Below are 288,358 nucleotides of genomic sequence, written 5' to 3'. Positions count from 1 at the left end.
GCACCATAGGCGTGCGCAGCCTATTGCATTAGGGTGTGCACCCTAAAGCACAAGCACACGCTGCATGTATATGTATGTATGTATGTATACACATATATATATATATACACACACACACATACATACACTGCTGTGTGTGTGTGTGCTGTGTGAGGGTGGTGTGAGGGTGCTGTTAGTGTGATGTGTGTGTGAGGGTGCTGGTAGTGTGCTATGTGGGTGAGGGTGTTTGTGTGTGTTTGTTAGGGTGCTGTTAGTGTACTGTGTGTGAGGGTGTTGTTTGTGTGTGAGGGTGCTGGTAGTGTGCTGTGTGTGTGTTTGTTAGGGTCCTGTTAGTGTGCTATGTGAAGGTGATGTGTGTGTGCTGTGTGTGGGTGTCGTGTGCTGTGTGAGTGTGCTGTTTGTGTGCTGTGTGTGGGTATTGTGTGTTTGTGAGGGTACAGTTAGTGTGCTGTCTGTGAGGATGCTGTGTGTTTGTGAGGGTGCTGTTAGTGTACTGTGTGTGTGAGAGTGCTGTGTGTGTGGGTGCTGTGTATGGGTGCTGTGTGTGTGTGTGCTGTATGTGTGTGGGTGCTGTGTGTGTGTGCTGTATGTTTGGGTGATATGTGGGAGTGCAGGTGGGGGCAGATTAGTTAATAAATATCCCCCCTCCCTTCTTACCTTTTGTAGGGAGGGGGATCCTTGCTCCCATGTGCCATCCCTGGTGGTCCAGTGAAGAGTGAACTCTAGCCTGCAGGGCTAGAGTTCCCTCTCGCGAGATTGCCGCGGCAATGCTCAGATCTTGCGAGAGGAACCCAGCGGAGCTGCTGGCTAGAGCTCCCATGGTCCTCTCCTGCCTCCCTCCATGCCTGTGGAGATCTTTGATCTCCCCGCCGGCCCATGGAGGCTTAGAGCAGAGCCGGCGATCAGATAGCACCTGAGATCCTGAGATCTCCCCTGCCGGTCTCACTCCATAGGCGTGCCGCGGGGATTAGGGTGTGCCCAGGCACACCCAGCACACCCCGTGCGCACGCATATGACTTGCACTGTTAAATGACACTTTATCACATATTGTTTGTTTTGGCTGCTAAAATTTAGTACCAAGGTTCAAAACCAGGTGGTAATCTGTAGCCATTACTTCTTGAGAAAGCCCAAAGAGGTGGGGTAAAACACATTGCATCATCAGCATAGTGTATGTGCATGGGGAAAATTTTCGGTTTGGCATTTCGAAATTCGGGACTTTTGCAATTCGGGACTTCGGCAATTCGGCACTTCAACACTTTGGAACTTCGTCAACTTCGGAACTTCGGCATTTCGACACTTCGGAACTTCAGAATTTCGGAACTTTGGCATTTCGGAATTTCGGGACTTCGGCTCTTCGGGACTTCTCTTGCAGCCGCCTAGTAGATAACTCCCTAATTCCCATGGTATTAGGGAGTTATCTACCAAAAGGCTGAAAGACCTAAATTGGTCTTTCAGCCAAATTTACTAATTCTAAGTAAAAATTACTTAGTATTAGTAAATTTTGCCCCTACTCGCTATACTGCGAGTAGGGGCATGTCTAGTAAACAGTGAGCAGCCTTTGGCTGCTCACTGTTAAAAAAACAAACAAAAACAAATAGGATCCGCCCTCCCGAGTCCCCATCCGTGAAGCGCGAGTGGGGGCTTTTAAGCTAAAGGGGGGACCTATTGCCCCCCACCCCAGCCCCCACCCTTGAGTGGTGGGTTGGGACCCTAAATACTAATAAGGGGGGGACCTAATTTCCTCCCCCTGGCACCCTCCACTAAGCGGCGGGTGAGGGCCCTACAGTAAAATAAGGTGGGGACCTAATGTCCTCCCCCCTGCCCCCCACCCCTGAGCGGTGCGTGGAGGCCCCCTAAATACTAATAAGGGGGGGACCTAATGTCCTCCCCCTGGCCCCCACCCCTGAGCGGCGGCTGGAGGCCCTAAATACTAATAGGGGGTACCTAATGTCTTCCCCCCTTTCCCCCACCCCTGAGCGGCGGGTGGGGGCCCTAAATACTAATAAGGGGGACACACCTAATTTCCTCCCTGCTGGCCCCCACCCCTGAGCGGCGGGTGGGGGCCCTAAATTGGAATGAGGGGGGGACTAATAATCTCTCCCCTGGCCCCCACCCCTGAGCGGCGGTTGGGGGCCCTAAAAAAAAAGTTACCCCCCAAGTGACTAGAGGTCTCCAAACCCATAGTCACCCCCTCCCACCCCCCAAAAAATTAACCCCCTACCTACCCCCCTCACCCTAAAAATAATGAGGGGTGGACCTTTAACTGTACCTGTAAAAAAAAAAACCAAAAAAACTTACCATTCGATGTTTTCTTTCTTCTAAAATTTTATTTTTTCAGCCCCCGAAAAGGCCAAATAAAAAATCCATAATAACCGACGCAATAAAAATAAAAAAAAATAAAAACGAGCGCAATAAAAAAAATCCATCTCCACCCGGCGAGGGCTCCGTGCAGACTGAGCTCTGCAGGGAGGGGGAAGGCTTATAAAGCCTTGTCCTGCCCTGCAATTAGGCTCAGAGTACTCTGATTGATGGGTTTAAGCCATCAAATCAGCGTGCTCTGACAGGTAAATGAGGAGAATGACAGTTAAGTCTCTACATTTACCTGTCACAGCACTCTGATTGGTTGGTTTGAAATCCACCAATCAGAGTGCTCTGTGTCATTTTACACAGCGTAGGAAAGTTCTTTGGAATTTCCCCACGCTGTGTAATTTGACTCATAACTCTCTGATTGGTTACTGTTACTGTTTAATAGACATGCCCCTACTCGCGGTATAGACAGTAGGGGCATAATTTACTAATACTAAGTAATCTTTACTTAGTATTAGTAAATTTGGCTGAAAGACCAATTTAGGTCTTTCAGCCTTTTAGTAGATAGCTCCCTAATATCGTGGGAATACTTATTCATTCCTGTCATTACATTGACTGGCTAAGTAACTTACATTTTATATGAATGTATGTTACTTGATTGTTGTAAGTGTTGAAAATGCTTACAGCTGAATCCTGGCTATGTTTGTATACTTTTTTAAAACAATTGTATACAATGTAACATTCTTCTTCTTTCACTGGGTAAGTATATTAGACACACACCATGACACAGACACACACCATGACACAGAAAACCCATGACATAGACACACACACCATGACAGACAGACACACACACCATGACACAGACATACACCATGACACATAAAGTCCATGACTGATAGACAGACACACCCACACCATGACTGATAGACAGACACACACACACTATGACAGATAGACAGGCACACACACACACACACACCATGACAGACAGACACACACACACACACACACACGCACACCATGACAGACAGACACACACACACACACACACACACACACACACACACACATACACTGACAGCATTACACATATTACCTGTGGGTGACCGGCCAGGGGGTCATGCAGGGCAGAGAGCTGGGTGTGCTGGCGGCCGCAGAAGAAGCTGGGATGGCGGCCGCAGAAGGAGCTGGGATGGCGGCCGCAGAAAAAGCTGGGAAGGCAGCCACTGAAGAAGCTGGGAAGGCGGCCGCAGAAGGAGCTGTTCTGGCGGCCGCATGGGAAGCTGTGCTGTGCGGTCTCTGCTCCCCCGCCCTCGCGCTACTGAATGAGACCGGGGCCGGAATATGATGACATATTCCGGCCCCGGTCTCATTCAGTAGCATGCTGGGGAGCAGAGACAGCACAGCACAGCTTCCCATGCGGCCGCCAGAACAACTCCTTCTGCGGTCGCCAGAGCAGTTCCTTCAGTGGCCGCCAGCCAGATGTCTGCCCGGCCCCAGGTGCCGACGGCCCACCGGGAAATTTCCCGGTATCGCGGTGGGCCAGTCTGGCCCTGCAAGCAATATGAGTAACATTGTACAGTCATAAAAAGTCAAATCAGTAGGAAAACATCGCAACAAGAACAAAAATAAAAAAGAGAAAAAATTATGACAAAAAATGATAAAATTTAAGTGTACAATATGCAATATAGCCAAGAAAAATAATTGCAACAGTGTCTGCCCCTCAGGAAACCTTATTGAGAACTCGGCAATATGGGAGGAACATATGGGCATGAAGTGGGTGGGTGCGTGCTTGGAAAATGTATGCCTCTGTTTGGTGGTTTTTTTTTTTGGTTTTTTTTTGCTATTACCCCCTAATTTAACTTTGAAAAATCTACAGCCTATCCATGGCTGCCATATTTAGTACATTTTGCCTCTGTGCAACAGTGGATGCACTCTAAAGTATTTTGTTTTTAGTTTAGAGCTGTAAAGGTTGCCGTGCTGCCATATACATGTTTTCACAGCATTGAGTTGAAATGAGTAGTTTACCTCTGACATGAGCAGAAGATAACTGATTGGCTCATGAGGAACTGTGGGGACTAACATTTTGGACAGGAGTTTTTCCACCTCTTGCCATAGTTTTTTTTTTTTTTTGCAAGACCACCAAATGTGGAGCATGCTACCCTCCTCCTCATCTCTTCTCCAGCATACAGAAATCAGGAAGGTGTTAGGTAACTTTGGTGTACTAATTTGCAGTGGATTACTGCATGTAGTTACATGCTTAATATCATTTAGTGACCATGCCCAATCCTCCTCAGAAAAACGAATACCACAGTCATTCTCTCACCTCGCTTGCTGTGAAAATCCTCTAGGGAGTAGAGCATTTACAAAGGATTTATAACTTAAAGAAAGTGTGTGGCAGAACCACTCCTTGTTTGTGGATTATTTTCTGTATTACCTGTATTGTACCTGTATTATGTTTTTCCACCCTGATATATCATTTAGAACGCTAGTTAGAACATAAATTTTAACGTTCACACACTGACCTAGTGCCAAGGCCGCAAGGGAGGCCATTGGCGCGTGCTCCCCTGGGTGGCCACCATTTCGTATAGATGAACGCCATCCAGGGGGAGCATTTGTGCATTGCTTCCCAACTAGTTCGTCTCCCGAATGAGGACCTCCCAGGTGCCCCATTAGAATGTTCATATCAATCAACTAGAACACTCTCACTCACAACATGAGTGAAACCGCAAGGGAAGGAATTAATGAGTGCTCCCCTGGGTGGCCGCAATTTCGCACAGATGAACGCCAACCCGGGGTTCGTGTCACAAAAGGAGATGCTTCCCTTGTCTGGTTTCCACACAAGGACCCCGCGAATGGAGACTGTTCAAGGCAGGTACCATTGTGAGGGTCCCTGAGGTTGGTGTGGGCACTTTTGGGGCCCTGGCTAGTTTGGAGGGATTTTCTGTGCCTGGGAGACAAAGGGACCATCCCTTTTCCCGCGCTTTGGCTACCAGTCACAGATGCTCCTGGGAAGAAGAATCCCTGTTGTCTGGTGTGGGAACCCCTGTGTTTGGGTGGAGGCCTTGAGGACAAAAGGAACAAAGTCCCTTTCCCATGCTAGGACCCCAGGGAGTGGGAGGATCCTGAGATGTGACCCTGTATGGTTGTGTTGGAGACCCCTTGCATGGGGATATGCATAAAAGCCGAGTGTGGCATAATAATTGTGTTGTACCTCCAGAAATGTGGCTCGTCCAGTTACTGAGGGAAATGGTGGTCTACTTGCTCTGAGGGTTCCTGAGAGGCTGAGGGAAGTAATTAGCAGAGGTAACCGGTCAGGTTACCAGTGATCCGCTGCTACAGAGTGTTTTTGGTTTCATCGGATGTCTCCATTAATTATCAAATTAATGTGTCAATCTGAGCGGGGAAGCGTTGGAAGGGTTTGCTAAAGTGACTAAGTGTGAGTGTAGCAGGTTTTTTAGTTGTAGATATATATATATATATATATATATATATATATATATAGCTAGAAGAGAAGTCAAATGAGGATTGAAGATTTGAAAAAAGTGTTTTGAATACCATTCAGAATCAGTTGAGAGATCTGAGTCATGCCTACATGTCTCCACCTGTGTAGTGTCAACCATGGTGACAAAGCCATCAGGCTGCTGGTATTTCCCAAGTTTATATGCTGCAAGCAGAATATCCCAGCCGGAACATACATTTTGTGGTGAAGAATAAGTTGGGCAATGCTGATCTAAAGAAGACTGGTGCCCAGAGTTTCTTAATCAGGGATAGTCCTTGGGTGTGATGGGCCTCCATGTCTACTCAACCTAGCATACCTTTGGGTGCATGGCTTGTCACTACTGACTGTGGTTTTGCCGCTCTATAGTATAGAAGTATGTTAAGCACCCCCTGTCCCCCCTGAAGTGGTATGCTGGAGTAGGGCCTTCCAATATGCCCATATGAATTGTGTGAGTAGGTGTTGTAAAGCAATTGCAATATGACGGAGGTAGAAAGATGGAAAGCAATCGGTGAAGCCAGGGTTGAGAAGACATTCGGTATCACGTCATCTGCGAATAGCGAGATTCTATAGTCAATGCCATCTATAGATATGCCTGTAATTTCTGGGTGAATGTGTATAGTTTATGTTAAAGGTTCCAGGGAAAAAAATAAAGAGTAGTAGGAAAAACAGGTATAACCCGGGTAAGTTCCTCCGCCAAGGATTGTTCCCTAGCTGGAACCGGGTAAAACCTCAGCGCTTCGGCCCCAGTCGCCGTGGCTTGACTGGGGTCCTCCTGGAGCCTCTCCGTCCTGGAACAAGGTAGGGGACTAGCTCTATCTCCTTCTAGGGACTGGATGACACACAGTCCTGGGAGTTGCAGTCCTTAAAAAGGCTTTCCCGGATGAATCCTACACGAGCTAGAATAAGGTGCAGAGCAGTGAATAGACAGAGCAATTTAGACAATGTCTTTGTCAGTCTATTGGCTATCAACTTGGCATATAGTTTAGTATCACAATTTAAAAAGGAAATGGACATTAACACACTGGGTAGCGGTTTTGCCAGATTCACAAGGTTTCTAATATGAGCCTGTAGCAGCATTTCTGTGGGTAATTTCCACTTTGCAAAACTGTGGTTGAATAAAGTAGTGATATGAGGTGAAAGTATATCTGAGAAAGTTTGGTAGTATAAGTTAGTTAGCCTGTCAGAGCCAGGAGATTTGTGGACGATTTTGTCAATTGTGAATGAGCGTAGAAGAAGGTAACGTGCCTCTTTATCAATTTTTTTATGTACTAGAGAGAACTCCACCTGTTTGCTTACTAGAATTGATAGGCCTCTTTTTTAAAATTTAAAACAATTATGATTATCTATTAGGTATATGTGTGTATTGAACTTATTTCTAGTGCCGCATTCAAAGTGGGTTTTCTGATAAAAGGCAAAGTGAGCGCATTGTTTGTGTGCCTACGTCAGCGCCAATCTGTGCTTATGGGGAGAGTTTAATCCTTTAGCATTTAGCGAGAGGATTTTTAAGCTTGTCATTGTTCATAGGTAGTGTTGAGTTGGCATTTTCCTCCCGAATGCCCTCCAGATCATTCTGACCATCCCTCCCTGTTGGGAATTTGTATGCATAGTCTCCAGTTTATTAAGAATAAGGAGAGTTCCATAGGCATGCGCACGGGGTGTGCCGGGTGTGCCTAGGCACACCCTAATCCCCGTGGCCCGCGCTATGTGCCTCCCTCCATGGGCCTGTGAGGGAGATCAAAGATCTCCCTCACCGACCCACAGGCAGGGAGGGAAGCAGGAGAGGACCCGTGGAGCTCTTGCCAGCAGCTCCGCTGGGTTCCTCTTGCAGGATGCGGGGTTAGAGTTCACTCACCACTGGACCACCAGGGATGGATGGCAGCATGGTCCTCCCTCCCTACAAAAGGTAAGAAGGGAGGTGGGATATTAACTAAACAGCCCCCACACATTACACACAAACATAGAGCACACACACATACATCACCCTTACACACACAGCCAGCACTCACACCAACAGCACCCTCACACACACACATACATCACCATTACACACATAGCACTCACACTAACAGCACCCTTACACACACACTAACAGCACCCTAACACACACAGCACCCTCACACACACTAACAGCACCCTTACACACACAGCACCCTCACACACACACAATAACAGCACCCTTACACACACAGCACTCTCACACACACACACACTAACAGCACCCTTACACACACACAGCACCCCTACACACACACACAGCACCCTTACACACACACAGCACCCTTACACACACACAGCGCCCTCACACACACAGCGCCCTCACACACACAGCACCCTTACGCACATACAGCGCCCGCACACACATACAGCACCTTCACACACACACAGCACCCACACACAGCGCCCACACACACACACACACAGACACACAGCGGTATATGTGTGTGTGTGTCTGTGTGTGTGTATCTATATATATATATATATAGATATATATATATATATATATATATATAGATATATATATATACACGCGGCGTGTGTGTTTGTGCTTTAGGGTGCACACCCTTATACAATAGACTGCGCACGCCTATGGAGAGTTCCCATCACAGAAGGGGATGCAAGATCGGGAGGTTTCCGCCAGCCGACCCAAAAATTTTTGTTTCCCATGCTCTCTGGCCCCATATGGGGAATACAGTATCTGTAGTGGGATGGATGGCAGCATGGTCCTCCCTCCCTACAAAAAGTAAGAAGGGAGGGGGGATATTAACTAAACGTCCCCACACGTTACACACAAACATACAGCACACACACACACATACATCACCCTTACACACACAGCACTCACACCAACAGCACCCTCACACACACACATACATCACCCTTACACACATAGCACTCACACTAACAGCACCCTTACACACACAGCACCCTCACACACACACTAACAGCACCCTTACACACACAGCACCCTCACACACACACTAACAGCACCCTTACACACACAGCACCCTCACACACACACTAACAGCACCCTTACACATACACACACACTAACATCACACACACACACACAGTACCCTTACACACACACAGCGCCCTCACACACACAGCACCCTTACACACATACAGCGCCTGCACACACATACAGCACCTTCACACACATACAGCACCTTCACACACACACAGCGCCCACACACACACACATACACAGCGGTATATGTGTGTGTGTGTGTGTGTGTTTGTGTATATATATATATATATATATATATATATATATACATACACGTGGTGTGTGTGTTTGTGCTTTAGGGTGCACACCCTTATACAATAGACTGCGCACGCCTATGGAGAGTTCCCATCACAGAAGGGGATGCAAGATCGGGAGGTTTCCGCCAGCTGACCCAAAAAATGTTGTTTCCCATGCTCTCTCGCCCCATATGGGGAAAACAGTATCTGTAGTGGAGAGTCTAATCATGTGGAGTGTATGTAATATACATCTGTACCAGCTTAATAAAGACCATAAAAAATATAAGATGACACAAAGATAAACCAAATAACTATATCCAAACAAATGTTTAATCTGGCCAAGTTCCCTTGGACAGTATAACAATGGAGCATACATGATGGCATAAAGCTGTACCTGGGGGTGAGAGGAAGAAATTTAAGGGAAACTCCCACAACATGAACCAATAATATGCCGAGGCTCTGTTCGATGCCAAATTATTCTGAATAAAACAACCTGAAACAACACATTTAGAGAATGTTTTATTTGTCTTATTTTGTAACTGTGTTATTAAGTATTAGGCTAAACCAAATTACGCTGCATAGTGCCTAATATTGCACAGTAGATACCTGTACCCATGTAAGAATGACAGCGAGTCAAATGGCTAACATCATGAGTTCATATGTAGTCACTTTGAGGTCACACCCAGATTAAGTGGGTATAGAAATCAGCGCTTTTTTTTTTTTTTTTTTTTAAATAAAGACAAGGAAAATACAATGCAGGTTAGACATGACATTAAGGTATGAAATATATAGGATATATGCACTGTGAGTAGCTGTATGTGAGACACCCCTAGGCGGCTCCCCAGGTAAACTTGCCATGAGAAAAAGCAAAAATAAGCCTCTCATATAGTATGCAGTTTAAGAGAACATGCCAATGGTGAGAGAAAAAAAAAGAAACAGAAAAGAAGCAAACAAAAATCCCAGACCTGTACTCCAAATTCAGCCAATTCCCATCTGGGTCAAGACATAGTCCAGCCAGAGTCCCGGTGCCAGGCCAGCAGTCCACCTGGCACCTGGTTTCTCCTCTGTGGTTTCTGGACCACACATGGTTTGGGGTTCAGGCTCAGTGGGAACCTTGAGTGTGGCTTTAGTAGGTTGCAGAATTGCGACTGAGTTGCCAATCTTTTGCAATGGTACCTTGCTTCAGACAAATTTCGATGAGTGTAGTATTTAGGCAGGAAATGTCAACTAATCATCTGCCATGTTCTAGCTCCTTTCACTATGAAGATCACGTGGCTGCGACTGGAGCATGGAGGTGGTGCTGTAGGTGAGTGGTCACCCTCTGCTAGCATAGTAGCCTGCCACTCGGTTAGTGCCAACTTCCTCCCGAAGTCATCAAATATACTGTCCAGCTTGGTCACAAATTTAGGCCTTCCGCCACTGTAGTTAGGGGAGCATGAGGCATCCGCCATGATATGTGACTCCATGTCTGCAGTCTGCATGCTTGTCCTCACCGCTTGTGCTTGACAAAGCCGGGTTGCCTCCCAGGAGTGGACTGGGATCACCCCACTGGTTCGGGGGTGGGGGAGAAGGGGGATAGGAGGTCAGTAAATCCCCACTGCCTGTGCTAGGATGGGGAGAGCGGCTGCCTCTCCCTGGCTCCATCACCCGCAGGCTTCAGCAAACCACCTCGGGCTCCCGGTATCGTAAAGAGTCGAGTAGGGTATTGGAGTGTTCACCGTGCACCCTTTACTTGGTTGTCCTACTTGGAGCGTATACAAGCTGATCAATGTGTGAATATACCAGAGAAATCCACAGTCTTGTCGGGAGCCCCCATAACATGCGTCCTTTTAGCTTGCAGGTCAGGCTCAGCCCCACCCCCCCCCCAGTATCCAAATCTCATAATCACTATTCTATCCAAATTCCTCTTGACCTTTCTGCTGCTTTTGACACTGTTGATCAACAACAGCTCGTTCTCATCCTCCATAATCTTGGTCTATGAGATATTGCTCTCTCCTGGTGCTCCTCCTACTCTTTCAGAACTTCTGGTCTTTCCTCCCTCAAGTCTTGCTACTCTGGTTTCTGTCTCCCTCCATGTTAACAGCACTACCATCAGCTCCACCACACAGGCTTGCTGCATATATGTTCTCTTTGACTCCAATCTCTCCTTCACCCCTCACATTCAGTCAAATGCCAAATTCTGCCGCTCATATCTCAAAAACATAGTGCGCTTGCGTCCCTACTTAACGCCAGATGCCGCTAAGGTGCTGGTTCATGCCACTATCCTCTCTCGCCTTGACTACTGCAATCCGCGTATCAGTGGTCTTACATGCTCCCAACTTGCCCCGTTACAGTTTATAATGATTGGGGTGGCGAGGCTCAACTTTCTGTCTGCCCACACCTCCCACACCTTCCCTTCTGTCAGTTCCTGCATTTGCTTCCCGTAACACATGAGGCTCAATTTAAAATTCTGGTTTTGGCTTATAAATCTCTACATAATGCTATTCAACCAATCTGTCCTCCCTAATACACAAGCACGTCCCGTCTAGGCCCCTTCTTACTGCCTAAGAACCAAGTCTACCCTCTGTTTGTACTCCCACATCTGATGCTTACATACAATACTTCTCTAGGGCTGCACTGTTCCTGTGGAACTCAATCCTCCATTAAACATTCCCCAGTCTCCACTCTTTCAAAAAATCATTAAAAATTAACTTCTTCAGTAATGCGTGCCAACTAAACAGTTAAAAGCTCCACCCCCCACCCCCACCGTAATTTCACTCCTACAACAGTCTTAAAAAAGTCTTCAGTGAAGACTATTCAACCAACCTACTTTTCATGGACATGCGCCCATCAAGTTCTGCCTTTCTCATATGTGTTTTTGCCATTGATCCAAAAGAAGGGGAAAAAAATGCTTTCCAAACCAGGAAAAAAATGATCCTGATCCAAAAAGCTACCCCACACATTCATGCAGTTGCTGTTTAACCATCTCTACAGACTCTGATAAATCCACCCCTTCAGGCAGAGCATTTCACATCCACTTATTTCTCTCACTATAAAAAAAACAAAACTTTCCTTTGCCTTGGACTAAATCTAATTTATTTTAGTCTAAATGAGTGGCCTTGTATACTGTATATAGTCCTGTTTATGAATAAATTTCCAAACAATTGTTTATATTGTTCCTGAATATATATGTACAATGCTATCATATCCTCTCTAAGGTGCTGTTTTTCTAAGTTAAGCTCACTGGTCTATAATTTCCAGGCAAAGATTTTGAACCATACCTGCCTAACTCTTGTCTGGTATAATTCCTGGAAGAAAAGAATCCTCAAAGATTAAAAACAGAGGTTAATTTATTTCCACATTAAGCTACTCATGGGTGAATGCCGTCAGGTCTCAGATATTTGTTTACATTAACTTTCGTTCCTGGCTAACAATGGCAGCATCACCTATGGGTTAGATCCACCTCTCAGGTGCCATCACAGAAAATAATTTAAACAATTAATTACATTAATTAATTAATTACTCTTTTTGAGGTGGACAAAGAGACACATAGAAGGGCTGGTGGGGGGGGGGGGGGGGGGGGCAAAGGGATACACAGAGGGCCTGGAGGGACAAAGAAACCCACAGGGGCTGTGGTCAGACAAAGAGACATACAAGGGCTGGGGGGACAAAGATGCACACATAGGGTCTGGAGGACAAAGACACACAGAGGGACTGAGGATGACAAAGAGGCACACAGAGGGACTGGAGAATGACAAAGAGACACACAGAAAGGCTGGGAAGAGACAAAGAGGCAAACAGAGAAGCTGGAAAAGGGACACAGACACACAGAGGACCTGGGAAGGGACACTCTGAGGGGCTGGGGAAGAGGACAGTTAGGGGTTCGGGAAGGGAAAAAAGATACACACAAAGTGGTTGGGGAGAAAGAGCATTAAAGGGCATTGGGTAAAAAGGGACATACAAAGGAACTGGGGGAGAATGAGACACACAAAGTTGGTAATTTTTGTTTTTGGGGGTGCATGTAGTTGGTCTTGTCTAGGGACAAAAGTAGCTTAGCACCGACCTTGGTCATGGTGGTTTTGTGCTACATACTTCCAGTTTACACACAAAGATTACCCCAGATGCATATCGTTGTTATCAAAATATTCAACCCCTATTGAAAATGACTTCTCCATTCTCAAATTTATTCAGTTCCTTCATGGCAAGCATCTTTAGATCACCCTTTTGCTGTTATGACCTGCTGCAAACAAGGTGCATAGCCAGACAGCAGCTTCTGGCAGCGTCCATGGGGAATCTTAGCCCTTTGCTCATGAGAAATGGCTTCCAGTTCAGTAATATTCTTAGATTTGTGTGTCGCAACTGCCTTCTTCAAATCCCACCAGAGATTTTCTATGGGGTTCATGTCAGGTGACTATGATGGCCACTGTAGAATTTTCCAGGACTTCTGCAACCAAGCCTTGGTGGAATCAGAGGTATGATTGGGATCATTGTCTTGTTGGAAGGTCCAATGAGGACAACGCTTTAGCTTCCTCACAGATGGCATGACATTTTCTTCTAGGATTTCCTGATACTTCAATGACTCTAATTTGCCCTCCACACAATGCCAGAGGATGCAAAGCAGCTCCAGATCATCACCAAGCCACAATATATGCTGGTGGGATGACTAGAATCCCATGGGCAGAAATTATATGTGTAGTGATGTCACGAACATGAAATTTTCCGTTCGCGAACGGCAAACGTGAACTTCCGCAAATGTTTGCGAACTGGCAAACCGGGCGAACCGCCATAGACTTCAATAGGCAGGCGAATTTTAAAACCCACAGGGACTCTTTCTGGCCACAATAGTCATGGAAAAGTTGTTTCAACGGGACTGTGGCATGCCGGAGGGGGATCCATGGCAAAACTCCCATGGAAAATTACATAGTTGATGCAGAGTCTGGTTTTAATCCATAAAGGGCATAAATCACCTAACATTCCTAAATTGTTTGGAATAACGTGCTTTAAAACATCAGGTATGATGTTGTATCGATCAGGTAGTGTAAGGGTTACGCCCACTTCACAGTGACAGACCAAACTCCCCGTTTAACGCACAGCAAATAACCGCAAACAATCCATTTGCACAACCGCAAACTCCCCATTTGCACAAGGTTGGATACCAAGCTAGCCATGTCCCATTACTTGTCCTCACTGATGTCATTGAAGGTATCTTCCTCCACCCAGCCACGTACAACACCAAGGGTCCCCGAAAGGTGACAACAAGCCCCCTGTATTTTTTTTTTAAATGTACACTACTGTTACACCAGATATGAGTTGCACTGGTGTGACACTGTGATCTGGCAGGCCCTGAAACGCACACGTGTGAAGGAAACTGACTGCTGTTATTTCACAGTCAAATTTCTAGTTTTTTTTTTTTATGTACACTACTGTTACACCAGATATGAGTTGCACTGGTGTGACACTGTGCCCTGGCAGGCCCTGAAACGCACACGTGTGAAGGAAACTGACTGCTATTATATTACAGTCAAAAAGTTTTTGTTTTTTTAAATGCAAGCTATTGTGACACCAGATATGAGTAGTGGCACTGGGACCACCTTAAAAATATTGGATATCGCTAAAAATCATGAACACTATATACTAGACATGTGCAATTCGTTTCGGTCCGAATTAAAATTCGTCCGAATTTCAGATAATTCGGACATTCGGGTGCTTCCGAATATCCAAATAGTTCAATTGACGAAGTGCCATGGTGCTGAATTGCTGAAGTCGCGAAGTGCTGAAATTACCGAATTTCCGAAGTGTAGTAGTGCCGAAGTGCCAAATTGCTGAAGAGCCGTAGTTCCGAAGTTGCCGAAGTTCCGAGGTGTCAAAGTGCCGAAGTTCCGAAGCACAGTATTTCCTAAGTACGAATATACTTACCCAGTGAAAGAAGAAGAATGTTACACTGTATACAATTTCAAATAAAAAGTATACAAACATAGACAGGATTCAGCTGTCAGCATTTGCAACATTTACAACAATCAAGTAACACACATTCATATAAAATGTAAGTTACTAAGCCAGTCAGTGTAATGACAGGAATTAATAAGTAGATAACTCCCTAATTCCCACGGTATTAGGGAGCTATCTACTAAAAGGCTGAAAGACCTAAATTGGTCTTTCAGACAAATTTACTAATACTAAGTAAAAATTACCGTGAGTAGGGGCATGTCTATTAAACAGTGAGCAGTCTGTTTAATTTTTTATTTTTTTTTAAAAAGGGTCCCCCCTCCCTGAGCGGGTGGGGGCCCTAAAGTAAAAAAAAGGGGGGAGGACCTATTTGTCCTCCCCACCGGCCCCCACCCCTGAGCGGCGGGTGGGGGCCCTAAACAAAGGTAAGGTGGGGAGGACCTAATGTCCTCCCCACTGGCCCCCTCCCCTGAGCGGTGGGTGGGGGCCCTAAACACAAATTGGGGGGGGGGACCTAATGTCCTCCCCCCTGGCCTCCACCCCTGAGCGGTGGGTGGGGGCCCTAAACAAAAGTAAGGGGGAGGACCTAATGTCCTCACTAATACCGTGGGAATTAGGGAGTTATCTACCAAGCGGCTGCAACAAAAGTCCCGAAAAGTCCGGAAATGCGGGAGGGATAATGTATAATAAACACAGGTTACTGGCTATGGGAGGATAATGTATAATAAACACAGGTTACTGGCTATGGGGGGGGGATAATGTATAATAAACACAGGTTACTGGCTATGGGGGGGGATAATGTATAATAAACACAGGTTACTGGCTATGGAGGGATAATGTATAATAAACATAGGTTACTGGCTATGGGAGGATAATGTATAATAAACACAGGTTACTGGCTATGGGGGGATAATGTATAATAAACACAGGTTACTGGTTGTGGGGGATAATTCATAATAAACACAGGTTACTGGTTGTGGGGGGGGTAATGTATAATAAACACAGGTTACTGGCTATGGGGGGATAATGTATAATAAACACAGGTTACTGGCTATGGGGGGATAATATATAATAAACACAGGTTACTGGCTATGGGGGGATAATGTATAATAAACACAGGTTACTGGCTATGGGGGGATAATGTATAATAAACACAGGTTACTGGTTGTGGAGGGATAATGTATAATAAACACAGGTTACTGGCTATGGGGGAGATAATGTATAATAAGCACAGGTTAATGGCTATGGGGGGTAATGTATAATAAACACAGGTTACTGGCTATGGGAGGATAATGTATAATAAACACAGGTTACTGGCTATGGGGGGATAATGTATAATAAACACAGGTTACTGGCTATGGGGCATAATGTATAATAAACACAGGTTACTGGCTATGGAGGATAATGTATAATAAACACAAAAAAATAATAATAAAAAATAAAATAAAAATGAATGCAGCTTCAGAATTAATCTAAATTGTATGCTGTCTAGGAGGTGGGAGGGTCTGGGAGGGAGGGTCTGCTGCTGATTGGCTGGAATGTGTCTGCTGACTGTGAGGTACAGGGTCAAAGTTTACTCAATGATGACGAATAGGGGGTGGACCGAACATCGCATATGTTCGCCATCCGTGGCGAACGCGAACACGCTATGTTCGCCAGGAACTATTCGCCAGCAAACCGTTTGGGACATCACTAGTTATATGTACGTTATTTACTATTGTTCCTTTCTTCTGTTCTTATTTTTGAGCATCTTTGGGGCATCCTCAAATGTAAAGTGGGGGAGCGCAAGGTCTCTAACATCCACCAGCTCCGTAACGTCGTCATGGAGGAGTGGAAGAGGACTCCAGAGGCAACCCGTGAAGCTCTAGTGAACTCCATGCCCATGAGGGTTAAGGCAGTACTGGAAAATAATGGTCGCCACACAAAATATTGACAATTTGGACATTTCACTTAGTGGTGTACTCACTTTTGTTGCCAACGGTTTAGACATTAATGGCTGTGTGTTGAGTTATTTTGAGGTGACAGCAAATTTACACTGTTATACTGGCTGTACACTTACTACTTTACATTGTAGCAAAGTTTCATTTATTCAGTGTTGTCACATAAAAAGATATAATAAAATATTTACAAAAATGTGAGGGGTGTACTCACTTTTGTGAGATACTGTATATACAAAAACCATAATCCTGACACTATAGCTGAAGTGGGTGTTTAGGTGACCACCTCTCTCTGTGCAGTGAAAAGGTGATTTTACTCACTTTTCCTTCCACACTGTACTGATATCGCTATGGCTTTCCCAACATGGCTGCGCCAATCAGCATCTCTTCATAGATAGTGTGGAGATGCTGAATGCTAAGCAGAGAGGCAACTCTTGTATATGTTGTTGTTGCTGGTTCTTCAGGGAATAGAGACTGCATCCTGACTGAGCATTAAATAAAAATCTAGGCCTGCTAAAGCAGGCTCATAGTTACATAAAAGTCTAGGTTGAAAAAAATGTCCATCAAGTTCGACCTTGAAACCAATTCTTAAGCTGTTGGAAAAAAACAACTGTACCCATTTCTAATTATGCCACAAATAGGGACTTGTTCTAAACTGCTGTGAAAGACCAAAACTAACTATCTGGTGGGGAGGCGGTGGTTCAATTTAAACCAATTTCATAGTTCTCAAATAATAGTGTTATGTGTTGAAAGTGATATTCCAACACATAATTTTAAAAATCTCTATCCTAAATTCTGTGAATTTCCGGCTACTATTACATTGTATGTGAAATTCTCCCCCCCAAAAAAACACAAATATGTGAAATTCCAAAAAACAGTGGATCGCCATATCACCCTTAAAGTGTAATATTTGTGCAATAGACAAACAATATAATGCATAAAAACACTTACCTTTTTTAAATGTGTTTTTTTTGTCTTTAACAATCAGGTGTATGAAATGAAAATGATATACAATAGTGTAAGACCTTAAAGCATATTGTAAAAAATAAAGTGCTAATGGAACACTCACATGACCCAGAGCTAATGAACCTAGCTATGGTATGTAGAACTATTTGGTCTGTTTTTGTCGTCCACTCTCCTCTTCTATACAGCAATTTCAAGGGATGACCATTTACTCTCAGAAAGTCTCAGGATAAAGGAATTGTGAGGACGTCCAGCGATGCTCTAGCAAAGAAAATCTTTGCTATAAATCAGTAGGTGCCCTCTAGTGACTGTCTAGTAGACAGCCACTAGAGGTGGAGTTAACCCTGCAAGGTAATTATTGCAGTTTATAAAAAAAACTCCAATGGGCAGAAGTGGTCTGGTTGCCTGGAGTGTCCCTTTAAGGGCTATACCACCCATTTGCTGATGCAGGATGATTGCCAGAAAAATATAGTATACATTTTTCAAAATTAATAACAATATAAAAACAACAACATGTATAAAATACCAGTCTATATTGTGAAATCCATTTGGTGGTTCTGATACCGGAGAAACTGACGGAAGCCAAGCACAGAGAGATGGACACAGGTTTCTTCAGGAAGGAAGAGATTCTTTATTCGGTTCACCGATCGGGACTCAGAGGGACTAATGTCACCAAAATACAGCAAGTTCTGAGCCCCGGACAATAGTGCAGGCTCCTTATATAGGCACATAACTCCTCCCATATTAAGCTCCACCCGCACATTCTCTTGACCAATCAATACAAATAAGAATTAACTTCCTGCTTGACCGCATGGCCTGTCCAGCACAATGGAGGAGGGGAATACTACATCCTGTATTCTCACACATGCTCCGTACACTACTGATCGTATCTTGCCTCGTGCAACCAACTGATCGATACGTCAGCATATGCACGTACACATGCCACGTGGTAATCTCGGCCTACTAAATTTATTTTTACCGAGATTCCACCACATTCCCCCCTTTGATGCCTCTTGATATTTCACAATTACTTGAGGCATCACTTAACCTTGGTTTGCATACACCGCAAGTTACCATGAACCAGACCAGACTTGTCTATGATGTGAATCTTTCAACACTCATCTTCCTGCATTCTCCCTGATCTAGAGCCTCATATTTATAAATTGCCATTATCTGTGCAGCAGCCTTCCTCTCTGCTATATTTTCTATCAGGCTTTGCACAGACCTAACTACTAAGGGTATAAGACATGGCAGGAGTAGACACAACATTAAAATCAGTAGGACTCCACCTACCAATGTCTTAAGCCCTCCAAACTGCTCATACCAGCTACCAAACCAACTACTTGGATTGTACCCTTTCCATACCTGAGTAGGCACATGCGCTAGTTTAACCATATGGCTAGTAAGCTCAGCTATTGCTTGCCCTTCATCATCTATTGCTCAGGTTAAACTTCCCACATACACCTCCCTCTACTGCCAATAGGTAATCCAAGGCTAATCTATTTTGGTATACTGCTGTCCTCATCCTGGTATTATGCTTCGCTAGAAGATTGAGCGCTTGTGAGATCTCATTAGTAATAATCTCAACCACCGCCTGTAACCTTATAATGCGGTTGAGCATATAAATTGGGGTTCTATAACCAAAGGTACCATCCTCTGCCCACGTGGCTGGCCCATAGTAATCTATAATACGCTGGGGAGGCCATTCATCATCTTCCCAGGTGCCTATCTCTATGGGTCCCCTTTTCTTCCTATGATTCACATCATACACTTTAACACCTAAAGTCTCACCTGTTTCAATAGGTAACAAGAAGAAGGATGGTTTGAGCATACCCAACACACATGCCCCTTCCCAGTCCTGTGGCAACTCTGAATAGGCTTTCTTACCACATATCCAGTACAAATTTGCTGGGGCTCTCCAACTAGATGTGATGGATAAATCAAACCACACGTCCTTTAAATTGGCATATCTAGCAAACGGGTTAGATGGTTCTGAGACATTTGAAGCCGACCACCAAGTTGTATTCTTTGTATCATCATCATAAGCTTTTTGCCCTAGACAAGTTAATTCTCCTACAGAAGTATTATATATCATTCCTTTCCTCGCTATGCAAACATAACCTATGATGGAGGTCTTTAATCTCCACTCAGATTTACCTCTAACACTCATATGATAATCAGCTTGTGAAGATATTAATTGTTCAACTGTCTCAGAACCAGACATTACCTCCTTTGCTTCCCAAGGCCATTGGTCTCCCATGTTAGTACCTCCACACACATAGCAGTTGGTAACATTAAGACTACCGGCAATACTTTCAGCTAAATCAATGAACAGGTTTTTAGCGTTATGGGGGATCTTATTATCTATACTCATTTCTTCATAGAAGGAATGGTATACCTGATGAGTCTGGGAGGTTACCGTATCAGTCTCTATCCCTATAAACAATACTGTCCCAGGGTCTAAACCCGTCCCGTATATTTGAAACCCAAATAAATTACCATATTTATCTAAGAACTTGTCGGGGTTATTTATAAGTATATGGACTGGATTGCATGCCATAGACTTACAGTATGGATTGGTAGGCAACTTAGTCACAATCATGTCCTTGTCTGCTGTCTGTCCCCAAGTTGCCCACCCCACACAAGACCAATATGGGCAAAAGTTATAATCTCTATTTGGGCATCTAGGACTCACATATTTATTTTTACTGCTGGGACAAATATATTTATCGTTAGACCCATACGTTCTCTCCCATCTAAGATCCCTGCATACATTCCACGGCTTTCTACCACTTGATATCGCCTTACACGCATCAAATAGCAGAACACCCGAAGAATGTACGGATTCTAATTCCGTTTTGTTAATTAGGGTCCCCTGAGGATCTCCATTCCTGAGAGTCAACCAAATTGTACGGGGTTGATACTCTGGACTGAAGCACTTAGGTTCTCCTACTCCTAAATGGCACACACTATATTCTATATTTAAGTATCTACATCTTGATACATCTCCTTTACACTCGTATTGCGAATGCCAAATTAGGGTCTGGGAAATATGGTTACCTGTTCTTGTAGTCTTAATGCATACCTCACAGCTAGGAGTGTCGGTACCTCTACCTTCCTGAATATAAAAATACACATATAAAAACATTATCAGAAACACATCTTTCGTCGTCATCCTCAGTCTTCGTCCGTGCGATGGCACCTCAGCTTCCAGGATGTAAGGGCTGCAGGGAATGGAGTTCTGCTCGTCTTCACAGGGGTCCCTTCGAGACTTTTCCTGACTTTTACACTACACGTCGGTGAGCGGACAGGCTTTATTATGGCCTTCTCACTCACTTACCAATCTCTGAAACAATAAAATTTGTAATCCACAAGGTTCCTCGTCACTCCGACTGAGTCGTGCGCTTTAACCGGATCTTGCAGGGATTCTCTGGATCTGCTGTAGCTTGCCAAGAATCGACTGCTGCTGGTTTAACCCTGGAGTGATGTATCCACGGAGTCACTTCGGCTACTTTTATCGTTGTAGGGGTAGACAAAAGAACAACATAAGGACCTCTCCACTTGGGCCCTAACGGTACATTATTCCACTCTTTAATCCACACTTGGTCTCCTGGGTGGTAACTATGAACTGGGGGATAAATATTCACAGGTAATCTATCTTGTACCCATTTCTGTACCTCCTCCATAGTCTTACCCAACTCTACAACCTACTGCCGGGTAATTCCTTCTCCCAACTGACTCAAATCCCCCCTTAAGTTACCAAGTACGGGAGGTGGTCGCCCATACATGATTTCAAAAGGAGAGAGGCCCATCCTTCTGGTAGGTGTACTGCGGATTCGCAATAGAGCTATGGGCAAAAGAACGTTCCACTTAAGTTGGGTTTCCTGACACATTTTTGCCAACTGGTTCTTAATAGTTCTATTCATTCTCTCTACCAGAACTCTGGGGTCTATAGGCCGTATGAAGCCTCCACTTTAGCATATGAGTCAGTTGTTGTAGGCACTGATGAACAAAAGCTGGACCATTGTCCGATCCTATAGAGCAGGGTAGTCCATATCGGGGTATTATTTCTCGTAACAGGAATCTCACAACTTCTCCTGCTTTCTCTGTACGAGTAGGACATGCTTCTACCCAGCCTGAATAGGTGCACACAACTACCAGTAGGTAGCGATGTCCACCAGATTTAGGCATTACTGTGTAGTCAATTTGTAGATCGGACATAGGGAGTCCCCCAATAAACTGGACTCCTGGTGGCTTTACTGGTCCTTGCCTTGCATTATTTTTAGCACACGTTACACATCTTTGTACAATGGCCTGAGTCAAGTTGGACAATCTTGGTATGTAGAAATGTTTTCTGAGAGATTCTTCTGTACTATCTCTCCCAGAATGTGTCCCGTTGTGATAGTTTTGGACAATTTCTACCGCTAGTGATGCTGGAATAACTATTCTCCCATCTTCTAACTGATACCATTTGTTCTCCAAATACTTTCCCGTTTCAGTCTTTAACCACTCCTCTTCTTGAGCTGTATAAACTGGAGTCCATTGAGACAGTGGAGTTGGTATAAGAGCAGCTATATGCTCCACATATTCCTGTCTTTCTGATTCAGCGGCACGCTTAGCTGCATTATCTGCCATCCGATTTCCTTTGGTTACATCACCATCTCCTCTCAGATGCGCTCGACAATGTATGATACCGACTTCTTTCGGTTCCCATACTGCTTCCAATAGTTGTAGGATTTCAGCTGCGTACTTGATTTCTTTGCCCTCTGAATTCAATAGTCCTCTTTCTTTATACAAAGCTCCGTGGGCATGAGTGGTTAAACGCATACTTGGAGTCTGTGTAGATGTTCACTCTTAAACCTTCAGCCAATTGTAACGCTCGTGTCAGTGCTATCAATTCTGCCTTTTGTGCTGATGCTCCTTTTGCCAGTGGCCGAGCTTCTATCACCTTGTCTATTGTTGTTACTGCATATCCTGCATAGCGGATCCCTTCTTTCACATAACTACTGCCGTCGGTGTAATATTGAACATCGGGGTTCTGGATGGGAAAATCACGAAGATCTGGTCTACTTGAAAATACTTCATCCATCACCTCCAAACAATCATGTTGACTTTCAGTAGGTTGTGGCAAAAGGGTAGCTGGATTTAAGGTATTTACAGTCTCTAAATGCACTCTTGGGTTTTCACACAACATTGCTTGATACTTGGTCATACGGCTATTACTAAACCAATGATTTCCTTTGTAATCCAACAACGTCTGTACTGCATGTGGGACTCGTACATAAAGTTCTTGACCCAGAGTGAGTTTATCGGCTTCAGCTACTAGCAGGGCGGCTGCAGCTACGGCTCTTAGACAAGGTGGAAGTCCGCTGGCCACTGCATCCAATTGCTTAGACATATAGGCAACAGGTCTTTGCCATGATCCCAAGTACTGTGTCAATACTCCCACAGCCATTCTTCTTTGCTCGTGTACATTCAGGTAGAATGGTCGTGTGTGATCAGGTAGACCTAATGCTGGGGCACTCATCAAAGCCTTCTTCACATCTTCAAATGCCGTTTGTTGTTCTTGAGTCCATAAGAAGGGGTCGTGCTCTGTACCTTTGATAGCTGCATATAGAGGTTTTGCCAGTATCGCGTAACTGGGAATCCATATCCTACAGAAGCCTGCTGCCCCCAAGAATTCTCGCACTTGTCTTCTATTCTTGGGTATCGGTATTTGGCACACAGCTTCTTTTCTCTCTGGCCCCATAATCCTTTGACCTTCAGAGATATGGAATCCCAGATATTTGACAGTTGGCAAACACAACTGAGCCTTCTTTCTAGACACCTTGTATCCTGCCTTCCAGAGAATGTGTAGTAGATCGTGCGTTGCTTGCTGACATATTTCCTTTGTAACTGCTGCTATCAACAAGTCGTCTACATATTGTAACAATACACACTCTCCTGGGATGGACTCGAAATCCAGTAGATCTTGACTCAGAGCTGAACCAAATAGGGTCGGTGAACTTTTAAACCCTTGGGGCAGTCTTGTCCAGGTCATTTGGCGTTTTGAGCCCGTTACAGCGTTTTCCCATTGGAAAGCGAAGATACATTGGCTTTCTGCGGCAATTCGGAGGCAAAAGAAGGCATCTTTGAGGTCTAAGACTGTAAAATATGTAGCCCCGCCCGGAATTAAGGCAAGCAGGTTATACGGATTGGGTACAACTGGATGTATACTAACAACCGCATCATTGACTGCTCTCAAGTCCTGCACAGGTCGATACTCATCTGTACCGGGCTTTTGAACAGGCAGCAATGGGGTGTTCCAGGGGGAAGTACAGAATTTTAGGATACCGTATGAACTTATCCAGATAAGATTGAATGTTCTTCTTAGCCTTCTGCGGGATGTGATATTGTCTTAGGCTCACTGGATAAACCCCAAGTTTTAGTTCGATCTTAATAGGTGGAATATTGCAGGCCAGTCCTGGTGGGTTGTTCTCTGCCCAAACTCCTGGTATGTTGAATAAGGATTCATCACTCCTAGGGTTTTGGCTAGTCAACGCTGTATAAAGTCGCCACTCTTCTTCCTTTGGTACGGATAATGTCATAATACCTGAAGGTCCATTAAACTTTAAGGATGTTGTTCCGTTTGGTAGGAACGTAATCTGTGCTTGTAATTTGGAAACAATTGCAACAATTGGACTGGACATTCAGGCATGTAAAGGAATTGATGTTTTACTACGTGGCCTCCCAATGAACAGAGTCGACTTTTAAGAACCGGTTTTGCAGCACTTCTTCCAGTTGCTCCTATTACGGTAATAGTTCTTCCAGATGGAGGAGCAACTAGGTTAGTCACCACCGAATGTTCAGCACCAGTGTCGATCATGAATGCACTCCTTTTTCCCCCTATTGATACATCGACCATAGGCTCCGCTCGACCAAGGGGGATGGAGCCCGGTCGGTATCAATAGTCCTCCATGACCGTGTCAGCCAATCCTACGAAGTCCCTACCTTCTCTATCGCGTGACCTTTGCGCTGCGGGATAATACCTATCTTCTCTTACACTTCCTCTGTTTCCATTACTTCCTCTATTACCATTACTCCCTCCGGGGCCTCCTCTACCTCTCGCTCTGCCTCTAAAGTTTCCATAACCTGCCCTGGGTGGGTCTCTCTCGTACTGCTCTCTTTGCGGACACTCGCTTCTCCAATGCCCTTCTTCTCTGCAATACGCGCACTGATTCCTACTCAGGGGCTCCCTATTCCACCTACTATCGCCTCTATCTGGGACCCGTCTATCTACACCTGCGATCGCTACCGCTAGCATATCAGCCTTTTTACGCATCTTGCGCTCTTCCTCTTTCTTACTTTCTGACTCCCTATTCATGTACACCTTATTTGCTACCTCCATTAGTTGGGTGATGGACATTCCTGCAAACCCTTCTAGCTTCTGTAGCTTGCGCTTAATTTCTCCGTAAGCTTGGCTGACAAAGGCAGAGTTTACCATTCGGGAATTATCAGCGTCTTCCGGATTAAAGGGGGTATACAAGCGGTATGCCTCCAATAATCGGTCATAAAAGACACTGGGCGCTTCATCACTTTTCTGAATCACCTCAACTGTCTTCGACATATTAATGGCTTTCTTCCCTCCGGCTTTCATGCCAGAAATTATAGCGTCTCTATAGGCTTTTAGTTGACGCATGTCTGCGCCATTAACGTTCCATTCGGGATCGGTATTAGGATAATGCGTTGCGGCCCATGCCGCTGGATTGGCTTGATTTAAAGTACGGGCTTCATCCTCTAGCGCTTTAATGGCCGCTTGGTTAATCCTAGTCCTTTCCTCATTATTGAACAATGTCATTAATAACTGCTGGCAATCAGCCCATGTCGGATTATGTGTCTGAACTATCGAGGTGAACAGATCGGTCATAGCTTGTGGTTTCTCAGTGTACGAGGAATTGTGGGTCTTCCAATTCAAGAGATCGGTAGTCGTGAACGGGACATATACGAAGACTGGGTCAGCATATACCATTTGACCTGCGGCATCGAGATAGGCTGACCCAGGATTCAAACGAAGAGGCATCTGATAATGTTTGGGTTGTTGGGTACCGGTCAGTTGTCTGGTTAATATAGGGCTACGTGGAGGGGCGTCGGTTATGGGTTCCGGTCGGGGGGTAATAAGGCGTGGGGATGTAGAGGCTCTATTGTGGGGAAGGCCGGTGAATAAAATATTCCGAGCAGAGCTAGAAGAAGCTTGACCGGAAGTTTGAAGAGGCGCCAAATCAGGATAATTGGGTTTAACGGGGGTTGGTTCCGGAAGGGGAGGTTTAGTAACAGGTGGGATGGATTCTGAGCTGGAGGAGGAAGTCGATGCGGATGGGGACAATGGGCGAGTGGGGGCGGAACTTCCTGTACTTGTATCACTCCCTTCTACAGGGAAGTAAGGGGGCGGCATAGGGATCTCGGACTCAGGGGGCGTGTCCAAAATGGGCCTAACCGTAGTCCTAGTGGACAAACAAGTCCTGGCCACCATGAGGCGACACTGTTCCTCGTGGCATATCCGAATCCATCTTGGCGAGTCGTTTACGGCCTGTCTCCAACAATCAATATTTGGAAACTATCCGTAAAGTTCAGGCCTACCTGATACAGCCACGTGTACACGCTGTACCAGAGTTGGATCCAAACTGCCACGTGGCGGCCATGCCGCAACCAAAGTAGGCCACTCCCTAGTGCACAAAGTGACCAAACGTACAGGGGACATTTTAACCCCAAAATCACATGTTGTTAATCCCTTTTTAAAATTCTTTACCATACAACCTAAGGGATCCAAAATCGTCGACTCCGACGCGCCCATACTTATCAATGGAGCGTCGTTGACAACGAATACTATGCACACGTTCTATTCAACAGTCACACCCGTTTCTTCCGGCAACAGCACCACGTGGTACAGTTACCAAGTGAAACGTACACAATAACACAATAAACACTCAGGGAATTCCCGTACACACAGCTGTTACACCAGTCACTAAATAATCAATATTATGCCCTTTGGCGAAACTATACAGTCACCCACGCTATAATTCTCTATATATGAATTACCCGTCTATAACACACCCCAGTAACATCGTCTTTTACAAACAGCGGTTACAGTACGGTTAGCATAGGTCAAAGCACAATTTAAGGTCACAATACAATTATTAGTGGTTATGGTGTTAAACATGCAATAGACGACAATGATTAGTACTTATATACAATGTCAGTAAATATACAGGGTTATGGTACCGTGCACTATAATACAGCAACACACTATTAACACTCTCGCTAGACGGCTGAGCTCGCGCTATCTAACAAGATATACACTTTACTAACAATCTTTAACACATATGCAATCCCAACTAAACTATTGGCCAGTACCTTGATGGACTACCTAAAACTATCTACATCCGTTTTGGTTAGCCACACTGCCCAAGCACCACATATAGCGAACTAGAGGGCGGAATTTACAACAGAACCCTTTTAGTCTTTCTACTCTATCAATAGTCTAGTGGGTTCCAAATTTACACGCCTTCCCACTTAGCCAAGATAGCTTGAGATCTAGCAAACGATAATGTACATCAGAGTCTGCTTAGTCTCCCGGTCCCTCCGACCTAGCGAACAAATTGTACACCCTAGAACGCTAGTCTAGACAAGACACCGGGGTCCGGCTAGGGCTATTTACACAGAACCCCGCCTGACTCCAAACCAAATCAAACGGTATTACTAAAGAGCGTTCGATTGAGCGGTGCGCCTTCGCTCCTTCCCTCCGACAGAGGGGGCAGATTCCATACACAGATTTAAACCCCTTATGGGCCTACCGCACAATCGGTATACCCCTAGTGGGTCCGCCGTCTAAAACAGCGTTCGTCTTACCTCCTCGTTCCTGAACCTGAGTTCACACTCATCGACGGGGACACCCCAGCACTTCTTACGTAGAGGCCGATGATCTCCTGGACAACAGACCAGTGGCGCCGAGACGAAGGGAGGTCCACGCAGAAGTTCAGGGGTGCAGCCGTAGAGAACGTGGGCAAAGATAGACCTGCTTCTCAGCTACCGTTGAACGATGAGCTTCCCGGCCAATGCACCAAATGATACCGGAGAAACTGACGGAAGCCAAGCACAGAGAGATGGACACAGGTTTCTTCAGGAAGGAAGAGATTCTTTATTCGGTTCACCTATCGGGACTCAGAGGGACTAATGTCACCAAAATACAGCAAGTTCTGAGCCCCAGACAATAGTGCAGGCTCCTTATATAGGCACATAACTCCTCCCATATTAAGCTCCACCCGCAAATTCTCTTGACCAATCAATACAAATAAGAATTAACTTCCTGCTTGAACGCATGGCCTGTCCAGCACAATGGAGGAGGGGAATACTACATCCTGTATTCTCACACATGCTCCGTACACTACTGATCGTATCTTGCCTCGTGCAACCAACTGATCGATACGTCAGCATATGCACGTACACATGCCACGTGGTAATCTCGGCCTACTAAATTTATTTTTACAGAGATTCCACCACAGTTCCAGAAACATATTTTGACATTTTGTGGCTTTCTCAATCCAGTATGTGAGCAATTTCAGAGTTCTATTTCCTGTCCTTTTCTGCTATGAAGGGAGGAGCTAACCCTAAAGTAAATGAGGCCATGTTTGATCAGGATATATATTTGTTGATTTGGTGCAGAGTGCCTGTTCCTGTGCTGCTAGCATTAGTGTCTCAGTGCTGTCTTTCATTCCTGCTTTTTCCACCTACTGGTAGTATTTTCTACTGTGAGCTGCATCTTGTTCTTACCATTGAGCTGTGACTTCAGGCCTTTCCTGACTCTCTGGAGGTCCTTGAATGTTGCTATCTTCCTTGCCTCTTCCTCATGTTTGCCATATATTTGTGGTATCCGAGTTACTTGTACCTGTTCTCTACGATGCAGACTGTACAAAAAGGCCTGCTAGACATTCCAGCTCTTAGTAGTCAAGTGTAAGATGTTAATGGAAACAGCATACACTGAGAGGAACAACCAAGTTGCTGAGATTGTGTACCGAAACAACTGCACTGAATATTGACTCCAAATGGGAGAACCCACAAAGTGTAGTTGACAATGAGAGGTACAAGCAAGTAATGGCCATCCAGCCTGCCATCTTGGTGGTTGGTGGTAGACAAAAATGCAAGACTGCAGTGGTGGTGAAGGTGGCAATACACAGTGATAAAAAAGCTGTTAATAGCAGCTGCTAGTTACTCCCTGTCAGATTTTTGCAGTCAGCCACCAGCCGCTACTTGCTAACTGCATTGACAGGTATTTTACCAAGTAGACACTGGGCAGTAAAAAATAGCATCAAGTTTAAAAAAAGAGTACTTTGGCTCCAGATTGATTTTTTTTGTTGTATGTGACAAAAATTGCAATCCCCTTAAATTGTTTTTTTTGTTTGATCAGCGGCATTAAAGAAGCTAAGAAGGTTGAACTTGATGCTTGGTGGGTTAAATACTTTTTGAGTATTTGTTAATCCTAGATTACTATTACCATGTAACTATGTAATTTTATATAGTTCCATGTCTGCATTTGTCCATTTTCCCTATAGCTTTACTTATACCTATAAATACATTTCTAAAATTGTCTGATGTATTCACCAAGTGCCATACATCCAACAGAAAAAACATCCATTTGTTTGCTGCAAACAAACTTTGCAAATAATGACAGAGATTTTCCTATGAACAGACATGTTTAAATGGAGCAAGTCTAGTTATAATACAGACAAAATATATAGAGCTATACCATAGGCTGTGATGAAAACCACTAGGTTGAAGTATAACTCCGGACCTGCAATTTATTTTTCCTGCTGATTCCTGGTACCAGTCGGGTTATTTGCATTGGGAGAGGAGTGGAGGTGCATTTTCAGAGACATCAGAGCATGCTATTATAGTCAGAGCCTACTAAACGTGGCTCTGGAAATTGTGAGTTGGCAATCTTCAAATCGCTATTAATGTACCCACCATACAGTATTATGCTATGTATTGTTGTTTTTTATATCTAGGTGGTGTACATATAAGTTGAAGATACAGTGTGAATAAGTATTTACTTTGTTATTTTCTTGTTCTCACCCACAATTTGGAGCGCCCCCTATCTGTTTTTATTTTCTAGGTTGAAGTATATACCTGGTCTGCTGCCACAACCTGGCTAATACTCCAAACTTAACCAGATAAAAATAAACCAAATACTACAAAAAGGTAGGCTAATGCAAGGTGTATTTTATGTTAAAGAAACAGTGCAATGTGTGATCAAATATAAGCAATTTTATTAAAGTAGGTTGGTCTGGTATGCCTAAAGCAACACTCAGGGATGAGGGAGTCTGACTTGGAATGGAGTGCTCAAAACTGGGTATAGGCAGAAATTTCACCAAAAAACTGCCCCAAAATGTAGGAATACAATTATATCATTGTGGGTGCAATGATATAGGTGAGCCCAGGAGCTAGTTCCACTTAAAAAGACTTGAGTCAACAGTATGGATATGTATGCTCCAGGTAGTTTAGCCAGGAGTGGTTTCCACACGTAGAGATTTCAGTCTATTTAGTTGTATTGTACTAGTATTCAGGTTCTGGAGATTTATAAAGAGTAAACTTTATAGTCAGGAGGGTAGGTTGGTGTTATCCACGGCTCTACTCAGACTTTAAAAGCAACTTCAATCCTGGTCTACGTGGGGGGTCTCCTGTATTCATATTGCATGGGAGGTTCTCCAGTTAGATTGATTTGTTTGTTTTTCTTTTTCTAGCGCAACTTTGTTGCTATTTAGCACTAGTCTAATTGTTACCTCTAGCCTTCTCACATAGGAGCACTATAGGTACCAGGAGTTAATCTCTTGTTCTCTCCTTTTTCCTTTCCTATCTAGGGACTAGTTTTGATATTTATCTCTACCCGCAGGTGGTCTTCCAGGACGACAATTTTATCACTTTATTATTTTTGTCATTGTCCACATCCACATTTATAGTGGTGCCACTCCTTAGCTTTATTTAAGATTTCTTTATTATTATTTTTTTTCACAGTAATTGCATTGTTTTATTCTATTTCTAATAAAGGTTAAGTTTTAGCATTACATTAGGACGGGGTTTCCTATTTGGGTTGGTCTGGGGTAGGGATGAGGAGGTTCCCCATCTCCCTGTAGATCTTCCTTTTAGTTTTTTTCTCTCAATACGTATGTAAGGGTTACCCCCTTTTTGGATTCCCCGGACACACTTTAAAGCTGGTTGCCTTTGGCAACTAGCTTTTTGTCTTTTATCTTTTCAATGAGACAGCCACTAGAGGCTTTGAGGGCTGGATTAACCCATTTATAAACATAGCAGTTTCTCTGAAACTGCTATGTTTATAAAAAAAAATGGGTTAACCCTAGCTGGACCTGGCACCCAGACCACTTAATTAAGCTGAAGTGGTCTGGGTGCCTAGAGTGGTCCTTTAATCAAGGGCATTTGATTAGCAGCACCTGTCTGCTACATGACCTTTCAAATGGACATTCCACTGCCCAAATACAAAACAAATAAAAATCACTGTGTAGTAGATATACCACAAATTAAAATATGCATACACATAATTATGTATTTTTCCATTGTGGTGTATCTAAAAACTCTTCTCTTTTCTTGTCTGCAGCTTTTGCAAACCCTCCCCTACTAAACCCGCCCAGACTTTCTGTGACTGTCCAATCACAGACTTCCCAATGCAGCTCAATAAGAAGTCTTTGCAAGGCAGGTGCTCTGAGTAATTGCGAGTTGAGCTAACCAAACTAGGAACTAACAGGACCTGTTGTCAAGCCAGGTGTCACGGCTCCCGGCTTGCCGCCATGTGCGTCCAGGCCCGACCGGCACGACTGCACCAATTTGCTGAGCTTACCTGCTCAGCGGTGAGCTGGGAACCACTCCTCCACCCTGCTCTGAGAAATCCAAGATGGCATCCACCATGCAGTCGCGTCCTTCAATGGCTTTGCCCCCCAAAGATGTACGAACGTGTGCGTGACGTCATGACGTCAACGCATGCGCACTTTCTGGGGTCAGAGGTCACCCTCTGACCAATCAGAGCCTAAAGAGGGATATTTAAATCCCTAATTCACCCCAGTACCTTGCCCTGTCGTGGTTTCCTGTTCCTGGTTCCCGAGAGTGCGTTTTTCCCTGTGATATTGATATTCTGGTATTCTGATCTTGGTTTTTCCTGGTTATTCCGATTTCTGGTTCCCCTGACTTGGCTTGTTTAAATGGTACTGTGTATTTCTGGCTTCCTTGACCTCGGCTTTCCCTTTGACCATTCTCTGTCTCTAACATATTAGTCCGGCCATTCTAAGGTCCGGTTTACGTTCTGTCCTTTTATTTTCTTTCTTATTTCTATGTATAGGTTTACATAGTTTCTGCGTGTTGGACCACACTAGCAGTCGTGACATTACGACAGGGCCATGGATCCTGTGGAACTATGTAAACATATGATAGCCTGTGAGAACAGGGTGGAGGATATGGACCACAGGTTAGATCAGTTTGCCCAAGCATTCCAGACCTTGCTCCAGAGAACTGCTTATCTGGAAACACCCCTGGTACCACCGGTAGCTCCGCCACCCGTACCTGCACCTGTGGCATATAAACCTCCATCCATAACCCTTTCACCTCCTCCTCATTTCGGAGGTTATTCTAAGGATTTCAGAGGTTTTCTAAACCAGATTGAATATAATTTTGAAGCTTCCCCCGGTTCCTTCCCTACAGATAGATCAAAGATTGGCTATCTTATGAACCAATTAACGGGGAAGGCTTTAACCTGGGCTAATCCCTTATGGGAGAGTGGGAATCCAGTTGCTCGGGATTATAATGTATTCTTAACGGCTTTTAAAGCTACCTTTGAGCCTAAGGGGATAGATGAAAATGCTGCTAAAGCCTTAATGAGAATAAAGCAAGGCACCCGCTCCGTAGCCGATTACGCCATAGAGTTCAGGACACTAGCATCTGAAGTGGACTGGACTAACAGTGGTCTGGTGGCTGCGTTTGCTGAAAGGTTGGCTGAAAATATACAGGATGAGACCGCAGCCAGAGACCTTCGGGTAAATCTTAACTATTATATTGCCTATATGATTGATATTGACAACAGACTCCAAGAGAGGGAGAAAAATAAACAGCGTACTAGACGTACCAACTTGTCTATAGCTCCTCGTTTCTCTAACCCAGTAATTCTTAATCCTGCTCCACCTTCAGAGGTTGAGCCCATGCAATTGGGCATTGCTATACTCACTGAGGCAGAAAGACAATACAGACGTAATGAGGGGTTGTGTCTATATTGTGGTAAGAGGGGACATCTAAGGCTCGCATGTCGGGCTCGGCTGGAAAACTCGCGCACCTAAGGCACGTTTGGGGTCCGAACTTAGGTGTGATGTATATATCCCCTAAATTGACTAAGAACCGCTTCCTTATAAAGATCACTCTGTCTTGTAAGAGTACTACTGTTCAGTGTGAGGCCATGACTGACTCTGAGGCAGCTGAGAATTTTCTTGATAAGGAATTCTCTGCCAAACATCTCCTGCCTTTAAGGCAGAAAGATAGACCCATAGCAGTAGAGGCTATCGATGGGAGACCTCTTACCCAGCCTGTCATCACGCACGAAACGCGGCCGATCACTGTCTCAGTAGGCATCTGAAGAGATGATTTTTTCAGGTTATATCTTCCCCTACATGTCCTATAATACTCAGTTTTCCTTGGCTCCAGAAACACAATCCACGTTTAGATTGGGTTGAAGGAGATATTGTGAGCTGGGGAGAGAGTTGCAGAGGTCATTGTTTATAACAAATGCCACAACTAGTTGGTACCATCAATGTGCCCATAGCGCCTCCCTTAACCACAAAAATCCCACCGCAGTATTTGAATTTAAAGGAAGTATTTAACAAGGTTCAGTCTGAGACATTACCACCGCATAGACCCTATGACTGTGCCATAAATTTGTTACCAGGCACTATGTCTCCTAATGGAGGAGTTTATGCACTGTCTCCTCAAGAAACTCTCTTGCTGTTTTCTGTGTACCAGACCCCGGCTAGTCCTAGTTTACGCTGTCTCTTTGTGCCCTTGACCTCGGATCGCTCCTGACTCTGTACCTCTTCTATATACGTCGAGTCCGGCCACTCTAAGGTCCGGTAGACGTATCTCCCCTCTGTGTTGTCTTCTGTTTAGCTGAATCCTGCGTGTTGGGGTATATTTTCATTACAAATTCATGGTCCAAGGAAGCAAAGGAGGCGTTTGAAAAATTAAAATCTTTATTTGCCTCAGCACCTGTCCTGACGCACCCCGATCTGACCAAACCTTTTATTTTAGAGGTAGATGCGTCAGAAACAGGAGTAGGAGCAATTCTGTCCCAAAGAGAAAGTCCTGATGCACCTTTACAACCCTGTGGGTTTTTCTCTTGAAAACTAACTCCTGCAGAGAAAAACTATGAGATTGGGAATAGAGATTTACTGGCCATTGTACTTGCCCTGAAGGAATGGAGGCATCTCTTAGATGGTTCCAAAGAGCCACGTTTTTTACCGATCATAAGAATTTGGCTTATATTGGGGATGCTAAGAGATTGTCCTCCCGACAGGCTAGATGGTCATTATTCCTCTCCCGGTTCAGTTTTATAATTACATACAGGCCCGGGACAAAGAATACCAAGGCAGATGCACTCTCTAGACAGTTTGAGACAGATGAGGCCCCTGAACAAGAGGTATTCCCGATCGTACCTCCAGAATGTCTTATTGCTACTACAGTTACTGAAGTATCTTCTCCACTCTTTGGTGTCATAATAGCAGATCAAACTTAGGCACCCATGGGGAATCCTCAGGACAAACTGTACGTTTCACCCTCATTAATCCCTTAAGGACCAAACTTCTGGAATAAAAGGGAATCATGATATGTCACACATGTCATGTGTCCTTAAAGGGTTAAGGAAGAAAGTATTCGGATTATTTAATGATAATCTGACAGCAGAACATCCTGGAATACATAAAACTCTCTCTGCTATTTCCAGGAAATTTTGGTGGCCTACACTCAGAGGTGACGTTAAAGACTATGTAGGGGCATGTCAAATATGTTCTGTTTCAAAAACATCTCATCAATCTCCCCCTGGGTTGCTACAGCCACTTCCAATACCTTATGCTCCATGGACCCATTTAGCCATGGATTTCATTGTGGAACTCCCCAGTTCTAATGGGCATAACACCATCCTCATTGTTGTAGATAGATTTTCCAAAATGGCACATTTTATACCTCTTAAAAAATTGCGATCTGCTCAAGATCTAGTCCAAATTTTCATAAAGGAAATCTTTCGCTTTCTGGAGTACCAAAACACATTGTTTCTGTCAGAGGTACCCAATGTATCACTAGGTTTTGGCCTGCCTTCTGTAAACAATTGGGCATAGAACTTTCATTTTCCTCTTCGTACCACCCTCAGAGCCAATCAATCTTTAGAATCCTATTTGCGTTACATAGTTACATAGCTGAAAAGAGACTTACGTCCATCAAGTTCAGCCTTCCTCACATATGTTGTTGCTGTTGATCTAAAATAAGGCAAAAAACCTAGTCTGAAGCGCTTCCAATTTTGCCACAAACTAGGAAAAAATTCCTTCTTGACTCCAAAATAGAAATCAGATGTCTACTTGGATCAAGCAGCTATTACCCCACTAATTAGAAATTATATCCCAGTATGTTATGTTTTTGTAAGTATTTATCCAATTGCAGTTTAAACATCTGTAGTGACTGACAAAACCACCTCTTCAGGCAGAGAATTCCATATCCTTATTGCTCTTACTGTAAAAAAAAAAAATTATTTGCCTTAGATGAAATCTCCTTTCTTCCAGCCTAAATGTGTGACCTTGTGTCCTATGTATAGCCCTGTTTATGAATAGATTTCCAGATAAAGGTTTGTATGGGCTCCGAATATATTTGTATAAAGTTATCATTATTATTATTATTATTATTATTATTGCAATTTATATAGCGCCAACAGATTCCGTAGCGCTTTACAATATTATGAGAAGGGATTTAACTATAAATAGGACAATTACAAATAAACTTACAGGAACAATAGGTTGAAGAGGACCCTGCTCGATCGAGCTTACATTCTATAGGAGGTGGGTGTAAAACACATTAGGACAGGAATTTGCAATCAAATAAGGTGGATTGCCCTTTAGGAGAGGGCAAGAGACAGGTATGTGAGGTAAGGGTTAGTCTTGGAGGCCATATGCTTTCCTAAAGAGATGGGTTTTAAGGCACTTCTTAAAAGATGCAAGACTAGGGGAGAGTCTGATGGCGGTAGGCAGGCTATTCCATAGGAAGGGAGCCGCCCGCGAGAAGTCCTGCAAGCGCGAGTTGGCCGTACGAGTGTGGACAACGGACAGGAGGTGGTCACGGGCAGAGCGGAGAGACCGAGAAGGGACATACCTATGGATCTGTGAGGAGATATAAGAGGGGCTAGAGTTGTTCAGTGCTTTATAGGTGTGAGTTAGTACCTTGAATTGACTCCTATAGCATACAGGAAGCCAATGTAAGGACTGGCAGAGGGTTGAGGTGTGAGAGAAACGACTAGAGAGGAAAATCAGTCTAGCAGCAGCGTTCATTACGGACTGTAGGGGTGCAGTACGGCTTTTGGGAAGACCAATCAGGAGAGGGTTACAGTAATCCATGCGGGAAATTACCAGAGCATGGACAAGCTCCTTGGTAGTATCTGGTGCAAGAAAGGGGCGGATGTGGGCTATGTTTTTAAGATGGAATCTACAGGATTTGGCAACATGCTGGATGTGAGGCTCAAAGGTGAGACCAGAGTCAAGTATGACGCCAAGACAGCGTGCTTGTAAAGATGGACTGATGTTGGTACCACAAACTTGAAGGGAGAGTGAAAGAGGAGGATCAGTATTAGGAGGAGGAAAGACAAGGAGCTCAGTTTTTGAGAGATTGAGTTTCAGAAAGCGGGAGGACATCCAGTCAGAGATGGAAGAAAGGCAAGCAGTGACACGTTGCAGGACGGCAGGGGAGAGGTCCGGGGAGGAGAGATATAGCTGGGTGTCATCAGCGTACAGGTGGTAGTGGAATCCAAAAGAGGTAATAAGTTTGCCAAGAGAGGCAGTATAAAGAGAAAATAGAAGGGGACCAAGGACGGAGCCTTGGGGGACTCCAACCGAGACAGGGCGAGGGGAGGAGGTATCATTAGAAAAGGAGACACTGAATGAGCGTTGGGAGAGATAAGAGGAAAACCACGAGAGGACAGAGTCACAGAGACCAAGCGATTGAAGAGTTTGAAGAAGGAGAGCATGATCAACGGTGTCAAAGGCCGCTGAGAGGTCAAGAAGAATTAGTATGGAGTAGTGGCCTTTGGATTTAGCTGCGATTAGGTCGTTAGTGACTTTAATAAGGGCAGTCTCTGTAGAGTGGAGAGGGCGGAAGCCAGATTGAAGGGGGTCAAGGAGAGAGTTGGAATTGAGGAAATGAGACACACGGGTAAAGACAAGCCTTTCCAGAAGCTTTGAGGAAAAAGGGAGCAGGGATATGGGACGGTAGTTAGAGAGGGTGGATGAGTCGAGGGATGGTTTTTTTAGTATAGGTACTACAGTGGCATGTTTAAGGTCAGCAGGGACGATGCCAGAAGAGAGCGAGCAGTTGAAGATGTGTGTTAGAGAAGGCACGAGACAAGTGGAGAGAGATCTGATAAGGTGAGATGGGACAGGATCGAGCGGGCAAGTGGTGGGGCGAGAGGAGCAAAGAAGAGCAGCCACCTCTTGGTCAGTAGCTGGGGAGAATGTCTGAAGGGTAGGAAAGGCATGATCTATGTGTGATTGAGAAGCAGAAAGGCAAGGAGGGGAGAATTCTTTCCTTAGCTGTTCAATCTTGTCAGTGAAGTAACATGCAAAGTTATCAGAAGTAAGGTTAGTTTTGGGGGTGGCCACAGCAGGGCGAAGAAGAGAATTAAAGGTGTCAAAGAGACGCCTGGGGTTGCGGGAACATGAACTAATGAGAGAGGAAAAATAGGACTGTTTGGCATGGGCAAGGGCTGCACTGTATGAACACAATATGAATCTATAATGGAGAAAGTCTGATTGGGTACGAGACTTCCTCCAGGAGCATTCAGCACAACGGGAGCATCTTTGCAGGTAGCGCGTTGATTTAGTATGCCATGGTTGGGGGCGGGTCCTCCTTGAGGTGCTTGTTTGGAGTGGCGCTGCAGTGTTCAAGGCAGATGTAAGAGTAGAGTTATATATGGAGATGGCCAGTGATGGACAGGAGAGGGAAGGGATGGACAGCAGTTGTGAATCAATGTCAGCTGACAACTGTTGGAGATCCAGAGAATTAAGGTCCCTCCTGAGTTGAGGGGGGTTAGGCTGAGGTTGTTGGATGAGGGGGTATGCGAGAGCAAATGATAAGAGGTGGTGATCAGAGAGTGGATATGGAGTGTTGCAGATATTAGTTACTGTACATGCATAAGTGAAGATTAGGTCAAGGGTATTGCCAGCTACATGGGTGGGAGAACTTGCCCACTGTGATAGCCCGAGGGAGGAAGTCATTGAAAGTAGTTTAGTAGTAGTTTATCATATCCCCTCTCAGGCGCCGTTTTTCCAAACTAAACAGATTTAATTTTTTTAACCTTTCTTCATAACTAAAATACTCCATTCCTTTTATCAATTTTGTAGCTCATCTCTGGACTTTTGCTAGTGCCATGATATCTTTCTTTAGAACAGGTGCCCAAAATTGCACAGCATAGTCAAGGTGTGGTCTTACCAGCGATTTATAAAGAGGCAAAATTATATTTTCATCCCGAGAATTTATGCCCCTATTTATACATGACAAAAGTTTACTGGCCTTAGCAACTGCAGATTGACATTGCATATTGCTGCCTAATTTGTTGTCTATAACAATTCCCAAATCCTTCTCGTGTGTGGTTATCCCTAATTCACTACCATTTAGAGTGTAAGTTGCTTGTGCATTCTTAACCCCGAAGTGCATAACTTTGCATTTCTCTATGTTAAATTTCATCTGACATTTTAGTGCCCAGTCCCCCAATCTATCCAAATCCCTCTGCAGCAAAGCAATATCCTGCTTATATTTTATTACTTTACAAAGTTTTGTGTCATCTGCAAACACTGATACATGGCTTTCAATGCCTATTTCAAGATCATTTATAAATATGTTAAATAGAAGTGGTCCCAAAACAGAACCCTGAGGGACACCACTTACCACTCTAGTCCAGCCTGAAAATTGACCATTAATTACAACTCGTTGTACTCTATCCTTAAGCCAATGTTCTACCCAAGAACAAGAATATTAATCTAGACCAATTTCTTTTTGTTTGAATACTAACCTATTGTGAGGAACCGTATCAAATGCCTTGGCAAAATCCAAGTAGATCACATCCACTGCAACACCCTGATCTATACTTCTACTTACTTCTTCGTTCTGGGTCATAGGTCACCCTCTGACCAATCAGAGCATAGAGAGGGATATTTAAATCCCTAATTCACCCCAGTACCTTGCCCTGTTGTGGTTTCCTGTTCCTGGTTCCCAAGAGTGCGTTTTTCCCTGTGATATTGATATTCTGGTATTCTGATCTTGGCTTTTCCTGGTTATTCCGATTTCTGGTTCCCCTGACTTGGCTTGTTTAAACGGTATTGTGTATTTCTGGCTTCCTTGACCTCCGCTTTTCCTTTGACCATTCACTGTCTCTAACGTATTAGTCCGGCCATTCTAAGGTCCGGTTTTGTCCTTTTATTTCCTTTATTATTTCTATGTATAGGTTTACATAGTTTCTGCTTGTTGGACCACATTAGCATTCGTGACACCAGGTGGGTGGGTGTTACCATGATTAATTTATTGAAGTGTCAATTTCTATTGAAATCTGTACTTTTTGCTAAATGAAAAAAAAAACACACGCGTCACACATAAAGCTTTTCAACATGCTAAAGTGCTCACTTTAGTTCCTATGGCAGCAGTAAGGGTGTATTTCGTTTTTCGTACAACTTCTCCATTTTGGTTTATTTTTGTTAAATAAATCATGACACAGTGTAATATGTCATGTGTTGTTCAGTAGAGGTTGTATTTACCTAATTTTAAAACCTGCTAAGCCAGGGTTCCCCAAACTCCAGCCCTAGAGATGTAGCTGAACTACAACTCCCATGGTTCTCAGCCTATCTATTTCATTTGTAGAACCATGAGAGTTGTAGTTCAGCAACCTCTGGAGGGCTGGAGTTTGGGGAAGCCTGTGCTAAGCAATAGATTATTGTTATTATGTCCTGATATGTGAAACCATAGAATTCAAAAAGGATGTACTTTCTTTTTCCCATAATTGTATATTTGTAATTAGAGTTCTGTCTTATGTTTCTGGATCAAGTCCAACTACAACTGGTTTTAAGCACATGAAAAGTTACAATTAAAAAAAACATTATTTAAAATCAAATTACAAATTATCTACTAGTGAAATATACCATTCCTAGTTAAATATTTAGATATTAGTATTAATAATAATTATGTATTTAAGATACTGGAAATGAGGTGCATTGCTTGATGTTACCACAAGATGGCAGGGAAATCAAAAAAGATAGACTATTGGTTACAAAAGCAAGAAATCACAGGTGTTCCATGTCTATTACATATCACCCCTCCTCCATCTATGTAGCTCGCCCCCACTTCTCCACATTTTTGTGCCTTTTCTGAACCTTTTCTTCTCTTTTTCCTGTTCTTTCGTATCACGTTCACATCATGCCGACCTATCTCATTCTGCCCACTTCCATTATGCTCTATTTTCAGTTCTGTCCTTTCTCTTCATCTTCAGCTTATTTGTCTACTTTACCAATCTATTTTTTCTCTCTACATTAAAGGTCACGTTTACCCTTATGTACCCTGATCAGTAAAGTGTTTAACCTTTGCCTTTCTTTCCTTCAAATGTTTTGATGACTTCATTTTGCTCTTTGCTTTCATTTAAGAGATTTTATTTATTAGGAAAATATGTGCAGTTTGAGGGCAAAGTGCTAAATATATAGCAATCATTGTACAGGCCAAATTAGTTTCCCAACATTTAGTTACTCCAGCTTTGCCTTGATTAATATGGTTCATAGAGACTTGAAGGGAGTCACTATAGACTATAGACTTTCTAGTTAGTAGCATCAAAGAACCAGTCTTTTGAGCTAGGATTGTATTGGCTTTCATTTAAAATGAAATTCTGATTATTGTACTAAGCAGATATTCCTACTTGCACTTATTAATTATTGTAATCACTAAAAAATTTATATGCAAAACCCATCTGATCACTTAAATCTCATAAGGAGCAGGCCCAACGTCCAGTTTTTTACAACTGGATTCTAACTGAAAAACCCTGTATCCTCTAATACGTGATAATATTCTTACTCCCAGAAAAATAAAAATGTTCTCATTGTCCTCATTTTCTCTATAAAAATCTTATGATCCCCCATTTTCCCTTCCTAAACTTCTCACACTTGCTTTCTCACTTCCCCTTCCCCCACTACCTCTCTCTCCCTCCCACTCTCTCTCTTTCATTCTCTCTCCGGGTGTCTCCTGTAATTATGTTAATTTCAGGTCATTTTCGCCCCCTCACAGCAAAGTGTGAATAATAATAGAGAGAAAAGTAAAAGAGTGAAAAAATAAATGAGCGAGAGGGTGTTAGAACGAGTGGAATAGAGAAAAGAGAAGGAAGACAGAACGAGGAGTGTGAAAGAAAAAGAAAGGACAGTCAGTAAATTAGAGGAAAGTAAGAAGAATTGTCCCTCTGGGGTAGAGATCAGTGTTACAGCTTATGTATCTGTCATCTGTCACCTCCCCCCAAGCAAGAACAGGTCACCAGCTGCTCTGTCACATACACTTCCATACAAGCCAAGGCTAAAACATTGCCAGTCTCCACCTCATAAACATTGCTATACAACGACATGCACACACAGAGCAGTCAGCAGCATCTGTGCCAACCTCTTCACAAACGCAGCTACTGTACAGCATGACATCACTTGTACAAATAAGGCTGCAGGAGGTGGCAATCAAATATTTTTATTTAGTTATTTATCATGTTGTATGAACTGAAGTTAAATATAATATACACCTACCTATGGATGAGACCTCCTGCAATAACTAATTTTAGGTCTATATATACATATTATATTCATATATACCTAATGTATAACTAGTGAGGTGCTCATTTTTTCTTGTTTTAAAACATGTACAGCATGAACCCTCCTTGAAAAGTAGAATTTTATCTTCATGGGGAGTCCAGAGAACAATGTGCCATGTTTCACCTTTTAGTGATAATATTTTATGCTGAAGTATTAAATAAAAATGTTGACATGGGACATTATATATATATATATATAGATATATAGATAGATAGATAGATAGATAGATACAAATATATATATATATATATATATATATATATATATATATATATATATATATATACAAGGTGGGCCAAATTCTAAGTAGGATTTGACAGGTAAATAATGTTTTTGTTAGTAGTTCAATTATTTTCAAATAATTTTTATTAAAGTTTTACATATTTGTATAACAATTGTTGCAGGCACATATTATAACTGAGTCTTGGATGATTCATCATGAGCAATTTCACAAGGAACACATTTTTTTTATTTTCAAAATGGTATGTCCATTATTTTTATGTAAAGAGCAAAATTGTCATGAAATGTAGTTTCAATAGGATGGGACTACTGCCCATACAGCCAGGGCCACAATGGATCTCCTAAGACAACTTTTTGGCTTATGGATCATATTACGAAATTCCCAGATTAACTGGCTGTCATGTTCAGCTTCTGGTTACTTCCTGCGGTAATATTGAAAAGAGCGGGTGTACGGAAACAAACCATGTACACTTGAGCAGCACAAAGAGAATATCCGTGCAGAAATTTAAGCACTAGAGCCTAAACATTAACTAGTGTAAAACAATGCAATCATAATATGCCCGACATTGTGATGTGGCAAATGGAGCTCATTTAAAATATGTCATCTACCATACCTTGTCAAACAAATCTCCATATGTTAAGCATTCATAGATGTGAAATTTGTTTCATTCCGAATGTACATTCGGGCGAATTTCGTGCAATTCGGACATTCGTATGCTTACGAATGTCCGAAGTTCGAATTGCAGAATTTCCAAACTGCCGAATTTCCGAAGGACCAAACCAAATTGCTGAATTGCATAAAGTCTGAAGTGCCAAAGTGCTTCAGATTTCTGAAAAGTGGCAAGACAAGAGAGGGAGGGAAAATTACATGAATGATGACAGGAATCTTGAACAATAAGCTAGTTCCTGGCACTGGGAGCCCCGTAGATGTGTAAGTGGTTGTGGTGGTTAGGGTTAGGGGTTAGGTAGCCCTTCAGATGTGTAAGTGGTTGTGGTGGCAAAGTGCTTTGAATTTCTGAAAAGTGGCAAAACAAGAGAGGTATGCTTACGAATGTTCGAATTACCAAATTTCCGAATTGCCGAAGTCCCGAATTGCTGTAGTTCCGAATTTCAGAAGTGCCGAACCGAATGCCATTGGTGTGAATTGCCGAAGCAGACACATTTTTTTACTTACCCGAATTTCTGAACCAAACCAAAATGTTTGCCCATGCACATCGCTAGCATTCATTGTATGTAATATGTAATATCATTGAAATTGGTTATTGACTCTTTGAACCCTATTCTAAATTATGGCCCACCCTGTAGGAAGAAAGGTACATGCCTTTCAGGGACGTTTTTGAATAATGCTTTCCATTTTTTTGGGGCCATTGCGCATTAGGTCTCCTAAGATGACGGTGCCTTGCACGCTTACTGGTCAATGGCTGTGTAACCTACACATCCTTCACCCACGTTTGAGAGACTGGTCCCTTCCCAATCGCCTGGCTACTTTATGCACCTGTGGCTTTGAAGCCTCTTGATAAGATGTCCGTAAATGCTTGGGGCCGGACGACCCGTACCCTCCCCTCCTGGACGGAGTGACACAGAGGGCTGCGTTTGACCAGTGGATGATGTCCTTCATGGCTCTGGGCAAGAGAGCCAGGAGAGGTATCAGAGACACCCAAGACTAACTGCTGGACCCCATCATAGGTAAAATACCGGAAAACACCTACACAGTCCGGTAATGGGCTCCCGATGTTCATGAATGGACTCAGAGATGTGTCCATCCTCAGAAACCCCAGTGTTCGCCTCTCCTATGGGAAGCGCATAGCAGCACTCCTCCGTATTGATGGATGGTTGGCGGATCTGGGCGCCAAATCATTGGGACCCCAGGCACAAGGCACAGAAAATAATAGTAAACAAGGGCGTGTGAATGGTGGTGAGACCCAAGTGCAGGCGAGCCACTGTATACAGGTCACTCCAACCTTAAACAAAACATGCAAACAAACCGTAGAAGGTACAGGGCGCCACAGTCACTATTTGGGTGATCTAATAAATAGGGTTAAGAAAGAGTAAAAAGTATAGTGGATAAAATAAAGTAGAGTGGATAAAATAAAAATTTATTGAAATTATTGAACAATATCAGCACACAATATGTGCAGTGGATAAAAGATAAAAAAGCCACAATAGGCTACAGGTCCCTTAGGTATAGCAGCTCAATACAATAAAGTACAATGGTGCATATAAATTACTTTGGTTATTATTGGTTGTGCTGCATTTGTATTTTACCTAGTGCTGTTTTAATCTTCACTAGTGATTTGTTTTTTTTGCCTCTTCACTTTTGTGGATCTTGCACTTTAGCATTTGCACCTTTTCATAATTTATATGCACCATTGTACTTTATTGTATTGAGCTGCTATACCTAAGGGACCTGTAGCCTATTGTGGCTTTTTTATCTTTTATCCACTGCACATATTGTGTGCTGATATTGTTCAATAATTTCAATAAATTTTTATTTTATCCACTCTACTTTATTTTATCCACTCTACTTTTTACTCTTTCTTAACCCTATTTATTAGATCACCCAAATAGTGACTGTGGCGCCCTGTACCTTCTACGGTTTGTTTACAAGGCACAGTATTCCTGAGGGAACTTATAACACACGTTTATGGTCCCGCGGCCCTCATCAAGACCCACACCTCCAGGAGGAAGGTGTTATGTGGTAATCCCTAAGGGGTGTTCTTCGGAACCGGCTGACAGCGGGGCTTTGTCACCAACCACTTCGTGACATCTGTCCATGTAACCCGCTGTCGCCAACTCTATTACCCAGTAGAAACAAGAGTCAACCTCGTGTGCTCCGGACGATCGGACAGATAACACAGAATGCGCAGATGCGCTAGATACCATTTCTCCTCAGGTTAACACCTCTAAGTTACCATCGACTGTACTTTCTACTCCGCCCACAGGAGTTTCCATCGTATCTAGGTGGAAGGCATTCAAACCTAATAAGGAACCTTTCGCATCGACGACATTTGCATAGGTTGCATAGGTCTCCTCTATCCTCAAGGAATTTTCACACTGTCCTTAACTGCAACACCGTGACCCTACATACACTCACCCGGATCGTGGGATACTGCCTTCGCCATCCGGGCCATATTACCAGACTTACTATGTTACCAGGACATGCAGTGAGGCCAGGTCAGGTTCACTCAGACAGACCCCTACGATCAACCGGACTTCACTCGGTAATCGGATGCCAGCTTGTGGGGCAAGGGGCTGCAAGGACAACCTGTGAGGGGAGACACATATCAGAGGGAATGTAGCACATTGCACGAGGGTGCACAATAGTGATCGCACTCTGGCCACCTGGGCCTCCCCATCATCTCATTGTTCAGCGACTAACACCACCTTGGCTGTTCCGCTGTGATGGAGTCAACCTTGTTTCCCGGACCTTACAGGACTGACTAGTGAGGATCTCCTCCTCCTACATTCATATTCTACTATTCTCACGGATCCGAAGGAAACCCGCATCTTCTCTTCCTGGAGGGTCGGCTGACCCTGGTGGCCGGGACTATCGCAGGCTGCTAGGGACCTCTTGGGCCCCAGGGACGTAACAATGCTACCTCTGGGCATTCCCAGTCTGATTGATGTTTGGAACTGTACCTTGATCCATTATGGGGTGGTTTGGACAGCTCTATGGCCCCTGTCCCGGTCTGGGGACTCCCGATGGACAAAGATCCTAAAACATATGTACCAGTTACCCAGTGGCATCCACCTCCGTCTCATGGGGTGTGGAGGTCATTCTCTGTTTTCTCTACAGGGCTGGGGCACCTACTGATGGACTTTTATGCTTGGGCCGGTGGCTTTCCACCAGGTACAGGATGATCAGGCGTTCGACGAGGAGGTTTCTCCGATAGACCCGACGTGCTAGGTATCCCGTCGCACTTTCGGCTTCTTCATTAATTTTCTATTAGTTTCTCAGCGTTAAAAATGCAAAATATGAAGCCTCCTGTCATGTTGTAAATTTGAAAATTATGCTAGCTTTAGTGTACTAATAATCTCAATTTTAGTAATGACAGGAGGCGAGAATTTTCTCTCCCTGCTTTGCTACCCACCCTTTCTGTTTGTTTTCTTTGTATGTATCATGGGTGTAGCTCTGGTTTGGCTCTCAATGTTTTGTGCTTACATTGATGATTGTAATTCCATTCATCTGGAATTATCATTACATTATAGTTATTCAGTTATCAGATTGTAGTTTACAATATTTTTCTATGGGATGATGTATACGGTACGCTACTTGGATTTACATGTTCATGTTACATGTTCATGACTTTGTGTCTAAACCTGTCACACATTCTCTTTTCAGTCTGATTCGTCTCTGAAGACATTTGGTTGTTTGTGTGAAACTCTCTGGAATTTTGACCCTTCGGATTTGATTCATCCCGGAACACATTTTCGTTGTTTGTGTAGAATCACGGGGAAGTTTGCTCCTTCAGATGTTGAACTTAAGAGTTATTGTTTTACTTGTTATATGTTTACTTCTGCTTGATCTCGCTTTCTGAAAGAGAAAGTGATGAGGTCACTATGCCTTATGTACATCCTGCTCTCTTGTGATTGGTTCTTTTTTCTATTTGTTTCTTTGCTGCTGTGTGAAGCTAGTAAAGAGAGATTATGCAAAATACTCGCCTCCTGTCATTACTAAAATTAAGATTATTAGTACACTAAAGCTAGCAGAATCTTAAATTTTATTTCAACCATAACAACATCAAGTATCATTCATACAGTTACAATATGGAGTGCACAGTTTTATCTTACTCCAAACATTTTATAAAGAGATGTATTACTTCTGATGTATATTTTTTTTTATGTGAGGCTTATTAGGTCTATTTTTGTATACAGACCATGGTCAGTAACCTTTACCGCCCCCTCCCCCCCTTCCCATATATTCTGCTCGCCCACTCATTACCAGCATTGTTGCCAAAATATATTGGACTTCCTTGCAGTGGAACGCATGGTGGAACGCATGTGCCACTATGGAACCCCAACGGACATCCTTATGAGGTTGGAACACATGACGTCATCACGCTTGGAATGCAATTGTCACAGGGTGGCGGTACGAAAACGGGGATCCCTGAGTGCCTGAAGTTGTTGGGAGTCTCCAGCGTGAGAGTGGATTTATCAGGACCTGGTGCAGGGTAACCACACGTCCTCTGACGTTGAGCACCAGCATTTGCGCGGCCACATACCAGAACCCTGATGCAGCTACAGCGGATCCCAGGAACTTGAAGCTTGAAAGTAAGCAGACCTCCCAGGAGCTGAATAGGGGGGCTCTGCAGCAGACATGTATCCAGTACAGAAACAAGGCAAGGCTAGGATAGTCACCAAACATGAAAACAAGACAGAACTAGTAGAACCCAGAACCAGAGAAGGATAGGAAGCTAAACCCAGAACATGTACACAATAAATAAGGGAACATTAACTAAACAGGGGCAAGACAGGACAGGACTGTACGTGGACTGGGAATACAAACTAAAACAAGACAAGATATAATAGGCAAAACAAGAGGAGACATAACTAAGCCACTATATATGAAAAGTATGGGGATTTAGTTACAATATATGATCATACATTGCATAAGCCTGCCACAACGCCAATGTACCCCATATTCGGCAGGTCCTACTCTGCCTAATGTAAGCTTGAGCAGCTGCCTGCAGGGACACTGAAACAAAAGGAATGATGGAAAACAAACGGGTGTGGCAACAAAACAAACATTTGAGGAAACCTAGACACTGGGAATTCCAGGGACGGATTACAGGAATGAACCCAGAAAAATCCAGCATAAAGAAAACCAGACATGGAACAGAAAACCAGAAAAACTAAACAAGAATTGTAAAAAGAGTACTGGATACCAGAAGCCAAGGCTAGACATCTCCGCAGAACAGGACAGGATGTGACAGCAATGACGTCAGACGAATACAAGCAGGAAGTAATCACGGGAAGATCACAATCAGCCGTAGAGGAACAGAAGGAACCTATAGGAGGGATATTTGAACTGATTGTGGGATGTATATATGTTGGAGGGAAGGGAGGGAAGGGAGGGAAGTCCCTGAGAGGGATGAAACGCATAGGATTTTCCTTGATTGTTTGATGCCAGTTGTTCTTTACTTATGTGTAAGTAAATAAATTCTGTATTGCACTTTTGATCTAAACCTTATTTGGTTGCACTTTATCTTCCATATGACTGAGAACCACAACATCATATGCAAGAATTGAGAAGACATATATCTAAAGATTTCTGAAGGCTCGTTATTTGGTTTCAAAGTGTGAGAGACCCATTGGCACTATAATACTTACCCTATTGGGTTCCACAGTGTTGCACTGTTCTACTATTTTTGCCTCCCCTAGCTGGATTCACCCTATATATTGTATTTGTACTGACATTTTATCTAGGCAGAAAAACATATAAAATAACCTCTGGCATATGTTTATTACATCGTCTTGAGTTTTGTCTGGGGTTTTCTTAAAAGAGTAATGCTGTAAGACAGGAGAAGGTCATCGGCAGAGCGAAGAGAGCGAGAAGGGACATACCTACGAATCAGTGAAGAAATGTAAAAAGGGCTACAGTTGGTTAGAGCTTTATAGTAAGGGTTAGTATTTTGAATTGACAGCCAGTGTAAGGATCATCAGAGGTGTGAGGTGTGAGAGGAGCAACAGGAGAGACAGATCAGCCTGGCAGTAGCATTCATCACAGATTGTGAAGGGGGCAGTAGAGCTTCTGGGGAGACCAATTAAGAGACAGTAATCCATGCAAGAGATTACTAGAGCATTAACAAACTGCATGGGCAATGTTTTTAGGTGGAATCGACAAGTTTTAGCAACAGACTGAACATGAGGTGCAAAGGTGAGGCCATGATCAAAAAATGACACCTAGACAGTGAGTAAAGACGGGGTGAGGCAGGTACCATCTGTAGACCGGTTACCTCCACTAATTCCCTTCATTCAGCTGAACAGGAACCAATTAGCATGCAAAGAGACCCATCCCCCCTGGACAGTTCTGGAGGTACAACACTTTATTTGCCACACACGGCTTTTAAGCAAAACCCCATGCAAGGGGTGTAACACACAGCATACAATGCCCCCTCACAGGATCCTCCCACGTCCCCGGGAGCCTACATGGGAAAGGGCCTTGTCCCTTTGTCTGCAAAAGCCCACCACCCAAACACAGGGTTTCTCTGAACTGGAAAAAATGGACCATCCCTTTGAATCCCAGGCACAGAGAGCCCGTCTGAGGGAAAAGAGCTGATCTCTTTGTGCCAGCAGGCATCGCAATGCCTGCCAAACTCGCCAGTGCCTCATAAGTGCCCACCCCAATCTCAGAGACCCTCACAGTGTTACCTTCCTCAACCAGACTCCCCTTGAGAGGTCTCTGAAACCCTGCAAGGGAAGCATCTCATTTTGGGACGGGAATGCGGCCCCCCATGGGAGCATTCATTACTTTCCTTGTGTTGTCATACTTATGTTGCAAGTGCGAACGTTCTGATTAATTGGTGTGAACGTTCTAATGGGGCACTGGGAGGTCCTCGTTTGGGAAACGAACAAGTCGGGAAACAATCCACGTACACGCCCCCTGACTGGCGTTCGTATGCACGAATGCCAGCCAGCCGGAGTGCTCATAAATAGTTTCTCTTGCGGATACGCTTTGACACTATGTTGCGAGGTGTGAAGGTTCTAAGCCAACATTCTAAATGGGATATCGGGGTGGTCCCCATTCGGGAGGCAAAATAATTCCCTTTGTGGAAGCACTCCCGAACAGGGAGCGGGCAGAAGGTATGAAAATATGGGGACACACACATTATATCAGACAGGCAATTCACTGACCGGCAGCGGTCACGCCACACCATCAACCTGCAGGGACAGTATGAAATAATTTGTCCAAGTCCATAAAGTGAGACGTCATTCTTCCTGATCGAAATATTGAACCAATATTTATTGAGATTGATGTTTAGTTAGGTGTCTCTTTCATTAGAATGTTTTATTTATTTATTTATTCATTTATGTTTTATTGCTATATGCATTTGTGCAATTCTTATATTAGTGTACTAAACATTATTCTTGTACCTAGACAATTCTCCATTTGTTTAAAAATACATAGGGATGTGGAAAGAGCGCAGGTAACTTTTTTTTTCTTTGGTTTTTACTATATGTATTTTGGCTGATGTGTACTATGGTCATTGCTGCGGCCCAGGAATAATGGGAGTTTGAGCGCAGGACTAGTTTCTGTGTATTTGTATTCACTTTTGTATCACACAGCTAGGTTGCAATGCTACTGCCCATCCCATGTGTTCCCTATTAAGGGTTAATAAGCATATAGGGATGTATATAACAATACCCCTTTCTGTCTCATTAGAGATATTTTTGCCAGAAGCTCAAGGAAGCAAGGTGAATGGTTTGAGTGACATGGCAGGTGGGCATACCCTCTCATGGCCATTGGAGGTAACTAAACACCTCCATTTGTTTAAAAATACATAGGGATGTGGAAAGAGCGTAGGTAACTTTTTTTTCCCTTTGGTTTTTATCTAATGGGTTAAGTATGACTTTTTTAATTTAGGGATTTAGACTTTTTGGACACCTCCCTCATTATTATGAGGGAGGTGGGGTAGGTAGTTTTTTTTTTTTAAATAAGGTTGGAGCGTATCTGTCTACTATCCTTTCTTTAAATTGAATTACGGGAGTGTATTACTAGCGACTGGGCAGCAAAGGCTGTTTAGCAGACATGCCCCCACACTTGTGGTGTTGAAGGTCATGGAGGAGGTATAAATCCTACCTTTTACTCATAGTGTCATCCATAGTCATTTTTAACTATTTGTCTGCTGGCTGTTTGTGCCACAGTTAACCCCCTATTCCCAAATCAACCGGTCTTTGTCTCAATCGGCCCAAATTCTGCTGAAAAGCATTTCTTCCAGTACCGATTCTCAAAGTCTAGTAGAAACTATGGGAACATAAAAATAAAGAATTGCCCCCAGTAATAATCAATCTCTACATCATATATTCATTCTTAAAATGCCAGTATACAAGACAGAAATTACGTTCCTAAAGTTAAACCCCTTCATAGTCCCCCTTCACTGATTAAAAAATAAGAGTGATTAAGAGATATTAAGGTTTATGCATGTAAATCTAATTAAACTTGGAAACTCTTAATTAAATTGTGAATGGTGATATTCAAGTTGATTTGGAAAAAAACACCAACTAACTACAGACGTAGTTATCTATTTTTGCCTAAAGTTCATTCATATTTTAATTCTGTTCATTTTGGAGTTTAATTAAGAATCCTAGGTATATTGTTGTGCTTTTAAATCAATGAAACCTCTACTGTTCTGCACTGTGGTATCTAATACCAGCTGAGTACTCATTTAACTAGGATTGAACTTCTTTGCATTCGTACCATCAACCTTCTATTCTTAGTGAGCCCTTGTACCAATGTGTACTCTCTGGAGTCTCCATTTTGTCTTAAAACCTCCTTCAATACTGTTTATGCATACTAATGGGCATGCAATTAGACAATCAGTTTAAATTAGAAAGTGTTTCTGAACATAAGAGGTATTATGATATTGTAGAATATTTCAGAATGTCATACATCCAAACATCCCTGATTTTATGGTCCTGTACTGTCACAACTTTGTTCCCTGGTGTCCCGCTTTTGGGGACTATGGACTATGCTCTCTGGATGATTGACAGGCTGCATGGTGTGCATTTCCACCAGGTTGACATGCCTTGGGGCAGACCCACCCATTTTCTAGGCAGTTCCATCCCCTTTGGACAGTGCCAGTGATGCAGTTTGTCCACCACACTCCCACCCCCTCCTACTGGCATGCCGATTCATGAAACACCAATGTTGGGAGGTATGAAATGTTCAGAAATGAGTAATAAGAATTTTAAAAAGTTTTTTCAGATGTTAAAATGTGGAAGTGTGTGCCAGGAGTATGCTGTTCTAATATTTTTTTTTTTTTAACATTTGGTGTGGCTTTTATTAGTGGTTAATATTGCAGATACATACATTAATATGATAAAGTGCATGTTTTTCTATGGAGAAACGCTGTGGCACTTGGTGAGTTACACTCCCAGGCAACAGTTACTGCCATAAATTGGGAGAGGAGCAGAGGAGGAAGAATTGTGATGTTTCTGTTTCCTCGATTCTCTTCTCAAATGCATTTATCACACACATAAACACACAAACACAGTGATGCACAGAGACACACACATTGACAGATAGAGATATACGGTCATAATCAAAGGCAGCTCGACTGTATGAGGCCTTAGGCGGAACTCAAACAAAAGGTCCCACTAACACCCAACGTGAAAAAATAATAGGGTTGAATTTCATGTGACAGGGTTAGTGGCATTAATGTAACAGGATAAGTGTAGCAGGGCTGGGAGGAGAATGTGTGAGAATGAGAGAAGGTGAATGTGACAGAATTAGGGGGGTTAATTTGACAGGGTGAGTGTGGTAGAGCGAGGGCAGGTGAGTTTGAAGGGGTTGAGATTAACAGGATTAAGAGTGGTTAATGTGAGTGTGGATGTGTAAGGGGCTGAAAGTGTGGGGGGTTGACAGTGTAAAAGGGAGGCTGACAGTGTTTGTGGTGATGCTGACTGTGTGAGAGTATTGCGACATTACATAGTTGGGGGTGACATTGTGTGGGGGGCATGACAGTATGTGTGAGATAATCACAGTGTGGTAATACTGTGAGGGGGATACTGGGAGGGAGGGGGGTAATACTGGGAGAGACAGGGGTGAAAATGTGAGGGGGTAATATTGTGAGGGGGTTACTAGGAGGGATTGGGTTAATGCTGTAGAGGGGATACTGGTAGGGAGGGGGGATACTGTGGGAGGGAGAGGGTTAATGCTGTGGGAGGGAGGGGTAATACTGTGGAAGGGATAGGGTTATTGCTGTGGGAGGGATACTTGGAGGGAGAGGGTTAATGCTGTCGTAGGGGGAGTGGGTAAATGCTGTGGGAGGGATACTGGGTGGGAGGGATGGGGGTGATTAAATACCTTTTTACGTTCACTGGTCCGGTGGGCTCCCTGGTGGTCCAGGGGGCTCCCTGGTGGCCATGTCCGCCAGTCTGCAGCTCCGCCAGGTGCAAAGCTGCAGACCATGTATCTCGCGAAATTCAGTCAGCGTGTTGCCGTGGTAACCCGCAACAACGCTCTGATTGGTCAGAATTTACAAGAAACATGGTCTGCAGCTCTGCTCACTGCAGACCTGCATTCCTGTGTCTGTGATGGGCGCTCTCCACCCAGGCAGACGGCACAGAGGGGCCTTGCACCCGGCGGCATACAGAGCAAGCCACCGGGCCCCCTCCTGGTGTCGGGTCCTCGGTCACTGACCGAGGACCTGACACAGTCTGCCTAAGGCAATTTAGGTGGCCAAAAGGCCCCAGGCAGTGCGAGGCCTTAGGCGGTTGCCTAAATCGCCCAGTTAGAGAGCCGCCTCTGATCATAATGTGTGTCTGACAGGGTGTATCCGACTGTTTGTATTCCTGACTGGGTGTGTCTGTGTGTGCATGTCTTGCATATTGCACCTGTTTATGTGCCTGAGAGAGTGTGTCTGACAGTCAGTATATGTGATAAGATACTGATTGACATCACAGAATGGGGGCAGGGCCAGATGCAGCTGCGGGAACTGTCATTTTTAAAAGGTAATGCTGCTGCTAAAGATGATGTCTGACCTCAAGTTAAGCTCTGCAATAAAGGCATGTTGAAACCAGCTTCTTGTGTTATATGCATTTCATTGCCTACCTGGTGCCAGCGGTTTGCATCCAAGATGTGTAAGTAGAGTGGTGAAGTACAAGTTAATTATCTTTTATATTCTACAGGGAAAGAATATCCCTACAATGCATTTACATTCCGTGAGGGGGAAGAATTTGACTTTAAGATTGTTATTAATAAGTTCAGTGCCTTTTTTTTTTTGAAAGACACAATGTGTGCTGGCACTCAGTCACGTCATTCGATGCAGGTATTCAAGATTAACCCCAAAACAACCTCATAATGTCAAACACAAATAGATATGAATACTACACTCAAATATATGGAAAATCTCAATAACAAACGTTAGTAGTAATGCAATTAATTTATTGTTCTCTTAACTTACTATTGAAAATATATATAAATATCTTTCATAGAATGATTTCATCGTATGTAAGGTTGCATTCATTTCATCATATATACAAAAGCTATTTACAAATAATTACAAAATCCTCCATAAATACTATTTGCTTTTGCATAGTGTTGAGTTCATAGTATGTGTTTATGTACAGCTGGTAATGATCCCACTGGTGCTGTAGAGGCAAAAAAACTGTTTAGCACGGTACCAAATGCTGCTGCCTATATAAAGTCATAATGAAAAAGAAAAAATTGAAAAAATTTAAAAAATTTAAAAAATTAAAAAAGGAGAAAAAAGACGAAAAAATAAATAAAGTCCTGATATGCTACAGTCCAAAAAGATAGTGCACTATAGAAATCTCTATATATAGGCGGATCTCACCAATCTGGATGTTCTCTTAGTATGTAGAGCTGAGGAGGCTGGAGGATTTTGTAGTAAAGTGTGATGTAGATGAAGATGAAGAGGGTGAATCTTCCTGCTGCGACACCATCTGATGTAAAGATCACCTCACCGACACCCGGTATGTATACATGTGGTCAGCATTGCAGACAGTCCTAGAGAGTCCTTGGGCTGCGCGCTCGGGACGTCCATGTCCCTTCACCGGCCCCTTTTTTGGGGGGGGCCCAGGAGGAATCTAAATCATCAGAGGGCTTGTTTTCATAAGCATGCCCAACATGAGGGCGAATCAGTGGAATCATTTGTGTGCAGTTGTAACGGATCACCTGGCACCCCGACTTGGTACCTCCGTTAATGGATGTTCCTAGTGCTTCCTGAGGACTCCAAGCACTCTGGCAGACACCATAATCACCGAATCCGAGAAACCTTTAAATTCTCCCAAGCGTATGAATGCTGTAGACCATTGAATAGGAACCATACGAATAGGCTTGTACTCCTAGCAGTCAACTGGAACAGCATACAATAAATCCTTCCCCCAATAATGAGACGACACATCACTTTGAGGGTAAAACAGGAACTCTGGACTGTCTCATCCAGCCTGGCTTTTATTACAATAATACACATACAGGCCACACCCAGGGGGAGGCATAAAATAACCAATCACATACATGGTTCAGCCCACACATCCCCTCCCCTCAGATAACATTAAACCCAATTATCCGGTATACTGTTTCAGCCAAGTTCTGGATGTACCCCAAAACCCGGGGGTACACCTTTAAATCCAGCATCGCTGGATAGCCCTTATTCAGGGGGACAACATATCCAAAATTCAAGTAATTCGGATGAATGGTTCGGGAGATATGGGGTTCCAAAGATTTGACCGACCGCATGGGTAAAGTATCCGAAAACAGTTCCATGCATTTTGGCCCTGCGGTCGGTCACAAACAAGGGAATGAAAACAGACGAATTGCCTGTGTTATAGAGCCTGGAGAGGGTTTGAATGAATTCCCTTGTTTGTGGGGTTCTTTCTACCGAACGGCGGGTCATTCGGTAGTTTCCATACGAATTTCTGGAAGTATGGAGGTCTCAGCGGTGTTTGCCTAGTCAAGTGTCCGATTTTAGTTCCAGACACTCGACGGCAAAACACCGCTGTTCGGTAGTTTAAGATGGCCGCCGCCACGTGTTTGTTTCCCGAATGGCGGCCACCCAGAGGACAAAGAATACATTACACTGATTGCCAATTACCCGTTCGCAACATTGTTGCAAACTGTAATTGGAGGCACACTTATTCCTGGGTGGTCTGGTTGTTCGGTAGTTTCACTCAATATAATAAATGGAGTGATTCTACCGAACAATCAGATGAATGCTGCATACATATCCCAGGTTAAACTTAATACACATATACACATATAATATTACAGGCAATATACTAGAATATGTATCACAGTCTTAAAGGGACAGTAGTCCCAAAAGTCCCAATATGTCCATAGATGCTGTTAAAAGGGCCAGTAGCAGCGATATACAGTACAATATGCCCCAAATAACCCAGGGGCCATAGTCAGCAGGTAGGAGGCTAGCAAACAGGCTTCTCCAGGGCCCAGTGGCGAGGTTGGTTTCGCCACAGCAGTCTTTATGAATTGGCCGAGGTGCAGATCAGAGACACAATTGTCACAGGAATTTCAGACTCTGAAGTCTCACCAAAGCAGTAGCTGGAGTCGAGTTGACACTTGATGAGGCTATATGAATGACCTGCCAGAATGAACTGGTAAAGTGCAAAGATCTGATAGCATCGTACAAGAAGTGCAGCAGTCTAAGAGAGCTGCAAACAACAGAGTATGAGTAGCAGTCGGTTGGATGCAGCAGGCTTGTTGCCCACAATATAATCACACTCACAGAACAAAGCTCTTATGCCCTGCCAAAGACACGAGGTGCAGGAAGTGCAACTGAATTGGCCATTAAGGAAATGCATCTGAACAATGAGCAAGGGGCACAAGAGGGGTCCTTTGTAGGGAAGCTAAACGAAGAAAAATGTCACTTTGGAAAAATGGAACTGGGCTACTGTGGTCATATTATTAGCGGAGATGGCATTTAGCCAGGTGACAGTAAAGTTCTTGCTATTGAGAAAATAAAAAGCCCATCTGACCTAACTGGACTGAGACGAATACTGGGCCTTGTGAATGATTTGCACAAATTTCTACCAGAATTATCCTCAGTGTTACATCCTATTACAGAATTGTTAAACAAGGATGTTGCTTGGACATGGAGTCCTCCACAGAAGGAGGCTTTTGCACTGGTGAAGTCAATATTTAAGTCTATCCCAGTGCTGGGACTTTATGACCTTTCTAAAAAGACAGTGGTTAGAGCAGATGTCAGCAGTTATGACCTAAGAGAAGCCCTGTTGCAACTAAATTAAGGCAAACTACAGCCCATTCCCTACTGCTCTCGAACACTGACAGCAGCCGAAACAAGATACGCTGAGATTAAAAAGGAGTGTCAGGGGGCGGAGCCTAACGACCGAGCTAAGCAGACGCACTTAATGAGAGCTCCGTACTTTTATATGAAAATCGCTAACCTGGGAGACCCAAAGCCCGACCCAAACGACCAAAGGAACACGCCAGCAGCAAGCAGAACATAATGGGACGGAAAACCAAAAAAATTAAACCAGACAAGCCGAGAATGAGCCTAAACATCAGGGAACTTTTCAGACAAGCAAATGGCGGCCCAAAATGGCCGTTTACCCTGAGGCCTACTCAGACATGTCAGATGACTTCTACCCTGACGAGGTGGATGAAATGCTGATGAAAAGCACACCGGCACGAGTGTCATCCTGCCCAGACTCCGATCCGGTCACCACTGCGGTCCTGAAGGCACTCCTGGCTGACCTCCAAACCACAATTCTGGCGGACACAGCAAACATCCGTGCAGATATACAAGGCCTGACAGGCGAGGTGGGGGCCCTGGAGACCACAGAGAGCGACCAAGGCCATACTAGGGCATGCAATGTCTGGACCTGTGGGCATTTGTTGGGAGCGGAGACAGGTGCCTCACTAGAGGCTGATGCCGCTATCCATGCTACGGGTGCTGTGGAGTAAGTCAGTGGTCTTGGTCCGAGTGCTAGTATGGGATAGATCGTGGCGCTGCAAACTTCTTATGTATATTCTCTGCGCAGCAAAAATAAAGAATTTTAAAATTATTATTATTTTATTTTTTTAAATGAGTGTCTGACTGGAGTTTGGGTCTGTGAGCGCTTCCTGTGAGGCCTGTGAGCACTATCTGGTAGGTTTGGAAAGGTTAATTCTGCAGACTGAGCACAAACCACTGGTTCCATTGATAAACACGTATAACATTGACAAGGCACCTCTGAGATGCCAGAGACCTTTGATTAAACTACTAAGATTTAATCAAGTTGAGGGGCAAATGACCACAAATAATTTAAGTTTCCAAATAAGTGCTACTATCAACCACCTGTGCTGGACACTTCACAACATAAGACAGTGAAAATATAAACGGGAAAAATATACGCCTCTTTGACTGACATCATCAGAATTGATTATCTCAGCTAATCAAATGAGCAAAAAACAAAAATAAAACAAAACATTTCTACCAATAAGTGTGTCATTTCTTTGTGAGAGGGGTATAAAATTTTAGAAAAAAAAGTTTTATTAGACCATTTAAAAATAAAGGGAATTATTGAATAAAAAAAATAAAGGTAAAGTTAAAAACAATACAAGGGGACAGTCCTCGCTGGATTGACAATTATAGCAACGTAAAAAGGCTGTAATGATAGCAAATATATGTATTTTGCAGTGGTATTCTTTCTCTGTATCTCAGTGTAGAGATACTGGTAGCAGTTTATAAAGTTAGCAAATGATTTCAGATACTTTGTATCACTATGTACATAAAGATACAGATGCAGCAGTAAGAGGGCAAAAAAGCAGGAGTATTCTACAGCTGGTATTCCAAAGTATAAAGTAAAGCGGCTTTATAAAGCTGTCAAGTGTAGATAACAGGAATTTAAACTAGATCCTAAGAGATGAATGCTCCTAAGTTAGCAGCATGGATAACTAGTGCCTTCGAGGGCACCCCTTAACAAAAACCTGCTCTGTTTCTAAACCACCCTCCCTGCTAACACTACTGATCGAGAAGAAAATAATGTTTTACTGAGTGGTAGGGAGAGAAAGGTATTCCCCCTATGAAGGACTGTCAACTTATTGACTTGTAGACGCTATATGATTGTAGCGTTGGTTAGCCGTTACAGATCGCGGTGAGTAAAAAACAGGCACTAATAATGTTTCAAGTTGGCGTCCTGAGTCCCTGACTCGCGCGTTTCGCCAGCTTAGCTCATCAGAGGGGAACCAGACATAGGTAAGTATTGGTTTATTTAAATGTTAGAGTCATTGATGATTGGTTAAGGATTTCTGTATTGACTAATGATAGCTACATTTAAGATTACATTTATTTTGGTTAACCCATTCATTACTTACTTGTCTGGAGTGGACAGACGACAATAGATTTATAATTTACAATTTGAAATATGCATAATAACATCAATAAGGAATTTACTACTCTCACAAATCGTAAATATGTTTATTTTAACACCAGCTCCCCAGCCTCTACACCAAGGAGGGAGGAGGAGCATGTGGAAGGACCTACACTAACCATAACGACACTCCTGAAACTGGAGGTTTTAACAATCAGGAGCTTAGAAAAGACCTCCATGCTGATTTCCTGAAAATCACCAGCGAATTACAGAAATCTGTTAATGACCTGTAGGGCCACACGGACAAGCTAGAATCCAAAATAAACAACATAATTGAATTGCACAATACTCTGACTGACAATCACATTAATGTGGCAAAGAAGTTGGTTGCTCTGCAAATTAAACTCGCAGACATAGAAGATCACTCGCACTGCAATAATGTTAGAATCAGGGGAATACCGGACTTGGTACCTGCGGCAGACCTGGAAGAGCACTTCAAGGCCTACCTCTCCCACATATTGCAAGATCTGCTTGCCACAAAAGTCATTATAGACCAGAGCATAGTCTTGTTACCAGTGGGGTACCTCAGGGATCTGTACTTGGACCCATTCTCTTTAATATTTTTATAAGTGATATTGCAGAAGGTCTTGGTAAGGTATGTCTTTTTGCTGATGATTGCTGCTGAAGATATGTAACAGGGTTGATGTTCTAGGAGGGATAAGCCAAATGGCAAATTATTTAGGTAAACTAGAAAAATGGTCAGAGCTGTGGCAGCTGACATTTAATGTGGATAAGTGCAAGATAATGCATTTTGGACGTAAAAAACCATGGGCAGAGTATAGAATATTTGATAGAGTCCTAACCTCAAAACCTGAGAAAAGGGATTTAGGGGTAATTATTTCAGATGACTTAAAGGTAGGCAGACAATGTAATAGAGCATCAGGAAATGCTAACAGAATGCTTGGTTGTATAGGGAGAGGTATTAGCAGTAGAAAGAGGGAAGTGCTCATGCCATTGTACAGAACACTGGTGAGACCTCACTTGGAGTATTGTACGCAGTACTGCAGAACGTATCTCCAGAAGGATATTGATACTTTGGAGAGAGTACAGAGAAGGGCTACTGTAAGAATAAAATGAAGACATCTTAAAATAATCGATAATGTCTTTCTCGTGGACTTCTATGTAATTTAGCAATCTATTTGCAGCACTGGGTCAAAAAGCATAAATATAACAATATTTCATCAGCTACTAAACTGGTCCATGTTTCTCTGGGGAGGAACAATATTTCTAAAGGTAATGGATCCACCAAGATCCATAGACTTCCTAAGAGCCGGAATGCGCCCCCAGGTGCACCTAAAGATCGCTCGGTTCCACTTCTACCACCAAGGTGCTTTTCATCAGCGTGTAGATCCCAATGAAGACTACCAGACAAATATAAGACTATGCAGCTGTTTCCTGACCTGTTTATTTTCACCATGACCAAGCACAAGGAATTTAAGACTGTCACACAAGCTCTGAGGAGGAACAATATTTCTTACAATTGGGATTCCTAGTCAAGCTGATTGTTAAAAGTAATGGATCCACCAAGATTGCAAAAACTCTGGCCGAGGGCTGCAAACTCCTTCAACTATGGGACATCCAGTGTCAGAGGCGGCTCTAGACTTTATGAGGCCTTAGGCGAAACGCAAACATGAGGCGCCACTAACAAAAAAAAGTGTCACATATACACATTGATGCACTGTCTACCTGTGTATGTGCCTGAGAGTGTGTCTGACAGAGAGTATCCTTGTGTGTGTGAATGTATGTCTCTGAACATGTTTGTGTTTTTGTCTGAGACCCTATGTGTATGGGGTAGCTGCTTGAAGTGTGTTGTGTGTATGGGGGAGGGGAGAGAGGCGGGTGATTGTGAGAGGGGGTGGTGGTGTGGGGGTGATGGTGAGGGGGGGTGATGGTGAGAGGGAGAGGCGGGGTGATGGTGAGAGGGAGAGGGGGGGTGATGGTGAGAGGGAGAGGGGGGTGATGGTGAGAGGGAGAGGGGGGGTGATGGTGAGAGGGAGAGGGGGGGGTGATGGTGAGAGGGAGAGGGGGGTGATGGTGAGAGGGAGAGGGGGGTGATGGTGAGAGGGAGAGGGGGGTAATGGTGAGAGGGAGAGGGGGGTGATGGTGAGAGGGAGAGGGGGGTGATGGTGAGAGGGAGAGGGGGGGTGATGGTGAGAGGGAGTGATGGTGAGAGGGAGAGGGGGGTAATGTGAGAGTGAGAGGGGGTGAGGCTGAGGGTGGTGGGAGGGTTATGCTGAGGGTGGTGGGGGGGTGATGCTGAGGGGGGGGCGATGCTGAGGGTGGTGGTGGGGGGGTGATGCTGAGGTGATGCTGAGGGTGGTGGGGGTGGTGAGGCTCAGGGTGGTGGGGGGTGGTGAGGCTGAGGGTGGTGGGGGGAGGTGAGGCTGAGGGTGGTTAGGGCGGTGATGCTGAGGGGGGTGATGCTGAGGGGGGTGATGCTGAGGGTGGTGAGGGGGGTGATGTTGAAGGTGGTGGGGGTGATGCTGAGGGTGGTGGGGGTGATGCTGAGGGTGGTGGGGGGTGAGGGGTGGTGCTGAGGGTGGTGGGGGTGATGGTGAGGGTGGTGGGGGGTGGTGAGGCTGAGGGGGTGAGGGGTGAGGCTGAGGGGGGTGATGCTGAGGGTGGTGGGGGTGGTGGTGGGGGCTAGGGGTGGTGAGTCTGAGGGTGGTGGGGGTGATGGTGAGGGTGGTGGGGGGTGATGGTGAGGGTGGTGGGGGTGATGGTGAGGGTGGTGGGGGGTGATGGTGAGGGTGGTGGGGGTGATGGTGAGGGTGGTGGGGGTGGTGAGGGAGAGGGTGGTGGGGGGTGATGTTGAGGGTGGTGGGGGGTGATGGTGAGGGTGGGGAGGGCTAGGGGTAGTGAGGCTGAGGGTGGGGGGTGAAGGTGGTGGGGGTGAGGTTGAGGGTGGTGGGGGGTGATGGTGAGGGTGGTGGGGGGTGAGGGTGGTGGGGTGAGGCTGAGGGTGGTGGGGGGTGAGGGTGGTGGGGTGAGGCTGAGGGTGGTGGGGTGAGGCTGAGGGTGGTGGGTGGTGAGGGGTGATGTGAGGGGGGTGATGCTGAAGGTGGTGGGGGGTGATGGTGAGGGGGGTGAGGGGGTGGGGGGTAAGGCTGAGGGTGGTGGGGGGTAAGGCTGATGGGGGGTGGGGGGTGAGGCTGAGGGGCGTGGATGGTGAGGCTGAGGGGGGCTGGGGGTGAGACTGAGGGGGGTGATGCTGAGGGTGGTGGGGGGGTGGTGAGGGTGGTGGGGGCTAGGGGTGGTGAGGCTGAGGGTGGTGGGGGGTGATGGTGAGGGTGGTGAGGCTGAGGGTGGTGGGGGTGGTGAGGCTGAGGGTGGTGGGGGGTGATGGTGAGGGTGGTGGGGGGTGAGGCTGAGGGTGGTGGGGGTTAGGGGTAGTGAGGCTGAGGGTGGTGGGAGGTGAGGCTGATGGGGGTGGGGCTGAGGGGAGTGGGGGGTGAGGCTGAGGGGGGCTGGGGGTGAGACTGACTGGGGTGATGCTGAGGGTGGTGGGGGTGAGTGTGGTGGGGGCTAGGGGTGGTGAGGTTGAGGGTGGTGGGGGGATGGTGAAGGTGATGGTGAGGCTGAGGGTGGTGGGGGCTAGGGGTAGTGAGGGTGGTGGGGGTGAGGCTGAGGGGGGTGAGGGGTGAGGCTGAGGGGGGCTGGGGGTGAGACTGAGGGGGGTGATGCTGAGGGTGGTGGGGGCTAGGGGTGGTGGGGGGTGAAGGTGAGGGTGGTGGGGGCTAGGGGTGGTGAGGCTGAGGGTGGTGGGGGTGATGGTGGTGGGGGTGGTGAGAGGTGGTGGGGGGATGGTGAGGCTGGGGGTGAGGCTGAGTGTGGTAATGGTGACTGGGGGGGTGAGGCTGAGTGTTGTGGGGGGTGATGGTGAGCCTACCTTGATTTCCCTGGTGGTCCAGTGGGCTCCCTGGTGGTCCGGTGGCCACTGCTCCCGGTCTGCAGCTCCGCAGAGCTGCAGACCGTGTAGTCTCGCGAGATTTCAGAGCGTTGCCGTGGTAACCTGTGGCAACGCTCTGATTGGCCAATTCTCGCGAGTCACATGGTCTGCAGCTCTGCACACTGCGGAGCTGCAGACCAGTGTCTGCGATGGTGGAAGGGCAGCCAGGAGGGGCCTCACATCCGGCGGCATACCGGGCAAGCCGCCGGGCCCCCTCCTGGTGTCAGGTCCTCGGTCACTGACCGAGGACCTGACAGACTCTGCCCACAGGCGGTTTAGGCGGCCGCGAGGCCCCAGCCAGCGCGAGGCCTTAGGCGGCCGCCTAAACCGCCTAATTAGAGAGCCGCCTCTGTCCAGTGTCACCACCCTTCCACGGCATGGAGGAACAAGGACCTAGCCCACGTCAGGTATCTAGAAAACGGGCATCTGCCTCCTCAACTCAGTCCAAAACACTGCCAAGAGGATGAGAACCACTGAATGCCTACATTGCAGGCTCTATGAACATACTAACTCTTGTTGAACTCACGTTCCTCTGTTGGCATGACTGACGGATGAGTACATGTTCATTGTTGTTTGCTCCAGCATTGCCTGGACTGGGTTGTCTTCTCCTGGACGTTTACCGGAAATGTGTATGGATAACCTGTGTGATTTTCTCTAAGCTTATTGCCCACATTTCAAATACCCAATTGATGATGCCGAAAGACTACCCAGCCAAGTGTGCTTGGCCTGCGGGCTTTCATGTTTGTTTTACCCCTCACAAAACTCCCCTTTGTTTCCAACAGGACACCCAACAACTGAAACTCGAGGGAACAGTTCAATACCCACAAGTGTAATTGTCCATAGTTCTTATTTTATCTTTATATCTCAGTTTATTTTTACTATCTCATATCAGGCTTGTAGATTTTGAGGTCACCGACCTGTTCACTTCAACAAAACTGTCCACAAAGGCGCATACCCACAGCAAGACACTTAGAACTAAATTTTAAATATATGTGGGGGTGGGAGTGCATATTAGGGTTCTTCAGTAAGGGAAATATGTGGTATGTTTTCGGAGTATATTGTGTGTTGATATTGTGTTCTATTAAAGCTGCTCTGTTCAGTCTCGGAGGGAGCTGGACAGGGGGACTCTGGGCTAACAGGATGCAGCCAATGAAGGATAAGCTAGATCTCCTGATTCGGCTCCCAAATATATCCTAAGACACAATTCCCTTATGGTTTTGAAAATTCTCACCATTAATTATGAGGCTTAAATTCGCCTCACAAACGTAGACTCCTAGGGGAATCTGCGGAAGAGTCAGGGGCCTCGATTATATGCATCCAGGAGACGCACTTTGCCAAAGAGAAAATTCCCTATTTTAAAAATCGTTAAAAAAAATTCCACCAAATTTCACTCAAAATAGGCAAGCTCATAATGTGTGGGGATTTTAATCTCTTGTTGGATCCGTCCATAGATGCCTCCAGCTTCCACACCTCCTCTGCCAAGAAATTAGTGCAAAAACAAAGTAGGAAGTTTGGAGGCATGACGCACGAACATGAGTTGTACGATGCATGGCGGTTCCTTGATCCTGGTGCTCAAGACATGACAAGTACACATGCATTGATTACTTTTTTGTAGATCACTCTCTTCTCGACAACCTAACATCTATTTCAGGGGGCCCAGTCTCATCTAACCACAGCCCACTGGTACTGACACTGACTCTAACCTAATTTTTAAAGTTGTTTTCGTGATGGTGGCTGAATGACAGTTTATAACAGCGCCCAGATACTATCAAAATAGTGAAGGAAGCCATCCAGGAGTACTTATCCATTCACAACATGGAGGGGACCTGAAACTCTATGGCTGACCTGCAAAGCAGTGATATGAGGCAAATGTATAACTCATAATCACATATTATATGTGGCTAAATGCAGAACTAAAAAATTTACTGATTTAAGACTGACGCTACTGGGCTTAGAGAACACACATAAAACTACACCAACCTCAAGCCTAGCTGAACAAATCAAAGCACTCAGGTTGAAGATAAATGGGATCCAACTAGACTATCCAACTAGATTTAAAAAAAATAGGAGTAGCTCAATTTCTAGATTCCCAAGAAACACTCTCAATCTACTTCCAGCAGACACATAATAAGTAGTGCTTTTCAAAATAGGAGTAAAACATTTTTTCAGAAAAAGATACACAGGGTGCATTAGTGACCAATCCCAGAACTCTTAATTCCCATGAAGTTAAACTAGAATCGTCTCGAGAGGTTTTTTTAGGCAGGCAGCCAAACCTAAATGCAAACAACATCTAGTACAATTTATCCACACAAAACAGGTTCCACAGCCTAAGATCCCCAAACAAAAAAAGACCTTACATGGAATTAGACACACAGAATGTAACTCATTCTATAAATGCATACAGACATCTCTAATAAATCAAGACGGGAATTTTAAATATAGATTTATCCCCACAATAACTATCTCTTGTAAAAAAAAAAGGGACTTAAGTTTGCTCTGGCAACAAATCCCAAACCTTTCTCATTGTTTTTGGACAATCAAATATTCTTAAAAAAAAAATGAGAATTTGTTTTTTAAACATCCTAGGGGCAGGGAGAGGGAAGCAGATTAGAAGATTGTAACATTGAAAATCAAGACACAGACCACATTCCTGTTATACACTCGAAATTAAAAAACAAATCACATTTTTGCCCTTGGTCAGAAAAAGTAAGTATCTAGATTTGTTTAATGAATTAGCCCAAGATGATCTAGAAAAAAATTTAAACAACAAATTCATCCCCAATTTCACCAAATAAGAAAACAGGCCATTAAGCAAATCATAAATCTTGGTATAAAAGAGGCAGATAAAGGACAGTCAATATGAACCATCAGTATTATATAGAGGAAGCTCATAGAATTTTAGGAGATAAGTTTACATATAAAACTCTAGATAAAGACCCCACACAGTCATGAGTAAAAGAGTTAAATTGCCTTTTATTTTCAGGCAAAGAAAAATCATCATTACCAAGATTAATTTAATTTTTTGTTTAACGAAAATTGTAAAACTGCTATATTCTACTTCCTCCCAAAAATCCACAAGGATTTACAAAAAAAACCCTGGCTGCCCCATCATCAGTGGCACAGGCTCTCTGTCTTCCAAGCTCTCTGAATATGTAGATTTTTTTTTATAACCCTATGTACAAATCATACCACCTTACATTAAAGATACAAGACATATTTTAGACGATTTAGAAAAAACACCATGGAAACACACTTATATTATGGCCACTGTCAACGTATCCTCTTCGTACTCCAGTATACCTCATAAAAAAGGACTAGAGGTGATTAACCCCTTTACCCCTTTCAGGACGAGTGACGGAGGTGGTCCGTCATCCAGGGGAGACCCTTAACGACGGGTGACGGACCCTGTCCTTCACGCGTTAAAATTAACCCCAGATCGCCGCGATCGCGGGCTTAACAGTGCTCTGGTCTGCCTCTGTATTAGAGGCAGACTGGGAGCACCCGATCTCGCTGCCCCTGCAGTGGTGCTCGCTCTGACAGGCTGTCAGAGCGAGCATATGTGCTCCATATACTCACCTTCCGCCTCCCTGCACTTCCGGGTTCTGTGTGAAGTGCAGGGAGACAGATCAGACCTGATCTTCTCCCTGTAAAAAAATAAATAAATAAAGTTTAATTAAAATCCCACCCCCCTTTACCCAGTCCAAATAAAAATTAACCCCTTCCCTGCCAGTCGATCACTGCCTACAGTGATCAAAATACAGATCACAGTATTATACTGTGATTTTTTTTTAACACCTTAGGATAAACTTTTATTTATTTTTGTAACCCTCAGGGGCTCAATTTATTTAATTAATTAGTTTAAATATTTTAAAATGATATATTTTGCTAGCTGGAGTGGGTGGGAGTTATGGGAAATTGGGGAATTTACCGTTAGTGCTGCTTACTGCTAGTTAGGGGTAAAGTTTAACCCCTTAAGGACACAACTTTTGGAATAAAACTGAATCATGACGGAATATTTCCGTCATGTGTCCTTAAGGGGTTAAAAAAAAAAAGCTTATAAAAATGTTAAATCTGTAAAAAAAAAGTTTTAAGAAAGTTAAGGAAAGTTTAAAAAAATGAATAAGCAAAAAAAAGTTTAAAAACTAGTTTTAAAAAGTTAAAAAGTTTTAAAAAGTAAAGAAAATACATTTAAAAATGCTCATTACCACTACACCTGGAACAAACTAGAGAAAAAATTATCCCACGCTAAGGTTCAAAATACGCCTTTTGAATTACCGCAGGGTGTATTCTTTAATAAATAGTATGTGTTTGTGGGGAAGTTTCAATAACCAACCATCTAAACTAATCCGAAATGGAACATGGGCACAGCGTAAAACTTCAAAGTTAGAAAAAAAAAATGGCGGCCTCTCAAATGTGCCCCTTCAACATCCACATACACCTGGCAAAGGTACATACGGGGGTATTGCTGTACTCAGTCGACATAGCTGACCAACATATGTAGTATTATACAGTCATAGCATACATAAGGTTTGCAAAATGTACTGTGCAAACTCACTTTGTGTGTCAAAAAGGCAGAAAAAAGCTTATTACCACTACACTTGGTACAAGCTAGCGGAAAAATGATCCCACGCTAAGGTTCAAAATATGCCTTTTGAAATACCCTGGGATGTCTTCTTTAAGAAATGGTACGGCTTTATGGGGTATTTGGATTATATAGCCTGGTAAAATACTCTAAAATGGGACATGGGCACAGCGCAAAAATGTAAAGTTTGAAAAAAAATTTAATGCCTGTGTCCCAAATGTGCCCCTCCGCTGTCCACATATAACTGGCAAAGGTACATACTTTCACATTGAAATTTGCCAGACTGGTTACGTTGCATTTGAGACCGTATGGTAGCCCAGGAATGAGAATTACCCCCATGATGGCATACCATTTGAAATAGTAGACAAACCAGTCTTTTTTAGTCTTTTTTAGTAGAAACTTGGTCACAAACACTAGCCAAAGTTAGCGTTAATATTTGTTTGTGTGTGAAAAATGCAAAAAACTAATTTGAACACCAATTTTGGCCAGTGATTGTGACTAAGGGGCTACTACAAAGGCTGGTTGTCTACTATTGCAAATAGTATGCCATCATGGGGGTAATTTCCATTCCTGGGCTACCATACTGTCTCAAAGGTAACGTAACCAATCTGGCGAATTTCAATGTGAAAAAACTGAAACGCAGGCTTATATTTGACTAACTTTTGAAAACACCCTAAAACCTGTACACGAGGGGTACGGTTATACTCGGGAGACTTTGCTGAACATAAATATTTGTGTTCCAAAACAGTAAAAAGTATCACAGCAATAATAATGTCAGTGTAAAGTCTGTTTGTGTGTGAAAAATGCAAAAAACTTCACTTTTACTGACGATATCATCGTTGTCATATATTTTACTGTTTTGAAACACTAATATTTGTGTTCAGCGAAGTCTCCCGCGTAAAACAGTACCTCCCATGTACAGGTTTTATGGTGACTTGGAAAGTTACAGGGTTAAATATAGTGCTAGCAAGTTAAATTCCCTATACTTTCAGCCTGGGTTGTCAGGCAGGTCCTGCAAATTGTAATTAATAAAATGACCTAATTATGTAAAAATATTACATAAATATATACGTAGAATTAATATATATAGAGATAGATAGATCTGGTCTGCTTTTTATAATCAAGAGATTACATAAATTGTGGGATTCGTAGTTAGTTTTTTTCCTTTTTATGTTTTTTTCTTTTTCTCTTTTAGGGTTTTATTTAGTGGTGTTCCTTCTAAGAGAGTTATATACAATTAGCTACCTCAAAATATATATATCTTTTATAAATACAAATATGAAAAAGAGAATTTTTTTTGGTGATTATTTTATAATACACTGTTTAGAAATATATGGATTCATGTGTGTATGACATTATGAATAATGGATATGTGTGTTCTTTTCTGTTCTCATCTATTGCCATGGAGAACTAATTAATAATTAAGAGGGACAATTATTTTATTTTATTTTTTTATTAAATCTTTATGGGAAAAAAAATATTTTAGTTTTAGTTTTTATGGTTACTATACACTTGTCACTTGTCACTTTAAGATGATGTAAATTGCGGTTCCATTTAAATTTCCATCTGTGGGTATTAACATTTGGTGATATGACATATTTACTGCATCAAAGAATATTCCGCCGTATTGCTGTGGATACTAATGGTATTTTTCTCAATAGATATGTACCATCCTCCATTTCTTTCATTACCATTGCTATTTGTTTATTATTATGCTGGCGACCACCAGGGGGCTATAATTACATATTCCAATTGTGGCGAAACCGACTTCGCCTCGTGTCCTTGGAGGGGGCTGATTGCCCGCCTCTTGCCTTTGGACTATGGACCAGACTTTATGGGAATGTGATACCCCAGATAGCCATACCATGGAGCCTATTCATATAATGAAAGACTATGGGAAAGACTTTAGCTCCATGGCAATTGTACTGTGTGAGTAGGATCTGCGCGCTATTCGGTAGTTTTGTGCGCGCAGATCCCAGCTATCTGGGGATAGGTGAAATGTCTGTGTGTTATGTATAAATGTGACTTTATGTATTTTAAAGTGTTTTATGTCGTTTTGCAACCATGTGGTTAATGGAGTCTGCCTCTAGTCCTGGATAATTGGATTACTTCTCCAATTAACTCCAGGGCAGAAGGGAGGAAACCAGGGTGCATTGTGGGGATGTTTTTCTGCCAGACAGGAGGGACAAAAGATACTTTTAGTAACTTTTGAACCCCTGGTCGGATCCATTTTTTAATATGTTGTTCCCCTGAATGGATTGATTGTGGATATGTATTTTTATGTGAACGTGATGTATGGTTTTAAAGTTATGAAAGTTGTGTAAAAGTATATTTTACACTGCATGCATAATGGGATTATGTGTCACACTAAGGGGAGGGGATGTGTGGGAGGTAACATCTATGTCATTGGTTCTTTTATGCCTCCCCCTGGGTGTGGCCTGTATGTGTGAGTTGGAAATAAAAGCCAGGCTGGATGAGCCAGTCCAGAGTTCCTGTTTTACCCTCAAAGTGATGTGTCGTCTCATTATTGGGGGGAAGGATTTATTGCATGCTGTTCCAGTTGACTGCTAGGAGTACAAGCCTATTCGTATGGTTCCTATTCAATGGTCTACAGCATTCATATGCTTGGGAGAATTTAAAAGGTTTCTCGGATCCAGTGTTCGTGTGTCTCCAGTCGGGAGAATGGTGTTTGCAGTAGCTGCCTGTGCATCTGGAAAGGGGATTATCGCCTAAACTGGGTTTTATCCTCTTGTAAGTGAAACGGTCCATTACACCAATATCATCTCATCTGGAACACATGAGACCGTGGAACGCAGAAGTGTTATGCCATACACACGTCCGGTTTGGGTGACCACAAATGTAACCTAATTTGGAATGCATGAGACTGTGGAACGCAGAAGTACTGTACTGCGCACACATCCGGTTCCGGCTGACCACAGATGTAAGTAATGGTGAACATGATGAAATGAAAATAGAAGATCTAATTCCAACAGCTGAATGGGACCGGCTATCACACCAATAACAGAGAGGAATAATGGAAACACCCACTGATCAACCAATGGACACGGGAATTAGCCCTATATAAGGATACTAGTAGGTGGGGGAATAGACTGTTTTTATACTGTCATTGCTATTTGCATTTGATTTTAACTTGTATGGTCCTTAGGGAAGTTCCAGTACTGGGAACGAAACGCGTAGGACCTATGCTGTTTATATTTTAATTTTTCATGGGTGATTGTTCACCTTTCAATAAAGATGCTGAACTTTTTACTACCTACTGAAGTCCTGTTTTACATCCACCCTACCGGATCATCAGGAGGCAAAAAAGAGCCCCCCAAAAACATTGGGGAAGGCACCCTTGAGCGCAATTACCATTCTTATCCTGTGAGTGCATTTCAGTAAGCGCACAATTGCTTACCAAACTGTATTACACTATATATTGTTTTTGTTCCTTATTTCTAGATTTTATAGCCATATCCCAAATGTTTTTGGTTTTTCTATATTGCTGTGTAAAGGTAATCTTGTCTTGGCAATGACCTGGGGAGGCTGTTCCATTTATTGTTAAGATAAGTATAATTTTTTACTTTGTATTCACTAAACACATTCCCATTGTGGTGATACTTTTCTTTTGTGTATATATATATATATGTGTGTGTGTGTGTGTATGTATATGTATGTATGTATATATATATATATATATATATATATATATATAAAAAGAAAAAATGCTAGATAAAAAATCCAAATTTTATTAAAGCATATTTAAAATGATCGACATTTCAGTCCACTACACGGGACTTTCCTCAAGATCAACAGTTCTAATAATGTGAATTAAAAAACAGACATATATAGCATTATACATGGAGTGAATTAATTAAATTGGCTTACCCACAGGTGTTATGTGTTACTGACCGGCGTCCTGTGCTCCTCCGTGCACCTGTGCAAGTAGTGACATCATTATAGATATATTATTTCATTCTACGTGCATTTTGATATCAATATATATATATATATTTATATATATATATATATCAAAATTCAGTTAGAATGAAATTACACACATACATATATTTTTTTAAATTATTTATTTTTTATTTTTAGCGTATTTACATTTTTTATATTATATATAAATATATATATAATTATAATTATATATAGATTTAATCAATGTCATTGTACGTGTATTTTGATAGCAATATATATATATATATATATATATATAATTATATATATATATTAATATTAAAATACACTTATACAGTGTATGTGTATGTATGTATATGTGTATATATACTAAGATCATATATATAATAAATATATATGATCTAAGTATATATTTTATTTTAAACTGTGTTTTAACTTTTTTTTTTTACCAATTACAGGCAACAGGGGGAGTACCTGTCATTACAGGCACTGCCCCTGCTGGTATTGCTATGGATGGCTATGCCGTCCATGTGATCGTGAGGTCCTCGCAAGGACCTTGCGATCACATGGTCCAGGAGGGCCGTCCTTAAGGGGTTAAAGAAATTTTGGTTGGCAAGACTCAAATATATCAACCAAATTGACTTTCTGGTTGAATGTATTTTGTGTTGACCAGAAATTATTTTTACAATTGTGTGGCGTCGCCATGGGAACAAGATTTGCCCCCAGCTTTGCCAATCTGTATGTATCTCATTGGGAAAATGTACATATACATTTGGGCGAGGTTTGTGGGTGCAGTCTTGTCCTATGGCGGCGTTACATTGATGATGTTTTGAATATATGGGCGGGGTCAACAGAAAGTCTTAGTTCTTTTATTGAAACTATAAATTACAATGAGTAAAAGCTAAACTTTACATCTGTTATAGATAAGACACAAATCATTTTTTTAGACCTAACCCTTTATATAAAAGAAGATCAACTAAAAAGTAAAACGTTCTTTAAAAGTACAGACTGCAACCCCGCATATAGACCGAAACAGTCTACACTATCCACCTTGGCTCACAAATATACCCAGGGGCCAAATAATATGTTTGAGGAGAAATTGTTCGGATGAAAAACTTTTAGCGAACAAGTTTCTATTATAAAGGAGAGGTACCTAGAGAATGGGTTATGATCCAAAAAAAATTAAAAGGGATGAAGAATATGTAAATTCATTGGATAGAAAATGTTTGCTTACCAACAGCAAAACTAACTTAACCCCTTAAGGACAGAGCTTCAGAAGCTTGTCTTTCACTTAATGACAGCGGCATTTTTTGCATTTTTTGCATTTTACTAATTTATTGCACCAACGCATATTATATACCGTTAAAAGCCAGAAAGGGCTTTAATTTGATGTAACATATATATATATATATATATATATATATATATATATATATATATATATATACATAAATGCTTATTTACTATTAAAAAAATACAGAAAAATGCAAAAAAAAATGAAAAATATAGATTTTTTTTACAGTTTTTGCAATAATAATGTGTGCACAATTAGTGCAGGTTAAGGAAAGTAATTAAAAATAAATTAATTTAGTTGTTCTGATTTACAGAATATATCATGTGTCTGGGATTTTAAGTTTTTTTGGTAGTTACAGGTCACAAAGCACAAGGAGTAAAATAAACTTTTAATGTGGAGCGATTTTAGAATTTGGTATGTTTGTCTTGTAAGCTTAATAGCCATAAAAGAAAACAAAATTGCCACACAAAAGTATATATTTATATAAAGTAGACACCACATGCTATTTACCTAAGGTTGTTTTGACACTTTATACGTAGCCATTTCACCGCCAACCTCTGCTAAATATTGGAGTAAAATTTTATTTTTGGGGGGATTTGGCACACAAACTTATAACAAAGAACTTCTCATGTGTATTTTGTAAAGTTGGTGTGTGCTATTCCTGTACAAAGTTTTATTTTGTATTCAGTTACATCTGCTGAGTAAAATGACACCCCCATTGTATGTCTTTTGCACTATTTTGTGAAGCTACAGTGCCATATAGGAGACCTGTCCTTTTCAGTATTCACAGTCAAATTTTGAGAGACGACAGGACTAGGCCCTGGTATAATGGGGTGGATACGAGCTCTGTACACACTACCGTCGGCCCGAGTGGTGGTCAATGGAGCACTGACAGCATCATTGGACATACACAATGGCACCCGCCAAGGTTGCCCCCTATCACCAATGCTCTTTGTCCTCGCCCTCGAGCCATTCATGGTGGCCATCAGAAACAACCCAGACATCAGCGGCATAACCTTAGGAACAACACATCACAAAATAGCTGCATATGCAGACGACCTACTGTTTTATGTTACTAACCCCGAAATAACACTCCCTAACATTCTTAAGGCCTTCCAAGAATTTGGCAGAATCTCCAATCTAAAGATTAATCTCACAAAATCCTCCATACTAAACATCTCGGTACCCTCACAGAGGGAACGACCACTACGCCAACATTATACAATCCAATGGGCGAACCAAAAGATTAAATACCTGGGAATCTGGCTAACACGAACAGAAGGGGAAATGTTTAGGGAAAACTTTGTCCCTATCCACAATAAATTCCGTGAGGAATTGCGAGAATGGGCGTACCCACACATCTTCTGGCTAGGGAGGATACAGGTAATCAAGATGAACTTCCTCCCTCGCCTACTATACTTATTTCAGACCATCCCTATGACAGTCCCACGCGCATTTTTCACCTCACTACGGACTGCAATGGGACACTACGTGTGGAACGGTAAACGACCCAGACTAAACCATACACTTCTGACACAACCTAAGAATAAAGGGGGACTAGCCCTCCCGGACTTCACCCTTTACTATAAGGCATGCCACCTCCTACGGATCATAGAGTGGACTAAAACTGGGACACGAAAGTTGTGGAAACAAGCAGAGTCACACATGACGGGAACCCCCGTTGCGGCCCTACCATGGCTACCCCCAAGAATACAGACAAAGGGGAAGGAAGACCCCACATACACGAGAGCCACCCTACAGGAATGGCATCGCGCCAAGGGAAGGCATAGCCTGACAACATACCCGTCGCCCCTACTCCCACTGACGCATAACACAGATTTCCCCCCAGGGTCAGACCCAAAAGCATTCCAGTCACTAATCCAGGAACCCATACCCAGACTTCGACATGTTTACATGGCCAAGGGCCTCTGATCACTCGATGAACTGAGAGTGGCTACGGAACACACACTCCTGATGCGCCTGAAACACAAACAAATACAGAGTTATATAGCTACCCTCCCACAGGGGGAGATATTAACGCGTTCCCCCACTGCCTTTGAAGAAATATGCTTAAACCCAGACCCAAACACCAGTAGCACAGCCAAACTTCAAAGGGAAATGGGAACAGATTCTAAACCGTACTTTCACCGAGACGGAATGGGAAAAAAATCTGCTATCTGTCACATCATTACTCCAGCTACAGCAAAACACAAGAGACGGCGTATAAGTTACTGACTCGGTGGTACCGTACCCCAGCGACACTAAACGCGATAGCACCAGACCACTCTCCACAATGTTGGAGATGCGGAAGGGCGCGGGGAACACTGCTACATATTTGGTGGGAATGCGACAAAATAGTCCCGTACTGGCAAGGAATACACGCAATGTTAAAGCAATTCTCAAATGACCCCCTCCCCATGAGTCCAGCTGAAATGTTACTTCACCACACTAGGGTCCCCCGATCCTTATACAAAAAAGCAATGACTGTACGCATCCTTAACACAGCTAAAGCAATCATCCCGCAATACTGGAAAATGCCAGTGACACCATCATTAGAGATATGGTTCACACAAATGGAGGAACTGAGGTCCCAGGAAGACCTCTACCACGCAGCCAAGGACACACATCAAACCTATCTCAACACCTGGACTCATTGGTTGCTGACAACGGCAAAACCTGACTTCAGAGACCGACTACGACACTGATGACAAGAACGAGACGTGACTGACACCCACTGAAGCCCTGACCACGGACGGACCACTGACAACCCGACGAGTTATCCCCCCTCCCCCCTTCCCCAACCCCCGCAGGGACCACAACCAGAGAAGCAAGGACGTACCAAACACAGAGGTCCAGCAGATAGACCAACCTGAACCAACCATAGACATGAGTACCGCACTAACCAACACTCAAGGCAAAATAGGCCCATAACTAAGTAAAGGGACAGCACTAGACACACAAGAACCCTCTCGTAAGGGGGTTAGGGAACCCAAATAAAGACCATAAGGGAACACCTGAACCGCGACTTGTCCCCTCTCCATACAGAAGCTATTGAACATAAAGAGTTGAACGGACCTGCGAGTCCAATTATATGGGGGGCCTGCGAGCCCACATGTCGAATACTCATGATAAAGCTGTTAACCCTGCTACCGGCCAACGCAAGGCACGGCACTTACTTGCTACTGTACTAATTCTGAAATTGAAGACCTGCGAGTCTCACCTTGTTACCCTTTATTATTAAAAATGCAAATAAAAATATATTTACAAAAAAATAAAAACAATTTGAGAGACGGATTTAATGAGCCTATGCTTCCATTTGGGGTATTATGACAGTTTGACTGTTCATAAAAACCCCACAAAGGCCTACCATTTGTAAAAGTAGACACTTCAGGGTATCTCATAAGGTGCATATTGTGCCTTAGCATGCCCCCATTTTTCCACCAATATATGCCAAAGTATGTGGTAAAAAAATATTTGGGGCATTTTTTTACATACGGATTGCATTTTGTGCTGGGCATTTTGTATATTTCATATGTGCCACTAAGTTCAAAGCCCCCAAATTATGCTCAGCTAAGTCTTCTGAGTAAAAAGACCCCCCCCCCAATGAATGTCTTTGGCACTATTTTGTGAAGCTACAGTGCCATATAGGAGACCAAGCCATATCAGTTTTTACCGAACTTTGAATTTTGACGCTGGGCCTATGTGCAATTTCCAAGCATCTTCGCAGGTTTTAAATTCAAACTACCCCACAAAGGCCTACCATTTCTTAAAGTAGACACCCCAGGGTATTTCAAAAGGCATATTTTGAACCTTAGCGTGGGATCATTTTTCCACTAGCGTGTACCAAGTGTAGTGGTAATAAGCGTTTTTTTCTGCCTTTTTGACACACAAAGTGAGTTTGCACAGTATATTTTGCAAACCTTATGTGTACTACCACTGTATAATACTTCATATGTTGCTCAGCTATGTCTGCTGAGTACAAAATACCCCGTATGTACCTTTGCCAGGTATATGTGGACATCGGAGGGGCACATTTGGGACACAGTCATTCAATTTTTTTTCAAACTTTAAATTTTTACGCTGTGCCCATGTCCCATTTTAGAGTATTTTACCAGGCTATATAATCCAAATACCCCATAAAGCCATACCATTTCTTAAAGAAGACATCCCAGGGTATTTCAAAAGGCATATTTTGAACCTTAGCGTGGGATCATTTTTCCGCTAGCTTGTACCAGGTGTAGTGGTAATGAGAGTTATTAAATGTATTTTTTAACTTTTTAAAACTTTTTTTACTTTATTAAAACTATTTTTTAAACTTTTGTTTTGCTTATTAATTTTTTTAAAGATTCCTAAACTTTCGTAAAACTTTTTTTTACAGATTTAACATTTTTCTAAGCTTTTTTTTTTTTTACCGTTAACCCCTAATTAGCAGTAAGCAACACTAATAGTAAATTCCCCATTTTCCCATAACTCCCACCCACCCCAGCTAGCAAAATATTTAATTATACAATATTTAAATTATTTAATTAAATAAATTTAACCCCTGAGGGTTAAAAAATAAATAAAAGTTAATCGTCAAGGGTAAAAAAAAATTAGATCACAGTATAATACTGTGATTTGTATTTTGATCACTGTAGGCAGTGATCGACTGGCAGGGAAGGGGTTAATTTTTATTTGGACTATTTAAAGGGTTTATTTTTTTTATTTTTTACTTAAACGTTATTAAAACTTTATTTTAACTTAATTTTTTAACTTTTTAAAGCTTATTTTAAAACTTTTTTTAACGTTAACCCCTAGTTAGCCTAACACTAAATTCCCCACTAACTTCCACCGTCCCCAGCTAGCTAAATTTATCATTTTAAAATATTAAAATTAATTAATAAAATAAATTTAACCCTCATGGGGTTAAAAAAAAAATCAGATCATAGTAAAATGTAATCCCTGCCAATTGATCACTGTAGTCAGTGATCAATTGGCAGGGAAGGGGTTCATTTTTTATTAAAATAGGTAAAGGGGGGTGGGATTTTTTTTTTTTTTTTTTAATTCTTTGTTTTTCTTGTGCACGGAAATAAGGATAACATTGTCTTGCGATGCCACAACAGCATTAGCAAGTGAATTAGAAACATACGGATTGACATGGCATGTGATAGACAGCACATTTTTAAATAATAAAAACATGCTAATTCTGAAAAAGTTATGTCAAAATATATGGTACATTTTAGCATTGCTTGACTAATACAGAAGAGCTTGTATTGTCACGACAGCATAAGTAAGTCAACATAGTTTAACAATTAGTGGCATTGGTAATGTGGCACTGTTTTAATAAAATACTTAACTATTAAAAGTTACGAGTAAACCGGTAGTTTATGAAAATACAGCTCCTGCTGTGGGTATGTAAAATATCTACGTGTGTACAAGGCAGGGTGCTTTAGATGCCTCAGATACCAGAGGGCTATATCAAGATTAGCGTACTGGGTATGTGTTAGAGAGGAAGGATCCCCCTTACTTAACCCGTAGGGTAAGAGCGTTAGTGGTTCTACAGTAGGGAAAAAGGGGGTGGGGGGGGCTAGCTGGGTTGGTTCCTAGGGGGATATAATGAGAGGATTAATACCTTTATCGCATGTGATGAGCATTACAAAGAAAGTTATAACGGTAAACTTGTAAAGTTAATAAACTTGAGAGACAACTTGGCAGCAGGCAGCATCCTATGGAGGGGGTGGGATTTTAATTTAACTTTATTTTTTTTTCAACAGGGGGCAGGATCACTGATGATCCGTCTCCCTGCACTTCACAGTGAACCAGGAAGTGCAGGGAGGCGGAAGGTGAGTATACACAGCACATGTGCTCACTCTGACATGCTGTCAGAGCGGGCACATGTGCTGGGACAGCCCGATCCGGTGCTCCCGGTCTCCCGGAGCACCATTAACCCCATGATCGCCATGCGGCGATCTGGGGTTAATTTTAACGGGTGACGGACGAGGTCCGTCACTCGTCGTTAAGGCAATCCCCTGAGTGACGGACCTCGTCCGTCACTCGTCGTTAAGGGGTTAAAGAACACGGAAAATAAGAAATTTGAATATGCATTTGTAACCGAATACAATTCTCAAGTCAGAAAAATACAAAATATCTTGAAGAGACATTGGCATATGTTAAAAAAGGATGAAGTACTAGGCCTCGTCATTTCAGATCGACCAACAGTTATCTATAAAAAGGCGGACAAGTTAAAGAATCAACTTGCTCCCAGTTTTTTTAAAAAAAAGATACCAAAAAAATGGGTACACACTATTTAGGAAGGACAGAGAAAACACGATTCACAAAAAAAAAGTACAAATGACGCATGATAATATTAAATGTATGCTTACTAATGCAAGGAGCCTAAATAACAAAATGGGGGAACTAGAGGCAATAGCATACACTAAACAATATGACATTACTGAAACATGGTGGGATGAGACACATGACTGGGTAGCTAACTTAAATGGGTACATACTATTTAGGAAGCACAGAGAAAACAGGAAAGGTGGTGGGGTATGTTTGTATGTCAGCCATGAGTTAAAGCCAAATCTTAAGCAAGTGGAATTTGATGAGGAAGATGTGGAAGCTTTATGGGTTAATATCTGCTTGGGGCAAAAGAAGGGATATCAATTATTGGTTGGGATATGTTATAAACCACCTAATGTTAATATTGATGAGGAACAGCAGCTGTTTGAGCAAATTGAGAAAGTTGCAAATCTCGGAAACACGTTAATTATTGGAGATTTTAATTACATGGACATAAATTGGGACAGAGGTACTAGTAGTTCAGCAAAGGAAATTTGGTTTTTGAACTTGTTAAATTATACCCTCATGTCACAACTAGTACAAGCACCAACTACAAAGGACGATTTTCTGGAACTGGTTCTAACAAACAACATTGTTCTTTTGACCAACATTCAAGTAGGTGAGCACTTGGGAAATAGTGATCACAATGGGGAATACTAAAACATATAATTTTATAAAGGCCAATTTCTATAAATTAAGGGCAGCTTTACAATATATTGACTGGCATAAACTCTTTAGTGAAAAGAACACTGTGGATAAATGGAATATCTTCCAACAAATATTAGAAAGGTACATTTCTCAGTATGTACCATTGGGTAATAAATATAAAAGAAACAAATTGAAATTGTGGCTTAGTAGAGAAGTAAAACAAGAAATTTAAAAAAAAGAAAAGGGTATTTAAAGCATTTAAATAGGACAAATCAGAGGCATCATATAAAAGATATAAGGAAGCCATTAATGCGTGCAAAAAGGCGATTAGATTAGCTAAACTTAAAAATGAAAAAATGATAGCCAAAGAGAGCAAAACCAACCCCAAAGCATTAAAGTACATAAATTCTAAAAAACAAACAAATTAAAGTGTAGGTACACTAAAAACCGGAATGGGGGTGTTAGTTAATGAAAACCAGGAAAAGGCAAAAAATTTAAATAACAATTTCTCCTCCGTATATATATTAAAGGGACACTATAGTCACCAGTGTTTTCATGCAAACACTGCCTTTTCGGGTGAAAAGGCAGTGTTTACATTGCCCCTAGGGACACCTCCAAGTGGCCCCTCCTCAGATGGCCACTGGAGGGGCTTCCTGGCTCAGGGCTGCACAGTAAGCAGCCCTGCCATTCAGCCTTCCCACGCTCTGCATGGGGACGCTGACATTTCCGCTCTATGAGGAGGTCTTGTTTGGCCAAAACGGTGTTTCACCCAGCCCCCTTGCCAATTTTAGCCAATCCAATGCTTTCCCCATGGGAACATTGGATTGGAAAAAATCAGCAATTTTGATGATGTCACCAAGGGGGCGGGGTCAGCGCTGGAAATAAGGTGAGTTTTAACCCATTCTCTGTAAAGTAATACAATGTGAGCAAGATATTACTTTGCTGCAGAGGGATTTAAATAGACTGGGGGACTGGGCACTCAAATGGCAAATTAAATTTAATGTATAAAGAATGCACAAGCAATGTATACCCTTAACCCCTTAAGACCGCAGCCAAATGTACAAGTTATGATCAAAACAAAACGTAAGCAAAACCTGGCATTTGCGATATATGTCTGTCCAACCGAAATTCACCTCTTTCATATTAAATGCACCCACACTTAATATATATCATTTTATTCAGGGGAAACAGCGCATTCATTTAACATCAAATATTTAGGTATGGAACATAATTTAATATGAATAAAATATAAAAACATGGGAGAAAATAAGATTTTTTAAACATTTTCTTAGTTCTACGTGACATTTTAACTGTGAATGTCAAAATACTGTTTGCTTTTACTGCAATAAAATCCACATATTTGTATTCAGTGATGTCTCACGTGTAAAACAGTACCCCCTATGTACAGGTTTTATGGTGTTTTGGGAAGTTACAGGGTCAAATATAGCGTGTTACATTTTTCATTTTTTTCACATTAAAATTTGACAGATTGGTTACGTTGCCTTTGAGACCATATGGTAGCCCAGGAATGAGAATTACCCCCATGATGGCATACCATTTGCAATAGTAGACAACCCAAGGTATTACAAATGGAGTATGTCCAGTCTTTTTTAGAAGCCACTTGGACACAAACACTGGCCAAAGTTAGTTTTAATATTTGAAAATGCAAAAAACTAATTTGAACTCCAATTTTGACCAGTGTTTGTGACTAAGTGGCTACTAAAAAAGACTGGACATACCCCATTTGCAATACCCTGGGTTGTCTACTATTGCAAATGGTATGCCATCATGGGGGTAATTTTCATTCCTGGGCTACCGTACGGTCTCAAAGGCAACATAACCAACCTGGCGAATTTTAATGTAAAAAAACTGAAACGCAAGCCTTATATTTGACTCTGTAACTTTTGAAAACACCATAAAACCTGTACATGAAGGGTACTGTTATACTCGGGAGACTTCACTGAACACAAATATGAGTGTTTCAAAACAGTAAACCGTATCACAACAACTATATCGTCAGTGTAAGTGCCATTTTTGTGTGAAAAATGCAAAAAAGTCACTGTTACTGACGATATCGTCATTGTAATATATTTTACTGTTTTGAAACACTGATATTTGTGTTCAGCGAAGTCTTCAGAGTAAAACAGTACCTCCCATGTACAGGTTTTATGGTGTCTTGGAAAGTTACAGGGTAAAATATAGTGCTAACAAATTAAATTCCCTGAACGTTCGGCCTGGGTTGTCAGGCAGGTCCTGCAAATTGTTATTAATAAAATGACCTAATTATGTAAAATTAATACATAAATATATACTTTTAATTATTATATATATATGTGTATATCTTTTTTAATTATTTTTATTTATATATAGGTATATATATAGTGATATATAGGTATATACTTATGTATATAGATATATATATATATATTATTTCGTTCTACATGTATTTTGATATCAATATATATATTTATATATTTTAAAATACAGTTAGAATGAAACTACACATGTATATATATATATTTTTTTTTATTATTATTTTTTATTTAATTTTTTTACGTATTTACATATTTATTTATTTTCTATTATATACAAAATATATATATATAATGAAAATTATATATATATTTAATCAATATCATTGTACGTGTATTTTGATATTAATATATATATATATATAATTATGTATATATTAATATTAAAATACACTTAGACAGTGTATGTGTATGTATGTATATGTGTGTATATGTGTATATATATATATATATATACTTAGATCATATATATAACAAATATATATATGATCTAAGTATATATTATTTATTTTAACACTATTTTAATGGTTTTTATTTCATTTTCAGACAGCAGGGGGAGTACCTGTCATTACAGTCACTCCCCCTGCTGGCAATGCCTTGGACAGCTATGCCGTCCATGTGATCGCGAGGTCCTTGCAAGGACCTCGCGATCACATGGCCAAGGGGGGCTGAAGAGGATGGAGGGGGACTCCCTGGTCTCCCAGGTAAGTCCCAATACCGCGATTGCCAGCGTGGGATCGCCGGCGACCGGGCAAGTAAATAAGATCGCAGGGCGTTCTATGCCGCCCTGCGGCGTTTAGAGCCATCAAAATAGGGACGGCATAGAACGCCCTGCGGTCTTAAGGGGCTAATGGAAGCAAACTAGGGATAACAACACACAAAAAAGGCTTGGGAATTGTTATAGACAACAAACTATGCAACAATGTGCAATGTCAATCAGCAGTGGCTAAGGCCAGTAAGGTATTGTCATGCATGAAAAAGGGCATTCATTCTCGGGATGAGAATATTATTTTGTCTCTTTAAAAATCACTGGTAAGACCACATATGCTGTGCAATTGTAGGCACCTGTTCTAAAAAAGGATATTATGGCACTAGAAAAAGTGCAGAGGCGGGCTACAAAATTAATAAAAGGAATGGAACATATCAGCTATGAAGAAAGGTTAACAAATTTAAACCTATTTAGTTTACAAAAATGTTGCCTCAGAGGGGATGTGATAACATTATACAAATATGTCCAGGGCCAATACACGAGGTATTGGTACAAAATGTGTGGAAATCTTTTCACAAAACTGAATTGACATAGGACACGAGGTCATGTGTTTAGACTGAAAGAAGATTTCATCTAATGCAAAGAAAATGTTTTTTTTTTACGGTGAGAACAATAAGGATGTTGAATTCTCGGCCCGAACAAGTGGTTTTATCAGAGTCCATACAGATGTTCAAACAGCAACTAGATGCATACTTGCAAAAACAGAATATTCAAGGATATCATTTTTCAATGTAGGGTAATAACTGCTTGATCCAAGGATTAATCTGGCTGCCATTCTGGGGTTAAGAAGGATTTTTTTCCCTAGTTTGTTGCAAAATTGGAAGTAATTCAAACTGTTTTTTTTTTTTTGCCTTCTTTTGGATCAACAGCAAAAAACAAATGTGAGGAAGGCTGAACTTGATGGACGCAAGTCTCTTTTCAACTATGTAACTATATATGCCGATGGAGGGAGGAAACTTGATGGACGCAAGTCCCTTTTCAGCTATGTAACTATGTAACTATATATGCCGATCCAGCAGGGAGAAAGGGACACAGTAGAGGAGGAAACAGGCAGGGCACCACTTTGATTGACATCTGCATGCTTAGTGTTGGCTACAACACCTCAGGGTGGAAATTTAACAGCCACAACAGATGGAGTCGGATACCTGTATGCGAACCACATTGGAACATAACTCAGCGATTTTGCTTCCTATCGGGGACTAACTTGTATTGTTACAGTGGATGGATAAATGTGAAGGCTTGGCCTGCAGTTGTGAGAGGGGCATGTTAACCTACTTAAAACCCCTCCTCACCTTCCTCAGTCCCGTTCGTTTTTTGGCGATTTGCATGTCGGATCATCGTTCCTCTCCTTTCCTGTTCCTCGTGGCTCCGTTGTCCTGGCTCCCCTGCCATTTCCCTGCTGCTCGTGGGTACACGGTCCTCCTGGGCTCTGCTCTGGCGCTCCACACCTTGGGTCTCCATATTTGCAGGTTTTTCTTGGGTTGCTGGGGGGGGCGCTACTTGCCTCTGCAGGGGGGGGGGGGCGCTACTTGCCTCTGGGGGGGTGGGCACTACTTGCCTCTGCTGGCGGCTCGGCTTGCAGCGCCTCTCTTTCAGGCGTTCTTGGCTGTCAGCCCCCTCGCTGCCGGCGGCACTGTCCAAGTTTTTGAATCTGCACTCACAGGCGGCCGCGCAAGAGTGTGTCGGGTGCAGTTCTGGGTGAGGTAGGTAGGTATGCTTTGCATAGCTCGTCTATATATGAAGAGCCCTTAAATCAGATTTTAGACTGGCCCTGCCAGGCAAAATATCTCTGGCAACTATTTTGTACAGTACAGTACAGACTCACAGACAAGGTAATAGAGTTTACTATATCCCCCATCATCCAATACGGTTTTAAAACAGGTAGCAATATATCGGTAGCACTCTGAAGGATTAACTCATTTGCATATTTATTTTATTAGAATCCATACTGGCAGCCAATTCAGATTATAATGTTTATTTGATATCCAGCTACCCAAGAGGGATTACCCAGATTACAGGCATTTCCAAAACATCTGGAGCCTATAGTATTTATTTCAGTGAGAAAATCCTTTTCTCTCCCCCGCCTTAAGTGGTTTCTGTGAGATCATTTGCCGTGCTTTTTTAATTCACTGAGGCAGCGACAAGGAGAAAGATTGTGGGGGTTTGTTTCCTAAACCAGGCATTGCAGATAATGGAGGAAACTGCAAATGTACGTTTCACTCTTTTTCATGTCCCTGAGGATAAGCTCGGTTAGATGGCGCGTGTCATTGTATTCTTTATAAAAAAAAAAATGGACAGGGGTGTCTTGTTCCTGCTGCGTCAATACACAGTCTTGAGCTACGTAGTTCCGGTTTTCATGAGGTTGCGGTCCCGCCGCAGGGTTTGCGTTTGCCCCAGGTTTTTCTTCAGTTTTCCCCGGCTTGGCTGGCCCACGTCTGCCCGCTATACGCGTGCTATGTTTTCGTTTTGTTTTGTTTTTTTCCAGTAGGAGCGTTTTGTCACCGGGCATGATCTGGCCTTTATGAGCCCTGTGGGCTGTACATGCACATGTGCTTTCTTTTCTTTTCTTTTCTTTTTTTTTTTCCTATTCTTCCCATGCGTGCTTCCATATCAGCCTTTACACCTGGACTCCGACTGGCTCACTCTGCCCTCCAGTCGCGGTTGTCAGTACGTTTCTTCCTCGTTCCCTGCCCCCTTTTCTTTTTTTTCACACAGTACGTCCTCTCTCTCACTCTTTGCCCTCCCCTCTTAGTTAGCTGTTGCTGGCTGTCAGGGTCCTAGGTGTCCACTAGCTGTAATTCCCCTGGCTTCTTTGCCTAGGTTAGTGGTCCCGTGAGGCCAACACCCATCCTCGCACTGTGAGGTACTACGCCCCTTGGGCCAACTCATAGTTAGTCACCTCGCACTGTGGCATAGAGAGGGCCTCACCTATACCTCCCACTCTATCTTATGTTTAACTGTCACCGAGAGGCCGACACCCCACCACAACGTTCAGTGGCCACGCTATCCCCTCGCACCAATGCATAGATAGAGCCTCTCACGCCGCTTGGCATCTAGCAGAGCCTCACCTGTCACCAAACCTAGTTTAATTGTTTCGCCTTTTTGGCTTAGCTAGTATGCCAGTGCTCACACACACACACACTCGCACTGGGTCTCGTGACCCCCATGGGGTTTACACCACCACAGTTTCTGTTACCTACTGCTGAGCTTGCTCCTTTCAGCCTGTCCACCTGGACTCTGTCGTGCTTACTCTGATGTCGGTTACGGTCGGCACTGCGGTTTTTCCTCGTTCACGCTCACGGTTTCAATACACGTTTCAGAACATCCGTCCTCTCTCACACTGCCTTCCCTCCCCTCTTAGTTAGCTGTGGCTGGCTGTCAGGGTCCTAGGTGTCCACTAGTTTGTAATTCCCCCCTGGCTTCTTCGCCTTAGGTTAGTGGTCCCGCGAGGCCAACACCCATCCTTATACTCGGAGGTAATACGCCCCCTCGGGCCAAATCATAGTTAGTCGCCTCGCATCGTGGCATAGGGAGGGCCTCACCTGTCACTCCCATTCTATCTTATGCTACAAGTCACCGAGAGGCCAACACCCGCCACAACGTTCAGTGGCCACGTTCTCCCCTCGCGCCAACTCATAGATAGAGCCTCTCACGCCGCTTGGCATCTAGCAGGGCCTCACCTGTCACCAAACCTAGTTTTTCATTGTTTCGACTTTTGGCATTAGCTAGTATGCCAGCACGCACACACGCTCTTTCACACTCACGCGCATTTTGGGTCGCTTATGCACGGTTTCTTCGTCTCTTTTTCTAGCAGGTCTCCGCTGCAAGGCGTGGTATTTTTTTTTTCCCACCCGGGCTCTCTGGCTGGGTCTGGTTCTCATCACCCTGTGGAGTTTCGGCTACACCTACCTTCTTTTCAGGTCCTGGGCGCTTCCTCGCTTACTGCAGTTCTCGCGAGTCGGCTTACCCCCCTCCCATGGCAGCCTTCCGGTAAGCTGTTCTCTCAGTGTCTGTCCACCTACACGGGTAACGCTACTGTCGGCTATGGAGCAGTGTCAGATGGCAGTTTGGGGTAACCGGCATCTGCCGCTTTGGCTGGATCCGAACCGGTCTTCCCGCACATCTTTCGTACGATCAGTCCTGTGATATGGCCCTGTCTATGGCCTCTCCTGCAGCCGTTACTATTCCCGGTGTTTCTGGGCTTGTTCGAGGGCTGCCAGCCTTGTAAGCTCGTGGTTGCCATCTTTCACGTCTGGCTCTCGTCTTTCTAGCACTCGCCGTGCATGTGTTCGGACCTTCTTCCCCTGCGAGGCTCCTGTCTCACATATAACGTTTACTGTTTCTGTTGATATGTTGTCTGTGATTGACGTTCGCTTCTTTTGCCACCTCTTACTTGCATCAACTCTACCTATCCAGTCTACAACTTCACATGTTGTACAGGTTTCTAGTCACACGCAGTTTCATGTCATCATACCAGTTTATTACCATACTCAAGGGTTCAGGTTATGGGAATGTTAAATCTCCTGATTTCCCATCAACATCCAAGTTATACAATCACTATCAGACCTATTTAATACTTGTCATCACGACCGGGCATCAACTTTTAATGTGGGGCAATATCTGCTTGATCCAGGGATAAATCAGACTGCCATTCTGGGGTCAAGAAGGAATTTTTCCCTAGCTTGTTGCAAATTGGAAAGCGCATCAAACTGGGTTTTTGCCTTCTCTTGGATCAACCATTTATTCACAGTTGTGAAGTAGGCCGGAATTGGGGTATGCTAGTCTTTTTCAGCTAGGTAACTATGTAGTCAGTTGTCAAGCCACTATACAGTTTCTCGTGGTCCCACATATTTCCCACAGTCACCACGTCATCTTGCAGCATTGTCTCAGGAAATCTCACCTATTCATGCAGTCTATTGATTACCTTCTCTACCCCACACTTAGTCTATGCTAGATGGCCAACATGTTTTATATTCCTTACTTCCCCTTGCACAAGTTTGAGGACCGTTCAAAGCACCGGGCACCTAATTACTCGCTCAGCTGTTACCATACAGTTAGGCTATTTAAGGTTGTTGATTGCTTTTAAACAGGTATCCTTTTGCCCTCTTTTATTACAGGCCTACCACGACGTCGGTTCCGGCACACCACAACCGACTTATTCCCCCCTTTATTTTTTATTTCCTTTACGGCCTTATTTGCCCCTCACACAACTATACAGTACAATACCCTTTAAAAGGACACTATAGTCACCAGAACAACTACAGCTTATTACACTTGTTCTGGTGAGTAGAATCCTTTCCTTCAGGCTTTTTGCAGTAAACACAGTCTTTTTTAGGGAAAATGCAGTGTTTACATTACAGCCTAGTGATAACTCCACTTGCCACTCCTCAGATGGCTGCTAAAAGTGCTTCCTGGGGAACTGCTGCACACCATGCAGCACTGCCATTTAGTTTATCCACCCTCTGCATGCAGACACTGAACTTTCCTCATAGAGATGCATTGATTCAATTCATCTCTATGAGGAGATGCTAATTGGCCAGGGCTGTGTTTGACTTGTGCTGGCTCTGCCCTGATCTGATCTGCCTCCTTGACACTCTCAATCTCAGGGCCGCCATCAGGGGGTGACAACCGTGACAGTTGTCACGGGCCCGGCGGCCCTGGGGGGCCCGGACTGCTCTGGCAGTCCCGGGCCCCACTTTCCCTCCCTGCACACATAGATAGCGAATATCGCTATCTATGTGTGCAGCCGCGGGCCCCCCAGCTCCCTGTTACCGCAGAGGGGGCCCAGCACACTGCCTCTTCTCTTCTTCTCCCTGCTAATAACTCTCGCGAGACCCGGTTGCCATGGCAACGCTCCGCGGGTCTCGCGAGAGTTATTGGAGGAGAGACGAGGAGAAGCTGTGTGCTGCCTGGGCCCCCTTTGCGGTAACAGGAAGCCGGAGGGGCCCCACCATGCCACCGGACCACCAGGGATGGAATCTCCCCCCTCCCTAGACACAGGTAAGCAGGGAGGGGGGAGAAACAATTTAATTAATTACATTTTTTTTTTATATAATGTTAAAATGCCCCCCCCTCCTCATTGGACATTTACACACACACACTACATACACTGACACAACACACACACACACTACATACACTGACAAAACACAAACACTGCATACACTGACACAAAACACACACACACACACACACACTACATACACTGACACAACACACACACACTACATACACTGACACAACACACACACACACACTACATACACTGACAAAACACACACACTGCATACACTGACACAAAACACACACACACACACACTACATACACTGACACAACACACACACACTGCATACACTGACACAACACACACACACTACATACACTGACACAACACACACTACATACACTGACACAACACACACTACATACACTGACACAACACACACACACACTGCATACACTGACACAACACACACACACTGCATACACTGACACAACACACACACACTACATACACTGACACAACACACATACACACTACATACACTGACACAACACACACACACTACATACACTAACACAACACACACTGCATATACCAACACAACACACACTGCATACACTAACACAACACACACTTTGCATACACTGACACAACACACTCTGCATACACTGACACAACACACACACACACTGCATACACTGACACAACACACACACACTGCATACACTGACACAACACACACACTACATACACTGACACAACACACACACACTACATACACTGACACAACACACACACACTACATACACTGACACAACACACACACACTACATACACTAACACAACACACACTGCATATACCAACACAACACACACTGCATACACTAACACAACACACACTTTGCATACCCTGACACAACACACTCTGCATACACTGACACAACACACACTGCATACACTAACACAACACACAATCTGCATACACTGACACAACACACACACTGCATACACTAACACAACACACACACTGCATACACTGACACAACACACACACCGCATACACTAACACAACACACTCTGCATACACTGACACAACACACACTGCATACACTAATACAACACACACTGCATACACAAACACACACACTGCATACACTAATACAACACACACTGCATACACTAACACACACAGTGCATACACTAATACAATACACACACTGCATTCACTAATACAACATGCACTCTGCATACACTACACACTAACACACTCACTGCATCCACTATACTGACACACACTCTGCATTCGCTACACATTACCACACTCTGCATTCACTACACTAACACACACTCTGCATCCGCTACACACTAACACACTCTGCATTCACTACACTAACACACACTCTGCATTCACTACACTAACACACACTCTGCATCCGCTACACACTAACACACTCTCTGCATTCACTACACTAACACAGACTCTGCATCCGCTACACACTAACACACTCTCTGCATTCACTACACATTAACACACTCTCTGCATTCACTACACTAAGACACTCTCTGCATTCACTACACATTGACACACTCTCTGCATTCACTACACATTAACACACACTCTGCATTCACTACACATTTACAAACACTCTGCATTCACTGCACTAACACACACACTACATTCATTACACTGACACACTCTGCATTCACTACACACTAACACACACTCTGCATTCATTACACACTAACACACACTCTGCATTCACTAAACTATGCACACACTCTGGATTCACTATACTGACACACACTCTGCATTAACTGTACACACAGCATCCACTACACAAACATCCTGTATTCACAGTACACACACTACATCCACCACAAATTGAAACACTCTGCATTCACTAGACACAGACACTGCGTCTAATACACACACTACATCAACTACAGACACTGCATCCACTAAACACATTTCATCTAGTACATACAAACACTACATCCACTACACAAACACACACTACATCACTGTACACACACTACATCCACTACTCAAATACACTCTGCGTTCACTATACACACTGCATCCGCTACACAAACACACACTCTGCATTGACTGCTCAAACAGTATCTAATACACACAAACACTACATCCATTACACACATTCTAATTCACTTCCACTATACACACCACATTCAGTCCCGCATCATTGTCAGCGGACTAGGTAGGGCGTGGGCGGGCCTGGGAGGGAGGGGGAGGGGGGAGGGGGGGCCAGACCTTGTGCTTTGTCAGGGGCCCCAAAATTTCTGATGGCAGCCCTGCTCAATCCTATGGGGAAGCGTTGCGATTAGCTCACATAATCACTTCTGATGATGTCAGCAGAAGCAGGCAGGTCAGGGTCAGAGACAGCATCTGCAGACTTGAATCCAAGTAACAATTTTACTATATTTATAGGGGCAAGTGGGAGCAGGGGGGAGGGGTAGATTGTGTTTTTAACACTATAGGGTCAGGAATACATGTTTGTGTTCCTGACCCTATAGTGTTCCTTTAATATACAGCTTGGTATCTTACTTTTATATTTTACCTCTAATTTTATCTCATTTTCTTATACTTTCTCTTAACATTTTTATAAACATATGCATAGTTTTTTCAAGTTCACACTCACAAACTCGATGTCAAACACTTCCAATACGACAGCTGATATTTACCCCCAAGGGGCAGCAACAAAGGATTTTATGTAATCTTTTTTCCTTTTCATTATGAAGAGATTGACAAACCAATATAGCCTTATTACAGTTAATGCTCTAGCAATTGTACTACAGCAAACCTTTGTTACCTACTATACAAATATTCGTTTACCATATATTGGAGACTCTTTGTAATGCAATGACATTGTTTGATCAATGCCTTTGTGAACTTTCTTTCTTCTGTATGTGAACTTGAACTTGCATAAACAAAATAAAAACGATAATTTGCAAGAAAAAGAAGATAAGAAACGCTGGTCAAACATAAAAGTAGTAAATATCACTTTGGTTTGCTATTGCATCCAAAAATAATTTCGTTCAGGACCAGTGATAACAGCCCACCAAGCATTCCTTTAATTTCAGTTTGATTGCTGTGATAACTGTTATGCAATACTGGCCAAGTCAGAAAATATGACTGATTATTTAATGATTGATTACAGATTGTAATGTGGGTCACTGTTTCTTAAAAAAAAATAAGCTATGGTTTCTTTAAAAAAAAATCAGCTGTGTGCGCAATAATATAATGCATATAATTTGTGATATGACCATTTAACTTAAATTGCTTCCAATGACATTGCATAACTATATTTTTTATTATTATATTTAGAACCACAATTCTGACATATTGTGTCTGGGCAATTAGTGTCTCGACTAAAACAGAAAATTAAAGCATTTTCTAGAATAATGTATAACTTTAACATGAAAGGTACAACATGGTAATCTCATCTTAAAATTAAATAAACATTGAAGTGTTTTTCTGTGCTAATGCTATTAGAAGAAATTGGATTTTAAAAAAGCAATATATTATGTTTTAAAGTGTAACAGAAAGGATAAACCATACATTATGTCTATAAATACATGAACACATTTATTTCCCACTTAAAAAGAATTGAGTGATTTCTGTGAGCCGTTCACCTCATCAGAACTGCCTGGTAGTCAGTGGTTCTGCTAGAAGTTGAATGCACAAAACATGTTTACTTGTTGAAAAGCTTAGTTTATTTAATTAATAGATTTTGAATCAAATAATAAAAAAATAAAATAAAAATATACCACACTCAAGTTAATGCAAAAAAAATATGTATATAGATTTTGTTCAGAGGAACATCAAAATATCTTTATCCATTACTATGGTAGGGGAAAAAGTTCTAATATATATATATATATATATATATATATATATATATATATATATATATATATATATATATATACATATATATATATATATATATATATATATATATACATATATATATATATATATATATATATAAAGCCCATAAATCACCTAATCTTATATCTATATAACATAATATCTCCATAGGTCCTTGCACACTGACTATTCTTTATAATGCCTAACTGTACCTGTAACAGTGTGTGCGCCTGTAATTGCATGTGCCTGTATGTGTGTGTGACAGTGTGTCTTTTTAACAGTGACTATGACTACGACTAAGTTTGTGACTGTGTGCCTGTGATTATGTGCGTGGTGTCTGACTGTGTGTTCCTGTAACTGTGTGTTACTGTGTGTTTGCCTGAAACTGTGACTGTATGCCATTCACTGTGTGTGGTGAGTGACTGAGTGCATGTGTCTGTGTGTAACTATATGTTACATACTGTATGTGTCTGACTGTGTGTACCTGACGACTGTGTGACAGTGTCTGTCTTACTGTGCACCTGGATGTGCGGCGGTGTGTGTGTGTCTGAGTCTATTTGATTGTGTGTCTGTGACTGTGTACCTTTGAGGGGGTGTGCTTGTTTGATCATGTGATGGTGTGCATCTGTGTGTATAATCATGTAATTATTTATGTTGCAACTTTCTGTTATTGTGTGTCTATGTATGTGAATGTGGTTGTCCATGTTTGTATGTGATTCCATATCTATGTATGCATGCATGTCACTATGTATGTATGTGAGAGACAAAAAAGAGGATTGTGAAAAAGACAAGAGGAAAGGGGGGGACTAAGAGATACAACAGAAGTAACCTTTGTTAAGAGACACACAAGAAAATGAAATGGTTTAAGAGACACACAAGGTTTCAGAAGAGGAATAGGAGCAACACACAAAGGTTTGAGTGGGTGTGAAAGCAGCACACAAATGATTTTTAATATAATTCAGAGGGATGCCAACGTAGATTTCCACCCCATGACAAGTAACCCGGCACCACCTCTGATAAGAGCTCTTATCTGCTGACTATGGGTGGGATACACTGAAGCCCCTCCTTTATCATTCAACTGCCCACTATATGATTAAATCCAGTCAATATTGATAAATATATCAGTCAACACATATTGACAATTTTAAACTGTGTTTTGCCGAGAGTGTAATTAAGGCCAGTATCAGAAATGTTAGAAAAGACCCACAAATACTATTATTACACATACTGTAGGTGTGTAAGAAATATGATGTCACGCAGCTAGGTGAAATAAAAACAATATATACATAGCTAAGTGACTGAAAAAAATGGTTAATAAAATATAAAAAAGAAGGTTATCTCTCAAGCTAAGAACATTTTTAAACCATCAACCAATATACTTGTCACGTTCACAGTAAATGATGTGGAACACAACTGCAGATTTCTTAGGACTTTGATATTTTATTAATATACTTAGATGGAACAGAGACTTCAGTTCCAGAATTACAGGTACTGTTTCTTTAAATAATAAACGGTTTGCTTCAGTTAGCAATGACAAGGTTCAGAATTCATTAGAGTCCGTTATTCTTGTTAACAGTTCAAATTATAGAGATCGTATACTTTGGTATTATCAGTAGCAAGACAGATACAGCTGATCTTGAATAATACTTGATTTGAGGAAAGCTGTAGCAGGCTTGCTTGACAACCTGATAGCAAACTTTAGTAATAAGAAATATGACTATCTGTAGCAAGACAGGTACAGCTGAACTTGAATAAATCTTGATTTGAGGAAAGCTGTAGCAGGCTTGCTGGACAATTTGATAGCAGACTTTAGTAAGTTGAAATAAAGCTTTAGCATTGTTAGCTCTTATCTCAGAGACTGTAAGATACTTAGCTTCCAGAAGTAGAGGGATTGTGTCCCCAGCTCTCCTCTGAGGCGGTTGCTTCAGTGAATGGTTGCAGAGAGTGCAGGCACTTGTCGGTGATGAGGAGAGATGTTGGGGACTTGAATAATCCTCCAGTCCGGTCCAGTAGCATGTGGTCGTCTCCGCGAGGTATGTGAGCCGGTGAGTTAGGTGCGGTAGGCGTTTCAATAATCCAGCGTCTATCAGCTGGTGCGGTCGCATTAAATAGCAGACCGCGTCAATGGGGGTGTGGCTAAGTTCCGTCAAACCCGGAAGCATGAGGAGACATCGGGAGGCTTAAGGCCTGACAGTACCCCCACCTTAATGAGCAACCTCAGGGTGCTATCTCAACATGGTTTAGAAGGGTAGCGTCTGTGAAAAGCGGAAATCAATTTGTCAGCATGGATCCCAGAGGAGTTTTCCCAAGTATCTTCATCAATTCCATATCCCTTCCATCTAATGAGGTATTGTAAAGAGCCCCGATGAATCCTTGAATTCAGAATTTTGTGAATCTCGTATTCTTCTATACCTTGGACTAGAACAGGATCAGGAGAAGTAGTTACAGCTCCATGGAAAGGATGAGGATGATGAGTTTTAAGTAAGGATACATGGAAAACGGGATGAATTTTCAAAGTAGATGGAAGCTTCAATTCAACAACATTACAGTTGATTATTGACTTAATTGGAAATGGACCATGAAAAAGGGAACTTAACTTCTTAGATGGCCAATTTATGAAAATGTCCTTTGAGGAAAGCAAGACAAGATCCCCAATCCCATAATCGGGGGAAGATCTTTCTTTAATATCAAAATTTTTTCTTTGAGTGGATAATGCAAATTCCAAAAGTTCATGTAAAAATTTGAATAAAGATGACATGTGAGAGATTTGATTCGAAACTGAGGAGTTAGACGAAAGACTTGTCTGAGCAGGAAACAAGGAGGGATGAAATCCATAGTTGGAGAAAAATTGAGTCATTTTGCTATTAGTATGATAGGAGTTGTTGTATACGAATTCTGCCATGGGCAACCAGGTTATCCAATCATCTTGTAAGTGAGAACAATAACATCGTAGATATTGCTCTAAGCATTGGTTGACTCTTTCAGTTTGTCAATCAGTTTGGGGAAGATATGCGGATGACAATTTACGTTGGATATGGAGAGAAGCACATAATGCGTTCCAGAATTTGGAGGTAAACTGAGTCTCTCGGTCTGAAATGATTTCGTCAGGCAGTCCATGAAGTTTTACAATGTTGTCAAGAAATAATTTTGAAAGTTCAGAGGATGAGGGTAACATCTTTAAAGGGATAAAATGGGACATTTTCGTGAAGCGGTCCACTACCACTAGAATAGTGGTATGCTGTTGAGAAGGGGGAAGATCCACCAAGAAGTGCATAGAAATGGATTGCCAAGGTTTTCCGAGAATCGGCAGGTTCAATAATTGACTACTTAGGTGCTGATGTTCATGTTTGGATCTTTGGCAGATTGAACAAGTTTTAACATATGATTCAACGGTTTTGTCTTGATGAGGCCACCAATAATTTCTCTTGGACAATTCAAGGATCTTTTTTATACCTGGATGATCTGCCAGGGTAGAATCATGAATAAAATTGAGCACTTGATTTCTGAAAGCAGGAGGTACGTAAATTCGGTCCTTGAAATAGTAGAGACCGTCTTTCTTTGATAGTTTAACTGATGTAGGAAGATTAAGAGTATCTTTACTGAGTCCTTTTATGTCGTCGAGAAGGGAAGATAGAGTCCCAACTACTGTATGAGGAGGAGGTTTCAGTTCGGTGTCCGAATAACAAGAGGGTATAGCTGGTTCTTTAGTAGTCTGAAAGCTTGGAATATGTTTTAAGCATGTTTTCTTACAATAGTCAGAGTTAAAGGTGAGAGAAAAAGGGGACCAAGAAATTTGAGGGTTGTGGTTTCTTAACCAATTGATCCCTATTATAACTGGATAAAGTGGTGATGGAAGAACATTAAATGTAAGAAATTCAGTATGAGTATGATTGGTGGTTACTTTTAGAGGGATGGTTTCATGAAGTATTGGTCCCGATGAGATGAGGGACCCGTCAATCACTCTAACAGGAACAGAAGTTCTTTTACGAATACAAGGAATTTTATTCTTTGTTACAAAGGCTGAGTCGATGAACACTCCATTTGCACCGGAATCGATGACAGCCTTGGTCATAATTCTTTCATTGTCCCACTGTAATATGAGAATGATAGGGGACATTTGAGTATTTGCTGTAGAGGGGAGTGCACTTAGGATGGAAGAGGCATGAGTCTGCCTACTGCCCTTTATCCGTTTCAATAAGGGGCAATCAGAGACCAAATGAACTTGAGAGGCACAATACATGCAGAGGTTTAATATACGTCGTCGATTTTTCTCTTCAGGAGTGAGGGGGCTTCTTATTACCCCTATTTCCATAGGTTCGGTTGGTAAGGATGAGTTGTCAGAAGGCTTTGGAGGATGAAATTATTTTTTCCCAATTGAAGTTGAGAGAGCCTTTTCGGCCTTTCTTTCTCTAAGCCTTCTGTCAATGCTGATCGATAGATGAATCAGAGCGTTCAAAGTAGTGGGGAGTTCTATTCTGGATAGTTCATCCTTTACAGCTTCATATAAGCCGATTCGAAACTGGTTGCGCAATGCGATGTCATTCCATTGCGTTTCTACTGCCCATCTTTTAAATTCAGCGATATAATCTTCAACGAGTCTATGTTTTTGCAGCAAGGTTCTAATTGTTAATTCAGCAGTATTTTGTTTGTATGGATCTTCATAGAGAAGAGACATGGCTTTAAAGAATTCCTCCAGTGAATCTAAGATGGGGTCATCATTGTCCAAAAAGGAATGGGCCCAGGACATAGGTTCACCTCTCAGAAATGAGATAACTGAAAAAACCTTAGATCTTTCTGTAGGATAAGATCTAGGTTTTAAAGCAATCAATAATTTGCAGGAATTAAAAAACTCCCTATATTTAGAACGATCACCATAGAATTTTTCAGGGTTACATACAGCAGGATCGCTAGTTGAGTGCAGAACAGTATGAGGAGTATATGTTTGTAAGTCTCTGACATAAGTGAGAATTCTTTCATTTGTAACCTGCAGGTCTTGCACACCTTGGTTAAGTGAATCGACTCGTTGATTCAGCAACAATACTTTAGAATCGAAATCTGCTGGTTCCATTACAATGGCTGGATTATTCTGTCACGTTCACAGTAAATGATGTGGAACACAACTGCAGATTTCTTAGGACTTTGATATTTTATTAATATACTTAGATGGAACTGAGACTTCAGTTCCAGAATTACAGGTACTGTTTCTTTAAATAATAAACGGTTTGCTTCAGTTAGCAATGACAAGGTTCAGAATTCATTAGAGTCCGTTATTCTTGTTAACAGTTCAAATTATAGAGATTGTATACTTTGGTATTATCAGTAGCAAGACAGATACAGCTGATCTTGAATAATACTTGATTTGAGGAAAGCTGTAGCAGGCTTGCTTGACAACCTGATAGCAAACTTTAGTAATAAGAAATATGACTATCTGTAGCAAGACAGGTACAGCTGAACTTGAATAATACTTGATTTGAGGAAATCTGTAGCAGGCTTGCTGGACAACTTGATAGAAGACTTTAGTATGAAGAAATAAAGCTTTAGCATTGTTAGCTCTTATCTCAGAGACTGTAAGATACTTAGCTTCCAGAAGTAGAGGGATTGTGTCCCCAGCTCTCCTCTGAGGCGATTGCTTCAGTGAATGGTTGGAGAGAGTGCAGGCACTTGTCGGTGATGAGGAGAGATGTTGGGGACTTGAATAATCCTCCAGTCCGGTCCAGTAGCATGTGGTCGTCTCCGCGAGGTATGTGAGCCGGTGAGTTAGGTGCGGTACGCGTTTCAATAATCCAGCGTCTATCAGCTGGTGCGGTCGCATTAAATAGCAGACCGCGTCAATGGGGGTGTGGCTAAGTTCCGTCAAACCCGGAAGCATGAGGAGACATCGGGAGGCTTAAGGCCTGACAATACTATGCTAAAAACCTCAAAATCTTTAAAGGGACACATTTTTACGCATCATTCTAAAAGTTTTAGCTTTTTCCTGGAAGTCCTGCAGACTCATGCAATTCCTCCTGAGTCTAAGGTACTGTCATGTAGGCATGCATTTTTTAAGGGCAGCAGGATGATGAAGCAGTGTTTTTTTTATATAAAGAGGACATCACTGTTCCATCATTCTGAATGGCCAGGGTAACATCCAGAAATATTATGGTTTTATTCCCAATTTCTGCTTCAAAGTAGAGATTTAAGTGTTTAGGCACTTCACAAAATCCTGAAAACCACATTTTGTCCCCAACCAGACAATCAAAATGTAATTGATGTACCTCTTCCATAGGTACACAGATTATATAAACAGTGCCAAGTCATCTGACTTCACAACCACTTTTTCCCACCATGCCAGCTGTAGCTTGGCACATGAGGGCACAGAGGATGTCCCCATAGCTGTCTTGGTGGTTGTGTGTGTTGTTAAACCAGAAGTAGTTGTGGGTCAGCACAAACTCCAGGAGTTTCAGCACAAAACTAAATTGTAGATGACACTGTTCCCCTTTCTTTTCCAGGGAATACCTTGTATGCCAGTGCCCCAATTTGTAAGGAATAGAACTGTACAGGGCCTCGATATCCATTGCCCTGGTGGTGTAGCATTACCTAGCACTACTTAACTGGTCCTTATGCTGGTTGGGGTCCTCTGTTATGGCTTGGGAGATATGTTCTGGCTTTGTACCCATAATAACTATCTCCAAGCTCCTTCTGTGAAACCGGCTTTTTCATTTATTCGGCCTTTCCATGTAATGTGTAAATTAATCCCATTAAATATGCCTTGAATCTTCCTAGAAACATGTGTATACCTAACATTTTCCACACCACCTTGTTGAAAACCCCTCCTTAACCTATATATTTTGAGGGCAAAGTCATTCACGTGAAGTTGAGTAAAGAAAGCTGCTCTCGTCCAGAGCACATTTTTAAAATGGCAATGTGAGTGTCCCCTCACTTTCAGCTCAAATTGGTCCACATCAGTCCGATACTTCCGTTCACATTTGGGTTTTGGGGGTCGCAGGCATGACATGGACCAATCAAAACACAATTAATGGTATTGAAGCTTCTCTGGCCATATTTGCTGTATTCTATTGTGGTTTCTGTCGTCAGTACCCTTTAGTGCATTACCTGATAAACAATGTTATTTCTGCTCTTGACCTTGGCTTTGTTCTTGACCCTGAGTTTCTCAGTAACCCTTTACTGTCCTGTTTACCTGCATGATTAATAAACTGTGTATCTGACTTAAGCTAGTTCTCGTTTTTCCTGTCTCTCTGTTAACCTGACCTAGGTTTTAATTTGACCATGTTTCCTACCTATATTACATTAGGTCCGGCCACTCTAAGGCCCAGTAAGATGTTTATTTCAGTCCAGTTTATTACTGCTAACCTAGACTCTGCACATTGGGGTTAGAACTTATGACAGGTGGCACCTTCAATGATTGCAACTCATTTAGCATAGTTTATATAAACACTTTGTGAATATAACTTCTGACTGACTGTGTGAGTTTCTCACACCCGGACTTCCTTTTGGATCTTGTTTATTCTTGTGAATTTTAGAGAGACAGTAAAAGGTAACAATTGTATATCATTGTCTTCCAAAAGATCTGCCAAAAGGTGCACCCGATTATAATCCTGCTCATTAGGCCCAGTTCTTTAGCTCCTTATCTTTCTTGACTTCAAAATATTTATGCAGGGCCAATTATTTTCAGACCTCTTCTAGCAAAGAATATGTGGATTTCTCTAGTGGTTGATATCAGCATACAAGGGAGCTGTTATACTGCTAAAATAAGATACTGAATGGTTACATTTTAGAATGTCACTAGTGTCAAATAGTGACTAACTGGAGTCCAACATAATGCAAGATTAACTATTAGATGCCACTAGTGCATTTAAACATTTTAATTGAATAAGATTTATTGAGTAAGAGTTTTCAAATGTACCTAAAATAACAGCACCTATGTGAACTTGTTCTGGACTAGACACTTCATTTGGTGGTGCCTTAAAAGGTAACAATATAATGCTATACTGTGATTTTTAAGATTTAGAACTTAATAGGGAGTGCAGTCTGAAGTTTATAAATTTCACAAAACCCAATAAAAACATTTCTGTAGATTTTTACTTTGTTTTATTTTATTTTTTTTACTAAAAGTTTGTCCATTTGATAATAAAAAGCAGACAATGTTTGCTACACTGTTACGTCTGTGTAAATTCTTCTGGCTATTTTCAATTTGGCAACAAGTAATGTTTCAAGTACACTACCTAGCACACTTCCCAACTCCGTATGCAGAGAATTGGGTTGCCAGTGGGAGGGTAGTAATGGGGGGCAGGCCAGTGATCTGATTGTGAAAATTAATGGCAGGCTAATTACTGACAGGTCAACCTGGCGTGAATGCATGCCAGGCTGGCTGCCAATAATCTAAGGCGCAGTCCATTTTCAGTGCTCTTTGCATTGACCTAATGCCCTGAACATAGTGCAAGCGCATCTAACGATGCACTTGCACTATGCTTTTTAGGGACAGTTCCCTGGTTTCTGCAAAAGTGGCTCAAAAGCGAAGTCAGGATGGTAGGACAGTACCGAAAATTGGGATTGTCCTGACAAAATTGGGAGGCCAGCTCTAGGATCACATAGCAGGTTAATATAGGTAATGTAAGAAAAATCCTAAATACACCAGTTATCCCTTTCTGGTGGTAAACTGCCATTCACAAATTATGTGTTTTGTATAAATATTATGCTACTTTATTCCAAACTTCTACTTTTTAATTGCAGCCATGAAAACTAATATATTATTTAACCAATTCTAGGTTAGAAAAATAATATAATGTCAATTTATATAAAGAATTAGATACAAAGGTTTAAGAAAAGGTATAAAAGAATACTACTTGTAAGGGAAATTCCTATATGTTAATTCCAAATCCTATCATATTAAACATTAAATATTAAATTAACATCAACTAAGACATAATCTGTAATGCCAATGACATAACTGAATTCCAATATTCATACCTTTTTGGCTGTAATCTGTCAAGATTAAAAATGCATTTAATTTCATCTTTTTCCCTCCCCACCAATTACTTTTAGCTTGTTTTATCTCAATGCATTTAAGCCTGTATATAGCCACATATAAAAAGTCCAGTTACGTCTGCACTATTCATACACTGGGTATCCTTCTAAACAGCTTAATCTTCATGGGCAGCAGTGTGGTGTTCATGATTGGAGATCTGTGGAACCTGCTTGCTCCACAACAGAGATCAGACTCTTCCCCAGTTACAAAGTCTGTACTATGGGATCAACTGGCAGATCTCCAAAAAAATCATCCAGGCCTGGGTCTTAAATAAGTTCTGTTTATTTTGTTAATGTTCCTTCTGAGTTACTATTTATTTTGCTGTGTGTTAGGGTAGCAGACCAGTTGCCCAATTTGTTCACAAACCGGTTTCAGAACCATGCATTCCCCCCGCCTGCCTCAGGCTAATATAGTTATACAATAAGCCACAGGCTAATCATAGGGGTGTAAAAAGTACACATGCTGTAACTCCACGGCATTCTAATTTAGCGGTCGTGTCTTTAGTACCTAGTAACATCATTAATTTAATTAACTTTTTTATTTTATAGCGGATAAGTGCCTACCCTGCTTAGCTAGAACCTATGCCTCTAACGTAGTACAGTAACTAAGGTAGGAAAAGTACCTCTATGAGTTTACAACCTATGTTGTGAGTCTGTCACATCATCCAAAACATAAACAGGAACAAAGCCATGGTACATTCTGATTCCTTGATCGCCATAACCTTTATACTATCTATTATGCAAATGTTATCTTCATTATAGCACCTTAAATACATATAAGTCAGCTTAGCGTGATACACCCAAGTTTCATTTTTTTGCCATATCTTAGATAAACTTATTTGTTATAAAAAAATGTGCAGTTCCTACTTGCCAAGGTATTGCCTTTGATGTCACACCATTATACACCATTAAAAAAGAGTTACAATATGCATCCATACATATACAGGGCATTGCAGGATTCTATTGAACACTGTAAAATGAATATGCCCATGACCCTCCCCTTATGATCTGCTAGAATGCAGTATTAAAGTCTGGCCTACAAAGATTTCTGTACTATATAGGAAACTACTATATAAGAAACAGTTACTCTGCAGAAATGGAAAATAACTTGATGGTAAGTGGGGATTTATGGACTAAATGTAATGTCCATGTCCAAATAGAGTTGGAGAGAGAAAAGATTAATATGTCCATAACGAATGCTTTGTCTACTCATATCAAATGTCCTATCAAATGTCAGTTATAGATATTATAAATACTATAGCATTCTTAGTAAATACTATAAATATACTGGTGTCCACCTTGCAATCACTCTTTTCTCATACATCATGCTTTTATACCCACTTCCTTCAAACTGTAAGCTTTTCCAGTATGCAATTACAAATATAACAAGTGGTATATAATTTGCAAGCTGTACAAAGGAATAAAATATGTTAAAAAATACAGGATATTAATACAAAATAGCAATATTGCCCAAACCTAGTAACTAATTGATTAATAACTTTCCAAAATGCTGTACAATACCCAGATCATCCATTAAAATAGCTCATAATATATGCATTTCTGCTTGCAAATAAATGGCCGTGAATTGTAAAATAATAACTCATTTTGTGAACCCTATTCACAATAAAGCCCCAGAGAAGCTCTCTGCATGATTACATACCACCCTTGCACATTTTAATACAACGTGGAACCCTTGATCACATTAGGAAGCATTTTCCCTAAATCCTTCTCTCCAATCCTTTCTCCTTCTTTAATCTTTCATTCTCTCTTTACTCTTCATTGTGCACTTTCTTCTCTTTCCATCCTCTGTCCTACCAAAGCAGCTTCAAAGCATTTCTTATTAGCCTGAAAGGTGTACAACAATTATGAAATAGCAATTCAATGCTGCCGCTGTCAAGCTGTCCACGCTTTCTGGTTAATATTTATCTTTGGTGCTGTTACAGTACATTACTCCTGTATCAGCTGTATTGATTGTAATTTACTATTCTTGTAACACTTAATAAAACATGTTGTTTTAAAAAAATATATATAAAAAATAGTAATAATAATAATGGACCTGATTTATTATATTTTTTTAATATGGTGGTTATTCATGAAGCTTTAAAAATAATCTAGTGACACCACTGCAGAAAAAAAAATATAAAGGTGACCTAATCAACCTAAGCAGTGGTACTGTATCTATAATAATATAAAATATGAAGTAACGTGTGTCTGGATGTGCAAAGTAATTTATTAATACACAGATTGTTGCAAAAGTATCACACAATTTTGTCATTGATGCCTGTACTTTGATTTGCCATACATGTCATCAAAACGTTAACTGTAACCACTAATAGAGCATAAACTGTCACATCTGTACATCTTAAACCACATAATAAAATAAAGAAAATAACCTGTCATTTGTGTTAATCTATTTTTCAGGAGGTGCTCCATTTTCTTTTTCGTTTATATATAAGATTTAGCAAGTGGTATCATAATATGGTTCATTCAAGGCAAAGTCATGGCAAACAATGCAAGCCAGCATCCCCAATAATGCCCACTAACGTTTTTATTGCTTTATTTATGTATGTATATTTGTTTAAAAGTGTTTTCTTGCTTGTTTAAAAAATAATTGTCACGTGATACATGTCCATTTAAGTGTAAGAAACCCTTTGTGAACACTAGAAGGGTTTGTAGGAGAATGATTTATTGTTTAAGATTCTTTATAGATATTGGTGTCAGTAATAGGGTGCTGGAAGGAACAATTCATCAGCAGGCTATATATTTATTGTCAAAAATAATGAGAATGTCAAATGTCCACTACCACACAATGTAAGAGCAATGTGCAAAAGAAACACATGTAGCCTTAATACATATAGAAACACAGATATCAATAACCATACTAGCAAACTAGTACTCAAGCACTCTTGTAAATGTAACAGAGGACAGTAATCAGCACGGTAAGATTGATGATGGTGAAATGCTCAAATGCACACAGGACATTTAGCTAGTGTTTGTAAATGAAAACTAATTTGTTTCTGGAGAAAGCGGCAATCAATGAAGAACATTGAATTGATAATAATCCTATGTTTAATGGCTGTGATTGTGACCTGAGCTGAGGGAATCCGTTTGGATAACGTGACAGTAAATAATATTCATAGCTGGCACAGAGTAACCTGTCCTTTGTATTGTCCACATGAGTACTAGTTTTCAGGTAAGCTGCTCTCTCCTGCTTTACATTACTACGTATATTCAAAGCCTATTTGATGCTACAGCAGTATGCCCTCTTTTTATAAATCGTAAAACCATGTGATGTTAATCTAGGACCTTGTTGAGGCTGATAGTAATATATTTTCCTAATGTATACCATATCGTTCCCAGTCATGTGATATATTCTTAACTTTAACAATATGAGTGCAATAGCATTTATCAAGAAGCATCCGTGTAAATGTGGCAATTTTTTTTTCTGATTTCATGCCGCAAAAACAAACGTTTGTGCCAGTTTGGTTTTGAGATATATTGCACATTATATTTTTTATCAAGCCACACCTATTTTGCACCCCACATACAATTATGCCATTTCTTGTGCGGATTTGTGCCACAAAAAGGAACCTTTGTGGTAATTTGGTTTCGGAGATATTGTGCACAGTGATGTATTTTGAATTGGTGCTGCCCTAGGCATGACCAAATGTGGGCACCTATTACCAGCCCCTGCCTGCCAAGGCCACACCTCTTCCTGTTAACTAACACACATTTTGACTGACAGACACATACTGACACACACAAATTATTTACCTGGGGTCAAGTGGGGCTGCTGGGCTGGCAGGCTTGCAGTTAGGAAGGAAGGCGGTCAAAGTAGGTCGGCGAGGGAGCTGTGATCTTCCTGCTCTCTCCCTGGCGCACCACTAAGTAATGCCGGGAGCCGGACTGACGTCATATTCCGGCTCCCAGCATCACTGTGGGTCACGCGGAAGATGTCAGGAAGAGCTCCGGGGAAAGTGCTTGCTTGCTGCCTGCCTGGAACACAAATGGCTGCCTGCCCGGTTAGGGGCCCAAAGGTTGCTAGCCGGCCTGCTCTTGGGCCCCCTTAAAACAAGGCTAACAAGGCATTGGCCTGGGAATTTGGGGGCAGCTATTTTTGCAAATGGCTTGTTAGCCTCACAGTACATACAACCCTGATTGTGCATTTTATTTTGTCTAACCACATCCACTTTGGATTCTTTGTTTTTAAATCTTAAGGGGACACTGCAGATCCCTAAAGAACATTAGCGTCCTGAAATGCTTTATCTGTGAAGAGTGTGTCCCTTTTCAATAGAAATGGGCACAAGTAAACCTTCTTACACCCCCTTGGCTATCAATCAGACAACTGATCCTGTTACCTTCTGGTTTGTTTAGCTCAGTGGAGCTAAATTCAAGAGGCAGGCAATTTCCCAGAGCATCTGCCTTGCAAATAATTCTTATTGAGAACAGCCGCATGAGGTATGGGGGGGGGGGGGGGGTGAAGGGGTTTGCAAAGTCTGCAGACAAGAGATCTATAGCTTTTTCAAGTTGTTTTTAGAGAGACCATATACATAATTAAATGCATTAATGTTTTCATTTGGAGTATATCTACTAGCTTTTTTTTTTTATTTGGGCAGTGAAGAACCTTTAAAGATAAATACATCATTCATTTGTGCAGAGTTGTGCCACAGTATTTTTTTTTTTTCCAGTTTGGTTTTGAAGATATTGCACATTATATTAAACCACTCTTATGCTGCATCCCATGTTATTGAATCTTAAAACTAATTTACCATTTCTTTGTGCTGATTTGTGGCTCCAAAAAAGTTCTATTTTAGCTTTTGAGATATTACACATATTTTAGGCCATGTGACCTCAATCTCCACCGAGTTTGCAGTTTGCACTCCATGTAAATAATCATAAATAAAAATATACTATTGTGCTGGTCTGGGCCAATTTGTAGGTGTTTATAATAAATATAAAAACACCCACAATAATGGGTGTAATGTAAATATAGAAAACCAGGGATTAATATTGAACCAGAAAGTCTAATATGCCCGTAAGGGGGTTAGCATCGCACAAGAGAGGTTAATGTGGCATTATACCATTTAATACAACATATACAGGCTTACTCAAAGAAACCTGGAATAGCTAATGTAAAATCTCTGCAAACTTAATTGCAGAAAATTTCAGTCATTGGCTGAGATCGGTCTTTTGGTACTCTTAGCCAATTAATGAAGACAGCGACGGCTTACAGATTCTGCAGCTCTGCAAAAGCTAGAAGTGTATCACCCAACCCAACCCAACATGGAGGCACAGCACCTGGTCAGTAGCCAGGTATGGAGAACAATCATTGCTCTTGGCATCATAACCACTACAGCGGACAGAAGTGGTTATGATGATTTGAGTAACCCTTTAATAGGTATGAAGTAGCCCAATCCAGGGGCGGACTGACCGGTCGGGCACTTCGGACATGGTCCGAGGGCCCGGCCGGGAGGGGGGGCCCGCCATCAGGGGGCCCGGCCGCCCCTTTAAATGCTGCAGCCGCCTGAGCGCTCTCCTAAGGGCGCTCAGGCGGCTGCAGCTTCTCACCTCACCTCACCTCCCCTCCCCTGTAGCGTGGCCGAGCGGCTTTCCGGTCCGCGGTGCCCGGCCGGAGTGAAAGGAAGGTGCACACTGAGTGTGCACCTTCCTGTCAGTCCGGCCGGGTACAGGAAACAGAAAACAGAGAGAGAGGGGGGGTTAAAAGAGAGAGGGGGGTTAAAAGAGAGAGGGGGGGTTAAAAGAGAGAGGGAGGGGGGGTTAAAAGAGAGAGGGAGGGGGGGTTAAAAGAGAGAGGGGGGGTTAAAAGAGAGAGGGAGGGGGGTTAAAAGAGAGAGGGGGGTTAAAAGAGAGAGGGAGGGGGGGGTTAAAAGAGAGAGGGAGGGGGGTTAAAAGAGAGAGGGAGGGGGGTTAAAAGAGAAGGAGGGGGGTAAAAGAGAGAGAGGGGGCGTTAAAAGAGAGAGAGGGGGGGTTAAAAGAGAGAGGGGGGTTAAAAGAGAGAGGGAGGGGGGGTTAAAAGAGAGAGGGAGGGGAGGTTAAAAGAGAGAGGGGGGTTAAAAGAGAGAGGGAGGGGGGGTTAAAAGAGAGAGGGGGGTTAAAAGAGAGAGGGAGGGGGGGGTTAAAAGAGAGAGGGAGGGGGGGTTAAAAGAGAGAGGGAGGGGGGGTTAAAAGAGAGAGGGAGGGTGGATTAAAAGAGAGAGGGAGGGGGGTTAAAAGAGAGAGGGAGGGGGGTTAAAAGAGAGAGGGAGGGGGGTTAAAAGAGAGGGAGGGGGTAAAAGAGAGAGAGGGGGCGTTAAAAGAGAGAGGGGGGGTTAAAAGAGAGAGGGGGGTTAAAAGAGAGAGGGGGGTTAAAAGAGAGAGGGAGGGGGGGTTAAAAGAGAGAGGGAGGGGGGGTTAAAAGAGAGAGGGAGGGGGGTTAAAAGAGAGAGGGAGGGGGGGTTAAAAGAGAGAGGGGGGTTAAAAGAGAGAGGGGGGTTAAAAGAGAGAGGGAGGGTTAAAAGAGAGGGGGGGTTAAAAGAGAGAGGGGGTTAAAAGAGAGAGGGGGTTAAAAGAGAGGGGGGTAAAAAGAGAGAGGGAGGGGGGGTAAAAAGAGAGAGGGGGGGTAAAAAGAGAGAGGGAGGGGGGTAAAAAGAGAGAGGGAGGGGGGGTAAGAAGAGAGAGGGATAGGGGGTAAGAAGAGAGAGGGAGGAGGTAAGAGGAGGGAGGGGGGTAAGAAGAGAGGGAGGGGGGTATGAAGAGAGGGAGGGAGGGTAAAAAGAGGGGGAGGGGGGTAAGAAGAGAGGGAGGGGGTAAGAGGAGGGAGGGGGGTAAGAAGAGAGAGGGAGGGGGTAAGAGGAGGGAGGGGGGGTAAGAAGAGAGGGAGGGGGTAAGAAGAGAGGGAGGGATGGTAAAAAGAGGGGGAGGGGGTTAAGAAGAGAGAGAGGGGGTTAAGAAGAGAGGGGGGAGTAAGAAGGGAGGGGGGAGTAAGAAGGGGTAAGAAGAGGGGGGGGGAGTAAGAGGAGGGCAATTGCCCCCTTCCCTGTCATACACTGCCCACCCATACACACACAGCCCCCCATACTAACATTGCCACACACATACACAGCCCCCTCGTACACACATTGCCCCACACACCCTACACATTCACACACTACACCCCCTCACACACACTGAACCTTTCACACACACTGAACCTTTCACACACACACTGCACCCCTTACACATTGCACCACTGCTCCTATACCCTACTACAGCCTCATATCCCAGCAGACCCCAGGTAAGTTGTCAAACTGTTCTTAAACGGTTTGACTACTTACTCTAGGAGGGGGGCCCGGCCCTCCTGGCACCATAACGACTACACAGAGCAGTAGTGGTTATTGTGCATGGATTATTTCTTTAAATAATCTACGAGTGCCCCAGTAGCCAGCCCACAGGCCGGCCAGCCAGCCAGCCAGCCAGCCCACAGGCTGGCCAGTAGCCAGCCAGCCAGCCCACAGGCCACCAGTTAGGCTTAAAGCCAGCAAGCCACAGCCTGCCAGCCAGCAACCCACAGCCAGCAAGCCACAGCCTGCCAGCCGCAGCGAGCAAGCCCACAGCCTGCCGGCAGTAGCCAGCAAGCCCACAGCCTGCCAGCAAGCCCACAGCCTGCCAGCAAGCCCACAGCCTGCCAGCCGCAGCCAGTAAGCCCACAGCCTTCCAGCAAGCCCACAGACTGCCAGCCAGCAACAGTAATTAAGGTAACAGGAGCCAACTTGGCCTAGGTATCAGCGAGCTATGTTGTGTTGCTATATTGTGAATAGGAACCAGAGTGTTGGAGAGACCCCCCTCCAGGCCCCATTAGACTCCATTGTAGTCTCTAATGGGACCTGGAGGAAATTCTTTCTAACACACTCTCTAAAGGACACTGAGATAGCCTCTGCTAGAATTCTCCCCCCCCCCCCCCCCTCCATGGCCCATTAGCCCTCAATTGAAGTCTCTACTGGGGCCGGGAGGCGACTGTTTCCAGCAGGGACACTGAGATGGCCTCTGTTAGAAAGACCCCCTTCCAAGCCTATTAGACTCCATTGTAGTCTCTAATAGGGCCTGGAGGGTATTCTTTCTAACACACTCTCTAAAGGACACTGAGATAGCCTCTGCTAGAAAGACCCCCCTCCATGGCCCATTAGCCCTCAATTGTAGTCTCTACTGGGGCCTTGAAGGGATTATTGCACTTTTGTTCCTTGTGTCTAAAGATTGTGTAGGGTGTGGCTGGAGGCGGTGCATGGAGGCGGGACATGGGTGGCGCTTGCTGCGGAGTATGGGTGGGGCCTGTAAGGGGGCCCTTGATTTATTTTGCCCGGGGGCCCTGAGGGTTCTCAGTCCGCCCCTGGCCCAATCCAAAGCATAATTAGTGTAACTGCAAAGTGAGTAAGCAAAAAGTCACAACTAGAAAAATGTAAATTGGAAGTCACAACTAGAAAAATGTAAATTGGAAGTTTTCAGTTAAGTTCCTGTTTAGCCCTCTTCAACCCCATCATGCCTAACAAACCTTCTTTAGCCATATTAACCTCGTTGTTGCTATGTTAAGCTCCAGTAATGCCAAGTTAACCCCAGCATGCCAGGTTAACCCAACTTAGAGGCTTGCTCAGAGTTTTCAGAGTACCAGGCAGTTATCAAGGTAAACCAGGTGTTAACAAAAAAAAGCACGTTTTTTTATAGCAAAAATCAGCACAAATGTAGCACAAAAGGAATATTGGTTTTAAAATTTAATAACAAGAGGTGCAACGTGAACAGGGTTTGATCAAATATCTCCAAAGCCAAAGCTGCACAGACATTCATTTCTGCAGAATAAATCAGTAAAAACACAGCACAAATGTATGACGTACTTTTTTAAATACAATATCTCAGAAACCAAACTGACACAAATATGTGTTTTTGCGTTACTAATCAGCACGAATGCAGCACAAATGAATGGTAGATTTTTATTCACCTTTTAAAATTACAGGGTGCTAACTTCACAGAGGTCAGAAATTCTGAAAAATAATGTTCCAATAATTCTTCCAGGATGAATTGTTGAATATGCAAATGAACACCAACAGGCATCGTGTTTCAAACTTTATCCTGCATTTCTTGAGCAATGGAGCATAGTTTTAAACATAGAGTTATATCTGTGTATTACACTGTGACAAAGTGTCCTCATGTTATAGATTAGTTTATGTTTTGACACTCAAATTAAGAATTTAAGAATTTACTTCCTTGGCCTCCCCAAGAGTCCTATCCATGGTTTCCCTGGTTCAATACCTCCCCTCTCTGAAATTCATCTGAATGCTCAATCCCTGGCAATCGTTCATGCGTAAGCCCTTTCGAACAGGCTTCAGCTGGACTTAGTCGCGATTGCTATGGAACTCAGATCAGCTATGGGTTGTTGTGGCTTCCGGTCATTTTTACCCAGTGTAATGACCCCTGCAACAACGAGCCAGGAGACCGCTTTTTGGGGGAATGGTATCTGAATGGGAGGGGAACAATTGCTCCCGGAGAGCTGACAGGAATACTTTTTGCTTTGTGCATAGTTGACCAGCCAAAGCACATATCACTCAGGAACTCTTTTGGGCATGGACCATGTGTGCAGCCGGTCAAACCATTTCCCCCTGTGGCATTTGGTCAATGCTCCATGATAATTAATTTACTGGTTATCAACTCTATCTCCAAGACACAGAGACGCCTGGGTGGGTTTATTGGTGAGGGTCTGTGCAAAATGTCTGTGTGCGTTGCCTGAATAAACCACATCGACTCCCAGCATTAAGTCTCCGCTAATGTATGGGAGGAAAGTTATACCAGCTACAAACACTACTTCATCTTGAAAGAGCTATTACACTGCTGGAAAGGGAATCCTTAGTGGCGATACTGCGGTGGTTACTCCAACCCTTATTCATATATTTTTGTAAACAATGAATAATGCCCTATTGGGCATTACTCTGTAGGTCCCCCTCCTAATCGCTGTAAAAAAGATTAAATAAGTTTAACTTACTTTTATTCAGCGCTGGGCAAAGCTCCTAGTGCTCCTTTAACATCCCCATCTGACGACATCGGCAGGTGCAGCTGCAAGCGGTCCAGTCAAAGGCTCATACTGAAGCCTTTGATTGGACTAATTAGCTGGTACAGAGCGCATGCACATGCTTTGTTTTGGCAAGGGGTGGGAGATGGAGCAGAAGTGGTCATGGTGGTTGGAGTAACCCTTTAGTTAAAGGGAGCCTATTGTCCCTGCTAGTGATGCCTGCTGAAAATTGTTTGTATTATTTAAAATCCGAGTCTGGATTTAAAAACATCCAAGTGTGGATTTCAGCCGTCCAACTAAAATTTGGACCAATTTCAGCCGAATTTGAGCCTGAATTGCAAAATCCCGACTTTGTTGAATAGTGTGAACAATGTCTGGATTTTGCAGTCTGTATGGCAGTGTATGCAGTCAGCTGGTTTTGGGACATTCAGTATAATCAGCCTTTAGTGAATAACCCTGTAAGAGAAATTGAAAAAACCTATCAGCTAGTTCCAACTGTGCCACAAAATGAGAAAGCCTGTCTTCTTGACACTAGAAGGTTATTGCATGATAGTACAGAATCAGGTATGTTAATGTACCCTCTGCTTTCCAAGTGACCATGTCACCATCAGGGTTTTTTTTTGTGTGCAAAATGCAGTTTTTCCCTGAAAAAAAGACATCCCCTGAAAATAAGCCCTAGCTTACTTTTTATGGATTCCTCGAACATATATTCCATGCGCTAGTAAGCTAATTTATGTGCGGAGAAGTTTCCCCAAACCTAGATTTGCGGGATTCCATGCGCTAGTAAACTGGTCTAAGTTCGGGGGAATTCCCCCAAACACAGACATGCTTTCTTGCACATGCTTGCTAGTGCATCCTCACTTACCCAGGGCCGGCGCGTCCTTAGGGCACACCGGCTCTGGGGGCGCAAAATTCCAGTGACCGGCAGGAGGGAAGTGCTCCCTCCTGCCTGGTCACCTCCTGGATCCCCGGCGCGGCGTGCGGCTGAAATGAATTAGGAGGTGGCGAGGGAGCTCTCTGATCGCTCTGACCAGCTCCCTCGCGCGCCTTTTGCTGATGCCGCGGGAGCCGGAATATGACGTCATATTCCGGCTCCCGCGGCATCAGAAAACAGCCTGCGAGGGAGCCGGTCAGAGAGATCAGAGCTCCCTCGCCGCCTCCTAATTCAGTTCAGCCGCACGCCTCCCAGCAGCCCCACTGGACCACCAATGAGAGACCCACGCCAGCTCTCCAGGTAGGGAGGCTGGGTGGGACATTTAAATATAATTTAGATTATTAATTACTGTGTGTGTATGTGTGTGTGCATGTGAGTGTGAGTGTGTATGTCAGTGTGTATGTGTGTCTGTGAGTTTGTGTGTGTATGTCAGTGTGTGTGTGTAAGTGAGTGTGAGTGTGTGTGCGCATGTGAGTATGTGTGTCTGTCAGTGTGTGTGTGTGTGTTCGAGTTTGTGTCTGTGAGTTTGTGTGTGTTTGTGTGTGTGTGTGTGTGTGTGTGAGTATGTATTTTTCTGTATGCCTGTCTGTATGTATGTATCTGTATGACGGTATGCCTCTGTATGTATGTATGTGTCCGTATGCCTGTATGTCTTGTACGTATGTTTCTGTATGTCTCTGCATGCATGTATGTAACTGGATGTATGTTTGTCTCTGAATGTCTGCATATATGTCTCTGTATGAATGTATGTAACTGTATGCCTTTATGTCTCTGTATGTACGTATGTGTTTGTCTGTGTGTCTCTGTATGCCTGTATGTCTTTGTATGCATGTTTCTGTATGTATGTATGTGTCTGCATTACGGTATGCCTCTGTATGTATGTATGTGTCTGTATGCCTGTCTATATGTATGTGTCTGTATGACGTTATGTCTCTGTATGCATGCATGTATCTGTATGTGTGTATGTCTTTGTATGCCTGTATGTATGTATGTATGTGTCTGCATGCCTGTATGTCTCTGTATGTATGTTTCTTTATGCCTGTATGTCTGTATGTATGTGCCTGAATGTCTTTGTATGTATGTTTCTGTATACCTGTCTGTATGTATGTGTCTGTATGACGGTATGCCTCTGTATGCATGTATGTCTTTATATGCCTGCATGTCTCTGTATGCATGTATATCTCTGCTTGTATGTCTCTGACTGTATGTGTCTGTATGTCTCTGTATGATTATTGCTGTCTTTGTATGACAGTGTACCTGTATGACTTTGACTGTGTGACTGAAAAATTATGCCTGTGTGCCTGTGGCTTGGAAGGAAAGACACACAGGTGAAGATGCATTTTTTTTTTTTTTTAATGAGGGTTGGGGGTGCCAAAATGCATCTTCGCCTGTGTAACTAAAAATCCTAGCACCGGCCCTGCACTTACCGGTAATTTCGCTTTACAATCGTGTCGTAAGAACGGAACCCGGTCGGTAAGTGAGGACCACCTGTAATATATAAAAATAAGGCATCCCCTGAAAATAGGCCCTAGTGTGTTTTTTGGAGAAAAAAATGTATATAAGACCTGGTCTTATTTTTGGGGAAAATTGGTATGCAGTGACAAAGAAGACACTTTATATATGTATAAGATTCATTTAGTAGCATACCTCTGCTAGTTTTAATTTTCGAAACATACTTTAAAAATTAGTTTCCAAAAATGCACAGCATATTGAAGATGGGGTATTTCAGTTTAGTTTTTAAGAGGTAAAAGTATATTTATATCTTATTGTTTTCATTATTTATTATTATTTAATTAATAAGTGACAGTACCATACTAGTCTATGCAAATTGCGGACTAACATTGCATTGTTGCTAGTCCATTGTCTGAAATTACTTCCAAGTCCTTCTCATTTAAAGTTATCTTACTTATTCTGATTTTGAAACATACAAAATGAAGCCCTGTGCTCAAACTCCCACTAATCTTGGGTGGCAGCAATGACTATAATGCACATCAACCCTAATACATACAATAAAAGCCAAAGAAAAAGTTACTTGCACACTATTCTAAATCCCTATGCACATTTAAATAACTGGAAGTTTTTTAGTATTACTCCAATAGCCATTAAAAGGTAAACTCACCTGCCGCTTCAAGGCAAAACCTCGTAGGTGAGTCCTACACTAACATTTCTCCTTGTGTCTTTAAGCTGAAAGGTAAAGTTTCTAATGAAACAGAGAGGCATTTTTCTATACCCCTATACACTTAATTTCCAGTCTGTGTATCAATTATTACAATCTCTAGAAGTTATAAAAGAGATATTGTCTGTGTTCTTTACATTTATGTGCATTGAATCTCTTTTTTAAAATCGCACTAATGTTGGCCTGGTGCACTGGGACCTTTACACCTGTGGCACTGGATGTCAGGATGCACTGGCTAGGGTTTGTAGGAATAAACCCATTGAGTCACCCTTGAAGTAGCTGCTGATATTCTGATATTCTTGCCCAAGACTGCTTGGTCTGCTGCATTAAGAGGTCAGCTGGCACTAACCTGTTGCGCTGGTCCGGGAGCATCTGGCCTCAGAGGCCAAGTGCACTTGGATTACACATGCCAAAAAACACTTACATCCATGTTAGGGTGTACTGGCAGAAGTACATAGGAATTGCCCCTATGTATGCTAGTGTACTTACCCAAGGCTGAAACAACTTGGGCGTTAAGAAGAACTGAAGGAGAGAGTGGAGTGCAAGAAACAGGTATGTGAAGCAGAAGTTACTCTGGGAGGCCATAAGTGTTCCTGAAGAGATGGGTTTTGAAAGACTTCTTAAACCATTGAAGACTTGGGGAGAGTCTGACGGTGGTAGGAACTCTGTTCTGAAAGCCACTGATTGAAGGACCTCCTGGTAGATCGCTCACTCTTGATGTCAGTTGTCTTTAGTCATTCCCTTCTGGAGTGTCTGATTTAAATGTCTGTATTCAGAGCATACCTGTCCTGTAAACTTGCACTGTGGTACAATCAAGGCCTCCTATCCATCTCAGCCTTAGAGGGCTGAGGTAGCATTCTTGTCAAAGTATCTTGCTAAAGACGGATCCAGTCAACATCGTGTATCCAATACACCTTGTTCTTTTTCTCAAAATCCTGCAAGGCATTAATTTCTTCATCAAAATCATGGAAGGCTTGAAAAGTCACATTCAGATAAAGTTTGATATCATTACTTGGCCTCCACTTGTCTGCGGGAGGCCTGTTATGTTTTTATTCAAGTTGCATCCTGGTGCAGCTCCATTTGTGATATTTGAGCAATGTGGTCTGCTGTGGAAAATTTCTTGCCATTTGCACTCAAACTCAGATTGTGGGGTAGCAGGGTTTGGCTGCCTATGTACTTTGGAGCTCCATATCTCTGTACTATTTAAGCACCATTTGCCTTCCCATAGCCTGCTGGTCTCTTGCAGACATCTCTCTTTACTAGCAGCAGATCCTGACGCTTGCCACAAGATGGTGTGTCCTGTCCCGCTATTTGGTAGATCCCTGCTCCTCTATTACCAGGGACCATGAACATCTTCCAGGCAGGTATCAATCACTCTGACTGCCTTCTTTTTTACAGAATGAATCAACCTCTGTCAGCGCTGCCTTCATCTAATGCCTTTACAAAGGCAGTTGCAAATAACAGGTATAAGTTTTGCCACTGTCTTTTCAAAGGTGCATTTAAAGATGCTCTTAAAGATCCCCAGTGCAATCAGAATGCAGGTCCCAAAACTGCTAGTGGAACCCTTAAAAACAGGGCAGGGCACATATTTCCTAATGAAACTACCATGCAATTCTTTATTTTTTAAACAAGGACTAGCCTTTGGTAATTTGTGGTAAAAAAAAAAAAAAAAAAAGCCAAAACATTTATATGGCAATATAGATAACACTGGAGAACAAGCAATCATAATGAATGCATCAAATATATAACACAAGTGCCACTTTCTAGCATATGAAAAGCAAAATTAAATATGTATAACTACTTATTTGGTTGCACTAATTTGAATACCAACATTATGTACCTTCAATTGACACATTTTCAGTTAGCCAACAGTTTTTGACATTTTAAAAAATAAGTCTTTTGGTGAACTATTTATTTATTTATTGTTTTGAGTTAATCTTAAATAACACCATATAATGATTGCTGTTCCCAAAGTGCTCCCTTACTTTGGTTTGAAAGAAGGTTAACAATACTCATTATTACCAGATTCAGACCAGTCTATGCTCTAGTTGGTACTTCAACTAACAGATATATTTCCTTTAAAAAAATAAAACACTTTTTGCTCTTTATTTTACCTTTTACTTTGTGTGTCCATCCACCTTAGTTGATATAGTTTCCTCCAACTATACAGCCATCCTTTTAGCAAGCATATAAGATCCTCTCTGATTCAAGTGCAATCCACCACTCCTATAAAGAGTAGGCAGCCACAAGAGTCAATCTTAACCCTACAATGTAAACATTGTATTTTCTCTAAAACTGCAATGTTTTACACTGCACTCAGACTACTTTGTTTAGATTAAATGGTCTAGGTGCCTATATTGCCTTTTCAATAAAATTATTGTTTTTGTGTGCTCACACTAGGGGGGCATATACCACTTGACTGTTGACTGAAACAAAATCTTCCTCAAACACTGTCACCCCTAACTCGGCCAACATCAGATAGAAAAGACTGTTTAGATGTACAAAATAAGAATTGGCTAAATTCTTTAGCTCCCCACCCACCTCTCCAGAAAACATGTCTGACTCTAATGCACTACATACCCCTACTGGTTATGTCTGAACCACTAGATGTCCCTACTAAACTATAAACAGCAAACCCCTTTCAAGATTTTTAGTCCTTCTAATTGTCAATCTGAGCTTTCAGAGAAGTCACTAACTTAAATTTGCTACAGAGGTATGGACCCTAGAACACCTTATCCAAGCATGAAGCATACTTCAATCTACTAACTAAGTTCTCATCATTGATCCAGAATCAATAACATATTGCACAGATAATTAAAAAAACAAACAAACATAATTTACTGCAATTCTTTCATTTTCCATGTTGTCTCTTAAGTCTTGTGAGATCAAACACTTAACAATGTCTGATTATTTTACAGCAATGTATATAAGTCAGACTTCTGATGATGTTCTGATTCCCAAAAATAGCCATAGAGTCTACATTTAAATAACACAAAAATAAAAACGGAACACACTAGAAAAAAATACTAAAGAGAATTTCATAAAGAAGTAGAATTATTATTTATTATGCAATAAATTATTTTGCAAAAAAATGTCAAACCTACTATTTCTACTAACAACATATTTGATTCCTAGTGTAGTCCTGTCACTCATTTTATTTCAATGTGTGATCATACCACTGCACACGTCTTCATATTTATACCCATTATTTATATACACAATTATAGCCAGTGAATATATAGATATATATATATTCTTTATTGACAGTAAACTTCACACATGTCTAAAGAAATAAAGTCACAGACTTCAAACGGACAAAGAGAAGCTGTAAGCCAGCAGCAGTCTAAAAAGAGGGGGGCAGAGAAGAGAGGGGTGAAAAGCAGGAAGAATATAGGAAGGGGGTTTATAGGGATCAAGAAGGGAAAGAACAGTGCGAGAAAAAGGGGAGAGAGAATCCACTAGTTGGCAGGGTGGTGGGGTCGATGCCCTGCAGTGTAGTCCTCTATCACCAAGTGTCTCCTTCTTTCTCTTTTCTTTCCTCTGTCTCCTGGATTCAAAGGTTTGGAGATGGGAGATTCAAAAAGTGACGAGTGTATAAATCATACTGAGAAATGGTCAGATATCATAACAGATAAGAGTGAGATTGTTAAACAAAGAGTGAAATATCATGCACAAAAGAAAAAAAAAAGAAAGGATATGGGGAAACGAGGTGAGAGTGGGAGAGAGACAAAGGGCATTTGTAAGTCAGCCAGTTAGGAGATGTGAGCGGATATTATAGGGTACTATGGGAGTAGTTAGAGGAATTCCTGGGCAAGTTCTTAAGTGGAACAATCACCATGGAAACAAATTATTTTTTTTCTGCTTATTTCTTCACTCTTGGAACTTTGCCAGGTTTTCTCTTTATACGTAACCACAGAACTGTGACTGGAACTGATTAATATAAGATGTGGTTTTGGAGACAGTATTTAGTGCTGTATAGAATTATAACCTGCAGTTAGAAGAGCAGATTTTCATGTACAAGTGTCATGTAAATATTAGTAGAAGATACTGTTTGCAGAGTAGATGTGCCAGCATGCAGAGTGTGGCTGTATAAACAAGGTGGGGGCATTTTTTGAAAGGGCCAGAGACAAGTCACTCACCAGCAGAGGCACAGCATCCTACGCGCTGACATAACGTACAGTGGCCCCCACCCTGCGTGCAAGGAAGAAGTGTAATTAGTACAGGATGCTGTATAAAGGTATAGATATATAGAGCTGGGACTCATGCTGAACGTTCCATAGGCAGAAACTTATAGTTAGTACATTTTATATGGTGTGTGATGTACTGAATTTGTTACTGATATGTGGTAGGTATATATGGATATGTAAATACAGAAGTAGCACCTTCTAACCTGCAGTTGCAGATCTTTGCCGAGTTTAGTGGTATATAAAGGGCTGCAAGGATGCTAGGATTAAAGATGTCATGTCTTTTGCTAATATGTTGTAACTGTGTAGAAATTTATCCATCAGAGCTTTAATTCCCTCTACTCTTATCCACTACATTGTAAGTGATATGTATCTCAAACCCTGCCACTTTTCCAAGAAGCTCTTGTGGTGCTTAATCCCTCCTTGAATCCCTCCTTAATAACAACTAACATAATGCAAGTTTATGTCCCATCATTTTCTCAGACTACTTTTGATACTCACCTGTACAAATAGTAAAAGAAGGACAGCAAGTAGAATGCCAGTTTACACCAGGCTTCCTTTTGACAGTAATTTAGGATGTCCACATTCATTATGGACACTGGGTCAAACATCACTTCTGAACCATCTGCAGGCCGGTGGAAGTATCTGTGATAGATTCACCAAAGTTTTGTGTTAATGATATGCAACACTAACCAGTCATGTATAACAATCTCTAAAATAGTAACTTTAGAATATGCCTATAACCTTTCGCTTGATTTCAACTTCTATCCTTGACCACAGGGCTATAGGTGGCTTCTCAACTTTGCTGTATGCAACAGGTTGAACTCTGATGTGAGGTTTTCAGTAAATCTTATTGTAACATAACACTGGCAACTACATTTTTAAATTAATCAACTTACGTTGAATAAGTCCTGTCAAGGAGATCTCAATGAGATGAAAGGGCACTTTCTTTGTCAAACTGTCATGGTAGTCCAAGCAAAAAACAAACACGAGTCCTGCGCATCCAGTATAGGTGTGCACACCCAGGTGCTACCACAATTTATTTGAGGACAAAGTTAATGCAGCAAACGTTTTGAGCAGCATTGAGAAAGGGCTGCTGCTCGAAATGTTTGCTGCATTAACTTTGTCCTCAAATAAATTGTGGTAGCACCTGGGTGTGCACACCTATACTGGATGCGCAGGACTCGTGTTTGTTTTTTGGTTGTATATACACTGTTGGGACTTCAGTGTGGAGTATCTGCAGCCCAGGTCTAATTTTTTCTTTGTTTATATTTTGAATTTTGTAGGCATTCTTTGCCTCTACCTCACCCTATATATAGTGTCATGGTAGTCCAATGCAGAGAATAAAATTAATAGAAAACTGATGGAAAATACATAACTCACATTTCATTCTAAACTTTGTTAGAACCCCTTAGAACCCTACCTATCGTGGTTCCCGCTCCTGAATAAAAAAAATAAAATTAAAAAAAACTGAAATCCATTCCAGAGGCCAATATTTCTCTGCAGCATGATCCTTCTCCAGTGACATCACTCCCCCTCACTGCATTGAGAGGGATATCAGATGAACTAAGGGGCACGAATGCGGTGTCCATCAATTGAAAGCAGCAAAGTCTATTATCAATAGAAATTAAATGAGCCATCCCAAAACTTTTGTTCCAGGCTGGATAATTATGTTCTAATAATGCTGCTGGAGGTGGAGTTATATGTACAGCAGCAAAGGGGTTAAGCTCTGTATGTACAGCGTCATAGTGAAACACTGCACATACACTCTTCAAATCACTGAGGTTGTCAAGGTGTTTGTAGGAAACCTTTAATGGTTTAAGCTGCCGTAGGCCCATCTAAATTGATGCATCTCCCACAATTACCACACATACATTTTTGTCATACTGTTTTTTAAATACATGCTCAAACAAACAGTCAAGCAAACATTCATATATACACAAATAAAAATAAATAAATATACAAGCATTCAAAGAAACAGAGTCAAGGGGGGCGGAGCCTGACCGCAGTTCGGATCAGACGCGTCTCGTCTGAGCTCCTGCACCAGAACCAGAATATCGGTGCTAACAGCGAAACGTAGCAGCTACCGGCTACAGCCCTAACCTACAAATACTCACCAGCTGACGGTGAACACGGGGGTACCCCCCAAGTTTCCATACGGCTTCAAAGTAACCCGATTGAGGTCTGTGGCCTAGGAAGGCTTGAGCTGGGGTGAGACGGCCGCTCCCCCAGTTCTCTGAACGGCGCTCTGCTCCGCTCCCCCCCCCAGGACCGGCGGGGGTCATCCCGGTCCCCATGGCAGACCGCTGAGATGCACAGCTGTGCTCTGACCCCCACCCTGCGGAGAATCGCGGCCCGGACGATGCACCCCAAGATGGCTGCCGACCGACTGCCTCGTGCACAGAGTGGTGCGGACGCTGGGCAACACTGCAGAGCTGAGGCAAACAACAGCTCCTGGAACAAGCTCCCTGCACACCGGGCGGCAATTAAAGCATCAACCACTGAAAATTGGTGGTCGGAAAGGAGGCGGGAGATGAGTGGGACCCCCCAGGGCGCTCTTCCCGCTAGAACTCGGCAACCCCACACGACGGGCCCATCTGGACCAAAGACCACCGGGGATGTACTCCCAGAGCACCGGCCACCACCGCTGAAGATCCGACGCCACAGGCGGCGATTGAACACCAGAATCCACAGCCGGCCCCTGCGGGGTAAGACCTCGGCCTCCCACGTGAGTGTCCGAGGACAAGGCCAAAAGGTGCAGGTCTTCAAGACAGCCCGGGGCTATGGAGAGGAAATGCCTGAAAACTGCCTCCGGTCCTCACACCACCCCCTGAGCCTGATACCGAGCCGGGGCATAGGTTGAACCAGGACTTTAAGGCACACGAGCACAGACAGCCAAAGAAACAGGCCGCAAACTGGACTACCTACCTACAGGTGTCAGGCTTGCCTGTGCTCCAACCCTGAGCATGGCTATGCTCAAAGAGAACTTTGACACCAGTATCGTATGTTCACCGAAGATGAGCATTGAACTAGCGGCTTACCAACAAGTAACCTGTCTGTTGCCAGAGTACCCATGACACAATGCAGACGCACACATAAGACACACACCGAGCATAAATACATACCAGCCCAGCGGATCACACGCACCCACCTCACTCACTGCCAAGCCTGTACAGGGGACATCAGGCCAGACCCAAGCCACACACCAGCGCAGGGAGGGGAGGCGGAGGCCGTGGCTCCTAGGGCCTGCCGCTTTGCTGTGCGATTTATGTGCACACCTGATACGCATACACATGAAGCTAGCCTGAGATAGAGCACAGCATGTACCAGCCTAATCACACACCCGAGTACACCCAGCATGATATATTACATACCGACACACCAGGTACCTAGCTTGATTATTGATTGTCGTGCGCAACCACAGCTCAGTGGCTGACCCGCTTGGGAGATTCCCACGCTTAAAGATTCTGTTGCCTGCTTAGCAAATACTAGCCATATAATTCAAGCCTAATTACCATGCATTAAAAGTTTGTTCACTTTATTGTTTCTCAACATGGAATCTACGTATCATACCGCAAGCTAAAGATTACCTAACTATGTCATTTGCATGTTTAGCCTAGCATGTTTACTGCAAACTACCGATGTTGCATAACCTGTGACTTTCATGTTATATATATATATATATACAAAATGTGCTGCTTAAACTGACACACTTTGCAATGCTATATAAATGCCTGCAGCTGCTGTTGTGGCACTGCACGCTTGTTGTAACTTGACGCACAAATAAAATAAAGAATTAAAAAAAAAAAAAAGAAACAGAGTCAAAGATACAGGCAATTTAATTTCCCCTTCCTCTCATCTCTTATTGCTCCTTCCTCTCATCTCTTCCATTTAATCAGGGCCAGTGCAAGGATTTTTGCAGACCCATACGCTCCATCCTAGTGTGTCATCACATGAACAACCATAAATTATATTATTCTTAGAGTATATACAGTACTTATACAAAATACCGCACTGCACCAGTCAGCATCTCCTCATAGAAATGCACTGAATCAATCATTCAGCTTCTCCATGCAGAGCTTGGAGGGTCCTGCAATCTTTGTAGAACAGAACCCATGAGGTCCATCTACCAGCTCTCTGAGTAACAGCCTCTAGAGGTGACCCTATTCAGCATTGTAAGTGTTACAATGCTAAACACGCAAGGACGACTGCAGTTGCCAGAACCACTACATCATGTAATGGTTCCAGTGGCTATAGTGCCACTTTAAAAGTATTGAGTTTTTTTTTTTTTTTTTTTTAAATTAGAGCTTTGTCCTTTATGCAGACCCATGCACATGCATACACATACTTATCCATGCAAACACTAGCTCATTCACTCATACTCAGTGACCCACCCATACACACACAAAATCAGCTGTCCTATCCCAGCTGTCCCACTTCCTAGAATGCTTCCACCCACATGTACACATGCACAAGACAGGGGGCAGGGGACAGGAGCGACTAATAATGTACTACCTTGTCCTTTAGATATCCAGGGATACTAGCTGTAATTAGGGCAGTATATGTAACTGGCTGTGGGGTGGATGCCGGACGGTAATCAACAGTAATACAGCTGACGGGCACCCTGTGACCCAAACAAGCAGTACAGTTGATGCAGGTGCCAGCTCTTAAAGAGCATCATAGACAATGGCATAATTTGCCTAAAGAAAGTGCCAGCCCTGCTTTTATTTCCCCTTCCTCCCATCTCATATCCTCCCTTCCTTATACTTTCAAGCAGTAGTCTAAGCCCTGCTTTTGCTTGGCTCAAGAGAGTAACAGAGGTTCCTGCTTTAGAACATCCTACATTACAGCTTTATTAGAAGAGGTGTGGAGAAACACCCAGTGGACCACAGATAAGAAGTCAAACCATTCAAAAACAGTGACTCCCTACAGTGGTGGGCATAAGTACACTCCTGTCACCATAACTATTACAGCAAGCAGAAGAGGTAGCTTGGAGTGTTCTTATATCTGTGAAGATCCAGGGTCTAAACATGTGGACAGGAATACTGAAGCTTTTCCCGAGAATGCCACAGACCTTTCATTGCTTGCTGGTTCATCAGTTCATGCTTCGTGTTAATGAAAGTGGTGAGATATGACATCATACAAAATCACTCTTTAACAAGGATGAATCAAGATCTCCATCAACAGGAGGTGCATTGCTGCATGTCTCTTAAAGTAGCCAGTATGTAATTAAACTGTCACAGCTGAAATGTTGAGTTTTAAATGATGAGAGCCTGACCAACTGAGTAATGGCGCTGAGAGCAGAATCATTACAGTTTTAGGCCTAGAATTACGGAGGATGTAAGGATAAGGGGATACTTATGGATAATGTGTACTTAAATCCTGTGGACTGTAACTCTCATGAATTTTAGCCAGGAAAAGCACCATAAAGGTTGGTAACTTTGTTATTATCCAAAGTCATCCACAATCATAAGCCTCCACAGCAGTATGCCCTGCTAACTCTGTAATAACTCTACGTAGAACATAAACAATACACAAGTTCCAGCGCACTCTCCTATCTACTAAACAGCAACTTCAATGTTGATAGATTTTATTAGTTTTTAAAAGTTTTTTTTAAAAAACACCTAATCTAGGCAAAAAATAATAATGGGGATTTAGTTACATTATATGATCATACATTGCATAAGCCTGCCACAATGTCAATGTACCCCATCTTTGGCAGGTCCTACTCTCACAGTCTAATGTCTGCTCTTATGAGATTAACCCACTTACTTGGGAAAAAATCCCATCTGAGGCTCTCTGCAGTACAAGGCTAAATAGGGACCTGAGATGAGGCACCTGTAACAGGGAGGGGTGCAAAACCAAGGAGTTGGCTAGACTCCCAAATATATATATATATATATATATATATATATATATGAAACATGGGGGATGGTTGCACTCACCTGAACATGCTTAAATGGGGTGCTGCTGGGGGCCATATTATACAATAAATACACAAGATCCAGCGCACTCTCCTATCTACTAAACAGCAACTTTAATGTTGATAGATTTTATTAGTTTTTGCCTAGATTAGGTGTTTTTAAAAAAACTTTTAAAAACTAATAAAATCTATCAACATTGAAGTTGCTGTTTAGTAGATAGGAGAGTGCGCTGGATCTTGTGTATTGTTTATTGTATAATATGGCCCCCAGCAGCACCCCATTTAACCCCTTAAGGACACATGACATGTGTGACATGTCATGATTCCCTTTTATTCCAGAAGTTTGGTCCTTAAGGGGTTAAGCATGTTCAGGTGAGTGCAACCATCCCCCATGTTTCTACGTAGAACATGGTGTACCCTGCAGTATCTTTCAAAAGTGTAGATTATAGCAATGTGACCTCTTCTTTAATGCTGGTGGTCATTATAAATAGCTCTACAATTGTGCTTCAGTCTGTTAATGTGATGACATTACATAATTTTTGCAATAATGCTTTGACTTTGAAAGTTGACTTTTTAAGTTTGATATTTTTTTAAATGAATCCATATTTTTGCATTAAAGCGCTAACCTTTGGCAGCAGTATGTCATTTTCAAGGACGGTATCTGCAGGGCAATCATACTGGGGGAAGGGCACATTATCCTTTCATGTTCTATACCTTATAATAGATTTCAAGGGAGCTGAGAAGAGATTTGTGGAATTGAAGGTATAGATCTAATTGTTCCATGTATAAGCCAACTAGACAATCCTTTGGGACATAATATACAGACAACTACCAGACAACACTTCATACCCTGATTAACATGTTCCAGGTTTTAGCAATTTAGATATGACTTGTGATAAAAAAGAGGATTAATTTAAATTCCCAACAATTCTGACGTTAGTCACTAGCCCCTGTAAATGTATGCCAATAATTAGCACACATTAAAAGTGCCAATATGCATTAACTTTTTTCAGACATCCCAACTGCATTTCAGGGAGGTGGCTTAATCAGCTACAGCTCCACCCCTTCACCAGACACACACAGCCTACACATGTGTGAACACCTTGAGACACAGATACATGCACTGGCATATACATACTGACACACAGATACACACATTCTGATACACATACTGACATACAGATACACACACACACTGACACAAACACTCAGATACACACACTGACACAGATACACACACTGACAAGAACAGACAAACACTCAAATACACACACACACACACAATGACACAAACACATACACACACTGGCACATACACACAAATACACAAACTGACACACAGATACACACTGGCACATACACACAATCTGACACACACACTCAGATAAACACTGACACACACTCTTTTAATAAATGCAGCCACCCTCCTGTCCAGGAGGGTGGCTTGCTTAGTGCTCTGGTCCTGGCTGAGGCTGATGGGAGTGAGCATGCAGTATTAGCTAACTCCAGCCTCTCCTCTCCCTCCATGTTGCCTCCCCCCTCCATTCCACCCATGGGTGCTCTGTAAAGCAGGGAGGAAGTGAGAGGCTGTCATCACTTCCTCCCTGCGGCTGATACTGCGGTGGGCCCCTGCTTTGTGAGAATGGGGGTGGGGGGAGGAAGGGCACAAATAATTTATAATATTCTTGTAATCAACACACACAATCTGATATACATTGAAAGTCAGATTGTGTGTGTGATTTCCGGGATGTTATTTATGATATGAGGGTATTAGAGTGGGATGTCTGCTTTTTGTTTAGCACAAACCTACAAATGCAAAATATAAAAATAAACTTTTTTGTCTGTATATACTCTGTCTCACATACATTCTAAGTACACATTTTTTCTATAGGAGAAGTTCCAAATCGCATATGCCATAATCAAGCACTATAGAGATAGTGGCCCCGCTGCATGGTTCATGAAATATTATTTTAAAACCTCCAAGATGTTCATATAATCCTGTAAACTACATAGCTGAGGAAATCGCAGCCTGCATTGCAGTAAGGCAGTGCTTGGAGCAAAGAATCCCGAACACAGCCGTTGACATGTGATTTTGAAAATTACAAATATTTACCTAGATTCTGTCGTAATATCCCATACCCCTACATCTTAATATATACAGTCTGTTAAACTCAAGTAAGAGCCTACCTCCAGAGGTGATAGAATAGTAGTGGTATATTCAGCCCCAGAGTAACCCACTCAGCTGCACACATAAACATCAAGCAGAATAGGCCGTGGATACAATACTCAGGTACTACAAGCTGAAGGAGAGAGTGAGTGCAAGAGAAATGCATTTAATTGGGGGTGAAATTTAAGGGAAAAAGGGAAATGCATTGGCTTATGCAATACGAAGAAGGAATGTGAGCGTTATATAGAAAATACACACTCGGTTATTTATTTACTAACCACCAAATTTTTGTGAATTGAAAAAAAATAAATTTTCACATTTCCACTAAAATAGCCAAACTGTTATTATAGTTATGTCGAAGAATTCTTTCAAAATCTGCTGTTTTTGCCTGTTGCATAATCCAGGTGTTCAATTCACGACAGATTGGTGTTTAGCAAATAAACTCAACAGATTATTTACTAAACTGCATTATACAAAACTTCACCACAAAATGTCAAATGTAATGCTAGATTAAAGAAACTGGAAATATAACTGACTAGAAGATTTGTTTCTGGCTCTGCACTTTTGGTCTAAAATTTGTCATTTGAACTGCTATCAATTTACAGCTGAGTAAATAATCCATACTGTCTTCAAGAAAATACAATTAAAAAAAGAAAGGTTTTTTTTTTTTTTTCTTGTCCAAATAATACCATATTTGGGTTTAACATTTATGGTGTTCTTAACACAGAAACAGGGAAAGTGAACACAGCTGCACAGCACAAAATATAACATGCACACCATATAATTTGGAAAACAATACAGATTGTACAGGGTATCTCAAATAATGCAATGCTATTATTATACAACATGGAATGTCAAATATAATACATATGACAAAAACTTTTCTGGTTTATTAGAATTTGTAAGTAGTTTTTTGTTTTTCTCTGTTTACTGAAATTGCAGTCTTTTAATTTAGGTCTTAACTCTTCGAGAATCACCAAGGGCGAGCAACCCATCTCCTGGCATTGCATAACTGTCATCTATGGCTCTCAAAGCATTATTAAGGAACCTGTATATTTATATTTAATCTATTTTTTAAGTTTACATTTATGTCTGTCATTACATTATGTTTAATAAATGTGTGTCACACTTAATTTAAACCAAGTAAAATGTATGAAATACTAGACCTCACATAAATTCCATTAACTGGTTCAGTTAATTTGAAATAACTACAATAATTTCCCTAGAGAAAATAGAGACAGATTATATAAATAGGAATGATTACTATGTTGGGATTATTAGCATTTGACAGATAATATGTTGAATAAGTCATGGTTGCAAAATAATGACCACAATGAATTAACTCACCTATGTTAAAGTAAGATTATCTAAAATTCACTGTATGATTTCAGCCCTTAAGCAGAGGCATACCTAGAGTGTCTAGCACCCTTGGCGAGAAGCTGTATCGGCGCCCCTGCCCTCCCAATATCCAAATCCATGTCTCCATCCCCATTCCATCCATATCTCTCCCTCTCTTCCATATCTCTCCCCCACTTCCATATCTCTCACATCCATGTGTCTCTCTCCCCCATGTCTTCTTCCCTACATATCTCTCCCTCATGTCTCCCTCCCTATCATATCTCTCCCCCCTTCCATATCTCTTCCCCCATGTCTCCCACCCATCTGTAATTCCCCCACCATGTCTCCCACCCTTCCATATCTCTCTGTCAGGATCCTATCCTGACAAACAAGACTTTTGTTCCTTTTATTTCTGTTCCTTTAAAACAAGTTCATGCTCTGATTAATTTCAACCACTAGTTGCCTCACTTGCCTCTAGTTCTGAATACTCACCTGCTTATTTCATATCCTGGCTCCTGTGAACCTGCTTCAGACTAACCTTCAAACCTGCTTCATACCAACCTGCTCCAGACTTACCTTCAAACCTACTCCTAATAATAACCTGCTCCACCCTTACGTATACTTCAAACCAGCCTGCCTCTGTAACCAGCCTGCCTTTGATACCAACATGCCTTTGTTACAACTCCACCTGGAAATTACAGACATTCTTTATTATTTGCAAGTAACCTGTTCTGTGTCAAGTATTCTGTTTTGTGGCATATTGCCTAAATTCTATTTTCACTCAAGTTTCATAATATGTCTAAAATCACCAATACAGTACCTGAAGTCAACCCTGGCATAAGTCTCCTATCTGACCTGCTCAAGATCATGACATTTTCCCCCAATGTCTCCCATCCTTCCATATCTCCCCCCACCCCATGTCTTCTTCCCTTCCATATTTCTCTCCCCATTCCATTCATTTTTTTCCCTCTCACATCCATGTCTCTCCCCCCCTTCCATACCTCCCTACCCTTTCCATACATGTCTCATTTCCTTCTATATCTCTCCCCCATCCAGGTCTTCCTCCCCCTTTTCCACCCATGTCTCCTGCCCTTCTATATCTCTCCCCCATCCATCCATGTCTCTCTCACTTCTATATCTCTCCCTCATCCATTCATGTCTCCCTCCCTTCTATATCTCTACCCTATCCATCCATGTCTCCCTCCCCCTCTCTTCTATATCTTTCCCCATCCATCCATGTCTCTCCCCTCCATGTTTATCTCCCCCATCCATACCTCTCTACCCCTTACATCTGTCTCCCCCATATCCATACCTCACTATCCCTTACATCTATGTCCCCCATCCATACCTCCCTATCCCTTACATCCATGACCTCCCCATATCCATACCTCCCTAAACCTTACATCTATGTCCCTCTATCTATACCTCCCTACCCCTTACATATAGGTCCCCAATCCATACCTATCTATCCCTTACATCTATGTCCCTCGCCTTTCATAGCTTCCTACCCTGTACATTATGCCCCCCATATTCACACCTCCCCATGTCCCCCATCCATACCTCCCTATCCCTTACATCCATGACCTCTCCATATCCATACCTCCCTAAACCTTACTTCTATGTCCATCTATCTACACCTCCCTATCCCTTACATATATGTCCCCAATCCATACCTTCCTACCCCATACATCTATGCCCCCATCAATGCCTCCCTACCCCTTATATATTTGTTCTTCTCATCCATACCTTCCTATCCCTTCCATCTATGCCCCCCTAAGCCTTACATACGTGTTCCCCCCATCCATACCTTCTACCCCTTACATATCCCCCCCCCCCCATCTATACCTTCCCCACCCCCTCCATACTTTCTACCCCTTAAAGGGAGGTTTGGAGTGAGCATTATGGCTAACAATGATAGTAGGCAACACAATAGCTAATTATAAATGCAGGACAAACAAAAGTCTTGTTGTAAAAGATCTATGCAAGATCTGTTTACTGGACTTCTCAGGTACAAGGGCATGGTCAGAGAAGGATTAAGGGCCCTATACAGGTTTGGATTGCTCCCTTCATTCTTCAGATACAGATGTTGAATTGGACAAGCAAATGCATGGTTATTGGACCCTGTCTAACAATGGGACTTGACTCACCCTATGGTTAATCCTGAAACAGCGAATATGAGAACTCTGAGAACGGACAGAATCTTAGAGAAACTCAATGGTTTGCAATTCGGTAAATCCCCGCTCAGGGCTTTAAAATAATGTTTGCTCACTTGTGCCATTACAGAATGAACCTATTCAATATAGTTAATGGTTATCCTTCTCTGTACAAGATTATAATTTCTCAGGGGTAGAAAAGCCCTTCCATGCCTCTAAAATATTTAAAAAGCTTAGAAATGTCTATGCTGAAATTGTAGCTCACAAATTGATGAGATCTGACATTCCTGTTGACGGAGGGCAAACATATTTCAAAAATGACTGAAATAATCTGTCAGGGGAAATTTTTTTAAGTCGCACTGTAATATTATTCTGTGCAGCATAATAACAATGTACAATATAATGTATGTCTAAATGTTGCTTCTTTTGGGCATTTACTTCCATTTACTTTTATCAGGGAATTCACAGCTATTCAGCAAATCACAGATACTAATTGGCTGCTGACATCTCAACTACAGAATTCTGTAAACTCTCAAAATGTCCATTACTCCATAAGCATATTATAGTTTGCTTATAGATGAAATTAAAAGAATACTTTAAATACCATAACCACTAAAGCACACTCTGGTAGTTATGGTGCCAGTCTCCTGCTGCATCCTGATGTTAAGCAGTCAAACTGGTAACTTTGTTAGCTGATGGCTTTTAGACACTGAATAATGTCCTACTTTGGTTTTAGTTTTTAGTGGATATTTAGTAGATTCCAGTTAACTAACAATGATCCCAGAGAATCTGCGAGACAAAACATAATTAATTAACAGTGTATAAGTTAGAAATGGTGGTTCACTAAGAAACCCATTGCTTTTAACGTAGTTCATAATTAACAATTAATTTGTTCATTAGGAACTGTGCTCCCTAATAAAAGTTGGATAACATGATCTCTAAGCAGAATTACCCAAGAAGCTATTAAAATTTAGAAAGATGATTTTTTTTTTTTTTTTTTCTTCGGTGCTAGGTGAACTATGCAGGGGCAGCTGTGTCCTAGATAATGAGGAACATGCTGGGATCCCAGATTAGACCTGAGATGGATATTAGCTGCATAAATATAAAACAGGTGCTGCCTAAAAACAACCCTGTTCTACTTTAAAAAAAAATTTCAAGACTCAAATCCTCTATTTTAAAAGGATTCTACCTAATTCTATCTAATTACATCTAAACCCAGGAGATTTGTGGAAAGGAAAGGAAGCTAATCCTTGTACTCCCTGCAGGGTCCTAGTGCCCTAAACATAGTGCAAGCGTGTCTAATGATGCATGAATAGGCGTCCGCAGGGTGGGGCAAAGAGGAGCACTTGCCCCCCGGCATTTTCAGCTTGTGCCGGTATTTTTCTTTTCAGATTGAGAATACACTGCAATAACTGTGCCGGTCTGTAGGTGGTGCTGTGTGTGTGGAGAAAGGCAGGGATTGGAAGCTACATCTTATCCCTGCTTCTCTCTTTCTGACTGAATCCGCAGGGCAGCAGCACAGAGTGCTGCCAGCAACTCCGAGTCTGCAGAGACAGCCTACAGATCAGGTAAGTGAGGGATGAGGGCAGCCTACAGGAAGGGTCAGCAAGGTGCAGGAAGGTAAAGAAGGAGAAGAAGCAGAAATGAGCAGGAAGGGTCAGCAAGGAACACAAAGGTAGAGTCAGCAAGAAGCAGGAAGGGGCATCAAGAAGCAGGAAGGGGCAGCAAGGAGCAGGAAAGGGCAGCAAGGAGCAGAAAGGGGCAGCAAGGAGCAGAAAGGGGCAACAAGAAGTAGGAAAGGGCAGAAAGAAGCAGGAAGGGGCAGCAAGGAGCAGGATATGTCAGCAAGGAGCAGGATGTGGCAGCAAGGTGCAGGAAGGGTCAGCAAGGAGCAGAAAGAGACAGAAGGAGCACAAAGGTAAAGTAGGAGAAGGAGCACAAAGGGCCAGCAAGGAGCTGGAAATGGTCAGCAAGGAGCTAGAAGGGGCAGAAGGAATGCAAAAGTAAAGTAGAAGAAGGAGCACAAAGGAATAGAAATTAGCAGGAAGGGTCAGCAAGGAGCAGAAGGCATCTGCAAGGATCAGCAGGAGCAGAAAGGGACAGAAGGAGCACAAAGTTAAAGAAGCAGAAAGAATCAGAAGGAGCACAAAGGTAAAGGAGCAGATAGAATCAGAAGGAGCACAAAGGTAATGGAGCAGAAAGAATAAGAAGGAGCACAAAGGTAAAGTAGGAGAAGGAGCAGAAAGGGTCTACAAGGAGCAGAAAGGGTCGGCAATGAGCTGGAAGGGGCAGCAAGGAACAGCAAGGGTAAGCAATGAGCAGCAAGGAGCAGAAAGGGGCAACAAGAAGCAGGAAAGGGCAGGAAGATGCACAAAGGTAAAGTAGGAGAAGGAGCAGAAAGGAGAAGGAACAGAAATGAACAGGAAGGGACATCAAGCATCAGAAAGGGTCAGCAATGATCTGGAAGGGGCAGAAGGAGCACAAAGGTAAAGTAGGAGAAGGAGCAGAAAGGAACAGAAATGAGCAGTAAGAGTCAGCAAGGAGCAGGAAGGGGCAGTAAGAAGCAGGAAGCGTCAGCAAGAAGCAGGAAGGGGCAGCAAGGAGCAGGAAGGGGCAGCAAGGAGCAGAAAGTCAGCAAGAAGTAGGAAGAGTCAGCAAGGAGCAGGAAGAGTCAGCAAGAAGCAGAAAGGGGCATTAAGAAGCAGGAAAGGGTATCAAGGAGCAGGAAGGGACAGCAAGGAGCAAAAAGGGGCAGCAAGAAGCAGGAAAGGGCAGCAAGAAGTAGGAAGGGGCAGCAAGGAGCAGGATATGGCAGTAAGGAGCAGGATGTGGCAGCAAGGAGCAGGAAGGGTCAGCAAGGAGCAGGAACTGGCAGAAAGAAGCAGGAAGGGGCAGCAAGGAGGAGAAAGAGACAGAAGGAGCACAAAGGTAAAGTAGGAGAAGGAGCAGAAAGGGCCAGCAAGGAGCTGGAAATGATCAGCAAGGAGCTGAAAGGGGCAGAAGGAATGCAAAGGTAAAGTAGAAGAAGGAGCACAAAGGAATAGAAATTTGCAAGAAGGGTCAGGAAGGAGCAGAAGGCGTCTGCAAGGATCAGCCGGAGCAGAAAGGGACAGAAGGAGCACAAAGGTAAAGAAGCAGAAAGAATCAGAAGGAGCACAAAAGTAATGGAGTAGAAAGAATCAGAAGGAGCACAAAGGTAAAGGATCAGAAAGAATAAGAAGGAGCACAAAGGTAAAGTGGGAGAAGGAGCAGAAAGGGTCTACAAGGAGCAGAAAGGGTCAGCAATTTGCTGAAAGGGGCAGCAAGGAACAGCAAGGGTAAGTAAGGAGCAGGAAGAGTCAGCAAGGAGCAGAAAGGGGCAGGAAGGGACAGAATAAGCACAAAGCTAAAGGAGTAGAAAGAATCAGAAGATGCACAAAGGTAAAGTAGGAGAAGGAGCAGAAAGGAGAAGGAACAGAAATGAACAGAAAGGGACATCAAGCAGCAGAAAGGGCCAGCAATGATCTGGAAGGCGCAGAAGGAGCACAAATGTAAAGTAGGAGAAGAAGCAGAAAGGAATAGAAATAAGCAGAAAGAGTCAGCAAGGAGCAGGAAGGGGCAGTAAGAAGCAGGAAGCGTCAGCAAGAAGCAGGAAGGGGAAGCAAGGAGAAGGAAGGGGCAGCAAGGAGCAGAAAGTCAGCAAGAAGCAGGAAGAGTCGGCAAGAATCAGGAAGAGTCAGCAAGAAGCAGGAAGGGGCATTAAGAAGCAGGAAAGGGTATCAAGGAGCAGGAAGGGACAGCAAGGAGCAAAAAGGGGCAGCAAGAAGCAGGAAAGGGCAGCAGGAAGTAGGAAGGGGCGGCAAGGAGCAGGATATGGCAGCACGGAGCAGGATGTGGCAGCAAAGAGCAGGAAGGGTCAGCAAGGAGCAGGAACGGGCAGAAAGAAGCAGGAAGGGGCAGCAAGGAGCAGAAAGAGACAGAAGGAGCACAAAGGTAAAGTAGGAGAAGGAGCAGAAAGGGCCAGCAAGGAGCTGGAAATGATCAGCAAGGAGCTGAAAGGGGCAGAAGGAATGCAAAGGTAAAGTAGAAGAAGGAGCATAAAGTAATAGAAATTTGCAAGAAGGGTCAGGAAGTTGCAGAAGGCGTCTGCAAGGATCAGCCGGAGCAGAAAGGGACAGAAGGAGCACAAAGGTAAAGAAGCAGAAAGAATCAGAAAGAGCACAAAAGTAATGGAGTAGAAAGAATCAGAAGGAGCACAAAGGTAAAGGATCAGAAAGAATAAGAAGGAGCACAAAGGTAAAGTGGGAGAAGGAGCAGAAAGGGTCTACAAGGAGCAGAAATGGTCAGCAATTTGCTGAAAGGGGCAGCAAGGAACAGCAAGGGTAAGTAAGGAGCAGGAAGAGTCAGCAAGGAGCAGAAAGGGGCAGGAAGGGACAGAATAAGCACAAAGCTAAAGGAGTAGAAAGAATCAGAAGATGCACAAAGGTAAAGTAGGAGAAGGAGCAGAAAGGAGAAGGAACAGAAATGAACAGAAAGGGACATCAAGCAGCAGAAAGGGCCAGCAATGATCTGGAAGGCGCAGAAGGAGCACAAATGTAAAGTAGGAGAAGAAGCAGAAAGGAATAGAAATAAGCAGAAAGAGTCAGCAAGGAGCAGGAAGGGGCAGTAAGAAGCAGGAAGCGTCAGCAAGAAGCAGGAAGGGGAAGCAAGGAGCAGGAAGGGGCAGCAAGGAGCAGAAAGTCAGCAAGAAGCAGGAAGAGTCGGCAAGAATCAGGAAGAGTCAGCAAGAAGCAGGAAGGGGCATTAAGAAGCAGGAAAGGGTATCAAGGAGCAGGAAGGGACAGCAAGGAGCAAAAAGGGGCAGCAAGAAGCAGGAAAGGGCAGCAGGAAGTAGGAAGGGGCGGCAAGGAGCAGGATATGGCAGCACGGAGCAGGATGTGGCAGCAAGGAGCAGGAAGGGTCAGCAAGGAGCAGGAACGGGCAGAAAGAAGCAGGAAGGGGCAGCAAGGAGCAGAAAGAGACAGAAGGAGCACAAAGGTAAAGTAGGAGAAGGAGCAGAAAGGGCCAGCAAGGAGCTGGAAATGATCAGCAAGGAGCTGAAAGGGGCAGAAGGAATGCAAAGGTAAAGTAGAAGAAGGAGCACAAAGGAATAGAAATTCGCAAGAAGGGTCAGCAAGGAGCAGAAGGCGTCTGCAAGGATCAGCCGGTGCAGAAAGGGACAGAAAGAGCACAAATGTAAAGAAGCAGAAAGAATCAGAAGGAGCACAAAAGTAATGGAGTAGAAAGAATCAGAAGGAGCACAAAGGTAAAGGATCAGAAAGAATAAGAAGGAGCACAAAGGTAAAGTGGGAGAAGGAGCAGAAAGGGTCTACAAGGAGCAGAAAGGGTCAGCAATTTGCTGAAAGGGGCAGCAAGGAACAGCAAGGGTAAGTAAGGAGCAGGAAGAGTCAGCAAGGAGCAGAAAGGGGCAGGAAGGGACAGAATAAGCACAAAGCTAAAGGAGTAGAAAGAATCAGAAGATGCACAAAGGTAAAGTAGGAGAAGGAGCAGAAAGGAGAAGGAACATAAATGAACAGGAAGGGACATCAAGCAGCAGAAAGGGACAGCAATGATCTGGAAGGCGCAGAAGGAGCACAAATGTAAAGTAGGAGAAGAAGCAGAAAGGAACAGAAATAAGCAGTAAGAGTCAGCAAGGAGCAGGAAGGGGCAGTAAGAAGCAGGAAGCGTCAGCAAGAAGCAGGAAGGGGAAGCAAGGAGCAGGAAGGGGCAGCAAGGAGCAGAAAGTCAGCAAGAAGCAGGAAGAGTCAGGAAGAAGCAGGAAGGGGCATTAAGAAGCAGGAAAGGGTATCAAGGAGCAGGAAGGGACAGCAAGGAGCAAAAAGGGGCAGCAAGAAGCAGGAAAGGGCAGCAAGAAGTAGGAAGGGGCGGCAAGGAGCAGGATATGGCAGCAAGGAGCAGGATGTGGCAGCAAGGAGCAGGAAGGGTCAGCAAGGAGCAGGAATGGGCAGAAAGAAGCAGGAAGGGGCAGCAAGGAGCAGAAAGAGACAGAAGGAGCACAAAGGTAAAGTAGGAGAAGGAGCAGAAAGGGCCAGCAAGGAGCTGGAAATGATCAGCAAGGAGCTGAAAGGGGCAGAAGGAATGCAAAGGTAAAGTATAAGAAGGAGCACAAAGGAATAGAAATTCGCAAGAAGGGTCAGCAAGGAGCAGAAGGTGTCTGCAAGGATCAGCCGGTGCAGAAAGGGACAGAAGGAGCACAAATGTAAAGAAGCAGAAAGAATCAGAAGGAGCACAAAAGTAATGGAGTAGAAAGAATCAGAAGGAGCACAAAGGTAAAGGATCAGAAAGAATAAGAAGGAGCACAAATGTAAAGTGGGAGAAGGAGCAGAAAGGGTCTACAAGGAGCAGAAAGGGTCAGCAATTTGCTGAAAGGGGCAGCAAGGAACAGCAAGGGTAAGTAAGGAGCAGGAAGAGTCAGCAAGGAGCAGAAAGGGGCAGGAAGGGACAGAATAAGCACAAAGCTAAAGGAGTAGAAAGAATCAGAAGATGCACAAAGGTAAAGTAGGAGAAGGAGCAGAAAGGAGAAGGAACATAAATGAACAGGAAGGGACATCAAGCAGCAGAAAGGGACAGCAATGATCTGGAAGGCGCAGAAGGAGCACAAATGTAAAGTAGGAGAAGAAGCAGAAAGGAACAGAAATAAGCAGTAAGAGTCAGCAAGGAGCAGGAAGGGGCAGTAAGAAGCAGGAAGCGTCAGCAAGAAGCAGGAAGGGGAAGCAAGGAGCAGGAAGGGGCAGCAAGGAGCAGAAAGTCAGCAAGAAGCAGGAAGAGTCAGCAAGAAGCAGGAAGGGGCATTAAGAAGCAGGAAAGGGTATCAAGGAGCAGGAAGGGACAGCAAGGAGCAAAAAGGGGCAGCAAGAAGCAGGAAAGGGCAGCAAGAAGTAGGAAGGGGCGGCAAGGAGCAGGATATGGCAGCAAGGAGCAGGATGTGGCAGCAAGGAGCAGGAAGGGTCAGCAAGGAGCAGGAATGGGCAGAAAGAAGCAGGAAGGGGCAGCAAGGAGCAGAAAGAGAAAGAAGGAGCACAAAGGTAAAGTAGGAGAAGGAGCAGAAAGGGCCAGCAAGGAGCTGGAAATGATCAGCAAGGAGCTGAAAGGGGCAGAAGGAATGCAAAGGTAAAGTAGAAGAAGGAGCACAAAGGAATAGAAATTCGCAAGAAGGGTCAGCAAGGAGCAGAAGGCGTCTGCAAGGATCAGCCGGAGCAGAAAGGGACAGAAGGAGCACAAATGTAAAGAAGCAGAAAGAATCAGAAGGAGCACAAAAGTAATGGAGTAGAAAGAATCAGAAGGAGCACAAAGGTAAAGGATCAGAAAGAATAAGAAGGAGCACAAAGGTAAAGTGGGAGAAGGAGCAGAAAGGGTCTACAAGGAGCAGAAAGGGTCAGCAATTTGCTGAAAGGGGCAGCAAGGAACAGCAAGGGTAAGTAAGGAGCAGGAAGAGTCAGCAAGGAGCAGAAAGGGGCAGGAAGGGACAGAATAAGCACAAAGCTAAAGGAGTAGAAAGAATCAGAAGATGCACAAAGGTAAAGTAGGAGAAGGAGCAGAAAGGAGAAGGAACATAAATGAACAGGAAGGGACATCAAGCAGCAGAAAGGGACAGCAATGATCTGGAAGGCGCAGAAGGAGCACAAATGTAAAGTAGGAGAAGAAGCAGAAAGGAACAGAAATAAGCAGTAAGAGTCAGCAAGGAGCAGGAAGGGGCAGTAAGGAGCAGGAAGCGTCAGCAAGAAGCAGGAAGGGGAAGCAAGGAGCAGGAAGGGGCAGCAAGGAGCAGAAAGTCAGCAAGAAGCAGGAAGAGTCAGCAAGAAGCAGGAAGAGGCATTAAGAAGCAGGAAAGGGTATCAAGGAGCAGGAAGGGACAGCAAGGAGCAAAAAGGGGCAGCAAGAAGCAGGAAAGGGCAGCAAGAAGTAGGAAGGGGCGGCAAGGAGCAGGATATGGCAGCAAGGAGCAGGATGTGGCAGCAAGGAGCAGGAAGGGTCAGCAAGGAGCAGGAATGGGCCGAAAGAAGCAGGAAGGGGCAGCAAGGAGCAGAAAGAGACAGAAGGAGCACAAAGGTAAAGTAGGAGAAGGAGCAGAAAGGGCCAGCAAGGAGCTGGAAATGATCAGCAAGGAGCTGAAAGGGGCAGAAGGAATGCAAAGGTAAAGTAGAAGAAGGAGCACAAAGGAATAGAAATTCGCAAAAAGGGACAGAAGGAGCACAAATGTAAAGAAGCAGAAAGAATCAGAAGGAGCACAAAAGTAATGGAGTAGAAAGAATCAGAAGGAGCACAAAGGTAAAGGATCAGAAAGAATAAGAAGGAGCACAAATGTAAAGTGGGAGAAGGAGCAGAAAGGGTCTACAAGGAGCAGAAAGGGTCAGCAATTTGCTGAAAGGGGCAGCAAGGAACAGCAAGGGTAAGTAAGGAGCAGGAAGAGTCAGCAAGGAGCAGAAAGGGGCAGGAAGGGACAGAATAAGCACAAAGCTAAAGGAGTAGAAAGAATCAGAAGATGCACAAAGGTAAAGTAGGAGAAGGAGCAGAAAGGAGAAGGAACATAAATGAACAGGAAGGGACATCAAGCAGCAGAAAGGGACAGCAATGATCTGGAAGGCGCAGAAGGAGCACAAATGTAAAGTAGGAGAAGAAGCAGAAAGGAACAGAAATAAGCAGTAAGAGTCAGCAAGGAGCAGGAAGGGGCAGTAAGAAGCAGGAAGCGTCAGCAAGAAGCAGGAAGGGGAAGCAAGGAGCAGGAAGGGGCAGCAAGGAGCAGAAAGTCAGCAAGAAGCAGGAAGAGTCAGCAAGAAGCAGGAAGGGGCATTAAGAAGCAGGAAAGGGTATCAAGGAGCAGGAAGGGACAGCAAGGAGCAAAAAGGGGCAGCAAGAAGCAGGAAAGGGCAGCAAGAAGTAGGAAGGGGCGGCAAGGAGCAGGATATGGCAGCAAGGAGCAGGATGTGGCAGCAAGGAGCAGGAAGGGTCAGCAAGGAGCAGGAATGGGCAGAAAGAAGCAGGAAGGGGCAGCAAGGAGCAGAAAGAGAAAGAAGGAGCACAAAGGTAAAGTAGGAGAAGGAGCAGAAAGGGCCAGCAAGGAGCTGGAAATGATCAGCAAGGAGCTGAAAGGGGCAGAAGGAATGCAAAGGTAAAGTAGAAGAAGGAGCACAAAGGAATAGAAATTCGCAAGAAGGGTCAGCAAGGAGCAGAAGACGTCTGCAAGGATCAGCCGGAGCAGAAAGGGACAGAAGGAGCACAAATGTAAAGAAGCAGAAAGAATCAGAAGGAGCACAAAAGTAATGGAGTAGAAAGAATCAGAAGGAGCACAAAGGTAAAGGATCAGAAAGAATAAGAAGGAGCACAAAGGTAAAGTGGGAGAAGGAGCAGAAAGGGTCTACAAGGAGCAGAAAGGGTCAGCAATTTGCTGAAAGGGGCAGCAAGGAACAGCAAGGGTAAGTAAGGAGCAGGAAGAGTCAGCAAGGAGCAGAAAGGGGCAGGAAGGGACAGAATAAGCACAAAGCTAAAGGAGTAGAAAGAATCAGAAGATGCACAAAGGTAAAGTAGGAGAAGGAGCAGAAAGGAGAAGGAACAGAAATGAACAGGAAGGGACATCAAGCAGCAGAAAGGGACAGCAATGATCTGGAAGGCGCAGAAGGAGCACAAATGTAAAGTAGGAGAAGAAGCAGAAAGGAACAGAAATAAGCAGTAAGAGTCAGCAAGGAGCAGGAAGGGGCAGTAAGAAGCAGGAAGCGTCAGCAAGAAGCTGGAAGGGGAAGCAAGGAGCAGGAAGGGGCAGCAAGGAGCAGAAAGTCAGCAAGAAGTAGGAAGAGTCAGCAAGAAGCAGGAAGAGTCAGCAAGAAGCAGGAAGAGTCAGCAAGAAGCAGGAAGGGGCATTAAGAACAGGAAAGGGTATCAAGGAGCAGGAAGGGACAGCAAGGAGCAAAAAGGGGCAGCAAGAAGCAGGAAAGGGCAGCAAGAAGTAGGAAGGGGCGGCAAGGAGCAGGATATGGCAGCAAGGAGCAGGATGTGGCAGCAAGGAGCAGGAAGGGTCAGCAAGGAGCAGGAATGGGCAGAAAGAAGCAGGAAGGGGCAGCAAGGAGCAGAAAGAGACAGAAGGAGCACAAAGGTAAAGTAGGAGAAGGAGCAGAAAGGGCCAGCAAGGAGCTGGAAATGATCAGCAAGGAGCTGAAAGGGGCAGAAGGAATGCAAAGGTAAAGTATAAGAAGGAGCACAAAGGAATAGAAATTCGCAAGAAGGGTCAGCAATGAGCAGAAGGCGTCTGCAAGGATCAGCCAGAGCAGAAAGGGACAGAAGGAGCACAAATGTAAAGAAGCAGAAAGAATCAGAAGGAGCACAAAAGTAATGGAGTAGAAAGAATCAGAAGGAGCACAAAGGTAAAGGATCAGAAAGAATAAGAAGGAGCACAAAGGTAAAGTTGGAGAAGGAGCAGAAAGGGTCTACAAGGAGCAGAACGGGTCAGCAATTTGCTGAAAGGGGCAGCAAGGAACAGCAAGGGTAAGTAAGGAGCAGGAAGAGTCAGCAAGGAGCAGAAAGGGGCAGGAAGGGACAGAATAAGCACAAAGCTAAAGGAGTAGAAAGAATCAGAAGATGCACAAAGGTAAAGTAGGAGAAGGAGCAGAAAGGAGAAGGAACAGAAATGAACAGGAAGGGACATCAAGCAACAGAAAGGGCCAGCAATGATCTGGAAGGGGCAGAAGGAGCACAAATGTAAAGTAGGAGAAGAAGCAGAAAGGAACATAAATAAGCAGTAAGAGTCAGCAAGGAGCAGGAAGGGGCAGTAAGAAGCAGGAAGCATCAGCAAGAAGCAGGAAGGGGAAGCAAGGAGCAGGAAGGGGCAGCAAGGAGCAGAAAGTCAGCAAGAAGTAGGAAGAGTCAGCAAGAAGCAGGAAGAGTCAGCAAGAAGCAGGAAGGGGCATTAAGAAGCAGGAAAGGGTATCAAGGAGCAGGAAGGGACAGCAAGGAGCAAAAAGGGGCAGCAAGAAGCAGGAAAGGGCAGCAAGAAGTAGGAAGGGGCGGCAAGGAGCAGGATATGGCAGCAAGGAGCAGGATGTGGCAGCAAGGAGCAGGAAGGGTCAGCAAGGAGCAGGAATGGGCAGAAAGAAGCAGGAAGGGGCAGCAAGGAGCAGAAAGAGACAGAAGGAGCACAAAGGTAAAGTAGGAGAAGGAGCAGAAAGGGCCAGCAAGGAGCTGGAAATGATCAGCAAGGAGCTGAAAGGGGCAGAAGGAATGCAAAGGTAAAGTAGAAGAAGGAGCACAAAGGAATAGAAATTCGCAAGAAGGGTCAGCAAGGAGCAGAAGGCGTCTGCAAGGATCAGCCGGAGCAGAAAGGGACAGAAGGAGCACAATTGTAAAGAAGCAGAAAGAATCAGAAGGAGCACAAAAGTAATGGAGTAGAAAGAATCAGAAGGAGCACAAAGGTAAAGGATCAGAAAGAAACATAGAAACATAGAATGTGACGGCAGATAAGAACCATTCGGCCCATCTAGTCTGCCCAGTTTTCTAAATACTTTCATTAGTCCCTGGCATTATCTTATAGTTAGGATAGCCTTATGCCTATCCCACGCATGCTTAAACTCCTTTACTGTGTTAACCTCTACCACTTCAGCTGGAAGGCTATTCCATGCATCCACTACCCTCTCAGTAAAGTAATACTTCCTGATATTATTTTTAAACCTTTGTCCCTCTAATTTTAGACTATGTCCTCTGGTTGTGGTAGTTTTTCTTCTTTTAAATATAGTCTCCTCCTTTACTGTGTTGATTCCCTTTATGTATTTAAATGTTTCTATCATATCCCCCCTGTCTCGTCTTTCCACCAAGCTATACATGTTAAGATCCTTTAACCTTTCCTGGTAAGTTTTATCCTGCAATCCATGAACCAGTTTAGTAGCCCTTCTTTGAACTCTCTCTAAGGTATCAATATCCTTCTGAAGATATGGTCTCCAGTACTGTGTACAGTACTCCAAGTGAGGTCTCACCAGTGTTCTCTACAATGGCATGAGCACTTCCCTCTTTCTACTGCTAATACCTCTCCATATACAACCAAGCATTCTGCTAGCATTTCCTGCTGCTCTATTACATTGTCTGCCTACCTTTAAGTCCTCAGAAATAATCACCCCTAAACAGTGGCGTACACACAACCCATGGGGCCCCGGTGCGAAAACTGATCCGTGGGCCCCCCCGCGCGCTTACTCTGTGCGGGCTGGGGCCGCAACACATGGCGGCGGGCACCGGGTCACAGGGCTGCGACCTGTGTGACCGCGGTATGTACGCCAGTGCATGCATAAACACATACACTTAAAGGACCACTACAGACACCCAGATCACATCATCTCAATTAAGTGGTCTGGGTGCCAGGTCTCTAGTTGAGCTGAAAACATAGCCGTTTCAAAGTATGAGAAGGAGCAGAAAGGAGAAGGAACAGAAAGGAACAGGAAGGGACATCAAGCAGCAAAAAGGGCCAGCAATGATCTGGAAGGGGCAGAAGGGGCACAAAGGTAAAGTATGAGAAGGAGCAGAAAGGAACATAAATGAGCAGTAAGAGTCAGCAAGGAGGAAGAAGGGTCAGCAAGGAGCAGGAAGGGACAGTAAGAAGCAGGAAGCATCAGCAAGAAGCAGGAAGGGGCAGCAAGGAGCAGGAAGGGTCAGCAAGGAGCTGGAAGGGGCAGAAGGAATGCAAAAGTAAAGTAGAAGAAGGAGCACAAAGGAATAGAAATTAGCAGGAAGGGTCAGCAAGGAGCAGAAGGCGTCTGCAAGGATCAGCAGGAGCAGAAAGGGACAGAAGGAGCACAAAGGTAAAGAAGCAGAAAGAATCAAAAGGAGCAGAAAGAATCAGAAGGAGCACAAAGGTAAAGTGGGAGAAGGAGCAGAAAGGGTCTACAAGGAGCAGAAAGGGTCAGCAATGAGCTGGAAGGGGCAGCAAGGAACAGCAAGGAGCAGAAAGGGGCAACAACAAGCAGGAAAGGGAAGCAAGAAGCACAAAGCTAAAGGAGTAGAAAGAATCAGAAGATGCACAAAGGTAAAGTAGGAGAAGGAGCAGAAAGGAGAAGGAACAGAAATGAACAGGAAGGGACATCAAGCAGCAGAAATGGTCAGCAATGATCTGGAAGGGGCAGAAGGAGAACAAAGGTAAAGTAGGAGAAGGAGCAGAAAGGAACAGAAATGAGCAGTAAGAGTCAGGAAGGGGCAGCAAGGAGCAGAAAGTCAGCAAGAAGTAGGAAGAGTCAGCAAGAAGCAGGAAGAGTCAGCAAGAAGCAGGAAGGGGCATTAAGAAGCAGGAAAGGGCATCAAAGAGCAGGGAGGGGCAGCAAGGAGCAGAAAGGGGCAACAAGAAGCAGGAAGGGGCAGCAAGGAGCAGGATATGGCAGCAAGGAGCAGGATGTGGCAGCAAGGTGCTGGAAATGATCAGCAAGGAGCTGAAAGGGGCAGAAGGAATGCAAAGGTAAAGTAGAAGAAGGAGCACAAAGGAATAGAAATTCGCAAGAAGAGTCAGCAAGGAGCAGAAGGCGTCTGCAAGGATCAGCCGGAGCAGTAAGGGACAGAAGGAGCACAAAGGTAAAGAAGCAGAAAGAATCAGAAGGAGCACGAAAGTAATGGAGTAGAAATAATCAGAATGAGCACAAAGGTAAAGGATCAGAAAGAATAAGAAGGAGCACAAAGGTAAAGTGGGAGAAGTAGCAGAAAGGGTCAGCAATGAGCTGAAAGGGGCAGCAAGGAACAGCAAGGGTAAGTAAGGAGCAGGAAGAGTCAGCAAGGAGCAGAAAGGGGCAGGAAGGGACAGAATAAGCACAAAGCTAAAGGAGTAGAAAGAATCAGAAGATGCACAAAGGTAAAGTAGGAGAAGGAGCAGAAAGGAGAAGGAACAGAAATGAACAGGAAGGGACATCAAGCAGCAGAAAGGGCCAGCAATGATCTGGAAGGGGCAGAAGGGGCACAAAGGTAAAGTATGAGAAGGAGCAGAAAGGAACATAAATGAGCAGTAAGAGTCAGCAAGGAGGAAGAAGGGTCAGCAAGGAGCAGGAAGGGACAGTAAGAAGCAGGAAGCGTCAGCAAGAAGCAGGAAGGGGCAGCAAGGAGCAGGAAGGGTCAGCAAGGAAATGGAAGAGGCAGAAGTAATGCAAAAGTAAAGTAGAAGAAGGAGCACAAAGGAACAGAAATTAGCAGGAAGGGTCAGCAAGGAGCAGAAGGCGTCTGCAAGGATCAGCAGGAGCAGAAAGGGACAGAAGGAGCACAAAGGTAAAGAAGCAGAAAGAATCAAAAGGAGCACAAAGGTAAAGGAGCAGAAAGAATCAGAAGGAGCACAAAGGTAAAGTGGGAGAAGGAGCAGAAAGGGTCTACAAGGAGCAGAAAGGGTCAGCAATGAGCTGGAAGGGGCAGCAAGGAACAGCAAGGGTAAGCAATGAGCAGCAAGGAGAAGAAAGGGACAGAAGGAGCACAAAGGTAAAGAAGCAGAAAGAATCAAAAGGAGCACAAAGCTAAAGGAGTAGAAAGAATCAGAAGATGCACAAAGGTAAAGTAGGAGAATAAGCAGAAAGGAACAGAAATGAGCAGTAAGTCAGCAAGGAGCAGGAAGGGGCAGTAAGAAGCAGGAAGCGTCAGCAAGAAGCAGGAAGGGGCAGCAAGGAGCAGGAAGGGTCAGCAAGGAGCAGAAAGTCAGCAAGACGTAGGAAGAGTCAGCAAGAAGCAGGAAGAGTCAGCAAGAAGCAGGAAGGGGCATTAAGAAGCAGGAAAGGGCATCAAGGAGCAGGGAGGGGCAGCAAGGAGCAGAAAGGGGCAACAAGAAGCAGGAAGGGGCAGCAAGGAGCAGGATATGGCAGCAAGGAGCAGGATGTGGCAGCAAGGTGCAGGATGTGGCAGCAAGGTGCAGGAAGGGTCAGCAAGGAGAAGGAACGGGCAGAAAGAAGCAGGAAGGGGCAGCAAGGAGCAGAAAGTGACAGAAGGAGCACAAAGGTAAAGTATGAGAAGGAGCAGAAAGGGCCAGCAAGGAGCTGGAAATGGTCAGCAAGGTGCTGAAAGGGGCAGAAGGAATGCAAAGGTAAAGTAGAAGAAGGAGCACAAAGGAATAGAAATTAGCAGGAAGGATCAGCAAGGAGCAGAAGGTGTCTGCAAGGATCAGCAGAAGCAGAAAGGGACAGAAGGAGCACAAAGGTAAAGAAGCAGAAATAATCAGAAGGAGCACAAAAGTAAAGGAGTAGAAAGAATCAGAAGGAGCACACAGGTAAAGGATCAGAAAGAATAAGAATGAGCACAAAGGTAAAGTGGGAGAAGGAGCAGAAAGGGTCTACAAGGAGCAGAAAGGGTCAGCAATGAGCTGGAAGGGGCAGCAAGGAACAGCAAGGGTAAGTTAGGAGCAGGAAGAGTCAGCAAGGAGCAGAAAGGGGCAGGAAGGGACAGAATAAGCACAAAGCTAAAGGAGTAGAAAGAATCAGAAGATGCACAAAGGTAAAGTAGGAGAAGGAGCAGAAAGGAGAAGGAACAAAAATGAACAGGAAGGGACATCAAGCAGCAGAAAATGCCAGCAATGATCTGGAAGGGGCAGAAGGAGCACAAAGGTAAAGTATGGGAAGGAGCAGAAAGAAACATAAATGAGCAGTAAGAGTCAGCAAGGAGGAGGAAGGATCAGCAAGGAGCAGGAAGGGGCAGTAAGAATCAGGAAGCGTCAGCAAGAAGCAGGAAGGGGCAGCAAGGAGCAGGAAGGGTCAGTAAGGAGCAGAAAGTCAGCAAGGAGCAGAAAGGAACAGGAAGAAGCAGGAAGAGTCAGCAAGAAGCAGGAAGGGGCATCAAGAAGCAGGAAGGGGCAGCAAGGAGCAGGATATGGTAGCAAGGAGCAGAAAGGGGCAACAAGAAGCAGAAAAGGGCAGCAGGAAGGGGAAGCATGGAGCAGGATATGGCAGCAAGGAGCAGGATGTGGCAGCAAGGAGCAGAAAGGGTCAGCAAGGAGCAGGAATTGCCAGAAAGAAGCAGGAAGGGGCAGCAAGGAGCAGAAAAGGACCGGAGGAGCACAAAGGTAAAGTAGGAGAAGGAGCAGAAAGGGCCAGCAATGAGCTGGAATGGGCAGAAGGAATGCAAAGGTAAAGTAGAAGAAGGAGCACAAAGGGATACAAATTAGCAGGAAGGGTCAGTAAGGAGCAGAAGGCGTCCTCAAGGATCAGCAGGAGCAGAAAGGGACAGAAGGAGCACAAAGGTAAAGAAGCAGAAAGAATCAGAAGGACCACAAAGGTAAAGTAGGAGAAGGAGCAGAAAGAAACAACCAGGAGAAGAAAGTGCAGCAAGGAGCAGGAAGGTAAAGTAGGAGAAGGAACAGATATAAGCAAGAAGGGACAGCAAGGAGCAGGAAGGATCAGCAAGGAGCTGGAATAGCAAGCAATGAGCTGGAAGGGGCAGCAAGGAGCACAAAGGTAAAGTAGGAGAAGGAGCAGAAAGAGAAAGGAACAGAAAGGGATCAGAAAGAAAAAGGAGCAGAAGGGCTAAAAAGAATCAGAAAGGTAAAGGAGCAGAAGGAGCCAAGTAGGAGAGAAGACAGTGTCAGAAGAAAAAGAACACTGTGTCAAATGAAGGAGAAGAAAAGGAGATTTGAGCAGAAAGGACAAGTGAAGTGATCCCTCCACTTCATTCTGGACACAACATCATAAGGCTTTGGTACCTGGGCCTGGCAGGGAAACTTTGAACCTTTTCATCGCCCCAGCTAAAAAAAATATCTGTGTTAATGTGTTCACTTTTATTTACTTAGTGTCAAGAAGCACAGAGTGCCGCTGGGTAGGGGTGTCGCTGATTGGCTCTAAGTCAATCAGTAGCTCCCAATTCATAAAAAAGTAACATTTTTAGAAACCGAGAACTAGCGATTGGCTTAGAGCGTCAGCTGACCACTCTGGCCAATCAGTGGCATCCGTGCCTGACGTCAATATGCACTTCCTGACACTCCATTTCAGAAGCCGAATACCACCGAGCGACTTGGAGATCTGGAGCTGGAGGAAGCCTTTGGGGTTAAACCATTTGAGAGCGGTTTAACCCCTTAAAGGAAAGAGAACACCCAGGGCCCTCCTGGCATCAGAGCATGTTCATTTAGATGAAGTTGTTATGATGACCAGAATGTTCCCTTAATTTGATTAACCCCTTAAGGACACACGACATGTGTGACATGTCATGATTCCCTTTTATTCCAGAAGTTTGGTCCTTAAGGGGTTAAAGGAACACTATAGTGTCAGGAATACAAACATGTATTCCTGACCATAGTTGTGAAAATGCTATTCACTATGGCTTTATGTGAAAAAATTACTATGCCCTTCCCCTTCATGACTATCAAAAAGGGGCCAAGCGTGGATGTCATTACAATTATGCCCCCACCCTGGAAAAATTCCTGCGGATGCCCATGTAATGATGCACTCATGCTATGAATGTTGTGGACCAAGGAACTAAGATGGGACACAGGACGGGACTCTGAACTGTCCAGATGAAATGGGGACAGTTGGAAGGCATGTAAGAGAGTAGTGGCTAACATTGCCTATTAAGCTAAATGGGAGACAACGACCAGTACTTAGTGACTGGTTTCCAACCATATTACTACTTATGAATGGCTGCCACTAACCTTTAAAATTGATGCAAATAATTTCAAGCATCCACCAAGCACTGTAATACTGCAGGAGGCTGTAGCAGTTAAATTGCCAGGAGTACCCAGAAGACATGTGCATTCATTATCAGATTAATCAAATTTAGTCCCAAAGTTTACTAAATGAATTGAGATAAAAGTTTCACATTCATTCATTTTCATAAGGATAGTAAATTAGGGACTAATCAATTAAGCAACTAAAACTGAAAAATTAAAAAAGGGCTTCTTTTTTTCTTAATTTTGGTCTTTAAACTCTTTCTCTTTATCCTGTCATTACGTGGTATTGCCAAAATTAAGGGTTAAAAATTAGAGACTTATCCACTAAGCAACTGAAAGAGCAAATGTAGTAAAAGGGCACCCTAATTCCGTAAACTGATGTAGGATTCACCTAGTTAGAATACCGAATTAGGACAGTGTTTATTATATGACTCAACTAAGCTGGTACCCTGATGTGATATTCCCCTAGTTTGGATACCGAATTAAGACAGTGTATATTATATGGGTGGGATTCCCTAATTTAGTATACCAAATGAGGATGCTGTTTTTTTATACAATGACAAAGGCATGGGAAACATGCTGCTATGCCTATAGTGGTTTTCAAATTCAACAATGGCAGCACTTTTAATGTCCCCTGCACAACATAAAAAACTATTTAAATTTTTTTTTTTTTAAAAATCAACTTAACAGCAATATAATTTGATAACCTTAAATAAGCAATCTCCCATATCGGTGTAGCAAATAAGGGACGCCACCTACTAAATAGCACCTAATTTGGTATCCTGAGCAGGGGAATCCCATATCGGGGTACTAAATTAGGGGAGCCATCAAGTAAACAACACCCTATCAGGAACAAAATTAGAGGAGTCATCTTCTAAACAGAACTTATAGGGAATAATGGACATCTGAATATTGAGTTGTTCCAAATTGATATTTAACTAAACAAATTTCGGTATTAAATTTTTTCCATATGCACATGTCTAGTGCCCCTAAAAGTTGACAACTTACCTGTGGCCCACCCAACACAGGTCACTTTGTGCATTGCGAGCCAGACCTTCAGTGGCTGACGGCTCCAGCTGAGTCCTACACTGACAGCCGGCCCTTGACTGACTCACATGGAGGAGATGGCTTGCACACAGTGGACCTCAGGTTAGTTGTCAAACTGTTACCAAATAGTGCGACTGCCTACACTGGGGAGAGTCCTGGGCACTCCTGGCACCATAACCACTACAGTGTGCTACAGTGGTTATGGTGATTGGAGTGCTTCTTTTTACAACAGCTAATTCCCTATACATACTATAAGAAAAAAATGTTAGCTATATTGCATTACACTGAAATCCTAAAGGGCACCTGTAGAAACTTACCAATGACTAATGTAAATGTTACTTTTTACTAATGTAGAAAAATTCGGTATAAACCAGAATGAAGATTATTAAGTATTATTTTTCTTCTCTGTGCCTCTAAGACATATGCTCACATACTTTTTTCTTTTATCTATTGTTATAATTTGTATAGAAGTAATTGATCGGCTGTTAGTCTCATAGTCTGGAACATATGCCTATGATTGTTTGTTTCTTGTTTTTGAAAAAAGAATTTTAAAAAACAAGAGTTACATAATACAAAGTAGCATGCTTTAAACGCATAGTATTGTAACCCAAACTTATTCAAAATGGCCCACAGAGACCGACAAATAAATACATGTGAAACACTCCTTATGCATGCTTATGGTGACAAAATATAAATACAATACAACTAGAGATCCACACACTGGATGCATGTTTCAACTATGTTACCTCTTCACCATTTTTGTTGGGACCAGATTCTGCTGGGCAGAATCTCAAAAGCACTCCCTGACAGTATGTGGAATTTATATACATTTGGTATGAAATCAATTAAAAATCAAGGCAAGAACACAGAGTGACTTATTCACTGTTTTAACCAGAAGAACATGAATTCCATATACTGCCAGGTAGCATATATAATCCCTCTCCCGCTGTATATAGAATTCACAAATATCCTGAATAAAGTGGCAAAGTGACAACCCTAATCAGGATAGAATGTTGAATATTTAATATAGCATACATGGACCCTTCAGCCTGTTTTTTTTTTAATAATAATGCATGGCTGAAAACAATTTACACAGTAAATAATAAACAAAGTTTTATATCGTCTACACACAACAATAAGTCTACAATGAATTACATACAATAACACACAGGTTGTGTCGCTGACCTTTCTGAGTAAGCAGCAAATCCGCTCCACGTTCTTAACCCTCTCTCTCTGCAGAAAGGGCGAGAGAGAGAGAGAGAGAGAAATAGAAAGAGAGAGAGAGAGAAGCGATGTAGAAAGTGGAGCGGTATAGTTAGGAGAATGAAGAGATCATGGATGTGGACAAAAGAAATTACAAGAAAATTACATAAATAAAGCATTGAAGGAGGGGAAATTTGAAAGACAAAATGAGAGGAAACAGCAAAATCAGGCAGGGTAGTTAAATATTGACATGTGACAAAAAAATTTGGTTGTGGAATTTGAAAAAAATGAAGCCAAAGAGAAGAAAATAGAAAAAATAAAACTCAGAAAATCAGAATTGATCAAAGAGGGAACAATAGGAAGGCATGTGAAAGAATGAGGGAAAGAGAGAAGACATAGGACAAAACACGCAGAGAGACATGAACAAGTTAGTGAAAATCTATGACTCAACCTTGTCCACCCTGTACCCAGACTGGGTGAGACACTGCAACATAGAGATGAATAGGGGGAAGATAAGATGTTCAAAAACACTTACCGCTCTGGAGGGATTTCCCTGTTCTATTGGGTTTTTAAAGTCTGTCCGTAGCTCATCAAATGCAATGATCTGCAGAGAGACATATATATTACCAATACACTAATCACGGAACACACAGGTTGTCTAATAAATTGTTATACGTCATGCATATTGCAACATGTTTTGAAATATATACAGTTATAACAATCACAAAATTATGTTTGTAAGGCGTAATCTCCAGTGAATGTACAAGTAGAATCAAAAAAGTATTGTACATATAGGGCTAGAAAAATGAGGCTATGCTTTACTTTTTTAATTGAATATAATTTTTTGACAGAAATGAATACGTAGTAACACACTTAGTCTCATCTTACTGAGGAGCTGTCATTTTCAGGGATGTAATTTTGGATAAAGAAGTCAGCACAAAATTCTAGATTTACAGGTAAGGATGCAGACTGCAGAGTTCACACTTTAAGCCCAATGTAAGAACAACAAATATCTTTACAGCAAAAAGGTTCTGGCAAACAAATTAGCTAAATGTTTACCCAGGGCAGGCTTTGCCATCAATGCTGCCCTAAGATCAGTTTCCTTAATGATATATAATAGATAGATGTAAAAACAAAAAAAAAAGATACAATTTGTATCTTGTAATACCTTTTTTATTGGGCTAACAGGATTTTGTAATGACAAGCTTTCGGCAGAACCTCCCTTTCTCAAGTCTAAAGCATTTCTGAGCAAGACGACACATAGAATTCAAAGTTGAGTTGTGATACAGTGAATAAAGCGGCATGTGCAGGCAAAACACAGGTTTCATAGAAAATAGACACCATTCTCCCAGAGGGTCGTAAATATCTTGTGTGAAGATCACAGAGTGAGGGGGAGAGGGGGGGGGGGGGGGGGAGGGGGGAAGCAAACAGTGCAGAAGATGGTGCTAGAAGGGGAGAATAAAAAATAAATAATTACTTATATTAAGAATGTATGCATTCCCATTGAAGAGTTACAGGATATGCATGAATGCCTATATCCAGCATACAGAGACACACACATACACACTCTCACACATGTAGATCTCAACCTTGAGAAGTGGTCATTATTCTACCAGAAGAAGAGAAAAGGTAAAAGAGATGCTTTGTTAAAGGATCACTATAGTGTCAGGAAAAAAACTTGTTTTCTTGGCACTATATAATCCTTAGGGTCCCCCCACCCTCAGGGCCCCCCGCCCTCAGGGCCACTTACCTTTATCCAGCGCCAGGCTCCGACGTCAGCTCCCGAGTGGAACCGAATGCGCATGCGCGGCCAGGGCCGCGCGCATTAAAAGCACCCAAAGGAAAGCATTTCTCATTGCTTTCTGAAGGACATTCTGCGTGCTCATTGCGATTTTTGCATTGAGCTTCGCAGAAGCGCCTCTAGCGGCTGTCAGGAAGACAGACACTAGAGGCTGGATTAATCCTGCAATGTAAACATAGCAGTTTCTCTGAAACTGCTATGTTTACAGCTGCAGGGTTAAAACCTGGGGGACCTGGCATCCAGACCACTTCATTGAGCTGAAGTGATCTGGGTGACAATAGTGGTCCTTTAATTTCATGGCTTCCCTTCAATTAGAGGGAGCTATTGTGAGAAATGTTTAAAGGAGCTAGAACACAAGCATTCTGTTTCTAACTGTTGGATGGAAATCCATTCTAGTTTACAGGATTCTTGAACATTCTTCATCATAAAGGTAGTTTTCCTAGTACATTGGATGATATCTATCTATTTGCAGGATGCTTATTCCAATGTATCCATTGCCCCACATCACCAGATGTTTCTCAGATTGCAGTGGAAGGACACTTATTTTTACAACTTCATGGTGAAAGATTAATGTCTGCTGAAGTCACCTTGCTCTTCCCAGTTCAGGGTATAGCTGGAAACACAGTCCAACACAGTCCAAGGCATGGTACAGCTTTCTTCAAAAAGTGCAGTAAGACTTATCAAGTAAGTAAAGGATGTTGACTGTCATATTACCTCAACAAAGAGAGCTTTGATCCATTACTTCCACCATAGGTCTGATAAGATGGCACAAGGGAGAAGGTTAACTTTACTATAGAAATCCCTTGGACAGTAATAACTATGAATACCATCCACTGGGGTTGTCGGACCTTTCTCCAAAATTGAATATGTACAAAGGGCACTTCTCTTCTGCATAGGTTACAAGAGCCAATATCAATCTTATCTTCTTCAGTACTTCCATGGGATCCCCTAAAAGAGTTCTTCCCTATTCCATCAAGTCCAGTGCTAATTTCCTCTTTCTGAAGGTTTTGATATTGTAAAGAAGGGATTAAATATAAGTGGTTTTAACTGCAGTAATTAACACCCTTCTGAAGGCCATGTAATACTTATATCCTCAGCTACCTTTACAGAGTTGGGATGCCTTTTTTCCTGCTCTGCTTCTAATAAAGTGATCATTCAAATTAATTCTACCAAGGAGGTTTCAAGTTCTTCCATCCAGGACTCATCTGGGAATTAGCCACATCACTTCAGAGGTACATGTCTCGGCACTCTCTGATCTCTCTGTATTTATATGATCCTTTGATTAGCCATTGCTCCACGTGGAATTCTTCCCTGTTTTTTTAAGGGTTCTGAAATCTCCACCCCTCTTAACCATGAGACTATCTCTCCACAACTGGTTAATATTAAGTTCTGAATAGAACCTTTTACTGCCTTCCACAATATATCTAAAGCCTATTGATTTGGAAGTAGAGTCAGTAATTAAACTTTCTCCTACTGTCCTAAATACGTATCAAAAGCAAAAGCTGAACAATTGCAAACAAATAAGACACATTGATAGATGTCTTAAGATCTATTTCTACAGATCCACTATCTGGCTTTCTTCTGTCTGATAGTCTGTTTATCTTTACTAATGTAATAGAAAAGGTCTTCAAGCCTCTATATAAGCCATCAGCAGATTGAGAGTCTTGGCTATTTTTAGTCTACTAAGCCCTAGTTGTTACAGTACCTGAACATCTGTTTGCTCTCCACTAGAGTCATTTCTCTCTCTTGAGTGTCAGTGGCCAAGTTTCCCTGAAACTTTATAGGTAAATGGCTGCTTAGTCCTCAACCAATAGTTTTCAGACATTGTTTTTAATACATTTGAGTTGGCCAATTTGATAATGTGTCAATAGTGGGCAATCAGTTTTTCATTTCCAATGTCCTTATGAGGTGTGTGTTGTCAATTTGCATTCATATTTTGGAATCTTGTGTATTTCTTCCCTCCCTTGGTTATTGCTTGTGCTGCCATGCATATGGCCAAAAAAAATAAAAATGTATTCCTACTTACCGTAATTTTCTTTTCCTGGTCAGAGGCCATTGCAGCACAAAGTTCCTGCCCTGGGATATTGCTGGAAACAGGACTGAGGGTGGGAGGGGTAGGAGGGGGTTACTTATACCTTCTGTTTTAGTTAGGCTCCTGTCTAATTAGAGATAGGGAGGAGCTACCCATCGTTGTGCTGCCATGGCCTATGACCAGGAAAATAATCTACGGTAAGTAGGAATACATTTCCCTTTATATCATAATTTATTTTAATTTTTTTTGATAGTAAAGAATGCATTATTGGCTGTGAAATATGAAGATATTTACAAGGAAAAAAAATACTGCCACTCAGTGTAGAAATAAGCCCAAATGAAATATCAACCAACCTGCTAATGGTGGTTAAATTTCTATAGCAAATAGTCATGCTATTTTTACACATAATTACAGTATAAAAAACGCTATGCGAATCAAGTTATGTAAAGTGCTTTTAGAAAGCAGGCCTCAAAAAAGTGTTCTAGTACTTATGCTCTGGAAGAAAATATCTCTTTGTCTGTATATACATCCATCGGTATAGGAAAGAACATAAAACATATACCCTGGATTGGAAAGTTTCCAGAAATAAAATTATTAGATTAGAACAATATAATATTGCACTTCAAAGAAACGAAATAATGTGTACCGAGATTTTTTTTTTTTTTACATTATAAGATACATTTGATTGTCTATAGTTGATTTATTCAAAAGTATTCAAAGTCAATACTTGGATCTCTTTAAAAAAATTCTGTCCTTGTACCATCATTTGAAAAGAGAAGAGATAGGAAATTTTATCTTTACAGTATGGGTTGAATTAATGTGGATTGTTGAAGTTATTATGGCTGATGCTTTAGAGCCATGTAAAGAGTGGAATAAAGTTATGGAACACATGCATATCCATATTGTGACAAATGCTCCTTGCCCTGGACATTTCCCACAAATTCATGGAGGAGTGTAGAAGCAGGCCTCCTGCCCACCGACTATGGGCCTTATACAAAAACTCTGTTCGGAAGTTAAATCTCCCCAACCGCTTTGTAACAGCTTGCCCTGGGTGCCCCTGGTTCGGCACTTTCCCTTTATGAGAATGGAACCGAAATCTGTCTCTCTGGCGGTCATTCACGTGAACCAAACCCACAAATAGTCCCAGTGGTACTTAGCCATGACCGCTATGGAACTAATTTTGGCATTAGGACTTTGTGGGTTCCAGGTCACCTCAGCGGGACATAGCCACGAATGTTATGGAACTATATTCAGCATGAGGTGACCGTGCAGTTCCCGGACAACTTGGTTCACAGTTTTGAACCACTTTGAAATCCGCCAGGAGAGCGCTTTTTGGAGGGAAGGTGCCCGAGATTAAGGGGAACAAATGCTACATAAGAGCCAGCCAGAGCACCCCATATTGAGGCCACAGGAGCTCTCGAAAGTTGACTGGCAAAAGCACCAAATGACCTGGAACTGTTTTAGGCATAGGACCATGTGTGCGGCCGGTCAAAACTGTAACATGGTGGCGTTTCCCCTATACTGCATGGATCTGAGTGCTATTTGGAGTACTTGGGCGCTCAGATCAGAGTTATCTAACAATATAATATTTGTGGGAGTTCCTCTATGTATTATATGTGTTTTTATGTATTTTTTATATTTTATGTTTTTATGCACAGTCATGCTGATTAAGAAATTCATGGGCATGTTGTGGGAGTGTTCTGGGCATGTTGTGGGAGTGTTATGGGCATGTTTGACTGTATCCCTCTTGTGTATAAAAGCAGGCAACCTGGCCAGAATAAAACATTACTGTAGTACCCTTCATCAAGTCTAGGATGATGTTTGGGTAGCTCAGAGCTTTAATCCCTGCTATACTTGGGATTTGGGAGAACTACAGCGGATATACTCAGTCAAAGTATAGGGGATCCGTTACACACAGGGCCGGCGCTACCATAAGGCGGCACAAGCGGCCGCCTTAGGGCGCACGGACCCGAGGGGCGCAAAAATGGCCAAGTGACCGGCGGGAGCACGGAGAACTCTGCTCCCGCCGGTCAATTTCTGCAGCAATCTGCTCAGCTGGCTGGGAAACGTGCAGCCACTGAGGGAGGGGGGCGGAGCACCAAGGAGCGACCGCGGCGAATCTCGTCCTGAGCTACAGGCTGCTGGGATATGTGACATCATATCCCGGTGGCCAACTGCTGTGGAGAGAGGAGGAACGCTACAACAGTGCAGCGGGACCTCTGTTTGGCAACTATAAGAAACAGTAAGTCTGTGTGTGTGTATGTGTTAGAGCCAGTGTGTGTGTGTAAGAGTTAGTGTGTATGTGTGTGTAAGAGTTAGTGTGTGTGTGTATGTGTGTGTAAGAGTTAGTGTATGTGTGTAAGAGTTAGTGTGTGTGTATGTGTAAGAGTTAGTGTGTGTGTTAGAGCCAGTGTGTGTGTGTGTTAGAGCCAGTGTGTATGTAAGAGTTAGTGTGTGTGTGTGTGTGTTAGAGCCAGTGTGTGCGTGTGTGTGTGTAAGAGTTAGTGTGTGTAAGAGACTGTGCGTGTGAGAGAGACTGTGCGTGTGAGAGAGACTGTGTGTGTGTTACAGCCAGTAAGTGTGTATTAGCAGTGTGTGTAAGAGACTGTTTGTGTGTGTCTGTTAGAGCCAGTGAGTGTGTATTAGCAGTGCAAGTGTGTAAGAGGCTGTGTGTGTGTATAAGCAGTGTGTGTGTGTGAGCAGTATGTGTGTAATGGTCAGTGTGTGTGTGTGTGTGTGTGTGTGTGTATGAGCAAGTAAGTGTGTGACGCAAGGGGGTAAAGAAAAGTGGGATGAAGACACAAAACACATAAAAAAGAATGCCAAACAGGGGATACAATATACAAAAAGGGAAAACAAGAGAAAAGGGTGGTAAGATGCACAAAAGGGACAAAAGAATGGGTAAGAGGGGCAAAAGTGGGAATATTAGACAGACAGGTGAAGATAAATTTTGGGGGCAGCAAAATTTGTCTTCGCCTGTGTAGACAGAAGTCCTTGCACCGGCCCTGGTTACACATATATGTTAGGCATGCAATGCAAAGGAAACAAACCAAAATGTGACTTAACAGGGTAAATAGGAAGTTAAAAAATAAGATAATGGCATTTGAATGTATAAAATATATATATAAATCAGATGATCAGTTGCAATGTATGCAAAAACAAAAAATATATTAACATAAAAAGTAAAATCAATTAAAATATATATATAAATTATAGCAAAAGAACTAAACCAAACCAAACAAGACCACCAAGTGGTCTACTTTAAATAGAAAAAAGAAAATGATGGCACATTCAAATCTGCATGGAAATGTTAGTTAATATAGATCAGATGGTAGAAGCTTATTGTTTCCAATGTACACAATTAAGAAAAACTAATTGATGGAAATATGAAAATCAGTGTTACAAGAACCATGTAAATAATGATGTAAGATAGTGAATTCAAGCAATTAAGGTATGTAAGCGTTAAATGGGCAATGTAATGGCAAATTGTTTTTAGACAACATTTTTCACAAATAAAATTAATAAAAGGAAAAAATTATAAAAAGGAAAAATCAGGCTATAAAATTAATGAAGGAAATGTAGTCAAGTAAATGGTTTTCCCCCCTAAATAATAGAAATTATAGAAATGTTGCAATTGATCTCATTAGTAAAAATCATTAAAGGGGGACATCACCATAAGTACTCACAAAGGTAATATATTAGGAATTAAGACAAATGCATAATACTTAAAGGACCACTATAAGGTGGGAGTGAAGCAGGGCTGGAGGAGAGAGTAGAGTGCTGCCCTTTAGGAGAGAGCAAGAGACAGAAGCACAAAGAATCTGTAGGTGGGGATTATACCACCCATAAGCTATACATTGAGCCTGCTCAATATACTGTGAGTATATTTCATACTTTTATCTTTTTACTTTAAAAGATACAGTGAGCACTATATTGTATACCTTTTATTCTGGGTTGGACCACTCTGCTTTTGGACTACTGTACTGTCATATACATCTAATAACCGGAAGTACTCCATATATCCTTGAGTGGGGATCATTTTCACGCATTCCATACCAGAGCTGAATTTAAGCTCTGGATAGTGTGAGTAGTTCCTTATTATTATAATCCCAATATCTAAGTGCATCTATATTCTGTACCATTGGAGGCCTTTCTTTTTGTTTCTTCCTCACATGTTCCATTGGACTAAAAGCCTACACTTGTGACTATCCATCTTATCTGCTGTTCCACAAAAACTCTCCCTACTGCTGTGGATTACACTATACTGGACTAGTGTTAAGTTACTTGGACTATATTTTATTATCTACTCATATAAAGTACTTTTTCAGGCGCACCCTTTCCAACAAAATGGCGCCTGGGAGGGAGCCAACAAAATGGTGGAAGTTCTTAGTAGAGGGCACCAAAAGGTCATGAGCCAGTAAACCTTATGAAATAAAACCACAGAGATATGGACATAAAAAAGAAAAATAAATAATGCATAAATATAACAATACATAAAAAAGATAATGCATAAAAATGATGATAATAATAATAATAGAAGTGCTAAAAATAGTTATACTCGAGAGGTGGCAATATAGAATATAATAAAATATAATAAAAATGGGGAGTGGCCTGACACCTGAACTGAATGGACGCACGTTGGTGAAGCTCCTGAGTTTCGGGTCCTATAGGGCTAAAAATAAATGGTCTAAGAAACGATAACGTCATCAAGCAGCAAGCTATAGCTCCAATATGTCACAGAGACAAAAAAACAAGGCGGCCAAGGCCGAAAGAGCATCATTTTTTCTTGCCAGAACCTCCGCATCAACACTGCGAGAAGGCTGCAGCCCGTCCAAAGATGGCGGCGACCTACGCTCAGGAGAGGGACTGCCCTTGTCCCTAGCCTCTCCAGAGTTAAGACCAGATGAAAGCCCCTCACAACGGCAAACATGCGACAAATTATGGTGGAAATTACTGAGAATATTCAGCGTAACCTGACTACACAGATTCACGCTTTAACTGCCACCTGCAGAAAGAGCTCCTCGAGGTGGGCCAACGCACAGCACATGTGGAAAAGAAGATGGATGAATTTGCAAAGGCCCACAACAGCCTAGCTAATAAACTCCAAGACATAGACTCAATTCTGCACGTCCATAAGCTGAAACTAACCGACATGGAGGACAGTTCGAGAAGGAATAATTTGAGGATCCGCGGTATCCCAGAAATGGTCCTGAACCCGGCCCTCAATACCTACCTCCTTGACTTCTTCCAAGCCCTTACATCGAAGATTCATCCGGACCAGCTCCTTATAGATCGAGCACACAGACTTCGGAGACCTAAGCACTTACCTACCAATGCCACTAGAGATGTCATCGTCTGGATACTTTTGTTTCAGGCAAAAAAGAGAATAGTTCGGGCCTCTCGCTCCACGGAAATGCCATACCAAGACCACAAAATCTTGTCAGACCTCTCCGCAGCTACCCTTCAGCTCCGCAAAAGCATGGCCCCACTCACGACCACACTGCAAGCACAAGGAATTGCATACAGATGGGCAAAATTACTGCTCCACTACAAAGACGCTATCCACAGAGTGAACTCGCTGGCAGGCAAGGCAAAGCTCGGAAGCTGGGGTTTGTCAGTGTCGTATGCCGGGGGAAAGAGAGGTCCGCAAAAAATCCTAGGATGTCCACGGACTGGACTCTCACTTGAGGGCTGCAGAGCCCACTAACCCACGTTACTCCACTGCAGACCTGGCTGAGGTTAGGAATACCTTTACCTCAAAGTTAAGTGTTTATTAGAGGTTGAGCACTGTTTTTTTTTTTTTATATATATACATCAATGCTGTTTATGTGTTTAACTTTCCAATCACCTATGTTAGTATCTCTGGGGATGGATGAGGCCTCTAGACAGACGTCTCCCATTTTGCGGGATAGTCCGTGCATCCAGGCTACCACCCCAGACGCTCAGAGGCATTTAGAGGATCCATATGGCCCAGATAGCCCTAAGCGCCACAGATGACCGTTATTCCCAACAACGCTCATCATCATGCCCCCCACACCTTGCGACCAAGGATCCCTTGGCGTGACTTGGTGTGGTGACATTTTGTCATCAAACTAATGTGTTGACCAGGGGTCATGTGACCAAGCTCATGTATGCCTTTCTTACAGGAGTATAAGCTTTACCCTTTGATATGGTAATTAGGTAATTCAATACATTTACAAGTCAGGAAAGAGATAACTTCCCACTATTGCCATTCCTCCCTGTTCCTTCTTGGCTGTGCTACTGAGCAGACACGTGAGCAGACATGGGCCAATTTGTATCATGGTGAACATGGTGAACTGTGAGTGGGATCTGGTGACTTTATAAGATTTAGTTGTTATTGTTAGTTAGTTAGATTGTTGTTGTTGGTGGTGGTATCGTTAGTACCAAATACAGAGTGCACAAAATAGCACATATCTTAGATGGCAAGGGCGGAAAACACATAAATCCCGAAGACATTAGCCAAGTTTTCGCACGCTTCTACTCTAAACTATATAACCTACGTCTGAATGACAATACACACAACCCAGATGATGAGAGTATCTCCCAATATCTATCCCAAGTTCAGTTACCACAACTCACCCAAACCAAAGTAGAGGAGCTCCAAAAATCTATAATGCTTGCAGAGGTCCTAGCAGCCATTAAATAAGTACCCCAGCTAAGTCCCCAGGAGCAGACGGCCTCACAAACACCTATTATAAGACCTATGCAGAAGTACTAGCCCTCCATTTGCTGAGGGTGTACCTCAAGGCCACCACTTCAGGCTCCCTTCCACCTGAGGTGCTCCAAGCCACAATTATCACAATTCCCAAACCAGGTAAATCCGCTCATGACTGTAAAAATTTCCGTCTGATCTCCCTCCTCAATACAGACACAAAATGATATGCGAAAATTTTGACTAATAGACTGAGCCCATTCCTACCGAACCTGATAACTAGCGATCAAACCGTGTTTGTTAAAAGGAGCCAGGGATCAGACAATACCCGCAATCTTTCACTTATATTTGAACAGCTCCAGAAGGCCAACCGGGAGGGTCTACTCCTAGCACTGGATGCGGAAAAGGTGTTTGACCGCCTCGGTTGGCCCTTCCTAAAGCACGCCCTGACCAAATATGGATTCCCCCAGCAAGTTGTAACCCAAATCTTTGCCCTGTACTCTGCTCCCACGGCTTGAGTCATGCAAGCTAGGTTCCTCTCTGACCCCTTCGAGATCACCAACGGGACTAGACAGCGGTGCCCGCTGTCCCCCCTATTATATGTGCTGGCATTAGAGCCCTTGTTCGCTGCAATACATGCTCACCCTAGCATTCAAGGTTTCCTAGTTGGGGGAAGGGAGGTTAAGATCAGCGCATTCGCGGATGATATTCTGCTATACATGACCCACCCGACAACATCTCTACCCCATATTATGAACCTCATACAGGAATATGGGAAACAATCAAACTACTCCCTAAATGCCTCTAAAACCCAAGCATTAAGCATAGGTATACCGCAAGTGGACATGTTTATCCTCCGTGAACGCTACCCCTTTGACTGGAGGAAAGATAACATTACATTTCTAGGCCTACTCTTCACCAAAAATGCAACAGAATGATATACAGGGAACCACATCAGGGTATGGAATGAGTACAAACAGCATCTCAAGCGCCACACTGTTAGAACAACATAGAAAAGTAATATATAGGTGATACATGGTGCTGACACGCCTCCACAGGATCTACCCAGATACCTTCCCCCCCACCTGCTGGAGATGCGGAATAGAAAAAGCGACGGCTTACTATATCTGGCAATATCCGTCCATTAGACCCTTTTGGACCTCTGTCCAAAACCTCCTTGAAACCACGGCTGAACTCAAACTACCCCTTAACCCTCAGACCTATGTATCCATGCTCCTCCCAAAAAGGATACCCAAATATAAATGGAAACTTATTTACCACATACTACTGTCAGCCCAAAACTATATAGCTAGAGCATGGAAGTCTACACAATGCCCATCCATGTCGCTAATCCTTGACGTAGATGACCTACGAACGTAACTTTAGTAAACTGTGGCCCCCATTCCGGACAACCTTAGTAACATGGAATGCCTGGGACACATGGAGATTGGTCCACTCTGTACACCAGAGTACCACTCATGTAAAATATATGCTTTCCACACCATAACAATGTCTGTATAAAAACTAATCTTTGCCACCCTTGTTGTAAGAAATGTTGGTGGGTCCCTTCCTTAGATCTATTAAATATTGCATTATTATTAATACTGCAAAACATAAGTAGGGATACCCACAATGTACTATGTACTGTTTGATTATCTGCTGTAATCCCCCCCCTCCCCCACCTCTTTTCTGTACCCGTCCCCCCCAACCTGTTTGTTTACAAATTTCAAATTGAAAAAAACCTATTTAAATCAGCTCTGGTCCTTCCTTCTGTAAACAATTTTGAGAAAGTCATTATATGGTGAAATGTGTTACGTGTATTTCTATACTTTTTTTTTATCTTGCTACTGTTTTTACAGTTTTTTATATTAAAGTACTTTTTTATTGGACCTATTGCTGTTGCTGCTGCTGGATCTTGTGGACAATATCCTTGATGTGGACAATACCACCTAAGCACACTGGATTGAGCATACCACATTTTGCTCTTTTAGCTTTTTTTGTGTTTTGCACAACATATTACGGTGTACACTATTTTGGTTTTATTTGTTTCCTCCCATATATATATATATATATATATATATATATATATATATATATATATATATATCCACAGAGAATAGCTATTTGCACCTTGAGTGGGGATCATACCACTTCACATGCTATCCTTGGAGCCATATCTACGGCTCCATAACATGTGAGTGCACATTTTTATCTATACCTACTCTTGCTCCATAGCCCAACATATTACACCATATATGTTTCTTTTATATTTTTATTTCTACGAGGATACCTCCCACAACTACCACAATACGAAGAATCAACCCTGCACGTAATCCTTAGGCAAGGATCATTTCGCCCAGGCGCATAAGTTGGAGCTGTATCTAAGCTCCATAAAAGTGTGGCCATTTTTTTTTTACTTACTCCAACCAAAGTTTTAAATACTACACTGTTATATCTCCCTTTTTCCTTTTATACCCCTATTATTACTATTTAGGCACTGCACCTACCTCGTGTTTTTTATCCAGCTTTTAATCGGAAGGGAGAGACTCCGCATTTGGGGATTTAACAGCCATTGGACTGTAATTATTTTACTTAAGCACTGAATTATCTTTTTATGGTATTCTGTATTCTCATTGAGAAGCCTCTGACTTGGTCCCATGTGTGCACGTGTGCCGGCTCATGCACACTAGCGCATTGTGACGTGCACACGTGCATTTTCGTACACGGGAGAGAGTTTGAGGCAAGCACATAGTTAAGTAGTGTGCCTGGCACTTCCATTAGCTCAAGGGAGCTAACGGAAGTAAGAAGAAATTCTCCCTTACTGTTTGATAGCCATGGGGGAGATTCCTAGTTAATTTATAAAAGGGCTGATTTCTCATAGAAATCAGCACTTTTATAAACTGGGGTTAAATGAGGGCACTCCTCACCGATAAAGAATTTCAGCAAGCTGAAGTGCTTTTGGGGTGTAGAGTGGTCCTTTAAAGCTGCATATAAGGTTTTTTGTAAAGTCAAAAAGATATGCATTTCCAATTTTTATAATACAGCATGCACAGATATACTACACTCCTTGCAGTAGGGAACTAATGATTCATGAGCTGGCGCGCATTCATAACCTTGCTTTGGAATGACACTGTGAACTTGGTAAATGTCTGAAGCGTACTTTCAGAACTAAAGTCTGCTGTACATTTCCATAGCTGAAGGAATGCTACCCAAAAACACACACACTAATCAATGTCAGCGCGTGTTACAAGGACTCCAGATTTCTTCTTTTTACATATTTTTGGTTTGAATCAAGGGTATATAAAGTTAATTTGTCAGCTTGGATTTTCTGGTTCTCGAACACTCTGATAATTGGTGTCTCTTTTCGTGCTACACAGTAATAATGAAAAAAAAAATCCATGCATATATAAGCATGTATGTGTAATCAATAATGCTTTTTAATGTATACAGCTTATAAAACTGTTGGGCTTCATAATCACCCTTGGTAAAAGTCAGCCTCTCACCTTTACCTGAAAGATTTTCCTCAGTCAAATAAAGAGGATGCATGATAGTATGCTTGTTTGATAAGGGTCATCATCGGCCTATTGTTCCTGTAACATTTTGCAATTGTCTCATTTATTGTTAAATCTCCAACTTTATAATATTGCACTGTGGAATAAGTTGGTGCTATATAAATGCCAATAGTAATAATGGATACTCTAACCACCTTATCCACTACAGTACACTGTGTGCTGTATTTTTTATTTATTTATTACTGCTATTTATAAAGCGCCAACAGATTCTGCAGCGCTGCACAATTAGTGGAGGACATAAAATATACACAGACAAATACAAAAGGTAGAGAGCGCCCTGCCCGTAAGCTGAGATCTAGCCATTTAAAGGAGCACTATAGTGTCAGGAAAACAAACTCACTTTCCTGGCACTATAGGGTTATTAGGTCTGCCCCTCCCTCAGGGCCCCCCGTCACTTACCTTAATCCAGCGCCGGGCTCCTCCCCCTGCCGACGTCAGCTCCAAAAGCGTATGCACGGCCAGAGCCGCACCTGCATTCAAACCACCCATAGGAAACCATTACTCAATGCTTACCTATGGACGTCAGCATGTCCTTAATACGATTTTCGCATTGAGGATCGCAAAAGCGACTTCTAGCTTTTGACAGGGAGACAGCCACTAGAGGCTGGATTAACCCTCAGTGTAAACATAGCACAGCATTGAGCTGAAGTGGTCTGGGTGCCTATAGTGGTCATTTAAGCTCTTTTATACAAAGTGCTTAGCTAGATAGCCTGTGAGCTTACAATCTTACTGGTTGTGGTGTCTAGACTATCCCTTTAAAAATACATATCTCTTTGTAGCTAATTGACAAATAAATACATTTTACATGAAAATGCAATAAAAAGTTAAAAGGCTAGCAACAGAAGTATTAAATTCCTAAAGAAAAAAAATTTATAATGTTAAATAAACAAAAACAAAACCACAAGTATGTATATCACAGATATACAGTTGTATTTAACTTTAAGTTTTTTTTGTACCTAGGCTGCACTGTTCTTACCCAAAGACTAAGTGTAAATTTAATGGATTGGACTGTCCCTAGCATGTGTCATTTCATGGAATAATTTATGGGAGTTGTTATTCATGAAAACAATGGGTGTACATTACAGAGGAATACAGCAGTAATCGTGATATGCTACATAATATGTCATTATTCACATTGGCCATGTGCAAAATGTTATCAACTACAGCTTTTTTTTCCCCACAGATGCATTGTGAAAAGTATTAAACACAGATATTCCTTTATGTAATAAATTTAGAATTTTATAGCATGACAGGAGGCTTCATATTTGCTTAACCCCTTAATGACACATGACATGTGTGACATGTCATGATTCCCTTTTATTCCAGAAGTTTGGTCCTTAACGGGTTAAGTCTCTCTTTACTTGAACTCCACAGCAGCACATTAACATAGAGAGATAAACACCAAAGACAAAAACATAAGGCAAAAATATAAGGCTCCTCCTAAGCCACCATTTCCTCTTTCTTTGCTGCTCCGCAGACAGTACAGGTCAGAGTACCACTGCCTCCTGTTTTATATGGGTGGCTGTGTGTTTTATTACTATATCCTTGGAGTGTTAATACTGTGTTTTCATTACAGTTATTTATTTCTGTTAATTCTATTCTCTGGTGTTTTGTTTCCTCCTCTTTGGCAGTTCTGGCTATCTGCCTGCCATTTTTTGCTTTGCTTTCTCCTATTTAGTTGGTATTTTGAGGCTCTATTGCGCCTTCTGTCCCTTTATTTTCGTTTTATTCTGCCTTTTTTGTTTGCCGGTCACCGGGAAGCGGTCACCCGACTGCCTCCCGTGCCGACCGTCGGGACCGCAGAGTAAGAATCCGGCGGCCCCACGTGCTGGTTCCCACCCGCCGTCTTTCGGCGCTGGGCGGGAACCCTCTTCCTGCTCCCCTGTCGCTCTACTGTCCCTCCCACGTCCCTGCTCGCATTCTTTTCTCGGGCGGCGTGGGGAGGGATCAGGGAGCTTCTCTGTTGCCTCTTGGCTTCGGCTTCTGTGCGCCCTTCCCCCGTGACCGCATGGTCGGGTCCGGGGGTGCGCGGCTAGCAGCTCTTCCTGCCGCATGTGCGCCCTGCAGTTAAAGGCGCAGGACCTCTTTTTTACTTTGTGTTGCTTTCTTCCCAGTGCCCTTCTCTACGGCTACAGTATGCTTTCTACTGATATTAAAGTTTTCTTTCTGCATGTTTCCCCTCGCTATGCATGAAGAAGTTAAATGCATGCTGTTTGATACTCTGCTAACTACAGTAACACAATCATTGCATTGATTCTGTGCCACTTCTGCTTTATCCATGCATACTACCTGGACTGATTGGGGATTGGTTTATGCATTGCCTCTGCATGTTTCCTGCATGCGACCCTGCTTGCTGACATTGGCCACACTGGTCTGGGCCTGACCTGGGGACCTGTAACATCTCTACCCTACACGCCCCCTGTCAAGATTTCCCTGCATGTCACCTATAGAGATTTAAATTCCTGCCTCCATTTATCACTGAGCCGGTACTACCCGTGCCCGTATACCTTTCATTAAGGAGCTACAGAAACACATCAATCTGTTTACTTCTCTGGATAAAGCTCAATCTTCCATTAAGAAGGTATTTCGGGCGCAATCATCCCGGGTTTTTGGACAGGCTGGACGACAGCGGGGTCGTGTCTCCAGCCGCGGCTGGTCTTCGGGCCGCCACAGATCCCGTGGTCCGTCCTTCTTTCCATCATACCAATCCAGAACCCCCTATGCTCAGAGGGCGGATAGAGGTCGTGGATACCGCGCCAGAGGACGAGCGAGATTTCCTACAGGTGAGTGCAACTCCTGCCACTTTCGATCACCCTACATTGCATGCGGGCAGACTGTTTCACTGCAGAGACAGGTGGCGGGAGGTATCTTCAGATGTATGGGTCCTTCGGACGGTGCAGGGTTATGTCATAGATTTCCATTCCCCTCCAACGCAGGTTGGTCCTCCAATTATCCCCATCATTGCAAGGGACCAACAGTCCTTGGTAGATACGGAAGTTCGGGCACTGTTCGCCAAGGGTACAGTCCAACGAGCCCCATATTTGGGGGGTTTCTTCAGCTCGATTTTTCTGGTCCGGAGAGTTCCGCCCGGTGATCAATTTACGGGAATTGAACACCTTCGTGGTCTACAACCACTTCAAGATGGAGGGCATTCATCTTCTTCGGGACCTTCTCCGGCCGGGAGACTGGTTCACGAGGCTGGACCTGAAGGATGCTTACCTTTCCGTCCCGGTGGACGAGGATTGTCGCAGATTCCTTCGCTTCGTCTGGAAGGGCGTTCCATGCCAATTTACATGCCTTCCCTTCGGCCTCAGCTTGGCTCCTTGGTGCTTTACCAAACTCCTGAAGCTGGTGGTCACCCGTTTCAGGTCGGAGGGCTTCCGCTGCATAATATATCTGGACGACTTGCAGATTTTTTGCGAGGACCTCAGACTCGCTCTGCGTTCTCCTTATTGGAACACCTGGGGTTCGTGGTCAATCTGAAGAAATCGGCTTTGGAGCCTTCCCAGACGGTGGAGTTCTTGGGATTCGAAATCGATGCGAAGGAATGCGTTCTACGCCTGCCCCTGGCCAAGATAGCGACCATTCGGAAGGAGATAAGACGGATTTTATGGCAAGACCGGAATCCCCTTCAAATGTTGGCTCGCATGGTGGGTCTCCTCTCTGCCTCGATACAGGTGGGTCTCCTCTCTGCCTCGATGACGTGTTTCTCTACCCGTGCCCATTGCAGTACAGGGCCATGCAACGGCTGAAGGCTCACTTCCTACACAAGAGACCCTCTTACGACCAGTTGATCTCCCTGTCTCCGGACGTGAAAATCGAACTGCACTGGTGGCTCCTGCATATGTCCGCCTGGAACGGCAAGGCGATCTTCGGACCTACCCCGGACTTCGTGCTGGAATCGGATGCGAGTCTTTGGGGCTGGGGCGCCACGTGCGCGACCGGGTCCACGGGGGGCCCATGGTCGGACAAGGAATCGGAATTCCACATCAATTGTCTGGAGTTGATTGCGGGTTCATTTGCGATTCGGAGCCTGGCAAACCACCTGTCGGACTGCTGCATCCTCCTTCGGATGGACAATGTCCCCGCGGTACAATACATCAACTGCTTGGGGGGCGCTCGGTCTCGAACACTATCGGAGGTGACGAAAGAGATTTACAGTTTCTGTTTCCAACGCAACATCACTTTACAAGCGGAGTATCTTCCGGGAGAGTCGAACCTGACAGAGGACTGGTTCTCCAGGCATTGGAGGGATGCCAGCGACTGGAAACTCCTTCGGCCCATCTTCCTCGACCTCAGGTGTCAGAGGGGTCCGTTCACAGTGGATCTATTCGCATCCAGGACGAATCACCAGACCTGGAAGTACTTTAGCTGGCTCCGGGACCCAGCATGCGCAGCGGTGGACGCTTTTCTCTAGGTGTGGCCTTCGCAGGGAGCGTATGCGTTTCCTCCGTTCGCTATGATCCCCAGGGTGTTGCTACAAGTTCGATGTCAACGTGTGTCCTTAGTGTTGCTGACTCCGCTGTGACAGGGTCAAGCTTGGTTCCCGGAACTCCTGGACCTCTCCTATCGGGACCCTCTTCTCTTACCGTCCGCTAGATTGCTCCTCGCGGACTCCCAGGACAACCCTCACCCTCTAGTGAGGGACGGCCACCTGCTCTTGGTGGCCTGGACTCTTTCAGGGGTGCCTGGAATCTCGAGGCGTTATCGCAATCGGCTAGAGACCTCCTCTGGGATTCCTGGGCTCCCGGGACAAGGAGGTGCTACCTGTCAGCATGGGGTTCCTGGTGTCGTTGGTGCTTGGAACGGGATATCGATCCCTTTACAGGCCCTGTAACTAGCGTGCTGAATTTCTTGTCGCATCTCTTTGAATTGGGTCGGTCGTACCACTCGGTTAATGTGACTAGGTCAGCTATCTTAGGGTTTCCCATCGGCCAGGATCCGCTAGTATGCAGACTTCTGCGTGGGATGAGGCTGGCACGTCCTCCTAAGTATTCCTCCCTCTGGGATGTGCGTATGGTTTTAGTGTTCCTTTAGGAATGGCCGGATAACCAGGACCTTTCCCTTCACCAGCTTTCGGCTAAATGTGCCCTCTTGTTGTGTATCGTTCAGGCGTGTTTCGGATGTCTGGGCCTTCGATGTCAACGCTTTCACGTTCTCACCAGAGGGGGTCTCCTTCAAGGTGGTTAGACGTACCAAGTCGGATTCAACGGTTGTGTCGTATCCTTACTTCAGGGATTCGCCTAAACTTTGTGTAGCGAAGACACTGGCTTGTTATGTAGCGGTTACCGCTCCATTTCGATCTTCTCATTCTGGCCAGTTATTGCTTTCATATGTCAGACCCCACAAGCTCGGTGGATAAGATGGCTAATGACACTGGCGGGGGTGAATGCGTCCTTCGGAGCGCATTCGGTTAGGGGCGCCGCGGCTTCCGGAGCTTTCATGACAGGCGCTTCCCTTCAGGACATTTTGCTTCGGCGGACTGGTCCCGTGAGGATACCTTTCGCCAATTCTACTTTAGACCGTAAGACGATGCTTCTTTTGCTTTGCTGTCGGAGCGTTAAAACAGCAAATATGAAGCCTCCTGTCATGCTATAAAATTGTAGATTATACTAGCTTTAGTGTAACTATAATCTTAATTTTATTAAGGACAGGAGGCGAATATTTCCCACCCAGTTTGGTTTCCCCCTCCCCCCCTTGTTTGGATGGAGTACTTTCTATTGTGTTCTGTTGAATTGTCTGGTCGCCTGGGCTAGGTTTGGTAGTCTAGGTTTATGTACGGGGAAGTTGGGGGTGATGTCTGGTATATTGTATTGCCGGTGATTAGTGATGGATTTCATGTCTTTTATACTGTCAGTACTGGATTTATGTTTTATCAGTACATTACGTTCACTAATCAGTGTTTTTCGACTCTGTTTATTTTGTTTCAGTTTAATGGTTGGACTGCAGTTCAAGGAATCGACGGCTTTGCAGGATGAAGTTCAAGATCACATCCATTCTCCGAACTTTCTTCCGGATGTGATTCATTGTTATGTTATATATTTTTCATTTAATTGGTTTACTGGCATTGTTGTGTACGTAATGTTGTCGCAGCGTGAAAGAGGAAATGGTGGCTTAGGAGGAGCCTTATATAGATGCCTTATGTTTTTGTCTTTGGTGTTTATCTCTCTATGTTAATGTGCTGCTGTGGAGTTCAAGTAAAGAGAGACTTAACCCCTTAAGGACCGGACTTTTTTTGCGATGTTGTACATTTGCGACCAGGCATCTTTTTGACACTTTTGTGGTGGTTGTGTTTAGCTGTAATTTTCCGCTCTCTCATTTACTGTTCCCATACAAATTATATATTGTTTTTTTCAGGACAAAAGGGGCTTTCTTTACATACCATTATTTATATAATCTCATCTAATTTAATTTTTAAAAAATGAAAAAATATGATGAAAAATTGAAAAAAAATACATGTTTTTTGACTTTTATGTAAAAAATATTTTACTCGTCTACAAAAGCGAATGAAAAAAACTGCTAAATAGATTCAAAATTTTGTCCTGAGTTTAAAAATACGCAGTGTTTACATGCTTTTTGCTATTTTTTTGCATGTTATAGGGCTATAGGTACAAGTAGGATATTGCGGTTTCAAAACCTATATTTTTAAAATGTATCAATAGTGACATTGTAACATTATTAACTGTCATAAATCGCTAAATAACACCCCACATGTAAATATTTTTTTTAAAGTAGACAACCCAGGGTATTCAATATGGGGTATGTCCAGACTTTTTTAGTAGCCACTTAGTCGCAAACACTGGCCAAAGTTAGCGTTCATATTTGTTTGTGTGTGAAAAAAGTAAAAAACTAAATTGAACGCTAATTTTGGCCAGTGTTTTTGACTAAGTGGTTACTAAAAAAGACTGGACATAACCCATTTGCAATACCTTGGGTTGTCTACTTTTGCAAATGGTATGCCATCATGGGGGTAATTCTCATTCCTGGGCTACCATACGCTCTCAAAGGCAACGTAACCAACCTGGCCATTTTCAATGTAAAAATATGACCCATATATTTGACCCTGTAACTTTCAAAAACGCTATAAAACCTGTACATGGGGGGTACTGTTATACTCAGGAGACTTTGCTGAACACAAATATTAGTGTTTCAAAACTGGAAAATGTATCACAACAATTATATCATCAGTAAAAGTGCTGTTTGTGTGTGAAAAATGCAAAAAAAAGTCACTTTCACTGACAATATCATCGCTGTGATATGTTTTACTGTTTTGAATCACTAATATTTGTGTTCAGCGAAGTCTCCCGAGTAAAACAGTACCCCCCATGTACAGGTTTTAGGGTGTCGTAGAACGTTACAGGGTAAAATACAGTGATAGCAAATTAAATTCTCTGGACTTTCGGCCTGGGTTGGCAGGCAGGTCCCTTAAATTGCAATCAATAAAATAACTTAATTATGTAAAAATATTACATAAATACGCACGTAGAATTTAAATATATATGCATATTTATATATTTGAAGTCTACGTGTATATTTATATAATTATTTATGTAATTTTGTATATGGACATATGAATAGTTCGTATTCTTTTTATTTATTTATATATACATAGATATATATACAATTTCATTCTAAGTGTATTTTGATATAAATATATATATATTAATATCAAAATACAGTTAGAATAAAATTTCGTATAGATATATAATTTTTTTTAAAATTTTTATTATTATTTTTAATTTTTTTAGTTTAATTTAAATTACTTATTATTTGTAGTTTATAATAATATATATACAATATATATAGTTATTATATATATTATATATATACACGTGTGTAATTTAATTATAAGTGTATTTTTATATTAATATATGTACATATTAATATAAAAATACACTTAGTATGACATTATATATATGATATTTAGACGTATATTATATATATATAATATACGTCTATATATCATATATATATATACACATATATAATTATTATTTTTATTTATTAACTTTAAACTTTATTTTTTTTATGATTTTACACTAAGCAGGGAGACTGCCTGTCAGCACAGACAGTCCCCCTGCAGGCAGAGACTAGGACACCTATTGTGACCATGTGGTCGCCCTGTTGGGCGATCACATGGCCACAGGGGTCCTAATCCGCCATGGGGAGACTGTCTGGGCTGCAGGCAGTCTCCCCACAACGGGAGCACCGCCGATCGCCGCCGGGGGAACGACGGCGATCGGGTAAGTACATTAGACCGTTAGGACGGTTCAGGACCGTCCTCGGTCGGCAATGCAAAAATGCCGATGACGGTCCTGAACCGTCCTCGGTCCTTAAGGGGTTAAGCAAATATTCGCCTCCTGTCATTAATAAAATTAAGATTATAGTTACACTAAAGCTAGTATAATCTACAATGTGCTATGAATAATGCAATAATAGATGAAAGGATGGATTTAGATGGCAAAAAATCCAGCAAGTGGCGTATTTAGAGGGTTAAATAAATAACAGACTTGGCATTACATTTTTAGAACTAAAAGATAATTTATATTTGATTTTTTTTTATATTAATCTATAGAAATGTAGATTTATGCAAAGATAGTCTTACATTTACATATATAGATATCTAATTTTAATAAATTAATCCATGTGTCCAGTAACAGCCATGACTGCATAGATCACTTTGTATTTTGAATAAAAAATATTAAAAGTATTCACAATTTAAACTTTTTCAAACATCCCTTTACTGCAATTACATGTAAACATGACCAATTTCAAATGCTTTCATTTTAAAATAATATTTTTTTATTTTTTGGGTATCTTAGTTCTAGAAAACAAACTATGTCCGGATAATTTGAACAATGTAACTATAAAATGAAAATAGGTCTCCACCTTATTGAAAGAAAAGAGACTCACTGTTTACTAAAATCTTCATGACCGAATGACTTCACTCCAGGTTACCAAAAATAAACCAGATATATGTCCACAGTCTGGCATTCGGACTGCAAAATCTGAGAAGTGTTCACAATCTTTATAAATATCTGGATTTTGCAATCCAGCCTCTGAATGGACTTGAATGTCCACCATATTTCAGCCCACTTGGTTGAATTACTGAAATTTTGATTCAGATACTGAAAGCTGTGCAATTTAAAAATCTGGACTATTTGCCTGATGGCAGACAATGGACAAATAGTTGAAAAAAAAAAAAAGAAAGAAAACATTTAGCATTGCAAGAGTTAAGTATGTGGTGGCTGCCAACTCTCATTAGTCAGCCTCCACAGTAACAAAAAAAAAGGACAATGTCATACCCCTGCCCCACCCCACTTACCCCCCTCATTATTATTTAGTAAACATCAACTACCTATGAGTGGGAGGACAATTGGCATGCCCACTCTCCTGTCTAGTACCACCTGATGCCCATGGGATGGTGGGAAGAAAATGGGGAGAAAACTCACATTTAATATGTCCCAACCGGATACCTGGGGTAAGGGGAGGGGGGCCTACTTTGGCATTTCATCTCACCACTAACAGCTGCCCTATTTTAAACCACCAACTGCTGTGCAACTGGGAAAATAAGGAGGCACCAGGCACCATTTTTTTTACAATCCTATCTCACTGTTAAGGGTTGAGCTGCCATTTTTGAATCTCCTCATCCTCTTTTTTTTTGGTTTGCTTTATTTACATTTTATAAATTATGAATTTACGTAGTTCCATGTACAACATTTCCAAGGATTTAAAATTTGCTTCAGATTTCATCACAGAAGCATTGGTATCCAAAGCTATGGGCCTATCAGTTTTAGACAAGAGAGCCCTTTGGTTTAGGACATGGGGTGCAGATAATTAATCAAAACTAACCTATGCCTACTCCCTTTTCAGGGAAACCTTCTATTTGGAAAACCCTTAGACATTGCTACCTAAGGTGGCTGAAGGGAAACAATTATCCTGCCACAGGACAGAAAAATAAAACAATATCCTAGCTGATGGAGCAGAGGATACAAAGAACTAAATTCCTTTTGAGACTCCAGATCTTATAGCCTGGAAGAGAATATTCTAGAGTGCCATGATCCAAGGAGATATCTGACTGCCATTTTGTGGTCAAGAATGAATTTGTTCCTAGTTTGTTGCAAAATTGGAAGTGCGTCAGACGGGGTTTTTTGCCTTCCTTTGGATCAACAGCAAAAACATATGTGAGAGCTGAACTTGATGGACGCAAGTCTCTTTTCAGCTAGAGGCTGGTGAGATAGCTTAGTGGGCTAATGCATCATCAGTAGAATCTGTCCGCCCCCACCCTTTGGGTGTCCCAGATTCAAATCCCAGCAGGGTTGACTCAACCCTTCATTGCTCCGAGGTAGGTGAAATTAGCACCATTAAATTGGGTAATAGTAACAATAGTTGGAAGTTGGGTAAACGTAACCTCCCCAGGACTTACTCGGAAACCAGAGTAATCTGAATGTACTTAATCTGGTTAAATACTTTATTATTATGTAACTATGTAACATACTGGAAGGGACAGCAGAGTCAATCCTCCAAAACCCAAAAAGGAAGAGTAAAACCGTTCGTTCAGCAGGTGGCAGGGAACAGATATTCAAGGTTGGAGCCCGCCTTGCAAAATTTGATCGAATCTGGTCCTTGCACGTCTTTCGGTTCTGTCAGTTATAAAGAAAAGTAAAAACCTATGCAAGAATGCCTAGAAAAGCTCATCCAACAGGAAGTGGTTTGTTATATTCCTTCCAAAGAGAGATTTCAAGGAACTTATTCTTCTGTTTTTCTTGCCCCAAAGCCAACAGATAAACGGAGAATGATTTGGATCTGAAAAGATCAACGTTTTGACCCACACAAGGGTCTTTTTCAACATCTTGAAAAAGACCCTTGTGTGGGTCGAAACGTTGATTGGGACAATATTGATGTGATTTGAAATAAAGAAAATCGTTTGAAGAAAAAAGACCTTTGAGTGCACCTTCTCTCTATTGGATATTATATATATATATATATATATATATATATATATATATATATACGTTTACGAACCATAGATGGAGCTTTTGTAGACAATTATATATCTCTTGATGATATAACCTAAATCATTTAAAGAAACAATCCTGATGATTGTAGGAGGAAACAATAACTGCATTATATACCTTTATAAATAAATAATTCTCTGTATATAAAGAATGTTTTTAGATGGTTTCCTTATCTTACATTGCTAATTACCTCTCTTTTTTTATAATTTTATCCTATATTTATTCAGAACTAATAACCAATGTTATAAAAGTATTATAAAGAGAGAATGCTCTAAGATATCTTTATACGATTATATACAACTGATCAATAAAATAGAAGGAAAAATGTTGATTCTTTTTGTTAATGGGACACTATAGTAACCTGAACAACTTCAGCTTAATGAGGTTGTTCAGGTGAGAACTATAGCTCCCTGCAGCCTTTCTCATGTAAACACAGTGTTTACATTTAAAGCTAGGAACACCTCCAGTTGCAGTCACTCAAAGTGAACCAGAGGGACTTCTGAGTTGATGGAGGCATAATATGCCTCCATCCACTCAGATCTGCTGTGCACGAGCATCCTCTGATTCAGTATCTCCTCCCACTGCATGCAGACACTGAACTTTCCTCATAGAGATTCATTGATTCAATTCATCTCTATGAGGAGATGCTGATTGGCCAGGGCTGTGTTTGAATCATGCTGGCTCTGCACCTGATCTGCCTCCTTGTCAGTCTCAGCCAATCCTATGGGGAAGCACTGTGATTGGATCAGGCTATCACATGTCAGCAGACTGCTTGTTTTTCCTGAGTCTAACAGCATGCAGATTTACAGCTTCTGGCTTGAATACAGTAAGATTTTTACTATATTTATGGGGGCTAGATGGTCGTGTTAACACTATAGGGTCAGGAATACATGTAGTTGCACTGGTGACTATAGTGTCCCCTTATTAGTAATCCATAGGAGGTTTTTATCTCAAGGTTTTTGTCTCCCCATAAGGCTTGTTGCTTACATATAACTATGGAGAAGCACCCCTCGAAATTATTCTGAATAAAAAAAAATTCCTAAGTATAATGATCTAAAACAGAAAAGATCCACACACCATAAAGTAAAATAGAATAAAAAGGTAGAAATCCTAAATGGAGAAGCTGTAAATATTTAATCCAAAAAACACCATAGGTCTATGTCTAAATTTAATCCCCTGGTTTTCAAGGTTTTTAACGGATTGATCCTATATGTTTCACGTTGTGCCAGCTTTTTAATTATATTTCCACCTCTCCAATAGTTTTCTATTTTTTCCAGACCTATAAAATAAAATTCTTTCCAGCTAAACTTAGTACATGCATTGCAATGGATGGGGACTATAAGTTTGTTCGATTTCTTTCTAATGTTATTTATATGTTCTAAAATACGTTCTTTTAATTTCCTACAAGTTCGGCCCACATACTGCTTCCCACAAGGACATTGCAAGACATATACTACTTTCTTTGTTTCGCGAGTTATATTTGATTTTATACTGAATTCTTTTCCAGTTACAGTGGTTTTGAACTTTTTAACACTTAATAATCTTTGTGTCCTACAGGCCTTGCATTTGTTACATGAACTAAAACCTCTCCTTCCATCTGTTGGAGTGTTCCTGTGTGTGGTTTCCCTTAAGGACACATGACATGTGTGACATGTCATGATTCCCTTTTATTCCAGAAGTTTGGTCCTTAAGGGGTTAAAGCTAATATGTTTTTTTAATTTCTTGCTTTTTAAAAAATCATAGGAGCTTTTTGTGGGAGTACTTTCCCCAGAATTGGGTCCCTTAACAAGATATCCCAATGCTTATTTAGGATTTTACTTATTTCATGGTGCTGGGTAATAAAAGCATTTTTATAATCCTCTTTTTGTGCCTTGCCTTTTATCTTTCGTTTTAATAATTCCTTCATATTCAATTCTCCAATCTTGGATGCTTCCTGTTTTAAAGCTCTTTTGTCGTATTTCTTTGATATCAGCTTATTAGATAAATATTTGGATTGATCATGATAATCGTTATCTTTGGAGCAATTTCTCCTGATACGGATTAATTGACTCTTAGGTATTGAGTTTAGCCAATTTTCACTATGACAGCTTTTTTTATGTATACAGCTGTTTCCTTCAGTCTCCTTAAAATAGCACTTTGATTGAACTTTGCCCTCATCAACATAAAATGTTATATCTAAGAAATTAATCATCTCTGTATTATGTGTGTAGGTGAATTTCAAACCATAATTATTAAGGTTAATGTATTTCAAAAACATTTTCAACTCCTGTTGTGTTCCTTTCCAAATTAATAAAATGTCGTTATTGGATCAATTAGTTAAAAACCTTGCAACCCAGGGGGTTAAATTTAGACATAGACCTATGGTGTTTTTAAATTTAATAATATAATAATATAATTAAATAATATAATTAAATAATTTCAGCTCCTCCATTTAGGCTTTCTACCTTTTATTCTATTTTACTTTATGGTGTGTGGATCTTTTCTTTCTCTTTTTTAGATCATTATATTTAGGAATTTTTTGTATTCAGAAAAATTTTGACGGGTCCTTCTCCACAGTTATATGTAAGCAACAAGCCTGATGGGGAGACAAAAACCTCCTATGGATGAATATTAACAAAAGGAATCAACATTTTTCCTTCTATTTTATTGATCAGTTGTATATAATCTTAGAAAGCAATCTTACAACATTCTCTCTTTATAATACTTTTATAACATTGGTTATTAGCTCTGAATAAATATATGATAAAATTAGAAAAAAAGAGCAGTAATTAGCAATGTAAGATAAGGAAACCATCTAAAAACATTCTTTATATACAGAGAATAATTTATTTATAAAGGTACATATGATGAGGTTATGTTCCCCTCCTACAATCATCAGGATTGTTCCTTTAAATGATTTAGGATAATGGGTTATACCATCAAGAGATATATAATTGTGTACAAAAGCTCAATCTATGGTTCGTAAACGTTATATATATATATATATATATATATATATATATATATTGTTATTATTTTTTTTATTTTATTTTTTGGATATATTTGTTTTATATGATCAGTAATATCACTACTAGTGATGTCCCGAACGGTTCGCTGGCGAATAGTTCCTGGCGAACATTGCATGTTCAGTTCACCACGGACGGCGAACATATGCGATGTTCGGCCCGCCCCCTATTCGTCATCATTGAGTAAACTTTGACTGTGTACCTCACAGTCAGCAGACACATCCCAGCCAATCAGCAGCAGACCCTCCCTCCCATACACTCCCACCTCCTAGACAGCATACAATTGAGATTAATTCTGAAGCTGCATTCTTTTTTTGTGTGTGTTTATTATACATTATCCCTCCCATAGCCAGTAACCTGTGTTTATTATACATTATCCCTCCCATAGCCAGTAACCTGTGTTTATTATACATTATCCCCCCATAGCCAGTAACCTGTGTTTATTATACATTATCCCCCATAGCCAGTAACCTGTGTTTATTATACATTATCCCCCCATAGCCAGTAACCTGTGTTTATTATACATTATCCTCCCATAGCCAGTAACCTGTGTTTATTATACATTATCCCCCCATAGCCAGTAACCTGTGCTTATTATACATTATCTCCCCCATAGCCAGTAACCTGTGTTTATTATACATTATCCCCCCACAACCAGTAACCTGTGTTTATTATACATTAACCCCCCACAACCAGTAACCTGTGTTTATTATACATTATCCTCCCCATAGCCAGTAACCTGTGTTTATTATACATTATCCCCCCATAGCCAGTAACCTGTGTTTATTATACATTATCCCTCCCATAGCCAGTAACCTGTGTTTATTATACATTATCCTCCCATACCCAGTAACCTGTGTTTATTATACATTATCCCTCCCATAGTCAGTAACCTGTGTTTATTATACATTATCCTCCCATAGCCAGTAACCTGTGTTTATTATACATTATCCCTCCATAGCCAGTAACCTGTGTTTATCATACATTATCCCGCCATAGCCAGTAACCTGTGTTTATTATACATTATCCCCCATAGCCAGTAACCTGTGTTTATTATACATTATCCTCCCGATAGCCAGTAACCTGTGTTTATTATACATTATCCTCCCATAGCCAGTAACCTGTGTTTATTATACATTATCCCCCCCATAGCCAGTAACCTGTGCTTTTTATACATTTTCTCCCCCATAGCCAGTAACCTGTGTTTATTATACATTATCCCCCACAACCAGTAACCTGTGTTTATTATACATTATCCCCCCACAACCAGTAACCTGTGTTTATTATACATTATCCTCCCCATAGCCAGTAACCTGTGTTTATTATACATTATCCACCCCCCATAGCCAGTAACCTGTGTTTATTATACATTATCTGGTGTAACAGTAGTGTACATTTAAAAAAAAAATACAGGGGGCTTGTTGTCACCTTTCGGGGACCCTTGGTGTTGTACGTGGCTGGGTGGAGGAAGAGACCTTCAATGACATCAGTGAGGACAAGGAACGGGACATGGCTAGCTTGGTATCCAACCTTGTGCAAATGGGGAGTTTGCGGTTGTGCAAATGGACTGTTTGCGGTTGTTTGCGGTGCATTAAACGGGGAGTTTGGTCTGTCACTGTGAAGCGGGCGTAACCCTTACACTACCTGATCAATACAACATCATACCTGATGTTTTAAAGCATGTTATTCCAAACAATTTAGGAATGTTAGGTGATTTATGCCCTTTATGGATTAAAACCAGACTCTGCATCAACTATGTAATTTTCCATGGGAGTTTTGCCATGGATCCCCCTCCGGCATGCCACAGTCCAGGTGTTAGTCCCCTTGAAACAACTTTTCCATGACTATTGTGGCCAGAAAGAGTCCCTGTGGGTTTTAAAATTTGCCTGCCTGTTGAAGTCTATGGCGGTTCGCCAGGTTCGCCCTGACTTTTTTATTGGAAGCTCGCGTTCTCCGTTCGCGAACGGAAAATTTCATGTTCGCGACATGACTATCTATCACCCTTTCCATGACCATCCGTTTCTATTCACCCACATACTTGTGCAAATATGGACTGTTCCGCAATGGAACGCATGGTGGAACACATAAGCCGCCATGTGAATATAACGCACGACTGACGCTCCGTATGGAACGTGATGACGTCGGACACCCGGAAACAGGAAATAATCAAGATTTTATCGCGGACAGCCAAAACAACACAGCAACACCATATGGATAGCAATAATGGACTGATTGTGGGGTGTATTTAAGAGGAAGGGAGGGGAGAACACTTTTATGCATTTTTGTACTTGTCTTTTGAATAAGAAGCAGTCCCTGAGGAAGTCCCTGAGTGGGATTAAACGCGTTGGATAGATTTTATTTGTATTTGATGCTGACTGATTTTTACTTCTGTGTAAGTAATAAATATATTTTTACCTTATTCTGGATGCACTTTGTTTTACATGCTGCTGAGACCTGCAATATCATCTACTAAGAGAGAGACACAACTTGAGATCTCCAATGATTGCTGAATGCCCTTTTTATTCAATCAAAGTGTGAGTGACCCATTGGCACTAATAATTACCTTATCTGGGTTTTACAGAGTTGCACTATGTTTTATCTTTATTTCCTCTAGTTGGATTCACCCTATTTTGTTTGCATACTTGTTGAAGATTTGAGGAGATCTTCGAGTTATAGCCATTACTAGAAGGGAAGTTATATATATAGTCTGACAGGCACACCCTTTGAGTCTATGGATTCTTTATCTTTATAAGTATTAACACTATGTGCTTTCCTTGTTGCCATCACCTCAGCCAGGAGAGCTGCAGAATTACAAGCTCTTTCATCTGATCATCCTTTTACTTAATTTGTTGGAGATAAGGCGGTTCTAAGATTGGTTCTGATATTCATTCAAAAGGTTCCTTTCCTAATTTCACGCTTAACCAGAAGATTATCCTACTTTTTATCTTGGAAAACCCTTAATCTAAAGAAGAATCCCTTTGGCATACTTTGGATGTGGTTAGGTCTTTACGCATTTACCTTGATCGTGCTAAAGAATTTAGAAAGTCAATTGGACTTTAATTGTACCTTTTTGGTTACCATAAATGTATATCTGCCTCTGTTTCTACTATCAGGAGATGGATTACTTCTGAGATTCAGAAAGCTTACAGAGTCGCTGGCAAACCAGTACTGGACGGTGTTAAAGCTCTCTCGACTAGGGCTGTCTCGGCCTCTTTGGCGGATACTTCTACAGAAGAAATTTGTAGTTCTGTAGCCTGGTCATCTTTCAACATTTTTGTGAGGTACTATCGCCAAGACGTTTCAGGCTCATCTGCCTCCTCATTTGGGAGAAATGTCCTTACTTCCACAACTGTTTGATTAAATTTGGTTTAACAATGATATGGTTTAATTGATTTTTATCACACACCTTTTACTTTTGCTTGCGAAGTCCCATATGTGATGCTGTCATGGATTGGCCAGGAAAACAGAAAATTGTTACGATACTTACCGTAATTTTCTTTTCTTGGCCAATATTTATGTCAGCATCAACGAACCCTCCCTTCTTTTCCTGGACTGACTTGGTTACGAGACTGCTTATTCGGGGAGGTGGATTCCTTATATACCTTCATTTTAAATTTAGACTCCTGTCCTATCAGCTGAGAGGGAGGAGCTAACCCATAGGTGATGCTGACATGGATATTGGCCAGGAAAATAAAATTATGGTAAATATTGTAACAATTTTATGTTTTTTAAAATATACCTTCAATGATTTTAGTGAACCCAACAGAAATATGCTGTTTGATTTATATGTGAATTATATGTTTTATATGCGATCTGCATATGTCATTTGCTGCTTCTAAAGCAGGCATGAAATAGTTCTGAATTAAATGTGCTTATTCATTCTGAATGGCTGAATTCTATATGGATTGGCTTTTAGTTAACATGAGAAATGTTAATTGGGTTGAAATTTGATCCCGATTAACAAGATTTGAACTTGACCAAAAGTATGATGGAGGAGGGCACACAGGGTGGCAAGGTATCTAATTGTCTTCAAACTTCCAACTTAATTAAACTCCTTCTCACCAACTGATATGCTGGGACAGTAACAAAACGCATCTCCAGAGGACAAGTGACTGTCCTAGCACTATATTTTGTTGTATGCTGATGGAAGCATGCAAACATGCAAGCCACAATCTGTGGGTAAATGTTCATACTGACAGCTTAGAAACTAGAGCTGTTATTTCAGCTTTGTACCAGCATTTCTGAAACTGCATGATGGGAAATACTGACAGGCACACACAGCATTAGACACGTGTGTCTATTATCCAGCCTCCCTACTAGTTCAGCGATTGTGAATTATCCTGCAAGCCTAGAACTGAAAATTCTTCCCTTCTCCCCAAAGTTCCTCTCCATAAATAAATAAATAAAAAATAATTTGTCACTGCCTATCTCTGTGACCAAAATGTTATTTATTTTTATCTCAAGTATCTCACAGAATGAAAGGGAAGCTTGGAGTTAAATGTGATAATTTGCCACCCAAAATAATAATTTCACTACTGTATCGTACTGTGATGTATCTCACATATGGCTCTCTCAAAGTGATTGAATGTGAAAGAAAAGCTTGGTAAGATGGTAAGTGCACATCCACCAGTGACTCACTGTCAAAAAAAAATATCTCCATTCTCATTGAGCTATTCATTTGGACAAGAGATGAGCGGTGTTGCTCTCTCATTCACTGCAAGTGTAATTGTGAAAGAGGTTTGGGGTGAATCTTGCCCCTGTCCTTATTACCTGTAATGGCACAAAAGTTTAAAAAAATCTTATAGTTGTATTATATATATCAGTGAATGAGACCCAAGTCAGTAATGTTGATGGAGCGGTTTGGGAGAACACACTATGATTTCCCAGACACCTCCGGCCCTCTCCTTATATAAATCCCTTTGGTGTTTATGAAGCTCTCAAAACTGACAAATCATACAGGGAGTGCAGAATTATTAGGCAAATTAGTATTTTGACCACATCATCCTCTTTATGCATGTTGTCTTACTCCAAGCTGTATAGGCTTGAAAGCCTACTACCAATTAAGCATATTAGGTGATGTGCAGCTCTGTAATGAGAAGGGGTGTGGTCTAATGACATCAACACCCTATATCAGGTGTGCATAATTATTAGGCAACTTCCTTTCCTTTGGCAAAATGGGTCAAAAGAAGGACTTGACAGGCTCAGAAAAGTCAAAAATAGTGAGATATCTTGCAGAGGGATGCAGCACTCTTAAAATTGCAAAGCTTCTGAAGCGTGATCATCGAACAATCAAGCGTTTCATTCAAAATAGTCAACAGGGTCGCAAGAAGCGTGTGGAAAAACCAAGGCGCAAAAAAACTGCCCATGAACTGAGAAAAGTCAAGCGTGCAGCTGCCAAGATGCCACTTGCCACCAGTTTGGCCATATTTCAGAGCTGCAACATCACTGGAGTGCCCAAAAGCACAAGGTGTGCAATACTCAGAGACATGGCCAAGGTAAGAAAGGCTGAAAGACGACCACCACTGAACAAGACACACAAGCTGAAACGTCAAGACTGGGCCAAGAAATATCTCAAGACTGATTTTTCTAAGGTTTTATGGACTGATGAAATGAGAGTGAGTCTTGATGGGCCAGATGGATGGGCCCGTGGCTAGATTGGTAAAGGGCAGAGAGCTCCAGTCCGACTCAGACGCCAGCAAGGTGGAGGTGGAGTACTGGTTTGGGCTGGTATCATCAAAGAAGAGCTTGTGGGGCCTTTTCGGGTTGAGGATGGAGTCAAGCTCAACTCCCAGTCCTACTGCCAGTTTCTGGAAGACACCTTCTTCAAGCAGTGGTACAGGAAGAAGTCTGCATCCTTCAAGAAAAAACATGATTTCCATGCAGGACAATGCTCCATCACACGCGTCCAAGTACTCCACAGCGTGGCTGGCAAGAAAGGGTATAAAAGAAGAAAATCTAATGACATGGCCTCCTTGTTCACCTGATCTGAACCCCATTGAGAACCTGTGGTCCATCATCAAATGTGAGATTTACAAGGAGGGAAAACAGTACACCTCTCTGAACAGTGTCTGGGAGGCTGTGGTTGCTTCTGCACGCAATGTTGATGGTGAACAGATCAAAACACTGACAGAATCCATGGATGACAGGCTTTTGAGTGTCCTTGCAAAGAAAGGTGGCTATATTGGTCACTGATTTGTTTTTGTTTTGTTTTTGAATGTCAGAAATGTATATTTGTGAATGTTGAGATGTTATATTGGTTTCACTGGTAAAAATAAATAATTGAAATGGGTATATATTTGTTTTTTTGTTAAGTTGCCTAATAATTATGCACAGTAATAGTCACCTGCACACACAGATATCCCCCTAAAATAGCTAAAACTAAAAACAAACTAAAAACTACTTCCAAAAATATTCAGCTTTGATATTAATGAGTTTTTTGGGTTCATTGAGAACATGGTTGTTGTTCAATAATAAAATGAATCCTCAAAAATACAACTTGCCTAATAATTCTGCACTCCCTGTATAGTGAACCCCAAAAGGCATTATACTTTGTATGATTTCTTGTGTACTTGGTGGGCTTCTGGACCTTTGCTAGTATTGTAGCAAAGTTGCACTTAAGTATACAGTTTGGTGTACTTTGCTGCAGTTCCAATAAAAAAAAAAAAAAGCCTTTAACAATCAGTAAAATTGTGTGTATGAGATTGGGGTTTTTTTTGTTTGTTTTTTAACCCCTTAAGGACACATGACGTGTGTGACACGTCATGATTCCCTTTTATTCCAGAAGTTTGGTCCTTAAGGGGTTAAATAGGTCCGGATGTTTTATTTTTTGCAAAGACAGACATGCAATGATATTATGGTGAATGTGTGAGAATTTGGACATTGTTTTTGGAGTCAAGAAGATGTTTCCTTTTTTGTGGCACAATTGGAAACCACTTCAAATTGGGGTTTTCACCTTCTTTAACATCAACAGCAGAAACAGATATGTTAAATGCCAAACTTTATGTACTTGATTTATGCACTTGAGTCTTTTTCAACCTGGTGTACTATGTAAAGAGAACACGTTGTTGATTAGAATGTCCATGTAATGTGACTAATACATTTACCAGAGAGAGCATATATTATCCTTATTTTTTTTTTAACAGAAATTGCTTTATATATGAATATTTATACATATTAACTGTTTTGCTTTTAAACAACAAACTTCACTCTATAACATGTGCGGTTGTTACAGAGATAGATTACATTATAATAGCCTTATGTCACCTACATGAAAAATGCATAATGCCATACTAGACTTGCTAAATTAATTTTCCTACTATCAGGCGTTACACAGAGGAGGATTTGTCATCTCACATTATTAAATATAATGCAATCTTGTAGCACACATCATTCATAAGTTTGCCACATTAAGGGGAAGGAGGTGAGCTGAAATGTAATATTGTATCTGGTATCTGCAGTCTTTACTTAAAATTATAGGATTATAATAGTGTAACGAGTATTGTCACAAAACATCTTGTTAGTTATTTCAACATAAATTTAAAATTAATGAGGTCACAATACAGCATGGACACTGCTTATGAAAATACTATAGGAAACATTCCACTTAGGTATGTGATTTTGTGAGTTGTTTTGTACTATCCCTGCCTTCACTAAGCCTGAATTATACCTAACCGTTATGATGCACATGAATGTGACTAGCTCACATTCAGTTTAATTGCAGTCATGATGCTATTCAAATATAATTAGCAATGGTTGCACCAATAAAAAAAAAAAAACTTTATTATATAACTGTGTTGTAGTTGGAGAAACCCTTGCAGTTACTGCCCACTCTTTCTTTTTTAATAAATAAAGAAAATAAGCAAAGGAAATAACTCAATGGGACAGTGCTATTGTTGGGCAATGTATACATCACCAGCATAATATGTGGGCTGACGACAGATGTATTTTCTGCACAGAAATCACATTAGTTTTCGTACACTGTTCAAAGCACTAAAGTGGTCACGATGTGTGGAGTAACTTTCCAGGCTGAATTTGTTATATAATTTTTAGTACATTATATATGGATTTGGATCAAAAGCAAAAAACAGATCCGAGAAAGGCTTAACCTGATGGACACATGTCTCTTTTCACAGCTTATGTAACTATATGTAATGCAAAATAGTATACAAAACTAATTAAAAAGGTTAAAAAACATCTTGTTAGAAGTTCATGCTTTTGCTACAAATAACCAAGCTTTGCAGCATTTAAAATGAGCTTTCTCCAAACCAAAAGTGGATGATGCCAAGTAAAAAAAAATATCTAACAATGATTTTTTTTAAATCACCCACAGTGACTAAAGGTATCATAGCCTGCATATTGCACCAGTTGTACTTAACACACAGTTTCCTTATTGCCCTTTGAACTTTACATATCTCCATTTGAATTATATTTACATAAAGGAAAATTTGCCTCAGACAGTTGGCAATTTCTCCCATGTAACGTGCACCTATTATGACTATAATGACTTGGTGTCAATTTACAAGGCATGCCATTTAATTTAGATATTATGCTGACCATACTGCTTGCAAATATATTGTTGAAAAGTTAGTGAGCATTTACATTTTTATCCTTTGTATACAGCTATACTTCTTGCACATGTTGTGAATTGTAGGTGGTCAGTCACACCAATTGAATTAATTGTCTGAAGCCACTCTGGATGAGAAGGTAATGATCTTCAGACAAGTATATCTTTTAATCTACATTTGCAAACACTTTTGGTAGTACTAGAGTAGTGGTTCCCAACCCAGTCCTCAAGTACCCCCTAAGAGTCCAGGATTTAGGGATTACCTAGTTGTGTCTAAGATGTTTTCAGGAGAAAAAGGAAAAAAAAACACTTTAGACACAACAGGGTAATCCCTAAATCCTGGACCAGTAAGGGGGTACTTGAGGACTGGGTTTGGAATCCCTGTACTAGAGGTATAGCTGCGTGAAAGTGAACTTGTTACCCACAAGGTTTGTAGGTCATTGGTTTACTTTATATATTATCTATTCAAGGATAACCTATAGCTGTACATTATTGCAACTCTGATACTCAACTAGTAGGATGTCTCACCCTTGATTACGGGGAAAATGTTACTCTGCAATTGCATGTTCTGCAATAACTGCAGCATACGGGAATAGCACCAGTAGAGGAAGTGCAAACAGTTTTTTACTATACTTCATTGCAGGATGATCACAATTAGCGAATTTTTATTGATTTGCTATTAAATGCATAGTTATGATGAACAATGGTTACTTAAGTTACACTTGTTATGTTTTATAAAACAATACCCAAATAACATTATGAGACAAATTATGGTATTCAGTATTTTATTTGTTTTGATTTTCTATATTTATGTCATAGTAAAAGGTCAAAGATATTGCCATTAGGAAAGGCATTACCAAGGCTACAAAAATGTAGGGTGTCTTGTAGAGTGTTAACTGAACGAAGCAATACAAGAGAAAAATATGTTTTCATTCACTTTTTCTATCAGTTCTTAGAGAATTAATTTTACCTTATGATGAATTTATGGTGGTTGCCAATTAATGTTCAAAAAATGTTATCTGCATTATGTTAAAATGTATTTTTTACATCTACCAATGAAATATTAATAAGCTTTTATTTATCTATATCAAAGGCTCAACATTTCCATTGTGTTTTTTTTCTATTACAATCGTTTTTAAGGTTGCCCCCCTCTTTTTTTTTTTTTTTATTCTTTTTTTTTTGTTCTTTATTTTTTTGTGCATGCAAAGACAGTGAACATTTTCTTGCGATGCCACAACAGCAATAGCAAGCTGGGTAGTGACAATAAATGTGGTATGGCATACGGTTAAACCGCACTTTTTATATTAAAGGACCACTCTAGTGCCAGGAAAACATACTCGTTTTTCTGGCACTAGAGTGCCCTGTGGGTGCCCCCACCCTCAGGGACCCACTCCCGCCGGGCTCTGGGGGGAGGAAGGGGTTAAACTTACCTCTTTCTCCAGCGCCGGGCGGGGAGCTTTCCTCCTCCTCTCCTGTGATTTTCACAGTGAGAAGCACGCAAGCGCCTCTAGCGGCTGTCAATGAGACAGCCACTAGAGGTTTTGGAGGCTGGATTAACCCTCAGTATAAACATAGCAGTTTCTCTGAAACTGCTATGTTTATAAAAAAAAAAGGGTTAATCCTAGAGGGACCAGGCACCCAGACCACTTCATTAAGCTGAAGTGGTCTGGGTGCCTAGAGTGGTCCTTTAAAGACAGGCTGAAGTTAAAAGGTTACATCAAAAGAAGAGCTACGATTTTATGCTAAAGTTTCTAATAATTCAAGCATATTTGTATGTAAGGTAAGTGTAAACGTTTCCATTGATTTAGCTTAGTGTCGCTTGCCCTAAGGGTGTTTCCTGCTGTGCTTAACGAGAACAGTGAGGTGTAAGGTTCAGTACAGGTATGATAGTTATGAATCCGTGCTAGTGCAGGTGGAGTGGTTACGTAATGTGTGACGAGACCAATCTCGCCACATTGCATTGGAGGAGCCTGGTTGCCCGCCTGCTGCCTTTGGACTATGGCCCTGGGAGATTGGTCCCTTTTAAAAAAACGTATTCGCCCTAACAGAGTGCATGTCACTCATTCTGGCCCTTTAAACACAGTGGGGCCATTCGGTACTTGCCCTGTGTGAGCGGTGATACCCCCAGATAGCTATGCCATGGAGCCTATTCATATAATGAAAGACTATGGGAAAGACTTTGGCTCCATGGCAATTAAACTGTATTTGTGTGGTCTGCGTGCCATTCACCTAATAATCTGGGGATATGTTACATGTCTGTGTGTTATGGATAAAAAGTAACTTTCTGTATTTTAAAGTGTTTTATGTCTTTCTGTAACCATGTGGTTAATGGAGTCTGCTTCTAGCCCTGGATAATTGGATTACTTTCCTCTTTGTCTCCAGGATAGAGACCTATGTAAAACCTGTCTAAACCAGTTTGCCATGCGGCTTGTAAGGGACAAAAGATACTTTTAGTAACTTTTGAACCCCTGGTCGGATTCGTGCCATTTTTTAATATGTTGTTCCCCTGGATGGGTTGGTTGTGGATATGTATTTTTATGTGAATGTGATGTATGGTTTTAGAGTTATGAAAGTTGTGTAAAACGTATATTTTAACTGTATGTATAATGGGATTATGTGTCACACTAAGGGGAGGGGATGTGTGGGTTGCACCCATGATACTATTGGTTATTTTATGCCTCCCCCTGGGTGTGGCCTGTATGTGTACACTTGTAATAAAAACCAGGCTGGGTGTTCCAGCACCTCAGACCACTGCTTGACCCTCAACACGGAGCCTTGTCTCGTCCTTGGGGGGATTCACTGTATGCTGTTGGAGATTGATTGCTAGGAGTGTAAGCTGATGTATGCTTTTCCTATTCATCTGCTAGCAGCTATTCGTGAGGTTCCAGCTTGGAGTGCTATCTTATTCCCTGGTATGCAGTTCGGGAGTTTGATGCATTCACCTATATCCAATTCGTGAGTTTTGATGTTCTGCAGTAGCTGTGCCTTTCTGAGAAAAGGGGATTATCGCCTAAACAGATTTTAACCCCTCATATGCTGAAACGGTCCGTTACATAATGTAAAGGATGTCACTAGGTGTTCTAATGAGGGTCGTTAGGGAGGCGAACTACAGTGGTCCCATACACTTATGGTATTGGGCCAATTAAGGAGATCTGCTCAGGGTGATCGAGGTAGTCCACTGAGTGTGGTGGTCGTTAGAGATACTCAGAGCAAGAATATTTTATATTATATATATATTTATATCAAAATACATTAAAAATGAAAACATATAAGCATATTTATTTAGTTCTAATTAAGACTGATACCTCTCTAGGCACAATAACAATCTGCTTCCCCCCTCCCACCCTGCCTTCTACCACCCCCCTCTGCCCCACCTCTTTAAAAAAAAACTCATGCCCCCCTTCCAAACCCTCCTCCGACAAACCCCTGCTCCCCACTCTCTACAAATCCCTGCCCATCTCTACAAACCCTGCCACCCCCCACAAACCTCTGGCTCCTCTACAAACCAATGCCACCCACAAATTAGGGGGTACTTGAGGACAGGGTTGGGGACCACTGCACTATATCACAAGTCCTACTTTCTTATGGACAGATATTTGTCATGGCCCCTGTATCCTCTTGACACCGCCACACTAATGTTGACATAATGTGCCGTTTGATGCCCTACTTGACACAGAACATGCCATTATACCATCCTTATATATGTCCCGATGTTCGCATTATTTCTTTTATGACATGTTCTATTTATTTTAAATTTATTTGAAAGATTTTGCAAATTACATCACATTCTAAGTTTGAACAATACAAAGGCAGTGTACAATGCAAATGAGAAGGAAAAATAGAAACATTTAATTTCTTCTTCTCTCTGAAGGCTTTCTCTATGCTGGCTGCTAGGTGCAAAGGATAGAGCTTTTAAAAATGGGTGACAGTTACTTGCAAAAACACAATATTCAATTATATCATTTTTTATCTGTAGGGTAATAGCTTCTTGATCCAAGGATAAATCTGACTGCTATTCTGGGGTCAAGAGGGAATTTTTTTTCTAGTTTGTTGCAAAATTGGAAGTGCTTCAAACTGGCTTTTTTGCCTTCTTTTGGATCAACAGCAAAAAAGAAATGAGGAAGGCTGAGCTTGATGGGCACATGTCTGTTTTCAGTCTATGTAACTATGTAAGATGGAGGTTCCCAGTTGTAGGATAAAGAGGTGTGAATTTCTACATTTAATCTTCTACATTTAATTTCTACATTTAAACGTTTTTTACATGTTATAATACATATGTTCTTTTAATATTGGGCTAAGTAAAGATTATATTTAAAACACTGGCAATGGGCAGTTTCCCTTTAATACCTATGGAAAAATTGCAATTAAAGGAGCACTATAGTGCCAGGAAAACAAACCTGGCAAACCTAGCACTGTAGGGTTATTAGGTCCTGCCTCCCTCGGAAATATATGCAAAAAAATAGGGGATGATCTGCTAACAGAAAAACATAGCGTATCAAAGTTACATCAAAGTTAAAAGCAATGGGTGTAGTATATTATTTATTTGGATTTGTTACTGCACACTACCAAACTCCCTGAGGAAGTCCTATACATGGACGAAACGCATAGGACCCCTGGTGGAGACTCAGAGATACTACACCCATGGTTTTTAACTTTGATGTACCGGTAAGTGATTAAATTGATTTTTTATTATACACTTGATTGTGCACTACAATTTTATTTTTTATTTCTTGAGTTCATACATTCCAGCCAACCCATGGTGATTTGAATACAGAGTGAAGATTGAATCGTTGGAGGAAATTTATACTTAAGGCTCTATAACCTCAGTGAATATGTGAGTAGCCATTTGTGAATACACCACCTGTGGTTTATTCATTTACACAGTTATATGCTATATTTTTCTGTTTGTTATTGGCTTAGCAAATTAAAACTAGGGGGACCTGGCACCCTGACCACTTTATTGATCTGAAGTGATCTGGGTGCCTATAGTGGTCCTTTAAATACCAACAGTTAAAACAATCTCTAGTGATGGTATCCAACCTATGGAAAGCTATGAGTGCCCATGGAATATACTGAGGAGTCATTCTGCATATGCATGTCAAATTCTCTCCCTTTGCTTTCCCAAAATGGAGGAGTGAAAATATAGCTGCTGCAGAACGAATCAATTAATCCATTAGATAGAATTAGAGAGATAATAATGACAGATACAAAGACTGCTTCTTCTCCATCCTGAAATAAAACCAAATGAGTAATATTGATGGTGATGTGGGTTGATAGATAGGTATCATCTGTGCTCAGTATTTTCCTATCAGAAACTATTCCTGCCAAGTACAAATCCACAAGGTTTGTTTAGTGACAGATACATTTTCCTATGACCACAGAACATCATAAATTCAATTTCCCTGTATAGATGGGACAGCACCTATGTTGGGACTAAATCACTCAATAATTATATTTTCTAACAGCTGAAAACATTTAAATATATATGAATATATATGAGGGGACATAACAGTAATGTATCTTTGAACTACAATAAATGGTTTAAAAAAAAAAAAAAACTTTGCAAATGAAGTCTTTTCTAACTTACAATTTTGGAGGTTATGCAATCATCCAAAATGTTTTCGAATAAGCCTGTGTGTATGTGTGTACTAAGTTGATTTTGTGCATCTGTGCTGCATTTTCATATATGTAAGCCAAGTAATTTCTTGGTAAAATAGAGGCTGGTCCTCGGGGATAGGTATGGCAGCATATCCACAGTTTTTGTTGCATGTAAAATAAATCCAGTATATATTTTTGTACTAAAATGACAAGTGTTTTAGATAAAAATTTATTATTTCTGTCATGACGTATAGCCCCTTTATTGATGGCTGAGATGCTGCTGAACAGCTAAGCAACTAATGGGTTTGTGGCAATTTTTAAGTAGTCCATTTTATTTGTTTAGGCCTCTGAGACATGTTAATTCAGCAAGATTCCAAACAGCACTCATGGGTATAGATTAGGACCATCAGCTCTTGGTCACCCTAATAGAGCTGTCACTGTGTAACAGTATCAGTGGGTGGACTTTATTGTTGTTCCTTGCACAAATGTATCTACAGGTTTATTGTGTTCAACAGAGCATGATGTCTCATTGGGTGAGGCAATGGATACTGAAGGCACAATGGTCAGAGACCCATAAGCCAAACATTTTGGGGATTCAGTGTTGTGCCCCACCATCTTTCAACTGTCACCACTGATTACTCATCTTTTTTCTATTAGTTATTAAATAAAAATATCATACTAACATATGCTTAATAACTGACTATATAACATACATAACCAACTAAAATATAGTGTAAATATATCATATTACTGTTGTACATGACTATAAATAGCAGCTACAATTACAATAATGTTATTGTACCTTTCCTATTAAGATGGTATTGTTGTTTTGATATAGGATACATTTTATTGTTAGTAGTGTGTGAAATGAGCTATCAGAAGGGATGTGACGAGCATAAATTTGTTTATTTTTTAAATTTTACTAAATTAATGTGCTTTGATAATCTGACATCCAGGCTTGTTTTTTTAAATCACATTATTTACAAAACTAACTTTTACTGTGTATATCTAAACACCAGAATACTAATACTATGGTTATTCTGCAGGGCATTAAATAGACCGCTTTAGCAATGTTAGTCAGTGGTGGCACTATTGTGCTCTGTATAGTGTGTTTAGGGTTGAGTTAAGTCTCTAATCAGTACATATTCACTCTTTATGAGGCTATTTTCTATTAGGTGCTAGAGAGTCCTGGCATACATTTCTAGCATCTGCTGTTTTAAGATATCACACTTTTTTCTTTGCTATGTTGCAGTTTCAGAGACTTTTCCTACATGGGATACATAAGGTACATATGCTACCTATGGTAGCAGGATCTTCTCAATATTTCTTAATGTTCTTACTGCTAACATTGATGGGGTTGCTGAAAACATTTTTTAAAATTTTGCTGATGGCACAAACAAATATAAGGTAATTAAAGGGACACTATAGTCACCAGAACAACTACACCTTAATGTTATTCCGGAGTATAATCATTATATGCAGGCATTTTCATGCAAACACTGCCTTTTCGGAGAAAACACAGTGTTTACATTGCCCATAGGGACACCTCCTGCAAACGGACGCGATCATAACTACACTCCACACCCTGCTCTGCAATTTGCCGGCTCCGCCCACCTCCTGTCACTTTAAAACACCCACAGTTAAAAATGTCCGCGACCTCGCGACCTTTCACCCTCAAGTTCAAAGCTTAAATGCTTACTTTTACTTTCACCATAAGTCCCTTTTCCTCAGTTGAATAAAGGTTCTGCATGGGATTCAAATGTCCCTATATATAATAAATTGGAAAACGAGCATTATCTACTGTTTTACTTGTTCTATTGTTTTAATGTGTATAAATAAAGAATAAAAAAAATATTTTGTTTTAATCATGTGACCACAGTCATGCGGAAATGACGTCATGTTGGCGCCAATCTTCACATTTTAAGCCATTTTACTTGCCTATAAAAGGTGAATAGCCAGGATCAGTTGTTTACACTTGATAAAGCCTGTTTCGGCAAAACGCGTTGTGTTTTTAGAAGAATCCAATAAAAGTATTTTGCACACTTACTTTTATTTGTTGCTGTTTTATCCTGGCTGATATTTTAAAGATCCAGTACTACAAAAGAAATCCCTGGTGGGGATTATTCCACCTACGCCTGGTTCGTAGAGCAGTGTGGCTGCTCTGAACACTGTAAGTACGTTTAATTTTACCTTTTACTGCTATTTTTTATACGGTAAACACTATGGGCCCTCTCTTGTGATTTTATTTTCATAAGACCGGCACTGCAAGCATCGCTAGAAGGATATCCTACACGTGGGGAGTTTAAATACCACTGTATCCTGTTTTACTCAGAGCTGGTTATAGCTTTCCCAATTGTAAGTTGGCACTCTTAAGACCCATTGGGCTTTTCCCCCTTTTATGTATTTTATATGCGGACGCTGATCTGGAATGCTCAAAGAAGTCTTGAGGATACACCTCGAAGTGTCCAGTTATATCCTACATGTGGGGAGTATTAAATACCACTGTATGCTGTTTTACCTAGAGCTGGGCATAGCTCTTTAAATTGTGAGTTGGCACTTCTCTACTTCTATGTTGTTCATGATCCAGCTTTCCTAAAACGGTTTTGCACTATTGGTCTCTATTTTTGCTTTTGTATTTCAGATTTACCGCTGAGGTTTCAAAGCAAGCAGGGGCAGACTGACCGGTCGGGCACTTCGGACATGGTCCGAGGGCCCGGCCAGGAGGGGGGCCCGCCATCAGGGGGCCCGGCCGCCCCTTTAAATGCTGCAGCCGCCTGAGCGCTCTCTTAAGAGCCTCAGGCGGCTGCAGCTTCTCCCCTCCCCTGTAGCGTGACCGAGCTGCACTCCGGTCCGCGGTGCCCGGCCGGAGTGATAGGAAGGTGCACAAACACTGTGCACCTTCCTGTCAGTCCGGCCGGGTACAGGAAACAGAAACTCCTGTTCCTCAGTGTGCACCTTCCTATCACTCCGGACGGGCACCGCGGACCGGAGAGCAGCTCGGCCACGCTACAGGTGGGGGGGGGGGGGGGACAAAAAGCGAAAAGGGAGGGGGGGCAAAAGGAGAAAAGGGAGGGGGGGCAAAAAGAGAAAAGGGAGGGGGGGGCAAAAAGAGAAAAGGGAGGGGGGGGCAAAAAGAGAAAAGGGAGGGGGGGGGCAAAAAGAGAAAAGGGAGGGGGGGCAAAAAGAGAAAAGGGAGGGGGGCAAAAAGAGAAAAGGGAGGGGGGCAAAAAGAGAAAAGGGAGGGGGGGCAAAAAGAGAAAAGGGGGGGCAAAAAGAGAAAAGGGAGGGGGGCAAAAAGAGAAAGGGAGGGGAGGAGAGGAGGGGGGGGGCAAAAAGAGAAAAGGAGGGCAGGGGAGGGGGGGCAAAAAGAGAAAAGGGAGGGGAGAGGGGGGCAAAAAGAGAAAAGGGAGGGGAGGGGGGGCAAAAAGAGAAAAGGGAGGGGAGGGGGTAAAAAGAGAGGGGTAAGAAGAGAGAGGGGGGTAAGAAGAGAGAGGGGGCTAAGAAGAGAGAGGGAGGGGGTAAGGAGAGGGAGGGGGTAAGAAGAGAGGAGGGGGGAGTAAGAAGAGAGGGGGAGTAAGAAGAGGGGGAGGGGGGAGTAAGAACTGGGTAAGAAGAGGGGGAGGGGGGAGTAAGAAGGGGGTAAGAAGAGGGGGAGGGGGGAGTAAGAATGGTATAATGAGAAAAATGACTGGGACATAGCAATACCAGGGTACTCTTTATATAGAAAAGACAGGGAAGGCAAGAAAGGGGGAGGGGTGGCCCTGTATGTGAAGGATAGCATAAAATCTAGCCTATAAAGGTTAGTGAGACGAACATAGAGTCCATTTGGGTTACGTTAGAATTTGGTAATCACACAGTAATTCGTGTAGGTGTGATTTATAGGCCCCCAGGACAAATTGAAGAGTTAGATAATCTACTAGTTGAAGAAATAGCTAAAATGACAATGAAGGGGGAAGTTATCATCATGGGTGACTTTAATCTTCCTGATGTGAATTGGAAAACAAAAATAGCTACTTGTGCCAGAAGCACACATATTCTAAACTCCCTACTGGGATTGTCTCTAAAACAAGTCGTTGAGGAGCCAACTCGTAAAGAGGCCATACTAGATTTAGTGTTAACAAATGGAGATTTGGTATCAGATATTACTGTAGGTGAAAGTTTAGGATCCAGTGATCATCAGTCAGTGTGGTTTAATATAAGAACAGTGACTGAGTCACACCACACAAAAACAAAAGTTTTAGACTTTAGAAAAACAGACTTTTCTAAAATTAGAATATGTGTAAAGGAGTCATTATCAGACTGGAGCAACTTAAATGGAGTCCAAAAGAAATGGGATTATTTAAAAGCTGCACTACTGAAGGCAACAGAAAATTGTATTAGGCTTGTCAGTAAAAGCAAAAAATTCAAGAAACCACTGTGGTACTCCGCAGATGTGGCCAAAATAGTAAAAAACAAAAAGTTAGCATTTAGTAATTATAAAAAAACCCAGAGTGAGGAAGACAGAATGACCTATAAGATTAGGCAGAAAGAGGCTAAGCAAGTTATAAGAGCTTCCAAATCACACACAGAAGAGAAAATAGCACAGTCAGTAAAAAAGGGGGACAAAACTTTTTTTAGATACATAAATGAGAAAAGAAAAGTAAAACAAGGATTAGTTAGATTAAAAACAAAAGAAGGAAGGTATGTAGATGAGGATAAAGGTCTAGCTGACTGCCTCAATTAATATTTTTGTTCGGTATTTACAGCTGAAAATGAAGGAAAGGGACCTCTGTTAAAAAAAAGGATAAATGAGTCATTTATTACACGTGAGTTTACAGAGGAAGAGGTTCTATTTCAACTGTCAAAAGTAAAGACAAATAAGTCAATGGGACCTGATGGAATACACCCAAAGCTATTAAAAGAGCTTAGTGGTGTACTAGCAAAACCATTAACAGATTTATTTAACCAATCATTGTTAACAGGAGTAGTCCCAGAAGATTGGAAGTTAGCGAATGTTGTGCCCATTCACAAGAAAGGTAATAGGGAGGAGTCGGGCAACTATAGGCCAGTAAGCCTTACTTCAGTAGTGGGGAAAGTGATGGAAACCATGTTAAAGGATAGGATTGTTGAACATCTAAAAACACATGGATTTCAAGATCAGAGACAACATGGGTTTACTTCAGGGAGATCATGCTAAACTAATCTGATTGATTTTTTTGATTGGGTAACTAAAATTATAGATCAGGGTGGTGCAGTAGACATTGCTTACCTAGATTTCAGTAAGGCTTTTGACACTGTTGCACATAGAAGGCTTATCAATAAACTGCAATCTTTGAGTTTGGATTCCAATATTGTTGAATGGGTAAGGCAGTTGCTGAGTGACAGGCAACAGAGGGTTGTAGTCAATGGAGTATATTCGAAGCTTGGACTTCACCAGTGGGGTACCTCAGGGATCTGTACTTGGACCCATTCTCTTTAATATTTTTATTAGTGATATTGCAGAAGGTCTTGATGGTAAGGTGTGTCTTTTTGCGGATGATACTAAGATATGTAACAGGGTTGATGTTCCAGGAGGGACAAGCCAAATGGAAAATGATTTAGGTAAACTAGAAAAATGGTCAGAGTTGTGGCAACTGACATTTAAAGCGGCACTGTCATGCCGAATTCCGTTTTTTTTTTTAACAGCCCTCCCGCCTCAACTACATCCAATCGACCCCCTAGTTACCCCCAAATGCCCCTAAGCCCCCCACATTACCTATTTTTTATTCTTTATTTTCTGCCCGATCTATATTCAGGGCGCCGCCATCTTTGTGTGGGTAGGTGAAGTCCCTGTGGGACACGTCATCTACCCACACTACACAGACTGTAAGATTCCCGCACATGCCCAGTGAAACACCTGGACATGCGAACGGGAATTTCACCTATTCATTCATTCATCAGACAGACGAATGAATGAATAGAAAAAAATCAGATGAACAAACTAACACTGAGTATCAGTGTTAGTTTGTTTGTTCGGTTTATTACAAGGAGGGAGCTACCGGCGTGCAGCTCCCTCCTTGTAATATGTAACTATAGAAGCGGCAGGGAGCAGTGCTCCCCACCACTTCATAAGCCCCCCAGGTCCCCCCTCACTCTATGGGGGTCAATATGACCCCCATAATAGCACAAGGGAGATTAAAATCTCCCCAATGCCCCTACTCGCTATATCGCGAGTAGGGGCATGTCCACTAAACAGTGAGCAGCCTGTGGCTGCTCACTGTAAAAAAAAAAAACAGGGTAATAAGGGGGGGGACGGGGGACCTACTGTCCTCCCCCGCCGGCCCCCACCCCTGGACGGCGGGTGGGGGCCATAATGGGAACGAGGGGGGACCTACTGTCCTCCCCTCAGAACCCCACCACTGGGCGGCGGCCATAATAATAATAAGGGGGGGGGACCTACTGTCCTCCAGCCCCCGGCCCCCACCCCTGGCCGGCGGGTGGGGGCCATAATGGTAAAAGGGGGGGGGACCTACTGTCCTCCGGCCCCCACCCCTGGCCGGCGGGTGGGGGCCATAATGGTAAAGGGGGGGGGACCTACTGTCCTCCGGCCCCCACCCCTGGGCGGCGGGTGGGGGCCATAACGATAATGGGGGGGGACCTATTGTCCTCCCCCCCCGGCCCCCACCCCTGGGCGGCGGGTGGGGTCCATAATAGTAATAAGGGGGGGGGTCTACTGTCCTCTCCCACCCCCCCGGCCCCCACCCCTGGGCGGCGGGTGGGGGCCATAACGATAATGGGGGGGACCTACTGTCCTCCCCCCGCCCCCACCCCTGGGCGGCGGGTGGGGGCACTAAGTAAATTCCCCCCCCCATCAAGGTGACTAGGGGTGCCCAAGCCCCTAGTCACCCACCCCCCACCCAAATAAAAATGCCCCTACCTACCCCCCTCACCCTAAAAAATAGTGAGGGGGGGAATAAAATTGCTAACCTGTAAAGTAAAATTAAACTTACCATTCGACGTCTTCTTTTTTCTAAAATCTTAATTTTTCAGCCCCCAAAAAGGGCAAATAAAAAACCATGATAGCCGTCGAACTAAAAATAAAATAAAAAACCCGACGAAAAAGAAAAAACCCGAGCGTACAAAAAATAATCCATCTTCACCCATGGAGGGCTCCGGAAAGCTAGGGATCATGGGAAAATTGCTCTGACCAGCGGAAATGAAGCACACTTTGCTCCTCCGCTGGTCAGAGCTGGTCAAGCGGAGGAATCCTCCATAAGACAGAGTCCCTACTTTGTCTTATGATTTTAAAGAAAACTAAAGAAGACAGGAAGAAAAGAATAACAGATCCTGAGAGAGGGGGAGAAGAGGAAGAGATTGAGGAAAGGTAAGTTCGGCATGACAGTGCCGCTTTAATGTGGATAAGTGCAAGATAATGCATCTTGGACGTAAAAACCCAAGGGCAGAGTACAGAATATTTGATAGAGTCCTAACCTCAACATCTGAGGAAAAGGATTTAGGGGTGATTATTTCTGATGACTTAAAGGTAGGCAGACAATGTAATAGAGCAGCAGGAAATGCTAGCAGAATGCTTGGTTGTATAGGGAGAGGTATTAGCAGTAGAAAGAGGGAAGTGCTCATGCCATTGTACAGAACACTGGTGAGACCTCACTTGGAGTACTGTACACAGTACTGGAGACCCTATCTTCAGAAGGATATTGATACCTTAGAGAGAGTTCAAAGAAGGGCTACTAAACTGGTTCATGGATTGCAGGATAAAACTTACCAGGAAAGGTTAAAGGATCTTAACATGTATAGCTTGGTGGAAAGACGAGACAGGGGGGATATGATAGAAACATTTAAATACATAAAGGGAATCAACACAGTAAAGGAGGAGACTATATTTAAAAGAAGAAAAACAACCAGAGGACATAGTCTAAAATTAGAGGGACAAAGGTTTAAAAATAATATCAGGAAGTATTACTTTACTGAGAGGGTAGTGGATGCATGGAATAGCCTTCCAGCTGAAGTGGTAGAGGTTAACACAGTAAAGGAGTTTAAGCATGCGTGGGATAGGCATAAGGCTATCCTAACTATAAGATAATGCCAGGGACTAATGAAAGTATTTAGAAAACTGGGCAGACTAGATGGGCCGAATGGTTCTTATCTGCCGTCACATTCTATGTTTCTATGTTTCTATGTAAGAAGAGGGGGAGGGGGGAGTAAGAAGGGGGTAAGAGGGCGAGGGGGGAGTAAGAAGAGGGGGGAGGGAAGAGTAAGAGGGGAAGGGGGTAAGAAGATGGGGGAGGGGGTAAGAAGAGGGGGAGGGGTAAGAAGAGGGGGCGGGAGTAAGAAGGGGGTAAGAGGAGGGGGTAAGAAGAGGGGGAGGGGGTAAGAAGAGGGGGTAAGAAGAGGGAGGAGTAAGAAGAGGGGGAGAGGGGGTAAGAAGAGGGGTAGGGGGAGTAAGAGGAGGGCAATTGCCCCCTCCCCTGTCCGCAGGCACCGTGCGGGCAGCCGGCAGGGGAGGGAGGAAGAGAGGACCCGGGAGCTCAGCCTGCAGCTCCTCTGGGTCCTTCTTGCGCAAGCACAGATCGTTGCTGCGGTTACCACGGCAACGTTACGGCTCTGGCGAAAGTAAACTCTAGCCCTGGAGCTACGGGCTAGAGTTCACTCTCAACACTGTGACCACCAGGGATTCCTGGTGGTTGCAGTGGTGAGAGTGAACTCTAGCCCCATAAACACACTACCCCCACACACCATACACATTCACACACTGCCCCCCATACACACACACTGCCCCCACACACACCATACACATTTACACACTGCCCCCATACACACACACTGCCCCCACACACACCATACACATTTACACACATTGCCTCACACACACACATACACTGCCCACCCATACACACACAGCCCCATACTAACATTGCCACACACATACACAGCCCCCTCATACACACATTGCCCCACACACCCTACACATTCACACACTACACCCCCTCACACACACACTACACCCCCTCACACACACTGCACCCCTTACACATTGCACCACTGCTCCTATACCCTACAACAGCCTCATATCCCAGCAGACCCCAGGTAAGTTGTCAAACTGTTCTTAAACGGTTTGACTACTTACTCTGGGAGGGGGGCCCGGCCCTCCTGGCACCATAACGACTACACAGAGCAGTAGTGGTTATTGTGCATGGATTATTTCTTTAAATAATCTCCAAGTGCCCCAGTAGCCAGCAAGCCAGCCAGCCCACAGACCAGCCAGCCAGCCCACAGGCCGGCCAGCCAGCCAGCCCACAGGCCACCAGTTAGGCTTACAGCCAGCAAGCCCACAGCCTGCCAACCGCAACCAGCAAGCCACAGCCTGCCAGCCAGCAAGCCACAGCCAGCAAGCCCACAGCCTGCTAGCCGCAGCCAGCAAGCCCACAGCCTGCCGGCAGTAGCCAGCAAGCCCACAGCCTGCCAGCAAGCCCACAGCCTGCCAGCCGCAGCCAGTAAGCCCACAGCCTTCCAGCAAGCCTACAGACTGCCAGCCAACAACAGTAATTAAGGTAAGAGGAGCCAACTTGGCCTAGGTATCAGCGAGCTATGTTGTGTTGCTATATTGTGAATAGGAACCAGAGTGTTGGAGAGACCCCCCTCCAGGCCCCATTAGACTCCATTGTAGTCTCTAATGGGACCTTGAGGAAATTCTTTCTAACACACTCTCTAAAGGACACTGAGATAGCCTCTGCTAGAATACTCCCCCCCCCCCCCCTCCATGGCCCATTAGCCCTCAATTGTAGTCTCTACTGGGGCCTGGAGGCGACTGTTTCCAGCAGGGACACTGAGATGGCCTCTGTTAGAAAGACCCCCTTCCAAGCCTATTAGACTCCATTGTAGTCTCTAATAGGGCCTGGAGGGGATTCTTTCTAACACACTCTCTAAAGGACACTGAGATAGCCTCTGCTAGAAAGACCCCCCTCCATGGCCCCCCTCCATGGCCCATTAGCCCTCAATTGTAGTCTCTACTGGGGCCTTGAAGGGATTATTGCACTTTTGTTCCTTGTGTCTAAAGATTGTGTAGGGTGTGGCTGGAGGCGGTGCATGGAGGCGGGACATGGGTGGCGCTTGCTGCGGAGTATGGGTGGGGCCTGTAAGGGGGCCCTTGATTTATTTTGCCCGGGGGCCCTGAGGGTTCTCAGTCCGCCCCTGAAAGCAAGAACTGAAGAATATACACTCCAGGTCTTCGCTGTACTTTAAGAGACTCTTTATATTATTTTTGTTTATTATCTCTCATTGTCCTACTTAGTGCACCCTCTATTTGTTGTATCTTGTTCTCTCCATTCTTTGAAGGGTTTGAGGGATACCCTTCCGCTCAGGTGTGCAGCTCTATTCTCCCCTGTGATCAGTACTGTAGCGCTGTTCCTCTCCTCTAACCAGGAGCAAACAGGAAACACAGGAACATGGAGACTTCTGGGAAACAGGAAACCACGCAAGGGCAAGGAGGTTCTGGGATTTGCTGCTTAAATAGGCAGAACTGATTAGCAGCAGGGTTGATTACTACTCTCAGGTGAGTAACCGTGGCAACAAGCAGAAGGAGCTCATAGTAATTGCAGCTGAAAACTCATTCACTGAAACAGAAAGGGTTGCTGTTTAAAACAGCAAAGAAACCCTGACAGTACCTCCCCCTCAACAACTCCCCCCATCTCTGCTGGTGGGTCCGGGCTTCATGGGGAAGCGGGCGTGATAGGAACGAAGGAGGGATGGAGCATGGACATCAGAGGCTGGAACCCAGGAGCGTTCCTCTGGACCGTATCCTTTCCAGTGCACCAAGTATTGGATCTGTCCTCTGAAGACCCGTGAGTCAATGATGCTGCGTATTTCATATTCCTCATGATTGTCAACCAGAACAGGACGTGGACGTGGCACTGAGGTGGTGTAGCGATTACAAACCAACGGTTTCAAGAGGGAAACATGGAAAACATTTGAGATGCGCATGTTAGCAGGAAGGTCAAGTGCGTAGGCTACAGGGTTAACCCTTCGAAGTATACGAAATGGCCCAACGTATCGGGGTGCCAGTTTTTGTGAGGGAACACGGAGGCGTAGGTTGCGGGAAGACAGCCAGACCCTCTCTCCGACCTGATAGGTAGGTGCAGGAAGGTGTCTGGGGTCGGCCTGGAGTTTGTAGTTCTGCATTGCGCGTTGCAAAGAATTCTGAACCTGCACCCAAGTGGAACAGAGTTCCCTGAGATGTTCCTCCAATGCCGGTATCCCCTGTGGCAAGAACGTATCAGGCAACATGGACGGTTGAAACCCATAGTTTGCCAGGAATGGGGATAGCCAGGAGGAGGCATTAATCGCATTATTGTGGGCAAACTCCGCCCAGGGTAGCAGATCAGACCAGTTATTCTGGTGGTCAGAAATGTAGCAACGCAGAAACTGTTCCAGTGTTTGGTTAGCTCGTTCCGCTGCACCATTGGATTGCGGGTGGTAGGCCAAGGAGAAGGAAAGCTGAATTCCCATTTGTGTACAAAAGGCTCTCCAAAATCTGGACACAAACTGGCTAACCCTATCTGAGACTATCACTTTGGGTAACCCATGCAAACGAAAGACCTCCCGAGCAAAAATTGTTGCAAGTTCCTGGGAAGTTTGTAGTTTTTTCAATGGAATGCAATGCGACATCTTCGAGAATCGGTCAACAACCATGAGAACGACTGTATTGCCACGGGAGACCGGAAGATCTACGATAAAATCCATGGACAAGTGGGTCCAGGGTCGTTCACCATTAGGTATGGTTTGCAGGAGACCCACTGAAGGGCGTCGTGGGGTTTTATTTTGAGCGCACACAGGACAGGCAGCTACAAAAGCGGTGACATCCGAATGGAGACTAGGCCACCAAAATTGCCAGGAGACAGACCAGATTAACTGGTTTTTGCCTGGATGTCCAGCTGCTTTGGGGTCGTGGTATGTACTCAATAGTTTCGTACGGAGGTTAATAGGTACAAAACAACGGCCATTAGGTTTCTCTGGAGGAGCATCAATTTGTGCAGCCAGAATCTCCTCGCCTAGGGGTGAGGTGAGGTGAGTACGGATGGTTGCCAGTATATGGTCCGGAGGAATCACAGATCAAGAACTGTCGAGACAAGGCATCAGCCCAAATGTTTTTAGTACCGGGCAAGTAAGAAACCACATAATTGAATCTTGATAGGAAGAGAGCCCATCTAGCTTGCCGGGGGGAAAGCCGCTTGGCTTCGGAAAGATATGTAAGATTCTTGTGGTCTGTGAGAATGAGGATTGGCACTGAAGTACCCTCAAGAAGGTGCCTCCATTCTTTGAGAGCTAAAATTATGGCTAGAAGTTCTCTATCACCAATCTGGTAATTGCATTCCGCCGGGTTCAATTTCCTCGAGAAATACCCGCACGGATGCCTGGAGCTCTCAGGGTTAGGACGTTGAGACAGGAGGGCGCCTACTCCTGTCTCAGACGCATCGACTTCAAGAATGAATGGTAAGGCAGGGTTAGGGTGTGCCAGTATAGGAGCAGCAGCAAAGGCGACTTTGAGAGACTCAAAGGCAGTAATGGCTTCTTGTGACCAATGCTGTGGATCAGCATCTCTCCTGGTCATGTCTGTGAGAGGTTTAACCAAGGAAGAAAAGTTGCGTATGAACTTCCGATAATAATTGGCGAAGCCCTGAAAACGTTGTATAGAGTGAAGACCCGTAGGTCGAGGCCATTTTAGTACAGCCGAAAGTTTCTCAGGATCCATAGAGAATCCAGCATCTGAGATAACATATCCCAAGAATGTGACCTGTTTGCAGTTAAATTCACATTTCTCCAATTTGCAGAACAGATTATTTTCTCTAAGTCTCTGTAAAACACGAGAAACGTCTGCGTGATGGTTCTCGAGAGATGTGGAATGGATAAGAATATCATCAAGATAAACCACCACACATTGTTGCAGCATATCTCTCAGGACGTCATTTATAAATTCTTGGAAAACCGCAGGAGCATTGCAAAGACCAAAGGGCATTACTAGGTATTCGTAATGGCCGCTCCTGGTGTTAAATGCGGTTTTCCATTCGTGGTCCTCTTTTATCCGGATGAGATTATATGCCCCTCTCAGATCAAGTTTGGTGAAGACCGTTGCTCCCTTGAGGCGGTCAAATAACTCCGTGATTAATGGAATGGGGTAGGCATTCTTAATAGTAATGCGATTGAGACCCCTATAGTCGATACAGGGTCTCAACTCGCCATCTTTTTTTTTTACAAAGAAAAAGCCGGCCCCGGCAGGAGAAGATGACTTCCGAATAAAACCCTTAGACAGTGCATCGGTAACATACTCCTCCATGGCTCGATTCTCTGCTACAGACAGTGGGTAAATCCGGCCACGGGGAGGATTGGCACCAGGTTGGAGTTCGATACCACAGTCATACAGACGGTGTGGTGGCAGAACGCTGGCTTGACCCTTGTCAAATACATCTTGGAATTCTTGGTACTCGGCGGGTAAGGAAGAGGCAGAACATGTGCCCAAAACTTTGACCTGTTTCTGGAGACAGGAAAATGTGCATTGCTGGGACCATGATAATATCTCAGCTTTGCGCCAATCAATTGTGGGGTTATGCTTCTGTAACCAAGGGTATCCCAAAACAACCTGGTAATATGGAGAGGAAATGACCTGGAATTGGATTGTCTCATGATGTAGAGCCCCTACGGCCAGAGATATGGGCACGGTTTCTTGGGTCACGTGGGTTGGCTGTATTGGTCTGCCATCGATGGCTTCGAAGGCTAGTGGAAAGTTGCGAGACTGTAAGGGTATAGAGTGCTTTGATGCAAATGCACAATCTATAAACAAGCCTGCGGCCCCAGAATCAAGAAATGCCCAGGTTTTAATAGATGAATCAGGCCAGGAGAGGATAATAGGCACCAAGGGTTTGCCCACACATATCTCTGGGTCTGCAGAAAGACCACCCAAGATCTGCCCCTGACAGTATCTTGGGTGCGGGCCCTTTGCCGGATGAATCGGGCAAAACTTTAACATGTGACCGTGGTGTCCGCAATATAGGCACAGACCCTCCCTCCTCCTAAAGGCTCTCTCCTCGACCTCGAGGCGTGAGAAGCCTAACCGCCTTGGCTCCACACAGACAGAGGACTCAGGACCAGGAGGCATGAGAGGTGAGGGAGGTTTGGGTGGGCAAGAAAAGCTTGGTGCCAAATCTACAAGAGGCCTCCGCAGGCGCTCCCTGGATGAGGATCTCTCTCGGAGTCTGATGTCAATGAGGGTGACAAATGATATCAGTTCCTCGAGATCTTTAGGTAATTCTCTGGCTGCAATCTCTTTTTTTAACACATCGGAGAGACCCTGTGCAAAGGCAGCCACGAGAGTCTCGTTGTTCCAGCCACCTTCTGCTGCCATGGTACGGAATTCACTGGCATACTCGACAATAGTTTTTGTGCCCTGAGCATTAGACATGAGTAGTTCGGCAGTACGGGTGGAGCGAGCTGGAATATCAAAAACCCTTTTGAAGGACGCAACAAATTCAGGGTAATTGTAAATAATAGGCTTCTCTGCCTCCCAGAGAGGTTTTGCCCAAGCTAGGGCCTTTTCAGACAGCAAAGAAATAATGAAGTGAACTTTGTCACTGTCTGTAGGAAATGCCTGGGGCAGGATTTCAAGGTATCCTTTAACCTGATTTATAAATTATCTGCACTGAGCTGGGTTGCCCCCAAAATACTGAGGGAGCGGGACAGACCCAGTCATTCCTCTAGCCGCTACAGGTTTGGAGGCTACAACCGGTGCTAGAACAGGAAGTGAGGCAGAGGCAGCCGCAATCGCAGGCTGGCCGGGTACTGGATCCAGATGGGCATACTGGTCCAAATGGTGGTTCTGCTGGTCCCACCGGGTAAGTAGGTTAGGTATAGGTGTCTTGCCTGTACCATCTGTATTCATGGCCCTTGCGTAATGTCAGGGACCAGGAACCAGACAGAGACAGAACTAGATGCAAACACACCTTTATTAATAAATAACAAATAAAACAAAAGCAAAGTCCAGGAATCAAGCAGGGGTCAGTCACCAGAGCGGGTAGTAAGACAAGCCAGGATCAGGAGCACGGAGAGCAGCGGAGTCAGGAACAAGGCCGGAGTCAGGAACCAGGAACAACAGGAAACACAGGAACAAGGAGACTTCTGGGAAACAGGAAACCACGCAAGGGCAAGGAGGTTCTGGGATTTGCTGCTTAAATAGGCAGAACTGATTAGCAGCAGGGTTGATTACTACTCTCAGGTGAGTAACCGTGGCAACAAGCAGGAGCTCATAGTAATTGCAGCTGAAAACTCATTCACTGAAACAGAAAGGGTTGCTGTTTAAAACAGCAAGGAAACCCTGACAGAATACCTCCATGGAGGTAAAAGGTTACTGACACCTAAACTGGACCATAACCAGACACAATAATAAACCATAATTATGCTACCAGAATTGGGAATAAGCCAAAGCAAATTGCAAGAGAACACTTAGACAACTCAAATAGTTTGTACTTCCATAGGTCGCCATACAAATGACAAGCTAGACATGACTCTTCCTCTTTGTAAGTATTTTCTATACCCTCTGTTTCTTACTCTTTCGATACTAGTCATGTTCCTTTTTGTTTTTCCTCCTTGGTCCTTATTCTTTTTTGATATCTGTTATACTCCAATATTATTTTTGTTCTTCTCCTTTCTGTTTCCCTCTTGAACTCCTCACATGCTTCTTTTCTGTGAGTATTTGTGACTTATTATCCCCCACTGTCTTAATTTGGACCTTTTTTCCTTGATTCTTTAATTTGTTATTTTTTCACACTTTTTGTTTCCTTTCTTACATTTTTTTATTCTTCACTTATGTTTTTAATGTTTATACTTAATTATATGTGTACAGAGAAAGGATTGGGGGCACCCCCGATTCGGGTGTGCCCCCAATCCTTTCTCTGTACACATTATATTTGGAATCCAGACCAGATTCCTTTGGGGTTAAGCACCCCGGCCAAGCCCCCAGCTTCAGAGGCTCCTTTAGAGGTGGCCACAGGTGTGTATATATAGGAGGGGTTTTTCAATAGTCAGGTCACTTTTATTATTTTCTCCAGTCAGCACAGATATCATCTGCAATAGTGAGTATACTCATTTTAGCACTAACACATTAATTGTTTAGTTTTAACACTGTTTTTAATTGCTTTCATCACTTATTTTTGTATACTCACTATGCTCTTACCAGGATTTAATTTAACACCTTTTATTTTTAACACTAGTACTATTTAATTTGTCCCCCACATTTTAGCGTAGGACATACCAATATTGGGGTACTTTGAAAGTAGTGGTGGGCTTAACAACATATGGCCATATGGTGGAAACAAATACCCATATTTATTTTTAGATAGGCATTTTAGTAGCCTTCTTTGTATTATATTTTTTGTAGTCTGAGTTCGCCGCAACTATTTATTTTCTCTTTATACTTAATTATATGTCCCCTGTTGCCCAGAGAGAAATTTTTTATAAAGCATTAAAATAAAAAAGTAAAGTAACAATAGCTATTATATTTTTTATTTTGGATTCTTGGATTATTTTGGATAATTATGTTTATATGGTAAAAACCTAAATGTATTAATTAACAAATATATTTTTGACATGTATTTTTAATTTTGCTAACTGCAAAGAGTGTGACATACCATATCATTTATTAGGCAGCTAAGCAGAGAAGTAGCTATACAGACAGGGGTGTCTTTAACGTGGGGCAAAGGGGGCAGCTGCCCCGGGCCCAGTTGCTCCTGGGGGGGCTGTACAGCATCTGCCCCGTGGACCCCTCGATTTGCGCAGCCCCCATGGACCGGGCGGTGCGGCTGCACAGAGCCGCACCGGCCCGCACACTAAGGAGGCCCCCGGTGGGCATGTGTCCACAGGGGCCCGGTTCGGAAGCGGACTGGAAGGAAGTGAGTGCCGCGCGTCACTTCCTCCCACCGGAGAGCAGAGCCGCGCGGGAGGAGGAAGGCAGGGAGGCGGGGAGTTCTAGAGGAGAACTCCCAACTGCCTCAGCCTGCCGCTGGACCCCAGGGAAACCACCCTCCAGAAAAAGGTAAGAACCTGGAGGGTGGCTAAATGTATGTCAGTGTGTGTGTGTGTGTGTGTATAGTAGACAAAAAGAAAAAAGAAAATACTAATTCACCGACACACATGCCCGAATGGGTATGGTGCCGGGAAAAAGTTGTACAACCTTCTAGAGTGTGCTAAATAGTTAAAAGAAAAATATTTATTAGTAAAGCTAAAAACACCTAGTCTCCTATCAAGTAGATACTAGAGTTACGTAGGCTTCATAGCAATAGCACAGCTGCAGGTAATTCTCAAGGGTAATCCAAAAGCGAGGACTAAAGAGAGGATATAAACCTAGTGTGTGTATAACTTTAAACCAAAAAGACACACCGTCTATGTATATTGCACACAATCTAAGGCAACCTTAGTCTCTCTGTCTATACCTCATACTGACAACTAAATGTCTACCAAGGATCCCTAATTACCTCAGCATAGCAAGGTGCTAATGCCTACCATTACTGCTCGATCTAACGAGGGACTAGAGAAAGTGTGTGTGTGTGTGTGTGTATGTATGTGTATGTATGTGTGTGTGTGTATGTGTGTGTCAATATGCCTGCCAGTATATATTTGTGTGTGTGTGTGTGTGTGTGTGTGTGTGTCAGTATGTATCTGCAAATGTTTTAATATGTCTGTGTGTGTCAGTATGTCTGTCAGTGTGATTGCGGGTTGGGCGTAATTTAGGGGGAGTGGGTGGGAGGGGCAGGGCCCAGGGGGCCCAAGAAAATGCATTGCCCAAGGTCCTATTCATATTATAGACGGCCCTGTATACAGATGTTTGGATCATTACTGTCATGTTTACTCCACATACAATATAAACTACTGGGCTAAAACTCTTGTATGGTGCTTTTTATTATTAGTAGTGCCAACAGATTCTGTAGTGCTTTACAATATTATAAAGGTCTACTAGTAATCATATAGGTTTTAGTGATTAATTTCATACAATATTTGAAAACTATGTAAATTATGTAAACCTTTACAAAACTCTTACAGATGTATTGGTCATGCATGACCTGTGAGCCTTAAAGACCATTAATAATATGGTATAGAAGAGCAGGAGAAGCCTTATAAAAGTGGTTCCTTTGGTCTTCATTACAATGTAGTTGCTGCACTATTCCCAAGCAAGGAAGTCGCATGCTTGATGAACGAATATTGGAACAATGTGACAGATGCCACTTTGATCTGATGCTAATGATCTGGAAATGAAGCCAGCATGTTCCCATACAGGGCTGATTGCATTGGAGGAAGGGGATGGGTGTTACATTAGTGTAATACCCACAGGCCTCTTATCATGATGACTCTGGCTAGAGAGTAATATTAGTAGTATTACCACAAGAGCTCCTAAAGCAATTTAACATATTTATCATTATGTCATGTTATATGTTCAATGTATTACTTTATTGGGTGCTATTAGGCTCAGCTTCAGTGAAGCAGAAATTTAGAAAGTTAGAGGTTCCTGAATTCTACTGAGATGAAGGGAGACATAGACTGGTGTAGACAGAAGATTCATAAATAGAGACACAAAGAGGTACACATACATATACAGAAACAACAACTTTAATAACTCTGAACTTTTTTACACTTTAATATCTATGACCACTATTTCATATATCTGTGGTCATGGGCTTTCTGCACTTTGTGAGCATAGAAACTACAGGAAGCTACTAGTTTGCCCTCACTGAACTTATGTAATGCCTATGAGGACAAGCATCAGGTAGAAAAGGTAGGAAAAGGTTAACAGTGAAAGACAATGAACCTGCACACTCTCATCATCTGCATATCATGGAGTTAGATAGAGTGTGGCTTATCCTGTTCCTGAATATCGGAGGCTATACTATAACAGAAAATAAACCCAGTTTTCAGTTGCAAAATTATGAAGAAAATTATTTATTGAGTACTGTGTTTCACTAAGGAAATCTTTGGGACTAAGCGTTCTCAAAACATTTCCAAGGACTAAGGCCCCATCTAGTATACTATAAAGTTCAACCTTGAACATATAAAGGGTGCATAGAAATAGTTATTTAGGATACGTTTTATCAAGTTTAAAGTCTTTGATTTAATCAAAGCTAAGCTTTACACGTCATAAGGACTAATTAAAAATGCGCTCCTTTTTTATGCAAAACCTATTGAAATGTAATTCAACTGTAAATATACTTGCAACTGCTGAATAAAAAACTGCTTGAAATTTTCAAATAGTGAAAATGCATTTAACTATTTTTATTTTCATGTTTCAATATAATTTACATATGTATTAGTGGTTATTGTAAATAAAGGAGCTTTATTTTTATTGCACTGCTTTCCTCGAAAAGTAAAGTTTGCTCTTGAATATGCAATGCAATTGTGGACATCCGTTTTAAAGAAGGATAATGCAGAACCAGAATAAGTCTTATACAAAAAGGGTGAGATTTAAAATTAAGAAGGGGCATGGCAAACATTAGCTATGCAGAAAGGCTAGAAAAACTGCATATGTTTTCTTTGGAAAAAAGACGTCTCGGAGAGAATATGACACCATACAAATATACACAGGATCAGTACAAACCACTAGTTGCTAACATGTTTGTCATTATTATACTACAAACAAGAGATCATCCATTGAGACTGGAAAAGGTTGCTTACTGCAGGTAAAAGGCTATTTAAAATAAGAACAATAGAGGTGTAAAATTCTCTACCCAAAGAGGTTGCCTAGAAAGTTGTGAGCGCAGGAGGCACAATACATTGGTAACAAATATAAACTTGCTCACTCTGGACAGTGGTTGGGGTATAAGAGAGTAGCTCATGGGCTACCAGGGAGAGAGCGGTATACACACCCCTCTTGTCATCTCAAAAGCTCCCAAAAATATATTGTAGGGGGCAAAGGAGGTTTACTATGGTAAGCCTTCACTATCTCTGTAGCCCTACTTTCTTTTCTTCAGGGACGTTTAGGGGGTCCCACCAAACTATCTACGAACTCAGCCCAAAAAGTAGCTGCTCCAGTGGATTGAACAGTGCTGTCTCTATTAGATATAGGTACTTCAGTAGCTAGCATCCCCAACTCTCCTTCTTCTTCAAATAACATGAACCTCTTTCTGTGAAACCCATGCAAGTAGTCAAGGAAGTCATGTGGAATGTCAGTCTAAGCTTCATTATTGGGTCACACATGGACGCATGCATTGATTTAGGGCACATCTCCATGTGTACATCTCCATGTGTACATCTCCATGTGTACACTGAACTGACACACCAGTTTTCCTGAGCCTCCTAAAAAGTGTGGAAAGAAGAAGTTGGCCACAAGGTAATACTTTCTGATTTGAAATAAAAAGATCCATCTTGTTTGAATGTTGAATAAACAAGGTGGAACTTGATCAAAGCAAGCAGTATCTTGGCTAAAATTCTCAGTGATATCCCTGATATCCTACCTGCCAAATCACTGACCGATCTTCCTTGCCTAAGGGGCTAATGATCCCAGTGAAATATGTATAAGCCATGACATGGATTGCCTTCTTATGCTTCAGAATACTCACCAGCATTTCCAAAGTAGAGTTCATCCTTGTCCCTATATCTTGTTTGAGAAGGTGCTGCTGGATTCCTGCCTTACTCTGTTCATGTTTTAGGACAATTATATCCTTAACACTGTAGTGGAAGTGGCTAGCATTCTTCCTACAAGACTCAAGAAGGGTTACCAACCTTCCAGTGCTTCCTTAATGACCTGCCATCACTACCACATGAATATATCAGCTGAGCAGCACACACCTACAAATTGACTATCACTGAGAAACTTGGCCATGTTTGTTGCACTGTCAGTCACCACAAAACATATTTGTGCTAGTGTGCCTGCCTGCTGTCCTAGCCGATGTGCCAACATCTCCTTCAGTGCCTGCAATATATTTTCTCAGGTGTGCTACTCGTCCATCACCTCAGCATGGAGGAAGTGGAATCTGCTCCGCTGCTTGTCTACTGAAGCTCTGGCCACCTTGCCAGAGATCCTGCCTCTGTACTAGTTGCAACTTCTGACACTTTGGGCTGCCACCAATTTCCCTTCAAGGACAGGAAGGCATGCTGGCCACTACAGATATTCCATAAGTCAGCTGTGAAATACACTGACTGGCCACCAGCCTTCACCAGCTCCTCATCTCCTCCTTCAACACCACAATGCAGGAATGTTAGAGTAAAGGCACTACATTCCTGCTAAAAGCTGCTTGGAGGGCTGCCTTTCTACCTTATTAAAATTAGCACTTCCAATTGCTGACCGTATTTTGTGTGACCACTTCCTGCATATCCCCTAGAAAGAAAACCTCCAAGGTATGTACTGCCTAGGATGACTCATGGCATTATCTCCACTAACAGCTGCAGCTATCACTTCTTACTATAGTAATTCTAGGTGGTGGAGCCACCTTTCTTGCTTTATAAAGACTGCCTTGTGGCTTGTGTGAAGATATCATTTATTTTATTCATTTTATTGAGTCTAAAACATAATCCATCTAGGATTAACCCTGCATGCTGTAAACATAGCAGTTTCAGAGAAACTTCTATGCTTACATATGGGTTAATCCAGCCTCTAGTGGCTGTCTCATTGACAGCCGCTAGAGGTGCTTCCGCGCTTCACACTGTGATTTTCAAAGTGAGAAGACGCCAGCGTCGATAGGAAAGTATTGAGAATGCTTTCCTATGGACTGGCTGAATGCACACGCAGCTCTTGCCACGCATGCGCATTCAGCCGATGATGACTGAAGGAGGAGGAGAGTCCTCCCTTTCTCCCCCTTCAGCCAGGTGGGAGTGGGACCCTGAGGGTGGGTGCACCCTCAGGGCACTATAGTGCCAGGAAAACAAGTTTGTTTTCCTGGCACTATAGTGGTCCTTTAACTGTATAAAGAATGAGGATGTGGGGAAAGTGGAAGTGACATCGCATGGGTCATGCATTCTAGTCTACTCCTTGAATGAGTATCAGTTGCCACAATGCAGCTGAGAAGAGAAGGCAAGGCTTGTTCTGAGTATGTCAGGGGTGTAGGGACCAAAGCTGCATTATAACAGACTAGGAAGGAGGTCCCATGGACGTACATGACCTAGTTGGCACGGTATTTGTCTCCCTCTCAGGGAGTGCATTAACAAATGTGCAAGAAGCAAGTGAGATGACAGCGTTGAAGATAGAACTTTTAAATAATTACATCTATCCAGACATACTTTAGGAGTCATAAAACACATATTGATTTTACATCTTAACGAGCACCTGATTTTGATGTGCCCCACAGCCTAATGCTAACCAAAAAAGCTTTGAGGAAGAGAGAAGATAGATATAACACATTGCTCATATCAGTGTTGCTTATCTATCATTGTGCCTTTAAGGCAATATGGATGAGTAGTTTCGATTTGTGCCTAGGCAGTGTGCTAGGTAAGTCCAAAAGAAGATAAGTTTGGGATGAGAAAGGTATTAGGCATTTCTTCGCCTTTGAAAGTAAATTATAGACAATTTTCCAAAGTTTTGAAGGTTCATGCAGTGCCACCACATATGGAGAGTGGTGCCATCTGCTATGCCGCAGCGCCAACATTATTATTAGCGCCAACTATTTCCGCAGTGCTTTACAATATTATGAAAGGGGGGAAATATACAATACATGAGACAACTACACAGTGACACAGGAACAATAGGTAGATGAGGAGCTTACAGTCTAGATGGGGTACAAATACACAAGTAGCAGAGCTGGAGGTGAGAGTGGAGTATGGCTCTTTAGGAGAGCAAGAGACAGATTTGGAGAAGTATAGATAAGTTACTCTGGGAGTCCATAAGCATTTCTGAACAGGTGTGTTTTTAGGGACTTCTTAAACAATTGGAGACTAGGGGAGAGTCTGATGGGGGTAGGCAGGCTGTTCCAAAAGAAGGGAGCCATCCATGAGAAGTCCTGCAAGCACAAGTTAGTAGTAAGGGTGCGGGCAGCGGACAGGGGAAGGTCACTGACAGAGCAGAGAGACTGAGAAGGGGCATATCTATGAATCAAGAAAGAAATGTAAGAGGTGCTAGAGTTGGTTAGAGCTTTATAAGTAAGGATTAGTATTTTGAATTGACACCTATATGATACAGGTAGCCAGTGTAAGGATCGAGGGGTGAGGTATGGGAGGAATGACGGGTGAGAAAGATCAGCCTGGTGGCAGCATTCGTTACCGATTATAGCAAAGCAGTTCGGCTTTTGGGAAGACCAACTAGGAGAGGATTACAGTAATCCATGCGAGAGATTACCAGAGCATGAACAAGCTCCCTGGCAGCATCTTGCATGAGAAAGGGGCAGATGCGGGAGATATTTTTAAGGTGGAATCGACAGGTTTTTGCAAAATACTGTATATGTGGCGCAAAGGTGAAGCCAGGATAACACCAAGACACCAAGCACCATCAACTTGCAGGGAAAGCAAAGAGGAGGATCAGCATTATGAGGGGGAAAAATAAGAAGCTCAATTTTAGAGAGATTGAATTTCAGAAAGCAGGAGGACATCCAATCAGAAATTGGAGAAAGGCAAGCAGTGGAGGGACAACAACTTTGCAGTCTAATTTATACCTACCCACCCCCATGGCTGTGTTTTCTTTCGATAGACAAATGACTGTTACAAAATCACCATTTACTGGCTGTTATCTAACATAAATTTATACAAATTAGCTAATTTTATTGCACAGGGAATAGAGAAACCTGATTGGGAAAGCAAGCATCACATCACACTAAAAGAATGAGTTAACTGGCCCAACAAACACCCATCATTTCCTTCCTCTCCCTCCTCCCCTCCTACTTTTCAGCCATCAGAATGAAAACAAATGGATCTGAAACAATTTGGTTAACTTTGTTATGTGTTTGGTTTTGTTCCATTTTGCGGTTTGCAGCAAGCCAGGAATTCAAACATGTCCAAATCGCAAATCAAACAAAATATGGACAATATATTAAATTAAGTCCTAAATTTGTTGCATGTCTTTTTAGAAGAGAGATGCCAGATTCCAGATAATCAGAATTAAAACTAATATTCGAAAGAATGAACCTGAGCGACACTTGTGTGGTATGGTTCTAGTTGTGGTAGTTGTGTTCACTTAGTAAAGTATATTATATAGTATATATGCCACTGCCCTTGATTTTAGGTTATTTTGTATTTTTTAATGGTGAGAATTGTTCTGGGTCATGTCTGTCAAGATACAACATTTATAGATTTCAAGATTCATAATGAAGACAAGTCTGATAGTGGCACATTAAATTGAGTTTAGAACGTAGATATAGAACTGAATAATGCTGCCTAACCATATAGCTGTAAAATGTATATGCATTAATTTTATCTGTTTATAGTGTGTTGACTTTAAAAATTACATTAAAATATTAGTAAAAGGTACCTTCAAGAAGAATACATTCATAACTCGTTCTTACACAAAATTCTGAAATGGAGGGTTCGAGTTAATGCATTGACATGTGCCAATGATACACTATGACATAGCAATGATGTGATCTGGTGTTTGACACAGCGCTTAGAGAAAGAAAACATAAATTATACTAAATAAAAATAATGAAAAGAAAACATAAGAAAGGTTTTGTGCAAAAAAATAACTTCAATCAGTTCATATTCTCATGGGCATATATGTAATAATCAAGAAGCCATTACAAAAGGTGAACATGGTTGAAAACTGAAAGGCTGCATATTTCATCTATATATATATATATATATATATATATATATATATATATTAGCAGAATTGAGTAAATAAAAAAAAAGCCATATAAAGATGTATGGCATCTCCCTCGCCTATTAATAAATTCTCAACATAAAGGTCTAAAATATTTTTTAAAATTAAGGAACAGTGGTGGCCAGGAGATTAATCCACTCACAAGTCATCCTGCTCTGTGTCACAGTAAATATTGGACATGGACGGTAGCTGCTCTTATATTCCTTTAATGAGCATCTCTGTTTTTCATGGAGCAGAGAAGAAATGGGATGACATGATATAAACTCCCAAAACAGCTTAAAGAAGTAACCAAAATAAAACATTGGGATATTCCTTTCACAAAATAAGATTTCTGCATTAAAGAGAGAATAATCTAACAGTCATTTCAGGAAATACTTTTTAGTGCAAGGGATGTAGATGCATAGATTAGTGTTCTAACAGAATTGGTAGAGACTAACACTATGAAAGAGTACAAGGTGGCTGGATCTATTGTTCTGAGGTTCTTGTTCTGAGGAAGAAACACAATCAAGAAGGGGACTGCAGTAAAGAGGGAATACATCTGCTTACCTATATTTTTGTTATAGGACATAGATATTAAGGCTAAAACTTCCATCTTCCATATTAAACAATCTGTGCATACTTGTTCCTGTGGTTTGATTCATTCAAAGGCAAAAATAAATAATTCACCAACATATACCATTTTTTTTAAGGTAAAAATCCTTCTTAGTCTGAAAATGGCAATTAGATTTAAATGATTTATTATCAACCTCTTGAGAGCCAACCATAGAACTATTTTGTAGATGACAAAGAACGTTTTAAATTTGTTTCCTTAAACTAGGTTTCCCTGAATGTGCAGGGCTGAAAATTGCTTTTTATTTTAAAAAGACCCTTACTACAATACAGGGCCACCCTCAACTTTCCTGCGTTGTAAAGGTTGTGGTTCTTTCTTGGAGTGTTAATACATTTTGCAAACTTGAATGGTGTTTTTTCTGCTTTCTTGATCCTCTATAAGTATTTCACACATTCCCAGTTTTGCTTGGTTAATAGTTTCCTTCTTTAATGTTTGAACATTAAAGTAAATTAAAAATGTTTTGAGATTTGACTTGTTCTCTATATTTCTTTTTTTCTTTCTGTTGCAACCTAATTTTAAATAGTTGGTTGTTTCTTTGAGTTTTCTAAACAATATGTTAATTTATATGACACTTCCTTTCTTTTTGTTTTCTGTATGACCTTTCTGTTTAGCGACATTGGCTTCTTTTACATTTGTTTCCCGAGGGTATGTGTTAATAAGTGTATTTTTATAACATTAGTTTGTCGTTTGTGTTTTTACTGAGAATATTTCATCCCCATATGAGTATGACTTTCCTGAAACAAACCCACATCAATTGTGTTTCTTGTTTCATTTTAAATGATAGCACTATTTCTAAATCACCTATTTTAGTTATTTGAATTTAGTGGAATATTTCTTTTTTAGTTATTTTATTTGTTTAAATGCGAATAATTTTAATGCATCAATGACAGATACACAGTCATTGGCACACACACAGTAACTGGAACACACACACTGTTAAACCAACCACTAACTAACAGGCACACACACAAACATACACTCACTGATTTGACACACTCACTGACAGTCACACACATCGTCACTGATTTGACACACTCTGGCAGAAAAATCCACATTCACTCACAGAAACACTCACAGACCCACACTCAATGACAGACACCCACACTCACTGACAGACACACACTCACACAAATTCACTGACAGACACACACACTCACATACACACACATATTCACTGATACACATACATTCACTGACAGACTCACACACATTCACTGACAGTTACACACACTCCCAGACACATACAAGTAGAGAAATTAGAAATGACCAGCCCAAAGTATTCTAAGAAAATAACCTTTATTTTAGAATAGAACTCTTCTTTAAGAGCCTGTTTGTGGTGAAATGCGCTTCAGGATTTTGCTTAATGTATGTGTTAATTTTGACATGTGGTTTCAATAGATCTGTTTATCATTTGGTTATTATCATGTTGATTTACACTATATAATTAGATGTTCCACACACAGGAACTTGAAGCTGTTTTCTCCATTTGACTTTCGTTTCACCCGTCTTTTTGGATGGGTTTCATATCTGGTAGTAACACTTTTCTTTAGCCTTAGTTATAGGGGTAAATCAAATAGCAGGTAAGAGGGATAATTAAAGTGCAACATTTGTGCAGGCAGGCCTCTGATAATGGGAGCACTCCCTAAGATCCCTATAACGAATATACACAAAAACACTGTATAGAAACCCAAAAAGTTAAAATCCAGTGCAGGGCACCACAGTCACAAATGTGATATAAAATAGTTACCACTTCGAAGAAAGGAAAGTAAACTTTAATTTCAATGGTGAAATAAAAACGAATACAATGGAACATTCACAAAAAGATTGGCACAATTAAGAACATCAATTGTGCAAAAGTCCCCAGACATGTCAACCCCTGTAAGGACTTTGGTACAACAGTACAGTGACCTCTTGGATTCCACTACTGCTTCTTAGTTGCGGAGAACCATCCAGAGGTACAGATTGCGAGCTGACATGCCTGCGGACTTAGGTTAATTTGTAGGCACAAAGCGTTTTTGCCCAATTGATGTTCTTAATTGTGCCAATATTTTTGTGAGTGTTCCATTTTATTCGTTTTTATTTCACCATTGTAATTAAAGTTTGCACTATGATCTGTTTTATGTTTTTATCTTTCATGTGAGGTTACATTCCTTTCTTCGAAGTGTTAACTATTTTATATCACGTTTGTGACTGTGGCGCCCTGCACTGTATTCTAACTTTTTGGGTTTCAATACAGTTGTTTTGTGTATATTGGTTATAGCGGTGACTGGGCTGTGGGTTATAGAAGGGGTGCTCTTAATGGCACAGAACACTGTAGTACAAGTTCAGTAGATTTGTAGTACTTCAATAATTTTCTTCTCTATTTCCTCACTGTCCACTACTTCTGTGATTTTACACAGCGTTTGTTTCTTTTTAGGCTCTGGCATTGTAATTTTGTATCTACTGATTCTGCTTCCAAGCTCCTAGTAATATGTATCCATTATTTCTGAAGATAGATTACTGTCAGGCACAACCTACATGGATAGTAAATAACCTCATATTTATACTGAATTGACAATTTTGAATTATATTATCTTTGTGAATTATTTTTCTATTGTTTTGCCAAAACTCTATTCTTTGTATGCATCTATCCTAAGACTAGTATAACTCAATTTAGATAAATGTTTCTACATTTATTGTTTTTGACAGTTCTTCTTTTAACAAGTTTACATTGATGTAGCTGTTCCTATGGACATTTTAAGATAATTTAATAAATGTTATTTTTTTAGATTACTTTGAGCTGGTCTTTTCTCATTTCCCTACTAGGTTGGAGGCTTGGGATGTAATATCCTATGCAAAATATACACCGCATAATATACCTATTGCCAATTTTTTCACCTCCGACTGGTTACACTAAGAAGACAATTTTCATTTTTAAAATAATTTTTCACGTTAAAGCAAAAAACATATGGCAAACGGCACAAAACTAGCACTAACTAAATATTACTTTTGGTTTCTGATAATATATTTTTTTATCTGTTTCATATTCAGGAGTTCTACAATAATGCTGTGGTAATCTACAATTTAAGGGCAAATGCTAAATCTCTCCATTACCCAACTTTCTTCTATACCACCACAGCTTAACATCCATCCATTTTTTGTGACATTCTTTGCTGCCATTGCACAATGAATGTTGCAGCCTTGCAGTATATGTCCCTGGCCTCAATTTGTCCTCCCTGGTCACCAAGACAGTATCCAGCTGCATCCAATTATAGATGTTTTATATTTAAAAATCATATTCAAATCGAGTCTTACTGACTATTAATTTAAACTGTGATTTAAATCAACTTGGTTTAAATCATATTCACCCTGCCCTGGACCATCTGTGATTATGTTATTGCAGCCGCACCCTGTGTATTCAGGAGACAGCTTTTGCAACAAAACTACAATTGGGCATTCCACTCAGCCTCTCAAACCAAAAAGAGAGGGATGTGTGCCCTCAATAGCAAATCAGTTAAATTCTCATTTCACAAAAAGATGTGTATCTTTGGTTATATCAACAATACACTATCAGAAATACCTATGACCCAAACTCATGGCAATATGTAACATGTAATGCATCTCCTGGAGCAGAATGCATTTGGCAGTCTCTTGGCCTGTGGAAATTGTAACTACATCCTCAACCACACTGAAACCTCATTCTCTACATAACATAAAGTACATAAATTCCTTCTACAAACGCAGCTCACAGCTATCTAAGTTGCTTTCTGAACAGGGTCTTATTTTCTTCTAGTTATGACTATACCTTCTACTTCCCTGCCAATAATACTCACACGAGAGTAGACAGATATTTCATTCCAGTTAATTCCAGACTTAAACGAACACTATAGCGTTAGGAATACAAATGTGTTCTTAACACTATAAAGCTCTAGTCACCTAAATGGTGACTAGGTCCCCATTTATTTACTTAACCATTTATTTGCTTACCTTAATCCAGCGCCAGGCTCCCTCGGCACTGGTGACCTAGTATCCTCCTCCATCGTCAGCTCCAGAGTGGAGCCGAATGCTCATGCGCAGCCAGAGGCACGCGCATTCAAAACCGCCCATAGTAAAGCATTATTCAATGCTTTCCTATGGGGATCTTTTTTGATCTGTATTTTTAATCTATTTAAAAAAAAGTATGACTTTTTAACTGAGAAGACAGTGAGTGCAAGCCTATCTACCAAGATATTTACATTTTGTCAACCCTGCTGAATGTACCCGGCACATTAATGCTTTACAGCCTGAGTGCAAGGAATACTCGCAACATTATATATTTATATATATATAAAGCTTAGAATGAAAGATCAAATCAAATTTATTTAGATTACTGTTTAACTTTGGATCAGCCATACCTGTTAACAAACACAATACCTGAATATCTTGAAAGGCTCCTGGTCCAATTTTGCTACTTTTTAATTGTTAATTTATGACAGGGTCAATTTAATGCACTATATTTTGGGCTAACATACAGCACAGCGTTGAGGCATTGTTTTAAATGAACACTATAGGGTCAGGAACACAAACATGTATTCCGAACATTATAGTGTTAAAAATACCATCTGGCCCCCCCTAAATATAGTAAAATTTTACCCATTATTCCACTCTGCTGCTGCTGGCTCTGCCCGTGATCTGCTTGTTTGACTGACATCAGAAGTGGGGATCTGAGCCAATCACAATGCTTTCACATAATAAATAATTGGATTGGCTCAGACTGTCAAGGAGGCAGATCAGGGGATGAGCCAGCAGCCCTGGCCAATCAGCATTTCCTTATAGAGATGCTGAAGTAAAAAAAAACTGAAGGTAATGATTCTACTCACCAGAACAAATTCAGTAAGCTGTAGTTGTTCTGGTGACTATAGTGAACCTTTAAATCAATAAATGATTTAAATTGGGGTTAAAGTTACCAGTGCAAGGTTAATACAACTTGGTGTGGGATTAATACAGCACATGTGAAGTATATAAAAGCAGGTTTAAATAATACTTTAAATCCATTATAATATTTGGCATTATAATGTGAGTCAACATAGGCATAGCGTGTGCTATAGAGTAGGATTTTAGTTTAAATGCACATCTACTAGCGATATGCGAGAGGAAAAGTCAGCCCTGGCAAATGAGCCATGTACATTTACTTCCTGTGCAGATTATATGTGTTGCTTGAAAGCAGCAGTTGTTAAATAGTGGCCACAAACGTGATAACTGTAGCCATTAAGAGAGGCATTAAAGTACTAAAAATGGGCACCAACATAGTAAAGCTCTGTAGAGAGTATAGAACTCTGTCTGCATTCATCCCTGATAGTCTTACAGTTACGTTAAAGAAGGGTTGCTATGAATGATGCTATCTTGCCCTTTCCATGCATCATGTAGTAAGAGAAGATTTTTGTAGCATAAAACATTTTGAATTATGAAGCCGTATATACAGTTAGCAATCAAGCACAATAAAGCTCCCCTCAAATTGATGAGAATTAAAAAAAAAAAAAAATCTGCAGGCCACAGCAAATATGTTTCCACAATTATCATAAATGTCAGGCATCATGTATTAAAACATTATTTTAAACACAGCTTTTTAAGCCAAACCATGGATTTTGTGTCAAAAGATGCTATTGGAAAACCAGGCATGCACTGTCCAATATCAAGCTTTTTACCTGTTCCAATATGGTATCACTTCTTGCATGGAAGTTGAAGTATCTCTACCTAGGTGCCAAACAAGTTGTAATGAGACCACAATGAGACCTAAAAATGTGATGCAAATACCAAAATTATCGTTGTGCATCACAGAGGCGACATGTATAAATGTCAGAGTATTATGTTTATGCACATGGTGTATTGGATGAAAACTGATGCAGGCATGAAATCAATCCAAACACTTCTTTTTTTTTTATCTCACACCCACTGTTGCTTAAACACAACATTTTAATTGTCTTTGGTATCTCTACAATTTATTTGGCATCTATCTATATGCACAGAGAAACATCTACTTCCAGACTGGTACCATACTGCAAAAAAATGAAATGTGTGAAACAGTAAATACAATCCATTTCTCGTTTATCTAAAAACGTGAATTTTATAACAGTGCCCTGTTCCTAAGGGTGACTGTGAAAATGCAAGATGAAGTCTGAACCTTAACAGGTTATTCTAATTTTTCATGAACTAAACCTGAATGGGAAAAGTTAAGTCAAAGAAGCCACATATCAAAATTATGCAGACCATTATTACATTTGGTGTCACATAACTACTTTGGCACCTAGGTATATGCTCACAGAGAGACAACCCCAAACCAGAAGAGACTTGAAAGTTAAACTTGCACAGTTTATGTCTGGTTTTTGGTCATTAGACCTCCTGGATAATAAAATAATGCTTTGATTTAAAAAGCTACACTTGAAACAGCGATACATTGTTATAAAAATGCAGGAGAAAACAAGATATATAAAATGTATGATTTTGGAGATATGATTTCTCGGTATTACTTTGTTGGTGGACTTCTCAGGGTTCAATCATGATATGAGCAGGTAATCTGCAACAGTAATTTGTGAATATATGTGCCTATATATACTACATGTATTCAAAGAAAATGGAACTTGCAGAAAAAAAACTTTTCATAGAAACATAGAAACATAGAAACATAGAATGTGACGGCAGATAAGAACCATTCGGCCCATCTAGTCTGCCCAGTTTTCTAAATACTTTCATTAGTCCCTGTCCTTATCTTAAAGTTAGTAAAGCCTTATGCCTATCCCACGCATGCTTAAACTCCTTTCACTTGATCCACTAGTGATTTATTTGTAAGGAATAAAACTGGAATTGATATTGACTCATTAGGTTACTATGCAGTAGTAAATACATTTTCTGACTCTTGGAACCTCTCACTATATAGGACTCCTCTAAGTAGCTAAACATTTCAAAACTAACCAGCATGTCCTCAGTGTTACAAACTACAATTGCATGTATATATTGACCCCTTATTTTAAAGTGCTAAATCACCACAATAATTCGAAATGCTTAAGTATTCAGTATTACAATAATCAATGTAGTCAAATACTATATAAAACACCACACCATTAATACAAGTGTAATTGTGAGCAAAAACATCTTTCATCTTTAGCTTTCGGCTAAACAAAAATCATGTAGAACTCCCCGTAAACTGGTCAGGAAATTAACATTATACCTCCATATTACTGCAAAGTACTATATTACTGTAATAGACTCCATAAACAGCAGCAGTGGTGACAGGCACTGGAGAAAAATAAATAGAACATCATAAAGGGCTTTTGGTTGGGTGGGGGGATAATCAGTGCAAATCTTTATTTTGAAAGAACTGATACTCTTTCTAGTTTCTCTACAGGGGGATTCTACAACATCTTGGACATCACTTCCAGTTTCTGCAGATCGAATGATTATTGAATCAGCTGAGAGCCTGAGAGGAGATGCTCTTTATAACATACTGACTTACAGGTGAAGTGGAGAGCTGACCCCCCCAAAGAAATTAGAAAGAAGACACCCACTGGAGCACCAATGAAGTTGAGGGACTAGCCCTATTTAAAGGGGCTCGTGAGGGGGTGGGGTTAGGCTGCATTTGGAAGCATTGTTACTATCACTGCTTTTTTCATAATTTGGTCTCTGAGGAAGTCCCAATGCTGGGACGAAATGGGTAACACCGATATTTTATACTTTTTTTTACCAAATAAACCATATTTTATACACCAAACAAAAGAGAAAAACATAGAGGATGCAACACTTAAAGTACTAAAGATATGGAATACTATAAGAGTAAAATGTCAAGAATAATTAAGACTTAACCTTTAATAAATCTTGGTAAAAGTAAAGTCCAACAAGGACTAAACAAAAAGGGTAATAACAAAAAAGAAAATAGTACTACTGAGAAAGAAAAGCACATCTAAATATTTTCTACACCTATCTACCTTTTGGAGTCCTGTTTGGTTCCTGAATTACGGTGATACTTGATCCTGAGATGGATTATTAGCCCCCCATCTACTTCGGGGGAGGCACCTTTGGAGCGCTTTTTATTCAAACATCTTGTGAGTTCAATCTAAAACCGCATGTGTTCTTTATTGTTTAACGGTTTTACACTATGTTCTGTTTATTAAAGGGAAACTCCAGTGCCAGGAAAACGATCCGTTTTCCTGGCACTGGAGGGTCCCTCTCCCTCCCACCCCCCAATCCCCAGTTACTGAAGGGGTGAAAACCACTTTAGTCACTTACCTGAGGCACGGCGATGTCCCTCGCCGCTGTCTCCTCCTCCGCGACGCTCCTCCTCTGTATTGCGTCGGCCGGTGGGTAAGAATGATCCCGCCCACCGGCCGAAGAGCCCTAATGTGCATTCGCGGCAATGCCACGCATGCTCATTAGTGCTCCCCATAGGAAAGCATTGAAAAATCATTTCAATGCTTTCCTATGGGGAAACGAGCGAAGCTGGAGGTCCTCACACAGTGTGAGGACGTCCAGCGACGCTCTAGCACAGGTTTCCTGTGCTATGAAGGAGGACGTGACCTCTAGTGGCTGTCTAGTAGACAGCCACTAGAGGAGGAGTTAACCCTGCAAGGTAATTATTGCAGTTAATAAAAAACTGCAATAATTACACTTGCAGGGTTAGGAGTAGTGGGAGTTGGCACCCAGACCACTCCAATGGGCAGAAGTGGTCTGGGTGCTTGGAGTGTCCCTTTAATTTTTTTCTTTAGATATATCAGCTGAATCCCACGTATGTTTGAATTTTTCTATGGCTTGTTAAGACCACTACTTGGGAGGGGATCTGTGGGAGGCTGTTTCTTTACTGTTGATAAGTATTATTTTTATTACTTTCGTACCTACTGTATTTCTTGTGTTGTATACTGGAGTAGCTGTGCAGTGGTACATAGTGATGCTTACACAATCATGATTTGAATGGAAATGTCATCAAAAATAACTTGTACCAGCAATCTCATAATAAAACTCAATGTCTAAAGTATGTAACATTTTACATAGATAAGCAGAAGACATTTTGGAAACAACCTATGTGGTCTGATGCTCTTTTTGGACAAAAAAAAAATCACAAGCATTTCAAGTAAAGAGCCCACATTAGCTTTTTGTGATTTAAGATTGTGTAGTGGCCGGTGGCACAGGATATATTTTAAAGGTAGAGTTAAAACGCATTTCAGAGTTACTAAGTACTGATAAGGTCCACAAATTATTGCACATATTGCATGTATTGTTGAGAAAGCATGTTAATATATACACAATGGGTGTCATAAATGAGAAACATGGGGAAAAAATGCCAAACCTGTTCTTGTCCTTAAAGAGTTAATTACATCTCCAAAAAGGGACAGACTGTGCAAAGACAGTGCTGTACTAATCACCAGTTCTGGCTGTCATTTGCTAACTAGAACAGATGATGTGTATTTGCAATATCCAGAGCTGAATGCATGGCATGTTACTCTTGAATTGCAAAGCTTTCACAAGGCAAAGGCCTCTTTCCAGCAGATACAAAAATGCTTCAACCAATAAAAGCTACAGGCACAATAAAGCAGTTTCACTGATACATATAAGAAATATGCTGCAGTTATATACAATATATTTACAGTTGAGTAATTTAACATCCTGCTTTGAGAAATTTGATGGGATTTTTATAGGCAGTATAGGCCTCACAAATAATTCTCAATGTTGAGGGGTTACTACACCCCCCCCCCCCCCCCCCCAAGGTGTTAAACTACTAATATTCTAGCCGGGCGGCAAGGTAGCGCTGTCCTCCGCTCTTCTTGCTCTCCCACGCTCTGTGAGTCTGTGAGTGAATGTAGCTGTCAGTGTGTGTGTGTTGCTGTTAGTGTGTGTCTGTGAGTGAATGAAAGCGTGTGTCTGTCAGGGTGTGTACAATCAGTGAGGAGGGGTATGTCTGTGAGTGTGTCAGTGTGTGTCTGTCATTTTAGGTGTATCTGAGAGTATGTGTCTGTCAGTGAAAGTGTGTGTTGGTTAAACAATGTGTGTGCCAATGACTGTATGTGTGTGCCAATAACTGTGTATCTGTCGTTGAGTGTATGCCAGTACATGTATCAATGAGGGCTGGCTGTGCCTGTTGGTCAAAAAACTGGCCTTGACATGAATTAGGGGGGGCAAATCTAGATTTGGGGGGTGCCCGAATTTAGTTGTGCCTAGGGCAGCACAAATCCAAAATACGCCACTGGGTTACTGATGCTCATCACTGGACTTGCAGTGGATGGAAAAAAAGGGTGGGTTCTCAAAAATGTGTGGGCATAATTGTAATGACATCCATGATCGGACCCTTTTAGTAGGGCCGGACTGGGGTCACAAACCAGCACTGGGGAAAAAATGTATGCCAGCCCCATAAGTCAGTGGGCCATGTAGTGTGTGTGTGTATATATATATATATATAAGTAGAGATTGTAGCCGTATTAGTCCAGTGGTGTAGATGTAAAAAACAGATACAATTTGTATCTTGTAATACCTTTTTTATTGGACTAACAGAATTTTTTAATGACAGGCTTTCGGGACTTGAGAAAGGGAGGTTCTCCCGAAAGATTATCATTAAAAATTTCTGTTAGTCCAATAAAAAAGGTATTACAAGATATGAATTGTATCTGTTTTTTACATATATGTGTGTATATGTACGTATGTATATATAAATATATATATATATATATATATCATTGGTATGTTTTGTTTTTTAATTCAAATTTCATATCTCAGTGTAAAAAGTGTAATTATACAGTAAGCATATGAATATGTAGAGAGACAATCTCACTGACACAAGCACACAAGCTCATTGATACACAGGTTCACAGACAGACAATCTCATTGATACATAAAAACACAAACTCACTTATACACACTAATAGGCTCACTGACAGACAATCTCACTGACACACACAGACAAGCTTGCTGGTACACACACACAAACTTAGTACAAACTCTCACACTCACACAAGGTTACTACAGATAAACTCATTGGTATACAAACACAGGGGAGGGGAGTTCAGGGCCATTAGTGGGGTGCTGGACCCGTAGTGGGGGCGGGTCAGAACCTGTAGTGGGGGATCAAAGACTAAAATGGGGGAGGGTCAGAACCTGTGGCTGGGGGTGAGGATCAATAGGAAGGTGGAGGGGCAATAGGAGGGGGTTAGGACCTGTGGTGGGAGATGAGGGGCAGTATGGGGGATCAGAACCTGTAGTGGGGGGTCAGGACCTGTAGTGCAGGGGTGAGGGCCTGTAGGTGGGTCAGGACCTGTGGTGGGAGGTGAGGGGCAATAGGTGAGGGTCAGGACTTGTAGAGGAGGGGTCAGGACTTGTAGTGGGGGATCATAGGCAATAACAGGGGATTAGGGTCTATAATGGGGGACAGGGACTGTAGTGGGTGCTTAGTGGCAATAATTATGGGTTAGGACCTGTAGTAGGTGGTGAGAGGCAATAGTGCGGGTTAGGGGCTGTAGTGGGGTTTAGAACTTGTAGAGGGGGTTAGGGGCAAGAGTGGGGGGTTAGGACTAGTAGTGGGTGGTTATAGGTAATAGTGGGAGTTAGGACCTGTAGTAGGTGGTTAGGGGCAATAGTGGGGGGTTATGGGCTGTAGTGTGGTTTAGAACTTGAAGAGGGGGTTAGGGGCAGTAGTGGAGGGTTAGGACTTATAGTGGGGGGGTTAGGGGCAGTAGTGGAGGGTTAGGACTTGTAGTGAGTGGTTAGAGGCAATAGTGGGGGTTAGGACTTGTAGTGGTGTAATGATATTGATGTTACAACGTGTTGGAGTCCAGTAGCCATATCAGCAATGTTTTCTGCCAGAGGTAGCCACTCGTTACCCAGGTGGTTGAGCCCCTGAGCCTTGAGTGGCCTTCTGGTCTTAAGCAGAGATGGGAGACTGGAACAGAGAGATGATAATCGTAGTGAGGCAAGCTGAGGTCAGTGGGAAGGAGAAGCAGCAAAGTCAAAACGGTCCAAAATCAGCAACAGGTAGGAGAAACAGGAACAAGCTTGATTAGAGAGTACAGGAACCACAATAATCTGGCAAAGGTACAGAGACAGGAAGTGGCTTTTATAGGCCAAGAACCAGACACATGACCAGACACAGCTGAAGAGACATGTCACTGATACCAATGCTTATAGAGTCAAGGTTACCAGATCTCAGGTACATTTGCAAAAGGCAGGCTGGTGTAGTGATAAGGAAGAGGTTTAGCAACATGTAAACCAGGGTTCGAAACCCAGCAGAGTCAGTTCCTCACATTACTCCCACCTCTACAGGCGCAGCCTCTGGATGCCCTATTTCCTGGTTTAGCAGGGTACTGTGCATGGAAAGACTGAAGAAGATCAGGAGCATGAATATTGTCCACTGGTTCCCATGATCTATCCTCTTCACCATAGCCTTTCCAAAGAACCAAATATTGCAGCTTGTTGCGGAATATCCTGGAGTCAAGAATTTTTTCCACCTCGTATTCATCTTCACCATCCACGAGGACTGGTGGTGGGGCAGGCAGGGCTCGACCAGGGAAAGTATTTTTATGAAAAGGTTTAAGCAGTGCAACGTGAAACACCGGATGTATTTTCATGGAATCTGGAAGTTGCAGACGGAAGGTGACAGCATTGATCTGAGCGATGATCTCAAAAGGTCCCATGAACTTTTGACCCAATTTATGAGAAGGAATCCTAAGCTTAAGATTCTTTGTTGACAGCCAAACCTTGTCACCAACATGATAAACTGGGGCCTCCTTTCTATGCCTATCAGCAGTTCTTTTGTAACATTCCTGAGCCTCCGAAAGAGTCTTCTTCAACAGTTCTTGGGAATCTCGTAAGGCGTTTAGCCGGTCAGTGACTGCAGGAATGGAAGTAGTAATTGGGAGACTCACTAGAAAGGTTGGATGGTAACCATAATTAGCAAAAAATGGGCTCAGAGAAGTGGAGCAGTGTTGGGCATTGTTATAGGCAAATTCCGCCGTGGGTAGAAAATCCAGCCAGTCATCCTGCAGGTAACTAATATAGCACCGCAAATATTGTTCTAACGTCTGGTTGGTTCGCTCAGTCTGTCCATTACTTTGTGGATGAAAAGCTGACGACAGATTTACATTAATACCTAGAATAGAACAAAAATATTTCCAAAAATGAGATGTAAACTGCACTCCCCTGTCAGAAATTACTTCATCAGGCACTCCATGCAAGCGAAATATTTCCCGAATAACTAGGTCAGCAGTCTGTTTAGCTGAAGGGAGACCACGAGCTAGTATGAAATGACTCATCTTAGTTAACCGGTCCACAACAACAAGAATGGTAGTGTGTTCCTTAGAGGGGGGTAGTTCCACAATAAAGTCCATAGATATAGATCCCCAGGGACGATGAGGAATAGGAAGAGGCTGAAGCATGCCAACAGGGGATGAGCGAGGAGTCTTATGTCTGGCACATACATCACAAGAGGACACATACTTCTTAACATCCTCATAATATTTAGGCCACCAAAAGGATCGGGTAAGTAGTTCTTGTGTCTTTCGGATTCCTGGATGACCTGCTGGTTTTGAGTCATGGTAGAGACGTAAAACGTCCAGTCGCACTGATTCTGGAACAAACAGACGTTGTTGAAAAATCCAAAACCCATTAAGCATGGTCATATGAAGATCACGAGGAGGATCACGAAAAACTGGATCATCAGCGTAGCCCTTTTTAATGCGAGACATTAGATCAGAAGGAAAGGTAACTCCTAAAAATCTACTCTCAGGCAAGATGGTGGCTTTGTTTACTGTAGTATGGAGGGGGTCAGCTATCCTAGACAAGGCATCTGCCTTGCCATTTCTGGAACCAGGGCGGTATGAAATCAAAAAATTAAACCTTGAGAAAAATAGGGACCAGCGTGCTTGTCTGGCTGACAGTCTCTTAGCTGATTGAATACATTCCAGATTTTTGTGATCTGTGAGCACAGTAATTGGATGGGTGGCTCCCTCCAAGAGATGTCTCCATTCGGCAAAGGCAGCTTTTATAGCCAAAAGTTCTTTATTCCCTATGTCATAATTTCTTTCTGCTGGTAACATCTGGCGGGAATAGAAGGCACATGGATGTAACAACATCTTAGGTCCAGTCCTTTGAGACAGTATAGCCCCAACAGCTGAATCGGAAGCATCTACCTCTACAGTAAATGGCAATTCTGGCTGAGGATGTACCAGGATAGGGGCAGATGTAAACAGAGTCTTTAATCTGGAAAATGCAGTGTCAGCCTTATTGGACCACTGAAAAGGAGTCCCTTTACGTGTAAGTTCAGTGATCGGTGTAATAACGGCAGAGAAATTCTTAATGAAACGCCTGTAAAAATTGGCAAACCCCACAAATCTCTGAATATCTTTTTCATTCTTGGGGATGGGCCAGTCCAGCACAGCTTTAATTTTACTTGCGTCCATACTTAAACCTTTAGGAGTTTTACATATCCCAGGAATTGAATTTCTGTTTGTTCAAACTCACATTTTTCCAGTTTAATGTATAGGTGGTGGGTACAAAGGCGCTCAAGAACAATGCAGACCTGTTTTCTGTGATTTTCAAGATTATCAGAAAATATCAGGATATCATCCAAATATGCCACAACAAACTGATCCAGGAGATCCCGTAGTACATCATTGATTAGATGCTGAAAAGTTGCAGGGGCATTACAAAGCCCAAATGGCATTACTAGATATTCGTAATGTCCGTACCTGGTTCTGAAAGCTGTTTTCCATTCATCATTTGGTCTTATGCGAACCAGATTATATGCCCCCCGTAGATCAAGCTTCGTAAATATTTTAGCTGAACGAAGTCTCTCCAGAAGTTCAGGAATGAGAGGCAAGGAATAGCGTTTTTTAACAGTGATTTTATTAATGTCCCTGTAATCGACACATGGCCGTAGACTGCCATCTTTCTTTTCTACAAAGAATATAGGAGCTCCTGCTGGAGAAGTAGATGGTCGAATAAAGCCTTTGGCAAGATTTTCTTGTATGTATTCACGAAGTGCTTTCAATTCAGGCTCAGAAAGGGAGTATATACGGCCAAATGGGATAGCAGCTCCAGGTAGCAGCTCTATGGGGCAATCATAAGGCCTGTGAGGTGGAAGCTGATCAGCATTCTTCTTATCACAGACATCTGCAAAATCCCGATATTGTAGAGGAAGCTTAGTTAAGTTTGTACCAACCATTTCATTAATTGTTGTGGCAACAGGTGTTGCCTTAGAGGGTTGACAATTCATTAAGCAGTGTTCTGAAGGAAAGGACAGAGTTCTAGTCTTCCAATCAATCTGTGGGTTATGCAGAGCAAGCCAGGGTATACCCAAAATCACTGGAAACTGTGTTGAGGAAATTAGGTGGAAAGATATAGACTCATGGTGATTCACTTCCAGAATCAATTTTAAGGGCACAGTCTCATGTGTAACCGGGCCTGACGTAAGTGGAGAACCATCTACTGTTTCCATTAACACAGGTGAAGATTTAGGGATAGACTGAATTTTATTTCCTGCTGCAAATTTAATATCCATAAAGTTTCCGCCTGCTCCAGAATCTATCATAGCTGTAGTTGAAATTTTATTATCACCATATTGCAAAGTGATAGGCACCACCAAATGAGGATGTTGAGTCATCATACCCTCTTCACCCTGAGCCAGAGAAAACAAGGGTTGTGTGACAGAATCCAGTTGGTCTGAAATCTGGGATTGGTGTTGGATCTGTGCACCCTCAGCAGTCATAGCTATTGTTCTTTTAGACTTGCTAGGGCAATTGATGGCATAATGCCCTGCACTACCACAATACAGGCATAAATTGTGAGTGCGTCGCCACTGTTTTTCTTCATTGGATAATGACCCTCTTATTAGATCTACCTGCATAGCCTCAGGTTCAGAGTCCGTAGGTGTATGTGGGGTCGGAGTAGAAATTCTTGAATAGAAAGTAGGAGTAGCACTTGGTTTAAAAGAGCCCTGTCTTTCCAATCTTCTTTCTGAAAGTCTCTGATCAATACGGATAGCCAACCGCACAAATGCATCAAACTCAACAGGAAGATCAACACGAGCTAGCTCATCTTTTATAGCTTCTGAGAGACCCCTTCTGAAGTGGAACCTCTGGGCTGATTGGTTCCAAGTAGTATCAGCAACCCACTGTCTGAATTCAGCAGCATATTCAGCCACAGAGCGCCTCCCTTGATGTAAATGAAGGAGAGTGGCTTCTGCTGTAGCACAGCGATTGGGGTCATCAAAAACTAGGGGTAGGGGGCTGTAGTGGGGTTTAGAACTTGTAGAGGGGGGTTAGAGGCAATAGTGAGGGGTTAGGACTTTTAGTGGGGGATTAGAAGCTGTAGTGGGCTTAGAACTTGTAGAGGGGGTTAGGGGCAATACTGGGGGTTTGGACCAGGAGCGAGGTCCCTGGACTGTGGCTCTGCCTAAAGCTGAACATAGCCTGGTTCACTAAAGAGTGTGGTACTACCTGTGTGGTACTTGCTATAAGTGTTTAACCCCTTAAAGGGACACTGTAAGCACCCATACACTTCTGCCCATTGGAGTGGTCTGGGTGCCAACTCCCACTACCCTTAACCCTGCAAGTGTAATTATTACAGGTTTTTATAAACTGCAATAATTACCTTGCAGGGTTAACTCCTCCTCTAGTGGCTGTCTACCAGACAGCCACTAGAGGGCACTTCCGTGTCTATAGCACAGCTATATTTTCAGAGAAAATACAGTGTTTACATTGATAGGAATACCTCCAGTGGCCGTCACTCAGATGGCCACCAGAGGGACTTCCAATCATGTATGGCCCTAAAAAGGCCATGTACACATCAGACGTATTAAAATACGTCTGACGTATGCAGGAGAGTAAAGGCACTGTGTGCGCGCCTTCTCTCTCTTGCTTGTCAGCAGAGGAGAGGGGGCGGGCAAAGGCCGCGAGCTGAGCTGTCAGTCAGCTCAGCTCGCGGCCGCGCACACAGGGGTGTATTTGCCGCGAGGCAAACAAGGCATTTGCCTTGGGCGGCATTTTTCAGGGGGCGGCAAAAAAAGCCGCCCCCAAATGCCCAGGGCAAATGCCTTGTTAGCCTTGCGGCTAACAAGGCATGCTGGGCGGCCGGCGGGCTGCTGGGAAGTGCGGGTAGGTGGGCGGCCGGCGAGGGAGCACTTCCTCTGAGCGGTCTGCTCAGCTCCCTCGCGCGCCGCAGAGTGAGGCTGGGAGCCGGAATATGACGTCATATTCCGGCTCCGCCTCCCAGCCTCACTGTGCGGCGCGCGAGGGAGCTGAGCAGACCGCTCAGAGGAAGTGCTCCCTCGCCGGCCGCCCACCTACCCGCACTTCCCAGCAGCCACTGGACCACCAGGGAGACAGATATCCCCCCCCCCCCAGCTTTCCCAAAGGTAAGGAGGCTGGGGGGGTTAAATTAAAAAAAAAAAAATTTTATTAAATATGTGAGTGATTGAGTGTGTTTGTATGTCTGTGTATGTCTGTTAGTGTGTGTGTGTGTATGTCTGTTAGTGTGTGTGTGTGTATGTCTGTAAGTGTATGTCTGTAAGTGTGTGTATGTCTGTTAGTGGGTCTGTGTGTGTGTCTGTTAGTTTGTGTGTGTGTTTGTGTGTGTGTATGTCTGTTAGTGTGTGTGTGTGTGTGTATGTCTGTTAGTGTGTGTGTGTGTGTATGTCTGTATGTGTGTTAGTGTGTCTGTGTGTGTGTCTGTTAGTGTGTGTGTGTATGTCTGTATGTGTGTGTGTGTGTGTATGTCTGTATGTGTGTGTGTGTATGTCTGTATGTGTGTGGGTCTGTGTGTGTGTGTGTGTCTGTAAGTGTGTGTCTGTTAGACTGTGTGTGTGTCTGTTAGACTGTGTGTGTGTCTGCTAGTGAGTGTGTTTCTGTTACCTAGTGTATGCGTATTTGTCAGTGAATGTGTGTGTGTGTGTATTTAGAAGGCGGGACGGGGGAAGGGTTCGGTGGGGGTGGCGCGGGTGGGGGGGGAGGGTTGGGTGAGGGTGGCGTGGGTGGGAGGGGGGCGCCTGAGTTTTGTCCTGCCTAGGGCAGCACAAAACCAGGATACACCACTGCGCGCACACCTCACCAAATTCCTACCCCACCTAACCCACAAACAACAAACCGATCTAGCAGCCCTAATAACGACAGACGAAGTAATATGCACCATTAACACTCTACCCACTGGCAAAGTGCCAGGTCCAGATGGCTTTGCCAACTCATATTATAAAAAATGTAAAACGGTATTAGCCCAACACCTAACCCACAAACACGATGGTAAAGGACTATTTCTCTCGTTAGATGCGGAGAAAGCATTCGACTGACTGAACTAAACGAAGTGCTCCGCAAATACCAGATGCCAGACACATTTTTTTCAGGGGTCCAAGCGGCAGCCCTATACACCAAACCCTCTGCCCAAGTCCTAAATGCCGGTTTCCTATTCGACTAGTTTAGCATAACCAGTGGGACACGCCAGGGATGCCCATTGTCCCTGCTACTGTACGTGCTTGCTCTGGAACCCCTGGCGGTTATGATACGAACTCACACCTCAATTCACAGGATACGAATAGGCACTACAGAATACAAAACTAATCTATTCGCTCACTACATATTACTCACACTGACACAACCACACATCTCCCTCCCTAATTTAATGGACCAGATTACTGAATACAGCAAACAGTCATACTATAAACTCAATATAGCAAAGACACAAGCTTTGTGCATAAACATGGACAAACGCACCTTGGCAACACTTAAAACTAACCTCCCTTTTGACTGGAGGGACGAATTCATAACGTTTCTAGGAATCCACATGACCAAATCCACACACAACCTTTTTAAACGGAACTATACCAAACTAGAGCAATAATTCACATGCACTTTCCAACTCTGGCACAGCACCTTCAGATTGTGGCATGGCCAGCTAGCAGCCTTTAAAATTACACTACTACCAAAATATCTCTATCTGCTACGAACATTACAAATTCCACTACCGAAAACCTACCTAATCAACCTCCAAAAAATCATAGTCAAATTCATATAGGCCAGAAAAAAAACCAGAGTAGCCACTCTAGTCCTCCACAAACTAATAACACTAGGAGGCCTAAACCTCCCTGATGTGAGATTATACTATAAAGCAGCCTATCATAACGGCACACTCCACTACCGAGACACCTCAGTGGGTATAACTAGAAACACATTGGTCCTGCAAAAGAGGACTACAATACATATTCTGGATTCCGAAAGGCACCAGACCTTCATCGCCAGACATGCTGGACAGCACTAAACTGATCCTAAATGTTTGGGACGCTACACGTAAAGTCCTATGCAATGGACATCCGCACTCCCTAGCCACCCCCCTATATAGCATACACCTTTGCAACCCCACTTTCAACTACATACTTTGGCTCGAGCGCGGCTGCACACATGTAGCACATCTCTACGAAGGCATGTCCTGGAAAAGCTTCCCAGATCTCCAAGCACAATATCAAATAATGCACAGAGCCATCTTCTCATACTTACTCTCTCATACTTACTCTCATACTCCCACCTACTAACAACACTATCGCTGCCCCTCTCCCCCACCCTTACCAAGTTTGAATCCTTGTGCATTGCCCCGAAGCGACAAAAGAAAATACTATCAACCACATACCAAGCACTCCTCACACAATACGCCAACCTAGAGGATACCGTCACAACAGCATGGCACAAATAACTTAACAAAACCTTCACCAAGGAACAATGGCATGTGGCATACACAGCACACAGCCTGTTTATCTCATCTAGAATTGGTCTGCAAACTACAGTACCATTGGTACCTAGGTCCCAGCAAGATTAGCCCACATATACCCTGGCACCTCCGACACATGCTGGAGATGCCATGCCAAAGTTGGAACCATGTACCATATCTGGTGGCAATGCCCAATTCTACGACAATACTGGGACATGGTAGCGGGAATAGTGAAGGACTCTCCGACTATACACATACCCCTGACTCCAGAGCTATGCCTCCTCTTCATGGGACAAAAAGGCCTACCACTGGTCGAACATAAATAACTATTCCACATTATCATTGCTAACACTTTACTCGCTAGGAGATGGAAAACAACAATGCTACCTATACAGGAAGAATTAATACAACAAATAACCACAAACTGGACATATGAACTGATGGCAAACTCACAATACACAAGGAGCAGACAGTAAGCTGGGGAAAGATGGAAACAAACATGGGCAAAAAAAGACCCACCAAACAAAAACAGCGCCGAACATTAGGTCTCCTCCCTCAATATACACCACACAATACTTGAGAATATAACCAGTCTCAACCCACCGAAAATGTGAGACTCCTACTCAACACTGTGGAAAATATCCACACACAAGCGAACACATGACATATATGGACACCCCCTGCTAGATACCCAGTATTACCAACCTAAAAGGTGCGGTGACCTACTAGAGACATAGAAAAATGGTCTCAGTTAAACAGGAACAATGTTGGGTTCGACCCACACCGCTACCACATGAACGAACTGTAGGGGTCACGATTGTCTAACCTGCTTAGAGTGTCGACTACAGTGTTGATAATGTGACATGTTATCTGTGTTGTGTAATTTCCATTTACACATGTACTGTTACATTTGTTTACCCCTCCCCAATTTTGATTTCTGTACCCCATTACTTTATGAAAAATACAAATAAAAACAGAAAAAAAAAAAAAAGAATAGTGTAGAGCAGTGGTTCTCAAACCAGTCCCAGCAACAGTCCAGGTTTTGTTAGTATCTCCATTAGTATAAAACAGGGAAATACATAAATCCTGGACTGTTGGTGGGCCATGAGGACTGATTTGAGAACCACTGGTGTAGAGGGACAGATACCTAAAGTGTAGATAAAACTAATTTCATCATGGATTTTAAAGGACCACTATAGGCATCCAGACCACTTCAGCTCAATTAAGTGGTCTTGGTGCCAGGTCCCTCTAGTGTTAACCCTGCAGCTGAATGTGGCGGAACCAACCTCGCCACTGAGAACTGAAGAAGCCTGGTTGCTAGCCTCCTGCCCAGTGATTATGGTCCCTGGGAGATATTGCCCTTTAAGGGACTGAATTGGGGCTTATGGACTGCTACCATAATGTACTGACCCTTTAAAAACTACTTTTGGGCATGTGGATTGTAGAAGACTGTCCCTAGCCCTTTAAATACTTTGGGGAAAGATTGGTACTTTTGTATATGGCACTTCGGACACAGTCGAAGCAGTCGAAGCAGTCGAAGCTGTTGAAGTGCCGAAGTTGCCGAAGTTGTCGAAGCTGTCGAAGCTTTCGAAGCTGTCGAAGTGCCGAAGTTGCCGAAGTTACCGAAGTTGTCGAAGTCGTCGAAGCGGCCGGCATCGGACAAAGGACCACGTGGCGGCGGCCATTTTAACTTCGAACACCGCCGACCCTTACCATCCCCTCCACTTCGACACTTCGACTAAAGTCAAAGTACAGGCACACTTCGAATGGGCCATTTTTATGCCAGTAATTGACCGACCGCACAGCCCAAATCCATGGAACTGTTTTGGGCAGGAAAATGTGCTTGCGGTCGGTCATAAAGGGACCTCCAGCTAACTATTGATCTACTGGAGGGATTGGGATGATTTTTGAGAGTATTACTAATTGAAGTATGCTGAGTAAGAAAATGTATGTTTTATGTTTGTGACATGTATATTTTAGAAGTTATAGATATTGTGTAAAAGTTATGTTTAAACTGTATGAATAATGGGATTATGTGTCACACTAAGGGGAGGGAATGTGTGGGTTGCACCCGTGATACTATTGGTTATTTTATGCCTCCCCCTGGGTGTGGCCTGTATGTGTACACTTGTAATAAAAGCCAGGCTGGATGTGCCAGTCCAGAGTTCCTGTTTTACCCTCAAAGTGAAGTGTCGTCTCATTATTGGGGGAAGGATTTATTGCATGCTGTTCCAGTTGACTGCTAGGAGTGTAAGCCTATTCGTATGGTTCCTATTCAACGGTCTACAGCATTCCTATGCTTGAGAAGATTCATATGCTGCAACGGTTCAGTGATTGTGGTGTCTGCCAGAGTGCTTGGAGTCCTTAGGAAGCGCTAGGAGCATCCATTAACGGAGGTACCAAGTCGGGGTGCCAGGCGATCCGTTACACTGAAAACATAGCAGTTTCAGAGAAACTGCTATGTTTCACTGATGGTTAATCCAGCCTCTACTGGCTGTCTCACTGACAGCCGCTAGAGTTGCTTCCGTGCTTCTCACAGTGAAAATCACAGTGAGAAGACGCTGGACGTCCATAGGAAAGCATTGAGAAATGCTTTCCTATGGGCGGTTTGAATGCGCATTCGTTGCTGACGTCGGCAAGAGGAGGAGAGTTCCCCAGCACAGAGGGAGCACGGCGCTGGAGAAAGGTAAGTGTTTTTTTTTTTTTTTGTAAATCTCTTTTTTATTGAGGCATAAAGGTATATGGGTACAGAATGTAAGAAGGGAGATAATACATGTTCAAACAAGTCAGGAGTAATACAATGCAAGGTAGATCATCCCTAGATGGTGCTAGCCTCATTTTATGTTTATAATAGTAATAATAGTAAGGTTGCGTCAGACGGTTAAACAGTTGCAAAATTTTTAAACACATGCTAGGACTATGTTAAGTTAACAGAGTTAAGTTAAGGCAAGATACACAGGCTGAACAGTGACACAGTACAACGTCTTTTATGCAGGGCCGTCTCATGTGGTATCATGTGAACAAACTAGATGATTATTATTAACAAGATCAGCTTATATGTAGTAGTTTCAGCGGCTTTTCTGCCTAGCCCAGTTAGGGCGGCTGAGAAGTTAAGGCTATTCTGCGGTCAAATATGGCGTGTATATGCGAGCGTAATAAGACAGTAAAATAACGTACCCGTATATATCCCGCTTATATCTGTGGTGCAAGGCCTATCCAACATTATAACAGCAAACGTAAGTTAGCAGAAACAGGCGAGGGATCGCTATAGTAAAACGTGGGTTAAAACATGCTAAGAATTTACATCAGGCTTAATAACAGGAATATCTCAGGGTTGTTTTTTCTAGTATGTAGCATGTTGAGTTACCAGCGCATAAGCGAATCTTAATATTTCAACATCATATTTACCAGTTAGCAGTAATAGGCGAGTGATTATTATAGTAAAGCATAAGTATATACACGTTGGGAATCTATGTCAGGCTTAGTAACATGAATAACTTGAGGGGCATCATGGGGGTATTTGTCTGGGCCCAATGGCGTTACAGAATAAGGGACAATATAGGAGCAAGGGACAGCAGAGTGGTTTACATTGTGGTAACGACTATGGTATCACAGCAAGCACTTGGTAATCAGAAACAATAGTAGGTTAAAGTGATTAGCAACCTCAGTGTGAGGTTAAGCTAATGTGGGATGCTACTGAGCAGCCTTTAAATGTGCCCCCTTGGAGGGGATATGATATGTGTCGCTTACGGCTGGTGTAGTGTACCTTGGAGAAAGTCTCATTCTAAAGTCCAAAGTTCTGTTGGTCACACGGCTAAGATATGAGTCCAAAGCGGCAGTTTTATATTTACGGCTGGTAGGTGAAGTAATCTGTCCCTGTGCTCCTATGCTCGGAAACCGGAGGTAGCAATCCAACATGGACTTATGGCAGGAGCACATTCATATGACCAATGAGGTGCGGGTGTATGCCCGTTGTCGCCTGTTGAGCTAATCTCAGGGCACTGGAGTAGTTGCTGATCATCCGATCCCCACGGCTGGCAGCTGTGATGCAGTTTCTTGGTAATCCTGCTGTCCGTTCAGGCTTGAGGAAGGTGGTAGTCGTACGCTCCAGGCAAGGGGGTGCCCAGAGGCCCCTGCGGCGCTGCTGACGGTGACAGTGTCGCGTGGGCCGTGGCGGACCCCGCTCCAGCCCCAGGCCTTGTGGAAGGACCGCATCCGTGTACCACAGACTCGGGTATGCAGTGCAGCCGGGTCTTCCCTTTTACGGGCGCTGCAGAGGGCCCCGGTGGTGAAGCGCCGCCAGCGGCGGGTGGTCCTCCGGCGTCGTGGGTGATGCTGCGGGGATATACCCCGTTTGGCCTTCGGCCCAGGTAGGCAGGGAGCCTGGGTAGCGTGTGCTCCAGGTCTAGGTCTGCCCGAGCGGGGTGAGCTCGGCCTTTTCTCCGCGGCCTCCCGCGCATATTCTGGTGGCTGTGGAGCCATGCGCTGCTCCAGTTTCTCCCAGAAGCGCTGGAAGGCCTCATCTATGCGTCGGAGGGAGCGCTCGATCATGTCCTCGCCGTGTCCTGTGTTTGCATGCGCCATTTGTGGTGCGGCCCGTGCACGAGGCCCGTTTTGTTTCAAGCCCGAGGTTTCATACGGAGTAAGGGTGCATGTGAGAGCTTGCTGCTTGTTAATGGGGACCGGGATAACCCCCGCCGGTCCAAGGGGGGGGGAACGGGTAGTCCTGTTGTGTTGCTTTTCCCTATGTCGCGGCGGGAGAGCGGCCGCCTCCCCCGCCTCGGTCATGCTTGTAGGCCGCAGAGGTCGCTCGGGTGATTGCAGCTCGAGGGGCCACAAGTGTGGGATCAGAAGGTAGGGCTTGCTTTCCCCCTGCCCCTAGTAGCTGGTATCGATTTCGTAGTCGCTTGGTGTCGATATTAATCGATAAATATCATCATTATTAGCAGGAGCTCTGGTGTCGTGCGACTGCTCTGCTGCAAGGTCAGGCCCCGCCCCCCGAAAGGTAAGTGTTTTAATCCCTTCAGCCCCCTTCAGAACAGCGGGAGTGGGACCCTGAGGGTGGGGGGGACTTAAAGACCCTATAGTGCCAGGAAACAAATTTTGTTTTCCTGGCACTACATTGCTCCTTTAACTACAATAAGAGTAAATATTATAATGAAGGAAATAAACACATAGCTGCCAAGATTGCATAAAAACTTTGAGAACATCAGAGAGTCAGTAATTAGTGAGAACTTGACAAAACTAGCATACATGAAATTCAATACATAAAAAATCAATAGCATTGCTGTATTTAAGTTTAATTCTGATCACAAATGTCTCTTTTTTGAAACATTGAAAAAGCTACAATATATATTTTAAATGTTTTTTAACCAAGTCCCTGACGTCAGGGGAAAAAAAAAATCGAATGCACATATTTGTTTGAAAAATTATATTATTATTAAATATATTTTTATTCTGTTTAATTTTGCATTGAGTGATTTCATGTATTTTTACATGGAGTAGTGCATGTAATTCCCCAGTACTGTTAGTAGTTTTAGGAACTTTTTTAAGTTGCATTTTTGAGTTTCCATTTGAATTTTTTTCATTAACAGTGACTCGATGCTTTCCTACGGGGTTTTCACTGACACTGGATTACCTCATGCAGAGTGTGAGGACATCCTCTGTCATTTAGTCCAGTAAACTCCAGGAAGTGCCTCTTGCGGCTGGCGATAGCCAGTCACTAGAGGAAGTCTTAGTACTGCGATGCAATATAATACTATAATATTACAGCACGCCTTGGAGTGACTTCAGCTTTACTAATAGTAGGAACCTTCACATGCCAGCTGTTATATGTTGATCTATTTTCCTCTACATAGTATTACATTGACACATCATCTGCATCTAGTGAGGTTTAGGCTATGCACTTTAGTGTGTGATCTATATTTTGTAGTCACAACCAAAAAAAACTGTTTAGTGGACTTGCCCCTGTCGACTTTATAATCCCATTTTAGAACTATATATTTTATTTTATTTTAGTATTATCTTTAATTTGCACAATTATTCAAACACAGTAATATTTGATATCCATATACTTGTATATAGCTGTTTGAACTTTTTGTTTTGATTATATATATTTTTACATATGCACATATACACATTTGATTTTTTTTTTTACTCATTGGACTTTCTCTTTTGCATTTACAATTTATTTATTTGGGCCTTGGATGGGGATTATTCTACCAGGTTATTTGTTACTTTTTTCTTTTCCGAAGACTTTTGGGATTAGATATTGTCTTTCTTTTCCAATATTGTGCTTCAATATATTAAAGGACCACTATAGGCAACCAGACCACTTTAGCTCAATGAAGTGATCTGGGTGCCAGGTCCCCCTAGTTTTAACCTTGCAGCTGAAAACATAGCAGGTTTAGACAAACTGCAATGTATACACTGCAGGGTTAAATCCAGTCTCTAGTGGCTGTCTCCCTGATAGCCACTAGAGGTGCTTCCTGATAGCCACTAGAGGTGTTTATTTGATGCTGGACGTCCTCAAGGAGTACAGCGTCAAACAAGATCTCCATAGGAAAGCATTGAGTAATGCTTTCCTATGGGCGAGTTTGAATGTGCGCACGCCTCTGGCCGTGTATGCGCATTCAACTTCACTCAGGAGCTGAAGTCGATGGAGGAGGAGAGGTCACCAGTGCTGAGGGAGCCCAGCACTGGATTAAGGTAAGCAAATAAATGGATAACCATTTAGGTGACTAGAGCTCTATAGCGTTAGGAATACTTGTTTGTACGCTATAGTGCGTACGCTATAGTGTTCCTTTAACTGTGTCTATAAAAAAAATTCAACTATAATGTATAGCACAAGCTAGGATTCTTATGGCAGAAACTTAACAAACAAGAAGAGAGATTTTGTTTGTGTCACCAACTGATAATTTAGTCTATCCCACCGTACACACCTGCATTGCAACCAGGACTGTAGTGTACTGTAAACAAACTCTTATTATTGTAGCTTATTTGCAAAAACAATGCTTGTGTTGATAATTATAGATAATGTTAATTATAGAAATCATTAGTTTTTTAAATATTTTAAAGGTTAAAGAAGAACAATGTTCTTAATAACTATTATATATAAGCAGAAACATACATTTATTTCTAGAATTGTTTTATAATAGTGTCATTTATGGCTACACCTCTCTATTGTGCCGTGTTATTGGAAAGAATGCCTCTCAAATGGCCCAAATCTCTGTCTTATCTGGTGTGGCCCGCATCTGAGTAAACCACACAAACATGCAGAAAGAGGGCATGTTTATAAGCTAATATTTCATTCTAGCCCATATATGAGCACAAGTACATCAGTAGTGCTCTACATGTTAACAGCATTGCTTAGCCTCCTTGCCAGGCAGCTTTTCATCTTGACACGCATGCTTGCCAAGATGCCACTCCCTATTTATTACTGGGCATATCATTAAATATGTGAATGGGACCACAGCAAGGTTTTCCTTTTTCAGAGAGACCTAATTGCAGGTCACCTCTAGTAACTTTGAATTCCTGATGACCCCCAGTACATTTTTGTATTGTAATGAAGTGTTTCCTTCAATTCTTCAGAGATCTGTGCTTTTCTCTTTTTCCATTGCATTTCTGAAAGAGTTATTTTAGGACAGGCAGTTTGGTGCATGCCTAGGACGGTTTTAGTAAAAGTTTGTTTATTGTGTGGATGAAGATTTAGCAGGGTTTTGTTGTTTAGCACTTCTCTTGCTAACCCTCAGTGAATTACTGATTGGATTTAGTGTTTTCCTTTCTACCTGTGAAATATGTAGTTAGTTGATTTTTCATGTATCAAATCAATAAGTTGTTTTGGGCTTATTCTTTTTAATCTGGAGGTTTTTCTTCTGCCTGTGCACTAAATCCCTCTGCTTCAATGACTAATGAAAAGAACATATGATTATAAGTTAAAGCAACACGTTCAAATAGGTGAATTAAATAATACAGCTTAGGGACCATGCTATGGTAAGATAAACTCAATATTCTACAACTGTAGACTTTATTCGCTAAGCTGAGAACTGCACAAAAGAAAAGGAAAGAAAAGAGAATTGAAAATTGAAAGTGAAAATGACTGAGCTGGAAAAATAATTGAGCTGGAGATTTTTTTACCAACCAGCTATTTTAATCTATAGGGAACAGATGCCTTTTCATTTCTTCACAATTTTCAGTTTGGTAAATAAACCATTTTACAAAAAGGTGGTTTCGAAACCTGAATTACATTGGTTTTTTGAAATTACTTTATTACACTCTGTTTGAGGATTAGAGGAAAGAGCCACTGTACGGGGCATATCTGCAGGTCTTTTGGAATCAGGAATCGGAATCTTTAAGAAGCAATGTTCTAAGTGCATTATTAATAAACAGTCAAAGAAAAATAGAATAAACATAGAAAATATATTTTATCTTTAATTTGCACTATTATTCAAACACAGTATTATTTGATATCCATATACCATATACCATAGTTCAGCAAAGCAAACTAATAGGGGATAGAAAAATGGAAAAGGTGATACGCAGTTTCCATGTAAACAAAGCCAAGTAAAAACCAGGTATCTTTCCAGAAACCAGCGAGGTCACAAGCAAGAGGATTATCTGGTAAATAGTGTCCACGTGAACAAAATCAGAGCCTGGTATTGGTACAAAAACAGCATAACACATAAACATTGTATTAACAAAATTAACCGAATGCAAAGGCACTAAGGAAACAGAGTTCAGCCTTTAAAATCAGAAGGTCCTATCCTTGATTGGATCTGCTCCTTAAAGGGACACTATAGTCACCTGAACAACTTCAGCTTAATGAGGTTGTTCAGGTGAGAACTATAGCTCCTTGCAGCCTTTCTCATGTAAACACTGCATTTTCTGAGAAAATGCAGTGTTTACATTGAAAGCTAGGAACACCTCCAGTTGCAGTCACTCAGAGGGACTTCTGATCTGCTGTGCACGAGCATCCTGTGATTCAGTATCTCCTCCCACTGCATGCAGACACTGAACTTCCCTCATAGAGATTCATTGATTCAATTCATCTCTATGAGGAGATGCTGATTGGCCAGGGCTGTGATTGAATCATGCTGGCTCTGCCCCTGATCTGCCTCCTTGTCAGTCTCAGCCAATCCTATGGGGAAGCACTGTGATTGGATCAGGCTATCACATGTCAGCAGACTGCTTGTTTTTCCTGAGTCTAACAGCATGCAGATTTACAGCTTCTGGCTTGAATACAGTAAGAGTTTTACTATATTTATGGAGGCCTGAGGGCACCAGAGGGGCTAGATGGTTGTGTTAACACTATAGGAATACATGTAGGTGCACTGGTGACTATAGTCAGGGCCATCTTTAATTTGGATTGGACCCTGGGCAAGCATTTACTTGGGCCCCCCTGACTACATATAGATACGCACAAATACACTACCTGACACACACACGCAGATACACACTGACCGCATATAGATACACACAAGAACCTACAGATACACACAGACTACATATAGATACACTGACACACACAGACACACACAGATACAAACACTGGCATGCATGCAGATACAAAGGTACACACACTGACTTCATATAGATACACCGACACACACGCTGACACACATACAGACACACAGATACATAACCTGACACACATGCAGATATACAGATACAAACACTGACACATACAGATACACACACAAACACAAATGGACAACATACAGATACAGAGACACATTCTGACAGACGTACTGACACAGACAGCCATACTGAAACACACATACACAAAGACATACTGAACCCCACAGACACTGACAGACTCACACATAGACTTACAGACATTCTGGCACACATACACACAGACAGACAAACAGACATACTGAAACACACATACAGACATACTGACACACTGACAGACTCACACACACAAACACACAGACAGACATACTGACACACTGACAGACTCTCTCTCTCACACACACACACACACACACAGACATACTGACACACTGACAGACATGCACACATACTAAACCACAGAGACACTGACAGACTCACACACACAGACATACAGATACACTGACAGACATACTGGCACACTAACACATACACACATACATATATACTGACACACATACACACTCATGCAAAATGTGATAACCACCCTCCAGTTTCTTACCTTTTCCTGGAGGGTGGCTTCCCTGGGGTCCAGTGGGGTGGCTGGGAGTTAAGCTCTCCCGGCCTGGCCCCCTCCGGAACAGCTTCTTCCTCCCACGCGGCTCCTGTTTCTGTGGGAGGAAGTGACGCACAGCTGTCACTTCCTCCCAGTCGGCTAGCGAAAAGCAAGGGCCCGGTCGCGCTGTTAAAGCGCCACAGCGCCCGACCGGGCCCCTGCTGACACAGGCCCACCGGGTGGCTCTAAGTGCATGGGCCACCCGATGGGCCCCCATAGTTTGCGGGCAGAGGGCAAACGGAGCAGCTGTCTTGGGCCCCCCAGCAGGGACAGGGCCCGGGTCAGCTGCCCCGTTTGCCCCGCGTTAAAGACGGCCCTGACTATAGTGTCCCTTTAAACAATTCTGCTGTGGCATATTGAGTTTGCCGACAGAAGCAGAAAGTGTGACACAAGGGTCCCGTCAGAGCCAGACCGTGCAAGTACTTCTTAGATATACTTTTATTTATTATGCATTATCATTTATTAGTGTATCATTAATCTCATATTTTTCTGTTTTTAATGATAGCTGAGTGTTTTATTTGCATATTTTAAGTACTTAAGGACGACACAATGGTCTACTCCATCATGCAGTGCAGGGCTTTACATAAAAATAAAATAAATTCAATTCAATAGCTGCTATATACCAAGTAGGTCACCCACCACCTATGAAACTGACACAAAAAGATCAAAAATAATTACAAATATGTTAACCTGTAAAAAATAAAGTAAAAATCTCAATTTTTAATAACCTTTTTTATAGTACATAAATCTGTTGTAGGGGTATCCCTGTTTTATAAGGAGGATCCTATTTCTGTACTGTAACTCTATATCAGAGATAAGATGGATTTATACTCTTCAAATACTACATCATAATTGTACGAATATAGCATTTGCATTATGCCAATTTTATAGTTTGCTGAATGGCAGTACTTTTTAGCTTTGTCCATTTTGTATTTTTATACCTAGAAAATAGTCTTTTATTTGAAACTAATATTTTTTCTTTTGTGATATTTAATGAATATTTTGCAACATTATATTGATTTTACAAAATAGCTGTAAGATATTTTAGCATGTCAAATAGTATAAATACACAAGGACAATGCACCTAGCCACCCACTAAGAAAGTCTCTTGCCAAGATCAAGCACTTCTGGTTGATAGGAGACAAGCAAAGGCAGCAGTAAAAGATTCATTGGAGAATCCAAAGAGAGGCTTTCTTAAGTTTTATTATAAGAATTGCCTGTATTTTGTAATAAAATCTATCTTTTACACCTTTAAAGCAATTTGTGTTTCTTTACCCACTGCAAGCATCCTTAAAGGATCACTATAGGGTCAGGAACACAAACATGTATTCCTGACCTACAGTGTTAAAACCACCATCTAGCCCTCCTGGGCCCCCTAAGGATAAATATAGTAAAATCTTACTGTATTCAAGCCTGAAGCTGTAGATCTGCATGCTGTTTGACTCAGAAAAACAAGCTGTCTGCTGGCATCATCAGAAGTGGTGGCCTGATCAATCACAATGCTTCCCCATAGGGTTGGCTGAGACTGACAAGGAGGCAGATCAGGGGCAGAGCCAGCATGATTCAAACACAGCCCTGGCCAATCAGCATTTCCAATTGAATCAACGAATCTCTATGAGGAAAGTTCAGTGTCTGTGTATGGAGAGGGAGGAGATACTGAATGTGTGGATGTATTTTAGGCAGCCATGACCCAGGAAGGATCTCTAACAGACATCTAAGGAGTGGTCAGTGAAGTTATCATTAGGCTGTAATGTAAACACTGCATTTTCTCTTAAAAAACAGTGTTTACAGCAAAAAGCCTGAAGGTAATGATTCTACTCACCAGAACAAATTCAATGAGCTGTAGTTGTTCTGGTGACTATAATAGTCCCTTTAATAGCACAAGGCAAGTTTCAGGTAAAAAGATTTAAGAACAATGCCATTTAGGGCACAACTTTTAATGCGTTTCACCAGCTTTGGAATTATTGATTGATATTCTAATGAATCAATACTCAGGGCCGGATTTCAGATAAGGTCGCTGAAGCCACAGCCTCAGGGGTGGCACACGGAAGAGAGGGATGGCCCTGCTGGGCTTAGGTTCATTGGTGGCACAGCAGGAGTGCTCAGGAAAGGGAATACTTCTTTCTTCTTCTTGCATCCACAGCTACAGATCCTCTCTACCCCACAGTCAGCAGAAGGAACTGCAGGAGTGCGTGAGAGTATGATGTCATAACGTGCAACCTCCTGAACTTCCGACATCCTGCAGTAACTGCAGAAGCCCTGCTGTGCAAGTGAGAAAATTAGAAGAGAGACACGGGGAAAGAACAAAAGACTAGAAGAGAACTACTGGATAAGGGTGGACATAAGCGGAGAACAAGTGAGAGAAAGAGGAAAGGGTACATTAGAGAAGAACAAGTGATTGAAAGGGAAGATTAGAAGGCATATCTGCATCAATGGCTGCTATGGGGATAAAAGGAGAGAAAATCCTATTGAGAATCTTTGGAGCATCCTCAAGCAAAAGATCTTTGAGGGTGGGAGGCAGTTTACATCCAAACAGCAGCTCTGGGAGGCTATTCTGACATCTTGCAAACAAATTCAAGCAGAAACTGTCCAAAACCTCACAAGTTCAATGGTTGCAAGACTTGTGAAGCTGCTATCAAATAAGGGGTCCTATGTTAAAATTTACATTTAACGTGACCTGTTAAAATGTTTAAAAAGTTAAAATGTTGTTACAGGAACTACAAATTGAGATTTCCGTGGACCAGTGGAGAGCTATCTATAAAGCCACCCACCAAACATCTACCTCTCTGATGGCCCAAGAAAGTAATTATAAACGTATTTCGAGATGGCACTACACTCCTAAGAAACTTCAACAAATACATACCCTAGACAAAATCACATGCTGGAGATGCAACAACAACTCAGCAAACCACGCCCACATCTGGTGGCTATGCCCGATCATAAACAAATTCTGGAGTAGAATTCACACCCTCACTCAATCCATATTAGGTATAACGTTTAGTATGACACCTCTACAGTACCTTTTTCAAGTATCTCCTTCTAGACAAGTCCTAAATAAGGCACAGAGTTCACTTTTCAATCTCTTGACTATGGCCGCTGCACAATTGATCCCCAAGCATTGGAAAAAAACCCAAGCCCCCACGGTTAGGGAATGGATATCAAGAATAGAGAGTATAAGACAAATGGAACTAATATCACACGCTATCTCCAAAGACTTCGGAACATTTAACACTATTTGGGAACCTTGGACAAGATTCCTAAGCGGAAAAGCGAAACACAATATCCACCTCAACCCTAACAAAAGGATCTTTCCCTAACTCTCACTCCCCTCCCCCCCCCCCCCCCCCGCACTCCTCTATATTCACTGGTATAACATTTCACCTTCACACATAGCACCTGGTCACAATTCTCCATCAAATAAAATTACACAACTACCAATCCTCTATACATAAATTTGTATAACACCTATGCTTTATATTTTATAATTATGATTTGTGTATATTTATGTATCTCAAAAACATACCTGTATACTTTGATATCACCACATACAGTAAGAACAAGAATGTATACTGATGACTATTTTCTCCACATTTGTTATTAATCCTGTAACATGCAATTCCCTTTGATGTATTTGATACTAGTTATTACTCTTCTATACTTAAGCTTGTATAACACTTGTGCTTTATAATTGTGATTTGTGTATATTTGTGTATCTCACAAAGTATCTATATACTATAATATCACCGCATACAGTAAGAACAAGAATGTATTTTAACGACTATTTCCTTCATAATTGTTATGAATCCTGTAACATGCGATTCTCTTTGATGTATTTGTTACTTGTTACTCACAAAAAGAATAAAAATCTTTAAATAAAAAAAAAAAAAAAAATGTTGTTATAAGTTTGATTGAAATAGCTTTTGATTTCAGTAAATATGCTGCAAACACAACAAATTACAATTTGCTCATCTTTACACTTTTCGGGGACCCTAAAGGGGCCGACCCGCTCTCTTCCCATGATTCCGTCCCGAAACATGACTCCACCACCGCCTTGCTGACGTCGCAGCCTTGTTGGAACAGGGTGGCCGTCCACCAACCATGCACTACTCCATCCATCTGAACCATCCAGGGTTGCACGGCACTCAACAGTGAACAGGACTGTTTGAACATTAGTCTTCATGTATTTTTCTGCTCAATGCAGCCGTTTCTGCTTGTGAGCATTGGTTAGTGGTGGCCGAATAGAAGGTATTCACAGTTGCAAGACTCTGGAGGACTCTACACCCCAATGTCTGTGGGACTCTAGAGGCACCAGCAGCTTCAAATATCTGTTTGCTGCTATGTAATGGTATTTTAGCAGCTGCTCTCTTGATCCGATGCATGGATCCGGCAGAAATCTTCCTCAATGTGCCTTTATCTGCACAAACCCGTCTGTGCTCTGAATCTGCCACAAATCTCTTAATAGTGCGATGATCACCCTTAAGTTTTTGTGAAATATCTAATGTGCTTTCATACCTCGTCCAAGGCATTGAACTATTTCACTCTTTTCGGCAGCAGAGAGATCCTTTTTCTTCCCCATACTGCATGAAAATGGTGCTCTGCTTAATAATGTGGAACACCCTCCTTTAGTAGTTTTTCCTTAAATTGGGCTCACCTGGCAATCTAATTATCACAGGTGTCTGGGATTGTTTTCAGTGATCAAAAGAGCCCTGAGACACAATGCCATCCATGAGTTAAACTGAAAAACAAAATATATATATATTTTTTTTTTTTTTAATTCTTTATTTTTGCGTGCAAGAAGATTACAGACATGCAGGTTATGCCACAATAGCATGTACCGGCAACTTGTATGTAACAAGATATGGCATAGGTTGAAACTGCACAATTTTAAATTAAGTTAAAACATTCAGGCTTAACGAGAGGTAAAACGATAGGTATGTCAGCAGGTCGTCTATATCGATTATGGAAGATCATAATGTAAGCTGACAATAAGTGTAGACATTCTAATGAGGCAGTGGCATGAAAACAGTGCACATTAGCATTTTAAAAAACATAAACAGGCTTAAACTTTCCGATATGCCACATAGTTAAGAAAGTAAGTGCTTCACAATCTAAAACAGATATAGACCAGCTTAGTAGTTATAGTAGACATGTGAAAGGTAATGCTGGTCACATGAGGGGCTAAGCATACAATATAACAAGATTTTATATTAAACAAGCTTAAATTGATCTTGCCCGTGGTTGCGTTAACCAGGGTAGAAAAGCATAGTATATACATACTGATTGAGCTATAGCAGGGTAGTTTAAAGTAGACTATGAGCGTAAATCAAGATGTGGAACTATAAGCTTAGGATAACTACTAGGTAGCATTTATATACGTTTGGTTTGCAGCAAGCCTTTTTCAATAACCAGTAGTATGCAGGTAAGATTTAACAGAGTACCTAGCCAATGCCCAAAGGTAGAGAGCTTTCCCTGCACTTAGTCTGGAATTGAAAGTTCCGTACATCGAGGGCTAGGGAGGTAGCAGCACTCAGGTGGCGCCGTTGAGCCTCCCTCCCGCCCCAGGCAGGTTGAAAGGCCAGCATCTTCTTGCCACGGACCTGGGGGCTCCTGGGGTCCCAGTCCTCCCCTGCATGGGGTAGACAGGAGGTCTTGGTGGTAAACCGCCATCGGCTGCGGGCGATCCTCCGTCTGCGTGGGTGATGCCGTGGGGCTTTGCCCCTGGTGGCCCTCGGCCTAGGTGATCCCTTACTAGGAGGCTTGTGTGCGGTTGAGGCATGGTTGATCGGAGGGGGTCCACTCACCGCCCGGCCGTCAACCTCCCTGTCATCCTCGTGCTGAAGTGTTGCTGCAGCTTGGCGTGCTTCCAGCTTAGCCCAAAAGCGGTGGAAAAATTTGTCCAGCTTTCTGTGATAGCTGTGCAGGAGTGAGAGGTGTTGTCACAGACTGCTGAGTGGCTGATTCCCGCTGGGTATGTAGGGCCGCCATTTTGCATGCATTGCTGGGCCGTAGTTTAGGCCGATGCGGGAGACTCTTGTGTGTGGGACGAGCCAGGTCGGACCGGGATAACCTACGCCGGTCCAGAGGGGGGGGGGGGGAACAGGGCTGAGAGATAAGCTTGGGATGGCACAGCGTCACACCGAGCAGGGGATCGGCTGCTCCCCTTGTCCGGCGGACGAACTAGGCCTCACTCCTCCAACCTCTGTCGGACGTGCAATGCACCCGCGGGCAGCAGACCCGGGGTTCCTCGGCTGGCTCCAGAGGCAGGTAAGTCTCTTTTTATGGTGTTTTGGCTGGCTGGTTGGCTAAAATCAGACTCAGGGAATGAATTGAGCTCGGAGCTCACACGAGGTGCGTCCAGCCGCCATGATGTCCAGGCCCTGCCGAAAACCAAAATATTTAATCTTTGTGCCACTTAAATAGAATTTGCATAATAATTTGGAACAGGGTGTATTTTCTCTTTATACTGGCTCTCTTGGCAAACGTATTGCCTCTTTTGGATTGGAGAGGTGACCTAACTGGGATTCAAAGCATGGTCAAGATATATGCAAATAAATACATAAAAGTAAACAGTGTATTATAGTAAAATAATTGTAATGGGTTAAAAGCTATTAATATCTTTAACATCCTGAGATTGCAATTTTTTTCCTTTATACAGGCTTCACCATTATGAATGTCTTATATTACATGATTATGTAGGGCTTGGGTTACAGTTAATGCTAAGGCTGAGGTAAGGTTTTCTTCATTCACAGGGCAGCACACAGACATGCATGACTACCTGAGATTAGTTGGATGTTTATTTCCTAGGCTCCCTAACCTACTGATGACAGGCTCATGTGGTGTCCAGTCTCCTGCTACCTATAAGACCAACACCATATATAGTGATGCCCACGTATAAGTAATACTCACTCCAGGTAGATAGTACCCCCAACACCCTGCTATGTTTTTGATTGTGCACACTTTCTGTTGACTAGTTATAAGATACACGAACAAAGAAAATCAAAACAATTTAGACTGGCATTTATCTTCGAATCTGAGTGATCAGAGGCACCTTCTCTTTTTCAACTGTTGGATGTGTAGGCACTCAATGCTCTGGCATAGATGTACATTTGTTGCATCTTTGTGAAAAATTAGAAATCAGGGATCTACTTGGCTAGCAGAATACTTTTATAAAATGTAATTGAGTAAATGCCACTATACAGTTTTAGTTAAAGCATTTGTGTATCATTGGTAATTCATTGAAAAAAGCATTTGACATTATGTTGTGTTTCTGCAGACTGTTGAATTTCCTTTCCACTATCACTTCCTTCTGTTTACAGCAGCCTCCCACTCAGGAATACTCATCAAGCACAAAGAAAAAGTATGTTCCATCTGTAATACAGCTATTTCAAAGGACCCTTGAAAAGCAAATCATGGGGTAAAATTGACCAGCTACGTGCTGCAACATAATATTAATGGATTAAAAAACAAACAAACAATGAGATGTAAAATTATCTTAAAGGACTACTATAGTCACCCAGACCACTTCAGCTCACTGAAGTGGTCTGGGTGCCAGGTCCCCCTAGCTTTACCCTGCAGCTAAAAACATAACAGTTTCAGAGAAACTGCTATGTTCACACTGCAGGGTTCATCCAGCCTCTTGTGGCTGTCTCCATGAATTGCACTTATTTGACGGACCTCCAGCATCAAAGATCCCTATAGGAAAGCATTCGGGAGCTGATGTCGATGGAGGAGGAAAGGTCACCTGTGCCGAGGGAGCCCAGTGCTGGATTAAGTTAAGCAAATAAATGGTTAATTAACCATTTATTCGCTGCGGAAAGGGCCCTAGTCACCGTATAGTGTTCCTTTAACATTCAATAGTTGTGTTGCAATTCAGACAGACCTCTCACTCACCTGGAAGAGGTGCCAGTTTCTCATTCTGGTTTACAGGGTTTGCTCTTGTCTAGTGATTGATGAAGCTGATAGGAGCTTGGGGAAAGCTCCCAGTATTTTTTGTAAAGACCCTGCTCGGTATCATGCCTATTAATTGGAGATACATGTTAGGGAAGAGAAAAGGGGAGATCTGCTCACCTCCAGTTCTTCCTCACAACGCTACGCAATCAAGCTGACAGCCAGGATGAATCATGATTCATTCCACTTGATAGATCATTGAAGCGGAATGAAAGCTTCCATAGGGAAGCATTAGTCTAATGCTTCCCTATTAGAAGCATTACTTTGGGTGATAGCTGCATCTGAATGGAGTAATTGCGGCAATTGCTGTATATTTTCCAGTTTTGTTGACACAGAAAGGGGAGACCGTTGTCATTGACAGTCTCCCCATGGTGAAGACGCAACAATAGAGGACTCTGTGCTGGAGAAAAAGCTGAGTAAAATGTATTTTATGTTTTAACATTGCAGTATTCCTTTAAGTAGAAGTGCAAAAGAATACACTTAATATTACCTTGACATCTTATGAAAAGTCTAATAATAGGACTCAAACGTTGACTGTATGCTGATGCACTTCCATAAATTGGAGAAGTTTCTTGAGGAAACGCCACTCGGTTAAAATTGTGACTTAGATTCAAGCCGAAAATAGTTATACGTGGCTGCTCTGGAAGTGTTGTTGGATCTTTGCAGTCGGCATGCTGATGATGCCGAGTGACTTGTGGTCAGGGCGCTTTTGCTGAGAAGCACTTATTGGGTTATGGGGACGCTATATGGATATAGGTCCTTTCAGTGTGGGTTCTTTATGGGGGGGGGCTTTTGGTGTAAGGACACTGTGTTTTTGCCCTTGTTGCCCCATAGTCTGCTTGCAAACTTAACAACAACCAGCTGGAATGGTCATGGTTCAGAGAATATCCCTTTAATCTGAATGTCACATTGAAAGGAAGAATGTTGTGGAACATCATGCAGAAGAAAGTACAGAGTGATAGAATTGCTGCAACTTTGATGTATTTATGCATAGAAATTAGCTGCCTTGAGTTTATTTTAATGGGTATAACTTGTCACTCCTCATTTCACCACCTGTCATCTTATTCATGTAACCATCTGCTGTCCTGTCAAGGATAGTGGGTTTTATATGACACATATTTTTGGACGTATGAAGAAAAAAACCGAAAAAAATTATATTTGAAAAAGTGCATTATATCCTTCATTTCCTCTTTTGCCCTGTCAATTTTCATTGTAACGCTTGGTAAATGAGTATATGATTACCTATTCCTATAGCACAATGTATTGTATGCTCTGAGGGCATGTCATATCAGGTCACAGAACATTCATTGCGGTTTCCCATATTTTAGATTAAACAATATAAAACTTCATGTATGACATTATTTGAATAAAAATTGAATACAATATTATATTTTAACTTATGTTATTTCCAGGGAAATATATGGCATTTCTCGGAACTAGCCAGGTTCATATTATGAACCTATGATATCAGGAGGAGACCAAGAACCATCTTGAAAGTAAGTGCGTTTAAAAAAGACGTAATAAGGTAATCTATATGAATTGAGTATCATGACATTCAGCATAATGAGATATACGAACTCGATTCCTGAAATGAGAGGAGAGAAATTAATTAACCAACAGAAAATTCACCCGCTTTTGTAAGAATTCGGCGTGAGCATCATCAATGGTATCACGAAACGCAAGCTATTCATGTACTTTTCCATACGAAAGACGTCAGTAATAGAGTATGTGAATAGAAACCAACAAGCACATTTCGAACGTAGTTCAACTTGCGAATTGACCTTAATAACAGAGTTTCAAAGGAACGGAATAAACAATGATTCGTTAAACTTCCGTAATGAAATGATTACCATTTTTTTTTTTTTTTTTTGCGAATAGAAATTACCTGACCTTTCTGTGATACAGCTTAGGGAGAGGAAACGCACAACTAAGAAACAAAAATGCCGTACTTTTTGGATGAAGTGAAACACCGTTTCAATAGGTTATAACGAGAGAGAGAGAGTGGAATCCCTGACCATGTGGCCATTTGATATTCTATGCAGTACACCTATATACTAGCCGTTTATCCCCTATGGGCGGAAACATCATAAACAAGCATGCAAATGGGGGCGTGGTTGGCGGCCGAGCGAGCTGGACGTGTCCGGGTAAGGCTCTGCTGCGACCGCGGTGCCAACGGCTAACAAAAGCAGAGACAAATCCCTAAAAACATCTGAATTCGGTGGGGGAAGCAGGATGGATAGGAAAGCCTCGAGAAAACAAACGAAAAGAGTGACGGAAACAGGTCTAACGGTGACCGATATGTTCGCGGCCTCTCGAGCAGTGCGTGCAGGCACACAAGATGGCGGACGGGACAGTCATGGTGCGCCCCGTTCACCCTCGAGCCCAGCGAGCGGCGTGACCATGGGTTCTTCAGACTCCGATACCGGCCAAATCCTGGCTAAATTGGCGGAAGTCCGTGAGTACCTGGCCACTGAGATTACCCGCAACACGGCAGAAGTGAAGGCCGAAATCCAGGCCTTGGGGGTGCGGACAGCGGCGCTCGAGCACCGGGTGGAATCCACAGTCGTGGCCCACAATGCTGCCGCCACCCAAATCAACCGTCTAACCTCCCAACTACTTACCGCAGAATCGGCAATAGATGACCTCGGTAATAGATCGCAACGGAATAACGTCCGCCTCCGGGGCTTACCGGAGCAAGAGGGGGAAGGGTCTCTGGGAGAAGTCGTGCTGGGGATCTTTAAACCGCTGCTCCCCGACGTCCTGGATCATCTGTGGCATATCGAAAGGGCGCATAGGGCTCTCCGGGCTAGGAGGGCGGATGACCGGCGCCCCAGGGACGTGATAATTAAATTTCTTTCCTTCCAAACGAAGGAGGCCCTGATGAAGTATGGCAGGGACCGCCCGATTGTTCACAAGGGGGTAAGCCTCACTCTCTTCCAGGACCTCACCCCGCTGACACTGCAGAGGCGGCGTAATTGGCGCCCGATTACGGAACTGTTACAGCAACATTCCATAAGGTATGCCTGGGGGCACCCCTTTCGGCTGATGGCCTTCAAAGATGGCCGCACTAAACTTCTCTTCCCGGATGGCGACCCGACAAAATTTCTTGGCGACTTTGGGATCCAAACTCCTGATGACTTCGCGGTGCCGGGGGCGTCGGCGGAGGTCCTCGCCGTTCTCCCCCGTGAGTGGTATGCGGCAGATGAATGAGGAAGGCGGATCTCCTGTTGCAATTCCAGGCTGGCTGGCTGTTGTACCGGCTGGTAAGGCCTCACGGGGGGGATAATATTGTTTGGGAGGGTGGGTCTGGAGCCCCGCTCCCTATATTTTCTTTTATGGGGCCCAGTATGGCGGGATCCCCGATATAGCTCCTGTGGGTCAACGGGTTCCCGGTCTCGAGGGTGGGCTCGGTTCTACTTGGGTGGGTCAGGGTTGCTTAACGTCCCTGGGCCTCACCTTGGCTCCCGCGCTAGTTTCCTTGGGCTGACCCTCAGCTGCGGACTCCATAGACTGTTGGCTTGTTATGCCACATACCCTTTTGTTTATGACTTTATTGTTAGGATCCTCGAGATTGGGGTCTTATATTCGTTTTGATGGTTTTGGTGTTGGGGTGCGGGAATGGTTTCGGGCGGCGGGCGGTGGGCGGCGGGCGGCGGGCTGGGCTCTAGGTAGTCACCTGGCGCCCTCGGATTGTATATTGCAAATATATTTGTGCCGGGTACCGATTGTGTTATATGCTCATTGTGTGGCGGTGGGGTATTTCGCCGGGAGGGGTTGGGACCCGGGGCGGCGGGGGATTTTATGTGGGAAACTGTGCATACTATGTTTTCCGGTCCGTCCTGTGATACGGGGCCCAAGTTTAAGCTTGTGGGGAAGAAAGCCGTTTATGCCCCTACCTCCCCTACATAATAGCTTCCCAACTGACGGTATCGTTGCAAAATGGGTTCTATTGGGGGGCAGGCAGGTTCTCAGGGGTTTTAGCCTTGGGCTTCTTCTTAACGCTAGTGTTCCACTCCCCCCCCCCCCCCAGAATGCCCTCAGCGGCCACGAGGCACTATGCAACAGGGGATAAGGGTTTCAACTAGACTGGTTGTATCCGTTTGTGCACTTAACATATGTAGCCACTCTTGTTATACATGCGTAAATTGAGGTTTGACATGTTTAGCTCAGGTCATGTTATCGCGCTATGTGGCCCCTTACATATTACCCGTGTATTTCCTGGCTGTGCCCTCTTGCAACTGGGCCTGCTATGGTAGCCTTCCTCTTTGGCATCCTAAGTTGCTTCCCCCTCTTTGTTGAGGCCCTGCAGTTTTACCATGAAGATACCTTGCCCAACAGCCCGCTGTCGTGAGCCGGGGGAGCGGGATGCGAGTCCCTCGGGATCCCATTCCCTGCGGCCCGTCCGACTTCCCCGGCCTTTATGGGGATTTTTGTGCCCCTTTATTAGATTTTTGTCTCTAATATAGGTTCGCTTGGCACCCCAGGGGTGCTTTGCTTAGTTGGTCTATGTTTAGGCATCTCCGGCGCCCTTTTGGCGCTATGGAGGAGCTTCAACATATACCCCGTCCTGTCCTGGCGATAGGTAAGACCAGGCAATTGTTCTTTCTATTATTCTATTGTTCTCTTCTTCTTTTTCCCCTCTATTCTACCCTCCTCAGTCTTCCCCCTTCCTCTCTCCCCTTCCCTGCCCACGTCCCTTTGGGAGGGGTTGTCGCTGTGCCTCATTTGCTTTATATGGGTCGACCCCTGGTGGGTCTGCCTGTTGAGACGAGCTCGCCTTTTAACCCACCGTAATGCCGTTGAAACTACTATCCTTGAATGTTAAGGGCCTTAATGCCCCAAGAAAAAGGCGCCTTATGTTTCGAGAACTTAAACGTATAAACCCAGACATAGCATTCCTGCAGGAGACACATGTGCCAGCACCAGCGAAGTTCACTTTGAGGGATCATACGTTCAGGACTGTATTTGAGGCGAGAGCCCTAAATAAAAAGAATGGAGTAGCTGTTCTCATCCACCATCGATGCCCTTTTCGATTGGGAAATGTGATAATGGATCCGGCTGGACGCTTTTTACTGCTTTCAGGGAGTCTGTATTCCCACACGATCCACTTTCTAAATATTTATGCCCCCAATGACCCTTCCGCTGCATTTTGGGACAATATGGCCCAAACTGTCAATGGTTTACCCCACGGCATGATTGTCGTAGGAGGGGACCTTAATGCTGCCCCGTGTCCAGCGGCTGACTGGAGCCATAGAAGCGGGATACCAAGGTCACACAGTAGGGGGGGCCAAGATAAACTGCTCCGCACGTTTATTCAGCGCACGGGCCTATTGGACGTTTGGAGGGCCCACCATCCTGATGACCGTGACTTTACTTACTATTCTGCACCCCACGGCACTTACTCCAGGATCGACCTGTTCCTGGTGAACTCTCATGCGATGTCCAGGGTTTCGGACTCCGCGATTGGATCCATCACTTGGTCGGACCATGCTGAAGTCACGTTGACAATGGACAACTTGTGTTCGGCGTCTCCATGGTCCTGGAAACTGAATACTTCGTTACTACAAGATCCGGCCGTAGTGGAGACAGTCCGCAGGGAACTATCGGAGTACTTCGTTCGGAATACGGTGTCCGACGTACGCCCGGCTACGGTATGGGCCGCTCATAAAGCGGTCATACGGGGCATACTTATCCGTGAAGCTACGTTAAAAAAGAAACGCAAAATGCAACTATTGTCATCCCTCCTGGAGGCCTTGGGAAAAGCTGAGGAGAAACATAAAGCTGCCCCGTCCGCCAGTATGTTGGCGGACGTGCAGAAACTACGCACGTCAGTACGCGAGACACTTATGGATGATACAGCTAGGGCAGTGGTATGGTCTAAGAGGACGTACTATGAAAAATCCAATAAGATGGACACGTTGCTAGCTAGATCTCTTCGCCCGAGACAGGGTCACTCCCATATCACACGGATTAAAGACGCCACAGGTACGTATCGCACGGATCCCACCGATATCGCGAAGGTTTTCACAGAGTATTACTCTAAATTATATAACCACTCTGACGGCGGCGACAGCACTCAACAACATCGCGAGATTGAGGAAACGAGAGTTTTATTGAATCGCTTGGCTATGCCGAAGCTGGGGGAAGGAGACATTGCTGTCCTGGGAGCGCGGATCACGGCCGACGAAATAGACGCGGCAATTACGTCATTGAAGGGCAATAAAGCCCCAGGCCCGGATGGTTTTGAGGGCGGATACTATAAAGTTTTTCGTGAAGAGCTTACACCACATCTTGAGACGTTGTTCAACGATCTCATGGAGGGGGGAGTACCGGACAGGGACATGTCGTTGGCCGACGTGGTTCTCCTACCAAAACCGGGCAGGGACGATTCGCTTCCTGAGAACTTTCGCCCGATATCGCTGATAAACCATGACTCTAAGATTTTGGCCAAAATACTGGCGACCCGCCTAAGCCCCTTCTTAACACACTTAATTCATCCAGACCAAGTGGGATTTATACCCGGCAGACAGTTATATGAGAATACTAGACGCAACATTGACCTTATATGGAGGCAAGCGACTCGGAAGATCCCGACGTTGATCCTATCGCTTGATGCAGAAAAGGCCTTCGACAGAGTTAAGTGGCCTTATCTATTCGAGGTTCTTCGGCACATTGGCCTCCCTGTCGCTTATGTCACTGCAATTAAGGCAATGTACACAGGTGTTCAGGCACGGGTCCGCATAGCAGGCTCGAACGCGAAACCCTTTACCTTGGGCAATGGAACCAGACAGGGCTGCCCTCTGTCACCTCTGCTTTTTGCCCTATCACTGGAACCTCTGCTGCAAACAGTGCGCTGTACCCAGGAGATTCGGGGGATCTCGATGGGAGATCAGCGGTACGTGGTGTCCGCATTCGCGGACGACGTGTTGTTGACTCTGACGGAACCGACGGAATCAATGCATGCATTAGCAACGGTACTGGAGTCCTATGGAGCTTTGGCCGGCTATAAGGTGAACCTACCCAAATCTAGCGCACTCCCTGTTTGTATGCGCGACTCGGAAATTGCCCACGTGGGATCTGCACACAATATTCGAATCTCAAAGAGTAATATTAAATATCTGGGAGTTTACTTGACGGCGGACCCCGCCCGGCTTTTCCAACAGAATTATACCCCCTTGATTCGCACTCTTATTGCGGATATGGAGCACTGGCAAGACAAACCGATCTCATGGATTGGTAGAATCCACTCGGTAAAAATGAATGTACTCCCCCGGATTTTATTCCTATTTCAGGCACTCCCGGTACGACTCACTAAGTCGGACCTGGGCGCGCTCCAGCAGGCAGCTGGAAAGTTCATTTGGCAGAACAGGAAACACAGGGTCTCTCGAAACATTCTGTACAGGGCGAAGTCGAGGGGGGGACTGGGATTACCAAACTTCTATTTTTATTATCTAGCGGCCCAGCTCACACAAGTAGCACTCTGGCACTCCCCCCCGGAAGAAAGGAGGTGGGTTGACTTGGAGGCATCCCTCATGGGTCCGGATATTCCCCAGTTCTTCATGTGGGTCCCTCGGGAACACAGACCGACGACGCATATAGAATGTCCGGCTATCGCAAACTCGATGAAATTATGGGACACTGTGTCACTTAAATATAGGTTGTCCTCCCAGGCATCTCCACTAACTCCCTTTTTGAGGAATAAGGCTTTTCCCCCAGGAATGGACGCTAGAGAATTTAAGGGGCTGGAGGGTACGGGCGTTCAACGCCTTTGCCACCTGTACGAAGGAGGATCACTCCTTCAGTTTAAGGACTTGGAGACCAGGGCTGCTCTGCGCCCCTCTGACTTCTTTCGATTCCTCCAACTCCGGGATTACGCACAGACCCCGGCTAATAAAGCCTGCGCGCTGCGGCCGCCCACCTTCTTCGAAAACATGTGCCTAAAGGAGCAATTTCCAAGAGGCCTCATAACAACTTTATACGCGCATTTAAGCACATCCACGTCAGAATGGGGGGAACTTACTTACATAGCACAATGGGAGGCTGACCTAGGAGAGGAGCTGGAGGGGGTGGATTGGCAGGAGATCTGGGAGGCTGCAGCTACATCCTCCATATGTGTCTCCATGCAGGAACAAGCTTATAAAACCATGTTCAGGTGGTACACCACCCCGGTGAAGATGTGTAGAATGCATAGGTTGTCTACGGACATGTGCTGGAGAGGTTGCGGTCACAAAGGTACATATTTGCACATGTGGTGGGAGTGCCCTGAGGCCCAGGAATTTTGGAAACGGGTGGCGGACTTGCTGAAGGATATCTTCGGCAGGGAGATTAAGCTGGACCCATGGGTGTTCCTTCTGGCCAGACCTCTAGAGGGATGGACCAGAACTGAGCAGAAACTGGTACACAAAATTAACCTGGCAGCAAGGCGGGCCTTGGCTCAGGTCTGGCTTCAACCTTCCGCCCCCCCGATCCAGGTAGTGCTACTGAAGATTAAAGATACCTTCCTTATGGATAAACTCACAGCAAAGGTCAGGGGCACAATTGCCAAATTTAATAAAGTTTGGGCACCTTGGATGGACAGCGGTATGAGTGATTAGGGCGCAAGGGTCCTAGGCGTAGCCCTACAGACCCCTCCCTCTATGATTGGGTGCAAGACGGATGTGAACACGGTTTACCTCCCTTTAGAGGGCATATTGAGGTTCTCATTTGGCGGCCTCCGGGAGGCAGTAAGCTTTTTGGGGGCAGGGAGATTCGGGGCTACGTACGGCGCAATAGGTTTGGGGTTATTGGCGCTACTTTGCGAACTACAGGCGGAGGACATGCGACTACTAGCCCCTCCCTTCCCCCCCCCCCCCTTCCCTGGTTTTCCTTTCCTGGCTCTTCATCCTATAATCTTTCCTGTTCCCGCTTTTCTATGTCTTTTCTGTCTTTCCTTCCTTTCCGTTTCTCTCTTTATTTCTTCTGAATGGCTGCATATTCTTTTTCTCCGCCACCTTGGCTTAGACCTCGTCCTGTCTAGACAGGGACGCTACTACAGGGAGCTTTTCTTGGAAATGTACGATTGCACTATTAGGCGTTCCAACAGGCGAGGCCGGACAAAGTTTTTTCTATAGCCCGAAGGATATGTTACTACATATGTAAAATATTCAATGTCATGTATATCACATGCTATAGCCATTCTAGTTCTTTTTGAGTTTTATATATAATGAAAATGGAGGGACACCACGATCTCATGTGCAAGCCTCGTTACCAACCCGCCGATGACATCGACGAAGCTTCAAGAGACTTATAATGTACCTTATATGATGTGCCTTATGTTTCTATTGATTCCTGCATATGTTCAGGTGGCGTTATTTGTATCGATGTGTATTGTACATGTGGTGTTCAACCGTACCAAAAATAAAGAATTTAAAAAAAAAAAACAAGCATGCAATGAGATAGACCGAAAAGTAACTGGTTACTGAAGCTGTAAGAAATAATGAAAAGTGTACTTGACGAATACGCATGAACGAAATCTCGTTGTACCCATCATGTAATACATAAAACCAGGTACGTGAACAGCAGTAAAGAATGAGACCTAGCCTAAAATATCTATTCTCACGTCCTGCCAAAATACTGCAGAGATAGCAAGTGTAACCAATGAGCCTGATAGGATTGATTCTACACAGGCATTCAGACATCCTGATCAGGGCAAAGAGAAATAGGAATTGGAATTTAGCTCTATACCATTCACTCCACAATGCTGGCTGTGCATCGTGGGAAATGCAGTATGCAGCGGGCTATTACCAGAAAACTTGTAAATGGAGGTAGCCACATGAAGACCATCTCTGTACCACGATCTAATGATAAACCACGGGAACAGGCCACTGCGATGTGCTGCTGGCGGGTTGTGAATGGAAGCTGGGACTGCTGAGACTACAGACTGACCTCTTTCCTGACACCGCTCGGCATGGGGGAGCTCAAAGGACCCCAGCTTACCCAATAAATTAACCACCTCAAGGGCCGGGGTTGGAAAACCCCTTGTTACTGTGACAGCTCTGACACAAAGTTGCCCCGAAGTGGTTAACACGTTTAGTAACACCACTGCAAGAATGTGCACTGAGAAAATACACGTGTTTGAGACATTATTTTACATTTGTGCAGTAGCGGGACGGCCATGCTAGGTGAAATGGTCTGGACGAAGTGTTTAGCGAAATGACTAAAACAAAAGAATTTAAACGTGTGTGTACTCGTATGATTTAACCGAATAAATGAAATTGTCCGACTTACAATTTTGCCGACTAGCCCGTTCGTCTGTGCAAACTAACGAATTCCCGCGTGAAGTTGCTGACCGTCGGTATAGGCGCGTTGCGGAAAATCTGACGTCAGAGGTCTGCGTGCACCGGAAAGGGAATTTCCGAAATCGTCGCAGACCAATTTCCGAAATCGTCGCAGACAGGTGAGTAAGGGGATTTGCTGGGTTTAAATAGGCATAAAATCCCTCCCACAACTTCAGGCATACGCCTTCTATATATATTACCTTTGCTCAGATTGTAATGCGCTATCTACATAACACTTTAAAACGGGGGTCATTTGCATAGGTATATATATATGTATATATTGGTATATAGGAGATGAGGCTGGAGCATTTTGAATGTTAAAGGAATTCTCCAGTCTGCAAATGACCCCCATTTTAAAGTGTTATGTAGATAGCGCATTACAATCTGAGCAAAGGTAATAACAAAAATAATTTAGAAAAAAACAATTACTGACTAGTCAGTAATGATGAACTATTAGCACAGCGTGTCTGTGTCCAGCTATATAGAAAGAGAACAAAATGACACAAGGGAGTTAGAACTTTAATGAGTGTATGAGTAAAGAGAGAGCTGTGCAATGTCTGTACTGGAGTGAGATTATCAAGAGTGCCATTATTAAAATTACAGACTCGCAGTTTCTATAAAAATAGGAACATTACGAAAACTAACTTAATCACTTTATGGGCAGAAAAGCATCACAAGCACTAAGAAACGCTAGCGCTGTATTCCTACATAAAGGAGCAAGGGAGAAAAAGTTCTAGTCTCCAATTATAAAGAAAAAGACAGATAGAAAGAACATAGAAACACACACAAACTATGATGTAAAGAACCAGTTTGGGCACCCTAACAACTTCATCAAAACTACGGTAAGTTGTCATGATGACAGGAGGTCCCTGGCCATGGCTCATCCAGTGATTGTTCCAAATGATTCAATATCTTTTGATAAACTGTTAAAATATTTTTTTCTCCAAAATATTAAAGCATTAAAAAATATAATACATAAAATATAAGTCAGTATATCAAAACATATCAAAATATTAACATCTTTCTAAATATTAAATCCTTTTAAAAGCATATCCAAAATATTAAATCATTTGAAAAACATCCAAACTTTTAAATTAAGGCCTACATTCTTTAAACTAATGAGTTCCCTGCTGTTCAGCACCTCACACAGGTGGATTGCTTGAATATATGGTCACACTCTGCTTTTTTCTTCTTCCAACCCATCAACCCATTCCATTCCTCTGATGTTATTTTTATTCTCCTTATTAGAAAATATCTTGTTTTAACCTACAAAACCTTATTTCATAATTTTTTTTCTACAGCCCACTCCAGGCACCATAACCACGACAGTGCAGAATAATTTGTTTAACTCTGGGCAAAGGTTCCTGCAAAGAATCACACAGTCTGCAACATTCTAAAATATATTTACTCTATAATTTATTGACACATAGTTTTTTTTGTTTTTTTTTAAACACACACACATACACACAATGTGACCAAGGTCTAGTATAACAGTCATACATGTTTCATTCAAGGTGACTTGGTGCTCCAGTGGAACTTTCACTTTGGTGCCTCTTCATATTGGGCAGTCTATCAGGTAAGCCACTAAACAGTGTTAACAAATTTCCAACCTCTGAATGTCTTCAATAATTTTCTATAACCCACATCCTCTGAATGTCTTCAATAATTTTCTATAACCCACATCCTCTGAATATCTTCAATAATTTTCTATAACCCACATCCTTTGAATGTCTTCAATAATTCTCTCCACGTGTAACAGTGCAAGAAAATGTCCATCTTTGTCTTGTTCTGCCATATCTCTAATAAATTCTCATTAATTGCTTATGTTTCAAGGTTGCATCATGCATGGGCAGCCAGATTGCCTACTTGATCACCCATATTCTTTCACATTACTTTCCTTCTTTATCCTATTATGAATGCCCCATTTCAATAACCTTTTAAAACCTATGTGAATAATTAGAATTATTTTCTTCATCATTGTTCCCATATCTACTCTCTTCATTACTGATCTTCCTTTTCTCCCCGGTAATAATTCCTCATATGCTTGTTATATTAATATTATTTTTGGAATTTATATAGTGCCAACTTATTATGCAATGCTTTACGATATTGCAATATCCAATTCCACTATTTGCCATTGTTAAACCTTCCATCTCCTCCCACACTGATGTACTTCAAATCCCCATTCTAATATCATAATCTAGCATCCTACTTCCAAACTCTTTTACAGGGACATTATCCTACATAACCCAATCTATATAATTGCACTTTCCAATAACCATTATACCATCTGTATTCCGTGTTTGATGGTGAAAGGGAGGATGTTGTTCATAGGGAAGTGGGTCATTTCTACATATGGAACAGTTAAAATAGCTATTCTTACTTTGTGGAATAAATTGACTTCACTGAGAATGGTTACCAGCAGTCTAAGAGGAAATAGAGATACACAATAACCATGTGTACAGAAGCTTTCTGGAGGACTAAGAACCTTCCAAGATCCCTATTTGGCAAAAAATACAATAGGTAGGATAAATGTTGGGCAAAACTAGAAAAAAATTATAGAGTTAAAAATACATCACAAACTGCAGAGCATAATCATATAGGGAGATGGGGAGACACAATATATAAGAAACAGATAGCATAAAAGAGACTTGCGTCCATCAAGTTCAGCCTTCCTCACATATGCTTTTGCTGTTGATCCAAAAGAAGGCAAAAAACCCAGTCTGAAGCGCTTCCAATTTTGCAACAAACTAGGAAAAAATTCCTTCTTGACCCCAAAATAGCAGTCAGATGTCTCCTTGGATCAAGCAGCTATTACCCCGCTAATTAGAAATTATATCCCTGTATGTTATGTTTTTGCAAGTATTTATCCAATTGCAATTCAAACATCTGTATAGACTCTGACAAAACCACCTCTAGTTGACAATCCAGTGATAGGTCTGGCCAATATCCTATATTGTCACTGTCTACACTCCAGAGTATAGAGGGTAGGATTTAGGTTTTGCAAGAGTCAGAAAAGCTTTATGGGCTCTCATCTCTTGCACCACTGAGTAAACACTATAGTGATGTAATATTATGACAAACCTATGTTTCTGTTTTCCTACATCCTTCTACAAAACCTTAGGCCAGTGGGGACCATCAGTAAGTAGGTGATCAGAGGTTAGCTATCACTTCCCGGGACATTAATGCTATGTTTACATATCCCTATATTTAACAAATTTGCTTTTTGTGAGGTGTGAAAATTAAAATAAATGTAGAAAAAATCCACCCCTTATTATCCTGAAAGTGGCACCTACATCTTAGTTCTCTGTCAATCATTGATATAAGCTTTTTACCTTGCAGTCAACATAGAAAAAGCATTTCTCCTCTCCGTTTGCTATTTTTTTCACAGATTTGCCTTGTCTGAACTGGATCATGATGTCATTTGCTAAAACATTAATATCCATTCAATAGAAAAGAGAGCATCTTGTGAAAAAAGTTATACGTGACTTTCAATGTTTTATTCAATGGTGTCAATTCTAGAAAAGTGACGGTTTCCTTTTAAGTTGCTTATACAGTAAATTCACCTAGTAATAATATTATAAATATTAAGAACACTCATAGTATATTATACAAAGTAATGGAACAATACTGAGGAATAGAAAAATTATAAATCTTTACTACAGTAACTTCTCAAGAAAACCCTACAAGTTATGACAACTGTACAGAACGTCATCTCCAAAGACATTTGTCTAATCATGATATTGAAGTCCAACACTAGGGTAACTTTACATTATTTATTTACAAAATCCTGGACCAGAAACTGAATCATTTGCTGATAACCTAAATCTTGTATTATCAAGAAATGAAGACAAAATATTAAATATTATAATAAACGACTTAAAATGATTGAGATGTGTATAGCCTTTTTCTTCTATTAGCTTTATTTTTAAGTTTAGAATAAATTTAGGTAGAAAAATCAGTGCACGTTGAGCATAATAATGAAAGGATCAATTAAAGGAATAGGGTCAACAATTAAAATAAAAGCTAGTATTCCTTTTAGTTACCAGAGATTTAGAGAAAATTTGCAATTATTGGTGAGACATAATACATATAACCAATGATATAGCACTCTGATTATTTTTATAATCAAGGAATCAGGGAAATCTCCCTCTAAGGTGGCAGGTTAGTGTCATAGCCTGTCAAAGTGAGCAGTTTTGTTAGGTGTGTAACGTGTATTGTAAAGCAACCTGCATACGGTTGCTATTTATAGAAACTAAATAATAACTGACTGAAGTTGCACACTACGCACATATATACATATGCACACCAAAACAGGAACAGTAAATTCTTAAGAATAACCCACAAGATATACTAGAACATTTATCTCTTACCCAAATAAATATTGTGCTATTTCTGTATTATATTGACATCCTATGGTGTACATTATAATGCTAACAACTGTGTGCAAGACAAGGTATGTTACTATACTAAACACACACATACATATACATACCAAAATACAGACAGGCCATAACGCTACCACTTATACATTCAATCAGCACATATACAATTACATAAGTATTCACATATATTACACAAAAATATATGTATAATACACACATACTCAAGCATTGCTTTACACATTACATACACACACACAGAAACAGTTTACCTTATAGATAATTGTAAAAGTCATGTTTATAAGGAGGATATTGAAAAGAATACATTAGAGCGGGGGTCCCCAACCCAGTCCTCAAGGGGTTCCCCCGATCAGTCCAGGATTTACAAATTACCCTGTTGTGTCTAAAGTGTTTTTTCTTTTTCTAAAAACACTTTACACACAACTGGGTAATCCCTAAATCCTGCACTGTTAGGGGGTACTTGAGGACTGAGTTGGGAACAACTGCATTAGAGGAATGCCTAAACTGGACAAAACATGTAAAAGTAAGAACTGAACTAAAATGCATTTGTACATGCAAAGTAAGAAATGGTTTATACTGCAAGCTATTAGTAACTGTGATTTTGTCAAAATTCAAAGAGTGTTAGTCACTAATTTGCCAAAGAGTCATGCAGTAATTAAGAAGTATCCAAAAGTATTGTTGGAGCTCTACAAAAAAAACATCACCCTCAGTAAAATTCACCACTGAACACTTAAATGTGTATTTAATAGAACAGACACTGTAAAGAAGAAATAGTCTTGGGCTTATAATTATGTTAAAATATAGATGCATTTATATCATCTTGACCCTGCAGTGCACATTAAATAGAAGGTTGGAGAAGAACAGCTTTACCAGAAACTATTATGCTGGCACATATGCAAGGAACAATGACTTCAATATATTTCTAAAGCTAGCATTTTAGACACTCTTTAGAAATGGATGATGTAGTAAGCTAAACTTGTACTGTAATGAACATTGAAAAAGAAAAATCAGCAATATTATCATGAACAATACATCTAATAGCATTCTATAGAGACCAAAATTAGGAGACCCAGCATGACTAAATCACATTACATGTGTAAATATTTTCAAGTTGCTGGTGACAAAGCAGAACTCTAAATGCTTAGCTGTATAAAACAGGATATCATATAATTCTTTAGCTTACCATAATTTTACTCAGGGGATGATGACATAGTGCATTAGCACAGTGTTACGAAAAGTCACACTTTTATTCTGGTAAAAGCACAGAGGTGGCACATTATCTGCTGCTAGTAAAATTATAATTGTCTCCCTAGAGAGGACTTGGATATTGCTAAAAAAAATTAAAGTGATAACATTATATATAATGAAAATAGTGTCTGGATGGCTTTACTAGATGGACTTATTGTAGGAGGTTCTACAGTGCTAACAGATTAATCTGTCAGTTGTAATAAAAAATAAAATCTCAAGAAAAATCTAAAAGTATATATATTTTTTATAATGCTAAGTGATAGGTAAGACAAGTACAAGAGCAAGACTGATGGGTTTATGGTATACATAAGACATGAAGTTGAACACTTTTTGCATTTTGTTGAAGGAAAATTGCAAAATTCCCAAGTTATCACAGGGTTGCAAATGGGGAGAATTGAAATGGCTTTATTATTTAAACCAAAATTGTGAAAAAACGACAAAGATACTACTGCTAATTTTAGATTAAAATAGATGTATAAGAAAAAGTCTCCCACTGACCTATTTTTTTCCTGGTCACCTCTTTTGGCTTAGTATTTGCATTTCCTATGTCAATTATCCACAAATCTTAGCTTAGTAAATGATCCCCAGAGAAAGAATAATGCTAGCTAGTGAGCAGATCAGTGATGAAGAAAGAGGATTTTAAAATTAATGTTATGAAGCAATTAAGAGAGAGAATTCTCTAATTAATGTGCATTGCTCGGGAGAGGAAAAAGATAACATTCTATTTCTTGTGAGTGAGACAAACTTCAAGCATTGCAATAAAATAGTATTCAAATTAATGAAGAGACAGCATGTATTGCCCACAACTAGTGTTGTCGCGAACCCGGAATTTTCGGTTTGCGAACGGCGAACGCGAACTTCCGCAAATGTTCGCGAACCGGCGAACCGCGCGAACCGCCATTGACTTCAATGGGCAGGCGAATTTTAAAAACAACAGGGACTCTTTCTGGCCGCAATAGTGATGGAAAAGTTGTTTCAAGGGGACTAACACCTGGACTGTGGCATGCCAGAGGGGGATCCATGGCAAAACTCCCATGGAAAATTGCACAGTTGATGCAGAGTCTGCTTTTAATCCATAAAGGGCAGAAATCACCTAACATTGACACCTGTCCTCAAAGCCCAGCCCTGATACACACTGACACAGAGCAGAATAGAGACTGTTCCCCCTACATAGGGTCACTTGGCAGATATGGATTGACACCTGTCCTCAAAACCCCTGATACACACTGACACAGAGCAAAATAGGGACTGTTCCCCCTACATAGGGTCACTTGGCAGATATGGATTGACACCTGTCCTCAAAACCCCTGATACACACTGACACAGAGCAGAATAGAGACTGTTCCCTGTCCACAGAGACCATGATACACACTGACACAGAGCAGAATAGGGACTGTTCCCCCTACATAGGGTCACTTGGCAGATATGGATTGACACCTGTCCTCAAAACCCCTGATACACACTGACACAGAGCAGAATAGGGACTGTTCCCCCTACATAGGGTCACTTGGCAGATATGGATTGACACCTGTCCTCAAAACCCCTGATACACACTGACACAGAGCAGAATAGAGACTGTTCCCTGTCCACAGAGACCATGATACACACTGACACAGAGCAGAATAGAGACTGTTCACCGTCCACAGAGACCATGATACACACTGACACAGAGCAGAATAGGGACTGTTCCCCCTACATAGGGTCACTTGGCAGATATGGATTGACACCTGTCCTCAAAACCCCTGATACACACTGACACAGAGCAGAATAGACACTGTTCCCTGTCCACAGAGACCATGATACACACTGACACAGAGCAGAATAGAGACTGTTCACCGTCCACAGAGACCATGATACACACTGACACAGAGCAGAATAGGGACTGTTCCCCCTACATAGGGTCACTTGGCAGATATGGATTGACACCTGTCCTCAAAACCCCTGATACACACTGACACAGAGCAGAATAGAGACTGTTCCCTGTCCACAGAGACCATGATACACACTGACACAGAGTGTCCGCGTGAAATAGGGCCGTGAGTAATGACGTCACGGGTAGCCTGCCCATAGTATCGCATAGGGTGGAAGAGCTGATAGGACATCTGAAACGTATTGGGATGGAGATGCTTAATTGTTCTCCAAAATGCTTGACACCACCCCATAGTGAATCTCTGCAAACTTTAATACCATCAGAGGAGGAAGAATGTGGCAGCCCACTGGGATTATTCGAAAAATTTCAAATTGATGATTTTCCAGACCCTGGGGTTGACATTAGTCCAGATTTACATCTTGTGACCCATGAGGATGTTCCAGGCAATACTTGTGAAATAAAGACAGATAATAAAGTGAATGATCCTTCTCCTTGGGACTTGCACCCTGTCGTTGAAGGTGGAGTAGGCAATGGCAAGAGCATGCTGTGGGTAGTCAGTGCAAACACTCTCTTCCCGGTGAATAATGAGGAGACTAACTATGATGACGTTATTTGCGTTGAAAGTAATGATGCCAGAGATCTTTTGAAACCATATGGAAGGAACGAATTGGTTAAAAGAAAGGCAAGAGACCACCTGCATATAGACAAGAATACGCATAAGAGAAAGAAGAGAACAGGTGAAAAAGAGAAGCTGCAGACTGCCTATCTGCAAATAGTTGAGTTATGTCCTGAAGATGTCCGTGTAACCACAGTGCAGACTCTGTTTGATACACTACTGAGGAGAGTCAGAGAAACCCCAGATCTTCACGTATTGGATGAGTCGGTGCGTGGAGTTGCAGAGAACGTAGAACAAGAAATATTTAAACTTTTCCTGTGTACTGACAGCAGATATAAGAATAAATACCGGATCCTCCTTTTCAATTTGAAGGACCCTAAAAATCAGATCCTGTTCCGTTGTGTGGTCCTTGGTGAAATCACCCCACAGTGTTTGGTTCTAATGAGTGCAACGTAAATTGGCAATGTGCACTGGAACAGTTCTGCAGAGCACACGCTGAAGGAAGGACTGACAGAGCCGCTTGAAGACAAGTAACTGCTATTCAATCTATAACAGTGAAAAACAAATTTTGGTTTTAAAAGCACGCTATAGAGACACCAGATATGATTGGCAATGTGCACTGGAACAGTTCTGCAGAGCACACACTGTAGGCCTGAGACACCCGCTTGAAGACAAGTAACTGCTATTCAATCTATAACAGTGAAAAACAAATTTTGGTATTAAAAGCACGCTATAGAGACACCAAATATGATTGGCAATGTGCACTGGAACAGTTCTGCAGAGCACACACTGTAGGCCTGAGACACCCGCTTGAAGACAAGTAACTGCTATTCAATCTATAACAGTGAAAAACAAATTTTGGTTTTAAAAGCACGCTATAGAGACACCAGATATGATTGGCAATGTGCACTGGAACAGTTCTGCAGAGCACACACTGTAGGCCTGAGACACCCGCTTGAAGACAAGTAACTGCTATTCAATCTATAACAGTGAAAAACAAATTTTGGTATTAAAAGCACGCTATAGAGACACCAAATATGATTGGCAATGTGCACTGGAACAGTTCTGCAGAGCACACACTGTAGGCCTGAGACACCCGCTTGAAGACAAGTAACTGCTATTCAATCTATAACAGTGAAAAACAAATTTTGGTTTTAAAAGCACGCTATAGAGACACCAGATATGATTGGCAATGTGCACTGGAACAGTTCTGCAGAGCACACACTGTAGGCCTGAGACACCCGCTTGAAGACAAGTAACTGCTATTCAATCTATAACAGTGAAAAACAAATTTTGGTTTTAAAAGCACGCTATAGAGACACCAAATATGATTGGCAACTGTCAAAGCACGCTGGAACAGGTCTACAGAGCACACGCTGAAGTAGGCCTGACACCCAGACGCTTGCAGACAACTAACTGATCTTCTATTACAGTGAAAAAAAATGATTTCTTTAAAATGTAAAGCTTAACCAATTGTTAAAACAGATATGAGTGGTGGCACTGGGCAAGTAGGCACAGTATCCAATGTGAACCTCACACAGAAGCTGGCAGGCAGGCAACTGCTCTTCTATTACAGTGGAAACTAAATTTTGGTTGTAAAAGCACGCTATAGAGACACAAGATATGAGTGGCAACTGTCAAAGCACGCTGGCACAGGTCTGCAGAGCACACGCTGAAGTAGGCCTGACACCCAGACGCTTGCAGACAACTAACTGCTCTTCTATTACAGTGAAAAAAAAATATTTTAAATGTACAGCTTAACCAATTGTTAAAACAGATATGAGTGGTGGCACTGGGCAAGTAGGCACAGTATCCAATGTGAACCTCACACAGAAGCTGGCAGGCAGGCAACTGCTCTTCTATTACAGTGGAAACAAAATTTTGGTGTTAAAAGCACGCTATAGAGACACCAGATATGAGTGGCAACTGTCAAAGTACGCTGGCAGGGTTGTGCAGGGCACACGCTGAAGGAAGGCCTGACAGAGCCGCTTGAAGGACACTGACTGTCTGCTATTAGCTTACACTGGAAACCTTTTTTCTTTGTAAAAGCACGCTAAAGAGACACCAGATATGATTGGCAACTGTCAAAGCACGCTGGCACAGGTCTGCAGAGCACACGCTGAAGTAGGCCTGACACCCAGACGCTTGCAGACAACTAACTGATCTTCTATTACAGTGAAAAAAAATGATTTCTTTAAAATCTAAAGCTTAAGCTATTGTTAAAACAGATATGAGTGGTGGCACTGACTGTGCAAATGGGCAAGGCATCCAACCTCACACAGAAGCTGGCAGGCAGGCAACTGCTCTTCTATTACAGTGAAAAAAAATTATTTATTTTAAATCTAAAGCTTAACCAATTGTTAAAACAGATATGAGTGGTGGCACTGGGCTAGTGGGCACAGTATCCAATGTGAACCTCACACAGAAGCTGGCAGGCAGGCAACTGCTCTTCTATTACAGTGAAAAAAATTATTTATTTAAAATCTAAAGCTTAACCAATTGTTAAAACAGATATGAGTGGTGGCACTGACTGTGCAAATGGGCAAGGCATCCAACCTGACACAGAAGCTGGCAGGCAGGCAACTGCTCTTCTATTACAGTGAAAAAAAAATATTTATTTTAAATCTAAAGCTTAACCAATTGTTAAAACAGATATGAGTGGTGGCACTGGGCAAGTGGGCACAGTATCCAATGTGAACCTCACACAGAAGCTGGCAGGCAAGCAACTGCTCTTCTATTACAGTGAAAAAAATGTTTTTATTTTAAATGTAAAGCTTAACCTATTGTTAAAACAGATATGAGTGGTGGCACTGGGCAAGTAGGCACAGTATCCAATGTGAACCTCACACAGAAGCTGGCAGGCAGGCACCTGCAATTACATTACACAGGAAAAAAAAAAAAAGCAGCCTGATGTTATAGCCCTAAAAAGGGCTTTTTGGGGTGCTGTCCTTACAGCAGAGATCAGATTAGTCCTTCAGGATTGTAGTGGACACTGAATACCCTAGCCTAGCTATCAATTTCCCTATCTAATCAGCAGCAGCTAAACTTTCCCTCCTGTCACTAAGCATGCATCTTCCGAATGAATCGAAAATGGATGCTGGGAGGGAGGTTGGAGGGTGTGGAAGGGAGGGAGTGCTGCTGATTGGCTGGAATGTGTCTGCTGACCGAGAGGCACAGGGTCAAAGTTTGCCCAATGATGACGAATAGGGGGCGGATCGAACTGCGCATGTGTCCGCCCGCCGCGGCGAACGCGAACACGCTAATTTCGCCGGGAACTGTTCGCCGGCGGACAGTTCGGTACATCACTACCCACAACCAACACTTTACAGTCTAAAGTATATTTACAGAGAATGAAACAGCAATGTCACAGATTAAGACTATGAGAGTGTACAGAAACATTGTTGGGAAGAAGCAATGGATATACTACAACACCGATGGCTAATACTGACACTGCAGATTTGTAAACTACAATAAACAATTACTTTGGTTTAGAACATGCATCTGTAGTGCCAGGGTTAACTCCAATCGCAAAATACTAGAATTTATATAACATTTATTAGTATTCTTCATAGACAAACTAAAGGAAAGGTATATCAGATTTTTTCCACCCACAGTTAACATTTTTGCTACTTCTAGATAGTTTGTGGAATTTATTTAGTAGACTATATTGCAATGCTAAGTGTATAAAGACAAAAAAAAATAGTAATTAAAGTGGATGTAAATTAATTGCATCTCTTTGTGGGTTTTTCTTTCAAACAAAATGTACACGTGCCATGCAGTGATTGCTAGGTCTGATCTCTTAAGAAATATTAAGATATACATGTTCTTCATTCAGCAAAGAAATTGTAGATACTAAGTTGAACAGACGGATCATGTAAATATTTTTCAGCTTCTGCTCTATTGGCAGACATTAGAAAACTGCGAGATGACACTGAGCTAATTGTGCAGAAATGCCCAGAGGAACTAAAGTTATTACACGCTGACCTCACAAAGAGGAAAGTATAATAGATACACTCATGGGGGGGGGGGGGGGTTTAGAGAGAATATGGATCAAGAAACCAGGATATACCAACAAAATAAAGGGGGGAAAAGATAGAATGCTAGAAATGTCATATTAAGGAAGATAGGCAAATAGCTGGAAGAGATAATACCAATGGGTGGAGGTATGATGGGCAAAGCTGAAGTGGTGGGTGGAACTTGTGGAGAAGGTGTGGTCATTTCTCTGGGTACCACTTTATAAACATATGCAGTTTCCATGGAAACCCGATCAGTTTCCACAGCAACAGAAAGAAGCAGAAACATAAAGGATGGAACACATGGGGGAGGGTGGGAGTTAGGGAAATTTGACACACGCACACACACACATACATTGTCATATAAGATCCTAGCTGTCATTGTAACACGTAAGACTGGACATTTAAACACATGTATGTTAATTCACACATAACATGGATAAAGAGTTTCAAAATGGGATATAAGGTTGAGTGGCAAGGGCTACAAGATGAACAATAGATACATCTGTGTGAGGCATGCAGTGTGAACACAATGTAACATAATCACATAGCAAACACAATAAAGAGAGGGCAGTGCTGACTGACACCACATAAACCATGAAGCAACTACACACGGGACTGTATAACAAGTCTGCGAAACAATATTGACAATGAAATATATATATTCTAAACAATATGAATGTGACACATCCGTGCACACACAAATATTCACTGAAAATAATACTAACATGTACACAAAAATACACTTTGAAAAAACCATTCATTCCATTACAGTCTGCTTCTAGCTCAGTACTTTATGCATACCGTATAGAGACATTCACTGGGCAGTGCATACACTTCGACCATTTCAAACTGTCTCTGGGCTCTTTTTCATGCACATTCTTTTACATCCTAAAATTGACATATTATGATAATGCTGAACACAATGCACAGATATGTGAGGCAAGATTTTTGTTTCAAACACATAATTTTCTGCAAGTATTCACATAGATATACTATTGAACACTTACAGATGCACATCACTGTTTATTTACAGTAGCTGTGTCGCACAGAAAACTATGTTAAACTGAATCTGTTTCACAAACCAAAGGAAGGTCATACATAATATGTCACACACCGTGAGTAAAGCGCGAAAACAGCTGTGATTCAGGCAGTGAAGTGAATAGATGCACACCTGAGACCTGTATTTACACAGACACACACAAACACACACACACACACACACATATGTAAAATGTATATATGTGTGTGTTTATCTATCTATCATCTATCTATCTATCGTGTGTGTATATACACATATATATATATTCATATATATATATATATATATACATATATATATGTGTGTGTGTGTGTGTATATCGAATATTTGAAATGACTAGGTTCCTCTGTTTCAATTATTAGGCCTGTTTAGGGTATTTTTTCCACCCAAGTTTCCCTTCTTTGCCTCTCTTGCACAAGGCATTTTCACCTTTATCTCAGCTAGGACATGTCCCATCTTAACCTACTGCCCCTGGCTGCTTTATATCCTCCTTAAATTGCAATATTATGTCACTGTGCCTTCCCATTTTGCCACTGGTTATGTATTTGTCACACACTCCCTCCCTTCTTTTTACATCCTTAATTAGGGTGTTCCCCATTATTGCATTTTGTCAGGAAATAGCATCTGGTAATGTATCAGTAACAACCACCACCCCAACTGTCCCTTGTTGAAATGTATCCCTCTTGTTACCCTTGGGGCATTAAGACTCACGTGCCAAATGATGAAAAATATGAGAGAAGCACAGAGAACCAGAGTCAGCATGTAACAGAACGCAGCAAAGGTGAACGCCATCACTGGAAGAGAGAAGGCAAAGATATAGACTGTTCTGGGTGACTGGTCCTTGGGTGCGATGATAGAGACCCTCCAAGTGAGAATGTCGAATGGCTCCACTACTTAACTCGAGTTTGCCAAGATACAGTCCAAATTAAGTTCCTGGAGAGAATCCCAATGTTTAGCGAGTATTGGTTACAAGTCTGATGAGTATGAATTCTGAGATTTCTGGGGGAGCACTCAGACTGTGCAGATAAACAGTTCCAAAAGGGTATCCAGTGAGTAGATAATTTTCTTCAAACAAGTTGTGGGACCACTCTGTGAGAGTTCCAGAAAATAAAAATGCACTTAAAGTGTGCTAAGAGTAGTGAAACAGGTGAGGGAGCGGAGTGTAGAAGAGTGAGAGTATTTCTTGAGAGAGTTGAAAAATGCTAGTGCTAAATGTCTTTGTGTTATAAAATAAAACGAGAAAGAGCTCGGACACCGTCACAAATATTACCTTGATCAATTTGAGACTGCGATATGTCCTACCAGACTGTGCCCCAGGGTTAGACTACCTTTACACAATCCATCACAAAACAGCATCCCTTCTTTTCCATGGGTGTCTCATTGTGTGAGGGTTGGTTCAGAGACCACTCTGTAGGAGTGTGTGTGTGTATCAATACATTTCCATGTGTGCATATTTGGGTCTCATCTCAATTTCTCTATATCCTCATCTATAAGGCTCGATGCTATGTGCACCTCCTGCTCTGAGTGTCTTTTCCCCTTTTACTGTTCGTACCTATTCTTTGCCTTTGGCACTCGATTTCACTACCTCCTTCTGTATCTCCCTTTTATCCCTGTGTGTCTCCTATATTTTCCTTGTTTCTCCTCCTTTCTTTATATGTATCCTTATGTGCTGCTCTATACGATGGAAACTATGCAAAATCACAGATGACACCCACACATCAGTGGCGCTCTGATCATCAGCCCCTCTTTCTCTCCCTCTCTGTAAATTCTCTCCTTTACCTTGTACTCCTCTTGCTTCATATGAATCTCCCTCCCTCTCAAGTTCATTCTCTCCCTCCCTCTGTCACACCTCCTCCCTTGTTCTCTAATTCCTAATCTCTTTCTTTAGTCTTACTATTCCATAATGTTGCAATTTATTGTCTTCATTTGTGGATGTGGTCGCTTTTAATTTACTTTTTTAAAATTAATCTTCTATATCTTTTAATGCCTCTGCATTTACATGTTATTCGTGAGGAATAAAACCACTCTTTGTCTCTTCTAAATCTTGTTTCTTTTTTGCTTTTTACTAGATCTCTCTATTACTCTGTTTTATTTAATTTTTAATTTTAGCATTTGTCTTTCATTATTATGCTGTTTTACAGTATCTTCTATCTCTCAGATGTCTCTTCAGTACTGGGTATCACAGCCCAAACTAATGATAACTGCCATTGATTTTACTGAATGTATCTAAGTGTGGCAATAGAATAGTAGTATAAAATTAGTTGGTGAAAGGGAATCATCATAGAGTGATAGTGACACCCAGTGTCAATAATGATGTACTACATCTGACATTGACAAAATGCGTGACACAGATCACTCGAGAGTGACGTATTTTTTATCTACGTGGTATCACATACGGAATGGAGTCAGTGCTTTGTGCTCCAGGTACTTCATGCGCTTCCTGACCATGACAAAGACAAAATGGAGCTTACATCTATTAGTTCTCATTAAAAGTGATTAATAAGCTGAAAGTAACTTTTAACATGTGGTTATAGGGACAAACATACTATTTTTAAGAGACTCTGCTCTTCCAGATTTAAAGAATGTAAAGAATCACATGCAGCTCACCCCACCCTCAATTTAAGAGAATTATACACATAATCATATGCAGACACCCTCTCACACAATTACTCTCAGACAACCCCATACATTAACTTAGTATCTAAAATCACACTCAGGCAACCATCACACTCAGCCAAACCTCATGCACAATCACATACAGCTACCACACACATTGCTCTTGCGTAGGGAGAGCGATGAGGGGAAATAAGGGCAAATTTTCAGTGTTTGTGTGTCAGTGTGTATGTGAATCAGAAGCAAGTGGTGTACTTGCCACAGAAACCTAAAGTGATAGTGTGTGCATTGGTCAGTGTTTGTATGTGTATGGATCAGTGAGTATGTATATGTATGGGTCTCTGTGTGCTAGTTGGTGTGAGTCAGTGAATGTTTGTGAATAGGTCAGTGTTTGTGTGTCAGTGTGGGTGAAGTTTAGAAGCAGGTGGGTGGGCTTTGTGTGTCATGGACATGGCCGCCATTATGGTGTGACAACCATGATGGTTGTCATAGGCCAAGCGATTCAGGTTGGCGGAGGCACCCAGGCTTCACATTCCCATTGTGCTATATATGTGCCCTTGCACAGGGCTGGAATTACCGCCGGTGCTGGTGATATGGCTGCACTGGCGCCTGCACACTGACTGGCACGTTGGTTGGCCCATGCACTTACGGTCTCCAGATTGTCATATGTCTTCAGGGCCCGGTCTTGCGCTTTGGCTTTCTAATTGCTCGACCGGGCCCCTTTAAAGATGGCATTGCTGGGAGGAAGGGAGTCACTTCTTCCTAGTTAACTCGTGTAGGAGGGAGTAAGCACAGGAGGAGGGAAGAGCTAATCTCTGACTCACATCAGTCCCAGACAGCAGAGGCCACCATACTGCACCCAAAAGCTAAGAATCAGGAAGGTGGCTAAAAAAAATTACCAACATGTGTGTGTCAGTGTGCCTGTGTGTGTATCTGTATGTCAGTGATAGCTCAGTGTTTGTATGTGTATGCGTATCTGTCAGTAGTGATGTCCCGAACGGTTCGCTGGCGAATAGTTCCTGGCGAACATCGCATGTTCGCGTTCGCTGCGGACAGCGAACATATACGATGTTCGGTCCGCCCCCTATTCGTCATCATTGAGTAAACTTTGACCCTGTACCTCACAGTCAGCAGACACCTTCCAGCCAATCAGCAGTAGACCCTCCCTCCCAGACCCTCCCACCTCCTAGACAGCATTTTAGATTAATTCTGAAGCTGCATTCTTTTTTTTTTCTTTGTATTATTTTTTTTTCTGTGTTTGTGTTTATTATACATTATCCTCCATATCCAGTAACCTGTGTTTATAATACATTATCCCCCCATAGTCAGTAACCTGTGTTTATTATACATTATCCTCCCATATCCAGTAACCTGTGTTTATTATACATTATCCTCCCCATAGCCAGTAACCTGTGTTTATTATACATTATCCTCCCATAGCCAGTAACCTGTGTTTATTAAACATTATCCTCCCATAGCCAGTAACCTGTGTTTATTATACAGTATCCCCCCATAGCCAGTAACCTGTGCTTATTATACATTATCTCCCCCATAGCCAGTAACCTGTGTTTATTATACATTATCCCCCCACAACCAGTAACCTGTGTTTATTATACATTATCCCCCCACAACCAGTAACCTGTGCTTATTATACATTATCCCTCCCATAGCCAGTAACCTGTGTTTATTATACATTATCCCCCCATAGCCAGTAACCTGTGTTTATTATACATTATCCTCCCATAGCCAGTAACCTGTGCTTATTATACATTATCCTCCCATAGCCAGTAACCTGTGTTTATTATACATTATACCTCCCATAGCCAGTAACCTGTGTTTATCATACATTATCCCCCCATAGCCAGTAACCTGTGTTTATTATACATTATCTTCCCATAGCCAGTAACCTGTGTTTATTATACATTATACCTCCCATAGCCAGTAACCTGTGTTTATTATACATTATCCCCCCATAGCCAGTAACCTGTGTTTATTATACATTATACCTCCCATAGCCAGTAACCTGTGTTTATTATACATTATCCCCCCATAGCCAGTAACCTGTGTTTATTATACATTATCCCCCCATAGCCAGTAACCTGTGTTTATTATACATTATCCTCCCATAGCCAGTAACCTGTGCTTATTATACATTATCCTCCCATAGCCAGTAACCTGTGTTTATTATACATTATACCTCCCATAGCCAGTAACCTGTGTTTATCATACATTATCCCCCCATAGCAAGTAACCTGTGTTTATTATACATTATCCCTCCCATTGCCAGTAACCTGTGTTTATTATACATTATCCTCCCATAGCCAGTAACCTGTGTTTATTATACATTATCCTCCCATAGCCAGTAACCTGTGTTTATTATACATTATCCCTCCCATAGCCAGTAACCTGTGTTTATTATACATTATCCCCCTCATAGCCAGTAACATGTGTTTATTATACATTATCCTCCTATAGGCAGTAACCTGTGTATATTATACATTATCCCCCAATAGCCAGTAACCTGTGCTTATTATACATTACCCTCCCATAGCCAGTAACCTGTGTTTATTATACATTACCCCCCTCCCCCCCCATAGCCAGTAACCTGTGTTTATTATACATTATCCCCCATAGTCATTTATCGTTGGACCTAGGCAGCATGATGTGACCAGAGAGTGAGTGAGTGAATAATATAATATATATGTTCAGAAACATATTAGTAATATATGTAAATCGGGTTCATGCAAAGAGGGTGAAAAGGTATTAAAGAAAAACACACTTATTGCATCAAATTTACAAAGCCAAACTTTTAAAAGCTTTCCTCATTTTTTTCTTGGGATGAGGAGTATATCGGTTGTAGACTGAGGATTTCCATCGGCCCAATCTTTTAATAATATGCACTGGAGTGTCAGTGTTGAAGGAGACCGAAGCTGCCCCTATTCTAAATGAAAGACCCGAGACATGGATACAACCCAATCTTAGGAGTAGTGTTCTGATGTAGAAGATGAATTTAGCCGTAGTCAGAGGGATTCAGTGAGAGTAGTGGTGAAATGTGTGTGGCATGACTGAGTGTGGGTAAGTAAGAGTCAAGTATTTTAACTGGGCACTAGTTCCAGGTGGGATAAAGTGGTATAGCGGATGGATGAGTAGTTTGGTTCGTTTTAGAGGTTTGTAGAGAAAGTATATAGTGATCATGATTTTTAGCGATATCCAATATTTTTAAGGTGGTCTCAAACAAACATAAAATGCTATATAAAATTTGTGGGAATATTGAATAGTCGTGTACAGTAAATCAGAGAGGGCTCAGAATATCGAACCATCGATCGGTATCCAACCTTGTGCAAATGGGGAGTTTGCGGTTGTGCAAATGGACTGTTTGCGGTTGTTTGTGGTGCGTTAAACGGGGAGTTTGGTCTGTCACTGTAAAGCGGGCGTAACCCTTAAGCTACCTGATCGATACAACATCCTACCTGATGTTTTAAAACACGTTATTCCAAACAATTTAGGAATGTTAGGTGATTTATGCCCTTTATGGATTAAAACCAGACTCTGCATCAACTATGTAATTTTCCATGGGAGTTTTGCCATGGATCCCCCTCTGGCATGCCACAGTCCAGGTGTTAGTCCCCTTGAAACAACTTTTCCATCACTATTGTGGCCAGAAAGAGTCCCTGTGGGTTTTAAAATTTGCCTGCCTATTGAAGTCTATGGCGGTTCGCCCGTTCGCAAACATTTGTGGAAGTTCGCGTTCGCGAACAGAAAATGTTATGTTCGCGACATCACTATCTGTCAGTATCTGTCAGTGTGTGTAACTATGTATGGGTATAGATGGGTAATACTTCCACTTCAATTCCAGGGTAGTTGGACAAAAAATTAACAAAGTGCAAGTGGATAGGCTGCTTTGTCAACCACCACGGATATGATTGTGCCACCCCCTCACTGCAAGGTAAGATCAGGGAAAGGGGAATATTCCTTTTTTTTGAGACAGTTATTAAAGTAAAAATTGTAAACAGAGGCAAATGAAAAGTGCAAAAATAATTATTTATAACTCACATATAAGTTAAAAACAGCAAATAAAGCAGTCCTACGTGTTTCTTCACCTCCTGGGATTTCCTCAGGGACAGATGAGGCTGTATGTTAGGCATGTGCATGGGAAAAAATTTTGGTTCGGCATTCCGAAATTCGTGACTTTGGCAATTCGTCCAGTGACGGATTAACATAGGGGCTGATGGAGCTGCAGCTCCAGGCCCAGGCCCATGGAATAGGCCCATTGATTTAAAAAAAAAAAAATCCTTTTTTTTTTCACACACACACTACTCTTAGGGATTCCACCTTTCTTTTATTTTATTGGCACAGCCAGAATTTGAGGCTGCCTGGCTGGTGCCAATATTGCAGTGATACTGGCAATACAAATGCTGGTATTTTTCTCAGTATAAACAAGAGATTACTCTGCAATACCAGCACTGGCCAGTAGGGGTCGCTGTATGTGGAGACAGGCAGGGATAGGAAGTTCCAGCATATCCCTCCCTGCCTATCTCTACTCACTGATCTGCAGGGGTGCAGCTACAGAGAGTCCAGACAGCAACACCCACCCTGCAGAGACAGCCTACAGCTCAGCAAAGTAAGGAATGGGGGGAAAGACTGCAAGGAGACATACACTGAGGCACTAAGGGACACTGGGAGACATTATGGCAGACACTGAGACACTAAGGGACATTGGGAGACATTATGACACAGACACATGGGGACACAGTGTCCCTAGTCTCCCAGTGATCCCTAGTCTCCCAGTGCCCCCAGTCTGCCAGTGTCTCACTGTCCCCATGTCTCCTAGTGCCTCCATGTCTCCCAATGCCTCAATGTCTCCAAGCTAGTGTCCCTGGTGTCTCAGGGCCTCCTAGTCTCCCAGTGCCCCCAGTCTGCCAGTGTCTCACTGTTCCCATGTCTCCTAGTGCCTCCATGTCTCTCAGTGCCTCAAGTGTCACAATGTCCCCATGTCTCCAAGCTAGTGTCCCTAGTGTCTTTGGCCCTGGTGTCTCAGTGTTCCCATGTCTCCCAGTGCCCCATTTCTCAATGTCCCCATGTCCCCCAGCCAGTGTCTCTAGTGTCTGTGTCCCCCATGTCTTCAAGTGTCCCCTATTTTCCCAGTGTCCCCATGTGTCCCAGCCAGAGTCCCCTAGTCTCCCAGTGTCACTGGTGTCTCCATGTCCCTAGGTCTCCCCGTGTCCCCAGGTCTCCCCTTCTTCCTAGTGTCCTAGTGACATGGGGACCATGGGATACATGGGGACAAAGGGAGACATGGGGCATTGAGACACTGTGATACATAGGATCACTGGGAGACCTGGGGACACGACACTGGGAGACATGGGGCACTGAGACACTGATACATAGGAACACTGAGACCTGGAGTAATCGACACATGGGGGCACTGATTCATGAAGGCAATTGGAGACATGGGGGCACTGGGAGGAATCCATCTTTACAGCAGAATCAAACAAAGTAGTTTTTTGGTGATTTTACAGCATTTTCTCTTATGTCACTCCTTGTGATTTACATCATGTGATGTCACCCATACATATTTAATTATGAAAATTAGTAAGGCCGGTATGTTTTTCCAAGAAAGGTGGCAACCCTAACTACTTTTCACATACTCTTACTTAAGTATGGAAACTTAAGAGGGATGTATGGGAACAAAACTTGTGTGGACTGGCTGACAATGAATATAGTTAAAGGGACACTATAGTCACCAGAACAACTGCAGCTTATTGAATTTGTTCTGGTAAGAAGAATCATTACCGTCTGGCTTTTTGCTGTAAACACTGTCTTTTCAGAGAAAATGCAGTCTTTACATTACAGCCTAGTGATAACTGGCCACTCCTCAGATGGCTGTTAGAGATCCTTCCTGGGTCATGGCTGCCTAAAATGCATCCAAAC

The 288,358-nt window shown here is 42.4% G+C and overlaps 1 protein-coding gene across 8 annotated transcripts; it reads right to left on the bottom strand.

Annotated features, from left to right (window-relative positions):
* Positions 1–118,439: 118,439 nt before the first annotated feature.
* On the bottom strand, positions 118,440–281,610 carry CNIH2 (cornichon family AMPA receptor auxiliary protein 2). 8 transcript variants are annotated; one of them, XM_063438373.1, is made up of 7 exons: positions 280,526–281,610; positions 151,373–151,441; positions 150,820–150,867; positions 127,497–127,609; positions 119,888–120,031; positions 119,342–119,393; positions 118,657–118,806 (listed from the first exon to the last, which is right to left on the bottom strand). In XM_063438373.1, the coding sequence occupies exons 1-6, from the start codon at positions 280,604–280,606 to the stop codon at positions 119,360–119,362; spliced, it is 489 nt and encodes a 162-aa protein (XP_063294443.1). In that variant the 5' UTR covers positions 280,607–281,610; the 3' UTR covers positions 118,657–118,806; positions 119,342–119,359. The 8 variants fall into 8 exon arrangements, with proteins under 8 accessions (XP_063294440.1, XP_063294441.1, XP_063294443.1 ...); XM_063438372.1 differs by having other exon boundaries at positions 118,660–118,749; XM_063438374.1 differs by having other exon boundaries at positions 118,667–118,746.
* Positions 281,611–288,358: the final 6,748 nt, after the last annotated feature.

The sequence above is a fragment of the Pelobates fuscus genome, chromosome 12, assembly GCF_036172605.1.
Source record: "Pelobates fuscus isolate aPelFus1 chromosome 12, aPelFus1.pri, whole genome shotgun sequence".
Lineage (NCBI taxonomy): Eukaryota > Metazoa > Chordata > Amphibia > Anura > Pelobatidae > Pelobates > Pelobates fuscus.
The sequence above is the reverse complement of the archived record's forward strand: the minus strand, read 5'-3'. Positions and strand labels throughout refer to the sequence as shown.

Coding starts and splice junctions, on each gene's coding strand:
- CNIH2 (XM_063438370.1), bottom strand. CDS start 280,606: ATGGCGTTCACCTTTGCTGCGTTCTGTTACATGCTGACTCTGGTTCTC. Junction 120,032..127,496: donor CTATTCTATCACCTCTGGAG/GTAGGCTCTTAC, acceptor AATCTATCACAG/ATACTTCCACCGGCCTGCAG. Junction 118,750..119,887: donor TTCTTTTACTATTTGTACAG/GTGAGTATCAAA, acceptor CTTTGAATCCAG/GAGACAGAGGAAAGAAAAGA.